Source organism: Callorhinus ursinus, unplaced genomic scaffold (genome assembly GCF_003265705.2).
Source record: "Callorhinus ursinus isolate GAN/ISIS: 27379988/994484 unplaced genomic scaffold, GSC_fseal_2.0 scaffold1, whole genome shotgun sequence".
Lineage (NCBI taxonomy): Eukaryota > Metazoa > Chordata > Mammalia > Carnivora > Otariidae > Callorhinus > Callorhinus ursinus.
In genome coordinates this window covers 34588226-34871519 of record NW_027397063.1, presented here as the reverse complement: position 1 = coordinate 34871519, position 283294 = coordinate 34588226, and the positions used below count along the sequence as shown (strand labels likewise).

Sequence of the window (283294 nt, the reverse complement as noted above, 5' to 3'; positions counted from 1 at the left end):
TACCTCTGAAACAAATAATACATTGTATGTTAAAAAAAAAAAAAAAGGAGAAGAAGATAGCAGGAAGGGAAGAATGAGGTGGGGGAAATCGGAGGGGGAGATGAACTATGAGAGACTATGGACTCTGAGAAACAAACTGAGGGTTCTAGAGGGGAGGGGGTGGGGGGATGGGTTAGCCTGGTGATGGGTATTAAAGAGGGCACATTCTGCGTGGAGCACTGGGTGTTATACGCAAACAATGGATCATGGAACACTACATCAAAAACTAATGATGTAATGTATGGTGATTAACATACCATAATAATAATAAAAAAAGAAGTATAATGAATGTTGTAGAAGATGGAAAGAAATAAAAAATACTGAAAAAATATTCCACACTTTTCCCCTTCTAAAATAAAATATTTTTTTGATTTTAAACGATTTTCTTCATATGAATGTTCATTCAGATGTAAAAAGAGGGTATATGTACTCTCCTCCCCATACAGGAATTTCTTTACATGAAATCCATTTATGGGATGAAGGGCTAGAGGGAGACTAAGGTGTCCTCCCAACAGCTGCTCTAATAACATGCATTTTGGGACAATTCAGATTGTGTAAATCGTTCTATATTATAATTAACAAGTAATTCATGGCATTGTTGTAGTTAAATTACTTAGACACACACAAAAAAATGGTGACTTTTTTTTGCAGTGCTTTGAATACAGCTGTGTGAAACCATCATCTCTTGGTAAATTTTGTAAGATGTTAAATATATTTGCTTAGTTGTCAAAATTATGGCATTTCTAAAGACAAAGATGAAAGAACACTGAACACGGCCACAGTTGTGGATTTTTAAACAAAAGAAGAGTGAATCTCAAACTAGGATGAAGAAACAGCATGATTTTTTGTTAAAAAGTGAAAAATATAGTATCTCTATATTCCTACCAAGTGAGAGTATTTAAGATAGGATTATATTAGGTAAATATTTTTTATTGTGATGCTATCCACAACAAATTAGGATATTACTGTAAATGAGTTTGTATATGTGTTTATGTGAATTAATGTTTATTTTACACATTTATATGTATGATTATATATATGCCTGAATATAAATATGTGTATACATACACATACAGACAACATATAATTAATGAGTAATTGAACCTATTAATTAGTAACAGTGGGTCTGTTTTAAGGTGTGCCAGATTTTCTTAAAAATTTAGAAGGATTGGAGCTAAATATATTTGCATGCCTGAAAATTTCCTTGTATTTCTACAGTAGCTGGAACACTTGGATCATAGAGTACCCTTGTTCTGAGAAACTGAGTCTCAGAAAAGTTTAAAAATGTATTTGGATAACATAGCTAGGTAATAAAATGGTGTAACTAGAACCCAGGCTTCCTGGCTCCAACAGAAGTGTTCTCTATATTATATTACTAAGTTGTTAGATCACATTTCTATTTGGAAGCCTGTATTTTAGAAAATATACAGAATATTCTGATCAGTCATAATTTTTAAGTTACTAAATATATTGAATCAGGCAGACAGTACAACCACTGCTTAGATATGATAGAATAAACATTTTTTATGACACTGGTAGGGTATATCACTGGAGAGTAAAGGTCAAGTCCTTTGTTTGACTTCTACAAGCTCAGGCTGTTCTTAAGATCCAGTAGTAATATTTTCTTTCTTTTTTTTTTCCTTTCATACTATGTTAAGTCTATTTAATTGAAATTTGAAAAATAGGCAAAACTTAGAGGCAGAAAGATAAGTGATTGTTGTTTGCTGGGTTGGGACAGGGATTGATTTCAAAGCAGTATGAAGAAAAGCCTTGAGATGATGGAAATGTTTATTTTTATTATGGTAATGGTAAAAAGCACTGTGTACATTTGTCAAAATACAACCACTGTTCACTTAAAAATTGATGAATTTATAGTATGTAAATACACATCAATAAAACTGATGTCAAAACAAAAAAATTTTTTCTAGTTCCATGTATATTTCAAAGTACCATTGTGATAAAAAATAATTTAAGTTCTCAATAAAAAAATCTTTGAAAACTTTCTTATGTTCTCTTTTTAAGTAAGATATATACTTTTTTGTATTTGTTGTTTCATATACTTTATTGAAGGTCTGTAGTTTTTTCTCTGATAAATCTGACATATTTCTTATTTTCTTCTTGGACATTTTATATGTTTTGTGGCTATTGCGAATTACAGCTTTTTCTCTTCTGTAACAGATGTTGGGGAAACTGGACAGCTATGTATAAAGGAATGAAATTGAACTCCTATTTATACCACTCACAAAAAGTAACTCAAAGTGGATTTAGGACCTGAAAGTGTCAAACTCCTTGAGGAAAACAGAGGGGAAAAATTCCTTGATATTGGTCTTGGCAATAATCTTTGGATATGACACCAAATGCACAGGCAACAAAAGCAAAAGTAAACAAATGGGACAACATCAAACTAAAAAGTTCCTGCACAGCAAAAGAAACAAAGAACAAAATAAAGGGGCAACCTACAGAATGGGAGAAAACAGAACAGAGTATCCAAGGACTCTGATACAACTACAAAAGGTAGAACATAGTGCAACAGAAGTACAAGAAGGAGAAGAATGAAAGAAACAAGAAATCTTGGCAACAGTGATTACTAAGAATTTCTCCAAATTAATGTCACTCTTCATTTCAATTAAGAGTGTATTCGGAAAGCTCAGAGAACATCAAGCAGGCAAAAATGCCAAAAACTATACCTGGGCATATCATTTTCAAACTACAGAAAATCAAAATAATCTGGAAAGTAGCCAAAGGGAAAAACACCCTACCTATAGAAGCTCAAAGATGAGAGTTACATCTGATGCCTTAGAAACCATGGAAATAAGGAGAGGGGAGTGAAAAATTGAAAGTATCGAGAAAAAAAAAATCCTAGAATTCTGTATCCTGTGAAGTTTTCCTTCATATGTGCAGGAAAAATAAAGACTTTCTCAGACAAATAAAAATTGAGGGCATTTTTTTTCTAGTACACCTGACTTACAACAAATGTTAACAGAAGTTGTTTATAGGAGTAGAAAATAATATAGGTCAACTTGGATCTACAGAAAGGAGGGAAGAGAGTAGAAGAAGGAATAAATGAAGGTAAAATAAAAACTTTAACTTTTCTTGTTCTTAACCTAACAGAAAACAGTTTGTTCAAAATAATAGTAACAATGCATTTAATTACTTATGCTTATATATGCATTTTATATATGCATATATGCTTATGAATACTTAAATATAAGTGAAACAATAAATGACATCCATGATACAAGAGATAGGAGGAAGGAATTAGGACTATTTTATTATAAGGTACTCATACTACCTATGAAATGATATATATAGTGTTAATTGAAAGTGGACTTGCATTAGCTATAAATGTACATTGTAAAATCTAAGGCAACCACTAGAAAAGAAGTGTAAATGAAATACTAAGAAAGAAGAGAAATAGAATTACATAGAATGCTCATTTAAAACCACAAAAGACAGGAAAAGAATGGAAGACAAAAAGATTCTTCTCTCTCCGGGTAGCCTCTTCCAACATTTTAATATATTTTTTTCAGATTCATATACTTCTATCTCACTTTTGCTCATCTCCATATTTGAATAGCCTGATCTAATTTTTATTTTACTGGGAAAACAGAAATTCAGTATTGATTTCTTATAAATCAATCTGCATATTTTAATTTTCAAATTGAAAAAATTCACAACATATCATAAAATCATTTAATCATATTTAAAATATTCAATTACATAAGTCCTATAACTTGAAGGAAAAGGTTTAGTAAACAGGACTTTTTTTAATTGATAGAGAAATCTCAGCTGTAAGATACAATAAACACAGGTATTCCTAGTAAAACATATCAAAGAATAGACAGGAATTTTTAAACATCAAACCTTGAATGTCCCTTTTGCTTACCATATCAATATTTTAATTTAAAAAAGTCTTTCCAAGCTATTATATAATCACAATGAATTTTAATTGGATTTAAAAAAGTAAAGTGGTGGGAAGAAAAGTAAATGTGTTCTAAAGAGATGCTGTTTTTTATATGATATTATTTCAGGTAATTTGCCATTTTCAGATTGTGACTATCAAAGTAGAACATGTCACTTTCATGCGATTTTTTTTCAGTGAGCTGGAGTCAAACCTGATGATGATGCACAGCAGATGGTATTGTAAGTCGTCTAATTATTTCTATCAGGTACAATGTTTTAAATGTAAAATATTCTCAAAGAATAAAAATCAAACAATAGTGTTCCAGAAATGAAACTGATATTGAGTCAATTCAGCTTTAACACGTGTAAAATTGTTAATTTATTGATTGCACTCACCTGAGGAAAGCAAGTGATCAAAAAGAATAATGTAAAAACCACGTTAGTGCAGACATTACTTTGCAAATTTAGGGAAGATATAATCAGAAAACCCTTTAATAAGCAAAGTTAAATAATTCTAAAATTATTTGAATATGTGGGTTTTACTAATTCTCCATAGTGGGTTATTTTAATACATCTATTATTAAATACTGAATTCGTATTTGTCTGAAAGCAATATAAATATTAAAGTGGAAAAGCTTCTGGTGAATAAGGAATGCAGAAATCCAAAGTTATACACACTTTGTTATTTTAATTTTGAATCAAATCAATTTCTGCAAGATGTTATAAAAATGAAATTAAAATTTTTCCATATTTTTAAACATTTAAAAGTTTTTCTAGTATCTTTTAAACACTCATGGAAATAAAGTTGTGATTATTTTTATTCAGGATTTCTGTCCAAAGGCCAGAAGTATTTAAAAGGTATGGTATACTATGTCAAGGAGTAAAAACATACTAAGGCCCAAATTGTAGTCTTTTGAATGAATACTAAAGACATTAAAGTAAGCCAGGGAATTGCAAATCTGAATAAGAACCTTAACAGTTTAACTTAAGTTATATAGGGTAGTCAAATTACTAAATTTTTTTATGAACTACCTCATTTCATCTGCATTACCTCACTTAGAAATAGATTTTATTACCTGTGTATAGAGATATCACTAAGACTCAGATAGATTAAATAATTCACATTACAAAAATGGCAGAAAAGTATGAGAATCAGAATTCATCATAAGTGATCTTGCCAACAGTGTAACAAGTGATCTTGTCTCCTTTTGACAAGGAGATGATCTAGAGAAATTAGAGTGAGTCTGTTGAGGATGGGAAAATATTCAAATGGAAAAATTTCCATTTTGGAGATTATTTTCTGAATTCAAATTTCCTTTATTTTTTGTTTTTGTTTTTGTAAGTAGACTCCACCCCCAACATGGGGCTTGAACTCACAACCTTGAGATCAAGAGTCTCATGCTCTACCAACTGAGCCAGCCAGGTACCCCATGAAGTCAAATTTCTATGAGTATTATTATGAAATGCTTGTTTCTCTTAACCCCGTGTTTGAAAGCAACACATGTGAAAATGACAAACATTTAATGTTGCATTTTGACAAATAGTCATTTTTAAAAGAAAGGGCAAAGGGTCTCTTATTCTTTCTTCTTCATTTTTTCTCAACCAGAAAATATACAAAATTTAAATATTGTGGAACTATATAAATTAAAACATAATAACTCAAATATCTCCCAAAGTATGTGTTTTAGCACTTGGTTATCTATGAAGGGAGTGTACAAACATCAATTTTCAGCCCCACCACTAGTCAAAATGAGAGGGCATTCATCCTGATGGTGTTCCCCTTGAACACTAATAAATTCCACGTGGGTTTATAAGATAAATTTAGTTAATAGAGAGATCAATAGACTAAATTGTCAGAAGCTTTTTTCGGTAAGGTGATACTAATAAAAATGTATCTCAGAATGCTGACCTTTGAATTTTAGTTATTTTTTCAGCAAATTAGTCACAGATGACTGAAGAACAAATTTGCAGTGTAAAGTCCATGGACCTAGAATTTTTTTATCTTTTCACAAAAAAAATTAAAAGGAATAAAAGTTGAGAAATGATCACAGTGAAGCATCTAAAAATCATAAATGAGCATAATAGGCAGTCAATACACTTTTTTTCTTATTTCTTTCTTATTATACTGTCAATGATATGCAATAAATACAATTTCACAAAACTGAAGCTGGGATTACTAACATGTGGGTTAACTATCCAGTTTGACAATCTCATTAATATTAAAGATGATGACAATTCACAGCTAAGTCACAGCTTGGATATATAAATAAGCCATATGTAGCATTTAAGGGAATTAATGGGGTTTTGCCACTTACAAGAAGACGGAGCACATTTCCCTCTTTACAAATGAAGTTGGGCATGATTTCACATAACTGGTTAAATTGTACTGAATCATAAATCAAGTGGCCATACCTAAGTTTTTTTCTGGGCCCTGCGTTCTGTTCCATTGTCTGTCGATGTTTGCCGAATTCCATACATACCACACTGTCTTAATTACTGAGGCTGAACAAAAGTGTGTGACGAACAGAACAAATCTCCACCTTTATTTTTTCTTTGAAAATGTCATGCTATACTTGGCCTTTACACTTCCCTATAAATTAGAATCTGCTTTTCAATCTCTACAAACAAATATAGAAAATGACTACAATCTAAAAAAAAAATACTAGAATTGCCAATTGAATTGCCTTGAAATTACTGATAAATTTTCATTAAATTGACATTTTTACAGTAAGGAAATTTTTAAACAATGATTATGCTATATCTGAAGAAATTTTTAGGTCTTCCTAATTATTTCTCAATTTATTTAATTGTTTTTCACATGGAAGTTTTTGGACAGCTTTTCTTGGATGTATTCCCAAGTATTTGATCTTTTTTGTTATATTTTCAACAGCTTTATTGAGGTATAACTGATATACAAAGAACTGCACATATTTAATCTGTGTAATTTGATGAGTTTGGACATATGCAAATACCTATGATGCCATCACCGCTATCAAGGTATTAGACATATCCAACACCTCCTAAGTTTTCTTTGTGTTCCTGTATGTGTGTGTGTGTGTGTGCATGTGTGTTAAGGACACTTGAGATCTACCTGCTTAACAAGTTTTGAAGTGCACAATACTGTATTGTTATCCACAGTTACTATCTTGTATAGCAGATGTTTAGAATGTATTCATCTAGCATTAAAGAAACTATACCCTTAGGAAAAAAAATCTCCATTTCCCCCACTCCCCGGCAACCATTATGGGGGAAATGGATAGAAATATATAAATATCTAAAGTATCTAAATATATATATATAGTGAAACTCATATTTTCTGGTTTTCAGTGTAGAAATCATAAAAATATTTCATTAAATTTATCTCTTGGCATTTGCAATTGTAAATATTATTTTAATATTGTATTCTATTGGATTTTCTATACATCTACTGTTTGATGTATACTAATTTAAGACTGTTATTTATTCCTGTTGGATGCATCTGTTGTGTGGTATCAACATTAAGAGTTTTGGGGATTTTTTGTCTTGTTTGTTTTTTAAATCATACATTTATTTAGTATATCTTTTCCATTCCTTTGTTTTCCGAGTTTTTGTATCTTTGCATTTGAAGTGTATCTCTTATAAACACCATATGGTTTGGTTTTAGTTTGTTTTGACTTTTTGTTTATTTTTCCGGTCTGACCTTCTTTGTTTTACAGTACAATATTACATTAGTATGTGATATCTTGGGGTTTACATCTACCAACTTGTTCAGTGTTATCTATTTATGGCACTACTTTTTTCTCCTCTATGTCTTATTTATTGCCTTCTTTTGCATCAATTGGGCATTTCCATATCATTTGACTTTTCTCATCTATTATCTTTAGGGTTCCCTTTCTTTAGTTATTTTAGTTGTTATTCCAGAGATTACAATTTATCACTTTCTGAGCAATGAAAGAAACTTTCAACAGTTTAACTTTTTTTCTTCCCAGCTTTTGTACTATTGTTACTGCCCAGAAAAGAGTTAACAAAGGAGGCTTAAGGCTGCTATCTTTAGAAGGGCCTGCTGCCTAGCATCTGGAAACTTAGGTTGTGAAACGCTCCCTAACTGGTAAGTTGTACCTCTGTGCCTACAGTATGATTTATAGTGAACATCTGCTTTCCTTCTGAGAATCTGGTAGTTGAAAAAGGTATGCCCATGTTTTGCTTCTGATCAAAAACCTAAATTTGGGGTTTCAAATGCCCCTCTTTGAGTAGAAACAATGCACAAGGCGTATGTATTTTCTCTGCTGTAAGGATGGTACACTCTGTGTGATCTCTCCCGGGAGGAAGAGGGTGAAGGAAGCCAGCACATGGATTGCTTCAGACTTTCCTATGTTTTTCCCTTATTGAACCCGGGTGTATCTGGGGTTACTGTGTTACTATGTTGCTGTTTGTGTAATAAATCTGAGCTGTGGGGCCAACTATATGCTGAGTCTGAATCCTTCTAGTGAATTGCTACAGATAGAGGCAGTCTTGGGCAGCCTGAAACAACTGCCATATATTTTATTTGCACATATATCTTAAATTCCACAAGGCTTTATCATCATTTATTTAAAAAATCATTCTATTTCACCCTTTCTCTGCCCTTCTTTCTTATATTTTCTATTGATCTACTTGGGATCATTTTCCTTCTGCCAGAACTCTCTTCAATAGTCCCTTAATATATATCTGTCCTCTGAGTTTTTGTTTTTTCTGAAAATGTCATTTTTTTATTTAAGAAAAATATATTTGCTAGAAATAGAATTCTAGGCTAGCATATTGTTTTCACATAAAAGTGACTAAATACTATTGAAACTAATGATTTTTCCCAACAGCTTTTTAGGCCTTTTTTTGGTTTGTTTTTATCAGCAGCTTAATTATGATGGAACTATATGTCATTTTCTTTATATTTGCACTTTTTGGGGTATAAAAAATGTATTGAATCTGTGGTTCAATGTATTCCATCAGCATTTGAAAATCTTTATACCCATTACTTTTATAAATATTTATTTTGTCCTGTTATCTATATTCTTCTGAGCTTCCAATTACACATATGTTAATTCCATGCCCCATATATCTTTATACTCTTTCCTGTACTTTTCAACTTTTTTGTTTGCCTGATATAGGGCTCGATATCAGGACCCTGGGATCATGACCTGAGCCAAAGACAGATGCTTAACGGACTGAGCCACCCAGGTGTCCTTGGCATAGTTTTAAAAGCAGTGGTCTTTTACTTAATTTTTTAAAAATTGATTTATACAATTATTATATCTCTGTTTTATCTCTCTCCTAGGCTTGCCAGATTTGGCATAAATAAATAAATAAATAAATAAAGCATATACAGTCAAATTTGAATTTCAAATTGAAAAAAGAATCATTTCTTAGAGTATATATATATGTCCATGAAATAATTGAGACATACTTAAATTTTAAAATCTTACTTTGTCTAACTGAAACTCAAATTTAACTGAAAGTCCTGCATTTCATTTGGCAAACCTATCCCCTCTTAAAGGCCAGGAATATATGTTGGTCAGAGAAAACAAGTTTTGTAAAGACAATAGGTATTTCCAAGTCAATTTATATATAAATAGAAAAAGTCAGAAAAAGCTGGTAGTTAATAAACCTGAATAATAGAGATGTACCAGGAGAACAAAAATGGCACTGTGAAGAACATAGTAGGACTTCCAAAACTTTAAGGATCAATAACTTGTCAGGAAAACCCTAGGGGGGGAACAAAAAAAACCTTAGTGTATCTAATAAAACACACACGCATTATATCAATATCTAATGCCAAGTCCTACCTTGTTCTAGGGTTGTTTAAATATGCTTTAGTAAAAACAGGAAAAAGTTCCCAATCACAATCTGATTTGACACTCATAGATGCAAGTAAATGAGAACATAGACTAGGGTGAGGATGAATGGGCGGAAGTAAAAGCAATTTCTGGAAGGTTGTAGTGTGTTAATTACCTGAAGTACCAGCATGAAATAACAGTGAACTTAGTTGATGGACATTTTAACTGATTTGTTTTTCATTAGCTATGCTAAGTTATAAGGTTGTGGTTTCCTTTAGTCTGTTAAATAAAGGCATTTTTGTATCAAACAATTTTGTACTAGAAGGAAATTTAAGTTAATACATAAAAATTAGTTTCTCTTTATGGTGCCACAGTTTGCAAAAGAAGATGTTAAAGCCAAAATTCATGAAACATTCTGATTTTGAACTCTATTTTTGGTCATATTGTTAAGGATTTTTTTCCTATGTTCTTAAGAACTTATAATTCCTTAATCACTTTACCTCTTTTATAGCTGTTTTTTTTCAATTCATTTATTTTATGCACTTTTGGATTTCCTATGGTACCTTTTCTAATTGTTTTCCTCACTATTATAGTTCCAAATCCCAACATGCCCCAACACATCAAGTGAATGTTCCTTCCAACTTACTAAGAGAATACACAGGCATGAAATTCCCATCTTCCTCTCTCCACTTGAAAATATGTATGCAATAAAATCCTTTTCACTCTCTCACACTTTTATGCTCTCCATAATTTCCACGAGGGGCAAATGAATGTAGGACAGTTATAAAGGCATAAAGTATAAGATATAAGATTTAATAAATGCTCACATTTTTGGTAATTTATACAGTATGCTTACCTATACATTATTGTATTGTCACAAGTAAGTGTAAGATTTGATATTATATTTGGATGAGAAACTATCACAGTTTAGGTGACTTGCCCGAACTCATACAGAAGAAATTAAAGTTGAATTTAGGGAATTTCAAATACCTAGATCTACTCAATCATCCCTGAACACACTAAGTATAGATTCCATGGTCAAAATGCTAGATTTGACCGGATTGAAATTTGAGTCTTTCACAACCTCTGTAGTAGAGGAGAGTTGTTGTTTACATAAAGAGCATAAAGAATAAAGACTACTGTAGGAACAAACTCTAAGTCTACATATATTAAGTTATATTAAGCAACTGTGCAAAGATAGGGAGCTCTTCATTCAAAGATTATTTGTGCATCAAACAACCACGATTAAGCATATAAAATATGTAAGGTACCTGAAGAGAATACATACTTGACTCTTGAGAGAGTACTGGGATGAGAGAATAAAGGAACTTACACTGAAAGGTACTTCTCTAGCCTTGACAACCTTCTATCATGTCAAGAACTTATCCACACCTGGAAAAAAAAAAAAAGCCCACATTTAATAGTAGTGAGAAAAGATTACACCTATGCCTAAGGCTTTGACATACAAATATGGAGATCAAACTAATAACTTAATGTACTCAAGATGAAGAGCTGGATTCTTTCACTTTCAGGACTTTGTACTTGCAGTTCCCTCTGCCTAGAATTCTTCTTCCTCAGATACCCATGTGGTTCTTTCTTTCTTTCACTTTTTCTAGGTCAGAGCCCTAACATCACTCTGCTAAAATTATAGCTACTATCTCCATTGTTCTTTATTAATCTCCCTTTTCTGTAACACTCATTGCTATCTCGGACACTGCATATTTACTATTTTTTTTAAAATTTGTTTATTCATTTTAGAGAGAGTCCTAGTGAGCACATGGGAGGAGGGGCCAAGGGAGAGAATCTTCAAGCAGACTCCCTGCTGAGCACAAAGCCTGAGGCAGAGCTCCATCCCAAGGCCCTGAGATCATGACCTGAGCAGAAACCAAGAGTCAACCACTTAACCACTAAGCCAGCCAGGTAACCCTACATATTTATAGGGTGGCCAAACACATAATACTTGACACTGGAAAGATGAGATCGACAGGGGTTTATTATTCATATATTCTCCCAACCCAGGGGAAGGAGACACTGCCTACCACTCAGGCAACCCCGAAATTATACTTGGGAACCAAGCAAATTAGGGACTATGGGAGGCAAGATTTGTAGTACCAATAAAGTGAGGTTTTCCCTGGTCCCCACAGGAGGATGTGATTGGCCTGTTTGAATAATTCCATGGGCTGTGGGAGAACTGAAACCCACTCCTCAGGAATAAGCAGGAACTCTGCCTTGTCTCTTTGTTAAGGAGGGCTGTTTGGCTATGGGACTTCATCCATGGGAGCAGAGTGGGAAGGAGAACTTGTGGTTAGGACATTCAAGGTCCTGCCAATATTACCAGATACGAAGGCAGAACTGGCCTTACATTTAGGCCCTGCACCACAAGCTAGTAAAATAAGGTTCCTATGTCTTTGTAGATATTGTTTGTTTATCTCAAGGAAGGAGAAGTTCAGGGGTAGGATGGGATAGTACACTTTAGTATTCCCTGTTGGGTTGTTGTCAACAATGGATACTTCATGGCCAGTAGCTTACACTGATCATGTCACAGTTGACTGCTATTAACTCAGACTTCAAGATGAAGGAAGGAAGAAGGAAAACAAACTTTGCCAACTAAAATTAAAAAAAAAAAATTCTGCAACTTCTTTTATAGAGAAAAAAATGTTATTTCATCTACAAAGTAAAAAAGGCAGATTGTCTTCAGATTCACTTTTAACACTGATAAAGCAATGACTACTGAGTTTTCAGAATTGAAAAAATAAGCCTCACGCACAAATTTTAAAACCCAAAGACTTTTCTTTGTTTTTGGTGAAGACAATGGAAAACAATTATATATATAATTTTAGAAAGTATAGTATCTCTTATATTTCCAAGCTAAGTATTTAAGAATAGTATTCTGATGAAATAGATATTAATCAAAATAAGCAGCTAAAGAATGTGGAAAATGTTATTTGATGAAAGATACTGAATGAAATGAGTTAGACATAGAATAATGTCCATGATTACAAAACAATGTAAAAAGTTGTATAAAAGATTTTAATATTCATCATTCAATTACTTGACAAAGAAAAGAAAGAGAAAACTAAATTTGCTAAAGTAAGCATTTTACCTAGGACACAGTCAAGATACATATGTAAAAGCTTAATTATATTTGAATACTCTAAGCAGGTTTTAAAGTATATATAAAATATGTGCTTATCGATATATTCAGTTATTCACCATTATATAAGATCATTTATATGTACACAAAATATGAGCTTTCAGAGATAATACATAGTGATGTTCCTGAAATATGTATACCTCAATATTAATATCTACATCTGTTGGCATAGGATTATGTGTCATTTTATTTTTATCATTATAATTTTCTGTACTATCTGCACACATTTCAATAAGAAACATTTTTTTAATTTCACAAAAGCAGAACAATAACTTCATTTGTGTTTTTGAAGAATTCCTGAAAATATTTTTAAAAACAAAACTTTTTCTTCATCTGCTCCTTTAATTTTTGTTCAGGTCCCTTCTGCTTGAAGTCTTAAATCTGTTGGTGAGAGGGCTCATTTATTATGCCCTTGTGGAAATATTCTTGGTATAAGATCAATATTATTCTCTTTATTATTCCTCTGCTCTTTTGATCATTGAGTCCCAGAGGAGAATCACTCCCCACCTCCACTTGCCCCGGTCCACAAAATATATATAACCCCAAATTAAAAAATCTGTTTTCAAAATTTCAAGAGTTATTGTCATTACCTAATGGCAACTGAAGGGGACTGGGGATAATGGAACATTAAGAACAGAGAGTCTTTCCAGGTAAGAACAGCTGACTCAGAATCTCTAGGGAATAACTGTTTTTCCAAAGACTCTTTTCCTCTTCTCATGTTTGCTTGTGTGACTTGGTGCTTAGCTCAGAGATGCCTATTTTAATGAAATGTGTTATTTTCACAGTTTGTACATTGTGAGAAGTGCTTTTCGCCATGTGAACTTCATTGAATTGCTGTCCTTGGAAGGTTTAAAAAACTAAAAGTTGTAAGATAAATAAGCACTCTCTCAAATATTCTTGAAACTCTTGCTCTTTTCCATCTTCACTTTTAATAAAAAACACTATAGCCATAACAAGACTGACATATTTGTAAGGTTTTACTGAAGTCAACATTCTGTTGCAGCCAATAATTAATTTACTTACCGTCATATGATCCCTTTTATATGCAGTATAAATAGACTTCCTTTGGAATTATTTCTATATAATTTATTAGTTGTCAACATAATAATTAGTAAAACAAATCGATTCAGTTCCAGGTTAGATGGCTGAAGTGTCTGTGTAAAGCAATCAAAAGCAGCCAGGCAGAAAAGAAGAGAAAGACAGTAGGCTTGCAAATGAAAAATGTAGGATTTTTTGAAAAACTATTTACTCTATTTCTAATCTTTATTGGCATCAGTTGTTAGGTTACCATAGGACAATTCTGAAGATGAACTCTGAAACACTTAGGTCCTCTGATTCTCCTGGAAACTTCCAACAATTCAGAACTCACATTTCCCCAAGAAATGCTATATTGATCTACTTTCCACAATTTAATAGGAATAAAAATTAGAATTACTGGCAGGGAGAAGATAAGGTGGGCCATTTCATACAAAGCCACCTTTCATCACATTAAGATATTCTTCTCCATTTGAAAGGAAAAAATAATTATACCCATAATCCCTATTGTCCAGGCCGATACCCTTCTGTCTACAGGACTTGAAATGCCCACCGACAAAGTAGACAAGCAAGATGACATCCACCAAATGTCACATTCTCCTTACTTACCTCTGTTGATATGAAAATGAAAACCTCTGTGCCCACTCCTTGCTTCTGAACTCTCATTCCCATCTGTCCAATTCATGAACTTAGCTCATTAATGTTCTTTCCCCAACCTCTTCCCCCAGTCTGTTCCCTAGAATGTCAGTTCCTCAAGTACTATATATTCTCAAACTCATTTCTGAAGTTCCCCTTTGCATCTATTCCTTAAATAAAACATGTTTTCCCCTCTCTGAATATACTATTTCCCGTAGTCCTTTCAATTGGAAGCTATTTTTTTTTCCCACCATGCCATATATCTTAAATTTGAGAGCCAAATTGGTATTCTCTTTACTCTTCACTATTGCTTCCAGATCATTATTTTTTCTCTGTCTTTGGAATTCTCAACATTTAGCTGTGTACCTGCTCTATACTTTCTCTTAGTGATGCTCAAAGATAGTCTCAGGTATTATTCCCCTGGTTACAGACCATATAAGCCAGCCCAGAGCACTTAAGTTTCACTCCATTCCTCTCTATGAGACTTCAATACTCTGTATATCTCATCTTATTCCTTAAGACCCTAACATATTCAACTCCAAAGAATTTTCCTTTATTTTACAAGATCATAGTTACACTGTGCATGTTGTCATTATCATGAACTATCGTGAACTATCTTTAAACCACTAATTCAACTTCCTACTATAACATTTTCCCCAAATCAGTAAGAAGTCAAATATATTGATCTTGCAAATACTGCTATCTGACTTTCAGAAAATTATTTAAATCCTGTACATCTTTGTTCCCTCATCTGTTAGATGAACATAGTAATACTACTTTTCTGATAGAGTTGATGTAAGGAATAAATTAATTCCTCCACATAAAATGCTTAAATAATTCCTGGAACATAGCAAATGTGCAATAAATATTAGCAATCACTGTTATTAGTGTTATGATACTTTTCTAATCTTCACTATCATTTTATTATTCTTTCTGTTCTTAATTTATTTCATAATCACTATCCTCAAATGAGCATTCTATACCACCCAGAACATCTTTTTTTTTTTTCCCCTTCTTGGTAACTGTGCTTTTCCAATAGGACAAAGTCAATTTCATTCTATTACAACATTTCTCACATCTCTGGCTCCCATCTCACTTTCAAATGGTGTGTCTGAAGAAAAGAAAAGGCATCTTTCTGCCATCAAATTTATAACTCATCTATAGTTGTTAATATACATATTGTTTTCCCTCCATTTCTTCATTTGTTTACTATATTCACCTTATTTCTCATTATTTCCATTATGTTCCATATTAAGGACTTAATCTCCTTGGTGACTATGTCTTCTCAATCTTTCCCCTTCTTAACAGAATCATATCCATATTCATTCAGACAAGGTCCAGTACAGAGGTGGCCAAGGACCTTAAAGGACCAAGAAATTGTTTTCTAATTGTGATGAAGCCAGATATAGGAAAGGAAGTGATGGAGCTCAACACAAACTCAAGAAGACATGACATGTGAAGGCATTACATTTCACTCTTTGAACTCTCTGCTGCCTACAAAACATACTAGAGCAGGGCAAATTCAGCCAGTAAGAGGCCAACTTATTCTCATACCTCCCACAGTAAAAACCAAACAGGAATACGATATACATGTCCCTTTATATACCTCACATTATCTCTATAAAAACAGAACACTTGAAACCTATGCCTCCAAAAATATTTCTTTGCTGACACTGGACCACTGTTATGTGTGTCTCTCTCTCTCTTTTTTTTTTTTTTAGAGTCAAGTTTTATTTTGTTTGGTGTTTCAGATTTCCCTATTTTTGTAAGCTTAGGCTCCAGGCACTGTGCCTATGGCATGAGATGAGTAATGGAGACATCAATGAAAGAGCTGCTCGTTGGGTCCAAATCGGGTAGGGAAGGTGATAAAACCAGCAGTGAGAGAATCAGGCATACGAGACAGGCTTAAGTGACTGGAAATCGTAGGAACAGTGGAGAGTAAGTGCCAGAGTCCAGCTCTAGCAGGAGAAGGGTCCTTGAAGGAAAGGGCGGCCTCGGTGAGTGAGGAGACACAGACACAGGATCAGGTTGCAAGCATCTCCCTTGTTATGTGTGTCTTATTTTGATATGCCCTAGACATCCTCATTTTAGTAATTTAATTTATTTACTAATTTATTCAAGCCATAAACATGGGAATCATACTTTACCCATTCCTTCCACTTCATTACCACATCTAACACAAAAACTTTCTAGTGGATTCTACCTTAAAAATATCTTACTAGATCAATTTCTGGCATGACAATGTGAGGAGCTCTATTGAGCTCCCATTGAAATTAGTGAAACTTATAAAAATCAACCATTTAAAGCCCCTGGAAATGGTCCCAAGGATTAAAAGCCAATAAAGAAATATCTACTCAAGAACACCTTCAAAAACTGCTGATAAAGGTGAGAGTCTATAATTTTGAACCAAGACTACTTCCTCCTTTCTTCTTCTTCCCTCTCATCTCAACAATGTGTAGACTTCCACAGCTAAGAACACAGCGATCTATCTCTTTCCAGATCTTAGAAGGATTTCTTTCTGGAAGCAGTAAGATGTCAGTGTCTGTCATCTAGCCTCCAGCTGGATGCTGGCACTGAGTCTCAAATGAGGTCATAACAAACTTCAATAAGTTTAGAAGAATAGAACAATATAAAGTACGATTTCACTTATACATGGAATCTCAGAAACAGAACAAATGAGTAAACAACAGAAAAGCAGAAACGGATTCATAAAGACAGAGAACAAACTGATGATTACCAGAGGGGAGGACAGGGGAAGGATGGGCAAAATAGGTGAAAGAGATTAAGAGGTACAAGGTTCTAATTATTTTTAAAAAGAGGGGAGGGGTAAAAAAAAAAGAAAGAAAATGTAACCTACCAAATACGAGAAAATAGTTGGAAAAATATGTGTCCAGTAATGGTTGCACATATCTGTAAATATACTAGAAACAATTAAATTGCACATTTTAAATCACTAAATTATAAGGTATATAAATTATATCTCAATAAATTTGCTAAAAGCATATCATAAATAAGTTATTTTTCTACAATCCATGCCACTATCCTATCTTAGTTAAAACTATAATATCCCCGTATTATTTTACTTATATTTTGGCTATCCCAATGATCTTTCTACACAGCAGAGTGCATTTTAAATAAATATTAATTAAATCACATCACATAAATATATGTTTCCTTAAATCAAGCAATATACCAAATTTGACATCTTGACATCATTTTGTCTTACCAACCAAGGTGTTTAAAATGAAATGTAATCATGAAATTCAGAGTCTGTATTAACTTAAGATCATGATCAAATAGTTCCTCATTATTTACTTTATTTTATATGTATATCATTATTATTTTGATTTTATGCTCATATAAGCAGATGTCACTATGGGAAACACTATTCCAATGGTTCATGTTATAAAACAAATTACCTAAAAACTCAGTGCCTGAGTGCCAGGCCACTCCATTTAGCTCAAAATTTTTATAGCTCAGAACTTGAGGAACTTGAGGAAAGTAGGCAAAGAAGTTCTCACTTGCAGTGCCTCATAGGATGGTAGTCTGTTGTAAATGGCTTTGCAGTCTGAAGGTTTGCTTTGGTTGGACTTTCGAGATACTTTATTCTCAACTAGCTGTTCAACCAGCCTATTAATCAGAGTGCCTATATGTGGTCTCCAAGATCTTAAAATACTTCTTTTTACACCATAGCTTAATTCCTCCAGATGATGCTTTTAAAAAGACTCTTAAGAGTTATTTACCTTTTAGAACTGGATTCATGGAGAAGAGTCATTTAAGACTGTATTCCTCCAACTTGAATCTTAAGTGTAATAGTAAACTATCTACTTCCTTCCTTAAGCCACTTGGAAGAAGACACATGGTAGTCAATCCTCTCAGCTTCAGCACTTTACCTTAGACTTTTGATCAGAAAGCATTTGGCTCAGAGCTAAGCATTGCCTTCCCTTGCAAGTCCAAAGCCACTTTCCAATCATCGCATTGAGGGTATCTTGCAAGACACATCCACCAGAATCCTCTGTCTCCCTCCATCTTCCCCAGTAATCTTTACTACAGAGAGTCTTGAATAGCTGCCTTGGACTTAACATCAACAAGAATTGAAAAATGTATTTTCTTTGGTAGAAATACAGAAAAAGATCTGGGGGATGGGGACATTGAGGAAGTTTTAAAATCAGAGTTGCTCTCATTGTTATCAGTAGAGTCTCAGGGGTCCCAAGAATGCTCCATTGGTGTTTGAAAAAAAAAAAGGAACTAGGAAGAGGGAGGAGATGGTGGGTCTTTTGGAATTCCATCTCAACCATGTATTGGGATATTTCATAGGTGTTTCCAAGAAAGGTTTCTGCTTCTAATTTTTTAAAACTGCTAACATATATATAATAGTCCAACAAATCAATTTATTTTTTCGTGTAACATTGATGTTACTTGTCCAGAAGTAAATAACCCTGAGGAAGGAGTTCACATTTCATTACTCTTTTGATCCTGTTCAGAGATTTTAATGCTTAGCTGTGTATCTGGTGTTGCAAAGACAAATGCTGTTGAGAAACACTGTTTGGCTAAGTCATTTAACCCAACATTTCAGGCTGGCATTTGGCACAGCTAATACTTTAAAGCTGATATTTCACAAAAATCTCTTAAAAAAAGATGTCCTCTCCATTATATATTTTTTATAAAGGTTAAGTGCACAGTGTTTCACTTTTAAGGTGATTCTTAAATTGATAACAAAGTCACTCCCTTGTCTTAGAGATGTCAACCATAATACATGGTTCATTAAAAAATGACCCATGGTCTTTCTGGTTCTTAATGCCTTCCTTTTGGTATTTGAAGTAGAAACCTATGCTTGACTCCCTCATCTGAAAAATTTATTGTCATTGACTTTTCTATGTTAAGAATTAAGCAGTATAATTCATCTCTTTGCACCCTACCTAAAGTGATTTTTCTGTAAAAATCAAGCCAATCACTGGTCAAGGTTTAGGTATTCATGCTTCTAAATGTCTCCTTTGATCAACCACAAAAGATAACTCAGCGCAGAATATAATGACCCATCCATTTGAATATGAATCCAATATTTACATCCAATGTGAATATATGTATGTTAGCTAATTGTTTATACTTCAGATGATATTAGAATATGAGTAATGGCTTATTTATTGTATAAGGTACAATCAAAATAAATATTATTAAATTATGTAAATAGTATATAGATTTACTGTGAAGTTTCTTGTTCTTAATTATTGAGATATCTCAAATTACATAGAAAATTAAAACACATGTATGCATGCGCACCAGCGTGCGCACGCACACACACACAGGGTTTAAATAAATGGCTTTGAGAACTTTGGAGCTCAATCTTAATATGCAAACAACACATTGTCTTCAGAGTTTTTCAATAATTCCACTTTTGTGACAGATTAGGTCTCCTTTAGGTCCTGAAAATGAATGCAAATTAAATGCATTTACTAAAGCAGATTGATGCTAAAGCTTTCTTTTCTTTCTCTGTGCCTGACAATAAAAAAAAAAGACCTTTCTTTTGAACACTGCATCTCTGTGCTGATGTGTGATTTTAATATTGCTATCTGTTTTTCTTTTTTGATCACAGATTGATCCAATTGTGATCATTTGGATTTATGCAATTGTGAAACAAGTGTAGGTAGCAGAAGTGATTCTTTACAGACTGTCATTACTTAAACAGTGAATGTAAACTTTGGTTAGTGTAACATTCTTAAAGTATAGTTTTTAATTAGTGAAAATATCAATGCAAACTGCTCTTCTTACCTGTGAGCATAAGAAACTAAGACTTCTAGCGAATAATTCCTTTACAATTGTTTATCCTTCCCAATCCTTGTGTCATCTTCCTCTGTTCAAAATACTTGCTACTGCAAACGATCTCCTGTCTCCACATCAGGAAATATAGGGAGTTCCTGAGCAAAATTGATATAATCTCTTCTCTAAAGTATTTTATTTTTTAAAATGTTGACTGACAATAAATACATGTCATTTTTTTGTTACCAGAGCTCTTATTTAAAAAACCTGTGTTTTGCACAGTGTGGACAGCTCTGTTCTCACTCTTTTGGCTTTTGTCATACAGCTGTGTCCTCCCCTACTCACAACTGCAACTCTTCTCTCCAAACTCTGAGTAAGTACACGGTACAAGATAATGGACTCTTGACTTTGTACTTTCTCAAGCAGCATTTGCATGGTTAAATGCAATCCTGAAAAAGTGGGGGTAAAAAAAATACAGTATGTTTCATCTTTAAGAATATTGGAAGTCTTTATGTTTTATATACTATCACATGCAGGAAGGAGAATATTAGTGTTGGTTTCATGTATACTTTTCAAATGGGCAATATACATTGGAAATAATCTTTCAATTATCAGCCACAGCGAGCTCCATGAAGAACCCTGACTGTTTGGCTGAGTTTGAAGCAGTTTGGAGAATCTTTCCTAACCAAAGAGCTGGAATTTTGCTTTTTCACTTTTCTTTAAATGACTTTCACACCAAGTCTCATCTCATCCTAGTAACCACAGTGGGATTTTACATTTTTTTTTCCTTCAAGCAAACTTAGATATCTTAAAATTGTAAACTTAAAGTTGAAATGTGACAGCTATTTAATTACTCAATTTTGTCCTGTCTTTTCACAAACTCCTTGATAGCAATAAGCAATAAAATAGGATAAATATTTTTATACCTCAGATCAAAGTCTCATATTTGAAATAAATATACTTATGAAAAAAATGATAATTAAAAAAATATATATCTAGGGAAATGTGTTAAATCTCCACAGAAAAACCTGTTCTGAATCAAATAAGTTACAGAATCTTCCCTGCCTGGATGTTGTGGCTCTTGCAACAGAATGAGACTCGGAGACAATCTTCTGGATAAGACAAACTAGATTAATGTACAGGTCTCATAAAAATAATACATCCTTAAAAATTGAGACTAATCCTCAGATATTTTTGAATTATTAGATGTTGGTCAAACATCTGCACATGTAACCAAAATTCTGGTGTCCTAGTGGTGCTGTAATGACAAAAATTCTAGACGAGGAGATAGAAAAGCTGGATTCTGCCACCAATTGACACAAATAGGGGAAAGTGGGGCTCAATTTCTTCTGCTTATTACAAATCAGTCATTTTTAACTTTCTGCTAAATTCTGTATTTACATATTATTTACATAAGTATAGCCAGAGGAATGAACAGGGATTCTAAATGCACATTTATTTTGGTGAGCTGTTGCATCTGTGTAGGGATATTTACCAACATAGTACCAATTCCTGTTGCTTACTATTCTTTGTACAGAGAATGAACAAGAACCAGTACACCAATTATAGAGTCTAAAAATATTATGCTAATTGAGATTTCTAATTTTATTTACTTTTAGGCTTGAAACTGGTGATATCAAATGTAGTAAATGAAATATTTTACCATAGCCAACTAAAAACATGTTTCCCACCATATACCGTTTATCTAATCTCTACCCTAAGTAGATTTTCTGAAATCATCAGAGTTGACAAAATAAATGGTTGACGTATACAGCACACATCTCAGTGTTACAGTAACAAAAAAGGATTTACTCTTCCTATTAGAAAATGGTTAAAAAGATTATTTTTTCCATATCATGAAGCAATTTATAGCCATTAAATAATGTTTTTGAGTCATATATACTGGCTAGGAAATGTTGACAGTACATTGTTAAGGAGATAAAGAATACAAACTTTACAGATGGTGATACCAATCTGGTATTTGTGTATAGTGAACACATTGGACTTGGTAACAGTATTTTAATTTCTTACAGTATTCCTAAACAATCTACTCTTTGCAGAGTTCTTCACCTTGGAGTTAGCTGGGCATTAAGGAATTAGGTTGGAACAAAACAGAGCAAAGAACCTAGTTATTAGAAGGAAAGAGGTGAAGTGAGAAATATGAAGCAGAGGTCCTAGCAGGATGTAACAAAGGAAATTCAAACCTCACAAAACCTGGCTCCCTAGTGGGAACACTTCCCAGCTGTACTCTCTAGCCAAACTTGCTCTCTGGCTCACTCAAACCAGCCTGGGACTACCTGCACGGGCCCTGCTCTCCCCAGGTTTCCGTTGTGGACTCAGTAATAAACTATCTTGCTGTTGGTGTATCTCCAGACTCAACATTCCACTTGTTCAATGGGAAGGGGTGACTTGAAAATACTTAAATGGCTGTGCCATTTCCCTGTGTTCAGGTGGCAGTGCTGTGATAATTACAAAAGTAGAAAGTACCAAGTACCTGGAAAAATAGGAGTCCTTCTTCTAGCAAGGTCACACAGGAAGTACTATGAATTCACCTAAAACAGAACTCATTGCCCAGTTTTCCTATCATTTTAGTACCTCAGATATAAACTTAAAAGAATGGCAACATATATATGTTTGGTGAGAACTTTTGAAGTGAACCGAGAAAGGCATATAGATATATTATTCTTAGTGAAGTTGTTAATCATTTACATAATAATATAATATGTAATATATAATATATTAAGGAGTATTTTGTAAGAAATTTGCAAAGAGCATATTTTTACAATCAGTTTGTGTCACTACAACATCTCACTGAGTTTCTTCTCATTAATTATATGTGAGACAAAAGAACATAATTCATAAAAGTGATTAATGAAGATATTCCCATACTCTTAGGGGGAAGGTAAATATGTTTTGTCGGATTGTTTTTGTTTGTTTGTTTTTCAGCTCTAGAGCAGATAATGTCTGAGTCAAAGTAGTGGTTTTGTTGTTTAGAACATTGAGGCCCTTTAGGAGAGCCCACTGGTTTTTCAAGAGGGGTTAAAAAATAAAGCTTTATGTTTAGAGAATTGAAAACAGCAAAATTAATGTGCAAGTTTGAATCTTTGAAAATTGAGAAAGGTTGGAGATCCCGAAAGTGAGTGCTAGTGGGAGGTGATACCTCAAAGGGGAAGATGGATCACTTGGTGTAGTGACCATATAGTTTCCATGAGATTCCATGTGGCTGAGCTTTGCAGTACTGGTGTAGAGATGATCACCTTTAAATGGATCATCTAGACCAGGGCAAAAAGGAACCACAATTCTAATACTACAAATTTAAAAGTAGATTTTCCACCATTTTCCTGGGACTACATAAGCCTCTTGTTCTGATATTTTACAATGGATAGAGACAGAGATCCTGAAAATTAAAAAATACTAGATTATTGCCAATATTGTTAAGAAGTTCAAGCTGAATTTAAAATAATTTAGAATAAATTAGAATAACTTAAAATAATTTTTACAATGTGGCCTTTATTGATATCCAATTACCATGTAGTAATTCATAGATTTTACACACACACATGCACACACAAAGCATCACTTCCTCTGTGCCAGGCAGTGTAGTAAGCATGAGGGATCTATCATTCAAGAGGACAGAGAAGGCCCTGTATTCATGAAATTCTATTCCAATGAGAGAGATGGGGGAAAGTAAGTTAAAATATAAACTAACCTCAATGACAGATGCTATGAGAAAAAAATGAAGTCCTTTGACAAGTCATTCTCCAGACAAGAAGAACAGGCCCACAGAAGAGATGCCATGTAATCTGTGACCAGAGTGATGAAAAAGGTTCAGCTATTGGGATATCCAGTGACAATCAAGGAAGAGAAACAGTGAGTAGGGTCTGAGTGGGATCCGGTCCACATTTTAAGAATTCAATATATGCTAAAATGGCCCCCGGAATGTTACTTTCCATAAGATTTCTCTTTCATTATAACTTGCCTTAGGTTTCTTGGATGGGTATAATTGATTTTAGACTTTTCATATGGGATTATAGACCTCCCACCACATTTTTGGCTTAGTAGAGAGGGTCATGTATCTTCAGGATTCCCTAGTAGCTTAAATCTGCAGGAGTTCATAGGAGTGAGGAAGGATGTCCACATTCTAGAAAATATTAAAAATGTTGTCACTTACAAGAGTGATTAGGCTATAATGAGATATCTATCTATCTATCTATCTATCTATCTATCTATCTATAGAAGTGACATGACAAATCTTTTCGAGATACATTTAGCCACATACCAAATTTAACAGTACCATTAAACTTAAGTAATATTGTTAACAACAACAAAACAAAAAACTTTCACCCATTAAACAAATTCCTTTCCATTACATAAAATCTAAGCCACAGGAAAGAAGGGTAAAAATCACCAAGAAACATAACTTATTTGAATAGAGCCAATGGAGCAAGGCATCAGATTTTTCATTATCAAAGTGTATTGCTCCATAAAGCTGAAATCATTGCTCTGCTCTTAATTTGGATAGTTAATCACTTTTCTACAGAAAACAAAAGACAAACGTTTACCAAGGTACCTTGGACATCCCTCTTTATGCATTTTTCTCATTTAACTTCTCTATAGATCATATACACATCTATTTACATTAAAATAGCCTAAGCATTACCTTTACATACAACTAAGACTACTCTAGGGAATACACTATGCTTCCCATTTGTGAACACTATTCCTCTGATTTACTTATCCCTGTTTCCCCCCAGTGCTGGGTCCTTGGAATTACTAGATAAGCAGGGTGATTTCTCTCACATTACTAAAACTGATGTTTCTCTAAAAGAATTTGTGAATTTGCCAGAGGTCTAATCTCAAGTATGCAACCCTGTGAAATACATGTTAATTCATTTTTAATTGTGGTAAAATAGTCATAACATAAAATTTACCACCTTAATCATTTTTAAGCATACAATTCAGTAATGTTAAATGCATTCAAGTTGTCACACAACCAGTCTCCAGAACACTTTCAACCTGCAAAACTAAAACTCTATATTCATTAAGCAACTCCTTCCCCCAGCCCCTGGCAACCAAGATTCTTCTGTCTCTGTGAATCTGACTGCTCTAAGTACTCTATACAAGTGGAATCATACAGTACATGTCTTTTTGTGACTGGTGTATTTCAGTTAGCAAAATGTTCTGAAGGTTCATACATGCTGCAGCATGTGTCAGATTTGGGGTTTTTTAAAGATTGATTAATATTCCATTGTACTATATGTTACATTTTACTTATCCATTCATTCATTGATGGACACTTGGGTGGCCACCACCCTTCGCTTATTGTGAGTAATGCTGCCTTAAAAGTGGGCTTAGTCGGGGTGCCTGGGTGGCTCAGTCATTAAGCATCTGCCTTCAGCTCAGGTCATGATCCCAGCAGCCTGGGATCGAGCCCCGCATCGGGCTCCCTGCTCGGCGGGAAGCCTGCTTCTCCCTCTCCCAGTCCCCCTGCTTGTGTTCCCTCTCTCGCTATATCTCTCTGTGTCAAATAAATAAATAAAATCTTAAATAAAATAAAATAAAATAAAATAAAAATGGGCTTACTCATATCTCTCTAAGACCCTGCTTTCAATTCTTTTGGGGATATACCCAAAAGTGAAATTACTAGGTTATATGATAATCCTATTTTTATTTTATTTTATTTTTTTGAGAGAGAGAAAATGAGAGGGGAGGGGCAGAGAGAGAGGGAGAGAGAGAATCTTAAGCAGGCTCCATGCCCAGCACAGAGCCTGTTGCAGGGCTCGATCTCACAACCTTGAGATCATGACCTGATTGAAATCAAGAGTGGGATGTTTAACCAACTGAGCCACCCAGGTGCCCCGATAATTCTATTTTTAATTTTTTGAGGAACCATCATACTGTTTTCCATAGCAGCTATCCCACGCTTTATCCCCACCAACAGTGCCCAAGGGTGCCAATTTCTACACATTTTTGACAAAAGTCTTATTTCTGTTTTTATTCTATGCTAATGGGTATGAGGTGATATCTCATTGTGGTTTTGATTTGTATTTCACTAATGTTTAGTGATGTCAAGTATCTTTTTGTATACTTATTGGTCATTTGTATATCTTGTTTGGAGAAATGTTTATTCAAGTCTTTTGCCCCCTTTTTTTTTAATGGGGTTGTTTTGTTTTGCTGACTTTTATAAGTTATTTATATACTGTGGATATTAACCCCTTATCAGGTTATAGTCAAAATAAAAGAACTCCCAACAGACAGAAATCCAGGACCAGATGACTTCACAGGTGAATTCTACCAAACATTAATTAATACCTTTTCTTCAGAAACTATTCTAAAAAATAGAAGAAGAAAGAAAACTTCCAAAATCATTCTATGAGGCCAGTACCACCCTGATATCTAAACCATATAAAGACACCACAAAAAAAAGGTAACTACAGGCCAGTATCTCTGATGAACATAGATTATAAAAATCCTCGACAAAATACTAGCAAACCAAATCCAAGAATACATTTAAATAAATTATTCACCATGATCAAGTGGGATTTATTTCCAGGTTGCAAAGGTGGTTCAATATTCACTAACCAATCAACATGATACATCATATCAGTAAGAGGATAAAAACCATGTGATCATTTCAATAAATGCAGAAAAAGCATTTGACAAAGTAAAACATCCATTCATGATAAAAGGCCTCAATAAAGTTTAGAGGGAGCATACCTCACCATCATAAAAGCTGTATATGAAAAACACACAGCGAACATCATACTTAGTGGAGAAAAACTGAGAGCTTTCCCCCTAAGGTCAGGAACATGACACAGATGTTCACTCTCACCACTGTTATTCAACATAGTACCGGAAGTCCTAGTTGCAGCAGACAACAAAAAGAAGTAAGAGCCATCCAAATTGGTAAGGAAGAAGTAAAAATTTCACTATTTGCTCATGACGTGATACTATATATAGAAACCTGAAAGACTTCCCCCCAAAAAACCTAATAGAAATGTTTAGGTTTTTGATGCATTTTTCCCCCCTTTGGTATAGTTGGCAGGATTTTTGATGCATTTTTAATTAATTTTTGTATATAATGTAAGGTAAGGGTCCAACTTCATTTTTTTGCAGTAGATATCCAGTTTTCAACCATTTGTTGAAAAGATTTTTTTTCTCCAATGAATAGTCTCAGCACCCTTTTTAAAAGTCACTTGACCATATATGCAAGTGAAATACTTTACATATAAATTATATTTTGGTCTCCGGTAATTTGTGTTAGCCTGATTATTGTGTTCAAGTAATGCCAAAATCTAAATAATGAAAAGCGAGACTTACAACTTTTAAAAATGTTAGGCAAATCTGAACATCTTAAAGTAATATTTTTTTTCCCACAATACATATTTTTTAGCATTTTTGAAACTTAAAACCAATGCCATGTTTTACAGATTAATTGAAAGACTGAATCCATTTGAAAATGAAATTAAAATATTAACATTTTTCATATTTTGGAAGTTATTTATCTAAATGGCCAAAGAAATATTGCCTTTGTAAAATGTGATTTGTTGGAGTAACTAAATAAAAAGAAAACAATTATATTACTTTCCATATCTCGACTGCAGGTGGTTGTGATACACTACTAGGGCATCCTGGGAATACAGAAGACGGCTGTCTCAGCTGTCTGCTGTGTATCAGCACCTGTCTTCCCTACCAGTAACCAAGTACAAGCTCACCCACCCCAACTTTCAGAAAAGCATTATCCCTGATCCACTCCATTTCAGCATATTTGTAAATTATCAGACACCCTCTCATCTAATGTACAAATACACCTATGAGAAAGTAAGAGTCTATATGTAGGATTCAGGTTGGAGTTGATAGAATCTGAGTCAGGTGCCAGGATGCAAGAGGCAGTGTTTTGAGATGAAACTACAGTTAACAGCAGAGAGGCAGGCCCCATGTGACATCGATCTGAAAGGAATGTTGTAACTAGCAAATTCAGGAAATAAATAAAGCCTTGTGTTGGGAGAGGCCATCAACAAGACATGATCCCTCAAGCTGGACCCAGGCAATTGGAGGTTCATCACCCCTTCCCTTGTTCTTGGAAATGTGCATTCCACTTGCCTTCTCTGCTTCCAGAAGCTCCCCAAAGATGCGGACTTGTGATAGTAACGTAATGATGAAACTATCTGGACAATCTACATGACTGAACCCAGTAAGGCCTCTATGTAAAAATCTGAGATTAGAGCAGGTGGGTGTGGAGATCTACTTGTCTTGTAGCCACCCAAGACTAGTCTCCTAAGTAAGTTCCCTTCCTTATTAAAAAACTGCCCCCGGGGTGCCTGGGTGGCTCAGTCATTAAGCGTCTGTCTTCGGCTCAGGTCATGATCCCAGCGTCCTGATATCGAGCCCTACATCAGGCTCCCTGCTCAGTGGGAAGCCTGCTTCTCCCTCTCCCATTCCCCCTACTTTGGTGTTCCCTCTCTCGCTGTCTCTCTCTCTCTCTGTCACATAAATAAATAAATAAATCTTTAAAACCAAACAAACAAAAAAACTGTCCCTTACCAATCTGGAGTGGTCTGCCTCGTTCTTCGGTCTCCCCCTTCTGGTTTCAGATTGCACCCAGGAAGCTCCCAAGGTTGTGAAGCAACACCTTGGTGTCCAATATCAAACAGGGAAATGTAAGAAACTGAAATTTACCCAGTGTATCAGATAGTGTTTAGGGATGCCTAGGATCTTAGTTTTACTTGTGAAGTAACCCGAGAATGATTAACAGACTGGAACATAGTTTAGGAATGTGAAAATAAGGAAGAGAGAATATGAGAGTAAGAAATGGAAGCTATACAATTCCTTCACTTATAGTAAGGAATTATACACCACACACACACACACACACACACACACACAGTCTTAGATAATAAGTGATAAGAAAAACTTAAAGTAGCAAAGAACTAAATAACATTATGAGAAAAAAAGTTACCATTTTAGGTAGGTGGTGCATAGGAAAGGCCTCACTGTGGCAGTAATATTTGATATCAGACCTGAAAAAGGGGTTGTATCCAGCCATGTGCTTAGCTGTGTGCTGGAGATGAGCATTCCAGGTAAAGAAAATGGCAAAGGGCAAACACTCTGAGGCAGGGCAGGTCTTGTTTAACCCAGGAATGACAGGAGCAAAGTGGGGAATAGGAGATGAGCTTGGAGAGGTAATGGGCCCCCAATCATAGAGAGTCTCTTGGAATATTTATGCTTGAATAATGTAGGACCCCATTGTTGTTTCTGAACAGAAAAGTAGGATAAAAATGTATTTGAAGTGTGTTACTCAGGTTGTATTGTTGAGAATAGGCTTAGTGGGTCTGGCCAATCATTTAACTATGGCTCCACAGTCCACATTACACGTGGCTCACTGTGCAGTTACAATGTCATAGACACTTTCAGAGACAGAGTCAAGTTTCACTCAAGTAATTTATTATATGAGACAAACAGAGAGAATATGAAAAAGAGTGTGTCTGCAACTGTCTTCACAGATTTGACAAAAGAAGTCAGTCCAATATGAAATTCAGTTCAATGGAAATATATGACTACCTCACAAGTCATATTTTTACCTAAAGCTTAGCATAATCTACAAGTTAAAATGAGATTGAAAATGATTGAATTCTAACTCACTTTCAGGGGAGATTTTCTGTCATTAAGCACTTTGCTGGCAATAAGATTTTGAATAAAAAGAGAAAAATTCAATTCATTTTTAAAGAAAAACATCAGAGGATATAAAAATTCATAAACATGTGCAAAAAGACTTCTCTATCCTACCATCTGGGAAATTATAAAGATCATTTTACACAAATTCTATTGCAGGTGGTTGAGCTGAAAACTCTTGACATTCTGATAGTTATAAGAGCAATAAATGGTATATTCACAGGGCTTAGAAAATATGCAGAAATATAAGCATGCTGTCTATTTATAGTCATACTGTAATTTGCTTTAGTGTACAGTTATATGAAAACAGATGTTAGAGATAAGTATGTACTGAAAAAACAACCTCCATCACATGACGATAATATATCCTTTCTTCATTAAAGAGTTCTAAAATAATAATACATACAATTGCTATGAATTAATATGGTCCTTTTAATATTAAGCTGTTAATATTCATTGGTTTATAGTTGTTTTCACAGTTCTTATTGATTTCCTTTCTGCTTGTGCTAAGCCATCTGTTATAGACTTAGATTTATTTAGAAAAACACCTTCTGCTTGGTTAGAGACAATCAGAATTTAGCCTGTAATGGCATTTCATACTTCTTTTTGATCCCTGTAGAGAAGGAAGTCTCAAGTTGACCTTCATGTACCTATTTAAGGAACGCTATTATTGAACTGCTGTACTTGATAAGGTGATCTAATTCCACAGGAATAGTAAAACTAAGGAAGAGGGTAATCATATTTGAAAAAGGGTAGGCTTATTCATCCAACAGAAAATAGAGAGCAGCAAAGCAATATTAGGGATGATGTTCTCATTTAGCACAAGGTGAAAAGAGCTCGAAAACTTGACACTGGTTCAAATTCTTCCAGAATAAAATTTTTATATTATTTTTCTTGTAAACAAAGACCAAACTCCACACTATCTACCCTACATTCTTTGTGGTAACTAGTCACATATTGAGCAAATGACTAATTTGTGTCACGTTTGAGATTTCTATTAGAATACCCAGGCATATATTGTTATTTATAATATTTAAACTACAGCCCTGAAATATATACCAATTGGGGTTAGTATGAGTTAAAAATGACAAACTTTGATTAAGAAACAAAGGGAACATAGGGGTGCCTGGCTGGCTCAGTCAGTGGAGCATGCAACTCTTGACTGTGAGTTCAAGCCCCACATTGGGTGTGAAGATTACTTAAAAAAAAAATTAAAATTAAAAAAAGAAAGAAAGGGAAGATTAATGTTTTTCCCTCCAAAATCTTCATTTAATTATATGCATTTGATTTCCAAATAAGGTGCTAAGACCATAGAAAAACATATAATTGAAATGATAGACTTAACAGAGAACACTAGAGAACTTCCAGAAGTTTATAAAATCTTAAATTAGTGTTAAAACTAGTTAGTTCAATGCAGAGTGTTCCAATCTTCTCAAGAAACTGTTTCCCTCATAGTTATGGCCAATAATTACCCACAAGATGTGAGCTTTCATCCTTAATTAACCCCTCTCTTAAATTACCTGTATTCACTGAATAAATGCCAGCTAAAGTAACAGTTTCGTGTTAGATTGAGTGATGAGAAGTAATGAATATTTCCTTCCTTCCAAGAAATATTCTCTAGGAAGCAACTATAAAACTACAAGTGTTTTTACATCCTCTTGGAGATAAGTACAACATATTATGATAGTAAAAAAGGAAAGTAGGTTAAGAACTGATTTTTTTTTCTTTTGGTGGGATTTAGCAATTAATTGATTGATGGTATCTTGCCCAGAGAATTGTCACTGAATTGGTGGACCTAAACTTAGATTGTAGCATTATAACAAGTGGATGATGGTTGAGGTAAACAAGACACTGAAAGAAATGAGATGAAAATGAGACTGTCCCAGGAGGGAATAAAGAGTTAATCGGCTAAAATCTTAAAATCTTAAAGGGACACAGAGTTGTCACTGCAATTCTAAGGCAAATCGTTTGGAAAGCAACTTTTGTATAAATTCTCATTCAACTACTTAAGAGTTTAAAAAGGAAATGTTTATTGTTGTTATTTTACGGATATATATTCATATAATACAGATGTGCTGATAAATAACTTCAGAAGAATTTTTTTTTATTTTAGTGAAATTTATATTTAGTTATTACAAATAAATGTATTGAATACAGTGGTGTTCATTGCAGGGTCTGAATACTCCTCAACTTCTTCCAGCCTGCAGTATTCTGAAATCATTTTAATGGTAAGATTGATAATGTGTTAATGAGTAGGCTCTCAGTCATCACCTTACCCCACATTCAATAGTACCCATTAAAAAAAATATTCAAAACGTGGAAATAAAGATGGACAATGATGGCATGTCCTTTTCATATCATAGAACACTGCCTAACAAAATCACCTAAGGGTTAATTGACTAGAAGAATCTAATTTTGTTTGACTTGTATTTGCTATTGATTGGAAACCAAACCCTACTTTAGTGGTTGATTTGTAGAGAATCAATAATGTGAAAATGATTCCTCATCTGGTGAAGTTATTTCATTAAAGATTACGATTTAATTCTCTTTGAGGACACTGACCAGTTTTGTGTTTCATTGAGCAATCTTTTTCTATCATCTTTATTTTTCATTTATTTCCTTTTTGAACCAGGGTTTTTGCCCTGCTATTCCATCTTTAACAAATTTAGTAAAATGTAGACATATACTAAGTACTTACATAAAATATCATATTTTTAACATTTTGAGAATTTAGTTTTGCTATATCTGGGACAGTCCAAGGAGACACTTCACATGTGATATTACCTTCAGATAGGCTCCATGATCACAAGTTGTAACTATTTTAGTTTACCCACCATTCTTTTTTTTTAATGTATTTTAGTTTTCTATTGCTACTTAAAAAATTACCTCAATCTTAACAACTCAAAATAATACAAATGTATTATCTCACAGTTTCCATAGGTTGGGAGTCTAGCATGTCATGGCTGGGTTCTGTGTTTAGGGTCTCACATGGTTGAAGTTGAGGTGTCATCTGGGCTTGTGTTTCATCTGAAGACAAAGTATAATCGCTTACCAAATGGTGCTAGAACAGTTGGTATTCATATGCAAAACAAACTTCAATCTATACCTAGCACCATACACAATTATATAATTTAAAATGGATTATAGACCTAATTATAAAATGCAAAACTAGAAAACTTCCTGAAGAGAACATAAGAAAATGCTTTGTGACCTCAGTTAGACAAAAGTTTCTTCAATAAGGCACCCAAAAATGATCTACAGTCAGATACATCGGAGTTCTATGTTCTATGTCAGTGCAGCTTCTCTTGTATTCTATGCTGCAAATTCTTGCTATCTTTGTCTTCCAGGGCCATCACTTCCTCAATTCAGGGAATCCATTGTGCTCCACCTGAGTTTCCCTCCCTATACTGTAACCTGAGTACTCTCTCAAGGCAGTAATCTGGGACAATCATAGGACTCACCTCATTTGTTTCCCATCCTTCAGGGATCACCGCCTTTCATCATCTGATGCCCATTGTCTTGTCAACTGTTGTTCCATATAGTTCCCTTTGTTGGTTGTTTCAAGTGAAAAGATAAATTCTCTCTGTTACTCAATCAACTTAAGATTCTTGAGTCTCTCAAGAATTTTTACCCTCTTTATCTAAAATTCCCTTCACCTAAGATTAGAAATGGCACTTCAATTAGCTATTTCAATTGCAGAGATAGGGTGGCTGCTATTTCAGAACAGCCAAAGTCACCAAATTGCTAAACACTTTTTACGGTTTCCAATGATGTTTATTACAATGTATGGGCATAGGGAAAATGGGAACTCAGAAAGGTCAACTTGAGGGTCGGTGATATTCTAAAGTGAGAGAAACTCATATTTTGCACTTATGGTATAGGAAGCTGAGATATTGAAAAATAGATATGTTAAAAATAGTTTCATAGAGAACCTACAGGATTTTGTGTTCTCTGGGTAATGACAAGGGAAAAATAAATGAGAGGGTGCATCATCATAAAATAGAGAGAAAGAGAAAAAAATCAGATTTGACATGGATTGGGGAGATACAAATCAAATGATACAATTTTGAGTTAAGTGAGAGACTTAAGGGGATATATCAAGCAAACAAATTTATGAGTCTGCAGCTCAGAGTATAGGTCTCAGCTGGAAAAAAAAAAGTGGGATTATTCAGTTTATAGATTATATTTAAATTCATGATGTGATAACACAGAAAACTGATTATCAAAGACTCATAAAAATCATAATTTTTAGCCAACACCAAAAATAAATAAAGATTGTATTGATACAGAAATCCCTGAAGGGTTCTATCATAGGACTCTGCAGGTAGTATAGAAACCAGGTCTGGTATGCATGAACTCATAATGAAATTTTCCTCATCATGGTTTTGGATCTATCGGCTCATTTTGTCAGTGAACATTGCTATGCTGTTCTCTGTCTGTGGAATTTCTCCAACATTACCTCAGACATAATAGCTATTTCTGGTTTCAAAATTATCTGATATATTTCAGTGGCAGGAATGGTTTCCTTCAACACCCAGTAACAAGTTGGAAACTGTCTTTCAAATACGCTATAAAATTGGCTGTGTATGGCAATTTTAGAGCTCAAAACACAAGACATTTTGGATGAATAGTGGTATTTAATTTCTGCCAAAGGGTTCATTCTGCATGAGTTCTGGTGCAAGCACATTTAAAGCCTTACAAGCCATTTAGAATGTGCCAGTGAGAATTCCTAGATAACTACCTCTTGCTAATCTTTTAAAAAATGTCTACTCAGAACCCAATTCCAATTTAGATTTCATTTTGGTGACCTTATGTATAGAAGCTATCAAAGTCCTGGGTTCATTAGAACTCAAATTGTCCTACCAGACACTTGGAATATTTTTCAATAGTACAGTTAGAAACTATACATGTTTCTAATGTTTTCAGGAATACCCAGGATTGCATTGGCACACATACTAAAAATTTCACAAATTTGGCTGAACTTTGATATTTAGCTGGATTCTTCAGCCAGGCTTTTTTTGCCAAATGGATAACTCCAATCTTTAACTTGTCCTGCCCTTATTTCTAGGAGGAGTCAACAACCATGACCTTACCAATGCAATGCACTGACTTATATAATGAATGATTTTCAAGTCCAGGTACCTACAACACCAGATTAAGATTGTACTGGTGAATTCAGATATCTTGAGTCAAGACCATGAGGGAATAATGCATATCATTCACATATCTATAGCCATGACAACTTTTTCTGGCTCTAGGCTCTATTGTAGCCTTCCTCAATCCTTCCAACAAAATTTCACTCAGACACCTTTGGATGGAAAAATGGTGTCAAGATATAAAATTAACAGATTAGTATCTGTCTCAGCTTTTTTAAAAAAAATCAAAGAGATGAAAAGTCATTGTCATCTTGTTTGGTCAAGAATTAAAATGATGAAATATAATAATCGATGCAGTCTGGTATAAAGAAAAAATAAGAGTTTTAGAATCTGATGTAGGTAGGTTTCTATCTTCTCTATACCACTCAGGAACTGTAATATGTAATATACTGAGAAACTCAATTGAACTATCTTTACCTGCAAACAATATTCATCACTGTTTTCCAACTAAAAATATGAATGGTAAAACATCTTATCTTGCAAGAGTACTCTAAGAATTAGAGAACATTTCTGGAAAGCATATGTCCCAATAGAGTAGAACCTCCCAAAAAGATTGGTGTTACTAATCTCAATAGAGTAAGCCAATACTTATATGGGATAAAATAGAATAGATTATTAAAAAGGAATTACTTGGTAGATTGGGCTAAATAACTAGTTAGTTCTGTTGATACACAAATCACAAAAAGACAAAATCAATTGGATGTTTTAATAAAATAGAGATTATGTTGATATGTAAAATGACAGTTAAATACTAAACTCTCATCACTCATGTTTTAAGCCGAATAGAAGTATTTTCCTCCATGATTTTCTTTGGTACCTGAATTGATTATAAATTCATAGCATTTTAACATTTTATTATGACCTTATATAAATGAATTTTTTGAAACTTAGAATATTTAAATATATATATGTATATATATTTCTACAGACATAGTTTCTACTTTTCTTCCTAGAATGAGGTCTCATTGTACCTGTATAATAATATTTTAGATAATTGATTTGAGAAAGAATCACAAGAATTCTGCAAGGGGGGAATCTTTTTAAGAACAATAATTACATTTCTACTTGTTTTTAATTTACATACAAAATGTAAGTTTCACAATTAGTTCTAAGAGGAGTAATTCACTCTGGAGAGACTGTTTCTTGATCTCCATCCTCCCACACACATTTTCTTCCCTCTATCCAGGCAAGTATAAGAGGCAATGATGATGCAGACAAGAATGTTGGTACGAGGGATTCTCGCTGGTTCTGTATGAAATATGTTACAACATAGACATCTAATTAGTAAGAGTAATTAAAAACAATCTTTTGCTCCTACCCCATTTCCTCTGGCCACTGTGGCATGCTTTGCTGACACTCCAGTAAACTTTCCACTTGCTAGTAGCAAATTTTGATCTCTATATTTCTGTAGATAACAAGACCCTGCACATCAGAATCAGTGATTGCAACATTTTACTTTCCTTTTGTGCCAGGGGCTTCCTTGTGCTATTGCTTCTTTTTATCCCTCTTGAGCACCTGTAGCATCTTCTGCCCATTCAGGTTAATTCTTCAGGCCAGGAAATCTGCTCTGCACTACTGACTTAGTATGTTTTAATAAAAACATGCCAGTAGCAAACTGATATTTCTGAGATTACTTAGATCATAGAATTAAGATTTATCTTCAATAATATATTTTTATTTCACAATTATTAGCAGGAGAATTTATATGCAAATTTATATTATAATTTTCTACTGTTAATGAATTCATTTTGAATATGTTTTAAAACTATAGCAATGCATTATGGACACAAAACCTTGCTGAAATATCTAATGTTACTAAAAGTTATCTTAAAGGAATGTATAACAGGATTATCTCTAAACATACTAATATTTTTTAAAGGGCACTTCTGTGTTTGTATCACATTGTGATCCCATCTGCAGTACAGAATTAAATGTGAATGCACGAAAATATGAAAGAGTGCATGTATTTAAAAGTATAATTCTCCTTTTTCACAAAGCTAATAATTTTACAGGTGCATAAAACTAAAAGCAAAGGAGTAAGGGAGGAGAACAGATTTGGGAGACATACAATTTATCATTTAAAAAAATCAAATTAAAAGAGGAAAACTACTGGGTAACAGAAACAGAAAACATGAATTTCTATCACTAGCACTGTTTTTTTCCAAATACCTGTACTATCTCTTTCACTCAGGAAATAAATAATCCATCATTCGATTTAAAATGTGGAAAGACTGACGTACAATCTTATATAAATAAGAAGTCAGACGCCTACACATTTAGAGAAGAGTGGTTTAAATTCAAGTTGTGGAAAATTCCGGAGGCTGTGTAGCTCTCCAATTGGAGGACTCTGAAGAAGCATTTGTGAGTCTGAGAGCCAAAGGCAAGCACCAGTTCACTGTCTGCCTCCCCACGGAATACCATCAGGCCAGAGGAGAAAGGCAGGAGGTGTCTTGAAATTATTTGAAGAAGCAGTTATGAGACTGGTCCATGATGCTAACTTCTTTTACAAATACATTAAAAACATAACATTTAGTCTCTGCCTTTATGAACCTTACATTTCAGAGAGAAGCTAAATCCACATGAAACAAGTTTTCTATTCCTAAAATGGGCAATGGAAGAAAATCATATATATATATATAAAATATATGAAAAATAAATTTAATCTGCCTTTAGAGTAAATGTTTCTTAATCTTCAGATTTCACCCACTTGAAGCATATTGACAATGCGAAAAAGAAAAAGAACACTTTATTTTCTGATTTTTTGAGAAAATTACTAATCAGAAAGTGCAAAATGTGTAATGACATCTGTTTTGCTTTTATTATTGAGCAATTAAGCCAAACACGTTCTCTGTTAATCAGTCAGGTGAGCACAGGAAGGAGGTGATCTCAGCAAGATCCTCTTTTCCGGTCCTTCATCAGTTACTGTAAATAGGAGTCTGCTAGGGTTGCAGAACTGTGTACTTGGAGAAGGCTCTCCCACTGTGCTTTTGTGTGGCTTCACTTCCAAAGTATGAAAAAAAGAAAGATCACCCTCTACGCTATAATACTGCTCTCAGTATTTGGCACTAGGTAGGCTTTCAGATTCCTGAACAAAAAAAAGAAAAGAAAAAAGAAAAAAAGGATGTTTTATTAAGAACAGGAAAAAAAAAAACCGGCTTTCAATTTTGTCTAAAGTGAAAAGTGAGATTATTGATTTATGAAGTAGAAAAAGAATAATTCAATGTTAATGGCCAAACTATGATTCAGATATTAGATCAAATACTACCTTCAGATACTAACTATATTCTAATGAAATTGTCACTCTGATAAACGAATCCAAAATTCATTTAATAGAAACTTATTGTATACAAAATAACTATTGTTATGAAAAATGGATAAGAACAATTTCTCCTAGTTAAGCCTTTTGTTCTACATTAGTATTTCCCAAAAATAACATTTTTAAGGGCACTTATTTCAAAGCATTGCAGAAGTCTTCACAGAAAGAAAGAGAGGGAGGTTGAGGGAGGAAGGGAGAAAGGGAGAAAGGCAGAAAGAGAGAGAAAAAAGAAAGAGAGAGACAAGAAAAGAAGTAATTGAGAAACAGAAAAATTAATGTTTTAGAATCAAACAATGTAGTCTGTGAAGTTAGAGTTTTCTATCAAATAAGACAAAATTTACATTACCTTGGAACTACTGTCGATATAGTATGAACCCATAAATATTTCTCAATTTCTTGAGAACATGGTAGTATGCCTCGATTTGTTTTTCCATGAGAAACCAGCCCTGGAGATGTTCCATGGGATGCGTGCCCTGCCATCTGAAGACAAGAGTTCTGTGTTCAATAGAAATGACCTCCTCTATTTGCTTTATTTAATTCTGTATCTCAGAACTCAAGAACCTGGGCTTGGCACACAGTAACCTGCCAAAAAATAGTTAAATGAATGAATCTATCAAACTTAGAAAATTATGCATGGTAATTATCTTCTCTAGAAACATTTTAGAAACTATATTTCTGTCTATCTACGTATCTATAAAACGTAAGTTACAACCTTTGAACTCAGATGCCCAAGAAACATATCTTTGTTTTCTGTAAGGTTTCAATTCTTTTTTTTTTTAAGATTTTATTTATTTATTGGACAGAGACCGAGCACAAGCAGGGGGAGCAGCAGAGGGGGACGGAGAAGCAGGCTTCCCGCCGAGCAGGGGCTGATGTGAGGCTCCATCCGGGTTCCATCCGGGCCTCGATCCCAGGACCCTGGGATCATGACCCGAGCCAAAGGCAGATGCTTAACCGACTGAGCCACCCAGGTGCCCCCATAATGTTTCAATTCTTTTTTTTTTTTTTTTAAGATTTTATTTATTTATTTGACAGAGAGAGACACAGTGAGAGAGGGAACACAAGCAGGGGGAGCGAGAGAGGGAGAAGCAGGCTTCCCGTGGAGCACGGAGCCCGATGCGGGGCCCGATCCCAGGACCCAGGGATCACGACCCGAGCCGAAGGCAGACGCCTACCGACTGAGCCACCCAGGCGTCCGTAATGTTTCAATTCTTAAGCCCTTACAACCTAGGTGCTAAAACAGTTCATGAGTTCCCATTGCCTCTGAGGTGTCCCTGTCCGTCCACATGACCTTCATGTCCAGTGGTTCTCTGCTGCTCCTCTATAGTCTCTGCTCCTGATTTCTGTACAGGAGGGACATAGAAGTTGCATGGAAGAGAAATGCTAATGAACTTCTCTCAAATCATGTGTGTATATGGCAAGGCTTTACTGTGGAGTCAGTAACGACCTGTTCAGGCACCTCCCCAGCTATTCCTTGATGTTGCTATGAATTTTCCACTATGCTCCCAGGCTCAAAATCTTTTGTTTGTATTTCCTTGCTTTGGTTAGTGCCTGGTAAACTTTTAGGAGGCCTGTGATTTCATCTCTCCAGATGCATCATGTTCTGCTCTGGAATTTTGACACTTTGGTAAATATGAGCAGAACATTCATTGCTGTTGTAGTCCTAAGAATCTCACTCCAGACCAAGCAAAATTATTCACCCTTCATGTTTTGTTGCAAACATACTGTCTCTGCACAATTAAAGGCCCTCCACACAATTAAAGGGCCTAAACTTTTGGGGAAAATAAAATACCAAATGCTCATGTACTTTTTTTCACTCTATATCCCATACCTTTACCTGTACCCTGTTTAAATGGAAAAAAGAAAATATAGGGATAAAATGTTTACCCCATGTCTTAGTCTGTCAGGGCTGCTATAACAAATACCACAAACTGGGTAGCTTATAAACAATAGAAATGTATTTCTCATAGTTCTAGAGACTTAAGTCAGAGATCAAGGCGTCAGCATGATTGGGTGAGAGTCTTGGGTCACAGACTTCCTTGTATCCCACATGGAGGAAGGGGAACAGAGGGGAACAGAGCCCTCTTTTATAAAGGGACTAATTTCACCCAAAGGACCCATCTCTTAATACCATCACATTGGGCATTCGGTTTAGGATTTTAGCATTTGAATGGGGGCACAAACATTCAGACCATAGCATTATAATGAAATATTTACTGGCCAGATATACTAAAGGCTTAGAAAAAGAGAAACTCAGTAACATATCTTAATACATATTGTCCAAATCTATGTGAGCAAGCAATGCTTTACCTTTTTTCATCTTTCATATTAACATCCTATGACTGAGGGTTCTGTAGAAGACCTTTTGGGGAAAGCTTATTTAGGAACTTACAAAGATTGAAGGGTGAATATTTAGACTGAGTTATAAAGTACCACTAACTAGTAGTTATGAGGTTACTGACAGGATATAAAAGAAATGTAAAAATGAGGATTTGTTTACTTTGAAGAAAGTGTCAAAATAATGATGGTCATCAAGTATAAAGTGAATAATTGGGAAGACCGGAAAACAATTGCTCTTTCTCTCCACTGAGGAAAGTAAAAGCAAATTTTGAAGGAAGAATTTAATTGAAAAAAGGTGGATTGTTCATTATAAAATGTGTAAATTGTAAAGCAGGTCACTAAAAAAAAAAAAAAAAAAAAAGACATAGAATTTTAATCCCTGAAGAACTTTAAAAGCAAAACAGAAAAGTCTCTTAACTAACAAATATACAATTCAGCCTACATGCACGGAATAAGACAAAGAATATACTGAAACAATATTTTTTCCTCTTAATCCATCAAGTAGAACTAACCTACTATTCACCATGTACTCTCTTATGTTACGTTCATTTACCTTAGACTTAAGTTCTAATCTAATTTTACAGAAAGCCTCTACCTCAGAAGGGAGCAAGGCCATTTGGTCACAAAAGGATTTCTTTTCCACACAAATCGAACAATCCTGTTGCGGTTGTCCTGCAGCTCCTATTCCTTCTTCATTTACATCATTCTTTCTGCCAAAATAATTTTCCTTGAGCCCCGGGCGCTAATTACTGATGCCTGACTTTATGAATTCTATTTTATTTTTAGAATGCTCTGATCATGGGGCGCCCAGGTGGCTCAGTCGCTAGGCATCCGCCTTCGGCTGAGGTCATGATGCCAGGGTCCTGGGATCGAGCCCCGCATCGGGCTCCCTACTCCGCGGGAAGCCTGCTTCTCCCTCTCCCACTCCCCCTGCTTGTGTTCCTGCTCTCGCTGTCTCTCTCTCTCTCTCTCTGTCAAATAAATAAAATCTTAAAAAAAAGAAAAGAATGCTCTGATCATATCTACATTATCTGACTTATGGTATCTTTGCTCTGCATAGTGGATGCCTATGAACTAGTTTGACAGTTGGTTCTAAGATTTCTTGCTTTATCAAATCTGAATTGACCTCTAAGATTCTTCTTCCAATTAACTTCTACCACCTCACACCACCTTACATTTTCTCATGTCTAAACCTAAAATGTCTGTTCCAGGCCAAAACAAACAAAACACGTTTTTTTTCTTTCTTTTAATGCATTATTATATGCCAGTAACTCAAGCTTAGGCTCTTGTCATATTCCAAGACTTAGAACGATAGCTGGTGCAGAGTATGCTTTCAATAAATATTTAAGAAAGGAATGAGTGACTGTATGAGTAAACAATTGAATGCCAAACATAAAGTTAGGGCCTGTTAAAACAGAGGCTGTCCATGGTGGCAACTTTTGGATCAGAATAGAGAGATACAGTCAATAGTGCTGGGAGAATTGGAAATATGACTAGGTTGAATCTACTAATCATGGAGGTACTTTCATATTTTGAAATCTGGAAATGTAGCTGGATGTTCTTCTCTGAGGACCCTAAACTTAACTTGAAAAGACTGGAGGCAGGTGCTCTATAAGGTATAGTGTCTGGGAAGGAGCATACTGGGATGACAGAACTAGATAGGAAGGGAAGATAGGTGGTAAGTTTGTGTTTGCTTGTCCATTTGTCTATTTTTAATTTGTGACGCTACAGCATTAAAAGTCAGATGCAATGGAATAAGGGTCATTTATCTCATAACAAAGACTTTACTTTTGTATTTTCAATACCTGGTCCTAAAACATCACTGCTCCTGAATAGAGGGTAGGCCATGATTCTTCTTCTTCTTTTTTTTTCTTTTTAATTAATTAATTTATTTATTTGAGAGAGAGAGAGCTCATGAGTAGGGGGAGAGGCAGATGGAGAGAATCGCAAGCCGATTCTGCACTGAGTGCTGAGCCCAACACAGGGCTGGATCTCACAACTCTGAGATCATGACCTGAGCCAAAATCAAAAGTCAGAAACTCATCTGACTGAGCTACCTTGGCACCCGAGTGGGTAAGCCATGATTCCTACATTAATTGCCATTTCCTATCCTTGACCATTAAATATGCCAAACACTCATACTCCTGCCATTTTTTACCTAATGATCAAAAGTGATGATTACTTTGGATGACACTTTTGCTGCTATCATAATGTGGGAGATAATGCAGATGCTCAAAACATATGTATATGCTTTTCCTAATTGATAGTCTTTACTTGCCTCAAAATTTACAATTTGTATAGCCTTTATAATTCTTCTTAACTTCATGTATTCCTTTCTTTTCAATGATTGATATAAATGATTGATGTAAAATAGTGGAATGCCTTTTCTCTCATGAGTGATGAGTATCCAAGTTACAAAAAAACTGCAGACAGAAATTTGCAAAAATTGTATTTGATACAGCATAGATTCTGAAATAGTAACAATAAAGTTTAATGCTTATTTTTTGAAGATCTGAACCATGAGTTCACACAAGACTTGAAAATAATTATTAAAATTTATAAAATCTATTAATAATTACCAACATTTTTCTACAAAAAGTGGTTTTTAAAACTTAATTTTTTAACTTCTGTGTAGTATTTATTGAATCTTCCAAATAAAGAATTTTGGAAGTTTTGGTACATTTTACTATTATATTTGGAAAAACAAACAAACAACAACAAGAACAAAACAGAACAGCATCTGTTCCTCAATGAAGCAAAACTTTAAAAAATAATAATCAAGAATTTCACATAGTTCCAAACATTAAGTAAGCAAAATATCTAAGTAAAGTTCTGTATTTGTGTGATTCAAATATTACAATTAAAACAGAAAATATTCTGTATCTAGAAAATATGTTTTTTAACTAGAAAAAATCATATTTTTAACAAACCAAATTGAAGCTTCTATCAGGTAACTTAATAGCTAAAAATATTTCTCTGTTAATACTCAAATTTTAGAAATGTTGCCTTATGATTAAAAAACAAAATAAAAAGCTATTTTCTGGGATAGCTACCCAGGGATACTAATGGGAAAAACAAGATAAAAAGAAATTTAAATATTGTACAATAGTGCTTTTGACTTAATCTTATAATCTCCCTATGGCCCCTGAATACACAAGATTGAAAGATGTCTAAAATATGAATTTTTAAAATAGTCTTTGAGATAACCTAAAAGAGGCAACAAATAGCTACAGCTGATTTTATCAATCCAGGGCTATAAATATCACCTTCTTTTATCCTATCCATTGTCTGCAGAATAAAGAACACATTTATTTTGTAAAGGACTGGCTTCATGAACGGATGGGCTAGGTGATATGAGTTGAGGGATTCTATGGCGGTCAATGCCTACCAAATACTCTGCTCAAATCCAGATGCTATCCATTGAATCCTGTAAGTTCTCTTACATGAGATTCTCCCATAAAATATAAATATTCATAGGAGTTTTTATAATAATAATAATAATTTTATTACTAGCAGCGCAAATAATGATGACTATGATGACATGGCTAACACCTTTATTGTGTTTACTATGTGCTAGGCACCGTTTTAAGCACTTTACATATATGAATTCATTTAATCATGGCAATAAATCTAGGAGGAGATACTATTAAATTCCCAACTTTACAGACACTAAAGTTGGAATACAGAGATGCTAACTTGTCTAAGGTCACACACCTATTATTAACAAACCAGAACACATTATACCAAATCCCTCTGTGGTGTCAGGGACCACTCAGAATCACATTTCTCCTAAGGGAAGGAACATAATGGACCACACTATGAATATATTAGGTGTCTAGGTAAGGAAGTATATATACCTGAGGGTGGGAGATAGGAAATATAAATAAAAATAGTACATCACTGATGAAGAAAATTAAAATAATTCAAGAAAGGAAGAAAGTTTTCATGACAAGTTTTAGTTACTCCAGGTTTGTTTGTTTGTTTTTTAATCTTTATTTTTGAGCGAGAGAGCACACGAGAGTGGGAGGGGGGTGAACAGGGGGCAGGGGGACAGAGAATCCTAAGCAGACTCCATGTCCAGCACGGAGCCAGACTTGGGGCTCTGTCTCACGACCCTCAGATCACAATGGGGTTTTTAACTACGGCTTTAGTTTTAAACATTTTTTTAATTGAATTTATAAAAAATGCTATTTGTTGAAAATCTCCTTTTACTCATCAACCAAAAATGAAATTTTAATGCTTTTATTCCTCCTTATTTATATTTAAAACTCAAATCTCTAACTTCCAATAAGGTGTTTACTATGTGTTTTGATCCAAATACCTTCTAATGAGTAAATACACTTCCTATTTAACAAGTAAGCAAATATTTTTGCTGTAGCTTCTGAGAATCTTGCTAATTTGTGTCATGAATCCTCCTGACAAGCTTTAGTTCGCTGCCCTGCTAAAGTATGATTAACTACAAAATCTCTCCAAAATACTGGTATTTCCTGGATAGCTCTTCCCAGCAACACCCTTTGAGAGTTGGATCTAAAAGGAAATTCAGGCCAAGGTCAAACTGGTTGGTCTTCTAAAATCAGCTTTAACCTTGGGCTGTTCATTTAGAAGAGATTTACAGTGACTTATCCTTCATAAATTCATTCATTTATTGTCCTTGCATTTTTATGGTCAACATCAGATGGCAAGAAGACATTTTAGAAATTGAACGATGATTTTCAAATAATAATAGCTAATACACATGAGCAGTTACCACATTCCGGGTATTAACTTTATTATAAAAGGTAGGTAGTATTATCATTGTCATTTTATGAATGAAGAACCCAAGCTAAAATGTTAAGCTACTCAGCTAAGTGACACAGTTGGTCAGTAGCAGAGCTGGAGTTCTAACCCACATAACCTGAGGCAGAATCCACACCCTTAACTTCCTCTACATCATGGAGATGAATAATTATGAACAATAATTTAAATCAGATCAAAAGAACTATGTCAAGGTCTTTGGAAATTAAAGAAATTTAGTAATGTTTTACAATAACTCACAGTTCAAACCTCTTGGTTGTGGTAAACATGTTATATCAGGATAAAATAAAAATGTAAAGACTGAAAAAAACTGGATAAAAAATTGAACACACATCCAGTTTTGTTGTGTTGTTCCTAGTAACTACTTTTATTTATAACCACCACCACAAGAAATGTAGAATATATCCATAATGCCACAGTTGCTTTATGACCCCTTCCAGTCCATATTCACCCCTAATAGGCAACCATTCCTTTGATTTCTAGTACTATCAGATTAGTTTTACCTGTTCTTGAATTTCATATAAAAATATATAGTATGTATTGCCTTGTGTCTGGCTTCTTTTACCTACATTAGTTTTCTTGAGTTTCATCTATGTTTCTTGTATGTTAGTATCTCTTCCTTTTTTTTTCTTCTCTTTTTTCTTTTTCCCTTTCTTTTCATTGCTGAGTAGTATTCCATTACATGAGTATACTGCATTCTGTTTTCCTAGTTCTTGAGTGTGGGCACACAAGTATGGCTAATCATATGTTCTCTCTCTGGACATAAAATTCTGTTGGTTAACATAAAGATACTGTCAGAATAGAGAGGTTATTCACAGTGGCAACACTGAGAGGGTCCAGAGGCAGCAAGAATCCAGTGAGAGTGACAGTGGTTAGAATGGGATCCTAAACACACAATTTCAGTTGTGTGATCTTAACTACAGTTATTGTTAATAAGTTTTCATTAGTTCTGGTTCATTTTTCTAGACAACACCAGGCTTCCATGAATTCTCAATGTTTCTTGATATCCTTCCAATTAAGGTCCTGCTTAATTATCATAACTGCTTTCTATTGCTTGCCACCAAGAATCTTTATCGGCCAACTCATTTCCTTCAGTACTTTAAGATTACATATCCAACACCTTCATTTTACACACCGTCTGAGGTAACAAGTTTAAAAGCTCTGATCATAGCAATAGAAGTAGTTGCTGACAGAGTGGTTAAATTTCCTTGTCATTGGATCAATGATTGCTTTTAATTCTAAAAGACATTAAAGTCCAGGATCATGAATTTTCTTATGTATTTATTTACTTATTCATTCATTAATCAAAAAAATAAATAAGTACAAAATGATGATATAGAAAAATGCTCATTGCATGTTTTGGGATAAATGCTAGTATACATATGATCACATTATGTAAAAGACAGGCCTACACATTTTTGTACATATATTGAGGTGCTGATTTCCAAAATGGAAACAATATTTGTATAGGATAGAGATAATTTTTCAAAATCATATTATTAGGGTTTTTTTGTTTTTCATAATAAATACAAATTGCTTTAAAATAATAAAAATAGATTTTATAAAACTAAGTCAATGCCATGATCCTATTATAATTTTATTCTCTTGATGTTTGAAAAAAGTAAGATATAGTTGTGCCATTGTATGCAATATAGACAAATATTGACACAAAGTGGTATCTTTTTAAATTCTCTCTGGAGTAAAGAAGAAGCTTCAGAGAGAAGGAAATATTGTCATTCTTCCTGGAAAAAGGTAGAGTGAAGATACATGTTTTCAGGGAACAGCATGTCGCTAGAGTAATAGCTATGTTAGAAAAAGTGGCAAAAGAAAATTGGGAAAGAAAATTAGCAAATTATCCCTTAGAAAGATCATTTTCTAATCTTCTATTCCAATCTTCCAAAAAGAAATCTCAGTTTGGTTCAAAGTTGCATTAAAATATCTTAAATGATTTATATATTGATGAATCCCCTTTTAACAAAGCAAGAACAGCTTTGACATGTAACAGTTTCTAGGGAGAATTTTCTTGATTTCAATGATTTTATTTTGACAGTTAACTTCTATTAATGACAATTGGTATTGAATACATTTTTTTAGAAAAATTTCTTGAACTGTAAAAAGTCATTGATATAAGATATTGATGTAAGAACAAGGTTGAATAACAGCATAGATGGGTCTGGTACAGAGACTTGGTAGAGTAATGAAGACATTGTACTACTAGTTGAGGTTTGGGAAGTTTAAAAAAAAAGTAATTGAACAAATTGAGGTTTTGAATTGAAAAATTACTTTCCCAAATATAATTGTGCAATCCAATTCCTTTAAATTAAGTCATGTATTTTAAATAAATTTTCCATTTTTTCCCTCATAATCATAATTATAATTGAAGATGTGTGATATAGTGGAAAAAGAAGCAGTCAATAAGGAGGGCACGTGATGTGATGAGCACTGGGCGTTATACACAACTAATGAATCATTGAACATTATACCAAAAACTAAAGATGTACTATATGTTGGCTAATTGAATTTAAATTTTTTAAAAAAGAAGCAACAGTAGTCATGGGCTCAAGGTCTCTATTCTCTCTGAATATTTCTGAATATTTATCATGCTTAGTTCTGCCATCTACCATGAGACCACCAATAAGTCCCCGGACAGCTGAGAATTTCTTCCTTCTTCCAGACTTTTCCTTTCCTTCAAAAGGATCCCTTTAAAGCATATTGATAAATGAAGGAACTGGATCTGTCATTAATTTTTAGGCCATGTTCTGATTTGAACAAAGATTCTGTGATGAAGGAGATGGGGTGGTTAGGAACAAGAATAAAGGACCTTTCTTCTTCATCTCCTCCACTCTCTCTCAACCTGAACAGTTCACAGTTTATATATTTTAAAGATTTTATTCAATGGAAGTATCCTGGAATTAAGTTTGAAAGCTTGAATTAGATTTTTCCAAATATCTTAGCCAATTTTTAAAAAGAAAAAGATATAGTCTATTGATTCCATGTGTTTGTTCATACTATTTTCAATTATTAAAATAAAATATATCTGCTTTGTTGGTATAATTAAGGTAATGTATTATAAAATTTGAATGATCGAAACCCATGTACCATTAAAATATGTAGGTTTACTTCTTTAGAAAAGAAGGTGCTACAGGTCATCATACAACTGTTTTTCTTGTGGATATCACAATTTGTTCCTGGGAAAGCATTGCAGAGCTGCCTAGTTAAATAAATTTTCCAGTAAAATAAAAAACAAATGTGTATAGTTCATTCCAAAAGGTTATTTGTTTTTCTCAGATTTTTCACATAAGACACATAGACACAAAATCTCATTCAAAAGTCTCACCATCAGAAAAATGAAGCAATTGAAACAGATTCAGATTCATTTTACATTTTGTTAAATAAAATGTAGTTTGGTATATCTGCAGAATAAATCTATTTAAACTCAATAGGGCACTTATCTCTTCCTTTCCCCAAGGCGATAGTGTTGGATACTGAGTAGAGTAGCATATAGCAATTACCATCATATTAAAATGACAAAATTTAGCTTCTAAAAGGGTTAGAGGACTAAGGTATGAAAGAAAAAAAAAGATTTTAAAACATGGAGACACACAGTGTAAAGCCATTAACCATTTCTCCCTGCACACAGGAGAATTTAAAGATGCATTAAAGAATCTGGGTGTAGATTTTACCATCATTTATGGCAGGTGTCTAGGGAAATAGATTTTGATTTTGATTTAACTTTCACATGAATAATAAGACTTTGCAGATAAAAATATCTATGAAATGTAACTATTTAATAAAGGCTTAAAATGTTTTTTAATAGACTTTATTTTTAAATAGTTTCAAAATTACAGACAAAATGAGAAAATGGTACAAAGAACTAACATATACCCCCCTCACTGAGTTTCCCTATAATTACTGTTTTACATTAGTATGGTACATTTGTTGCATTTAATAAACCAATATTGATACACTACTACTATATGTTTTATTCAGATATCTTTATTTTTTGTCTAAAATCTTTTTCTGATCCAGAGTACCACATTACATTCATTTGTTATGTTTCCTTCGGTTTTCAGGCTTGTAACAGTTTCTCAGACTTTCCTATTTCTACATGTGATTTTGTAGGATGTTGCAAGATGCCCGCTTTTGGAATTTGATGTTTTTCTCATAATCAAACTGAGGTTATGATTTATTGGGAAGAAGACCATAGCTATAAAGTATCATTTTTTTCACATCATATCAAGGATACATACTATCAACATGATTTATCACTGTTGACATTGACCTTGATTTTATGGTTGGAATAGTGTTTGCCAGGTTTAGATCCATTACGAACTGTAAAGTTACCCTTTCCCCCCATGTATCCATATTGTATTTTTTGAAAGAAAGTCACCACACACAGATCACACTTAAAAAGGGTAAAGTATTCACCTAAATTATATAGAATTATTCTACAAGAGAGATTTGTCCTTTCCCTTCCAATTATTTATTTACAAAATTATTTATTTATATCATATGAACTCAGTTGGTTAAGCGTCTGCCTTTGGCTCAGGTCATGATCCCAGAGTCCTGGGATCAAGTCCCCCATGGGGCTCCTTGCTCGGTGGGGAGCCTGCTTCTCCCTCTGCTGCTCCCCCTTCTTGTGCTCTCTCTCTCTCTCTCTGACAAATAAACAAATAAAATCTTTAATATATATATATATATATATATATATATATTGCTAAGATCAGACATTTCTCCAAGAAGCCCTTGCTCCTTCTTTTGGATAACAGTATTAGAAAACCAAAATATGTACATTGGTGTCCACACTGCTGCTAGAGTGTTGGTATTTCCAGGCTCTCTTAGCTGACATAGCAAGAAAATATACATGTGTATACTAATCTGTATATATAGATATATCTATACATAATTTATATTCAAGTCTATGTATCTATATTTAGCTGTGAGTTTATACTGTCTCCAACTATAATCCATTACCTATGAACTGTTCTAGCCTCCTCTAGCCTCTTCCACTTACATATCTGCAAACTCAAACTGAGAAACCTGGCTTCCACAACCTGCCATCCAGTTACTCAGTTGCTCATTTCCAGTATATACTGAAATCTATCTATCTATCTATCTATCTATCTATCTATCTATCATCTATCTATCTATCCATCCATCCATATATCTGATACTGATATGTGTGTGTATGTGTGTGTGTATTGTACCATAGTACAATTCTTATTTTATACACACACACACACACACACACACACACTGTACCATAGTACAATGCTTATCTGCCACTCTTTTGCCTTTAATCTTACAGATTCCACTCATTTCCAAAGTTTCTCTAAGGCTGCATCTTTCCCTCCATCCCCTTAGTGAAGTTGGTTCATGGGTTTATAATACAGTTGACTTGTTTTGTCACATTCTGCATCCCATCCTGTGATCTCCCACCTTTGAACTTCCACATTGAAACCATTAAATGCAAATGAGAATAAATTACCAGTTATGACTCTTTTATGCTAAGAGATTTGATAATGTGAACACAACTGAAACTTTTGTCTCTGATAGGCTTAGGGGCTTTTTTTTTTTTAAGATAACTATTTGAATGATATTTTCTTTGACCACAAACAAATCATCCCATATTTTCCCTTTCTGTACCTACTTGCTTTGAATATGCATAATATACATCCTACATCAACATTTATGCCAAGAGTACATTACTTTCTCAGGTAATCAAGCTTTAAAAGAGTAACACAGATGCTTTTGTAGAGCTAAACTGGGCGAGGTTCATTTATAACATAAATGATTTGTAATCTGTGAACAACTAATTTTTGATAATGTTAGAAATGTTTTTTATAAATTTAGGTGGATGTTGAGAAAGTTGAAGAAGTCAAGATTTTCCACAAATTTACCATTATGTCCCCCTTACAGAAAGCTATTTGTAAAATATGTATTTCAAAGCGAATCCATCTTCTCCTCTATGTCCAGGCCAATGATTTCCTATATAAAATCTTTGTATAGGAAGGAAACAATGATTAAAACTGTGTTCTTTTTCATCCAAAGAACACCTGGAACAGAATCGATGATGATGTTTACTAAATATGTAGAATTCTGGATTAGTCCAATGAAATCAAAATGTAAGCATCTGGAATCTAAATATTGCCTCAGAAAACTAGAGAAGCTCTGGATTCTGTTAACAAGTAAAGTCACTTTTAAAATCTCTTCCAAACATTCAGACAGAATTGTTATTGGTAGTTAATACTGCTGGTTTACTGTAGAAAAGGTAACAAATCTCCTTAATGTTCCATTTTTCTAAATTTCTAATTTAGAAGATTTACTAAAATTCCATTATTACATATGAGATGTGTTGTTAGATTAACTGTAATGATGTCCAAATATAAAATTTAAATAGTATTAGATAAAATTCTGAAAATGTTTATCTGCTACACGGTTAGCATGAAAATCATTGAACAGAGTATCTTAGTAGTTACTTAATTTTTAAAAATACTGGTTCACCTCTCCAAAGACATATAATAATATACTCAGGAATATTTCTATTAAAATACAATTTGAAATAAGTATAATTACTTTATTTTAGACAATCAGAAAAAAATAAACTTAAATTGGGAAGCAGTGACATATAAAAATAACCATGGTTTTTCAAGCCTCTATTTCTTTTCTTTGTGTTCTAAGGGAAACCAAAGTATATTTAAGACCGACTTGTTTCATGATCTTTTAATCTTGTGCTATAGATGGGCTTCATGTAGCTACGGTAGCTAAATTGAGAAGCACTGTTTACTTTTAGGACTCCATTGATTTTTCCACATCTGGTTTATGTGTCGCAAGACTAAAGCAATACTTTGTTAGCAAAAGAGTGAATTAAGAGCCAGAGTAAAATTTACAGTAAAAAAAGGTTGACCTGCAAAGAAAATGCTGGTAGTACTTGTATCAATGCCTAACACAATTCCTGGATAATTCCTGGACTATATTAGAAGTTCAGTAAGTACTGTTGCTTAAAAAAAAAATACAATTAAATATAACAAAGTGCTTAATAGAATATTTAAATTGGATCATATTATAAATGTAAATACACTAAAATCTAAAATGAGTGAACACATTGCTTACAATTATTTTCTAAACCAAAATTAGTAATTATGTAGTTAAAATTTTTTCGTATTTGTCTTCATCTAATAATAACATAAAGATTTGAAAATGGTTTGTGTTTGAATAAATTTATATAGAATTTTAACTTAAAAAATCCTAACTGTATCAACTCAAAATTCATCTTTATGTATATATTCAAAAAACAATTTTTCTGCCTACATCTTTGAAATTATAAAAACAAAGAAATTTAGTTGAGATATGTCACAATGTTAAAATGAAAATTATATAAATAAAACTGACATTTTAAGTTTTTGATAATTTAATTAAATCTTTTCGAATGATTTCATACAAATAAAACTGAGTTTCAGCATTCATAGTCCATTTGGTTGTCAATATAAAGAATTACTTTTCAGGAAAGTAACACTCAACCTCTCACTATAGACAAATTTAAGAGTAACGTGAAGTAATATTGCAGTATATGTTGCAGTTGTCACGTTCAGTTTTGGTGTACTACATTCATGCATATTACTTCCAGAACCACTAGCTGAAACATAAAGGAAGCAAGAAAATGGATACCTCACACAAAGAAGAAATAATGCTGGTTATATAGGGCTTTCAGCTAGCTGAGAAGAACACTTTGACATATTAATTTATTTGTATTTCTCTAACTTAAAAGATTCTGCTAAATATACAATTTTTACTTGTCAAGAGCACAATTCACATGTAACTTTCAAGTGCAAGTATCTTAGGGTCTGTATACAATTCCATCAACTCTCTTTTCTTACCATGGGGACTGGTATTCCAGATGGTGGAAGCCACATCCCCTAAATTATTGATTGAGATGGAATTAGAGCAAAGGCCTCAGACAATTCACAATGGACATGCAATGAAAATGATCAATAAATTTTGTTGTTTTCAGCCACTTCAGCTGAACCTAGCCTATTTTGTTTAAAATACAGGAAGTTTTCTAAGTCTACTCATTTGAATTTTGCTTCAGTGAAAAGTTTATACGAAGATAAAAAGATGATCATGTACTTACTGTCATTTTTGATTGATGGTCCTGCCAAATAAAACAGAGAGGATTAAAATTATGTCATATATATAAATATACATATCAACTTTTTTCAACAAAGATTTAGTTTTATTAAATTTAGGAAAGTATACAATAAGGGCTCATTTCTATAGGGTTCCAGGTTACCTTAGCTTTTGTGTATATTAAGCGTGTGTATATTTGTGTTTTCCTAAACAGCCAAATTTATTTTTTTTCAAGTTTTTATTAAATTTCAATTAGTTAACATTCAGTGTAATATTAGTTTCAGGTGTAGAGTTTAGTGATTCATCACTTACATACAACACCCACTCTAAAGAGCCAAATTTTCAAAAGCAGAATTTATTTGCATTTACATGGGACATATTAAGTTATAAGCATTTTCTCACATGTCAAAATACTTCTGGAAGCTATTTAAACTCATCAAACTATGACTTCTTAAAATGCTAATAATAACCAGGATAAAGAATGGAATGAAACACAGAAATAACTGTATGCTGCAGTCTAAATGGATGATTTCAGGTTCCCTTATGCATTCTAGACCACAGATGATCAATGTAATGAGAATCCCCATGGATTCCTGTGATTCAGGAAGTTTATGGATGGATATTCTATAATAATAATCAAAAATGTTGTCTTATAAACCCCATTTACTAATTTTACTGATAAGATATACTAAAAATAGAGGCACCTGGGTGGCTCAGTTGATTGAGAGGCTGACTCTTAATTTCAGCTCAGGTCATCATCTCAGGGTCCTGGGATCAAGCCCTGCATTGAATTCCATGTTCAGCAGGGAGTCTGCTTGAGATTCTCTCTCTCCCTCTCCCCCTAGCTCTGCTCACATGCGCGTGTGGGCACGCTCTTTCTTTCTCTCTGAAATAAATAAATAAATGTTTTAAAAAAAGATATACTAAAAACAATTAATTCTTATCTGCCTTTGTTTTTAGAATATTCTGTTTCCATAGCTGGAAAAGCAGCACAATGTTGGAAAAGGCAGAATCTGAACTTCGTGTGACACAGATACAGATCTGATTCCAAGCTCTTCCAATGTACTGACTGAGTAGGCTGAGACACATGAAGAAACTTCTTTTAGTCTTAGTATCCTATCTGAACATGGAAATTTAAATGTAGCATTTGTCCTATAATTGGTTCATATACCTAGTATGAATATCAAAGAGACAATGCACATAAAATATTCAGTATTTAAACCAAGTAGGCAATACATATTAGCTAATATTAGTTTTAGTAATTGTAGTAATAAAAGTTAATAGTTGATGATGATGTAACCACAAAGATAAAATGTTTTCATTATTTAAAAATATAAATAAAAGTGATATATAATTCATGAAAAAAACACTTAAAACCATCTAACTCAAAATTAGTTGAAATATATGAGAAACAATAAAATTATGAAACTAACAAAAGAAGCTTAGAAGTTATTCCAAAAATTCCATTGTATTCTCTGTGATCAAAAGTTAATATGTATATTTTACTTCTAGATGTTCATTTCCTTCCATATTGGCCAAAAAAGTATATAAAACAAGTCTAAAGCTAAAGAGTCAGTTTCCTAATGTCCACATTGATATTAAGATAGGAATTTTAGATTCATATGATATTTGTCACGGTGGTACTATTCCATAAGCTCAAGTTTCCTGTTTGCAAGGAATGAGATCTAATTCATAATCAAATATTTATTGAGAAACTACTCTTTTCCCAGAGTTCTTCAACATGAATATTTCTTAGCAATCAAGCTGAATTTCTCTTTTACTTTCTTTCTTCAGCTTAAGGAATAATCACCAATGTACAAAAGACTATAAATACTCTTGAGCACACACAGATACCCACTCCCACACACACACACTTTTGTAGTTAATAGCATTACACTTTTGTTAATACCAAAATAGGTACTTTCACCAACTATCTTTCCTTGTATTGATTAATTCTCCTATATCAAATACTAATTCTCCTATATCAAAAATTTTATATGGAATGCCATTTTATAGATCTGGAGATCTTCCAGAGTTGATATTTTGTGAAAAAACAAAATGCTTCCATGGCATCTTCCAAAGATTTGTAAATACAAAATTAAATGGATAGCAGTTGGCCCCTTAACATTTTATAATTTTTCAGAACTTTCCATTTAAACTTTGTTTATGTACTTACATGAATGTGTGTGTGTATGTGCGTATGTAGGTTTTAATTTATGGAACAGTGGGCAAAAGAGAGGTGACAAAAATACAAAAAACACATAATCTAAAATATAACACGTCATTTGTCATTTTAATATGTGCCTTGGAGGGGTGCCTGGGTGGCTCAGTTGGTTAAACATCTGACTCTTGATCTCAGCTTAGGTCTCAATCTCAGGGTTGTGGGTTCAAACCTCACATCAGGCTCCACGCTGAGCATGGAGCCTACTTTAAAAAAAAAATTAGAATGTATGCTTTGGAGCCATTGAGGTTTAGGTTTAGCATCTCAATCTATTTGACAATATCTGATAGTACTTTTCTGACAAATCTCTTTATAATTTGTATTGTCTCAGATAATATAAAATACTTGACAATACAAAAATACTCAACAATAAAAACAGTATATTTTAATGAGAATTATTTTAAAATTCAAGTTTTAGCAGCAATTATTTAAGGGAATTATTCTACTCAAAAGTCACTTTATTCAACAATTCACCAGCTCGGTAGGCTGATCTCACTTAATTGATGTAATTCAGGAAACTTTTTCTTGAGTTTGAGATATTAAAAATAGTTTTATACCATTCTCTGATGATTTAAAAAATCCATGTTTTCAGAAAGTTTATCTTTCACATTTTCTAATTATTTGGTTATTGGAGCAGTGGATATTAACAGGAATAAAGACACTGTAAAAGGCATTACGTCTGTTGGGCACCAAGTGCAGTACCAAACAGTACAAAGGTCAAACAGATTTTACCATATAATTGGAATCTAGGTTAGAGATACATAGAGATGCGTACCATTTCTTGCCTCCTTTGATCTCCTTGTCTCTGGATCCTTTATGTATAGCCTTCCATTGAATGGTTCCTGATTTCTCTTTATGACTAATTCCTTTGGAATCAACTTTCTATCTTACATGTACACAGATATCTGTGTATAACTTCCCCATGGCCTCTGATGTCAAGTTTGTTAGGAAACTGAATCTCAGAATTTGTTATACTGCAACTCCCCTTTCTTTAGATTGTATATTACCCAATGGACTAGTCCCACTAACAAGACTATTGAATGTATTTGTTACAATTCCAGTGCTGCCCTACCCAATGACCCAATGTAACAGAATCCATTAGAAAGGATAAGACACATCCCAGCTCTTGGATATTTAAGGACACAAATTAAGAACCACTAGCATGATTAGATTGTTTCCACTTTTGATAATTCCTTAAGTTAGTTCATAGCTTCATTATAACTGCAAACTAAAAAATTTAGAATCATATTGAACAATTTATTCTTTCCACTCATATCCAATCAGTTAACATTTATTCTATCTCAGCAGAATTTCTTGCAATTGTCCTGCCCCTGTTCGATTCCACTGCAATTTCCTTAGGTCATCCCTTTTACTATTTCTCATCTATAGTCTTTAATTACTCTTACTCTGTTCTCCACTACCCACAGGAAATCAACATTCCCATACATATTATAGCCATGCCATAGTTATTTATCTAAGAGGAAAATAAAATTTATCAACTTTCTGCAAAAACATAGGTTGAGTTTTAGCTTTCTGTGTACTAAGTAAAATATGAAATTTAAATCCTGACATACATTATTATTTACTAGTCAACTTCACAGCTACTTTGAGTTTCATCTCCCACGTCTGTATGTCCCTATGCTCTATTCCCTTTAATCTTGCTGTATCTCACACATTTTTTAATGCTTCTAGGCAATTCCCTGGGAATAGCTTGCTTAGCCTGGTTAAATCCTAATCATTCTTCAAAAACCAGCTTAAATATGAATCTTCTAATCTCTGCCTCCTCCTTTGTAACTCCATAGTATTTTACACTTATCATATTTTAGTACTTTATTTTCACAACTGTATCTTCCACTAGATTGTGATCCCATCAAGGAAAGGGACTGTATTGTTATTCCCTATCTTTGACCCCAAATAAGTATTTGTTAAAAAAAAAAGTATGTATCATTTGTGCAATTATGGGTCCAGTTCATAGCAAGCCCTGATGATAGTCTGCCCCACTCATGATATGCATTTACCATAAATTCATATATTCTAGTTTTGAATCCAAAAAATAGTCAACATAAATTAAATTGATTTTAGAGCCCATATTTAAATGTTGGGAGTTCTGATTCAGAAGGTAACTATAAGCTCATGAAGTCGGAGAGAGTTTGGAGCCTATTCTCCTGTGTTTTCCCATCACAACTAATTTAAATGTAATAAAAACGTCTGCTTGGTTGTTTACAAGCAACTGGGGGTTTGAATTCCTTCATCCAGGGCCACAAGGGACTCTAGATAAAGTACTAGAATAAACAATTTAATGAATAAATAATTAACACACAATTAAAAAGTTATTAAAACAGACTGGCATTAGCTATCTGTGTATTGAAGGTCTCATAGGTCTCCTGTAGATTAGCATTTAATACTTCTACCTCTATTATTAATCTTGGTTAATGGCACTTATAGTCTTAAGGAGGAGAATTTTTATATTATTATTTCTCCTAAGATCAAAAGGTATATAAAGCCATGCAACCTAAACCACCCAATTTTTTTGTATAGACTTTTAGAGCAATATAGCTGAATTATATCTGAACTTATTTTAAAAAGAATTTCTAGATGAAACACTACCAATTATTAGAAGCACATCATAAAACATTTTACAGTTGGCCCTTGAGCTGTGATGAGCTTATTGTTCCAGAAAGTCTGGAATGTAGTGAGCAAATTAGATGATACTACTTCTAACCTCTTTAATTTCTAACATAACTTCTTAATTGAATAGTTTATAGGGGCTTCTCTCATAACTATGCTATTTCTATGCTATTGTGATAAACAGGGATATCCAAAGTACTTGTCCAGATTTCATCACCTGTTTCTTTAATCATTATGATACCCTCCTTAAAGTTAGTTTTAGACTTTCCAAGGCCCTAAAATAAATTATTTAGGCATAACTATTTAAATGTGCTAGATCTTCCACTAATCTGCCTGTGTGAGTGGGAGTTTAGAAGAAAGGAGAAGAAGCAGGTAGCATCTGCTGATACAGGTGGCCTGTGTTTGCACAGATGTTGGCTGTATGATTACAACATGTGGTATACAGTTAGAAAATAGCAATAGGTAATAATAAAAAGAGCATCACACTTAGGGAAAAGAAAATGGGTTCCTGATTAATATAATTAGGTTGAAATTCCAGCCCTGCAACTGATACCTATTAGATCTTGGTAAATAAGCTCCCATCTTAAGTTTACTCATGTAGAAAAAAGGATAATAACATATAACTCACAGCATTGTTGTGAATACTAAATGAAAGTATATGAGGTCACTGGAAAAATGCCTGGTGCATTATTTGTGTTCAATAAATATTTCTTTCTTAATTCTGAAAAAAAAACGAAAGAAAGGAAGAAGAAAGAAAGAAAATCAATATTTGTTAATTTTTTTAAAAGATTGCCAGATAACTCTTTTATAAAATTCTTCAAAAGTTCACATTGGGTTATCAAAATATGCATGAAAGTGGATGCTTACAACTGTTAGGTACAAATGTGTAGATGCTCTGATGAATTCCCTATAGGTATTTTTATTCATAAAATGCAATAAATAACTTATGAAAGGTATTACTTCTTTCATAAAAGTTCATTTGGGGAAATTTTCATTTTTAAATTTTCATTTTGAAAAAGTTTTTGTTTTGCTTTTTCCATTCTACACTTACAAACGCTAATCGTGGAGGGATCTGAGTAGTTTAACAATAAGAGGAAGCAGATTTGCCCATTCATATGCTAATAGTTAGTTCTATAGATATGCAAGGTATCAAAGTGAATGTGAACAAGTAGGCAATTTTATTCAGCTCCACTGAGTTACGTAGGCAGATAAAGTAAAAACATGAACCTGTTTTTATATTACTATTACTGCTGTTATTGTTTTTCTTAAATTAGGCATATTGTTTGTTATTGTTTTAATTTAATTAGGGAAATCAATCAAGGGAATCCTTGATTGATTTCTAGCTTTCTGCTCTGAAACATTTACCAAAGACCTACCTACCGGAGTAGGGAAGATGAAGCAGAGTGACTTTGCTGACGATGAAAGGGATTAAAAATCAGAAAGTCTGATGCAGCAGGAATTTCCAAGATAGAATACCGGAGAGTAGGAAGCTATACAGAAGAAAGACATCTAGGAAACTAGGTGTACCCTGGATTGTAGCTGAGTAATAAGGCACACATAAGATAAGACTCAATTAGACCAAAAAAAAGAACAAATATCAAAGAGCTATATGCTGAAAAACTTCTAGAACTTGCAGAGGTTTGGGACATGTTCATGTTAGAATCTGAGATCAAATTGTCCACATTGAGCACCCAACTTTCAGCAGTGAACCCATGTCATATCTTAGGAGTATAACTAACCTGGCCCTGAAGTTGGTCTAGATTATAATTAGTAAGACATGAAAAAATTCAAGCTAAGCCACAAATACTTTTACTGCTGATCAGAACAAAATTAAACATTCTAAAAGGAAAACAACAAATCCAGACACTCAACAATAACATTCACAACAAATTTTGTTTTGATCAAAAACAAAAATCAGTATAAGAGAGTAAGTATAAGAGAACAGAAATCACGAATATAAGGTAATTATCAAACATGGTTTTGAAAACAGCTGTGATAAATACATATAGAAATTTTTTAAATGAACATAATAAATAAAACAAATTATAAGAAAGGAAACAAATGGAATTTTCAGATTATAAAATTCTGAAATGAAACACATTACTGAATGGGTAGAATAACAGATTAGACACTATAAACAAAAAAATATCAAGAACTAGGACTTAAAGGTAGATCATTAGAAATATCCAAAATGAAACATAGCTAGTAGAAAGTCTAAAAATCAATAGAAACTCAATGATCTAAAGGAAAATAAGTATCTTAACAAATGTGCAATTGGATTCTGGGGCAAGATAAGAGAAAAAAATATTTGAAAAAATAATAAACAAATATTTTCTAATTTTAAGAGCAATATAAGTCTATTGATCCAAGAAACTCAGAAAAATCAGAGTAGGATAAAAAAAAAGAAAATAACCTCAAGAAATCATAACAAAAATTCTGGAAACCAACTATCAAAAGAGCACCTCGATAGCAGTCAACAAAGAAAAATACATTATGTTAAGGGAAACAAATATAAAAACAATGGCTAAGCTTTTATTGGAAACAATGTAAGCCAGAAAACCAAAGGATAAATTATTAATAGAGCTAAAAACAAAAACAAAAAACAAAACAAAAACCTCTCAAATTAGAAGGGAAGGTTATATTCAGAAAATGTTTTTATTTTTCTGAAAAAGTTGAGAAATTTCACAATATGAGAAATATTAAAAGATATTCTATAATCTAAAAGAAAATGATTCCAGAAATGCAAATCTTTAGAAAGAAATTAAGAATGATGCTAATGATAAGAAAATGAATAAATATAAAAATTTTTTCCTTTAAAACTTGCTTTAAAACATACTTGACCCTTTAAAGCAAAACCTTACCATTGTACAGTGAGATTTAAAACATAAGTAAAATAAATCATATGACCCTAATAGCACAGAGGACGGGAGGGACAGAAATATATTTTGTAATGTTTTTATTACTTATTATTGTTGTTGTTGTTATTTGATCAATGGAACAGAATAAAGAACCCAGAAATAAACCCCCCAGTACATGGTCAATTAATTTACAACAAAGAAGCCAAGAATATACAATGGGAAAAAAATAAATGGTGTGGGGGAAAAATGGACAGCCATGTGCAAAAGAATGAAACTGGACCACTATCTAACATCATTTACAAAAAATCAACTCAAAATGGGTTAGAGACTTGAAAGAACCTAAAACCTGAAGCTATAAAACTTCTAGAATAAAACCTAGGCAGTAAGTTCCCTGACAGTGGTTTTCACAATTATTTTTTGAATTTGGCACCAAAAGCAAGGGAACAGAAACAAAATTATCAAGTGGGACTACATCAAACTCAAAAGCTTCTGCACATAAAAGAAACCATCAACAAACTGAAAAGGCAGCTTATGGAATAGGAGAAAATATTTATAAATCGTTTATCTCATAAGGAGTAACATCCAAAATATATAAAGAACTCATACAACTCAATAGCCAAAAAGCCAACAATCTAACGGTGATGTTTTTAAATTATAGGTAAAGTAGTACAATGGTTAACTATTGTGCTATTTGAAAGTACATGTGATAAGTTAAAAATATATATTGTAACCCTAGATAAAACTTCAAAATAGGAAAGGAGAGGAGAGGAGAGGAGAGCAGAGGAGAGGAGGGGAGAGGGGAGGGGAGAGGAGAGGAAGGAAAGAAGAGGAGAGGGGAGGGGGGAGGAAAAAAGAAAAGGAAAAGGAAAGGAAAGGAAAGAAGGAAGAAAAAAAAGAAAGCTAATAAACAAATAGGGGAGTAAAAATAAATGTTAAAACATAATTCAAAAGAATTCAGGGGAAAAAAGAAGAGAAAATGGAAACTTGCAATTGAAGTCACAGTCCCTCCAGTTTTGTTTTGTGTGTGTGTGTGTTTAAGACATCAAGATGATTCCAAAGTATTTCAGGAAAAGAAAAAGAAAACAAATATAAGAAAAGAAGAAACAAACAAACAAACAAACAAACAAAAGATTGGAAGAATGCTTGTGCTATTATTTCAAAGATATACCATACAGTTATACAGTTTGGTAGGCAGAATGATAGCCCCTCAAAGATGTTCATAATCCTGGAATCTGTGCATATGTTACCTTACCTGGCAGAGATGAGTTAAGGCTGCAGAAAGAATTAAGCTTACTCATCAGCTGACCTTGCAATGGAGGACTATACTGGATTATCTTCTGGGCCCATGGTAACACATGGATCCTTATAAGTTGAAAAGAAAGGCAGGAGAGAGAGGAGCAGAGAGATGGTAGCATAAAAAAGCATTCTGCCTGATATTGTTGGCTTTGAAAATGGGTGAAGGGAGCCACGGGCAAGAAAGAGCAGAAGTTAGCCAAAGCCAAGAAAACAGATTATCCTCTCTGCAGCTTCCAGGAGGAATGCAGTTCTGCTGACACCTTGATTTGAGCCCAATGAGACTCATTTTGTACTCTTAATATCTAGAACTGTAAGATAATAAATGTGTGTAGAAAAAAATGAAACATTTCATCAAAATTAAACATGATCTTCAAACGATAACAACAAGGAAATACATAGGTAAGCCACAGACTTGGAAAAAAATGTTTATAATATATCTATCTAATAAAAAGGATGGGAGGGGGGTGGGAGGATGGGTTAACCTGGTGATGGGTATTAAAGAGGGCATGTTCTGCGTGGAGCACTGGGTGTTATGCACAATGAATCATGGAACACTACATCAAAAACTCATGATGTAATGTATGGTGACTAACATAACAATAAAAAATTAAAAAAGAAAAAATAAATAAATAAATAAAATAGCAAAATAAAATAGGATGGAACACTACATCAAAAACTAATGATGTAATGTATGGTGATTAACATAACATAATGATAAATAATAAATAAGTAATAAATAAAAAGGACTTATATCCAAAATATATATGGACATTTTTTTTAAGTCAAAAGAAAGAAGCAAAGGTCCACAAAGTCACTGCTACACAAATGTTCATAAACAGTTTATTCATAATAACCAAAAATGGAAACAAACCTAATACCAGTTAACTGGTGAATGGATAAATAAATTAAGGCACATGCATATAATGGGATAGTATCTGCAATAAAAATTAGGAAATTCTGATATATATACAACAAAAATGAGTCTCAAAAAAAAACCATAATGAGAAAAATATACCAGGCACAACCAGGCACAAACCAGGTACTACTCTATAACCATTTCTGGGAAATCTAGGCCAGGTCAAACTGGTCTGTATCTCTGATAGATTGGATAAGTGTTATATGAGGTTGAGAGGTCAGGGTGGATTGACTGTACCAACAAATGAGAGAACTCTTTAAACATGTGTACAGTATTCAGAGATAACTTTTTTATAACCTTATTTTTATATAACTTTAGATTATAGATTTTGATTGGGGTAGTACTTGCACAAGTGTATACATTTATCAAAACTTAATTGTAAATTGTAAATTGTAAATCTTAAAATGTATTTTATTGTATTAATTATATCTCTTATGAGTCATCTATAAAAAATGAGTCAAACTCAACCATTTGTCATATATCACCAATAATATGTGATTTATCATAAAATATAAAGTCTCTTGGTTGCAAACTCTCATTCAAATGTTGAACATTTAATATGAATAAGTCACAGATCGGATTCTTCTATGGAGCTCTTCTACTAGGAAACATATTATAAGGTAAAGTCCATTATCTTTGGATTTAAAGAGACCTGCGTTCAAATCTTGCCACTCTTTCTGTTAAATAAATAAACACTAAAATTGCATGAATCCAAGTTTTTTCATCTATAAAATTTGAATAATGATGCTTACCATGTAAGGTTGTTTTGAGGATAAAGATTATCTCTTACTCTTATCTGTTTTACTTCACATTTCTGAGATAGGCAAGTTCAGACTGAATTTAACTCACACTGCAGGACATCAAGTACATCAAATTAGAACAAAACTCTCTACCCATTCTCTTTCAATAACCTGGGATGGGGAATAATGTCAACTTCTTTGTGTATGGGATTTTTTTTTTTTAAATGGAATAGAGATTAGATAATCATATATCTAGGAGACCTAAAGAGGCCAAGTCTCCTTCACTTATGCCTTAGAAAGAAACAGAAAAGTGATGCTCAGAGTTCTTTTATTGACCGATTTTGTTTCTCCAGAACTAAAAACAACAACCCCCCCCTCCAAACTTAAGTAATATGTTCTTTTGGTTGAGAGGTATCTTCCATTTTGTTTTTTTTTAAGTGTTTTTTATTTATTTATTTGAGAGACAGAGATAGAGATAACAAGAGAGAGCAGGAGCAAGGAGGAGAGGGAGAAGCAGGCTCCCTTCCGAGCAGGGAGCCCAATGCGGGACTCAATCCCAGGACCTGAGCCAAAGGCAGACGTTTAACCGACTGAGCCACCAGGCATCCTGGTACCTTCCACTTTGGAAGGAAAGTGGGGCCAGGATATGACCCAGGAAAAGAGGCAGTAATTGGAAATGGTTTTTCACACTTGGCTGAATTTTAGACTTTCAGAAAGATGAATAAAGAAAAACAAAACAAAACCAGGCATACTGCCTTTGTTTGCCAGTATAAGAAAGCAAACAGTGGGGCGCCTGGGTGGCTTAGTCAGTTGAGCGACTGCCTTCGGCTTGGGTCATGATCCTGGAGTCCCGGGATCGAGTCCCGCATCGGGCTCCCTGCTCGGCGGGGAGTCTGCTTCTCCCTCTGACCCTCTTCCCTCTCATGTGCTCTCTCTCTCATTCTCTCTCTCTCTCAAATAAATAAATAAAATCTTAAAAAAAAAAAAGAAAGCAAACAGGGACTACAGGTCTCATCAGGAAATTGAATGCATTGGTAGAGAGATGTAGAGTCACTAAAGCAGAAAGGAAATCGAGTAATAACATACGTGAAGAACTAGCACGGTGCTTAATTAGCTGTGTAATAAATATGACTTCCTTCTCTCTCCATCCTACTTGTGCTTAATCATCATTGCAACTACCAAGAATCTAAATCCGGGGGAGAGATTACTGGGACAGAAGGAAGCAACATTATTGCTTCTTTTTTTTTAATTTTTAAATTTATTTTATTTTTATTCATTTAAAATAAATTAACATATAGTGTATTACTAGTTTCAGATGTAGAGTTTAGTGATTCATCAGTTGCCTATAACACCCAGTGCTCATTACATCAAGTGCCCTCCTTAATGACCATCACCCAGTTACCCCATCCCCCCACCAACCTCCCCTCCAGCAACCCTCAGTTTGTTTCCTATCTTCTAATACATAAAAGAGGAAGCAACCTGACATCAGATGCTGAGTAATCAATCACATTTTGGCTGCTCCTCTGCTTTGGGACAGTGCTGTCAAACCAGGAATTGGAAGCTGAAGCCCATGGTTTACAAAGATGGGAAAAATAAAACCATTTCAATATATTGAGATTTAAGGAGAAGAGCTCTGAAAGGAAGCCCTTCTTTCATGGTAGATCCCCATAGGTTCTCAGTTAGTAATAAATCATTGATAGCTCAGGAAGTCTTCCTGCTCGATTTCCAACCCCCACCATAATTCCAGTTCAATTGGAATTACTATTTGTTAAGAACAAATAGAAATGATTTTGAGGTCACACTCATCTTAAAAATGTTTCAAAATACTGATCAAACAGGCTGTACCTTGAACCCCTGGGGAAAGGTTTTTGTTTTTTTCTTTTCCCCATCACTGTGTTTACCTGGTACTAAAATGCAAACAAATTGTGGAAATAAAGCTCCAAACATGCTAAGTACATTTTTCCTTATTTTAAAAGAAATTGGATATTATTGCTATCAGAAAATTAGGAAGAATTCTGTATTTGTGCTGCTAAATTAACAACTTTTAGAAAGACTATGGCATCACTTCCAAAGCCACAGTGCAACATAAATAATATTCTGCTGTTTTCACCTCATTTATATAATGTAACTTACAAAGTGCATGGAACAAATGATGCAATATTTCTGTAAATATGCTAACATCACCTAAAGTACATAGCTCTTCTGTTTCAAGGAAAAATAAATTCACCCCTTATCCAAAATTTTATTGAAACCTAATTATACAAGAGATTACATCAAAAATTATTTTGTTTTGCTACTTTACAGTTAAGTAAGCTACTAAAAATTGACTGAAATCACACTCTCCACAAAGATTATCTCTGAATACTGTACATACATTAAGGACTGCTTATCACAAGGAAGCAATTATGTCATTTACCTTTGTAATTTTTTTGCCTTATGTTTTATTAAGAAGCCCTAATTATAGATTCAAATTAGCGAAAATGGCATAAAAGAATTGTTATGAATATAAGTAAAGGAAATCTAATCATGAAATTTGAATATTTTTAAAATTCAATTATAGTTTAGCCATATCATTCATTTGATTTTATATGAATTTTCTTAGATTTAATTCCATCAACTGTAAGCAATTCATAAAATAGTAATCAATGCTTTCCTTATGGTTGTACATAAATCGATTTGTGATTTTGGTTGACTTTATTTTAAAACATTAATTCTAATCACACTATACAAGAAATAATGATAAATGGTGTCTTGAAGAATAGAACATAAAATATCAGAGGAATTATTAAATATTTTAGATGAGAATATAATTTTTTACATATAATCGATTAACACCATTCATACTATCTTTAGCTGTAGCAATATCTCCATAAGCCAAATGAGTTATCTAAACTTCTTCCGTGTTTCATCTTTTCAGATTCTTATTCACTGAGAAAATAAAAAAAAAAAGAAATTTGGGCAAGATCCTTGTTATGCGAGGGTCAGCTGTCCTAATAGCAAAATTGGATCCCAGCTGCACTGAAGTGCAAACCTTGGAGCCATTTGCAAAATCTCCATCTCTGCAACAAGTTCTAGTGCAATGGAATTCAAGAACAAATAGATAATACTAAAAGAGGAATAACAAAAAATAACATTCTCAAGACATTGCTGCTTAGGAAAAGAACATAGGCAGTGTGATGTGAAGACGTAAAGTGGAAAAAAATATTTCCACAGTTTAGACTGACTTCTGTTCCTTTTCTTTTCTGTGCCTGACAGAGTAAATGTTCAATAAATAAATTAACTATGTTGACTTGAACCCAGGGAAGACTAGCTTAGCAGGTATTTAGGCCATTATCTAGTAGTTATGGCGGAGGAAATCTTGGGAGACAACGTAAACTAAATGAGGGGAATGAGTAATGTCAGTAAGCCTCCTCATAGTGAAGGGTGGAGCACTGGGGAATCCACTTGTAAAAAAGGTGCTCTTAAGCTAGAGCATGGAGACACCACATTTTATATAGATGTTCAGTAATTAAATTTAGTGGTCAATATTAATCAATGTTTGTGTTTTGTCAACGTATCTATTAACATATTCACTTTTTCTTTTTCTCAAATATTGGTGGAAAATAAGACAAAACAAAGGGGACTAAAAAAAATTTCATTCAAGATTCAGATTTATTTGCAACATCAAGCTTAAGTTCAGAATTTGGGATGGAGAAATCTGCATGAGCAATGTCATTTATATACAAATGAAAAAATTTTTTTTTCTGAAATTCCTACATATAGCCTGCTTCTACCACGAACTGTGAAGCAGAATCAGGTTATCAATGTATAATTTCGAGGAGCTCTTTGATTTTGACACTTCTTAGATTCTAGTTTGATTTTTAACTTGAATTTTTATATAAAATTAGAATATAATAGCACTCACTGCTTCTGAAAACAGGGAACAGAATAAATTTCTTCTGTATAGCTATAATGGAATATATACCACAACTGAATAGTGTGTGCTTGGCTAAAAATCTTGCAGCAGTGAATATCTAAGAGTTAACAAAAGAATATAAAGTTAAATTTATTGTTGTAGAGAATAGAACTAAGACCAAGATTTGGAAAATAGAGTTAATAAATTTCCACTCAACATAAGGAAGAACCTTTTAGCAATGAAAGCTATCCAAGCATAGAAAAGGCTGCATCTCAAGTAGTCAGTTCCCTGTCATTGGAATTATTTGAGCAGAAGCCAGATATATGACTATCATTTGGGGATGGTATGCATGTGGTGCGAAGTGAGATTATGTGACCTTTAAGGTTCCTTCAAACCCTGCTATGATTATAAGTAGATGTCTTATTGAAGATAGTTTAGGATACACATGGTGATGCTAAAATATCAACATCATCACATTCAGCCAGAGAAATAATAAATTGAAGATATCATTGTGAGGGGGAAAACAAGTATATTTTCTAAAATCTAATAGCAATGAGTTCCAGGGTAAGACACTGCAATGAATCAGTGCTTGGCATGAAGGAGACACAATGATTTAGTGCTTCAGCCTCAGTCCATATGGAGTTACTTATCAAATGGCAGCAATTTCTGTAAAGCATGCTAGAATGAGTCTGCTGCCCACTACATGAACACCATGTAATGTCACTGTCAATTGCAGAGTACTTGCTTCTACGTGTAACAAAAAGCCAGTGACCCTACCGGCTATCACTGTTTTGATTGTACGGTCTAGCTAAACTCGATTTCAGTTTTCCAGATTGACATTAGGACTAAATCATATTAAAAATGAAAGTTTAAATAGTCGTATATTTAACCTTTATCAGACAGGGTAAACAGTTTTCAAGGATGGATATAGAACAGAACTGACATGGACTTTCAAATCTGCCCTACATCCTTGTCTACCCAGGTCTGTGCTCTGAGAGGCTAACCTGTATGTGGATAGATCGATGAACTTTCTTGCTTCTGACTTCCAGTTGAAATCTGACAATGAGGGGACTGGTGGGCATATGGAGGGAAGAAATAGAGAGAAGCCAAATTAATTATTACTCTAGCTTCTTCCCTGCAAGGTGGGCTTCACTTGATTGAGTACATGACCTAGGGTCCCAGCTTCTGTAAGGTGACCCTCTCCTTGGCCTGTTTGTTTCTGGTTTCAGACAATCTTCTTTCTCCTCTCCTTTCCTGTCCCTAGAAAAGAAAGAGGAGCCTTACCATTACTGTTACTAGCTCTAGGACATGGCCCTATACCTTAACATTACTCTATACTCTGTGTACATCTTTATAAATAATTTCTTTATTAAACTCTCTGCAAATACCCACTTATAGCTTACTATCTGTTTCCCTCCAGGCTAATGCTCTTGGTGACTTGTTCCCTGTACTACAAATCCTGTTTGATCACTTAGGTTTTCACATATGTGTTAAGTAAATTCTTAACCTCCCATACAGCGTAATGAGAATGAACTGAAGAATTTCAAAAACTTGTGCTATATCATATTATTTGTAATAAGTATATTTTAGCTGAACATATTTGAATTTTTGACAATTTTAAAAGCCTTAAATATTAGATTGGCTCTTATAAGAAGTGATAATAGTTTGGGATACTTTCCTACAACCCCAAAGTACTACATTGATTGATCACTCTACATTCATTGTACAGTCATATAGTGGGTATATGTGTGTATTATTTTCAGTTATGGCCAATATGACCAATTTTGTTATTTTTCTTTAGACTAACAATATAATTTTCTCCAAGAGTATTTGATAAACTAAACAGTTTGAACATAGCATAAAAAACACAAAATAGATGTTAATGTTACTTATTTATTACATTCTGTATTGAGTTCGATAGTGTCCCTCAATTTCAAGTTCTTCCTGGAACCTCAGAGTATGATCTTATTTGAAAATAGGGTCTTTGTAATTAGTTAGATTAAGATGAAGTCATGCTGAAGTAGGGTAAGCTCTAAATCTAGTACCACTGGTATCCTATAATAGAGGAGAGGAAACACAGAGACACAGACACGGGAAAAGGTGATGTGAAGAGAAAGGAGAGAAAAACATGTGAAGACAGGGCAGAGACTGGAGTCATTCAGGTACAAGCTAACGAATGCCAAGGATGGACAAAATCCACCAGAAGCTAGAAACAGTCCAGAATGGATCTTCCCCTAGGGCCTTCTTGGAGAGTATGGCCTGCTGACAGTTTAATTCAAATTTCTCTCCTCCAAAACTGTGAAAGAATACATTTCTATTGTTTGAGCCACCCAGTGTGTGGTACTTTGTTATGGCAGCCCTAGCAAACTAACACACATGCCTATTTAATAAAAATCTTACCTCACTTGCTTCTCAAAAAAAAAAATCTCATTTAAAGGAAATCTGTAATTTTGAATTTATGCAAGATTAAATTGTGCTTTCAAAATTATGTATATTATCTACAAAAGGAAAATAAACAATTTTTTTACATAAATTACTTTTCATTTTTTAAATCCAGATTGATAATCATTTGACACTGGTAAAATTTCATTCTGGTAAGATATCTTGTATTTACACATGTGCAAAAATCTCACATTTAGGAATATATGTATTTAAAATCCAAATTACATTCCTTACATACATAAAAAAGCCTGAATATAGCTGAAGTTATTAAGATTAGCGTTTTATAAGATACTTTGTATATAAAACCATGTAATTGTTTTATCTATTTCAAAATTAAGGACAATACTTAAATTAACGTTGAGTGGAAATAAATTACATCTTTTTTATTTAGTCAAGTTTAATTTTTATTAACATTTTAAGCTTATTCCATCATTTCAGTGAGCAATAATGGAATATTTAAAACTCATAGCCAGCACTGTTTAAAGAAAAGGGCTTTAGTTCAATTGGAAAAATTCTTTGAAAACAAGATTTTTCTTGGTTGCTTTAAATACTAATTCCTACTGAAGCAATAGGTGTTTGACATTAATTTTATGGCAATAATGTTATTCTGTGGTTAATTTTTCTTCTGTATAAGAGGTATAGAAATGTATAGAAATATAATAATAATAAAACAGATGTTATTATTTCACATGGAAGAGCAGAGAGTAACCAGAGATTCTTTATTAAGTTAGGTGAGGAATAAATAAATAAAAAGAGAAGCAAATAGGGACACCTGGGTGGCTCAGTCGTTGGGCATCTGTCTTCAGCTCAGGTCATGGTCCCAAGGGTCCTGGGATAGAGCCCGGCATTGGGCTCCCTGCTCCACGGGAGTGGGCTCTCCCACTCCCCCTGCTTGTGTTCCCTCTCTCGCTGTGTCTCTCTCTCTGTCAGATAAATAAATAAAATCTTTAAAAAAAAAAAGGGGGGAGCAAATAGACCTGTGGTGATATTAAAATATATTTACTGATTATTTGGATATAAATACCAATTACATAATTTATCTGGCTAGTAATCTCAATTGGGGAATATGTAATCCTAAAGAAATCAAGGTCATTGTAAGAGTCAGTTAATTCTCCTTACTATTCATTTTTCAATATATGCATTTGTTTTAAAAAGCACAAGCAAGGAAAATCTATTTAAGAAAAAAAAAAGGACAAGCAAGGAAACCCACCAAAACTCTTAGAAAACTCCATTTATTAAGTCATTCAGTCAATTCATTAATTCATGAAAATATTTATGGTAAATCAGTTTATTCTAAGTAGCATTCCAAATACAACATGTGGCAGCCAACGAAGTATGCTGCATACAACTCGCTTGTGATAAAGAAAAAATATATATATATGTGTGTGTGTGTGTGTGTATATTTATATATATACATGTATGTGTATTATATAACAGCATTCTCTCCAAAGCCACTGGGAACTTTCTGAAAATTGCATTGAGGATAGACGCTACTCTTTCTTAAAACTTTTTTTCCCTGTTCTCTTTTCACATGTGTCAGACCTGTGTTATGGTCTTAGGCACTCCCAAATTCTCTTGTCCCCACCTGCTTTTATCCTTAAGTCCTTAAATATCTAATCCATTTTAGCATCTTATTCTCTCCTCTTCTTGGACACCAGGACACCAAAGAGTTTCTAGTCTAAGAGAAGTAGAAGGCATGCAAATAGGTGAATAGAAAGCAATTCTTCAAATACCAGTAAAAAAATTATGTGGACAGATGGCTCAGGAAACAAAAAGATGTCATCCTGAGGAGCCAGGAAACAGTTAATATTTGAATGTGCTATTCATAAGTGCCTACAGATGGATAAGAGTAAATAGGGAATGTAGTTGGCTCTTTCTGCTCTGCATCAGTTATTTCCATCCCTCTTACTTTCAGACTCCTTGTGCCTAACTTACATCTCAGTCCAATTGGTTAACGCTGGTCAGGATGCCAGAGAGGGAGACAGAGAACAAGGTATTTCAGGTAGAGGAATAACATCCTCTACAGTGAGGAGATGTGGAAGAGTGAAAATGTTAATGCAAATTAGTAAGAATTTCAGGATGTAAAGGGTGTAGATTTTATCCTGGTACATTTTTTTTAATGTACTTGATGATTCATTTACAGCTTTGAGACTTGTCTTTATGATCAGCCTGGCACCCGTGACTTCGATGACCAGGCATATGGCGATGATTTGCAAACCTACACTGTCAGTCCAAATTTCTCCCCTGAGCTCCAGCTGCCTCTGTATCTCTCCTCCTGTGCATATTATAAGCACATGCAATTCTTCATGTCCCAAACAATTCTCTATCCCATTCTCTGCCTCCCTCATCTCACCAACATAGTAAACATGTGTGTTCATAAATCTCAATGAGCTTTTCAAACCCAGGAGTACAAGCTAGAAGCTGAGGCATTATCCCGACACTCTTTTCCCATCATTATGTTCCCCAGCCCAATTTAATAATTTACCTAGTGGTAATTTACCAAGTGGTATTCTCTCTTTAAATTCTTTCAAATCCATCCCTTCTCCTTACCCCCTAGTTACTGTCCCAAGTGCAGAATCCACTTCTCTCTCATCTCAACCATTGCAAAAATAGCATAATTGGTCCTCCTTTTGTCTCTGTTCTTTCCCACTCTAATACTTTCTGTACATAACTACAAAGTCTAAAATAGATATCTGATTATGTTAATGTCCTGCTTAAAATTCTTTAGTGGATGTGGTATAAAATATAAACTCCTTTTTTACCTTATAGAAGATATTTCATTTTTTTAATCTTCATATATTTGTATGTCTTTATTATTTATATCCCCCTATCTCATTCTCAAAATAGAGATGTGAACTTAAACATACACAGGCATACCACACACATGCGTGTGCACAATATGCAACTCCAAACCGGCTTATTTATCAACTCCTAGGTCATATCCTCTTTGTTTTTCCCTCTATAATTCAAACAGTAGTTTTCACTGGCTGGACTGTCCTTTACGCCCTCTTTCCAGGCCAATCCCTTATCATCCTTGAAAGAGCATGTCTTTCTTATCTAAATTCAAAAACATCGCTCAGAAATTATCTGCAAAAATTGTGTCTTCTTACTGATATTTGTGAATGTGTGTGGCTCCTGGGCTCTGGGTACCAAAGCCTACACAAATACCAAATTCCCCTGAGTTCATTCTCAAAGCACCAATGCCAACAGTCATCATAAAATGTTATCAAGTTAAGCTGGGTGGTAACTGGCATAAAGAAATAAATGAAAGGAAAGCAAAGTGTTACATCAACAAGTCAACTGTGACTTCTAAAATAATTTCAGTCACAGTGAGATTCCTATGTATAGATATGCTTTTAAATGTGTGCCACCATAAAAAAAAATCTAGACAATTTTTAGACTCAAAATTAGGATGAAAAACTAAAGCCTTTGGATATCAGTAAATAGTTAAATGTGTGGTCAAAAATATACTGGATTATTTTATAGTGGGGCACCAGCTGTAAAAAATAACAATTTGAGTCACTGTTGAGGTAGCAAATATAATGTAACAGCAGAGACAAGATGACAGTTTGATGTGAAAAATCCATCAACCCACATGGTTTGTATGATGTTGATTCTATGGAGTGGCTCTAACCTATCTATTCAGTGGAAATTTTATGAACTCAGACAACCAATGCTTTGAATTTTATGGATAGAATGGCAGAAAAGAAAAAATATATATTATATATATTATTTGGATTCATTCAATGATACGTCAATTTTCAGCTTCCACGATTTATTAATGTAACAAGAATGCACAAATACCAAATAATGTTGATACTATTCTGAGGTGAAAAATAAGTTTCTGTGAGCCTTCAAAGCAACAGAGAACCCAGAATATGAGAAAAATACAGCATTTCCTCTACTTTTCACTAAACATACTGACTTTAAAAAGATGTCAGATACAGTTTGCCCTCTACATTTCAAATGGCCGTAACGTATTTCCACTTGAAATCTCATTCATTTATTAAAAAACAATGCGGTGAATAATATTATGTAACAGACATCGGTGCTCTCTCTTAAGGATAGAAAGATGAAAAAGATATAACTCTGGTAGAAAAAAAACCCAAATCGCTTATTGTAAGCACCAAGAAGTAAAATATCCTGTTCCATGATTGAGAGGCAAAAAGTGCAAACTCTAAAAACATGACCTCTGAAGGTCAAATTGCTGAAATCTGAATCCTGACTCTTTTACCTACTATGTTGCTTTATACAAAATGCCCAAACTCTAGGTGATTCTTTCACATTTATAAAATAATATGAGGAAAATAATAGTATTACCTCATAGGGTATTAAGAGGATTAAAGAAGTTAATACATGCAAATTGCTGTAAACAAGGCCTAGTATATAATAATGAGGTGCTCAATAATTTAAGCTATGATTAATTAAAGATTGACAATAGTGATTTAGAGGGGAAGGTCTTTGAGCACAGATGGTGGGCTGCCTGACTCTCTTTAGTGAGAAATAATTTGAAAATAATTCCCAGGAAATTGCTGCTTCTCCTGGAGTCTTCAGAAATGAGCAGTAATTTCCCAGGATGATAGGTGAGCGGGCACCGTGAACAGAGGGGGCAACATGTGCAAAGGTAAATAAATGAGAGTTCAGAAAATAGCAATAATTATAGTAGAAACTCTTATAAGGAAATTCATCTAATCCATTTATCCAAATTAACTGATAACTTTCTCTCTCTGAGAAAGCGCTGAGTAGGACTTGCAGCAAATGCTAAATGCTCCTGAGCAAGTAAAGCATGTTCTTCTAGTAGATACACACACTTTTCTAGCACTTCAAGTCATCAAAAGCAATTGGTTTTCTTTCTGTTTCTGTCACTTGCAATTATTATGGTAGCTATATAAAAATTTTAAATAACACTTAAATCAACTAAATGAGTTCAAAATAAATAACTGTTGTGATAAATAAATTAAGTGATTCATAAATACTTAACAAAGGTGTATAATTTAAAAACATTTTTAAATTGGAAGTGAAAAGTAATAGGGACATATTGGAAAATTAATCATAAACATCCAGAATAAATCTGGAAAACTTTTTTTGTTTTTGTTCTTCTTTAGAGAATACAAAACTGGAAAGTCTAGATTATGATGAAAATTTAGAGAGTAAGGTAATATCAGACTTTAATCAGCATCATTCACAAAGAGACAAATCTATGTATATGTTTTATGTTAAAATGCAATGTTTACAATGCCTATAAGTAATTTTAGAATTGTTTCTAGCTGCCAGTTATTTTTTTTTATTTTTTTAAATATTTTATTTATTTGAGAGAGAGAGAGAGAATGCACGAGAGAGAGCATGAGAGAGAGAGCATGAGCAGGGGAGAGGGGCAGATGGAGAGGGAGAAACAGACTCCCTGCTGACCAGAGAGCCTGACACAGCGCTTGATCCCAAGACTCCGGGATCATGACCCAAGCTGAAGGCAGACACTTAATGGACTGAGCCACCCAGGAACCCCAGCTACCAGATATTTTTATTTATTTTTTTAAAAGATTTTATTTATTTATTTGACAGAGACACAGTGAGAGAGGGAACACAAGCAGGGGGAGTGGGAGAGGGAGAAGCAGGCTCCCCGCTGAGCAGGGAGCCCAATGCGGGGCTTGATCCCAGGACCCTGGGATCACGACCCGAGCCGAAGGCAGACGCCCAACGACTAAGCCACCCAGGCGCCCCTACCAGATATTTTTAATAAAATACTACTCTTCCACATTGTTTAAGATGGGATAGTTTTGGCTGCTTTTGACTGTAACTTAGCCTGGTTAAATGATATGTAACTGTTGAAAATTGGTGGTAAATAAATCTGCAGATGTAAGCAAGGTCACATTATGAAGTATCATTTCTGCTTTTCTGAAAGTACTGCCCCAAACTTTATAAATACAAAGAATAATAAGACACAAAATAATGTCTTAATAATAAGATGTTTTTTTGTGGATTTACAAATACTCTGATATGTTGTCAAGGTAGCCCTTCAATTTATATAGTTTTTCAGCACAAAGGTAATCACTCCCATTTTCTGAAGGATAAAATAAAGTTTAGAGAATGTCTGAAGTAAAATAGTGGCTTTTGGTTTGTGGGATCTTTTCATAATTACTCGCCCCTGTTCCTGAGATTCTACACATTTTTAAAATCCAGCTTATGGATCACCCACTGCATGAGATCTTCCAACTTGTCTCTGAGTTAGTCAATTATATCCCTATGTCCCCAGAATATTGTTAAAGGATCTCTGTTAAGTCACACTGTAGGATAATCTCTTAGTCTTTGTTGAAATACATACCACCATCCTATTCAAAGACACTCAAGTATTTTGCACAATATGTTCCAAGAGTGTATTAACAATAAAAGTTTGGCTAGGCTGGACAAAAAGCTGGATAAGACACTTCTAAAACCACTTCTAAAATACAAGTTTTATTTTGTTTTTGTTCCGCTCAAACACATCATGACTGTCCCATTGTCTATACAGGATAAAAACAAATGACATTTTCTTGAATTCTAGTTTAAAAATAAAATGCCCCCACCTGGATCATCAGACTAAATATCTTGCCATAACCCCAACTGAAAGCCCTCTTTGGAACCAGGTTCATATCCTCACTGTCCTCCTACTGTCTCAGGATCTCTGTGTTTTAGTTTACAACATTTGCTCATGACCTACATATAATTATCCTTAACTGCCCACTTTCCTTCCCACATACTGCATTTTCTCTTACTGTTCTAGTTTATACTGAGGTATTTTTCATACATACTCTTTCCTGTGTCAGAAGCTCAGCTGAACGCAACAGACCTAAGCTGCCAGGTGTCAGAGTAGTTGATTAAGACAAGTCAAGATAGGGCGCCTGGGTGGCTCAGTCGTTAAGCGTCTGCCTTCGGCTCAGGTCATGATCTCAGGGTCCTGGGATCGAGTCCCACATCGGGCTCCTTGCTCCGCAGGAAGCCTGCTTTTCCCTCTCCCACTCCCCCTGCTTGTGTTCCTGCTCTCGCTGTCTCTCTCTCTGTCAAATAAATAAATAAAATCTTAAAAAAAAAAAAAAAAGACAAGTCAAGATAAAACTAACAGTCAAACCTTTCAACTTGTACTGATTGCCTAAATCAGAGAAAGTACTGACTCCCTTGATCCATTTTCCCCCATGGAATGGCACCAGTGAAGATGGTCTCACAACAAAGGGATCCCAAAAGGATCTTGCAGCTTTATGGACCTGGGAGGCTTAGGAGAGGGAGAAGGAAAAAGGCTAGGAGTGGAAAAGCACTGAGTACTAAGTCAGAGTAGAGAAAAAGTGTCCTGGGGTTTCCTTGCCTTCACCCCCAACTATAAGGAGGCTTTGACATAAGTGCCTTTGGAAGGCCTCCAGAAAGATACCTTCAAATGAAGGTACCTCAGGTAGGAATGCAGCTGGGTATGATAGTGTGACTAATCGGGGATCCTGAATTTTAAGACTGCAAATCTCTCCAAAAACTGCAATGCACTGGCTGTGTACCAAGTCTGGTGTGAGGAGAGCAGCTCTCCCCAATGAGGCCCGCCAGGTAAAGGCTTGGTAATGGAGTATGTGTATTAAAGCCTGAAATATCACACATAGCAATTGGGACTGAAGCTGGACTCCTCATCCTACAGCATGCAGTCCAACATTGCCTAACCTCATTATTGAACTCTTAAGCTTCTTAAGAGCAGGGACATCTATTCTTCTGTTTCCCACTGTACTATTCCAAATAATATTTCTTGATTGAGTTTAGGGAGCTCACACTTATTTCCTATCATTACATTATAGAGTCAGAAGGACCAGAAATTCTTTTTTTCTGATGGTGGTGAGTGTTACGTGAACAAAATTTATAAATATCCTGAGTGGAATAAGCTTCCAATAAATGTTGCTAATCATAACAGCCACCCAGGAAATACATTTGTTTTAAATATTGGAGGAAAATATAATTAGTAGATTTTGTAAGATAATAGGAGAATAGAAACCACAGTCATCTATTTCACCTAAGTGACTGAATTCTTAGTAATTATTGAAAATTGCATGCTCAATATCTCAAGCCTAGGAATTATTAGAAATTGTTCCCTTTTCACTGCATAACTATTAAGTCTGAAAAAAAAAATGCCACGCATCAAATACCATTAGACCAACATTTTGGAAAAAGGTAATATTTTTTCATGCATAAAGAATTCAAGGTGCATGAAAGAAAAGGTGTGTCTTACTCTGGCAAACTGGAGTATATTTAATGCTCTCAACTAGACTGTCATTGATGAAATCCCTGCCCCTAAACAATGAAAGTTAGCGTAATGAAATGTGTGCCAGCTTACAATTTCCAGATGTGAATTCCAAAGTGCTACTGAAGAGAAAAAGGGTCTTTTGCTGTAATCAGTAAAAATAATGGTACATTTCCTTATATCCAGCCTCTATATTGCTTTGCTTTAATTCTGTAAGGAATTAACCCATGTGTCTATTGTCTGCTTTTGTCCTATCAGGACTACTGCGAAGAGGCATTCCGGGAGGGAAAAAATATTTTATTTGTATTCATGAAATACCACATTCAGGGCGCCTGGGTGTCTCAGATGGTTAAGCGTCTGCCTTCGGCTCAGGTCATGATCCCAGGGTCCTGGGATCGAGTCCCGCATCGGGCTCCCTGCTCAGCGGGGAGCCTGCTTCTCCCTCTGCTTCTCTCTTTCTCTCTCTCTGTCTCTCATGAATAAATAAATAAAATCTTTAAAAAAAAAAAAAAAGAAATACCACATTCATCAGGTAAAAAAGGACAAACTGAATGGCCAAACTGATTTTATTTTTGAAGCAGGGGCTACCAGGGAGAGTTCGTATGACAACAAATAACCAGATAGATTCCTTAGTTCATTGAACTGTAAATTATTGCACTAAAATGACTGAGTTGACATATCTGGGGGGTTAATTACACAACAAATGTTATTTATTTAATTCCTTTGTGGATATTTTTGTTGGGTATATAGACTTTACAAAAATTTGTTTTGCTAACTCAATAGCATAAATAATGTTTGTCAGCTTTATTTTGAGGTTTTAATAGGTAAATAGAAAGTTGTATAAGTACACTAAAAAACTCCATTATAAAAAGGCAACCTCTAGCCATTTTTCTGTTCAACTCGTGTCTCAAGAAAAAGTTTTTCTTTTTCCACATAGTCATTTTTCAACAGTGTCTGAAATATTTAAATAAAGACTTTCATGTTGGTTCACTTTCTGTCATTCCCTCATCCTTAAATATATTATGCAGTTCCTCAAAATATCTAAAGAAGATGGCATAGCTATTCATACTCACAGATGTGTTATGCTTTTTTTTTCTTTCCTTTCTCTGTTTTTTGGTTTAGTTCTTCTTAACTTAGTTTTGTTTGTAACCAAATGGTACCAAGACTTCACAAATTACTTTCCATGTTAAAATAAGTTATTTATTGTAAGCAAAATTTTCATGTTTATATGGAATTTTTCAGGATTGTGAGATTTCTATGGGCATTCTTTTTTTTTTGTTATAATCTCTATAGCATCTATCACACGTATCACAATAATTTGCATGCCACAAATGCTTAATAAATTCTGATTTGCTTATTTAATGGAGTTATTTTTCTGATCTGATTAAAAATGTCCCCTTAATGATGCCATACTGTCCTGAAATACAGTATCAGAAGTTTAGATTTATAGTTGGTATCAGCTAAAATTTTATTTTATTTTTTTTTTAAAGATTTTATTTATTTATTCATGAGAGACAGAGAGAGAGAGAGAGGCAGAGGGAGAAGCAGGCTCCCAAGGAGCAGGGAGCCCGATGCGGGACTCGATCCCAGGACCCTGGGATCATGACCTGAGCCGAAGGCAGACGCTTAACCATCTGAGCCACCCAGGCACCCCTCAGCTAAAATTTTAACAACTCAAAGCCTAGTTTTATCTACTGGAAATTGGGGTATTATTCATCCCCATACAAGTTGAATTTATTATTATGTATTTTGCTCTTTTCAAATTGCCTGAGCATTTTTGAGAAAAACTAACAAATCAGCGTAATTCTTAAAGAAACAAAACTGTAAAAATAATCTTGTCAACTTACCAAGATTCTTTTAAAAGACCATTTTAAGAGCTGAATTACTGCAAGCTAATTTTATGATGGATGAAACAGTCATATCAAATGAAGTAAATCATCTTTTCTTCTTTTGACAGAAATTCCTTTTAAGTTCTTATCTAATGAAAAGGAACTCAGTGAGCACAAAATATATCCATCAGTTCCGCCTTCTGAAAAACTAAAGCTAAGCTACTTAGAAAAATCATTTTAAAGATCAGGGATATGTAAGATCACATTTCAAGAGAATCTCTATTTGGTGTGGTACTGAAAGGCAATTGAGTTACTGGTAACATCACTTTGAATAGTTGGAAGAGAATTAGAATTTTCCACTCTCATGATTTGTGAGTTAGCACTGATGTACAGCAAGTCTGAACCGATAGAGGCAGTGTAGGTATTTAGATGTGCTTTGGTTTCATCAGTATCTATGCTGGACCAGTTTTTGTTTTTGTTTAAGATTTTATTTTTGAGTAATCTCTACACCGATGGTGGGGCTTGAGCTCACAACTCCGAGATCAAGAGTTGCATGTTCCGCTGACTGCGCCAGCCAGGTGCGCCTATGCTGGGTTTGTTTTTAAAAAACACTTTTGATATTTTTCATCATCAGCTGTTAAAGATTCTAATTTTGGTACTTACCAAGCAAAATAAACCTTGTCATATACAGCAACCAATGTTTATTTGTCACCAGATCCAAAATTAAAACACCAGAACCTTTATAGAAATATGTACACAATAAATATATAGTTTGCATAAAGGTTAAAAAAAATACTTTTGATATTACCCATCCTTAGGGGAAACTCAAATAAAGTGTATTTATTTTTAGGTTTATTTTTATACTTGTCTGAGGAATAGTCTCTTTTTATTATATGAGAATATACAAGATATTTTTCTCTTTAAAGTTTACTTTTCTGATTTCATGAATTCCTTTTTCTTTTGTTTACTCTCATTTCTTACACAATGTCCAAAGCAATTTCCCAAAACCACGGTTAGACAACAGAAGTACCAGGGTATTCTTCTCTTAATTGCAATGGGACCATGTAGATAAAGTTATATTCCAATTACTTAAGTTACAGGTATACCTTCTTTACCTACCCAGTTACCATGATGTGACCTAAATACTCTCAGAATCCTGTTTGAAAGTGTAAAGCATGTGTGGATCATTCTTTAGGTCACTTTGCATTCTTTGCTAACTTACATAATGCCCCCCATTGTCACCCACAGCCCATCACTCAAGACTTTTCTCTACAAGACCTAGAAAAGCCAACATAATATTGAAGAAGAGTCGGAAGACTCACTAATACATTTCAAGATACAGTGGAAAACTGCAGCCATCAAGACGGTCTATTATCTGTGAAAGAATCAATACATATACCAAAGGTGCAGAATATAGAGCCCAGAAATAGAACCACACAAATATAGTCAACTGATCTTTGGTGGAGGCTCAAAGGTAATTCAATGGAGAAAGGATAATCTTTTCAACTAATGGTGTTAGAACAATTGGCCATTCATCTGCAAAAAAAAAAAAAAAAAGAAGAAGAAGAAGAAGAACCTGGACACATAACACACACTTTTCACAAAAATCAAAATGAATTATACACTCAAATATAAAACAAAAAACTGAAAATTTCCAGGAGGAAACATAGCAAAAAATCTAGATGGCCTTAGGTTTAGCAATGAGTTTTTGAATATAAATAAGTTTTTAAATAAGTTGGACATTATTAAAATTAAAAACTTCTACTGTGAAAATACACTTAACAAATATAACAAGTCACCGTCTGGTAGAGAGTTTTTGCAACAAAATACATTTCTCATGAAGTAGTTTTATCTAAAATATACAAAGAACTCTTGAAACTTAACTTTATAAAACTCAACAATAAGAAAACAATTTAATTAAAAAATAGACAAAAAATCTGAACAGATACTTCACCAAATAAGATACATAAATGGCAGATAAACATATGCAGAGATGCTCAACATCATTTATCATTAGGGAATTGCAAATAAAAGAATAAGATATCACTACACACCTATTAGAATGGTTAAAGTACAAAAAAAAATAATAAAATAAAACATGAAGATATCAATAGCCAGGGAAAATGTAGTATAAGAAATCTCTCTTACTGCTGGTAGAAATACAAAGTGGTAAACCACTTTTGATGATAGTTTGACAGTTTCTATTACAAAACTAAACAGCCTTATCATACAATCCCCCTAAGTACTTATCCAACTAATCTGAAAACATGTCCACACAAAAATCTGCTCACAAATGTTTGTAACATCTCTAGTTTTAATCACCATAAACAGCAAGCAACCAAGATGTCCTTCATTAGGTAACTGAGGTATATCTAAATAAAAAGAATAGCATTTGATAAAAACAAAAATGAAGCATGAAGCCATGAAAAATACATGAATGATTCTTTAATGGATATTTCTAAGTGAAAGAAGCCAATCTGGAAAATTTTTAGGGCACTGAAATTATCCTCTATGACACTAATGGTGGATAGATGACATTATGTTTATCAAAACCCATTAACATGATAGCACAAAAAGTAGATGGTATCATATGAGAATTTAAATAGAAATAATTTAAGAGTTAGGGAAATCCCTAGATGGAATGCAGAATGTGATGATAAAATCTAAATTCATTCCAAATGTATGAAACAACTCACTAAAGGTGGTGGGTTTTGGAGAGAGGTCCTGACCTTAGTAACTCTGGAAATAAACAGGGTCTATAAAAATAAAAGAAAAGAAGCTGTACATAAGCACGATGGTCTAATTGTTGAAGTGATTTTCTTTGTGGGTCCATATTTCTTAATCATGCCATTTTTCTGAGAGGGCCAAGAAACAATGACACCCCTAACAATGCACATACCTGATACCCAAAGCTTGGTTTCTATCACCATTCTCTAATAAAAGGTAGGCTCCTTGAGGAAATGCCTGATTTTAGAATGGGGGCAGGAAAAATATAATATGAACCTGAACATCTTGTAATTGCTAGAAGGAAAAGAAGTAAAAATACTTCCCTCCACACACACATTTTGATAGCACTCTATCAAAGGGGCACAGGAACCAAATGAAAGAGCCCTCAAAGATCAAACCTGGAATAATTTGAATACATAAATAAATAAATAAATATTGGGTTATAATCCAAATTATTTCATTATCTACAAGTCCATACTATTTTAAATAAATAATTGGGGAATATATAAATAATATGGGAAAAGAGGCAAATCACCCTTGCAGAAGAATTCCAAATGATTTATGTAATTGTCCACCCTCAAGGAGATGCAGTGTAACTCTGTCCTCCTTAACGATGAGCTTCATAATATGATTTTTTTCTCAGAATACTGGAAAGGGGGAATAAAAAGACATCTTACAGTAGAGAGACTTAACAACCACTACTACAATAAAGCAATCAATGTCAACATCAACAGTGATAAGTCATGTTGAAAGTATGTGCCATTGATATGATGTGATAAAGAGGTACTTTATCTCTGTGGCCTACCTTTCAAAACCCATAACCTCCATCTAATCATGACAAGCATTCTATAAAATACCTGATCGGTATTCCTCAAAACTGTCAGGGTCATCAATAACATGAGCATATTCTGAGAAATTGTCATAACCAAGTTAAACCTAAGAGACATGGTGACTAAATATGATGTGATATCCTGAAACAGAAAAAGGATATTGAGTGAAAACTAAGGAAATGTGAATAAAGCATACAATTTAATTAATAATAATGTATTACTATTGGTTCACTAATTGTAACTAATATACTGTACTAATGTTAAATGTTAATAAAAGGGAACACCAGGTTTGGGTTTAATGGAGAGTCTCTATACTATCTTTACAAATTTTCTGTAAATCTAAAAGTGTTTAAAAAATAAAATTTGTTTTAAAAACCTAAGTACAATGGAAAATCCAGTATTTACCCTCCCTTTCCCTCTATAACCTATACTTTAGAGTAACAAATTACTGATAAAGATACTTTTTCACATTTTGACTTTTTTTAATTGAGGTGTAATTGATATATAACATTATGTTTCAGGTACACAACATTATAGTTTAACATCTGTATACACTATGAAGTAATCATGGCCAAAAGTCTAATTACCATTTATCATCATACAATTGACAACACTCACCCATTTCACCCACCTCCCCAACCTTCTTCCCCTCTGGTAACCATCAATTTTGTTCTCTGTTTTCTATGATTTTGTTTTTATGCTGTTTTGTTTGTTTGTTTGTTTTGTATTTTAAATTCTACATGTGAGTAAAATCATACAATATTTGTCTTTGACTTATTTCACTTAGCATAATGCCATCAGAGTCTTCATGTCACAATTGGCAAGATTTCATTCTTCTCTGTGACTGAGTATTATTCAGTGTGTGTTCGTGTGTGTGTGTGTGTGTGTGTGTTTGTGGTGTGTGTGTAAAACATTCTCCTTGTCAATTCATCTATTGATAGACACTTAGGTTGTTTCTATATCTTAGCTATTGTGAATAATGCTATAATGAAGATAATGCTACAATGAAGGGGGGGGGAATCAGAGGAGGAGACGAACCATGAGAGACTATGGACTCTGAGAAACAAACTGAGGGTTCTAGAGGGGACGGGGGTGGAGGGATGGGTTAGCCTGGTGATGGGTATTAAAGAGGGCACATTCTGCATGGAGCACTGGGTGTTATACGCAAACAATGATTCATGGAACACTACATCAAAAACTAATGATGTAATGTATGGTGATTAACATAACATAATAAAATTTAAAAAAAGCACATATGCACACACTTATTAAATAATTGAGTAAATTTGAGCACTGACTAGATATTTGATGATATTAAGCTAAACTATAGGTCAAAAATGTTGGAATATTTGAGATTTTGTGTCAAATATTCAATTTGTGTTGCATTGCTTTAAAAAACTCAATTTTTAGCAGCAATGATGGTATGGCAGTTCATTTAAAAAAATAGAATCCTTATATGTTAAATCTATGTTCTAAAATATTGCAGATAAGGGACATCTGGGGGGCTCAATCGGTTAAGTGTCTGCCTTCGGTTCAGGTCATGATCCCAGGTTCCTGGGATTGAATCCCGCATCAGGCTCCTTGCTCAGTGGGGAGCCTGCTTCTCCCTCTATCTGCTGTTCTCCGTGCTTGTGCTCTCTTTCTGACAAATAAATAAAATCTTTAAAAAAATAAATAAAATAAATAAAATATTGCAGATAAAATGAGATGACTTAATAAGTGTTGAAATTTTATGCAGCCCTCATGTGGATTCATATTATTTTCTGTATTTTCAAATGTATAAACTTTCTCAAAATTGTAAGTTTAAAAAATTAATGAATAAAGTATAAGTCCCTGGGAGCCCTTTTAATAATTTATAAATACATCCTTTGCTACAGCTAACTACCACAGCATAATAATTGATTCTGATTATAGTAGAATCTGACTTTGGTATAAATTGATTGGTAATAATTCAATGCATTCACAGCATATTTTATATATACAGACACACACATATACACAAAAGTGGTATAGAGAAGAAAACATGTGCTATGTAACTTGATTTCCTCTGATAAATTAAGAAAGATTTTAGAAAAATTATAAATGTAAGTGTGCCACAATTCTTATAATTCACAAACTTCCTCTGTGTTAGCATATACCAAGCTGTTGCCTAGAATACAGTATTATTATTATTAGAAATTATCTTTTCCTAATATTTATTCTTTTCCTCTCCAGACTTACTCATGCATTTTTATTTCCCTTTTGACATCCCTTTTCAAGTGGTCCTTAAACATTGGTGTTCTCCAGCATTGTAGTTTCAGGTCTGTCTTTTTTTTTTTTTAAATAGTCTCATCCACTACTCCCAATATCTAATGATTTTCTGTATATTTAATAATTACCAATAAGTTGATGGATCCCAAATTCATATCACCAGCACAAATATTGTTCTTTATTTTTAAACTCCCCTAAACAGCATTCTTCCTTAATGTCCTTGGAAGCTACTAATCTTTTTGAAATACCTTGTTACTATACTGATGGAGAAATCCAAGATAAATAAGTTCCCAAAAAATAGTATCTTTACTAGACCTAAAATAAAATTTGTTATTTAAATAATCATTTTCTTAAACGTGCTGAGAGCAGGGAGAGACTAATTAGCAATACTCATTAAAAATCACACTGTGTTAGGGGCACCTGGGTGGCTCAGATGGTTAAGCATCTGCCTTCAGCTCAGGTCATGATCCCAGGGTCATGGGATCAAGCCCCACATCGGACTCCTGGCTCAGCGAGGAGCCTGCTTCTCCCTCTGCCTCTCTTCCTGCTCATGCTTTCTCTCTCTGTATCTCTGTGTCTCAAATGAATAAATAAAATCTTAAAAAAAAACACACTGTGTTCAACTTATTTTAGAAGGCATTACATAATAAATTCTCTCTTTGCTGTTTATAATGACCATCAATATAGCAAAGTCTCAGAAAAATCTTGGAGTAAAGAACATAGTCTAGTATGACTTAAATCAGTATTTTCCAATTTTAACCTATAGTATTTTCCAATAATGCAACACATTTTAAAGTCTAAAAAATTAGGATTTTGTGGAATATACTCTAGGAAACCTTTGTCTGGATTTAAACTCTCCTTTGAAAGGACCTCCACAGAGAAAGTGATTAACCTCTGCTATGTCTGTTGTGCTTCAGTTGATGGTGGCAGACACAGGTAAAATCTACTTTGATAGTTCAACTGGAAAATGGCTGGGGCTGAATTGGAAAGCAATTGAGTTCTGGTGTTTAACTGAAGATTCAAACGAACTCTGTTTCAGCCAAATCTTTTAAGATACATGCTTATTTTATGAAACAAAATAAGGAACAACAAATATTTAAATATATTATCAAGTGTCAAAAAATGAAATTGAGGGCACCTGGGTGGCTCAATTGGTTAAGCGACTGCCTTTGGCTCAGGTCATGATCCTGGAGTCCCGGGATCAAGTCCCGCATCGGGCTCCCTGCTCAGCAGGGAGTCTGCTTCTCCCTTTGACCCTCCCCCCTCTCATGCTCTCTCTCTCTCTCTCTCTCTATCTCATTCGCTCTCTCAAACAAATAAATGAAATCTTTAAAAAAAATGAAATTGAAACTACATACAAGATTTATTAACATACAATAAGTATTTTAAAATTTCTCGGTTATTTAATTAAGGATTTTTAAAATCTATGCCTTATTGCTTTATTGTTTATTTTATTTATTTATTTATTTATTTATTTATTTATTTATTTATTTTGCTTTTTTTATGGGAACTTAGATTCATAAAACATGATTTTACATGTCTTTCATGTTAATGATAACAGCCAGTTTTTCCCCTTGGAAAGTAAGTAGAGAGGAAAAAATGGAAGCTATATGTATATTTTAAAGGAAGCATCATGTCATGGACTCAGTACAATCTTATTTTTGTTTTGATTTCTAAAGTAGTTTCACTTTGTAGATATGGATACATGCATATGAGAAGTGTTAGAAGAGACTACGTTTTTTTCTAAAACTAGTTGCTTTTGCCTATTACTGCAAACCACTACTACTATATCACAAGAAAATTAATTCCTAAGATTTTCCTCAATTGTTTTCTTTGCATTTAATCAAAATTTCCCAAATTCCTAATGGTAGAGGAATAAATAGGAATAAACCATCAAAATTACTGAGCTCAATAAGGATATACATCACCTTTCAAAAAGGTATAACTGAATTCAAGATGGATGCCTTTGAAATGGATGCTTCAGGAATCAAAAGCTTCATGTCAGACACTTATATTGTAATAAAAAAAATGCCAATTGTCAAGTACTTAGACTATACTAGGCTATACTAGGCTCCTCTCATCCCACAAACACAACTAGATAACTATCAAATCCCCAGAAATCGACCTGAAGACTGACAGATGAAACTCACAACTAAAGGAAGAAACGAGGTCACATCAAAGAAGGTAGGAAGTGCAGAGATGTGGTTTAGGGGAGAAACAGATGGTGGGTGCTGCAGAGGGGAGGCAGCTGTGGTCACAGAGAAAGGTGAGAGAGAGGAACACACAGGGGAACATAAGGAGACCATTTCCCCAAAGCCATTGGCTTGGAAAACAAGAGGGGTAGAATTTCATGAGTTCTTACAACCAATGAAGCTTAAAGCCTGGAGTTTTAAGGGTCAGTGGGCTTAGCTGAGATAGAGCCAGGAGGGCACTGTGTTACTCCTAGAGAGGAGGAAGGCAAACAACCTGAGGGCAGACAGCAGGGAAATAGCAATCTAAAAAATGTTTGGGGCACACTGGGGCTTCTGAGACCACAACCTTGAGAAGCAGTGTTCATGGAGATGCCTCTCCTAGAACAAAGGAGCTGTCCAGCACCATTTCCTTCCACAACCCCTCAGAATAAATACAGAGCCACCTGTGGAAAGCAACACAGCACTGTCACCGGCTGCCTAACTTGCTTACACCAATTCCACCCCTTGCACTCCCATGGAACTGTCCTGCTCAGTCAAGCTTGCCTCAGTATCAATGCACAGGACCCTTCCCCCAGAAGACCATCACAAACCCCTGTCCGCACCACTTCTCCAATCAGAGAGTTCTGCGGGGCCTCAGTTCTGGTGGAATTGATGTCAGGTCTCATTTCACAAGCAGGCAAGAGAACACCCAGTTAAAACTCATCACATTCAGACCAGGAACCAAACACTGTTTGAGCTAAGGAAAACCTCTGCAGATGATTGGCCTGAAGAATACAGCAGCCACAACAAAACAGCGTGCACACAGCACACACCAGACACACTACTGAAGTACCAGGCCCATGGCACTATAGGAGGACCCCTTTTTCACAAGGCCATTACTTTGAGAAGCAGGAGACACGACTCGCTTTTCTAACACAGAGAAAAAGCAGAGACTTAGACATAATGCCAAGACAGAGGAATTTATCCTAAATGAAAGAACAAGATAAGGTAACAGCCAGAGATCTAAGCAAAACAGATATAAGTAACATGCCTGATGGAGAATTTAAAGCAACAATCATAAGGATACTCACTGGGCTTGACAACAGAATAGAAGACATCAGGGAGACTCTTACTACAGAGATAAAAGAGTTAAAAAAAAGAACCAGTCAGAAATGAAGAATGAAATAAATGAGATTGGAAACAGGATTGATTCAATGAACAGTAGGCTAGAAAAATTAAAGGAATGAATTAGTGATATAGAAGATAAAATAGTGGAAAATAATGAAGCTGAACAAAAGAGAGAAACAATTATGGAACATGAGGGTAAACTTAGGGAACTCAGTGACTCCATCAAACATAATAACATTCATACTATAGGAGGCTCAGAAGAGAGAGAAAATGGGACAGAAAATTTATTTCAAGAAATAAGAGCAGAAAACTCCCCTAATCTGGGGAAGGAAAAGGACATCCAGATCCAGGAGGCACAGAGAACTCTAGTGAAAATCAACAAAAGCAAGCCAACACCAAGAAATGTTGTAATTAAATTTGCAAAATACAGTGATAAAGAAAAAAATCATAAAAGCAGCAAGACAAAAGATGTTCGTAAGTTACAAGGGAAGACCCATAAGGCAAGCTGCAGATCTCTCTACAGAAACTTGGCAAGCCAGAAGAGAGTGGCATGATATATTCAACATGCTGAATGGGAAAAATCTGCAGCCAAGAATACTTTTTCCAGCAAGGCTGTCATTCAGAATAGACGGAGAGATAAAGCATTTCCCAGACAAACAAAAACTAAAGGAGTTTGTGTCCACTAAATCAGCCCTGCAAGAAATATTAAAGGGGACTCTTTGAATGGGAAAGAAGGACCACAAGTGACAAAGACTAGAAAGGAACAGAGAAAATCTCCAGAAACAATGACAAAACAAGTAATGAAATGACACTAAATATATATCTATCAGTAATTATTCTGAATGCAAGTGGACTAAATGCTCCAATCAAAAGACAAAGTGTATCAAACTAGATAAAAAAACAAAAACAAAAACAAAAACCAAGACCCATTTATATGCTGCCTGTAAGAGACTCATTTTAGACCTAAAGTCACCTGCAGATTGAAAGTGAAGAGTTGGGAAACATATCACACAAATGGATGTCAAAAGAAAGCCGGAGTAGCAATGCTTATAGCAGACAAAGTAGACTTTAAAACAAAGACTGTAAAAAGAGACAAATAAGGGCATTATATAATCATAAAGGTACAATCCAACAAGAAGATGTAACAATTATAAATATTTATACACCCAACATGGAGCACCCAAATATATAAAACAATCAATAACAAACATAAAGAACTCACTGAAAGTAATACTATAATAGTAGGGGACTTTAACACCTCACTTACATCAATGAACAGATTACCTAAACAGAAAATTAACAAGGAAACAATGGCTTTGAATGACACACTGGACCAGATGGATTTAACAGCTATATTCAGATCATTCCATCCTAAAAACAGCAGAATGCACATCCTTTTTAAGTACACATGGAACATTCTCCAGAACAGAACACACAAAACAGGCTCAACAAATACAAAAAGACTGAAATCATACCATGCACCTTTTCAGATCACAATGCTATGAAACTTGAAGTCAACAACAACAAAAAAGAATTTGGAAAGATCACAAATACATGGAGGTTAAACAAATGCTTAAATGCTACTAAGCAATGAATGGGTCAACCAGGAAATCAAAGAAGAAATTAAAAAAAAAAAAACACGGAAACAAACGAAAATGAAAACACCATAGTCTAAAATCTTTGGGATGCAGCAAAGGCAGTCCTAAGAGGAAAGTATACAGCAATATAGGCCTACCTCAAGAAGCAAGAAAAATCTCAAACATACAACATAACCTTACACCTAAAGGAGCTAGAAAAAGGACAATAAACAAAGCCTAAGTCCCAGAGGGGAGGGGAGTGAGGAATGGGTCAAATAGGTGATGGGGATTAAGGATGAGCACTGGGTGTTGTATGAAAGTGTTGAATCACGATATTGTGCACCTGAAGCTAATATTACAGTGTAATATCAACAAACTGGAAATTAAGTAAAAACTTAAAAAAAAAACTATAAATGGTCACATTCAAATAGTTTCAGATAGAAGCTAGGTCAAATAATTCTGTTGCATTAAAATGGGTAAAAACAATTTTAAAATCTCATATGAAAATGTTATCACTATCCTGTTAAAGGCAATACATTCATGTCTGTGATGAGGTAAAAAAAAAAACTCTCCCACCACTGAACTCCATAGTAAAAATATTTTTTAAACTGGTACACCTAGGATATTTATCATTATTTATTTTTTTCCTTTAGAGTTTTCATGGAAACTTGAAGGGAAGATTATAAAAAGGAACAAGAATAAAAATAGAAAAGTTTTATATTATATGGTATATGCTTTAGGCAACTGTGGTTGCAATATCTAAATATGCCACGATGATACCATTTTGGGTGACACCTTAAAACTGAGGAAAATCAGAACCACCAGATGGATGTTATTTAACAAGTAACACTTTATGTTTTCTAGTCTGAATACTTTTAAAACGTGAAGCTAGGTAGTTAAATAAAAATGGAGCAACGGAATTGAATTTCTTGTCATTGAAAAAGGCCTATTTTTGAATAATGGTATTTACTTAATGTAGTGAAATAATTTCAACTTGTTAACAATAAAGAACAGTTTATCTGCATCCTTTAGATTTGGGCTACACTATATTATACATAATTAGAAAAAAGTGAAATAAGTATCATACTAACAGCTTTTGAAATTTTTCAAAGCTCCTTTATTCTTATTAGACTTCTCATTATCTAACACTTAAATCTTACCATTTATTACCTTCGAGTTCCAATTCTTTTGTGCTAGAGCAGAACAGCATCAGTTCCTGTCTATAACTGTTTATCTCCATACAAGCCTTGTCTTCAGGAAGATCAGAAGTCTTATGCAGAGCACAGAACACGCCAGTTTAAATGCACTAATGTGAGAGGAGAAAGGCAGCTCTCTTGACCATCAAAGCCTGTAAATTTACATTTGACCTAGAGATTCCATGTTATATTAATTTTTGGTGAATTCAGAAAAATGTTTGTGGCATGCCAATCATATGACAGCCAACTGTGTTATTTACTGAAGATAGTTTTGTAGGAAATGATTATGCCTCTCAACTCCCATGAGGAACTTAGAACATAGTGACAGAAGTAGATATGGAACAAAAAGTAATTGCATAAGTATGTAATCAGTAAGAGATATGAAAGAAAAGTTCAAGTTACAGTAAAAGCTTTTATTGGGGCACCTTAACTTTTCTGAACAGCAAGGAAGACTTGCTTGAAGAATATTTGAGCTCTTCCCGGAAGGGTAAAAGGGAGTTAGCTAGGAAAAGAGGGAGTGAAATTTTCTTGCCTGCTTGTTTTGTGAAGCATGGCATTCTTTTAATGCAGACCAACTCTACTCCCAATTAAAAATAAGGTATACACTTCAAATATTCTTGAGAGAGATAACAACAATGGCTTTAAATACAACTAAAGAATAAATATGTGATTGATATTTGATCTTTTAGGAAGAGAAAAAACAGATTTTGATGGCCAAGTTTGGAGTGAAAGACAGAACCTTAGGACACCAGTTGAAATAAATAAATAAAAAGAAGGAACACAGAAAAAGATGCAGAAATTCATTGAGTTCGCTTCAATAAACACTAAGTTAGGCATTATGTTGAGGATACCAAGACATTGAATATGGGTTTTTAACTCTTAAGTATCTTATAATCTATTAGGGAGGTTGTTCAATAAATAGAGCCTCTTCATGCAATATAGTAAGTGCTAACGAAGAGGATTGAGCAGGATAACAAGAGAACCAAAAAGAAGCACTCAGAGCTCTGCCCCAGGTTTAAGGAAGCTTCCTAGACCAGAGATCTTCTCAGGACCACTCTGCCAGCCCCTGAACTTCATGAGGAGAGAAGCTCCTTTGTTCAGGACCTCACCATATGTTTCTCTTCATCTGGCTATTGATTTGTACCCTTTAATATCCTTTGTAAAAAAAAAAAAAAAAAAACACAAAAAAAAATTGGTAGTCTAGTGAGTAAGTAGTTTTCCTGAGTTCTATGAGCCCCTCCTAGTAAATTAGTCAAATCAGAGGAGGGAGCTGTGAGAACCTCCAAAAGTATAGCCAGTAGGTCAGAAGCACAGATTAACAACTTGGTATTGCAATTGGCCTCTGGGGTAGAGGGCAGTCCTATAGACCTGAGCCATTAAACTGTGGAATCTGATGCTAGGTCTGGGTAGACGGTGTCTGAATTAAGTTGAACTGTAGGAGCCCCAGCTGGTGTGAGCCTTGTTTAGCGGTGTGAGGAACTGCACCACTCCCCACCCCCACAATGAAAGTGGTGAAGAAACAGCAAAGCATAATAAATATACGCTATCTGGGCTTAAAGAACAAATGCTTTATGGGGGATACAGATGAACAAATATTAACTACAATAGAGAGTGTGATATTTACAAGAGTGGAAGTACAGTGTTATTGTAGTACTTAGAAAGGCTTATGGCCAAAGGGATGGATTCATAAATGAAGTGATATTTAGGCTAGGATTTGAGACAAAATAAAAAAAACATAAGTTAGACAAAGGATGCTGTGGGAGCCAGGAAAAATGATGCTCTAAATTAAAGAAATAATACGTGCCAAGCCCAGCAGTGAAAGAGCATAAAATGTTAGAGCAAACGTTTGGTGAAAATGGAGTTGTAGAATTCAAGAGGTAGGTATGAAGGAAAGAGTTAAATAGGATAAAATATCCTCAAAGCCCTGTAAACCACATGAATAAACTGTTCTCCATACTGCAGCAACGTGCAATCACTCAAGTGTTTAAAACTATGAAATGCTACAATCATATTTAAGATTTACAATCATAACTGTGGCCGCACTGTGGATGTTTGGTGGGAAGGACTGGTTAGGAGTCTACATGACATTTGCTGATGGCCTGAACTATGGGAAAGTTGTTGCAATGGAGAGAAAAAAAAAATGATTTATATTCCTTACATGCTATTTAGGTTTAATTTACCCTTACATGAATTTACCTATTTGGGGGGGGGGGAACATTTACTATGTTTCAGAAATACTAAAAGTTCTTAATAACCTTGTAACAGCAAACTGTAAATTGGAATACTACTACCAATAATAATGTAGATAATACTTGTTTTGTTCTTAAAACATCATAGAAGAGTTTATATTTAAATATTTTCTCAGAGTATGGTTAGGTTGTGGACAGGTCATGATTAAGGATAAGAGCTTTTCTGGTAAAAGAAAAACTGTCAGCTCAAATAATATACAAGTGCTAAGTGTGAAAGAGACACTACAATTCAGGGAATATAAATTAAACTAATGAGACACAGATTAGAAAAATAAATTGTGGCCAGTTTGTAGGTAATCTTGATATCAGTCAGAAGATTTTCACTTAATCTCATAGACAATTAGTAACTAGTAGATTTTTGGAGAAAAGTACAGAGCATGCTGACTGCAGAAAAAAGGGCTTTTTTAACTTCATGAGAAGAGTGACAGATTCAGATTATTTTAGACATTAGAAGTAGAACAGTTCTATCTGAAATATTTCGTGTTACCTCAGTCTGAGGATTTCTGAAAAGAAGTAGAAAAAAGTTTCATAAGTGATGAGGATGTTGATGTTTGTCAAAAATATTTGAAAAGTCATCAACGCCTCTTTTACTGTGAGCAAAGGGAAGGTAGAGAGAAGAGAGAAGATTGGAATCTTGTGCTAAAGTTTTTCTAGAAAGTTGGACTACTGCCTGGGTAGGGATAGATAGTGTTGAGGGTCTGGGTTAAGTAACAGGGTGTGTGAACATTGAAAAAGGACAGGTTGTTGAGACATGGTGACTTAATAGTGGTTTGTGAAATCCTTAGGAAGCAAGGATTTTGCAGAATCTTCCTCATTATTCCATGAGAAAGGGGGAGTGGGATAACTATGATCTTTAGGTTTTTAAAAAACCTTGTCTGAGAGCTGTCAATGTTATATGGAAAGTCAAGTTATATACATATAAGTGTGTGTGTGTGTATATATATATATATATATATATATATATATATATATTAAGCCAAGTTCTAGGTATGCCTGAAAATAGGAATAAACTCCAAGTAACTCCATTACTGACAGCTTATTTCAAATGAACAGAAAGGAAATAATACAAGTTATAATCATTAGAGCAAACCCTGGTAATTAAGTTCAACTTGATTCCTTTTTGAGCCTTTTAAAATGTGCACATTGCATAGAATATTTTAAATTTGATTGTGATTTGGGGTCATTTCAATGACTGAATTCTGTAAAACTAATTTCAGTTATGATAAAATTTATTTAAACTGAATAAAACAAAATTCAACCGTTTATTAGTTTTCTGCTTTTAGCTGAATTCATATGTCTGATACCTTATGAGTAAATCATGCCACTGACATGTTCAGTATTTCCCAAAATGAAATAATCTTCATTCATGACCCTCTAAAGCAGTAATATAAGTCACACTGTATATGACTTAGCAGAAAATATTTGCAACTTCATACTATAGATACAATTTTATACTCAAAATATACCATTCTTTGGTATATTTTTTCTCATTTTTAATAAACAACAGAAAACTGATTTTTAACAATATGATTTTAAAGAGGGAGGCTTAATTAAGGGAAATTCTATGATTCCTAAAAGAAAAAGCTTGAAATATAAAAAAGAAACTATAACAACACAACAAAAGAAAAAGCTGCCTATTTACAAAAAAAGAAAAACAAATAGCACCAATTCAGCAGGCATATGTGTTAGATTCCGAATATTCCTGACAAGATTTTGTGGAATCCATAATATTTGAGTTTTCATGTAAAATCTGTTATATGCTTTCTCTCTTAAAAAGAGTGTTCTGTTAAAAACAACAGCAACAAAACCTATCAAGATATTGTGAGGTCAGCTCGGGCAAATTTCTCTCTCTTGGACATTAATAAAAGCACAAATATACTATTCCTGTTTTTGTTGGGTGGAAAACATCAGTTTTCAGTAAGGGTGGAAATAACGAAGGGGGAGAAAAAATTTACAAGAGGCACCAAAGTTAAAATATAAACTTGTTCCAAATTTGTGACAACTCAGTAGTGAGATCTGTTACCTGGATCCCAGGAGAAATGCCCATGTAGTCACTTAGAGATCTGAATACCTACAGTTTATTCAGTGGTTGGAAGCTAAGGAACGAGGGAGTTGTTTACTCATGAGCCCTATGGCAGTGTTTCTCAAATGTTCTTTGCACAAAAATTACCAGAAAAGCTTGTTAAATGTAATTTTTGTTTCCAACCCCTATACACGGTGGTGTGCTTGCACTGATGCTGTCCAAGATATGCATTTTAACAAGCTCCCTAGCTGATCCTGATGTAATACCAGACTAGAGCTGAGAGGCACAACTAAAAACCATATAAATAACCAGGACTTCAACTTCCCTGGAATCCAAACTTTGCTCGCTACGAACTGGGTCCACTGTCAGACTTATCCTAATGTTTACAGGATAATAATAATAATAATAATAATAATAATAATGATAGCTAAAATGTATTAAGGGGTCTTTGTGCCCAGGTCTGTTCCAGGAATTTTATGTGTGTTGGCTTTTTTAAATTCCGAAAACAATTCTAAAATGCAGGTCGTATTATTATCATACTCATTTAGAAGATAAGAAAAGGGAAGCTGAGAGATTTTAATAGTTTGCCAGAAGTCATACCACTAGTAAGTAGCAGAGCAAGAATTGTAGCCCAGCTGCACTGGAACATAAGTTCTTAAGCATGACGTTGTTCTGAGACAGTAAGTAAAGTGAAAGCAGTAAAGGAGAGAAGAGAAGGTGGCTGCTAATGGGATTTTCCTGCCCCATATCAATTCTCTGCTCTGCATTTCCTAGATTCCCTTGCCCTTTGTCTTCCTGTTACTTTCAGCCAAGGGAAGCACCCTTGGGAGATGGTAAGACAAGACAAAGGAAAAGCCAAGTACTCTTCTCCCACTTAGACAGCATCTCTAAAATGACTGGGTCACCTCATGGTCCTGCTCTGATTTGGCACTCCTGACAAGAATCAAGCCTATACCAGCTGGTATCCCTCCTGGCCAATACCACCTAGTGCTTTTATTCTTTCTGGCTCAGATTGCAGTGTCCTAGAGTTACTAGTCACTGTGTTGCCTCAACATTCCCAACTGATCTTTCTGTTTTTCTACCTCTACCTGGTTCCCCTGTAATGGTTCCCTTAAACTATTTGGTGTGACTTTTGTTTTCCTGAGAGGAAACAGCTTGACTGCAGAAGGCAATATGGTGTAGTAAAAATAAAAATAAAGATAAAATTGACGAAATAAAACTTAAAATAAAATATACTGATTTAGAAATGATAGCAAATCTTCCTTTATATTTTGTATTTAAGATATGAAAGGTTATCCTCCTATAACACCTGTCTGCTAATCCAGTAAAACACACTGTCACTAAAAGAAGAATTAATAGATGCATAAATTAAGAACCATCACAAGTTTAGAAAAATAAGACGCCTGGGTGGCTCAGTTGGTTAAGCGACTGCCTTTGGCTCAGGTCATGATCCTGGAGTCCCGGGATCGAGTCCCGCATTGGGCTGTCTGCTCAGCAGGGAGTCTGCTTCTCCCTCTGACCCTCTCCCCTTTCATGCTCTCTCTCTATCTCATTCTCTCTCTCAAATAAATAAATAAAATCTTTAAAAAAAAGTTGTTCAAAAAAAAAAAGTTTAGAAAAATAAGCAGTTAAAATCTCCTGTCTCCTCAGACTCTACCAAGCTCTTCTCCTCGGATGTCAGTTAATGAACACTAATGTTTTCCTGTTTATTTGTTTATTTAATAAATTTTCATGATTTTGGTAAACCATAGCAAACAGACCACAAGCATTTATAAATGCCTCTCTCTCCCAGAACTGCACTAACATTATGTAAAAAATAAAACAGGGTATATCCGTAACAGGGGAGAAGACATTATGAAAAAGAAATTTATAATTTTGAAGGTTGGAAAGTGATTGTTGGAAAACTGTTTTTCCTTAACCCAATAAGACAAAAAAATAAAATGACTACGGTGACAACAGACAGGGGAACCCAAGATGAAGCTACCAAATTTGCCTCTCAGTGCTTCTCTGAGGCTGGTGGCAGCAGGGGAGGAGGGGTTGAAAAATGATAGGGACTCTATCTGGACCAGCTGGAACCCCAATTTACCATCCTATAAAGACAATGGACTCTACAGCACTAGTTCTGGCAGAAAACAACAGTTGTAGTGACGGATAATTGCCCTGGAATGATACGGAAAAAGATTTGAGCAGACAGAGCCAGGTGTAAGGCTGGTATTCAAAACAAAAGTCTAAGTGAAAAATCTGGAAACTGAATTGTGAAATTATCAGCCATATTCTCTCCCTGCTCCCACAAAATCAGCGGCAAGAATTCTCGATCCTAAATAGAGACTAGAGGGGTTTTGGCTACTGATGTTTTGTGAATAAACTGGCTTATTAACTTTCACTGAAGCCCACAAAAATAGCAGGAGATAAGATCAGAGTGCATACTAGGGTAAGATTGAGTAGAAACATTTTGCTGCATATCTTCATTTTGACCCTCTTGTCCACACTGCCTTATAACCTAGGGGTCAGACCTATATGTACTATGTCAACAGGTTTCCTTGTATGTAATTTGACAAATGAGGGATGGCTACCTCTTGGAGGTCAGATGATGGAAGGAAAGAGAGGAAATCCTATTTCTTTTCCTGACTCAATCTCATCAGTTGGTTTAGGATGACAGCATCTCTTTATCAAAGACTCAGCTGCTATAAAGTAACTTTCTAAACAGCTACCCATTCTGGGCACCAGTAACTCTTTCCTCTCTTGCTCTGGCAGGCCTGATGATAGTAAGTATCTATATTATTTGGTAGACGTGTGTGGAGACTGCTATGCTTCACCTGAATTCCCCTTCCGCAAAGAACATCTTTCCCGCACTGCTGGGGCACTGTCACTCAGCACAAACAACTCTGAAGGGCCATCCTAGCTCCCGAGTTGCTCATGTGTTCAGCTGAGGTAGCCGCTGAGCCTGCACTGCAACTACACATTTACCTCTACTGCACACGGCTTTGTTCCTCTTTTTCTCACTAGTGTTGATCCTGAGGGCAATGCTTAATAAAATCATGCATGCTAAACTCAGCCTCAGAATCTGCTTCCCAGAAAATCCTACCTACAAAACCAGGAGAGGGCACTATCTCTTGTGGATTTCCATAAACCTTAACCCCACCTCTGGAAATAGTCAATGGTCAAGTTTGAAGGGGCCATCTGTTGCCACCAGGGAAATGGCTGGTACAGCCTTGTCAGACATTTTATACTCTCTGAGTGAGATGGAGAGCTACTGAAGAGTTTTTTGAGAGAAGGTTGATATGATGGGATTTAAGTCAGACTGATTTCCTGTTATATGAGGAATATACAACAGGAAGGCAAAGGCAGAAGGAGTGAAATAAGTTAGGAGCTATTATACCTAAATATCCAGATGTGAGAAGATGGTACCTTAGGCCAGGGTTGAAGTGGTGGTAAGAATAGTTCTGATTTGGAATACAATTTGAAAGTAGAGCCAGTTATCTAAGAGATAATGTGAGAGAAAGAGGCAGTCAAGTCTAATTCCAAATGTGTGTATGTGGGGTAGGGTGATGTCAGGGAATTGGAATATTAGAGTTCCATTTACCGACATGAAGGTGGTTGCTGGAAGAGCAAATTAGATGTGGAAAGTAGACTTTCACTCTGAACATGCTCAGTCTTAGATGCCTTTAGATATGAAACTGGAAAGCCAACTAGACAGTTTTATACACAAGTTTGTAGATGATGGGGGGGAGAATATCTAGGCTAGAGATAAAAATTTGGAAGTCATATTTAAAGCCATGTAAATCAATAAGAATGAGTATAAGAAAAGAAAAGTGGTTTAAGGGCTGAACCCTAGAGGACTACAACATAGTTAGATGAGGAAGGGCCAGCAAAGAAGATGGGAAAACAGAAGCCAATGTTGTAGGAGGTGAACCAAGAAAGAGGTGCTAAAGTGTTTGAAGGAGGAGGAAGTGAGCATTTGTGTCAAATTTTGCTGCTAGATTAAGTAATGAAAGACTGAAAATTAAACATTTGGTATAGCAAAGTGAAGACCATTGGTGAGTTGGCAAACACCATGTTGGTGCACTGGTTGAGAAGAAATCCTGACTGGAGTGGAAATAAAAATAAATAATATCTAATGCCATGTTGGTGTACTGGTCAAGAAGAAAGCCTGACTGGAGTGGAAATAAAAAAGAAATAATATCTAAAAAATAATATCTAGGCAACTATTGTAACATAGTTTTCCACAAAAAGTCAAAGAAATGTATAAATATATCATTTAGATATATATAAACACCACAAGGGACAGCTCACAAATTTTAAAGTGTTTGCATCTGAAGGTATTTATAAACAAGTCTTGCTTGGTTCTTTATAGATAACATTTAAAATTTTAAAGATGCTCATGTATTACATTGATAAAAAATTCATTTTAAAGTATACTAATATATGTGTCATATAATATTTCAGTTTATAATCTTAATTTTCACAAATAACCTAGACTGTAAATTTATGACAGCAAGATTTTTTTCTAGTATAGTCACCATTATGTCCCCAGTGCCTAGAATAGTAACCTGCCACATTATAAATATTTTATAAATATTTGTTAGTATGAATGATATTATACCAACTTTTCTGCACCTTGCTTTTAAAAATTAACAGTCATATCATTTTTCATATCAAAGCACACAGAGGTAACCCTACTTTACTTTAATGTCTAATAAAGTTCTAATGCCTAGTTAATACTATTTATAGATATCACGTCTCTGTTTTCATTTTTTTAAACGATTTATTTATTTGAGAGAAAGAGACAGACAGAGGACACATGCATAAGCAGGGGGAGGGGCAGAAGGAGAGGGAGAGAGAATCTTCAAGCAGACACCCCAATGAGCCCGACACCAATGCAGGACTCGATCCCAGGACCCTGAGATCATGACGTAAGACAAAATTAAGTGTTTGATGCTCAACCAACTGAGCCACCCAGGTGTCCCTGTCTCTATTTCCAAACATCTTTTTAAATTTGAATGCTATTAATTTGTAATATATTAACTATATTGCTTAGAACTTGATTATATAGTCTTTCATTTTCAAATAAATTTAGGAATGAGTAATAAATATTCTTGAGTAACAAATAATTATGAACCTGAGTATTTATGTATGGAATATTTAGTCCTTGATTAATCTATGAAAATGAAATCTGACAATCTGTGCAATGCATATCCTCATTACAATACTGCATGGCAATTAGGAATAACTATTAAAGTTTGATATAAACATGAGTTTTTTATAAGCCATTCCATATATGTAAAACCTAAGAGTAATATATTGTCCTGCATATGTGAATGGATCTAAGCATCTAAATTCAACTGCAATGGTTGCCACCAATAAAACTATTTCAAAATTTGTAGAGTTGATTTTTGTTTGTTTTAGTTAGAAGATGCTTGTAGAATAAGGTGTGTACATATCTTTTATACAAGGGAACTTCATAAATGGTGGCACCTGGTAATATTTTATTTCACTTTACTAGGGTAACTAATAAATAGTAACAGTCTAATATTTTATTTAAACATTATATCTTGCAAGCTAATTATTTTCTATGACATATTAGCTTTTGTCTTTGCCATCCCCCATGCTCTTTAACCTCCCCCAGTCTGCCCAGGCATAGAAAATTTTTTTCTAGTGATCCATAAAATAAAATGCAGCAAACATATTCACAATAATATGTCTTATTATTATCATTTAGTGACAAGTCTAATGACTCTTAAAAATACTCACATGAAGAAAAAGCAGGATTGCAGCATGAAATTGTTATCTCTGTCCTAATTTAAGCTCTTCTCTTTCTCTAGGGATCTGTATTCAGAGTTTATTAACTACAGCAAGAGATTACAGGAGGTAAAAGTAGGATATAAATGATTAATGTAAAAAATTCAAAACAACCCTATCATGTTTCTATTCTATGCATGAGCTCCCTATATATAGGATACAATTATTTTAAAATTATGTCTCTTCCACTTATTTTCCCCTGTCCAAATTGTTATTCAAAATGTGAAAAAAAACTTAAAACCGTCTATTTACTAGATATCTAAATAATTCCACAAACAAGTTCTGTGTATTTTTCTAGCCATGAAATTCAAAGCATTGTGTTATAATTAGTAGGTTCTTTATGGTTCTAAAGAGACCGATATTAAAAACTTTTCAGTATTGCAGAGAGTTATGAGGTATAATGATGTTAAAAATATTTTGAAAGATAGGGACAAAACCTTAAGAAAACTGTGCATCCTAAAAAAAGATATTAAATCAGCCTAATATCATATATATTTCTTAAAAGCTAAGAATTTGTCATTATATACATTATTACTTAGTATTCTGCTAGAGAAGCATCAAAATAAATGGCACATAAAACTAAGTGTGTTTTTCTAATATTATTTGATTGCTTTGTAATCAGGAAATTCATTGTCATGGCTTCCTTTTACAATCAAAACACTTCGTTCTCCACATGACCACATAACACTTAAGTTCCTTTTTCAGAAAGCACTTATACAATATCTGAAGATCATAAATGAATTGTGGTCAAGTTATAAAAGATACATTTTTATTGCATATATGAAAAAATTGCCAACATTTTTCTGAATTTCTACTTATAAATGGAAAGAAAATGGGCTCACTTAAAGGAATTCATCTGTTTTAAAATCTCTAAGATCTCAAAACGTGCTGAATCTAGTTTTGATTTTGTACTATAATTTGGCATTGATTCAAATGTGATCCTATGAATTTTCTATTGCTGTCTACTGATTTGTGAAGAGACAATAATTATTGGAAGATATCTCAATCCTTGTCATAGCTTACTTCAAAGATGGCTGCAATCATTCCCTTCCCTTTATTACCCTTTGCAATTGGACTTTGCAGTTCCCCTCAAGTGGGGATTTATATTATCCCATGCCTTGCATGAGGACGAGGCTTGTAACTTGCTTTGGGCAATGTGGAATGCAGCCCAAGTGATGATGTACCAGTTCTGAGTTTAGGCCTCAAGAAGTGGTGCATAGTTCTGTTCTTTTCCTCAGAATCCTATTGCACCCATGTGAAAAGCTTGAGAGAGGCTGTTGGATGAAGATACAGGGCTCTGCCATCCTTATCACCCCAGCTGATTCCAGCTAATCATTAACATGAGGGAGGCCATATTAGACCAGTATGCTGCCAGCTGGCCACAAATGCCATGAATGAGTCCAGCAGAAATTAGCTGAGACTCATTTACATCCAAAGAACTGCCTAACTGACTAATGGATTCACGAATAACTTAAGGGGTTGGTGTTTAAAACCATTACATTGTGGGGTGCTTTATGAAACAGCAAGAAAAACTGATATAGCCCCATATAAAGTCCATGAAATATTTTTCTCAGTACTTCTGCAGTCTAAACAAAATGGGCTACTGTGACTTCTACACTCTGATGAATTTATTGCAGATCTGAGAAAGCATATATAAACTGGAGAAATGTAGAAGCTTTCATGTATTTGGGAGCTCCCGCCAAATTTTGGTACCTTGAACCGTGAAACGGAAAACTGAAGCATATGTGATAATTATGTTACTGTCCAAGGGATATGGATAAAATAGTGATACGCATGTTCAGTGAATCATAGAAAACTAGACCCAAGAGCATTGAAAGTAGTTTGAAGGAGTTAATTTGAAGATACAGTTAAAATAAATAAAAAATAAATTGGCGCTAGAAAAGTGGCTCATTATCTTGCAAAGTGATACAAATAGAAAAGTAGACTTACCATTTTTAGTACTATTTTGTTTCGTTTGTTCTACATCATATGACACTCAAGTAAAAATTTGGATCTGTTCCTTTAACATAGTTTAGTCTCTTCAAAGGTGATTCTCAAACTGTCAAATATGGTGTTCTTAAGAGTAAAGGAAAAGGTGTGCCCTAATTATGCTCTCTCATTTTAACTCAATAATATATATTAAGTCAGATTTATCATACTAAAGATCTTTTACTCTTGTTTTATCTTAATGCTGCTGCCTTGGAATTACTGGTTGTATTCATACTCAGTGGAAATCCTAGTATTAACATCTTGCAAATCACGTATCAGTTTTTACAGTGTGTTTTCTGCAGAAGCCCACCTAGTTTCGGATAGATGTCTCAGGACAGTGGAAGTTAGAATGACGGTGGGGGAAAATGTGTGAAGTTCAACCTATTTCCTTATTTACTTATTTAAAAGATTTATTTATTTGAGAGAGGGAGAGAGAAAGAGAACTTGAGGCGAGGGAGAGGGAGAGGGAGAAAGAATCTCAAGCAGACTCCCCGCTGAGCACGGAACCTGATGTGGGGCTTGATCTCATAACCCTGAGATCATGACTTGAGCTGAAACCAAGAGTTAGACACAACCAAATGAGCCACCCAGGTGCCTCCTTATCCTTTTAATCAGAGCACTTTTCTCTTTAATTTTTCTGATAATGGGGAAACCACATGACGTATCTAGGAAACATGTTATGTCACTATAAATACATATAAAATTACTTGAATGTTTTTGCAGGGAATACTCTTCTACACCCGTCTGGTGCTTGCCACAGATACGTACTACCATTGTGACTCACTTGCAATTAGTAAAAAGAATTCAAGGAGAGAAAGTGTGTGAGAGAAACTCTTCTGGGATCTAGACCTTGCTGTGACGATAGAGAATTACTGATCAGAAACAGGCTTAAACTGACGAGTTAAGAATAAATATATACATACATATATGCAAACATACTTACATGTGTCCTTAGTAATTAAAAACTTTTTTAGCAAATTATATGAAATGAAAGATATGAAAGATCAAGAGGAAAGGTTCTCTGGCGAAATGGGGGCAAAATGCAATTAGAAAGAAACAGAGGCTATACCAAAATAAAAGGCTTTTGCACAGCAAAGAAAACAATAAAATAAAAAGGCAACCTACTGAATGGCAGAAGATATTCACAAATGAGAGAAGATATTTACAAATTCCAAAATATATAAAGAACTTATGTAACTCAACACACACACATGTACACACATGACCCCAGATAATCCAATTTAAAAATGTGCAGAGAAGGACGCCTGGGTGACTCAGTCTGTTAAGTGTCTGCCTTCGGCTCACATCATGGTCCCAGAGTCCTGGGATCAAGTCCCACATCGGGCTCCTTGCTCAGTGAGGAGCCTGCTTTTCCCTCTGCCTCCTGTTTCCCCTGGTTGTGCTTTCCCTCCCTCTCTCTGTCTCTCTCTTTCTCTCTCTGACAAATAAATAAAATCTTAAAAAAAAAAAATGGGCAGAGAATCTGAATAGACATTTTTCCAAAGAAGACATACAGATGGCCAACAGGTACATGAAGAGATGCTCAAGGTCACTAATCATCAGGGAAATGCAAATCAAAACCATAATAAGATATCACCTTATACCCGTCAGAAGGGCTAGTATCAAAAAGACAATAAATAAATAAATAAATAAACAAACAAATAAATAAATAATAACAAGTGTTGGTAAGGATGTGGGAAAAAAGGAAACTTGTGCACTACTGGTAGGAATGCAAACTGGTGCAGCCACTGTGGAAAACAGTATGGAGGTCCTCAAAAAATTAAAAATAGAAATGCTATGTGATCCGGTAATTCCACTGCTGGGCATTTACCAACCCCCCCCCCAAAAAAAAACCCTGAAAATACTGATTTAAAAAGATATATGCATCCCTGTTTTTATTGCAACATTATTTACAACAGCTAAGATACGGAAGCAGTCCAAGTGTCCATGGATAGATTCACTGGTAAGCGTCTGCCTTCAGCTCAGATCATGATCTCAGAGTCCTGGGATCAAGCCCTGTATTAGGCTCTCTGCTCAGCGGGAAGCCTGCTTCTCCCTCTCACTCTCCCTCTATGCCCTCTCTCTCTCTCTAATAAATAAAGAAACTCTTAAAAAGAAAAAGTGTGGTGTATGTGTACACAATGGAATATTATTCAGCCATTAAAAAAATGAAATCTTGCCATTTGCAACAATATGGATAGACCTAGAGGTTATTATGTTAAGTGGAATAAGTCAGACAAAGACAAATACCACGTGATTTCACTTATATGTGGAATCTAAAAAACAAAACAAATGAATAAACAAAATGCAGAAACAGACCCATAAATACAGAGAACTGATGGTTATCAAAGGGGTGGTATGGGGGGGATGTGCAAAATGAGTGAAGGGGATTGAGAAGTAAAGTCTTCCACTTATGGAATGAGTAAGTCATGGGTATATTACACCTGAAACCAGTGTATCATTGTGTATCAACAATATTTCAATTAAAAAAAAGAGGGGCTCAAGAGTCACACATCTATTATTTTGATTACAAGTGGATGCCAGTGTGTTTTCAATAGAGTTATTAATGGAATTATATGGATTCATTAGTGATTGCCATTGAGAAAGTAGATTAATCAATTGACAAAGCAAAAAATGCAAATTTTTTTAAAATTGGACTAAATTATCAAAACATATTTCTACTTATATTGTTAAATTAACTATTTTATTTTCCAAATAATCTAAAGTAAAGCAAGAGATAGACTGTTTTAAAACATGGCATTGTATATAATTCTTAACAGATACATTGCATCTTGAGTATTTCTATTTCACTGAGAAATAACATCGCATCAAATGGTTTTGCTATTGAGTTTCATTTCCAGATTATCTATTTTAGTCTTGTGGCACAACAGTTTGCATTCATGTAGATGGTACAGTTTATACATATTTCTCTTAATCTAGAAGGCTATTGAATTAAGTTTTCTACAGCTCTTAATTCAGATTTCTGTCCCATATATGAATATTGCAAGCACGCAAGCATCAGTAACTCCAACCACAGGAGAGAACGTGTTCTGAATAGAAGGTAATTACCAAATCACACAACTCTTGGGTCAAAGATAAATTCAAGATACCTGTGTATTCAACGAGAATTTTTTGAAAAAGTATCCAAAAATGTTTAACTAAACCTTGCTTACTAAAATGCATGCTATGAAATAAATGAACCTGGAAATGCGATAGACCACTTATCTAAAAAACACTTCCATTTTATTGATAACCCTGAAGGCTAGTCTTTATTCAGAAAGTTACTCCACAGCATCTAAGGGTTTAACATGAACTGTGATTAATCTGACTCTGATCAAATACTGTGTAATAGAGATTTTTATTTGAATTTTTATATTAGCTTACTTTCTCACCATGCCTAAAATCAAACATAACTGATTAAAATTGAAATAAAATATAAAGCAAAGGGTAAATTTTGAATCAGAAATTATATTTTATCAATTGACTTTAACTTATTTTTTTTCTCATCATGTTGCAAAACAAGTAAGAGAGAAGTATTTAAAAAAAAACAGTATGACAATTCAGGAGAAACATTTTACTTTTTAAAGGAAATAATGGCAAATCATCATGTGAAAATATTCTTAAAATTCACTTCATGCTCCTATGCTTCTATTGTGAGAAAAAGGGCAAATTAAAAATAAGAGGCTTAATTCTCTCTGTTGAAAATAAGGGAAAAGATTTCCCTCTACTCCCTCCTTTTACTTTGAGCATTTACTTTAGAAAATTTGTAAGTACTTTCCCCTCTGTTTGAAATATATATAAATCCTTTTGAAGACTAGCTTGGCCTTTTGTCACCTTTATGACCCAGGAATGCCTTTCTCAATGATTTTGGAACATCTCTTTGAAATACAAATTTCAAGAGAGATACCCTTGTATCTTCCAGTTTCTGAAGGAGGGTAGGAGCCCAACTTCAGCAGGCAGCTTTCTCCAAGTTGCAAAACTACCTCTTGTCATAAACACATGAGCAGTTTGTTTTTCCTCTAGATAAAGTCAATTAATTAACACAGATGGTCACTTCAATTGGCAGGTGAAGTTAGAACGTGCTATGTGTAAAAAATGGTTACATCAAGTCCTCTTACTTGAGGGCTAGTTATTGTTTATCTTGAAAACACACATGTAATGTGTTGTATCTGCTTGGCTGTATGAGGAAGTGAACTTCTTTCCTGTCTTTGCAATTTCTTATCAGATTGCCTGTTACAGGTATTACATATTGGTTTAATGCTTATTCAACAATGAAAAGAGTCCTCTGTCTCTACTACCATTGTGGAGAAGATTTCTGAGATGGGAGAGAAGATTTTGTTTATAATTCCCCAATACTATCTTAGACTAAGTTCGATCCTTGAGCAACACTAGAGACTACTTGATGCCTCACGATGAGAAGGGAGGTAAACATGGGAGGAGATACAGAGAGGTAGAGAAATGATAGATTCACAGAATCTGTTTGGGATACTTGGGAGGAAAATTCTGTCAAGGAAACACCAGAAAATAATAACAGAAATGCTTAGCACATAGAGTACTTAAAAATTTTAAATTATAATACAAATGTTAAAATATTTTATGTTTAATAGAGTATTACATTTTTATTATATATAGTTTTATATTTGTAGGAGAAAAAAATTCCAAAGAAAGCATTTAACAATGGCATTTACTAAAATACCAGAATTTGGCAGGCTAGAAATCTATTAAGTTTTCATTTCTTTTCTCTCCCATAATTTATTTCAATTCCTACTCCTTAAAAATGAATCTCAATTTATGAATACATGATAAGCATAAGCTTTTATCCCATTTTTAAGCTCATTTAAAAATATTTTATCGTAGATTATTCAAATGCATGTGTTTTAGTGCATGTATTTGACTGTTAATTATAGACAGATGATTATAGAGTATAACAGTAAATATAAAGTGTAAGTAGGTTCAGCCTAAGAAAATAAATCTTGGTTCTTACTAATTGTGTTTTCCTTTTTATACTAGGTCCTTCTACAACTGGATGATTAAAATATTTGCATTTTCTTCTTGAATTCACCATGTCTTTAACCGATACATTTTTGAGATATTTCTAAATTATCATTGCCATGAAGAAGCTGGTCTCATCCATAAATCATATGGGTGTGCATAATTTTCTTAAAATTTTTAGAATTTCCAGATTTCTATTTTAAATGGTTCTGTCTTATCTTAATTGATGGCTCACTCTGTTCTCTGCAGCGCATGAAAAAGGTATCTTCAAGCTATAGGCTTTTTACTATCCATGTCTCTTTGAGAGTACCAAGAGTTCACTAAGCTAACTACCTTCTTAGATAAAACAATTATTTTAAAGGATTAAAAATTGTTGTTATTGTAATTAGATTTCAGATAAACTCAGTTAGCAACATATTTGTTTTTGATTTCTGCTTTGGGCTATTGCAGATGGAGGAGAGATAAGGATTATTTTCTCAAATTGGTCAGAAAGATAAAAGGCCATATTAAACAAATCAATAAAAAGTCAGTTTTTACTGAAAACATTCAACCATCATGATGGTCATTGTGACCCCACACAAACCAGCTACAGATAACAGAAAAAGAATTGAAGCACTGTGGGGACAAAATGTAGAGGGAAGAAAATCGGTGAATTCTGTATTTTTATTTGATTATACCCAGTGAAGTTTCTTACTACTTCACTACTTCCCCAACTTTGTACCATCAATCAAGAGCATAATATTTGCATAGAAAATCCTAGCCACTGCATTTGTCTTCACTTCAAGATCACATTTGAGTTTTTCGAAAATTTTATTTTAATTTAGAAATTACAATAGAACTTAAGCGATTTCTTTTGTGAATAGTTACTCAGATAAAACATCCAAACTATTCAATCTCAAGCCATAACTCTTCAACACCGATAGGGAATATCGTGAATGTATTGTGTCCATTAAATTATCTGGCTTAGTTAGTTTTAAAAAAAAACTTATTCTGAGTAATTCATTATATAATAAAAATTATTTTAAAAAGGTACCACCAAATATTTGTGGCAATATAAATTAATATCTAAGCATGCTGGAATGATCTACTCCCAAAAGTTTGGACTAAGCATTTTCTACAAGCTTCTCCCCAATTTTGCCAGATACATACTGTAATATAGGAGCTCCAATTGCGTAGGATAAGTCAGGAATGGGAGAGAGGGTTTTGTCCAAGCCCACAACTGCAAGACCAGTCTCCTTGGATTTGAATTCTAAAAAACTAATATCTAAATCTCAAACCAATGCAACCACGTGTGTACCCATGAGCACACACACACACAGACACACACACACACACACACAATTTATGTATTTTTTTTAAAAAGAGTGAATAAAATGATTTTATGGTGAGGATATATAAAGTAATGGGATTCACTTCTGACTTTTTTTTAATAGGAAATTGTTGTAGCTGAAACAATTAAAAACAAGTCCATTTATCTTATGCATTCACCTGTAGAATCCCAATTTCATGGAGCAGCTTGTTTCTTGACTTCTTACACTGCAGAGACTCTATTATATCAGAGCAAGAATATTGGTTGGGTTTGGTGAATTAAGATATATAGGATTGGAACTTAAGTGCTCAGTAAAAGTTTTTAGAAGATTAAAATGGAGTTGAACAATTAAAGCTTGCATTCACCCAAATAAAACAAAAATGATGAAATTACTTAACTTTGCAAAGTAAATGGTGTTAAAAGTCATAGGCTATGGGTATAATGAAATAGTGAGAGCACTACTTCTTTCTGCTCTCACTAAAATTTAGTTTGTATGATCCAAGGAAGGCCATTGATCAAGCTGCAGAAAATTATATCCTACACTATTTGTTAGAGAAACATATTACAATAAATATCCTCTAAAAAAAAAAAAATCTTCATTTGGTTAAAGAACCCATATCCATGGTAGTGTTCTATGGAAGCTCTTATTTTGGAATTGACTACACATGTGGTAACTTAAAATATATATGTATATATGTATCTTCAATATATTTAAATTTTTTTCTTTACTTAGTAATTACATTATATCAAGGTGTCCCCCAAAATAAACTCAAGTAATCAATATTATATTAATACTTTCAACTGAAACACATAAGAAAAGGGGTAGAGAGCAATAATCAACAGGGTAAACCCATGAGTAATATTATATTTGGGCTAAAATGAGATGAGACTATGAAGCAATAGGCTCATTTTTTTTCCCTATCAATCATTATCTGGTTCTGAAAACTATATGAAAAAGGAATTCCTATCCCTCAAAATAAATAATTAATAACCCTTCCAGTTACTCTAAAATAATCAGTTACTCTTGTTTCAGTCATTTCTTCACTGTGCTAACATGAAAAATGTTTTATATGCTGGAATCTCATTTTCTTGGCCACAGAGTTTATTGTACTAAATATTGATGTTTCATAATAATAATGATTGATGGGAATGTTCTTTTAAGAAAGAAAGGGAACGAGTGGAGAAAGGGAGCAAGTGAGGGAGGGAGGGAGGGAGGGCAGAACCAAAGAGAGTAAGGAAGGGGTCATGTTACCTTAGGTGCAAAAAAAAAAAAAAATACCTAGAAAAAAGACATTTTTTTAATAACTAACTTCCAAAAATAATGCCAGTACATTCAGTTATTTCTCAAATGCAATTTGTACAGTATTTGTCCATTTATTTATATTAAAACCAATGATTAAAGATTCAGGTTTTCTATATTCTAGGTTGATAGTTGATATTACAAAAACAAGAAATTTTGTCTCCTTAGAGGAATAAATTCTTCTGGCAAATAGCTAAAACGAGAATGGTTTTTGAATCGAATTGTTTCCCAGGCTGCATGTAATATCTGAAAGCTCTCTGCTTGATTCATTTTTTTCATAAATAGACATCTCAGTGTAGCAATAAGCATAATAAAAAATGACATTGTAGACATTGATAGATTTTATACAAATGGAGTTTCATTACCCGACTCTTCTAGCACAAAGTGTCGGTGGTTAACTTTAAAAGGTCTTGCCTTTTATTTAATTGTATTGTATCTTTAGGCTTTATGTTATACTTTGCTATCATGTGTCTGTAGGAAGAGCCTGAAATGATTGGGAAATCAGTTTTCTTCCTTGGACCTATTTTTTTCTTTAACTTATTTACTGATTCATAGCTTTCCTTTCCCTGTGATCTATTTGTATTCAGAGGAGAATTGAATACCTCTCATCCTGCTAAGAATGGGGACTTTCTATCACATTACTTTTGTATTTAGAGAATTCCACTAGGTCTCAATAAAGCAGAGAATTTATGTTTAAGATCTTGATGTTAACTCTCCAGATCTACACATCATTCTATCAGTTCTTTTTCACTTTTTTTTTCCTTTTTTTCTTCCTTGCCAGACCAACATCATGACTTACCCTCTGAAAAGCTTTTGTCTACATTATGCTCTATATCTTGGGGTGTTATAAGACCTCAGGCCATGAGCATTCACAGCATTACTTCTTCTTCTTTAATTGTATTTTTTAAATGATACCAAATAATCTATATTCTATTTACCCACTTTGGACATATTCTTATCTCCTTTGGACACACTAAGAATCAAGAAGAGCAATCAGTGAAGTAGGTTGCCATAACTACCAAATATACTAGATAGTTAACAGAAGTCACTTTACCAGCAGAATGGACTCAATTTTATGCCCATTCGCTGATCCTTTCAATGAAGCTATGGACATCACATAGAATAATTGAAGTGACATGGATCATATACCACATAGTTTATTTGTAATAGCTGATCAGTTGTGTAGGACATACCACAAGTGTGCAGGAATGAAAACACGGTATCCCAAGTTTTATTTCAAATTCTGAGAAAACGGCTTCCCACAGCAAAAATGATTTCATCTTTGTTATGCCACCCTTTATTTCAACTCTCAAGTTCTTTCCTGGGATCTCCTTACAGGTAAAGTTAGCTATGAATCCTATTTAATGTATACTTTTTATGTGGCTTTTCTAGTTATTATTTAATTAAAGAATGAAATTTGTGATCAGTAATCAGGAATAGAAGATAAATAGTTTTGTCTTTGCTTCTTTATCCCATCCCCCAAAGTGTTCCTAGTTTACCCTGTTTTTATATGACAGAAAAGTAAATATTATCCAGCCCCTCTTCCCTTCTTGAGGACCAGGGAAATTTCAGCATGGCACACATAATATTTATTTTTCTAAATATGTGTCCCTATTTTTCTTTCCAAAAACAATTTATTGTATTATTCCACATTAATTTTGCTACCTAGCTCTTGAGACATGCAAATAATTGAACTGTCAAACAAGACTAATAAAACCAAACATCTTGCCTAGTATCAAACTTTACTAATAATTTGCTGTGTACAGGCAATAAATAGGTTCAGATGAAGTAGAGGCAAGTCTGGACATCAAGAGTAGCTCCCCAGGTCCTGTTTTCTCACTACAGAAATGTGTCTTCTATCCCAGAATAAGAGATGAGGTCTCCAAGTAAGGCTGTGGCAGGAGGAGTGTCTGAGTTTTCAAATATCTCCAGTTTGTATCCCACAGAGTTATACAGTTCCAGGAGCTTCTCCAAGGAGATGTGCCTCATGAATCCACAGATAACCGGGTTCTCTTTATTACAGGTAATTCTTAGCCAGAGACATTCTGCTAATGGCATTTCAGAGATAAAGTCTTCCTCCTAACAATATCACTTGTCTTTTAACCTTGACTTCAGGTGATGGAGATCTAGTCATCTGCCATCTTTTCTTCCTTCCCAAGGTGCCCCAGGTAAAGAAAATGAATGCCCATCAAGCCATGTACCAATGTACCTCCTTCACCAGAACTATACTTTTGTTTCAAATACAATGGATTTCCAAGACAATTTGGGTGACCTTATGAGATACAAAGAAAACTTCTAGCTCAAGTTTGTCGTTTGTCCCACCATGTGGTGATCAAGGCAGGCCTCTCTCTGGTTGTATTCCCTGCCACATTCCTCCGCAGTCTGCATCTTCCTTCCTACCACACCACTTAGCTTCCGCCTACTAGTGGCTTCTGCCACAGCAACAATGCTCCCTGTCTCCTCTCTTTTGTCCTTGCTCCTCTCTCTGATGTGAACACCTTCAACCAGTTTTCCTTGCTGCACTGATTCCAGTTTCTCCTTCATGATTCACCACAGGCATCTATGACTCCAGAAGGTCGCCTATCTGACCCTGGTATGAGAAATCATGACCTTTCCCATGCCCCCTCCATCCTATGCCTCTCTTTATTTATACATTTGCCACACTCTACTAACATTTTCTCATGTCATCCTTTCTTCTCTTAAGTATTTCTAAGATCTAATCCCTATTGCCACAACAAACATTACAATGTCATACATAAACAATGGAAAGTTCACAATTACATTATGAACTAATGAACACTGGCTTAATGAATGAAGCAGCTCTCTAATGCATTCACGTTCTTTTTCTCATTAAAAAAAAGAATTGTACAAGGTCCTGGAGATGCAGTCGCAAAAAAAAAAAAAAAAAAAAAAAACAGCCAGCACTCTGTTTTCACCTGACGGCGTCGTGTAGTGTTCTCAGGAAGTTCTCTACTGCTCAGCTCTATCAGAGTCCCTTGTGGGGGTGGTAGGCCAGGAAACTAATTAAAAATGCAGATTTTCAGGCCAACCCAAGGCCAAAAAATTAGAATCTCTGAGAATAGATCCTACGAATCTATACTTTTCTAAGAATTTCCCAGACTGGTTATCATATATATGAGAAGTTTGAGAATGTCTGGTTTACTAGACATTATATTCCTAGTATAATTCAGTGAACTAGAGAGAAACTTCAGGTTAAAGTTCACTGTATCAAAGCAACGAGGCCATAATAGATGTGATTCATCATTTTAGCAATTACAGGATTTCATCAGTCACAATAAAAATTTGTGCTGTAAAAGGAAATACACACATACACACAAACACACACACACTTTCTTACAAGCAGAACAAATGTTCAAAATTACACATATTTCTCAGGACTCGGTAAACCCCGACTACTTACAAAACACAAAGTCCCTGAATACTACCGAACTTTTTCTTCTTTTTTTTTTGTTTTATATTTATTAACAGTATCACTCATTATAATCACTATAATATACACTAACTTGCACTGCTATTAATTATTGCACATACTTTCTTCTGAAGACTGGCTATTCCTTAAAATCAAGGATTGAACATCTTTTATAATTCCTACTGCCCATAGCAAAATGAGTGAAACAGAGAACATCACAGCTGGGATAAAAATAATTCAAGAGTAAAATTATTTCACTTAAATGGCAAAATACAATACACAGATGATGAAACATCCAGTCAGGCTTTATTCATTTAATTAGTTTCGAATAGTGTGTTTAAAAATAAGCCAATTTATATGGGACGTTGTTTCTATGTTCTTATCATATTTTCTTACACTATTATTCGAAAATTGGAAAAGTACAGGGCGCCTGGGTGGCTCAGTCGTTAAGCGTCTGCCTTCGGCTCAGGTCATGATCCCAGGGTCCTGGGATCGAGCCCCGCATTGGGGTCCCTGCTCGGCAGGGAGCCTGCTTCTCCCTCTCCCTCTCCCCCTGCTTGTGTTCCCTCTCTCGCTGTGTCTCTCTCTGTCAAATAAATAAATAAAATCTTTAAAAAAATAAAAAAGAAAAGAAAATTGGAAAAGTACATTTGCAGTGGCTTGAGGACATTGTAGTTATATTTAGACAGAACTGAACATGAACCCTAGGATTATAGGAAAGATGGACCCTAGCTATCAGAAAGAGTAAGAGAGTGTTAATTTGAGTTTTTCCCTGAGGTGCAGTTTTATTTTTCAATAGGACAGAAGAAATATGTATCACCCAACTCAGCACTGTTTGTTTCTCAAAAAGCTCTTAAAATTTTTACTCTTCAAATAGTTTTTTTTAAAGATTTTATTTATTTATTTGCGAGAGAGAGAATGAGAGCTAGAGAGCATGAGAGGGAAGAGGGTCAGAGGGAGAAGCAGACTCCCCGCTGAGCAGGGAGCCCAATGCGGGACTCCATCCCGGGACTCCAGGATCATGACCTGAGCCGAAGGCAGTCACTTAACCAGCTGAGCCACCCAGGCGCTCCACTCTTCAAATAGTTTTTATGGCAACTACAATATCATAGTCACAGGATTATACTATAAGCTTTTCTCAGATTTCTTCAAAGAGCAGAGCTTTAACTGACCTTCCAGCTGGATGCATAAGCCCTTGATGCTTTGAGGTTTTTACTCAGTCTAAAGTAATAATGAGTGTTTGGGCTTTTTTTCTAGCTGATTCTAAAATTCAGAAAACTAAATTTACACATTATTAAATGAGAGCAATATTTATATTAATAAAATAATACCTATTTTAACATGTCTTTGCAGTGACAAAGTCATTAAACCTCAGATTTACACAAATATTTTATGTTGTTTTATTTATATTCATCATATGTGTTAAACATTTACTGAATTTCAGGTTCTAAGTAAGGTGTGACGGGTAGAAATATGAATAAGGCATATTTTATATATTCAAAGGAGTTCAGAGCTAGCTTATTAAGTGGATTAGAACATGTAATCAAACAGTGTCCTAGAAGCTAGAAGAGGTTAACACAAAAGAAATTAATATAAATTATGGTATATGAATTTTGGTAGGATATTTCATTGCTTTAAGCTTTCGTTTTCTCATTTGGAAAACAGAAATAATAATGCCAAAACGGAAGAATTACTTATAAGATTATAAACAATGTAACATAGTGCTATTTGCACTCTATAAATAGGTCCTCAAAACATGAGAACTATCCTTACTATTACTTGAGAAGTCTTTATCAAAGCAGAGGAATTTTACCTGGAATTAGAGGAAAGGAGGGAAAAAAAGACACAGATGTGATGTTCCCAGTGGGAGCTGAGAGGCAGAGAAAGCATCACAGGTAATCATAGGAAAAATATAGAGGAAAAGATATAATAAAATCTTTTTTCTATTTCAATAAAAGACTGAGGATAAATTCTTAGTAGACAGTATCTCTACTGTGATTTCATAAATGAATATTCGGGTTTTTTTGGTACAGTTCACAAATTTTTTAGAAAGGTAGCCACCTAGACCATTTCATTTTCTTTGTGTACATTATTTTTCCTTTAGAAGAGAATGAAGGCTAGGCTAAATGACAATATAATTTGGTCAGAAAGCAAGAACTACATAAGCAAATAGAATAAAACCATCAAAATCTTTAGTAACAACCCACACATGGAAACCATTGTCCATGACTGATGACATGAACGGATGATACGATGTGTAGTTTAAAAAAAAGGTGATTGTCATTGGAACATAACTGCATCTTTATAATGAATGGTATATGTATTGGTTTTGAGGGTAGGGGTGAGCATCAGGATAAGAGAGCAGTCCTGTTCTGGGAAAGAGGGAGTAGCATACACTTGTGTTTGCTCCAAGCTGAGCATGCAGGGCCAATAAATTTGTATCAGTCACACTGGGAATATTGAGGTAACATTGGACAGCTCTTATACTCAAACTCCTCTTCCAAAGTTCTTCGACTAATTTCTAGTATCATAAAATAATATTTGTTACTGATTTGCTTAAATGAAACAAAACAAAAAGTTTATGAGAATGAATTCTGGTAGAATTCTACTGTTTAAAGATTCTGCCAAGATTTATTGGCAGATATTTCTCTATTAACTGTGCCAAGAGAAACAGTAGGTGTTTCTCTTGCCGATCTTTTGGGGTAAAACTAAGTTCCCTAGTCATTTTATCAAACCTGCTGATAGTACCACAAAGAATCTAAAAAAATAATATTTTACATTACTATTTAACACAATCTTAAGGAATAATATTTAAGTTTTCAAGAACAGAATTCAAACATATTTCTGGCTTTCAAGCTACAGATTTTTTTTTCCCTAGCAATTAACTTTCATTACAGGATTTTTTTTTTTTTTTTTTTTTTTTGCTTTTTTAAAGGCAACATTAATACTTTTTGTTGCCAGTTCTTTCAGGGAGTTTAGAAATCTCGCATCCAGCTTAATCAGGTAAGACGTGCAATGTTGCTGAAGAATGCCAAGTTTCATTCTATGAGACTTTGGCTTAAGATAGTGCCTGATTTCACACTAAAACAATATGAACACAAAGAGATGTAAATTTTCAATAGCACTGAAAAATAGATGTGATGATCAGAGATATGATAGGCTCCAGAAAAATATACATATATTAACTACAGCAGGCAAGATATCGTGAAGACTATTAGTGGAAGCTGAGAACAATACAGGAGTGGCTGTAACTCTTTGTCACTGTATCTACAGATTTACTTTAGGGGCACAAGTTCCTAATTGATTAAAGAGAGAGAAACCATCTCTTTCTTACTAAAGGAACATTATTTTCTGAGGCATATTCCTACTACCAGCATTCCCATTAGGACTTCTCTTTCCATATCTACTTTAAGATTATAGTTCACAATAATGTTATACAAATAGTACTATACAGTATGATTGGTGTTACATTGTGAGATAGTCCAGAGAGAAAATTAGGAAGAGCCACAGGAACAATAAACTAGCGATGCAGTATTTTTACAGATTTATGCTCACCACAAAGAATGTCTAGTTCTTCCAAAATAATCTTCCACACAGCCTAAGCTAAGCATGCAGTGAAAGAACTCCTTTTAGTACAATAAAGCCAGTTTAAATAAATGACAAACAAGAGAACTTAGCTATAGACTGTGAATGACACTGATGTAAGAAACCAAAATCTGACATTTACCTTGCGGATAGTGAGAGGTGCCAGGATGATTCCAGCATGGGAGACTGAGTAAAATATATAATAATAATAATAATAATAATAATAATAAATTTTAATTAAACAAACATGGAAATATGAAAAATTCAAAAGCATAAGTTAACTGTTGCTTTTGAAAAGCAGAAGAAAGTCCTATTTTCAAATAAGTTTTAAAAACTTATACTGAATACTTTTAAATAACTTGTTTCTGTTAATAACTAATAAGAGCATCACCTTTAAATTTTTAAGAGAAAGAACTTGAAAATAATAAACTCACAGGTCCAAGATAAAGTCAAGCACAGGAACATGAAAAAAATCATAATAAAATTGCTTAAGACCAATGATAACAAATAAGTCTTATAAGTAGCCAAGAAAAAAGACATTGTCTACAGATAAAGATGACAGCAGATTGCTCATTAGAAACAATTCAAGTGGGAAGACAGTTAAGCAAATCCCATAAAGTACTGAAAGAAAACAAGAGAAGTATCTTTCAAATACAAAGGCAAAACTAAGATATTTTTAGACATGCAAAAGATAGAACAATTCATACACATTCAGACATAGAAAACTTGAAGCAATTTTATGCCGGATAGAAAAATGGATCCCCACAAAGGAATTAAGAGTAGTACACATATAATTGTTTTTCTTACTACTTCAGTCTTTTTAAAACATAATTGGCCTTTTAAATAATAATTATAATGTAATATGGCATTTATAACATTGTACAAGTGAAGTGTCTAACATCAGTAGAACAAAGGCCAGAGGAGAAAGATAGAAATATTCCAATATCAAATTAAATATTCCAATTTATTTATTTTTTAATTTTTTTAATGTTTTATTTATTCATGAGAGTCGAGGGGGGAGAAAGACAGAGAGAGAGAGAGAGAGAGGGAGAGAGGCAGAGGCAAGCTCCCCGCCTAACAGGGAGCCCGATGTGGGACTCGATCCCAGGGTCCTGGGATCATGACCTGAGCCGAAGGCAGAGCTTAACCGACTGAGCCACCCAGACGCCCCTTAAATATTCCATTTAAAAATAAGATCTCCTTTTGTTTTTGACCAGTAACTTCCTCTAAAAATTCAGTCTAATGGATTTCAAACCAACTGATGTGACTGTATTTATCATCTATCAATTCTATATGATAATTACAATAATCTTTTACATTCCCCAAATTTAAAAACAGTGTTCAGATATTAGTGGCCGAAGAGAAAAGCTGACTTATTCTATAGCATTAGAAATAAACCACGTGGTGGCGGGAGAGGGAACGCCACAGCGACTCGGCCTTTCCTTTAGTTTTTCCCTCTCTCACCCCCGCGGAGGCTTTCCAGAAGGCGCTTGCGCGGGGGACTCGCATTGAAGTGGCCGAGCTGTTGGGAGGGGCCTGGGGGGCGCTTCGAGGACCCAAGATTGTCTAAAGCCACAGGGAAAATGGGGGAAAATTCACGGTCGCCATTGCCAGAAAGAGCGATTTATGGCTTTGTTCTTTTCTTAAACTCCCAATTTGGCTTCATCCTGTATCTTGTGTGGGCATTTATTCCTGAATCTTGGCTAACTCCTTAGGATTAACCTATTGGCCTCAAAAATACTGGGCAGTTGCATTACCCGTCTACTTCCTCATTACTATAGTAATTGGTTACTTACTCTTATTGGGAATAAACATGATGAGTACCTCTCCACTCAACTCCATTCATACAATCACAGGTAACTATGTTAAAAATCAACAGCAGAAGAAATACCAAGAAGAGGCCATCCCAGCATTAAGAGATATTCCTATTAGTGAAGTAAACCAAATGTTCTTCCTGGCAACTAAATAACTTCATGCCAAAAACTAAATTGTATGCAGACTAACACCAAGCATTTACTATAATTTTTTATGTAATAATTTTGACCATAATATTTTTGACTCTCATACCCAATATTGAAATGTAAACAAAGTAAGTTGATTCTTTTAGATTAGGTTCTATTAATATTATAAAAGTTCTTGAGTATTAGTTATTAATGAATAGAATAAATAAAATACTGCATTACCATATAGCCGACTTGTTAAAAAAATAAATATCAGTAAAAACAAGAAGTCCCTCCAAAACAAAAACAAAAAAAAAGAAAAGAAATAAACCACGTGGCAATTCCAATCTGATTTTTGTTTAGTTCATTTCTTTCTGTTTTTTGTCATTTGTTATTTCTGAATTGTGGCCTGTATCTAAGTATGGTTTATAATTTCACAGCGTCTTTTTCACAATTACACACCTGCATGAACATTTTTCACCTTTACTAGGAGCAATGATTGAACTGAAACACATGGACCAGTGGTCTTCTAATTTTTCTACTTTTAATAGAAACAGGAGTTAAAAACTTCCTCTTCAATGTATAAGTAAGTAAGACAAACTCTGTCACAAATGGTAGCTGACCTCCTGCATTTGGGAGACTTTAAAGGAAGGAAGAACCACAACAGAGGAGAATATACACTTGGTCTAAAAAGAGCTGAGTTTCAGCAAACGATTTTCATATTAGATTGCTAGCCTGGCATTTTCACATATTTTTTTCTTCCAAAAGAAGCTGAAAATATGGATTTCTAAATGTGAATTCTCATGAATTTTATGCATTGATAATTAATGTTAAAATTGATACGTCATGGGCCAAGACACTGTAGGCCAAACATATATGTGTGTATGTATATATGATAATGTATATATATAATGTGTCTGATGTGTACAAACATAATAAAACACACAAAAATCATGCACATGTATCAACAAACACATACACACATGCATGCACACACACACACACACACACACACAATTTCACAAAACTGCGGGATATATTGGGACCCTGGGTCTATAGTTTTTTTGAGGGGGGTTGTTTTGTTTTGTTTTTTTAAGATGACTTTGTCTAAGTTGAGCATTAGGCTTTTATGCTTTGGAATATAAATATTTGGAAATATACACATTTGGAAAAAATAGTCTGGGGGAAAGTATCACGACAAAAGGAAGTCTATTTAATAAAACTAATTTAGCACAGGAGTTTTTTTTCACATCTCCATATTTGTTATTTTTTGTGGGTATAAACCTTGATTTGACCTGGCCCTTCAGTGGTTTTGTTTTGTTCTTTAATCTACTTTTTTGAAAAGACCTTTGAAATTCACTTTCCCTTTGTTGCCTGTTATAGGACTTGCACCACAGACTTGCAATGAAGCTTTCTGCCTCACTGAACCACTTTCACAGACTCTATTAAAAGGAATGGGTTCTTTCTTCCCTTCTTCCTTTCTCTAACCCTTCCCATGTGAGGACAAAGAATTCCTTTGAAGAAAGCCTATAGATCTCAACATATCATGAAAGAGGCTTGATTATGCCTTACTTTTTTTCCACAAACCCCATAAAGCATGAAGTTGTTGTTATCAATATCATTATTTTGTGGAAAATTTGAAACAGGCTGGACAGAGTGTGGCTCCAAATACAGAAACCACCTAGATTGCCCATGCTTTAAAGAAAGGTGAGAAATTAAATTTGAAATTCTGAAAAACACTTTAATTGCTTTTTTACTTCTCTTAGTTTCAAATTATCTTTGGGTAGAAAAAAATATATATGGTAAGTTCAACAAAATAGCCATAAATGCTGTGGTTTGAAATAATGCTTATTATATTTACAGTTGTGGATAATAGGAAGGATATGATATAAACATATATAATTATATCATGTATAACTGCAATTTACAAATGGCAGGTAGAATCTAACAAGAGAATAAAAGCTAGCAACCATTTAGTATTTATCATGAAGTAGTGGACTTCTAGAAGATACCACAAAGGATTATCCTTCTTAATTTTTTCTTTTATTAAAGTAATTTTAAGTCACCACCAGAAATTGGTGTACTCCTCTCATTAAAGATACGTAGAAAGAAATGGATCTATTTATCTATTTATACCTTATGATAGAGACAGAAACAAATCTTCAGCACTCTTGTGATCTGAACTTATGTATGGAAGGAAAACTTCTGAAGGCAGATGAAATTTGAAAAAAATATATTCACCTGATACATTCAGTGGCAAGTTAGAAGCAGGTATGTACACATTCACTGAAAAGGGGGAAATGGGTACTTTTGTAGGAGAAAAAAATTGAGCACCCAAATAGTCTATTATGCCTTGATTTTTAAAACCATCAATAGAAAATTAAATCCTAAAACAACTAAAAGGACATTTCAACGTCATGTTGAAGTAGCTTATACAAGACTAGCCCTACCACCAAGATCAATTACAAAACCTGGAAAAAATGCACAAGGCAGACATTTAAGGGATAAAAATCCTTGAGAGGAGAAGGTCATACCAAGCTGAGCTCCAGAGTCACTTCAGCTTTTTCCTTGAATGATTTTCCAAATCATACCAGAGAAAGTACAGGCTTAACAAAAGGGATATCTGGGTCTTGTTTCAATCTTACCAAGTTAATGATAGTGAAGACATACTTTGAGACTGACTATCAGACTGAGATATAAGAAGAAAGAGGAAAGAGAGAACACCATAAATATGAGACTAAAATTCTGTTTCAGATTTGCTCATAAAGCATGAATTCGTTTGCTAAATCTGCCATAACAAAATACCACAACAGATGGTTTGAACAACAGAAATTTATTTTCTCACAGTTCTGGAAGATCAAAGTGCCAGCATGGTTGAATTCCTCTAGGGCCTCTCTTTGTTGTTGTTTGTTGTTGTTGTTGTTGTTGTTGTTGTTTTGAGAGGAAGAAGAGAGAGAAAGAGAGAAGGGGGGAGCATTGGGAGAGAGAGAGAGAGAATCTTAAGCAGGCTCCATGCCCAACGCAGAGGCCCATGTAGGGCTCGATCTCACAACCCTGAGATCATGACCTGAGAAAAAGCATGTCAGCCACTCAACCTACTGAGCCACCCAGGTGCCCCCTCTCTCTTTAGCTTCTGAAAGGCTGTCTTTTTGCTGTCTCTTCACAGTTACCCCTTGGGCACGCACATCCCTGGTGCCAATCTCTCTTAACTGTATGGCAGTCATATTGGATTAGGGCCCCACCCTAAGGGCCCCACTTTAACTTAATCACCTCTTTAAAGACCTTATCTAGAAATATGTTACATTCTGAGGTACTGGGGTTCAACATATGAATTTGAGGAACACAATTCGGCCCATAATAAGGTATTTGCAGACACTTAAATTGCATATGCAAGGAGTGACCCACACAAAGCAAAAAGCAGTAGCTATGTGACTAAAGCACTCCACAAAAATTTTAGCAGTCTTGCAATGCTGAGGAAACAGAGGTTGGAATTCAGGTCCCACCAAGACGAAATTTCTTTAGTTAAGAGAAAAAGTAAAAGAAAAAAGAGAGCGAATTTAAGTTGAAATCACAGAGTGGCTAAAACCAAGAATTATTCTTTAAAGAATAATTGAAAATAACTAGCACTAACACACCTTGACAAACACCCTTACTGAATCAAGGTGATCTAGAATTTCTCTAACTGCTTTCCAGAAAAAAATTAAATCCTTTTAAGAGGAAGATAACATAAGGTAGAGCCTTGTCAACTTTTTTTTTTTTTTAAGTATCTGGCACTCAATAGATGATAGACATTCCAAAGAAGAAGAGCAAGTGAACCGAACCAAACAAATCAAAAGCAGCAAAACAAGGTAAAAAGACCCACAAGTCAACATACTGTTCCTACTAAAAGAGACTGGGGAATTCCAGCTTTGGCACCAAAATAAAAACAGTTTAGAAATCATCACTCCCATACTCATATGATGCAAAGCTGAAGCAAAACTGAAAGTAAAGTTTTTGACCTATTAGAGAACTGAGATGGCAGAGCACACTACCACTCCCAAATCTGAAAGGACAGGTGAATCCAGAGTCACAGGTTGGATCTTCTCACCTGGCGTAGAAGCCATCAGAGCCATAAGCACTGACAGGTATACTTACATGGTAATTTTGACTAATTGCTGAAAACTAGTATAGATTAGTTTAAGAGTGAGAAATTCCTGGGCCTGGAGTCCTTTAGGGACACTCACACTTTTTGCCCTGAAGAAACACACCAGGTTCTCAAGGTCAAGATCCAGGAAAGATCCCTTCATGGTTGGCAGCAGGAGGACAAGAGTAGTCATTATAGAATGCACATGGAGCATCCTGTCTAACAAAGGCCTACTCTGAAGGCAGATTTTAGCAGAGCCTTATCCCACCTGGAAGAAGGGCATGCCTCACATTCAAGCCCTTTCTAGTCTTACTGTTTCTCCCTTTTGATATAAGGAGAAAAATACAATAGCACTGAAGAAATATTCATAAAGGGTATAGCCCAGAGATAAAGACCCAAGGAAGGACTATATTTATTCATAAGATTATAGAATGCTTCCCCTCCCCCACAACTCATCACAGCACCAAGAGGGCTAGAGCATAATTATAGTGTGACATAAAAGGGACATTAGGAAAAACTAAGGAAATCTGAATAAAACATAGACTTTAATCAATAATAATGTATTAATATTGGTTCATTAAGTTTAATAAATGAATGATATTCATGTAAGATAATAATAGAAACTGGCTGTGGGGCATATGAGAACTCTCTATACTATATAATTTTTCTATAAATTTAAAAGTGTCCTAAAACACAAAGTTTCTATTTAAAATTTTAAATTTGGAAATTTTTTAAAAGATTTTATTTATTTATTTGACAGAGAGAGATCATAAGTAGGAGGAGTGGCAGAAGGAGAGGGAGAAGCAGGCTCCCCACTGAGCAGGGAGCCCGATGTGCGGCTTGATCCCCGGACCCTGGGATCATGACCTGAGCCAAAGGCAGATGCTTAACCCAATGAGCCACCCAGGCATCTCAAAATATAGAAATTTTTAAAAAGACTCATGGGTGATCTAGATATTAGAGATATTAGAAAGGGAATTTATGTAATCATAATTAGTTCAAGAATAAAGAATAATATTACAGGCAACTGTAATTTATAAAAGAGTTAAATAGAAATTCTAGAATAGAAAAAATACCAGAAATATAATTAAGATGCATCAATAATACGGTAAACATCACAAAAAATGAGGATAAATAATCTGGAAGATCACTTAGGCGAAAATATTCCAGTTGAAGCACAGAGAAAAAGAAGACTGGAAATTGAGAAAGTATAAAAGACTCATGAAACATAGGACAATGATCTAATATAAAAATTGGAATTCCATAAACAGAAGAGATAATAGATAAAATTTACCAAGTCAAATATACAAAATGCTCTATGAAATCCAGGAAAAATAGTTTCTAATTATTTCTAATCCATGAATAGATATATTATAGAAAGACTATTGAAAATGGTACTGAAAATTTAAGGATGCATACCATAGCAGAAATGCCAATAAATACATTAAAAATGGAATTTTGATAAACAACAAGTCATATAAGAGGACTTGAAAGAGAGAAGAGAGAAATCAAACACAGGAAAGAAAAATGGAAAAAAATGACAAAACGGTACACCGACCAAAATTCAATGGTATCAGTAGTCAACATTACATGCTAATGTTCTAAATACTCCAGTTAAAAAGTATATATTATCAGTGTGAATCAATAAGTGATGCTCCCTATGAAAAACAAACTTTAACAAAGACTGATAGATTGAAAGTGAAGAAATAGAAAGAGATCTTGCAAGAAATGATCTTGAAAGAAATTCTTGTTAGAATGAAAAAAGCTGAAGTTGCTAGTTTAGCATCAAATCAAATAGACTTCAAGACAAAGACTACTCCCAGAGATAAAGAAGAGCTTTTCAAAATGATAAGAATAATTCATCAGGAAGACATAAATTATGAATGTATTATAGTGTCTAATACAGTTTCAAAAAGCATGAAATAGATTTTGACAAAATTAAAGAAAAATCCAAAATCATAGTAAGAGATTTTAATCTGTCTTTTGTCTTAATATTTGTCTTTTGATAATTGATAAAACATATAGTCAAGGAATTAGTAAAGATATAAAAGACTTAATATAGTATCAAAAATCTTGTTCGAATGGACATCTGTAGAACCTTACACCCAACAATTCCGTATCTAAATTCTTTTCAAGAATACTTTCACCAAGAAAGCTCATATAGTGGGACACAAAACATTATCAATAAATTTTAAGGGCTAAAATTATGCAGAGTATCTTCTCTGGCCACAAGGCAATTAAATTTGAAACTAACAGCAATAGATATAGGAAAACCCCAAATATTTGCATATTATGCAACGCACACTAAGTTGTCCATAGGTCAAAGACAAAATCATAAGGGAAATTCAAATATTTGAAAGTGAACAGTTACAAAAGTATAATATATCAACATTTGTGGAATGCAATAAACTGGTAAAAGAAAAGCAATAAAAAGGATAATATGGAGGAATGAAGGCTAAAAGGAAGAAAAAGAGAGAGGGAGGGAGGAAATGGAGAGACTGAGCTTTTGGCTTAGAGCTTCCAGCTCTGAGGCTGGTACAAGCCATGAATATTCTCTGGATGTGCTCCAGATGCCTTGGTGCCAGAAACAACTCATTTTTATAAAACAAAAGACAAAACAAATAAAACAGAGAAGTATGGATAGCCACTTTAATAAATCGTGTTGGGCCAACCTGGTAGCCGGGTGTAAAAGTATATAGTTACATATTTACCTCACACTGTACATCAAGAAGAACTATAAATTGATCAGAAATTTAAAAGTTGAAAATCTATGAAACCATAGCCAAAATCTTACAACTTTGATATAGAAAAGCCATTTTTAAGTCAAAGGCATATGGTATGTTTGCAATTCTCATATTTATTAATAATAATCTGAATGCATACAGGAGGTCTCTGGAGCAGATGCAGCTTAATTATTATTTACATAATAGTGACTGCCCTGACTCTCTTTTGTACTAATTTTTGCCCCATGGCAATGTGATGAAAACCAGATGTCACTTGTATGTAATGGCTCTGTGCTGTAGATGAAAACACCAACAAAATGAACCTGGATACTTATGTACACACTGTTCTTCTCCCCTCCTTGAAGGAGGAAGAAAACCGCTTGTTTCTTGGAAAGGTTCTGATTTATATCCTCTTTTGTAATGTAAATAAATCTCTCCTGGGGAAAGATAAGAACATTGTCTTCTGCTTTGCAACCCACGGGTCTCTCCCTGTCCCAGTTCTCAGAACTGTTTGAAAAGTAAACGTACACTTCTGGAGTTGAGTAAATCTCTCCCAGGTTCTCGCTGTTGTAAATTAACTTCTAAGACTTGCTCTTTTAGATGAGGTCCCAACATTCAGTGAGATTTTTCGCAGAAAGCCCAAACTGTTCAGAAACATAAAATATATTCTCTATAACTCCATGTCACGAAATGGAATAGCATTGAGTACCTAAAAATCAAAATTCTTCCTTCACAAGAATAAGAAAGTAACATAAAATTATATAATTTTCAATACCAACTTTTTATTATTGTTTTAAAGTATACTAAACATGCTAAATTTGAAGAGGAATTTATCATATAATTTCTTATTTAGGATGCACTGAATGATATAATGGTCAATGCTTTGATTCATTTGAAATTAGTAAACATAACTCAAGGTAGGGAGGATATTTTATATCTTTGAATTCATTTATTCCTGAACCACATGATATTTGTGGATTTTTTTGGTTGATAAATACTCACATGTACACATACTGTTTTCAGTCAGAATGGAGATGCTTTGATTTCTCAATCCTGAGTTTATGGGGAGGTATTAAAAGATAATTTTGGAAAACTACTGCTCATTATTTTGACTTTTGAAATTATAATCATGTTTAACTACTGGAAGAATATTTTTAAAAATCTACCATGATAGCCCAGTTATTTTAAAAACTTGAGTTATAGAAAAAAAATAAAATATGTTCAAAGTTAATACCTGATTCAGAGTGGACTATTCTAGCCCTACGTTCCGTCCCTATAGTGGATAGAGAACAAAGGGAACACTTGGAGGGATAGTTTCTAAACCTGAGCTGCACAAATGTCAAAAACAAAAAGTACCAGCCAACAGAATCTGTCTTCTGAAACTTTCTGGAAGGCTCAGATATCAGCTTTTGCTTTATGTTTCCTTGGTGAGTATTATGCCCAGAACAACCTTTTTCTTCAGCTGGTGCCATGGAATACAGTTTTAACAGGATACAATGCTACTCCTGACACATTTTAGATTCTATTAATAAGGATGAAAGTAAGTAGATTATCAGTTTATTACTTCTGTAGTGATGTTCTATGAGGTCCATCACCGCACTGCTCTGAAGTTATACTTAAAATATAACCCAACAGTTGAACTAATAGAGGAAAGAAGAAATAGAAAATTGTACTTCTATTCAATTAAAAAAAAAGGAATTGGAAATATTTATAAAAAAGACAACCCATGTCATAAATGAACAGTTACAAATTTTATACAACTTCTTCATTTCACATGACAATGAAAATGGTGACACATTTGTAAATGTAAACAAATAACTGAGGACAATATTTTAATAGAAAACCATTACAAAAATTACTGTTAGTAAAAGAACAAAAGGACCTGGAGTTGGAACTACAATATCAAAGCTCCTCTTAAATGGTCTCATTAACTCTACCAAGATAAATTTTTGAGGTGAAACAACACTGATTCCCAGTGCATAGGGCTGATATTTGATATCAAAGTTTAAACTAACTGTTTATAACTCAGGCCAATAGTGGCCTGACATTTGAAGAAAGCATAGTCTCTGTGTTCTATTAGTTTACGCTGACCATAGTACAAATAAAAGTGGTGTGCCTTACAACATTTTCTGTCTCAGCATACCTTACAAGTTAGAAACTTTTGTAATTATCTCCCAATAGAGTGGAATTAATTCAGAGCAAAGTACTCAAAGCTGCTAATGACTGCATGATCAGGTAATTTTATGGTTTTAGCAAACAATGGTAGCATATATTTAAATTTCAGTTAACTTTGTTTTGATGAATGTGTATCTAATGAAAGAAATCTTAACTCTTTTGGAAGGTTGTTACATTTTATTAGTTTTAGTTTTAGTTTTTAGTTTTTATTACCTTTGGTGAAATTTTAGTTTTTTAACTACTGCTACACTATAAGTAATGAATGCTTTACTTTGCATAATCTAAAGGTCTCTATACACATATGATATGATTGCATTTTCTGGGCACAAACCTTTTGGTATTTTAAAAAAATTAAAATTGAACAGATTTTAGATTTCATTTTTAAGTTGCCCCACTAAGTTATAAAGAAGAGGAATTTTGTTATTCCTTGTAACTGATCTTTTCATTATTTTTATAAAGTCCTCTAATTTGAATCTAATTGTTCAATGACACAGTTAATGAATAATTTCATAAAATATTAAAGTAAAACTAATAGATGAATGGATATTGTACCCACTAGGAATACATTAAGAAGTGCTTGGCTGTAGTTTGTGTCATGTATAGTGTTTATTACGCTATTGCTAATAGAATGGAAAACATATTCATTATTCAAAAATATCTTCAAATTTGCAATTTGGTTATTTTAAAGACATAATAAAAAATAGCATTACTTTGAAAAGTTGAATATACCATAAACAATTAGAAAAGTAATGAGAACATAATAGGGAATGAATTATTACAGTTCAACATGATTTTCTGGCCATAATGACTAGAACAACTGAATTTTATGCCTAGTTTATTCTTCTTTATTTGAGTAAACTAAAGAAAACTCACTTTTTAAAGACATGATAATAAAGTAGAGACAGGCATGTGGATTGAACACATTCATTTATCTCCTCTCCTATATATTATAATAGAATTGTAGTAGAAGCTAAAAAAAAAAAAAAAAAAAAAAAAAAAGGCCAACTTACAGCAATAAAAAAAGCAAAAAAAAAACATTTTCTAGGTGGTATAAATCCAAATGGAGGAGTGGTACCTGATGAATCAGAGGAGAGAAAGTGATGAAATCACTTTTCACAATTAAAGGAAGTCACTGTGACCTGCTGAACCCTGAATATATTCTTCAGTTGCACTAGCCACATCTGAATTGTGCAACAACAAATGTCTAGTATCTATCATGTGGGTTAGCACTGTTTCATATCACCATAAATAAAATTAGATATTAAAGATTTTAGTGTGAGTTTAAGAGGGAGCAGAGGTGAGCATGCAAATTTCTTACAAAAAAGTAACAATCTGGTTAGCATCTTAATTCTCATCAACAAAATTTTATGATAGAATAAAAAATAGATCTTCTGGGGCGCCTGGGTGGCTCAGTTGGTTAGGTGACTGCCTTCGGCTCAGGTCATGATCCTGGAGTCCCGGGATGGAGTCCCGCATCAGGCTCCCTGCTCAGCAGGGAGTCTGCTTCTCCCTCTGACCTTCCCCCCCTCCTGTACTCTCTCTCTCTCTCAAATAAATAAATAAAATCTTAAAAAAAAAAAGATCTTCTAATTTTTGAGGACAAAAATTTTATATCCAGCTAAAATAGTACTCAGGTGGAAGTGAAGAATAAAAACATTTCAGGAATGAAGAAATTTCAAGTATTCAGAAATACTATTTCTGCTGCACACTTTGTTAAAAATTATTTAAATATTTACTTTGTCAAAGTAATTGAAGAGCAGATATAATATCAAGGAAAGGGTAGATCTAACCAATGACAACAATGTTGGAAAATTCCAGGATCAAAGATCTGCAGACTTATAAAACAACTAATTATACCAAATTAGAGTAAGGTGACAGATGCTTCAGGAGGAAGTTAGAGGAAATTATTTGGGGCAATAATGTTTTCAAATATTCAAAAAGTATGGTAGTATCTATGAAGAAAATGAAAATATTGTGACAGCAATTAGTTCAGAGTCAAGAAGAGAACCCATCAGAACTGGACTCTAGGATTATTGTTCAATGATAGGAAAAAAAATATGGTTATAGAATAAAATGTAAACTTATCCACTTAGAGAATATGAAAATAACCCTGCAAACAAAAGAAGTGTGATATTAAAAGTGGAGAGGAAAGAGAGGGAAGGATGGAAATATTTCATAATCATTTTTTAAGAATAGGAAATTAAGTGATATTATGACTGATTAAAAAATGAATATATACTATCATTTTGCTTGAAGTCTGAGGTGACCAGCAGAAGATCTAAGAATACTGATATAAATATATCAAAGGTCAATATGCTTTACTCAGTCTACCTATTCAAATGTTAATCTCACCTAAAACCACTCACAGACTCATGGAGAATGTTTGACCAAGTACCTGGGCACTCCATGACCCAGCTAAGTTGACACATAAAATTGATTATCACAGTCCTATCTGATGAATTCCAAAACTAAACATTTGTTGACACTTTTGCAAGCCTCTGTGAATGAGAAAAATATAATCAGCACCCTCAAAGGAGATAGACACATTAAAAAAAAAAATCTATCTACCTACTTACCTACCTACCTACCTACAATTATGTTAAGTATTATGCTAGAAGAATGTGAAATGGAAACACAGAGAAGGGGAATTTGTGCTGTGGGATACTGAGAAAGTCTTCATTAAATGTGCATTTGATCTGAGCATTATTCTATTCAATCATTCAAAGTGGATCCCAATATCAGTTAATTAAGTTAAAAGTGACTTAGTTGAAACTTTCACATAAAAAAATCCCTAAAGATTTTTTTAGACTAATGATTTTATCTTTAAATATTTTAAAGATTGAAAAATATATTTTAAAGTAGTGACAAAAGTGGGAAAGAAATAGAAGATAATAAAAATAATGGCATTAACACATTGTATAGCACAGATTTAAATCTAGTATTATGGACTAAATCACAAGTTCATCATGAGATTTATGTATGTGAATAATACTTTCTCAATTGATAATGACTTATCTGATGAAAAATACCTTTGAGACAATCTTTCTGCAACTATCACTAATATGGCCAATGATTTTGGAAAGATCTTGAATCATTTTGCTTTCACCACAACTAGCACATAGCAAACAACCAAAAACATCAATGGCATATGTGTTTATTTCTCATAAGTCTCAGCATCAGTTGGAAGTTGATCTCAACCAGGCTTATCCTGGGTCAGTGGGTCAGCCCACTCACTCTAGTCTAGGACATCTCTAGTTTATGGTCTCTTATCCTTCTTCTGAAACCAGCAGATAACCTGAGAATGTCCTTCTCATTGTGATGGTACAAGAACATGAGAGATAAAACCCAATCACACAAACCCTTTTTAACACTCTCCTTACATCAGATCGGCTAACATCCAATTGGCCAAAACATCACTGAGCCCAGAGACAGGGAACTATGTACACCCATAAAAGAGATGTAAAGCAAATATATAAGGCAAAGGTCAAGCACAGATAGGAATTAGTGAAGATCCAACTTAGTTCCATTGCTGAAATTTACTACGTATCTAAGGAAAGGTTTCCATTTTGAAAAAGTCATTGTGAGATAAAGAGATTCACAAACAATTCAAACATGTATCATGCTTATGAAAAAGTACAAAATTTTCTAAACAAGTTATGTATGGTAGCTGATGGTATTATTGTCATTGTGGCTCCAATCCTGACAGTTAGTAATGGATATGCTTCTTGTATATGGGGAGTAAAAGAAATATGGTGATGCATGAAAGGTAGAAATAAAGGAAATGAGTAAAATCAATAGCTCAAGTAACATTAAGTTGAAGTGTGACAAGAAAAGGAAAAACTGAGTAGTACAAATATATTTATACTATAGAGAAAAATAAATGAGATTATTTTGTTTCAAAAATACATGAGTTTCAAGTCATAATATATATTCAGGACAATGGAATTCAATTCTTGTTGAAATAAAGTGAGCTGAATTTGGCTAACTTTAAACTTAAAACATCTGACCAAAACATGTTTCTCAAATTTTCACATTTTAAACACAATAAACAGTGATTACTGGGAGAAAACTTTTAAGAAATTACTTAAGCCACCATTTAATTGAAGCCATTAAATGAGTTCTACTTGGATGTTTACAGATGTACTGAATGATTTCTAAATTTTTTGGATTATTTATTTAATGAATTCAAATGTGTTGCCTCTCGTTCACAATCTCCTAGAAAACAAAGGAATAAATATTCTCTTTCTACCAATTTAAAAACTTTATGGAAATCAACCAGTACACCCATTTTAGGGTTAGACACTTATTGTTGATTTTAAAGTCATGAAATATAAACTTAAATTCAAATTATATTCCAAAAATTTCTCAAATTTCCAAGAATTTATTTTATTTTTAGTAAGTGGACTATGTATGTGCCATAAGAAAGAGTTCTACATAAATCTTTCAGCACACTTTATTTTAGCTAAATTAGCTACACTGTTCTTAATTATTCAAAACTATATTGATCAGGGGTACCTAGGTTGCTCAGTCAGTTAAGCATTTGCCTTTGGCTCAGGTCATGATCCCAAGAGTTCTGGGATCCAGCCCCATGTCATCAGGCTCACTGCTCAGTGGGGAGCCTGCTTCTCCCGCTCCCTCTGCTCCTCCCCCCACACCCCCACCCCACTCATGTGCTCTCTGTCTTGCTCTGCTCTCTCTCTCAAATAAATAAGTAAAATCTTTAAAAAAAAAAAAAAACTACATTGAACAAATTAGGAATCCAAGAAGCATATAGGTATATAGTTCCTAAATTTTCTTAAGTTTGATTAATGAAGCAGGAAAATGAGTCACTATTAAAAGAATACAGTTTTCATCCCATTGGACAGAGGTTGTTTAAACACAGGAATCAAAAAAGCTTCATAAATTCAGGTTCACACAGGTTTCTCCTAAGTGCATGTGTATGCAGGGGGTGTGGGTATGTAGATGTGTATATTGACAGGTAGGTATCACAAAGAGATGAGACCTATATAAATCTATACAGTTATAGCTATTAAATGATGGAAATTTCTTTATGAACAATATAAAAATGTTTAGCCTTTTGTGTGAGAAACTATTTCTCCTGATGATGGTTAAAATGAAAGTTGGGAATTAAGAGAGAAAATGTATCATGAAAGCTAGACTTGCAAACAGACCAAAGTTGCTATTTAAGAGGAATGGATATGTCTTAAAAGCTTAGTAAACTAATTCACTTCTAAATCCAGAAGGAAGAAAAAAAAAATCACAGAAATTTAGAAACAAATGGAGGTTGGCAAAAATGTAGTTGACTTTTCTGACAAGAAAGTGAATTCCAATGAAGCTATACCAACAGGGTCACAAACTAGAACTGTGCCAGGACTCGGGCCCCATGTTTCCCAGCTTCATGCCCTTTCCACAATTCCATACTAACCTTGAGAGGGGGGGATCCTAGTAATGCATTATTTTGTTGCTAACTCTTTAGGCTTTAAATCTGGAAAAAAGTGGGGGGAGGGATTGATGCTACAGTTGACTAGACAAAGCTGACAAAACATATGTAACTTTTTTCTTCTGTGAGCCACTTCCAGAGCAATTATTTTTGCAGAGAATTTCTGATACAAGAAGTGTAGCTTGAATGTCAGAATGTGACAGGCACCCAGGGTTGTCACTCCCCCAAAATAGCAGAGCTGTCAACACATCTTGATTTCCTCTATAATTAGAGAGATTTAGTCTATTAACCACTTGAATGCCCAATGGACACATGATATATTCATAAGGCAACACCTGTAGCAAAAAATGAATTTTGAAAAATTACTTTTAAAAATAAAGCAAACTATGTTCAATAGGCACAATGAGTTCCAAAAGAATCTCTTAGAGAGTGCCTACTGGTACCAGAACAAATTGCTGATCAATTTAAGTAAACCAAACATCAGTCCATTTTGGGGAAAATAAGGCACCTGAATGAACTAATTACATGTTTTCTGACTCACTGTTATAAATGCAAACATTCTTCATTTAGTCTACAAAATTTTACCCATAATTAAAAAAAAAATCTGTTGTATTTTTCTTATTGCAAAAGTAATGTATATTTATTTCAAAATATGCCAAAAATACAAAAAATTATAAAAGTAAAAATCATCTACGATTTTATACTTACTATGAACATTTCAATATACATGCTTCCAAGATTTTTTTCTCACATGTTCATGAGTTATACTCTACATATTGTTTTATAATCTAAAATTTTTACCATAATCTAAATATCTTTCTGTCATTAATTTTCCAAAAACAAGTTTGATGTCTTCATATTATGAATGAATAAAAATGATTTAGCCAAGCCTCTGCCTTTGTAGATACATGTAATTAATTTCTTTTGAAAAAAAATATGGCTTACTTAAAAATATACATTTGTGGTAATTATAACACTCCTGATAGTTAAAAATCAGTGTGAACTCAATTGATTTTAGTAGGACTATTTCAATGACAAACCGTGAATAAATAACTTTATATTAACAGAATATTGGTTGAAAGATTTTCAATCTTGAAATCAAAGCATCTCACGCTCTTAATTTTTCCAGATATTTTTCATGAAAAAGAGTTTTGGACTTTTGTAAAAATTAGAGCTAATAGTGCATGATTGGCAACAACAGAAGAAGAAAGATAATGAAAATAGTCTCACAAGAAAGATTTAGATTTCTGATGTCCTGAAACAGATTTTTTTATATAATGTTAAATATATATATTATATATATACGTAAATATATAACAGGAACTTTAATAAAGCAGCTTCATTTAATGTTTAAGTCAACCTAATAAGACAAGGATTATCACATTAGCACTACTACTATACAGACCCAGAAGCCATGGTTGTGTTGTTACACAGTTAATAAACTCTTCGTTGGCAGACAGCTAGTAAAAGAAAACACGGATATTCAAATCATTAAATCTGCATTTCTGTAATCATCATTTCCATACTGAAAGGATCTGAAGGCAATTTTACCTCCCTCCCTTGTCCTACTTTTCCTGACAGGGATTAGAGTTATTAAGGCTTTTTATATGGTCTCTCAAGGTGTGAGTTTTTTCAGAGAATATTCCTTGTACACTTGAAAAAGATGTGTATTCTTCTGTTGTTGGATGGAAGAGTCTATAAATGACAGGTTGGGGCACCTGATTCCTCAGTCAGTTAAGCGTCTCACTCTTGATTTCAGCTCAGGTCTCAATCTCAGGGTCCTGAGATAGAACTCTGGGCTGTTCATGGAGTCTGCTTAAGATTTTGTCTCTCCCTCTCCCTCTGCTGCTCCCCACCCAACTTGTGCACACATTCTCTCTCTCTCTCTCAAAAAAAAAAAAAAAAAGACAATTGGGTCAAGTTGCTTAATAGTGTCATTCAAGTCTTCTATCTTACTGATTTTTTCATCTACCTCTTATATCAACTACTGAGAGAGGAATCTTAGTCTCACCAAAAGAAAAAAAATTGTCACTATCTGTGGTGATGGATGTTAGCTAAACTTGAGGTAATCATTTCACTATATATATATATATATATATATATATAAAATATATGTAATATATATAACTTATATATTATTATATTGTTCATTTTAAACTAATACAATGTTTAGGTCAATTATATCTCAATAAAACTGGAAAAAAGGCAATAAAATAATAAATTGACTTGTATCTGAAAATCCAAATGCTATGTATAAGTTTCACAAAAATCCTAGCAGTAAGAAAAAAAAAAAGATAAATTACATTACTATAAATAAAACAAAACAAAAAATGCTAGATATAAAGGAACTCTAACAGTGGAAATTTTTTTTTCCACAGGATAAGAGCATTTACTAGTTGAATATATATTGCTGACTTACTTCCCCAAATGATGTTCCAGTTAAACAGGGTATGTCTATTTTCTCCACATTTCAATGAAAGAAAGAAAGAAAGAAAGAAAGAAAGAAAGAAAGAAAGAAAGAAAGAAAGAAAGAAAAAGGAAGGAAGGAAGGAAGGAAGGAAGGAAGGAAGGAAGGAAGGAAGGAAGGAAGAAAGAAAGAAAGAAAGAAAGAAAGAAAGAAAGAAAGAAAGAAAGAAAGAAAGAAAGAAGGAAGGAAGGAAAGAAGGAAAGAAAGAAAGAAGGAAAGAAAGAAAAAAAGAAAGAAAGAAAAAGTGAGGGAGGGAGGAAGGAAGGGAAAAAGAAAGAAACTGGTCTAATAGGAGAAAAATTATATTAGGTGTGAGTTATATTTCCCAATTAAGCTAATTTGACAAGAATCTATAAAATGAACAAGATACATCACTTAAGTTTTTATTTGGAAAGATCTCCAAGATATATTTTTAAGTGAAAAAAGTAAGATGCCAAACCATCTGTGTAAGATACAAATATGTTGGTGTAAATAATATATGCACTTATCAAATGATATGTAAGTTATCTTGAAGAATATTAGAAGGAATTAATAGTATTTCCATCTGGAAAATGTGACTGCGTTGGGAAGACAGGAAAAATCATCACTTTTTATTTCATACTCTTCTGTATCTGTTTTATAGTTTTTAATCATATGTGTTCTGTTTTACAGTTATTATCAATGATAATAATAGAAGAGAAATATTTTGCCTGCATTTAAAAATAAAAGGTATTTCTCACTAAGATGGACATGAATTCACTAACAACAAGAAATAAAAACTTATTAGTTTGCTTTCTTCAGAGAGTAGCTAAATGAGTAGATCAGAAATATGTAGTGGATACGCTGCATTAGTACTTTAGTACCTTACTAAAGTTTTTGACAAATTATTGGTGATAATCTTGTACATAAAATAAATAAATATGGACTTATACATTATAGAATCATAACTAATCAAACATTTCAAGGCAAGTGATTACTATGTCAGTGTCAACTTATATGGAAATTTCCAGAAATATGATTCAGATTTTGATGTTCTGTATTTTCTATTGATTTATTTCATTAATAAGTTAGCAAATTTCAACTTAAAGCTTTCTTCCTGAGAGCAGGAACATAACAAAGGTCTCCATCATCACTAACCCTACTTAACATTTTACTGGTGGTCTACTAAATGATTTAAGGTAAACCAAGAAATTTTTTTAAAAAGTGAATTAGAAAGGAAAATCAACAACTGTCATTGTCTACAGTTGATATTATCCTGAATGTATCATGTAGAACATATAAAGTAGGTTGTAAACTAGTAGAATTAATAACTGAATTTAGCCATATGGCTAGACTCAAGATTAGTATACAAATCAATTATATATATTTTTATATAGCAGCAATTTAGAATTGACAATTTATACTGGGCTCAGCTGGGAACATCTTCTGGTTTTGGCTGGGCTTTCTCACATGTTGACTATTATCTGTGGGTGTATTAGGTGGCCTTGGTCATTTTGTTTGGACTCTTCCACATCTCTGGAGCCTTAGCTGGGACAACAGGGCTAACTCTACCCTGGTTCCTATGGGTTTTCATCCTCCAGAACGACGGCTATGACTTGTTCACATAGCAAAGGGCTTCCAAGAGACTGAGTGGAAGGTCACCACAAGGTCTCAAGGCCTATGTTCAGGTTTGACATACTCTTAGTTTTGCCACATTTGCTTGGCAAATCAAATCATAAAGAAAGCATAGATGAAGGAACATAGACTCAATATTTTGATGAGAGGGCCTGCAAAGTCACATTGCCAAGACTCTAGATACATCACAAAATATTTGGCAACAAATAGAGTTATCAGAGTACATTCTTTGAACAAAAGAATGGTCTCATAAATGGAAATGATCTCTATTTGACCAAACAGGTTATTTCCACATGTAACATCAAAATAGCATCTTTTGCAACAGAAGGTAAAAGTTACAAGACATCCTAAAGAACCGAAACATAAGGGCCATTTGAGAGCTTTTACCTTTGTAGATGAGAAATTCATTGTTTCCTGTTTTCTTTAACCACAAACCATATCAAATGCACAGCAAGTATGACTGCAAATATAGACACGTTTTAGAAAAGGCAAGAATATAAAGCCCTAAGGAGGGCAATAATTTCAGCTAGAAGGCACAGAGAATATTTCTCTCTTCTCATATTAGTGAAACAATAGGTTGTGGGAATGGCTTTCCTAAAAATTTTTTTTTAAAAATTGCTGACAGGGCCCATCCATAAAGAGAGAAAAAAAAGATAAAAAATCAGAAATATGCTTTAGTTTGTCACTAAGTAAACATGAGATTTTGTCAATGAGGCAATAATTAGAAAACAATCAGAAGGTGCTTTGAAGGTTGTCAGTCAGAATTTAATGCTGAGATAAGTTAGTGTAAGATGGCCAACAGAAAGAACCAACACTTACTCTGCCATAAAGAGGGATGTATTTTGGACTTTAGGAGATGTGTTATACAGTACATGGAAATAGCCTCTGAGAGAAGATTCTAGAACAAAGAGGAGGAAGCCCTTACACAGCAGCTGACCACTGAATATAAGAAGTTGGGCAAGTTCCTTGTCTTCTTTAAAGTGAGTTTCACTGGGCAACTGGATATTGTTTGTTTTCATTAATTTACAAGAATATTCCTAAGGCACTCTTTTCTTAAGAGAACATCAGGTAAAAAATGTATTTTAATCAAGGACAACCAATCCCAAAGCTCTGAAAATGTTTTATTTGAGAATGATGATGCTTTTGTAGCTCTTTGTGGCTACAGATTTAGGTGTCAACCTGAACTAAACGTAATAGGGGACTAGCCCTTGCGCCTTTCGCACTATCCAATCTTGCCTGGGAAGGTAAGCATTCATGAAATTGCAGCTGACCTGGTGATTTGAAGGATAACCCTCACTTGGGAAGAAGACAGGAATTGCTCTCCTATAGGAGAGCAATGCTGTCCTAAGGAAACCATTCAGGATAAATACAACTGTTGTTAAATCCTTAAAAGATGATGGTCCCTGGTGACTAAAAGTGAAATAAAATTATAGGGCTCCCTTTTAATGCAAATACTGAGGAGGAAGCTAGTATAAGTTCACCAATATACTGAATAAAAGATGGAATATACAGGAAACACAATGTTCTGAGAACTTGAGAAATTAAAAGAAACTTTCAGTGTAGTCTTAGAGAATTCTATTTTAAGATACTGGAGAAGTTCATGTGGAAAAGAACACAATACTAGACCACAAAGATTGATTGACTGATACAGAAAATAAGATAGTATATAACTTTACTACTTAGTGGGCATGGATTTCACAAAAACTTGCAAGTGAGTTAGTTTCAATGGGAAAAAGAAGCGATTTATCACAATTTCTGTCTGGTACAAATCTGTTTCTTTAATGAGATGTATGATTTTTCATGACACTATATGGAAAGCCTATTAGGAAAATTAAGAAGTGTTTTATCAGAATTTAGCATTATCTTAACTGGATGGATATATTGAATAATGAATTTATTTGATATTGAGAACAAAAATGGATAATAGAGTAGAAAGCATCTCTTGTGGTTATTTACAGAGTAGATTCTGAGACAGTACATGAGTTAAATTAGAATCACTCAGATTACTATTAAGGAGGAAATTCCAAACAGATGCTTCTTGAGGTAAAATAGATGACATACCCAAACTTAAAAAAAAAAAAAAAAGGTTTAATTCTCCTAATAAATAGAGGAGAAGTAATTCTGTACGTGTATATCAATCTATGGTAAAATCCTGAAAAGATAAATAAACTACAGGATATGTTAAAACCTGGGTAAACTGTTAGGGGACCAAAGCCTCCAGCTCTGGGATAGTGAGCAATTAGCTCTAGGTTCCACTTAAGTATCTCAAACACGTTAAGTACCAATCTGCGCTAGTGGCAATGATGGAAACAATGGAGCATAAATGTTAATAAAATTCCCTCAAACTGCCCTAAAAGGGAAGGCATTGGTTGTGTATTTTAGACATTATTCCAATCAAGGGTTGGACTTTGGAGTCTGGAGAGGATTTTGAATATAGGATTGATTGGCTTTGTGTGTGTGTGTGTGTGTGTGTGTGTTTTGTTTTGTTTTATTTTTTCATGTGGATCTTTCTTCCCAAAGGATCCCCAGTTCATTCCATCAGAAACATTTTAAAAATCCTGCCTTTTTGCCTTTCTATATTTCTACCTCTATGAATTCTCTGTTTACTTCCTGAAATTTTGAAGTTTTTAATTTCTAAAACCATGAGTTTACTTTTAATAAGTTCCCTTTTCTCTTCCTGGCAATTTTTGCAAATACAGATTAGCTACTGTAATAAATTCAGTTAATGGTTTGGTCTGCCAAATAATACAGGTAGATCATAATTTTCCTTAAATTTTGCAAGTAAATCAGAGAACAAAAGCAGCCAATACCAACTCCAGAGCAATTTCTGGGGCATTTGCTGTATCTAAGTATTTATGAAAAAATGCTTTCCATTTACTCAGGTATTTTTCTCCTTTATTTTGTTTGCAGATATAATTAGGTGTCAGGCATTAATCCGATAAACTCTGTTAATATTCTTCAAAGTATACTTTTTATGGAATATCTAGCAAGTGGACCCTGACCTTGTTGAGACTGAGTTTTAGTACCAAGATCTTCAAAATGGGCTACTTTTCTTCTCTTTTGTTATCTTTTCTAATAACAAAGATCTTTATTGAATGCATAAATTGGTTGCTATCTGCTCGTCTAGTATAAAATGTTAAATAATCTCAATTAAAATCTCTTGAATATTGTCTGTGTCTTCTCAGACAGTGGTGGATTTTTGCTGAATTCTTAAGATCACCGGTGTCTACATATGTGTGTGTATTATGGCAATACTTCAACCAGTAATGAGAGTTCTCTTGAAGATATTTGCATGATTTTAGTGCTCTGAGGTTCTAGTAATAAGTCTGGCTTTAAACTATAGATGGCAATTGAAATGAAGATCGTACAAATTGAAAGCAGCAATAAAAAAGGAAAAAGGCAGATTTTCTCCATATGAGGAGCAGTCAGTACATTCAGGGGTGATTATGCTTGATGAACAAGGCAATGAAGCAACTCCAAGTTAAGCTTATACATTTATGTCACTGTTATAAGGTGAAAGAATCAAATTTAAAGCTATTGATTAATAAATAAATGTTAAGAGGATCAGCATGATATAGTTAATAAATTTAAATAAATGTTATACCCTTATAATATAGAATAAATATTATTTTCAAGTATCTATAAATGTCCCAGTTTATGTTTTATAGTCATGGGAGCAAGTCCTTTAGTAAAAACTTACTGCCAGGGTCCCAAAAATGTGGGAGGGAGGAGCTCCAAACAAACAAAAAACGGTGGTTTGTTTATGTTTAAAAACCAGCTCTCCAAAACACAACAAAACCAAGGAAAACAAACAAAAAAAACCCAAGTATTTGGAGTGTTCACTAATTTCCATGGTATAGATATTCCCTCCAGGGCCAATATCAATAGAACATGACTAAAGCAACTTGGGAAGAGATATGCACAACCTGGGTTGTATAAAAGTGCCTTCAAACCACCACTGGAAGACTTGGTTAGCAGAGAACCCAAATGTGTCTCTTACGGACAGTAGGCTCTATAATACCTGGGTCACTGACTATCCTGGCCACTGGAAACTGCTTCTCACGTGGATGTGCTCAATTAATAGTTGTTAAATAAACTCCAAATGAGTTACAACTATTTCTGAGCTAGTTAAATCACATTTAGAGTACTTTATTCACTTTTGGATTTTTACACTTAAATAGAGATATAGACACAATGGAAAATATATCAGACAATACTGATAAAGATATTGATGCATACTAATAGTATCTAATAACAGGAATATCTGAAGAAAATGAGAAGATACTGCTTATAGAAATGGAAATGTAGAGGTTACATTATAATCACCTTCAAATATTTGAAGTGCCAGGGCACCTGGGTGGCTCAGTTGGTTAAGCCTCTAGCTCTTGCTTTCGGCTCAGGTTGTGATCTGTGGGGGTCATGAGAGTGAGCTGGTGTCAAGCCCAGCATGGAGCCCAATGTGAGGCTCCATGCTCAGCATGAAGTCTGCTTAAGACTCTTTCTCCCTCTCTCCTGCCCTTACCACACACCCCTCATGCTCTCTCACGCGTGCACACGCTCTCAAATAATAAATCTTTAAAAAAATACACCTGAAGTGACATTTTATTTTTTTTAAGATTTTATTTATTTATTTATTTGAGAGAGAGAAAGAGAGAGAAAGCACAAGAGTGGGGTAAGGGGCAGATGGAGAAGCAGACTCTCTGCTGAGCAGAGAGCCTGATGTGGGGCTTGATCCCAGGAATGTGGGATCATGACTTGAGCTGAAGGCAGATGCTTAACCAACTGAGCCACCCAGGCACCCCTTGAAGTGCCATTTTAAAGAGATATTTTATTTTCCCATATATTGTTTTAAGAAGTAGAAACAAAAATAATTATAAGTTGATTGGCTTATTATGAAGAACTTTTTCAATAATTTGAACCCTTCAAAGACATAATAAAACTCCATAACAATTAAGGAATCCATTAGCATTTCAAGGAAATGAAGGAACTTTGTTGAAAATTTTATTCTGGAAATTCAAATGTCTAGTAGGAGGTTAGAATAAATGATCCCAAAGCCTTCTAAAGTCTTTAGTTTTTATGATTATGTATAAATAAATTCCCATCCCAGAGAGATATAGACATTCCCTTTGATTGTAAAAGAATAGCTGTATGTTATTATATATTCTCCCCATAGGTGAAACTGTTCCAGATGGATGGCAAATTGTCTATTAGTGACTCAAACAAAGGCTTTCTGATTTGGTCTGGTTCCTGAGAAACCATGTTCCAACTCATAAGGACTGCATTTAGAGAAAATGAATACTTTATTTACATAACATGAATATAAAGCATGTCTCCCTTTAGTACTATTATATGAAATTATTCTTTTTGTATCTCAAAATAAAAATATTCTCTATCCATATAACAATAGAATCTATGTGTGTATGAAATGTAAAATGTTTCTCTAAACCACTTCAAATATTTTTTGTAGAGAACAAGCATCTCTGAGATCAAAACCTCTATAAGGTGCATACCTAATTCACTTTAAAAGTATGCTTCCTGATTGGGGATATATGTCTTACCCTAGTTTATACATTCTAGCATTCTTTTTTACTCTGCCTTTAAAAATGTTATATTGGACTATTTTGCCTCCTGAAATAAAATACAGTAATTGTACTCGTGTTCATAATTTCATACATATATTTCTGGGTAAAAATATGATGATTAAAGCCCTTCTTTGATAAGAACACATTTTCTGAACAAGACATTTAATACCACAGGCTGTCAGGGTTGTCACCTAGAAAATGAAGGGATTAAACTAGAAGAATCTAAGATCACCTCTATTTCTATAATCTATATTCTCCAAGAAATTATTTCAGTAGTTTATCAACGTTCTTTAAGTTGTTACTATGTACCAAGCCATAAACTAGGCACTGGTGACACAGAGGAATAAAACCTGAGGCATAGGACCTCATTAATATGCACCATCATCTAAAGTGTTGTTAAAATTTATACTCACTGTGCCCAAGTTACCCATGTAGGTACAAGGGCAGAGTGATTTACTCCATCAAGAGGATGGCATAGAGGAAATATTTTACAAAGGAGATAAAGTTTGAGCAGTTTAAGAAAGAGAAGTAAAATCTGCAAAAGTCTCATGTATCTGACCATTTGTTACTTTTTAAAAAAACCAATATACTTAATAACAGTTCTAGTTATCATACAAATAACTCATATGGTTCTACTTTACATGTTCAAATTATTTATAATATCCTTAAATGCTATTTACTTTCAAAATGATAAATAAATATTTGAAATACTTGGAGAGCATATGGCAATTTGTGCAAATACTCTCATAGTAGTTCTTCCAAATCTAGAATTTCATTAAATTGTTGAACTAATTTCTTCAGCTCCCATTAAGAAGAATATAATTTTTGCAAGGCCATCAGATAACAAATATACCTTCCAAGTTTTCCAATTCAAGGTCTTTTGCCATGAACATGGAAATCTGAATGTGACTGAAATATACTAGGATTCAAAAAAAATAGTTTTCATAACTTGAAGCCAAAAGCCACTTGCCTCTCATTGTACTTTGCCTTTCAGCTTTAGTAAACCTGTGGACCGTCCCCTCCTAGAAATACACTCTCTTCCCTTCCATGTTCAGTTCATATTTCCCCTTTCCACCAGCCCCTCCGTCACTTCATCTGGATTCGCCTTGCCAAGAAGACCACTCACTATACGTTGCTGCATCTCAAACTTCTGTTCTAAGACTTCTATTCTAACATACACCACTGCCTCCTTAGGCCAACTTCTCCATTCTCATGACTTCAGCAGCAGGAGTATGACAAAATGACAAGAGTCCAGACTCTCGTTTCTATACGTTCATTTGAATTTCTCACATAGCCAAAAATTTCACTTGCCATGTTCTTCTCCATAAACTGCTTGTCTTCATCTATTTCTTATATCAAAAAATAGTGCACCCACGTAAGATATGCCTGGGTATCTGGACATTGTTCTTGTTCTTTTTCAAATCCTCACTTCCTATACGTTCGAACCATCTCCAAAATATCTTTTTTTTATTGTAATGTCATACTTTATTTATTTATTTATTTATTTAAGATTTTATTTATTTATTTGACACACAGAAAAAAGAGAGCACAAGCAGGGGGAGCGGCAGGCAGAGGGGGAGGGAGAATCAAGCTCCACACTGAGCAAGGAGCCCAGTGCGGGGCTCAATCCCAGGACCCTGGGATCATGACCTGAGCTGAAGGCAGATGCTTAATGACTGAACCACCCATGCGACCCTGTCAAACATTATTTATTGATGTTGAAATGCATATGCACATGAAATACATATGAAATACATACAAATGCATTTGTCTTTTGAACAACGTAGAAGAAATGCAGTTAAGAACAAGGTTACTAACACAAAATGCTACTTCAACTTGAAGTGGTTTGTTGATTTAGTAGCATCAAAAGGGACCATGGGAGTTGTAGTAACTAAAATTTTGTTCATCACCACATTCTACATATGCTACCTCACTGAATTCTCACGTGAAGGTGTGTTATATCTCTAAATTATTTTACCTTTCCAAGGTCTCACAGCTTCTCTCATTCTATTTGATAATATCAAGCTATTTGCTATTCTATATGTCGCTCATTATACCAAATGGCCCTAGTTCCATTGCTAGATTTCGGCAAGCCTTAGATCTCTGTATTAAGCATCCCCATCCCTGTCTTGGAACTCTCCCATTTGTATGGTTGGTTCTCTCAAATTCATGTCTCCTCTTACAGGACACCTCAGACTTCCCATGGACAATCCATACAGGACCTGTTACCCTGTTTTAACCGAGGTTCATTTTCTTAGAATTATACCTGGTACGTATGTTTAGGTCATTGTGGACTCTCTAGAAAGTGTGGTTTTTGAAGGCAGAGAGAATGAAAATATTATTTCTGTGTGCTTTATCTCTTATGTGATGACATCAAGAATACTTTGTGTTTTGGGCGCCTGGGTGGCTCAGTTGGTGGAGTGACTGCCTTCGGCTCAGGTCATGATCCTGGAGTCCCGGGATAGAGTCCCACATCGGGCTCCCAGCTCAGCAGGGAGTCTGCTTCTCCCTCTGACCCTCTTCCCTCTCATGCTCTCTATCTCTCATTCTCTCTCTCTCAAATAAATAAATAAAATCTTTAAAAAAAAAGAATACTTTGTGTTTTAATATGGCTGCAAGAAATATTTCTAGGACCCAAACATTTTGTTTATTGTCTTAAAACTTGGGCAATTTTGTGATGTGCCCGGCCACTAACCTACATGCTTGTCTGTCTCACGAATCTCTCCTAAGCTGCATCATAAGTTTTATGGTTCCAAAATCAAATTCTTTTCACTAAGGTAAGGAAACAAACATTTTAGGAAAAAGACAATAGGATTCATTAGGACAAGTTGGCAAAAACATTCACGTTTTGACCATCACATTTAAATATGGGCTTGAGAACAATTAACTCATATAGCTATTTAGGGAAAATGATCACGTTTGGGGCTCAACCATCTAGGTTTGACAGATGCTATTACTGTTTATACTGAATCCATTCTATGCAACATTTGGCTAGTTTTAACCCAAATTGTCTTATCAGCAACCTTTCCTTGTGACCCTGGTTAATCAAAAACTTCTTTTAATTGCTCTGTTATGCCGTGCTCTCTTTATTTTCAGTATACTCTTCCACATTTTTTAGTTTCAGCATCCCAACTTTCAAAATTACAGTTACATTAGAACTAAATAGTCCATGATTTGACTGGTAATCAAACTTATCATTCTGATGCCTGGCATTTTCCACCCCAGTAATTCCTCTCTCTCTACTTTGCTCTTATCTCCATTAATCTGGTCATACTTAGTACCCTGCGCAAAGCCAAGATATCCCATACCTCTCTGTATTCTTGTAATGAATTTCCATAAAAACCTTATTAAGGATTTTCCTACAAGTGCCAATATAAATTTTCACTCAGCTTTAATTATGATTACACATTTTAATTTAAACTGGTGGCCAAAGGTGAAACATCTATATTCAGAGTAATATGATTATAAGACTCACTGAAAACAAAGAATTCTCCACCTTTTTTTATAGATTGACTTATTGATTAATTTGAGAGAGAGAGAGAGAGCATGAGCAGTGGGAGCAGCAGAGGAAGAGGGTGAAGCCCTCTCCCCACTTAGCAGGGAGCCCGTGTGGGGCTCAATCTCAGGACCCTGATAGCATGACCTGAGCAGAAGGCAGAAACTTAACCAACTGAGCCACCCAGATGCCCCAAGAAGTCTCCATTTTAACAAAACTTAGTTTTATCTGTATTCTTGTATTTAAAACCATGATATATCTGGGAAGTAACTGACTTGTGAACAGGCTGTGACCTTCTAGGGCAGAGTGTGTTATGATGATTCAGTAAAAATGGCCTGAATCTCAAGGTCACATTAACCTAGATTTGATGTTGGTTCATAATCTTAGTACAGAATTAAAAATCAATATAATCTGCCTTGATGAAACAAACTTGGGTGTTTTCTTTCCAAGTCTGTGAAATGAAGGGCTGTTTCTGATCACTTTTTTTTCCATATAAGAGACAAGTAAATCTCCTGGCATGAGCTAGAAATAGTTACACCTTAAGAACATCAGCAAACTGATTTCTTTCAACGGGCAGCTATCGACCCCTCATTCAAAATGAAGCTGCTAATCGGTGATATTTATAGCTCCATCAGTATTCATCAACCCCCATGATGCTCGTAAGATTGTCAGGTTTTGACCAAGTAATTTTCCAGCAAGTATTCTCCCAGAAGTTTTGGGCTTTTCCTTTGTATCTTAGCATCTCCACATAACAGCTCCAATGTACCATTGAGAGACAGTGCCATTGTTCCTACAACACAAGGAAAAACTCCCAAGCCCCATGTAAAAGTAGAATATCTTTTTTCATGTCTATCAGCTTTCTCCATCTCCACAGATACCCCATGAGTCCAAATCACAGTGCTTTCTTAATGCCATAGAATTCTGTGGGGATAGATCATGATCAGATCAATCATAGTCTCTTAGTGAAATAGCTGGCTACATGTATTCCCACCTCCTCGTTTTAGTTCCCCGTCTATTTTTGGTATTGTGATTTTATTTTGTATATATCTGGCCATGTCAACCACTAAATAAAATCCTATAGATGATTTTCTATTGCCTTCAAAATAAAGGCCAAATTCGTTATTTGGATTTTAAAACTCTGTCTTATTTGGTACTAAGTCCCTCTCTTCAACCTTATTTGATGTCACTTATATGAAAGCTCTCCATAGCAGCTATCATGAATTTCTTTCCATTCTTTTAGTATATCATTTCCCCACCCCCAAAGCTATCGTACATATGTTCTATCTACAAGCAATGTACTTTCTTGACGTCTACTTCACTTCCACTTATTAACAAACTAGTACTTGTGCTTCCGGTCTCAGATTTCCTTCACTGTCTCTCTCCAAAGACTATTATTTCTTTTGATTTTAGTATTCTTCACTTTTGCTTTCAGCACTTACTGTGCTTGTAATTTTTGTTTTAATGAAACTCTTTCTTCTAAGGTCTGCCTTAACTTAAAATGTCCTACAAACTTTACACTGTTTTAACTAGTCTAGATAGGTAAGCAACCAGTTTTATATTTATATGTATATACATATATAAAATTTAGCTTTTTAATCATTTCTTTTCTTTTTTTAAGATTTTATTCATTTATTTGAGAGAGAGAGAGAGAGGGAGAGAGCACGGGGAGCAGCAGACAGAGGGAGAGGGAGAAGCAGGGCTCAAACTGAGGACCCCAGGATCATGGCCTGAGCCGAAGGCAGACGCTTAACACAGGCACCCTTTGTTAACCATTTCTATTAAAAGCATTCAGAATTATTTTATTAGGGCATATAAAAAATATTTAGATCTCTGCTATATGCTGGGATGGAGGGCTAAGAAGAGATGGGGGTGTGGGGAGGGAGAAAAGGAGCAAAGGAGGGAGGAAAAAAGGAGAGGAAGTGCTATGCAATTTTTAATTTTCAGGAAAATAAGAGCAGGGGAAATAAATATTATATGCCTGAGACCTGCTGTGTTCATACTGAAAAGTAAGAACAGTTTAAATCAGGCTCACAGCAATGATGGTTAAACATAGTTGCCTACAACTGCCTCCTAGCAGAAATTCACATGTGAGATGATACATTATTTTCCCTTAGAAAATTGTCTTCAACTCACAAAACTTGGCCAGTTTAACGTATGATATTCAATATATATTGATCTAAAATGCACATCTCCTCAGAGAATAATGAAGTGAAGAAATAAAGCAGTAATAGCAGATGACTCAAACCAAGAAACACTTTTCACCTGAAATATTGAAAACCGGAGGCAAAGTATTTTTATTTGCTAAAATTAGCCAGAAGTTATTAAGTCTCAAATTCCCTTTGAAAAGGGAAAGCCTGGATAATCATTCCCAGGAAAATATGCTTGTGGACTTGATACCTGCATTAACTATTTGAGATCAAGTATACGATGTTGTCACCAATCCTTCTTGGTACTTTTTTGGTCTTAAGTAATTAATATACCTTCCAGAAATCCCAGATATCTTTTTAGAGAAGAGATTAAGTTTAGTTAAATATTTGCAAAAGAAATATTAAAAATACAACCTCTAACTTCTAGAAATTTTAAGTTTGACTACAGCCCTATGTATAAAATCTCACATTTTTTTCTTTATTTGTTTTCCTTTTAAATTAGCTATGGACTAATTGAAAGCCAGAAGAGAGGGGAAATAGAAGATGGAGGATAAGGCATTTTATAATGAATGAATATTATTATTCAACTACCAGATTACGGTATACTTCTTTCAGCATGAGAATTTGCATGGTAATGAACTATACCATTGAATACATAGTAGGATTCCCTCATATTTGAGACAAAGCAATAGGGAGATAGAAGTGAGAACAGATGATACAAGCTCTCTATAACACTATATCCTAAACTTGAAAATGTAAGAATTTTACATTACATTTTACAGAGAAATTTTACAGGGAAAAAATTATCTTGGAACTCTAAGGCTAAATAATGTTGAAATACAGTGTTATTAACATACACGCAAATAGTCTCACTATAACGTCTTCATGATCATTAGTCTTATACAGCTACATAGAAAGCTAATACCAATTTTAAAACTAAAAAAAAAAAGATTTTAAAACCAAATCAGATTAATAGCTCCAATATAATATAATGAAACAGATGATGCTGTGTCTTGGTAAAACTAATTTGTATCTCACAACATGAATATAATACAGATAGTCACTATGATGTGTGTACTTACTTATACACAGTTAGCTCTGCTTTAATGCTGGTTTTATTTATTTTTTTTAAGATTTTATTTATTTATTTGACAGAGACAGAGAGACAGATAGAGAGCACAAGAAGGCAGAGCAGCAGGCAGGGAGAGGGAGCCTGCCTAGAGGGAGAGGGAGAAGCAGGCTCACTGCAGAGCAGGAAGCCCAATGCGGGACTTGATCGATCCCAGGACCCTGGGATCATGACCTGAGCCGAAGGCAGCCACCTAACCAACTGAGTCACCCAAGTGCCCCTAATGCTGGTTTCAAAAATGCAGATGTGTTTCAAGATGAATGACATATTAGGGAACAATTAAAACATAACACGTATTTCTTGTTTGCTTATGGGATACCCCCATGAGATGGGAAACACTACATGAACCGAAACTGGGTGAATTCAGCTGGAATAAATTAAAAACATGCTTCTCAAATACCTTCCAGCCACGTCAGTCCACCCATTTGTGTGTGTGACGCCAGTTCACATGTAGAGTTATGACTTCCCATCTGATTTCAGATAATCCTCCTTCCACTACTTCACAATAACCCCATGCTGCAATCTTTTGGTGTTTATTTCCACAAGCAAGCTTCAGGTCTTTTCCAATGTAAAGTACAATATTTATTATGGTATTTGGGTATTTCTTATCCATTTTTGTGTATTTCTAATTATTTCATACTCAGTTTTATGAGGTTCCTATATTTTTGGATGTCATTGACAAAGTTTTTGAGTATTATGTCCCTTGTCCCCATTTTTCCATAAGTCTTTTGTTTCCTATTGTGTGATTTTGCAAAAAGCAGTGGTTCTTAAGAACACATATGTTGCATTACAGAACTGACTACATTAGGGACCTGAGATGACTCAAGGCTCCTATCACATTTCTATATTCCAAGGCTCCACAGAAATTTTACAGATTTAGGGCACTACGACTTATGGTCTTCATGAGGAATGAAGGCATGATTTATAAATTTAAATCTTTTAGTCTACTTTGATTTTTTCTCCTTTGCCTAATAAAATTAAAGTATTATATCTGGCTCCAACAAAACTCACAAAGAGAATCATGACCCAATGGCCGTCCTTGAATAAAAAATAGTTATAATAGTGATTAAAATAATTTGATTACATTCTCGTGATTATTTTTTGGATTCTTTTCCAAGATTAAACATAACAGGCTAGAACTGCCCAAATTCTCAAATTTCACATGCCATTGTCTTGCAGATACTGAGGTGGTCTGGATTTTGGAAATACTCCATTAAATTTTCAAAGAATAACTTGATAACAAAAGAAACAACAGGAAATCTCTAAGACTAATTGCATTTTCAGATCAACCACATCCAGAAAAGTGTAGATGACCATTACAGTCTTAGTTAGCTCAGGCCACTGTAACAAAACACTGTATACTGGGTCCCTTAAACAACAGAAATTTATTCCTCACAGTTCTGGAGGCTGGGAAGACTTCAGATCAAAGCGCTGGCTGGTTCAGTTCTTGGTAAGAACCCTCTTCCCGGCTTACAGACTGCAGCTACAGTTCTCTATCCTCACAGAATAGAGAGAAGAAAACTCTGGTGTCCCTTCTTATAAAGGCATTCATCCCATCATGGGAACGCCATTCTCCTGACCTCCTCTAAACCTAATTACCTCTCAAAGGTCTCATCTTCTCACACCATCACATTGAGGGTTAGGGCTTCAACATGATGAGTTGGGGAAGGGGCTGGCAGAGCATTAGGTCTGTGACAACGCCTTTCCCAGGTATTTTCCTCATTGACCCCACAATTAAGAACATCACTGATTTCCTCAGTCTTGAATAGACTCTTATGGTGTCTGGCTCACATATGTCCTTTACTTCAGCTGTGGTCAATACTTCTTTTTATTTCTTTATTTATATACCCTCCAGCCCTCTGTTTCTGAATCTGATAAACTACATATGCTTCCAGCTGTTGATATTTCCATAGTATGTCATGGTGCATATAATCCAACTCCTGTTGGATTCAAATAAATAGGATTTAAAAACTCCCAAGGTTTAAAATTCCCAAACTCCCTGGAGCTTTCAGGCAAAAATTTTCAGCTTGAGTTAATTACCCCAATTTTGTTTACTTCAGCTTGTCCAGAGGTACCTGGTATTTATAAGAACAGTTTGCTTTATCAGAAGAATTCTTAGTGAGGAAGGAGTGATGAAGTCAGAACAGAAAGGAATTTTTTTTTTTAATTTTTGCAATGGTAATTAGAACTAAACTGGAAGAGAGCCTAAGGCAAAAGTGTGTCATAAGAGTCAAGAAGTAAGATTATCAAGTTACAATTTAGTTAGAAATATGAGATGGAAAACGAAGGACGTCCAGTGGTGTTTTAAACTCATAGCACTACAGTTGTTTTGGAGTGGTAATATATGGAGATGTTTCCAATAATACCACCAATCTAAATGCTGCAAGAAATTGTAAATAGAGAGGAATCAAAGAAAAAAAAGGTCCCATAAATCTATTGCTGAAGTAGAAGTTGTTTTTTTTTTTAAAGATTTTATTTATTTATTTGAGAGAGAGAATGAGAGAGAGAGAGAGAGAGCACATGAGAGGGGGGAGGGTCAGAGGGAGAGGCAGACTCCCCGCTGAGCAGGGAGCCCGATGCGGGACTTGATCCTAAGACTCCAGGATCATGACCTGAGCCGAAGGCAGTCGCTCAACCAACTGAGCCACCCAGGCACCCTGAAGTAGAAGTTTTGTATCTAATTTTAGGTACCTTTTCATTGGTCTTTATTGAAGGAAAAAGTACCTTACTTATAATGAAATGATGTAACATTAGAGTAATCATAAGTGAAAACTGGAAGTTTGTATTTGAGAAAACTGACAGTTTGTATGTATAATTTCTGAAATAAATTGTGCTATGTTCAAATAAATTGCTTATCAAATATTTGTGACAATCCAACAATATAAAAAGCAATTTTGAAGGATGATATTAATTAGTTCTGGTTGGTACATGAACATAGCATCATAAGTTCGTTGCAATAGAAAATTCTTGGAAAGATAATTAAGTAGGACCAAACATCGGGATCATTCAGTTTACCATCCATCTGCCTATGGCAGAAAGGTTCCTGTTACAAATGCCTGTGAAGTAGGCCAACCGTAGTTTATTTTTCTTAGGCTTCAAAGTACATGTGTAGTTCACGTCTCTTCAGAAAGCTTAATATAGGGCAGGGACAAAAAAATCTAAAAATAAAACTATTAAGCACACTTCACCAATCAGAAAACGTATGTATATCCACATTTTGAAAGAGCATGAGGGTATTCCTAGTAAGTCAAATCGTGAACTGTCTGGAAAATGATACAAACAACAAAAACCAGAAACTCTAACATGGGCTATTTCAAAGCAACAGATAAAGGAAGAAAGTTAAATTGTGAGGCATACTTTTTATTTCAGCAAAAGGATATGTGTACAAGTGTACAAAATTGAACGTCTTGCTTTATCTGCACAGCAATAACGGTAACAGAATCTGGCCTCACCTGTGTCCATATTCACTTTCCCTAGTCTCCTTTTTAAACCATTTTCTCTTACTTCCCACTTTAAGTAGCAATGGTTTAAATATCTGTTCTAAAACATAGCCCCTTTTTAATGTTTATTTTTAAAAATGTTTTGAGTTCTAAAACTAGTCTTTTCAACCACATAAAGTAAGTTTTATACTATGTCCCACTTTTTGAGTGTATCACAGTTTAGTACCTAAGGAATTTAATATTTGTCCCTTAACAGTGCAGACGGTGGCACTGATAGCACAAGATTACTACAAGGTGGTAAAAGGTGATTTAGGCTGAGATGAGAAGAAACTCCACAAATAAAGGAGAATGCTACAGAAAAGAAGGAACACAGGGGCGCCCGCATGGCTCAGTCAGTTAAGTATCTGACTGATACTTATTATATATATAATAATAAATATATAAATTATATATATATATAAATTGTATATGTATATATATTATTATATAGATATATATAATCATACTATGAAAGAGGTTTTACAAAATACATTTTTGTCCTTATGAAAAAGTGTGTCCATAATAAAAATAAAAGTGCTTCCTCTTAAATTTCATTAGTTTATTGGAAAACAAGACAAAACAAAACAAAAAAAATCATTCTATCCCTTGTGGGAGCATGTAGTATTAGTTACTAAAGAAATATTTAGAGAGGAAAATTTCAAGGTTATTTGAAACAGAAGTTAAAAGCATTCTCTGAGTAAGAAATTCATAGTAAGAATCTTTATGAGTTTATTTTCCAACACAATCTTTTCAAATTCAACATAGATTATATGAAAGCTGGTTACTTAAATTTTTGAAAAATACAGATATCTTTCAGAAAAGGCAAATTACATGTGAAGCTAAAAGAATACAGTAGAGTTTTTATATTGATTTCTGTATTTTTCATGGAATTTCTGGTGGAAACAATGTATCAGAAACTAAATCATGGTAAGGTTTTCATTATAATATATTGTATTATAACCAGGATTTTCTCATTCAGATGTCATGTTTTTATTGGTTGCCAAGTTTGTGGCCTTATGTTGATGGAAGTCTAATTTTTTTATTGATTATTATTCTGATTTCTTACTTTGAAGATTATTATTATTTTTTTTTACTTTCATGGTGCTGGCAATTACATCCAAAATAATATATGCAAGAATAATGATCATCTTGTTTAGTATTGGTAATTTAATATTTGCCACCACTTAACAGAACTCTCCTATCTGAAGCTTTGCCAGAAATCATTTTCCTCAGGTACAATCATAAAGTCAATGTGATATAGGACTGATGTTGTCTAAATTATAATTGACATAGAGTATTGAGTCCTAAAGGACAAGAAAAAATTTAACAAAAAGTCAACTCTACAGATAACTATAACTCATAAAAGGAAGAATAAAGATACTCAGCCCAGAGTGGCACAAATGGTCAGATAAAAACAAGAGGATCAAAAGAAAATAGAATCATGAATTCCCAGAGAAGGAACAGGGGAAAATGATCATAGGTGAAGAAACCAGCCAATCGATAAATCAGCTAGATTGAGGTTAGAGTTAGACACTCACACTGGATTTAGAGATGATTTGTAATACCAGTGAGAATAATTTGAGAGAAAAGGAAAGGTGAGGTTTTTATTTTTAAAAAATGCTGAGAAGAGTAAAGGTCAAAAAACAAGCATATATATGTTCAAGTGAGTATCTGTATCAGTAAATATTTTAAAATCTATTTCTATATTTTTCAGCCATTTTAATAATATCATACCTTCTTCTCCCTCCAAATTTATTGTGACCTAATCCCTTAGTGAAATTGATCAGGCAACGATGGTAGCAGTAACTTCACTGCTTATGTATTTGTAATTAATGCTTCACTGAAGTTGAAAATTGGAATATAGTTTCATATTTTTTTCTACAGGGTGATCTGGTTACTCCTCTTCTCATGCTTTTTTTTTTTTTTCTGTCTTCTATTTCCTTCTTGCTAGGGGTAGTGCTTTAGAAGGGAAATGTAGACTACTGTCAAAGTCTCAGAGTCCCTGAACCACACGGTCTTCTGCCAGGTAGGACTGCAAGGCTGGTATTAAAGATGCTCATCACCTCCATCCACCAAGACAGAGCTCCACACACATCACTGCCCACTGCCAATCACAACAAACGTCCCACCTCACACAGATGTTTGGGGGAAACCAATCTGATTAATAAATTCATATTATGGATAAATCAACCACGTTTATCTTTTAAACTTTGTGTAAGAGAGATTTTACAGCATTTTCAGGCCTTGTTAATCCTCATCAAGTAGTTCTTCCCACCCTTTAGTGTGGTTCTAAAAAGGCTTAAATGTTAGATACTGCAAAACAAAGCGCTCTGTCAGAATTCTAATAATTCAGTTAAAGTCCAAGATTAGCTCAGTCTAAGACTGACAGACATGCTAATTTAGAGTTGTAGGTTTTCCTAACATGTATAACACGATAAAAAAAAAAAAAATCTCTGCCTCTTAATTAAGGGTCACTAGGAAAAATTGGTAACAAAGAAAAAGATTTCAGACATTAGATCTTCAAAAGACTAGACAAAAAGTAATTGTTAAAATAAGTGAAATGATGCCAGTGCAGTGTCCCCTGATACCTTATCAAATTAATTTTGTAACAGACAGCACAAAACAAAAGTGTATTTCTAGTTTTCTGAGTCAGACTATGTTTAGTTGAATCATATGTTACCTGTCAAAATACAAACCTGTCCAATTGTGACCCAAAGCCTCGCTTAGAGTTTCTATCAAGGAGTCATCTAATAACACAGTCCTTATTTGAAATGGGCTTTCAGGGCCTGGCCTCAAACTCGGTTGTAAAAACACAGAAGCCTGCTTCTGCAATGAGAATCAAGCCCTTGCTCTTGCTTGGCAAATCCCTTTACTGGCACCTCTACAACCATTTCTTAAATACAGATTTATTTGCCCTCCTTTTGATCAATGAATTAGTTCAGATTTGGTAACAAAGTAAATAGTCCACAAACAGAACCAGATCTTTATTTTTAAACCACAGTTCCAATTACTTGTGTGAAAACATTTGGAATTATTTTATAAAGAGGTCTAGAAAATATTTTGTTTCCTATTTGTGAAGGATCTTAGACTCCCTCATTTTAACTATACAGAGGGAAAGACATCCTGATTTTACAGTCCTTTTTAGTGACTACAGTTCTCTATTTTTTCCACAAATATATACATGTCTAACACTGTGCTCAGAACTATTCCAAATGCTTAATTCTGCAAATCGATTGCTGTTCTGTTTTACCTATTTTCATTTGAACCAAATCCTTTGAAAAGATATGGGAAATGCAAATCCTTTAACTAAGAAGGAAGCCTGATGCCACCTGAATCCTTATGAACTAAACCAAGTATTGTGGTCAATACTGGTTATTATAGGGCTAATGATGATGGATTAATTGATGGTAGCATTTCTAAGAAAATACAAACCTTAATCAAGAGTGTATTACGTGCAGTCACTTTTTCACTCACTGAGGCAATATAGTCTCCTTGTGAAAGAGTAAGATAAAACTTAAGGGGAATAAAGGCCAGATGCTACCCAGGTCTACATAGAAGAGCTTCTGGATTAGAAAACCTCCACTTAGAAAATATTATCTGATTTAATCTGATTTGTTGTATGGGAAATGATAACCATTATACTGAAACATGGAAAGAACCTAATCATCAAGAATTATCTTATTGAAACCTCTATTTTTTTTATTTAAACCTTTAAACAGACCATAAGTTGGGTATTTTTATTACTATTATATAAATAAGAGACAAAAAAGCTAAAGAGATGTACTATAATTTGTATAAGGTCACAGAGTGAGCTGGGGTAGGGTTGAAATTTGAAGCCAGATTTATCTGGTCTCAGAAAGTCAATTCTTACCCGTCTATGACAAAGCAATAGCCTTATACAATTAAACAGAATACTTGGATAACAAACTACTTTTTTCAGTGTGCAACTACATATCAATACCTATAAAGACTCTGAACATTACTAAAAAAAATGTTTGAATGTATAATGCACAGGCTGCAGTAAATAGATGAGAATCATATAAATAGTACACACATTCATGGTTTGAACTTTTATAAAATAAGCTTATATGAAAAAGGATGAGTCAATCAATTCAATTTATACACTCTTACATGCCCAATAGTATCCTTGTGTTTCTAAAAGAAACACTAAAATATAAATCTCATCAATCTCTTTTAGTGGGTAACAATCTATACCCATCAGACACCTAGATATAAAAAGCCAAAGAGCAAAATTAGTGATGATAGGTTTAATACTAAGATTAACATTTATTTGAAGTATATTTTAAACTGTATTACTTAATATTTTGAAAATAACATTAAGAATAATCATAATACATACAATAAAATACTATTATTAATACACAAAGAATTGTAACACAGGTTCATTCTTACTCAAAATATAGTTTGAAAAAGGGTGTGTTCATGGTAACTTATGACTCTTAAAAAATTCACTATATATCTAGTAAGACAATTACATGCAAAGTCTTTTGGTCCTGATACTTTCATTTTTCTGATTGGTACTAAATTTTGACAGGAAATGAAAAAGCAACTTTTTTTTTAAAATGGGGGAATCAAAAGATTCTAACAATTCTTCCTAAAAAGCATTCTTTGAGTTTTTTAATAAAATATCTTTATCACAGCTTTGGCTTTCCATCTTAGCAGACAAAGCCAAGTACATGGTCAGTAAATGCCATCAATACCATTCATGATTGCATGAATACAGCAAAACCACATGCATAATAAACAGCTCCTGCCCAAAATGCAAAATGCAAGACTCTCTTTTATAATGAATTTAATTTTTTAGTAGTAAATATTGAGAAAGTCTACTCCTTGACTTCCAGCCCAGATTGCCAATCATACATGAGCTTTTCCCTTTATCTCCAAAGTTCCCAGAATATAGATTTTAAATCCTTCTCAGGTTCAAATTCTTTAAAATAGTTTTCCAGAGTCAGGAGAGAGAGTAGGAATAGCTTTGAGAATTATGGAAGGATAGAGAAAAGCTAAAAGACATAATGTAGAGGCTAAAAGTTATAAGCCATAGAACCTAGGGATTTTGGCAGAGGAGTAGACAACAAAACCTAATTGTTAAAATGAAACACCAGGCCCAAAACAGAGTTACTTTAGTTAAGCCCCACCTAGACTTAATACCGAAGCTAATTACATTTTCAGCCTCTCCCAGGAGTGGAATTTTAAACCAATCAGTCAATATTCCTGATCAGCTCTAGTGAGGTAATCCTTATAATAAAAGTCCCCTCCCTTCCCCCTAAGGGAAGGTGACTTTGCCTGAAACGGTCCTTTCTTTTGCTAATAATTTTCTTGTCCACACCATTTTTGCCTATAAAAGCCTTCCATTTTGTACAACTCCTCTGAGCACCCTTCCATTTGTTAGATGGCACGCTAACCTGGTTCATAAATCATTGAATAAGGCCAATTAGATCTTTAAATTCACTCTGTTGAATTTTGTTTTTTAACATAACACATGCATAAAAGCATTAAGAAAGAAACTCAAAACATTCTTTCTGTTCACTATGTCAAACCTGATATATTTTCAGATGGATATGACTTGGGTTTAGCCTAAATAATTAGTGTTAAAATGATCAAGTGTACTTATACAATTAATACAAAACCTGATTCTGATAAATGCAAAGAGGAAATGAGGGGAACTTCAGGGTCATCCTTCCATTTCACCATCATGATCTGAAGACTTGGATTTTTCTTACCTCTGGGAGATTTTGAATATTTCAAGTAATCTACAAAACCTTTCTTGGCATTATCAATATATAACAGATAGTCACTTCAAATCCTCTTTGGAATAAGCAAAACATAGACATGTAAATGGATAATTTACAGCAGATATCCATTTAAAGAAAAAAAGAGGAAAAAATCTACATTAAGCTAACTTATTGATGGTAGATATAAAAATCCATCATTTGTTTCAAGGCTTGTTTAATGGTTCCAGAGAAGACTTAGAAATTATGCAGTAGAAGAAGTAGGTATTAGGGAAATTAGCTAAATAAAACTATAGACAAATGTAGTCACACAGTATTACTAGTTCCCATGGAGATTTTTATGTGCATCTATTTAACCCACCATAATGATCAGGCCTTAAAATTGGAAAGGAGAGTAAAAAAGAAAAAAAAACAACAGCAATCTTTATCCCCATTGAAAATATCTCCATATTTTAATCTCAGAATCATGCAAGACACTATGAAAATATATCCTGGTTTCCCCAAGACATGCAAAAGATGATTAATTCTCTTATGGTTTTCCTAGACTGGAGTGATCAGGTACTACACTGCTTTATTTCATAATTTCCCTAAAATTAGCATTTGCTTATAAGATCTTGATAATTGGTCTAATATTTAAAAGTCTCTGTAATTCCTAAATCATTTTATTCTAAATATTCTTTGCAGTAAATATGTAATATTCTTTTAATTCTATTCTATAATCAGAATACCAGTGATAAAAAAAATGCTTTGCTCATAATTATTCTGTCAAAAATAAATCAACCCTGATTACATATAAACTAACTGATATTTCTCTTCACATTCTATTCCTACAGTTAATCCTGTAATTGATAAATATTATGTTCCAATCTTAAAGTATGAACAGAAAATGCAAACATTTTTTCTTACTATTTAATGTTACTCTAATTTTTAATCAGGGGTAACAGGTCATGAGGTAAAACATGTTACCTCAAACACTAATAAGAAAAATAGAAAAAAAACCTGAATCAAAAGGCACAAAAAATATGCTCTTTGACTTAGTCACCTGGAAATGTATCCTAAGAAATCACTCATTTACATAAAAGGACCATTTTTAATAATGTAAATATTCAATAGAAAATATTATTTGTAAGAGCAAAACTTGGAGATTAACTAAATACGCCATCAGTGGGAAATGGTTTCATAAATTATGGAACAGCCACCAGAGAGAAATTTAGGCATGTAAAGTCTTTTTGGAAACATAGTATGCATTATGTTTAATATCATTAAATGTCTGTGACAACATATGCATGGTATCATATGCTAACAAAAACATGAAAAGGGCACTTTTGTAAGGGTGGTAAAATAATGCTAATCTGCATGCAAATTTATATTTGCTGTTATGTGGTTTTGACAGTGAAAACTGACAAAATGGTAGTACTATTAAAAGGGGTGGAAATTAAAAGGGGTGGAAATTATCATTTTTATATTATATAAATAATTTATAATCTACCAATTAATAAATGCACATTTATTGATTCATTTTGAAGGTAAGTAGTCCTTGTCAGGTTAGAATGTAATTATTTTAATCCCTTATCTTTCTTATGTAGAGACAATTCATTTTCATGAAAGTTACATGTTGAGTGAACTTCCACCTTCCATTTTTAATTCTATAACTCCAGTTTCACAAATTCCAACTTTTATGGCACATAAATAATGCTAGAAAGGAACATGTGCTACATGCCTATAAATGTTCAACTGTTTCTGTTTCTGCAACTTTTCTCTATATGAAGGATAGCAGGTTATATAATTATAGAAGTGGCATTTATGACCGCAGGCTTTCAGTATTGTGTAATCATATCATGCAGTGTGATACATTAAACGTAAGGTTAAAAAAAGCAGGCAGGCTATACTTAAAGTCAACAAGAGGCCATCAACCTAGAAGAAAAAACAATGACTATGGCATGAATTATGACACATGGGGCTATGTGAAGGAGGCTCTTTCAACCACAACTATTAACAGCTTGTGAAAATACCATTAAAGGACTCATTTCAAAATGGTAATATTTATCAAAGGCAGACAGGTTTATATGGTGTTCATCAGATTTGAAACAGTACTACTGGAATTTCATTGACTTATGAAAGAGCACTGAACCACAAAGGCTTTCTCAACACCTCTTCCCGGACCCCTTTTTATTTTATACTTATTTGATATTTTGTCAAGATGAGCACTACATGTAATTAAGAACACTGAGTTCTAAGTCTGATTTGGTTTTTTCTTTGCCACAAGAACTTGGACATGACATTTAACATGACCTTAATTTGCTCATGTAGGAAACAAAGAAATTAAAGAAAGATAGCATCCTTTAATAAATAATGTTTTAACTAGGATATCTCTTGCTTTTCATGGCTTGTAACATTCCCCTGAACTTTTTGTTGTTATTGTTATTATTTGAGACCTTATACATTTATGTTTGTTTCCATTTTGTTTAGCAGCTATCCCCAAGATAAAAATAGAAAATGGAGAAATATCAGAAATGTGTGTCTATGGAATACACAGGGGATCTTTAAGGTAAGGAAAGAAGAAATGTAGGAGGAGTAAAAATTAAATAATAATCAGAGTGTATGAAGTTTTACACTACCAAAACCCAAGTTCCTAGGGAATTCCATTCATGTCTCAAAGTAGAACCAAGTCACAGGAGGTGAAGACTACTATTTTGGAAAATGAACAACTGCCCATCACACCCAACATTCACCATCATTGTCCTGCCTTTTTAATGAATCCAGACCATCTAGATTGGAGACAGTCATCCTCTACCTGTACCAAATGGAAATAACCTAACTAATCCATCTTTCTAGGCAGAGGAAAATGATTCCTAATTTGGACAACACTAAGAATATGGTCCACCCCTGTCCCCAGCACTGATTGGTTAAAAAGGATCAGTTCCCTGAGGACAGCTGGAGCTGTTATATCTTCTCCAGATGCTTTAAGAGTGGGAAGTGTCCACACAGAGTAAGGGGTAGCTAAGAACACATGAAGAATAGAAAAAACAGATGTCAATATCCTAAAGTCCCAGAATCTATCCATATGTTAAGTTACATGGCTAGAAAAAATTAGGCATTAACTAGTTTTTAGATGGCTGCTAATCAGACGACTTTAAAATAGATTATTCTGGATTATCCAGGTGGGTATGATGTAATCACAAGGGTTCTTAAATGTGCAAGAGGACAGCCAAAGAGTAGCCTCAGAGTGGGGGATGTGAGAAGGACTCACTGGCTATTGCTATCCAGAAAGGAATGCAGCCCGCTGACAACTTCTGATTTCTGGAATATAAAATAATAAATGTGTGCTTGTGAAAGCCCCCTCATTTGTGCTAACTTGTTACAGCAGGGATAGGCAACTAATACAACAGCCTTGCAGCCTCTAAGAAAAAGCCTATTTATGTTGTGCAATTTCTGAATGGAAGCAAGGTTTCCCTATTTCTTGAGGAAAAGCTAACTCTGCTGAAGCTAAACTTTTCCTGGCCAAATTGCTATACTAGAGTCACACACAGACAGCATGGGCCTGCCTTCCCCTAATTGGACACCTAGCTCACCTTACAGCCTGATTACAACCCTATCTGCGAAGACCTTTGCCTGTAGCTAAACTAGTTTATATTTTTAACTCAAATCGCTTAGACTACTAGTTTTTTTTTTTTTCTGTAAGTAACCTTGCCTATATCATGATAATGTTGTAGGAATTAAAGCAAGGATTCAGAGAGAGTTTTCCATATTTTGGAATCAGAAAAATATAAACCTACCAAATATTTAACACTATTTTACCAAAAAAGTCTGCTTTGATAAAAATATAAATTGTGTTATAGAGTATTATGAAATTAGGATATTTCCAGTCAGTCAAATGGAAAAAACTTAAAGAATACTTTTCAAAAATTAGATCATAATTCATAGATCTACTTTCCCTCATATGTGGAAAGTTAATTGTATTCTCTCAGATGTTTCATTTGAAATCTATTCTTATGTTTTTGTTCATTCAAGTGACTGATTTTAGACAAACATGGGAAAAAAAATACCAAATCTGAGAATTCAACCAAAAAAAATTCTCAGATTTGGTATTTTTATCCTCCTTTTTTTATAGTCCCACTTGAATTCCTCACTATGTAACACTATTTCTTTGACTAATTTTTAGCCTTTTTTTAGAAAAGGATAACTTTATCCAGAGTTTTGTCTAAAATACTATGGTTGCCATTGCAAACTTATGTTTTGCATGTATTTCTTTGAAACAAAATCTTACCTCTTTGTGTCCTCTGAATTTAATCCTGGAGGATTTATCTCTTTGTACCTAAAGAATATAAAGAACTGCATTATTCCATTTTACTCGGCTTTCAGAGATTTCAAATCAAAACCACAATTGGTATGTGTCCACCCTTTTATCTAAATTGCCTCTAAAGCTGTATCTATACAAGGACAGCAACTTAACCAATGGGGCAACAGGCTCATCAGCTAAACAAAAATAATATAGAATTTGTCTTTTTTTTTTTATAGAAAGTAAACATGTACAAGACTTTTGAAGGCTAATGCAATTTGTCTCTTAATTCCAGTAAGGAGAAACTTTTATCAATGTTTTGTTAGAGGACTATTTTTTTAAATACTTAAATATATTAAGTTGCTTAAAGTTCCCTTTGTTTAAAAGAGAATATAAGGTGACTTTTTATATTAACCATGTGTACAATGGGTAACAAAAAGTTGTAAGCGGATTTTTGGTTGATTTAAAAGCTTCTAGGGGCGCCTGGGTGGCTCAGTCGTTAAGCGACTGCCTTCGGCTCAGATCATGATCCCAGTGTCCTGGGATAGAGCCCCACATCGGGCTCCCTGCTCAGTGGGGGACCCTGCTTCTCCCTCTGCCTGCCACTCTGCATATCTGTACTCTCTCTCTAACTCTCTGTCAAATAAATAAATAAATAAATAATCTTTAAAAAGTAAAAATAAAAAATAAAAGCTTCTATTTATCCTGCTATCAGTTGAAATCAACTGTCCTTGCAGTTTTAATGCCTGAGCGGCTGCATGTGCACCATTAGGTGACTGGTAGCGATTCTAAACTGCAAAGCCTGGATATGCCCTACATAAAGTCACAAAGTTTCAGTTCAACAAAGACATCTTCCAATTAAACCAGATCCAGCTCAGGATTGTGTTACAATGGTTGCAGAGAGGGGTAGTTGATGAGAAGACTATTGCCTTTCCTGATGTTGTCTCTAAAAGAGTAATATATCCTTAAATATCTTAATGGTTCTTTATGTCCTATAGTATTTCAGTGCACTTACCAAGAAGGTTTTAACCTTCTCCTCAGCTTAACTAAACTTTAGACAGGCTTCTTCCTGACTCTAGCCCCCTGACCTCCCTTTCCTTGGAGCATTTACTTTAGAAACTTTGTAATTGTAAATTCTTTCTCTGTCCCTTCGAGATATAAATACATTTTAAAGCTCCTTGCCAGTGTCACAACTCGGAAAAGTCTTTCTCAAGAATCTAGGTGCTGTCTTTTAAAAATGTAATCATGAAGGAAGATAGTGCCGAATCTCCGTTTCTTTGGGAGGGTAGGAGCCTAACGTCAATAAGCACACACCGAGTGCTGAATCACAAGGAATAATATTTCCAAATTCATAAATAACTCGAGGTCCTGGAAGTATCATTGGTGGACTTCCTCCCAAATGTCCTCCAGTATTCTTCTGCTAGCTCACTCGAGTGCTTAAAAACTCTCCTGGGCTTTGTTGTGGCAAAGCTGAATTCAGACTCAGTTATGGCCTTTCTTCGCTACTGCAGTAGCCTTGAATATGGTCTTCTTCGCTTGTTTCATTTTGTACAGCACAGTTTTTGCCTTGATGGTACCTAAAATTTCTGTTTAATATGTTCAATTTTCTGCTATTCTAATCTTTTTTGTTAACAACATTCGGGGGGAGATAAACAAAGCTCTTTTAGTTCTCATTCTGACAAAGATGTACCCCAAAAGAGGCATGAAAATCAAGAAATTTCTACATTTTAATAGTGCTTTGAGTTCCTAAGAGTGATTTCACTTATTTTCAGACTATTCCAAGGAGGCCAGAAAAATAGAAAATAGAAATGCATAAAGAGGTTTGGGAGATTTCTATTTCTCTAGCCTCCTTGGAAAAACCTCTTTATGCAGCCCCAGAACTGGGTAAAGCCACAGAGCTGTACCCAGACTGTCCAACAATGGATTATGTGTTAAAAGCATGGAAAAAATTTACATTTTTCACTGAAAGCTCAGGGTTGGTATTGGATCCAAAGAATTTGTTTACTTTAGGACTAAGAGGTGAGCTATAAAATATTCTCACTGGAAACCAAACAAACAAACCAAACACAAAAACAAACAAAACCTCAGAAAACAAAACAGACAGGAGCTCTAACACTTCTTGGGACAGTTTATTGATTCCTTTTTTTTTTGTTACTAAATCTACCCTCATGTAAAATATACTTCCTATGTTAGTAAATGGAACAATTTAGAAAAATTAGTAATTTTTAATCAAGGAAAGGTAGCTTGTTCGCTCTATTTCTAGTCAACCCTAATATATTCAATTAGCAGAAAGTTGGGGTCAAGAGAAAAATTCAAAACAGAAACTGAATAAGTTGAACAAAATGGGGATTGAGGGAGTAAGGATAATTAGGAAAGCATCATCACTGTGATTAAGATGGATGCCTTTTTTGTCTTCTTTTTTGGCTCCTTTCACGGTCTCCATAGATGTTATCCTTTCTCCAATTCTTTAAAAGATCTTTTCTGGGGCTCCTGGGTGGCTCAGTCAGTTAAGCGTCTGCCTTTGGCTCAGGTCATGACATCAGGGTCCTGGGATCGAGCCCTGTGTTGGGCTCCTGCAGGGAGATTGCTTCTCCCTCTCCCTCTGCCCCTCCCCCTGCTCATGATCTCTCTCTCTCTATCTCTCTCTCTCTCTCTCATAAATAAATAAAATCTAAAAAAAAATAAAATAAAATATCTTTTCCACTCAGACTCCTCAGATTTTATTGTAGTGATCTATGGATCTAATTACCAAAATCTTTCTGCTGAAAACACCTTGCCTGAACTATTTAATCGGTACAAATATACCTGTGTATTTGTTCTTTCACTTGGCTTCATTACTAAAGAAGTAGACAATATCAGGTGTGAAAAAGACATGCTGGTGCAAATAAAAGGGAATGCTAGTCATACTGAAATCATGGCCATGGCCTCATCTACTGTTCTATTTTATTTTAAATGTCACTTGATTCTGTTAAATTATTGGGGCTTATAAAACAGTGACTTTCCTCATCAAATTATACTAGAAATTTAGAGACACATTTTATAATAGAAAAAAAAAGGATAATTTTTTACTGTCCTCAAGCAGACTGGACATTCTAAAATAAGGAATATGACTACTGTCAATGTCCTTTCACAAATACAAAGGTTGAAATGTTTTTCCCTCCCCTCCAACCAATACCCAGCACCACTGTCATACGGGAAATAAACTGTAACAAATGTGATCTCTAAAGAAGATATAACAAATGGCTATTCATCTCCAACATACATAATTTCAAATTATAGATTATTATCTAGTAGAAAAACCATAGTTGACATTATAGTATAGGGATGAGTCAGTTTCAAGGAATGAATGACATGTTACTGCTTATATTTAATTTAAGCAAACTCTTATTTCCATTCCTCTTTCTTTAACACTGCTTGGTCTTAGGGTGTTATGAACACCTCACTCAGTACTAGCTTTTCACTTTCTTAGAGTCCATAGCAGTGGAAGTAGTGAGATTTAAAGGCCCACGAGAATATATTCCAAGGGAAACCTTAATCTATTTTGAGAACTATAACTTCTGCTGAAATGGGAATTATTTTCTTAGATCAACTCTTATCGACTTAGTAGGTACTTGAGTGACTAGGGCTAAAGACAACAAAAAGATTTTAAGCAAGCTGTAAATTGCCATCATGAGGTTGACATTAAAAAAAAAAAAGGTACATGGCCTAAGAATTTAATCTGAGCAACCAACACTTTCACAAACGAGTCTGTGCCTAAAAAACATGCTTTGACCTAGATTAACCCTTGTAGCACTAGCAGTAGCCGTTACCAATATAAATTTGAAGAGTAAATTAAATATACAGAAATATTTAGCTTTTTAAACACTTTAGTAACTTTCTGCAGTAAGTAACCAACCACATCAAATACATGAGTCAGTTGCTACCATTTGACCTCATTGAGCTATTTCTACTAGCCTAAGAATTGAAAAACCTTAGTCCTAGGCCCAACTCTGCATATAACTATGTGACCTTGGAAGAGTCATTAATCTCTACTGGTTTTAGTTTCCTTTTTTCTAAAACAAGAGCCATGATTAGTTGATCATTTGTACCCTTTCAGATTCAACAGACAAGTGGAATATTAGTTTTACTCTAAGGCTGAAAAAAATGTCTGAAGAGATAAAGATTACAATAAATTAAATGTGACAAAGACCTCAATTAATGAGTTATTAATTCATTCTTGCTGTGAACCATAAGCTACATTTTTAATATGGGAATGAAATAAGAAGTCTGTATGAGCTTTTAAAAACTCATTTTTGTAATAACTAAAATTTAAATAGTAATGTGTTAAGGAAAAACAAACAAACTTCTAACTATTGTTATAGATAGTTATTCATTGACACAGTCCAAAATTGCCAGACACTGAAATCACCAGTCTGGATTTCTACATTCATTACAAGGGCAATAAATGAGTTTTAGTTATTTCCCCTTGTTCTCACTACTAGAGTCAGCCATACTGACCTACATAAAAGACCACATTAACTCAGACATGAGCCACTCATTGGTGAAGCACTGGAGGTGTGAATCAAAACAAAAATTGCACTGGGAAAAGTTAAACAGGCAAAGACATTTTTATTTAAGGCATTGTAATAGGGCATAGAGGCCAGAACTTTGAGCTCAACTCCACTAGAACAAAAGCCTAGAGAGATTTTTAAGAGCTGTAGTGAGTGGGGAGATCACAGGCCTTCTCCTATAACTGCTGTTGCTAATGGTAACATAAGTAAACATTCTCCTATCTTCAAGACAGAGGGTAGTTTTTCAACTTAGAGCAAGGCACCAACCCTCCCGCAGAAAATGGGATCTAGAGGTGCTATCTTTCTTGATGATTGCATTTCAAAGAGATGGCTCTCAGGTCCTTGAGAAAGACTTTCCTGGATTATAAAACTGGCACAAAAAAATTTTTTTAAAGATTTACATCTTAAAGGATTAGACAAATAATTTACAAGGTTTCTAAAGTAAGCAATGCAAGAAAAAGGAGGTCAGAGGCCTCGAGTTAGGAAAAGGCCTGTCTATAATTTAGTCAAACTGAGAGGAACATTAAGGCCATCTTGGTTGGATGACACTGATTTGGCAGAAAAATTAATGCTTTGGAAACTATCCAACTAGAGTAGCAGGTTCTTTTAACACACAGCTATATTTTCTGAGAAAATACAACTTGCTTCATGAGTCATCAAAAATTATTTTTAATGATCATAGCTTCATTTGTATCTCATCTTATAATGTATCCACTTTCACTATGTGTATACTAGCTTGCCATTTTTCTATTTTCTCGTAACAACTAAGGAGGGTTAAGTAAATTAGAGAACAGTAATCTCATTAGTTTAGAGATGAGAGTGCTGGGGTTAAAAGAAATCAACCCACTGGTTTAATCCACACATTGTAACAGAATGAGACTATAAGCCACGACACGCGTTGGTGTAAAAGGCTCCTCAATGTGGCCCATTGTTTAGTGTGCTGTGTGTGTGACTCTATGTGTGTGATGGGTATAAGCAAAAGATGCAAACAATATCTACTTCTAATTGATAGGAAAGAAAATATCTTCCCAGGAACTCTGATAACTGTAAACCTAAATACAACATGTCTTAATTTAACTATTGCTTTTGCGGAGGCAAATATTTTTACTTTACTTTTCAAGAGTGTGTGGTCACTATAAGAGAAAAAAATACATTGCTTTTTAAGAGCTAAAATAACAATTTCTCTTAAAATATCATCATATGTCTAACATGATGTGAAAATACTATTACATATTTGATTGAAAAGAGAGAGGCCATATTCATCCAGCTAATCAGTGACATCCCAGAAGTTATTTCACTGAAAAGATGTTTTGTTTTCTAATCGAAAACACCTATAATCACCAGCAGAGAGCTTGGCTGCAACTTATTTGTAAAAACTTTGAGTTTTCTTTTAAGAAAATGTACTTACTTTGATCAATTAAATATTTTGAACCACTAAATGACTCTGCTGCCAAACCCTTTGTTGTCCTGCTAATGTTCTCAGTATTTTGGGTGGCTGAGCCAAGAAATAATGATGAAGTTATATATGACTAGAGGTAGAAAGGAAAGGCATATGGGAACACCTTCGTATTCTACCTCATAACAGGCTAATAAATTTTAGACTGCCCTAAAGAGAAATGCTGGTTGTGTTAGAGAGGATCTGTCAGTATAATAGACAGAAGTTCTATAAACTTCCTGGTCACTGGCAGTTTAACTTGCTCCAGGTTTGAAAATCCCTGACAGCTCCATCTCTCCTTGAAGAGAAATCAAAGTTGTGGAATGTGAACAAACAACTGACAACATAAAATTCATTTTATTTGCACTCGAGATAATATATTTATGGGTAATATAAGTGCTATGAACTTTTGATCTACCAATGATGACCCTACCAAACAAAAGAAAAACGAAAAGCAAATAGTTTTAGAAAAGAAAATTTATTGGAAGTAAAATATTTTGCAGAATTTTGTTTTCTTTTACAATAAAACTTGAGGTAGCCTACCTTTTCTAGAGTGTTTCTGAAATGAAAGCAATGCTTTTGAGGTTAAGGTTATAATTATATAAGCTTTCTGAATCATATTCAACTTAGCACAAAGGTATATGTAAACAAACAAACAAATACGTGAAGGACATGTATGTTTGCCATTTAAGCCTGTTCTTTTCCTGAATAAATTGAGAAATCAATTTAAAATAAAGTATGGGGGCATATAGTGTCGTATTTGTAAAAATGAGCAGTTTGGATGCACGCCTGTATGTTTCTCCAGAATATGAAAAATTTCACATTTGAGAGAACAAAGAGCAGGGTCGGTGAACATTCACTTGTTATCTATGCAGCTGGAGCTGATTCCCTTGGATAAACAGGATTCCAAGCAGCAGGGATGTTTGGGAAAGGCAGCCTACATATTGTGTTTGTGTCAATTGAAACTGCATATGATTGTTTGTCAATAGGGAAAACTAAACGAGATGTAAAGATTCCAACAATTACATAGTTTCTTCAAAGGAAATGAAGAAATCACCTCTATTTCTGAAAACTAGAACAGGGTGGGGTGCGGGAAAGGGAAGGGAATGCTTATCTGAACGACCCAGCTTGCCTTCCTATTGTTCTGAAATCACTGATGGCTTGTTCAACATTCATACCATCACATTGCTTTGTTTATCTGAGGTTTGATATTCTCCAAGGTGTTTGATACTATAAGAACTATATTAATACTGCATTTATTTTTGGACTTAAATTTAATTTAATGCACTTTCATTGCATATCTAATGCTGAAACGTTTCCCAAGTGCTAAAACGGTCTGTCCTGAGTTAAGCAATATTCTTCTCTACTGAATATAAAGAAATGAAAAGTACAACCATTTCACTGGTGATGTGAAACTCAAATATTAATTGATAGTTATAAGCAAGTTGTATTATCTGACCAAGTAACTTTTATGGTGACATTTAGATTTTATAATGTCCTTTATCCCCAATATTTTTTTCTTTAAAATTAGACAACATAGAAAATTCCAATGTAATCATTACATATTTTATTATATGAAATTCATTTTTATTTTTATTATACAAAAATATATTTCATATTTACTCAGGAAAGAAAGATCATTCTCTCTTTTCCTCATCCCCATACAAGAACAGTCCACAAAAACCCTCCTATCATCACTCATGTGAAAACTTATAAACTTTATAAGTCCTTTAGAAAAATTGTGTCCATCTGTCAGCACGTTATGAACTGTTTGAAAAAGCACATATATAATAAGACAGATGTATTGATTTTGTAAATAATAATTGTCACAAAATGTCTCACACATTTTATTCAACTATGACAGCCATATTTTGGTATACGACTCAGAGAAACTCTAAATAAAAGAGCCTCAAATTGTGTTTGAATAGGATCTAAAATTTTCAGTATGTATCTGACAATCTCCTATGTTATTGATAATATTTACAAATTTGCAAAATCTTTTCACAAAATTACACAAGCATCATGAAATAATCATTGTTTTTTTCTTAGAAATTTAAATATATATCCTTATTTATTTATCCAAATTTAATTATTTAGTTATTTTCTTTTATGTTTCTGCTAATTGCTGTGGACTACCAGGAGCGGGCAGAATTGGGGTGATGCAGGGTCATGACTGGTATAAGCATATATTAAAAGGAAACAGGAGAGAAAATATATATACAACGATTTTACTAGTTAGATCATGAAGAGGAGTTGGCTGGAAGAAGTATACTATGCTGAGGGGAGCCACTGACAGAGTGTGCCTGCTAAAGGGACTCCCTCCTTCACCATCCTCTTTATAAGCCACGTCAGAACGTGGACTTTAGCTTAAGGGCAATGGAAAACCACTGAGGCATTAAGCGGGTGAGATAAATGAGTATATTTTATCTCAAGAATAATCATCCTAGCTGCAGCATAGACAAGAGATCCATAGAAGCAATAAGAAACATGTGGAGGCGTCATTAATTCAGGAGCGACATGATAGTGGTCTAGTACCAGTGGCCTGAAAGCAGACATGAACCATGTTTAGGAAACAGAATAAACAGTATCTAGTGAGAGATTAAAGAAAAGCCTGAGTCAACAATTGTTTTAACATTTTACCATTCACCAAAATTTGGGAGTGCAGAAATAGGTTCAGATTTGAAGGAGATAGATGATAACCTCAGAGGGGACCTATCGTATTCCTGTGAGCCCCAGAACAAGAAATCTGGAGTGGGAATAAAGGTTTTGAAACTAACACCACATGGCTACTGAAAAAAAAAAAAAAAGGAATGGATGGTGGTCAGGGGAAGTATATGGGGAAAAGGTGACATTAGTTGTGATGTCTCCTCTTTCATTTCTGAGTTTAGCTATTTGAGTCTTCTCTCTTTTTCTCCATTAATCTAGCTAAGGCCTTTCCAATTTTGTCAGTCTTTAAAAAAACAACTTTTAATTTTATTGATTTTTTTTTCCTATTGCTTTTATATTCTCTCTTTCCTTTATTTCTGTTCCAATCTATTATTTCCTTCCTCCTGCTAACTTCAGGATTAGTTTTTTCTTCTTTTTCAAGGTTCCCTGATGTGTAAAAATAGGTTGTTGATTAGAGAGTTTCTTGTTTTTTGAAGCATTAGAGTAATATGTATTTGTCTATTTACTGTTACCAGTGAGCTTTATAATTCATGCTTTTGTATTAATGTCTAGTATCCTTTCGTTTCAGCTTGTAGGAACTCCATTAGTATGTCTTGTAAGGTAGGCCTGGTCGTAATGAACTTCCTCAGCTTTTCTTTTTTCTTTTCTCTCTCTCCTTTTTTTTTTTTTTTTTAATCTGGGAAAGTCTTTATTTCTCCTTAATTTTTTCCCCATATTTTAAATTGTAGTAATACGCATATAACATAAAATTTACTGTCTTAACTAATTTTAAGTGTACAGTTTAATGACATTAAGTACATACTGTTGCACCACCATTCATCTCCAGAACTCTGTTCATCTTGTGAAACTGAACTCTATGTCTCTTAAACAACAATACCCCATTCCCCACCTTCCCCCAACTCCTAGCACTCATCATTCAACTTTCTGTCTCTATGATTTCGACTACTCTTACAGACCTCATATAACTGGAACTATAAGTATTTGTTTTTTTGTGTCTATTTCACTTGGCATAATGTCCTCAAAGTTCATCCATGTTGTAGCATGACAGAATTTCTTTTCTTTTTAAGGCTGAATAATATTCTATAGCATTTATATATACCACATTTTGCTTCTTCATCTGTCAAGGGACACTTGGATTGCTTAAATGGTTTAGCTACTGTGAATAATGCTACTATGAAGATAAGTGTACAAATATCTCTTCTAGACCTTGCTTTTGATTCTTCTTCTATGTTTCCAGAAATGGAATTGGTGGATTATATAAAAACTCTATTTTTAATTTTTTGAGGAATGGCCACACTGTTTCCACAGTGACAGTACTGTTTTACCTTCCCACCAACACTGTACAAGAATTATAATTTCTCCACATCCTCACCAACATTTGTTATCTCCTGGGTTTTTTTTTTTTTTTTGGATAATAGTCATACTGTGAGATACTATATGTTATCTCATTGTAGTTTTGATTTACATTTTCCTAATATTCTAATTAGTAATGTTGAGCATCTTTTCATGTGCTTACTGGTCATTTATACATCTTCTTTGGAGACATGTCTATTTAGGTCTTCACCCATTTTTTAATCAAGTTGTTTTTCTATTGATGAGTTTTAATATCTGGATATTAATCCATTATTAGATATGTTATTTACAAATATTTTCTTCCATTCCATGGGCAGCCTTCTTACTCTCCTCATAATGTATTTTGATAAGATATTTTTTTTTAGTTTTAATAACCCACTGGAAATTTGTGGTCTAATATATGGTCTACCCTGGAAAATGTCCCATATATACTTAGTGATTGAGTCCTATTGTTAGGTAGAGTATGCTATGTACGTCTATTAGATATTCTTGGTTTATTTTGTTGTCTAACACATTTATTCCCTACTTACCTTTTGTTTGATTGTTCTTTCCATTACTGAGAGTATGGTATTGAGGTCTCCAACTATTTTTGCTGAAATGTCGTTTCTTCAATTGTCAATTTTTGCTTCATATATTTTGATAGTCTGTCATTAGCTGTGTGAATATTTATAACTGTTATATCTTCTTGCCATATTGAAATTTTCATTAATAAACAATGTTCTTCTCTCTCTCATAATCTTTTTTGATTTAAAATCTATTTTGTCTTATATTAATATAGCCACCCCTGTTCTTTTTTTGGTTATTATTTTCATGGAATATCCATTTCCATCCTTCCAACCTATTTAGTGTCTTTGGATCTAAAGTGAGTGCCTTGTAGACAGCATATAGTAGGATTGTGGCTTTTTTTTTCTTTTTCTACATTACACCTAAATTAAATTTAATTAGATCTCAATGCATAAATCATGCTACCTTGTATATTAAACTGGTCATCCACCACCTTGGTAACATAGGCAATAAAATTTGGGAGCTGTAATATTTTTAGCAGTTGTCAACTCAGCAGGCAAAAATGTTGCAGATCTGATTTTTTTTTTAACGCAAGTCTGGATGCTTTGTGGTTTATCATTATGGCTTATCATTTTCTGATTATTCTACTAATTTGTTAATGAAGTTTTTCCGCTTGAGGCAGAGGTTCACTAAATTAGGCCTGGCTATGTAGGGTTTTAAGAAAAATGACATAACTTGAGGATCATAAATGATAGTCCTATATATTAAAAATCCAAAAAAGTACAACAAATTGGAGTACTATTTTAATCTATTAAAATTAAAACTACTGTGATTTATGAGACAGTAAGCCTAATCTTCTGTTGTGGAAACTAAGTCAATGCAGTCATTTAAATAATTTTATCATAATATTTAAGGATGTAAAATCAATAATATTTATAAAGATCCAACTACTAATTATCAAAAAATGAAATAATTATTTCAAAAATAAAACATTATTTCAGAAAACTAGTCATTTTGTAGGCATCTCACCAAAAAATGAATTTGACAATTTTGTTTTTAATCTTTCCAGTTCTATGTTACATGGACATAAAATGAATGGTAGGTTTAATCATAATTCTTTCTTTGATTACATAAGAGAAAAATATTCAATTATTCATTGATTTGGAAACTTTTTTCACCAAAAAAGTAAAAAAAAAATAGAATTTATCCATATATTATCTTTAACTAATTAGTGCTGTTAACCCTGTAAAGGGTAATTCCCAGAACTAAATACAAAGGAAGAAAAAATAGTTTGAATGATGTACTTATTGAGAAATCATCTGCCTCATTATTGGCAGTGTACTCTTTTTATACAGGTCTGAATATTTTCAAGTGATAATGTCTTCCCTTTCATACCACCTCTTCACCTCTAAGTATCAAGGATCACACTCTCTGTTGAACAATAATAATAATAAATTATTTTAAATAGAGAAAAACAAAGTTTCAGGGCACGGAGAAGCTTTACTTTTGCAGCTGAGTCAAGTTGCAATGAAATGCCATCACTCAAGAGCTATGAGAAACACAGTCAAGCAACCCCTCAACCTTGACAACACACGGCATCCTCAAAGGTAATAGATAATTAGCAATCATTGGTTCATGTAGCTCACTGTAATTGGCAATGGGCTGTTTGATTTAAATTTCTAGATTCTGACTCTGCTTTTTTGTTACATCATTCTCCTAGGAATTTTGCCCCCAGGTACATTTCCCAAGTCTCAGTCCCTAGCTACTTCCGCCAAGGTGTACCCTCATCCCAGCCTTTTCTAAAAATCTATTTATTTATTTGAGAGAGACCAAGAGAGCAGGACTGGGAGGGGCAGAGGGAGAAGGAGAGAGAATCTCAAGCAGACTATGTGCTAAGCATGGAGCCTGATGCGGGGCTTGATCTCACAACTCTGAGATCGTGACCTGAGCCAAATGTTTAACTGACTATGCCACCCAGGAACCCCTCTTCCCAGCCTTTTCTGTTAAAAAGACCAACTAAATTGATAAAGATCTAGCCAAAAGGATGACAGTAAACACAGTTTACTAATACCAGGAAGGAAAAAGGCAACATCACTACAAATCCTCCAGACATTAAAAGGATGATATGGAATGTTCTTATGCCAATAAATTCAACAAGTGAAATTCAAGAAAGTATTGAATATATATTAAATAATAATAAATATTTAGTATTACTTTCAGTAACTTGCAATGGTTAAATTCCTTGAAAATATGCCTATCAAAACTCACTGAAGATAATGATAGATGATATGAATAGTCTTATGGCCATTATAGAAACTAAGTTTGTAGCCAAACATCTTTTCACAAAGAGAATTCCAGGCTTTGATGTCTTGACTGGTCAATTCTCCACAAACCCAGAAAATAGAAGAGAAAGAAATACTTCCTAATGAGTTTTATGAGACCAGCATTACCCTGACACCAAAACCAGAAAAACACAATAAAAAATTGCTACATAATAATATCTCTCTTTAATATGAATGTAAAAATCTATACATAATGTTGACAAATCAAACCAAATAATATATAAAAAGGATAATACATCTTAATCATGTGGAGTTTATCCTAGGAATGCAAGTTTCATGTAATAGTAAAACAAAACAAAAATGTGATCATAATATTAACAAACTAAAAAAAATCAAAACAATAACATAATTATCTCAAAAAGCACAAAACAATTATTACAAAATTCCACAACCACTTAGGATTAAATAAGAAATCACTCTCAGCAAACAGGGAATAGAGGGCAACATTTTTAAATTGACAAAGGGAACCTACAAAACTTCCAACTAACATCACATCTGATGGTAAATGTTTGAATGTCTCCCTTCTGCTAAGATCATGAACAAGGCAAGGATGTCCAATTTACCACATCTATCCAACCTGTGAGTCCTTGCCAGTGGAAAAGTACAAGAAGAGATAGGTGGCATACATATAATTTCTATGTAAAAAAAAAAAAAATCCTAGAGAATCTACCAAAAATCTACTAGAACTAGTAAGTGAGTTTAGCAAATTCAGAGAAGCAAAGCTAAATTTACAAAACTTGAATGTATTTTGAAAATGAATAATTTTAGCAATGAACAACTGGAAGTTGAAATTTTAAAATAACTGTTTACAATAGTATAAAGAAATGCACAGCACTTTTGGATTAGTCAACAATATACTGTTGAGAATATTAAAGAAGATAAATAGAAAGATATACCATAATCAAGGATCAGAAATATCAGCAGTGTTCAGATGTCAATTCTCACTAAATTGATTTATAGAATAACTGCAATCCTAATTAAAATTTAAGATGGCTTCTTTGTGGACATTGATAAGCTGATTCTAAAATGTATATGCAAATGCAAAGGACTAGAAATACTTAAAGCAATCTTGATAAAGAACAAAATTAGGAGAATTAACTTTAGCCTACCTAATATAAAGTCTTCAGTTAACAATACAATAACCAAGACAATGTGGTATTGGTCTTTAAGCATACACATACAGACCAATTGAACAGCACAGAGTCCAGAAATATTTCACACATATTTTTTCAATTTATTTTTTATAAAACTGTAAAATATCTAAAGGAGAAAGGATGGTCTTTTCAATATGGTATTGGAACAATTAGATATTCACATGGAAAAAATGAATATTGATCCTGGACTTAAACTATATGTAAGTATATACATATACATTATTATATGCAGTATATACATTAACTTGAAATGTGTTAAATTTACACATTTATGTAAATATGTAATTTACCTAAATGTAGAGATAAAACTAAAAATTCCAAAAGACAATATAAAGAAAATGTTTGTGACCTTGGGTTAAGCAAAATTTTCTTAGGTAGAGCACAGAAAATTTGTAACCATAAAAGAAAAAAAATGATAAATTAGGCTTAAATTTTTTCAAATTTGCTCTTCAAACGATACTATTAAGAAAATTTAAAAAAGGAAAGGAAAAGACTGGGAGAAAATAATTTCAAAACACATATTTGATAATGGATTTATATTCAGAATATATATAAAATTCTTACAACTCAATAATAAAAAGTTGAATTAAAAATGGGCAAAAAATTGTACAGATACTTCAAGAAAAGTTATACGAATGTACATATCATATGAAAACATGCTCAACATAACTGTCATTAGGAAATACAAATTAACAACTATAATGAGATAGTTACACCCTCACTAGAATGACTAAAATTAAAATAACTGACAACACCAAGTGTTGGAGAAAACTGGAACTGGAACTTTTATATATTATGGATGAGAAGTCAAAATGATTTCAGTAACTTTGAAAAATAGTTGAGCAGTTTTGTTTTAAACTTAGACATACACTTATTGTAGAACTCAGCAATTTCACTCAAGAAAAATGAAAATCTGTATCCACAAAAGGCTAGTATATGAATGTTTATACTCACTTTACATATTTTACAACCCCCCTCATTGGAAATAATATAAATGTTCATCTACTGGTGAATGATTCCATAAATTCTGATATACCATAACATGGATTACTCTTCAGCAATATAAAGTAACTATGAAGCTACTGGGAAAATCTGAACACAGCCCAGATATTCAATAATATTGAGGAATTATTTTTAATTATTTTGGGTTTTATAATGAGAAACACAATAAAAATGATAGATAACCAATATGTAAAGATGTAACTATTTGACCATAAATTAATAATTGTTGAAGCTGAGTGGGATTATATTGGATTCATTATACATTCTCTTGACTTTTGCAAATGTTTGACATTTTCCATAATAAAATGTAAAATAAAGTTCACTATATTCTATATAAAAGTAATCATTCTAAAATATTATGTGAGAATATTGTCTCAAAGCTTCCTCACTAAAATGAACTACTTGTTTATTTTTTCCAATGTAATTATTAAAAATGGAATTATGTTAATTTGTAATTACTTGGTGATTATATTTATTGTACATTTTTATTTCTTGTTTGTGATTTATCTCTTCATGCCAGTAGTTTTTGAGTCTTTTTTCTTTTTTGTTTCTGCTTTACTCCAAGTTGAATAAAAGCTAGTAATATTTCTAGGAAATATTTACTGAGTGCTAACTCTTAACAAAGGATTTTGTCAAAGAAATTAACTCAAAATTAGTTCATTAGAGCCATTCTATGGGTTGAACTTCATTGCTATCTATACTCTACAGGTGAGGAAATAGAGGTTCAGTATGATTGTATAATTGACCAAAGGTCATATAGCTAAAAAAGGAGCCAAAGACTTAAATTTTATGTAACTATAATAAGAAATTTTGATTATTCTATGCCTGCTTGCTTTCTTGATTGCTTGCTTGCTTTCTTGCTTTCTGTAGGCTCCATGGAGCCCAGTGTGGGGCTTGAACTCATGACCCTGATATCAAGACGTGAGCTGAGATCAAGAGTCAGTTGCTTAACCGACTGTGTCACCCAGGCACCTCTATGCTTCTTTATTTAACATGTACATTCGTTTCATTTTCTCCATGCTCATTTTAATACCCCAATTTAAGACCTAGTTCTTATTCATGCAAAGAAAGCTTCTTTCTCTCACTTTATGCCTTTAATTTTTCTTTCCTCTATGTCTGTTTTTGTACTGGTTACAAAGTATGTAATCATAGTTCAAAGGCAACCTCCTTCATAAAGCTATCTAGTGTAGTGGTTAGTATAATTGTGTAATCATTATCTGGATATTGAACGTGTCATTCATTGGCCATATACTCTTGGATAAATTACTAAATATGTCTGTTTTAATTTTTCTCATCTACATAATGGGATAGTAATATCCAAACTACATTGTTTCTCTGGAGTAAATTAGATGAGTTTGACAATGTTTTTAGTCCAGTGATTGACACAAAAATAATTATTAAGTATAGAAATCCTTTCTAACAAGCCTTTGAAGTATAATTCATCATCATGGAAAAATAAGTTATCTTAATCGCATACTCCTCCAAGCTTCTGTGGCAGGCAGCTTCTAAGATGTCCCCAAATGATCTTCACCTTTTATTATCAACAACCTTATGTAATCCCTTCCCTTTGTGTAACTTGCTTTTATTTTTTATTTTTTTTAAAGATTTTATTTATTTATTTGAGAGAGAGAGAATGAGAGATAAAGAGCACAAGAGGGAAGAAGGTCAGAGGGAGAAGCAGACTCCCTGCTGAGCAGGGAGCCCAATGTGGGACTCAATCCCGGGACTCCAGGATCATGACCTGAGCCGAAGGCAGTCGCTTAACCAACTGAGCCACCCAGGTGCCCTTGTAACTTGCTTTTAAACAAGAGGATATGGCAACGCTGAGGGGATGAAACTACCATGATTAAGTTATAAGATATGGTTATTTTCACCTTGCTAGCATTCTCTCCCCTCTATTTCCCATTGGCTTTGTTGAAGCAATCTACCATGTTAGAGGGCTCTACATGGCAATGAATCAGAACCGTCTTCAGCCAACAGCCAATAAGAGAGAGACTGAGGCCTTCAATCCAAGAACTATCTAGGCACTGAATCCTGCCAACATCCAAGTAAGATTGGAAAATCATTCCTCAGCCCTAGATGACTTCTTGACCAAAGCTTATGAAAGATCATGAAGCAGAGTGCCAGGCTAAACTGTGCCCAGATTTCTGACAAAGAATCTGTGAGATAATAAATGTGTGTTGTTTTAAGTGATATTTTAAGGTAATTTACTGTGCTGTAGTAGATAACTAAAAAATGTCTTTAAGTTTTTGGTCTTGTGCTAAGTATTTATTTTGTCTACCATACAAATCTGTGAATAATTAAAGTATATAATCTAGGTCAACATTTCTTATTTGTTCTATTAATATTGGCTTGATGGATATTTTGATGCATGTATGAATGGTTATTGTAACCCTGGCTTATTCTGTCTTCACCCAAAGTACCTAAACTACCCCCTGATACATCACACAGCTCAATTTCCAGAGCATTTTCCATTAGCATGATGCTTCACAAAACATCTGTTATGGAGGCATGCCATGAAAAATGTTTTCTATTTACATTGGTTGAATGCACAGTGAACAAGATGCAGTGATCCAGATGGCATGCGACTTAACTCGAATCAATATACAACTTCTTTCTTAGTGTGTCTTAAATATTTTTGTTCAATAGTAATTAAGTCCTACTACTGTTGCACAAAATCTCCCATACACATAGGGATTTGGTACATTAAATCTCAATTGTTATAGCATTGCTTAAGGAAAGAAAACCACAAGCTCAGCTACCCAAAGTGTGCTTGATAAGCATAAATAATTTTTGATAAAATAATTCCACATGTAATTTGAATCTCAATTTAAAATTTTGACATTCTTCATCTGGTTCTGTATCTTTTTTCTTTTTAAAGATTTTATTTATTTATTTGACAGAGAGGCGGGGGGAGAGGGAGAACACACAAGCAGGGGGAGCAGCAGAGGAAGAGAGAAAAGAAGTCTCTCTGCTGAGGAGGGAGCCCGATGTGGGGCTTGAACCCAAGACCCTGGGATAATGACCTGAGCCAAAGGCAGACGCTCAACGGACTGAGCCACCCAGGTACCTCTGGTTCTGTATCTTGATGGAAAATTATGTCCAACAATAGCTATAGCAGGAACTCAGTATGTATCTGTTGAATTTAACCAAAATGATTTATTTTCTTTCATAGATTCTTTTTTGAATAAAATTTCCTCATGACAGAATAAGCCACTTTACTAAAGTATCACATGCAGCAAATTGTCTTAATAAGATGTAAAAAAAAATTCTATTTCAACAACAGTGATATGGATAATATTATATTTTAGTACAAATAATAAGAAGAAAATATCTCATCAGTGAACTAAAAAAAGCAAATTTAATGAAATATCTATAATTAACAAATATGGTAAATGGATAATGTTCTGTTAAAATAATAGAATCACTGACAATGTAAGATTGTTGGCTTATCAGTGATTGGAAATTTTACTTCTCTTATTACTAATTTTAAATTTAAATATATATTTTACTTATATTTGGTTACATTGGTAGACAACTTTGGCTGAAGAGTTCTAGTGCTTTAACAGTCACTATGCATGCTTTCTTTCCTTCCAGAAGTTTTGGATTGAGGTTTTTCCAAATTCTTTATGCTACTATATAAACTAAAAAGGAATCTACACTTAAACTACCTTTTCAAACAAATAATTATATTAGCATCAAATCCATGAAAATTTTGTGCCTCACTTGAAGAGGACTAGCCCCATGCCAGACCCCCGGCCAACATACTTTATTCTGTGTCACTATTTAAATGTGTATTATCCCTTGAATCCTTAATATTGAAGTTATTGATTATTTTAGGAGGGTTTTTTTTCTTATTTTTTTATACTATTTGTCAATCATATATAGAAAAATACTGTTCTTTGCAGACATGACAATTTGGGCTCCCTTTGGGAAAATTATCTTTCTGGCTGAATTCTTTTCTTCTTCATTTGAACTTTATGGAATGTTTGGATATAGCTCTGAAAGACTTGGAGATACCTCACAGAGAACAAAGTTATATGTCAGGATGCAGTGTAGGAAATTGGTTCCTAGTACTGTAAGAGACTAAAATTTACCAATATATACCTGTACCAAATGAAATAATGCTTCATAATTCAAAACCTAATAAGTTTGCATTTTGTTTCATCGACTATTAGAGGCAAATTGTGTTATCGTAATTTTTACGGGTGAAACAGTCTGGGTGAACTTGTGAAAAGGAGCAGCAAAAAGTATATATGAATACTACCCAATCCAATTTCCTAGAAACCATAGCAAATATTCTATTTAAGACTGGATATGACTAAACTTTATTAGACTTGAACTGTATTCTGGGTAATTGTCCAGTAATAACCTTTGCTAAATTATACGAAGTCTTTACTTTCCTTAACAGAGAACACAGACTCCCCAACCTCTAATATTATCATCTTTCAAGATAATGAGCAACACAAACCATTCTATTACCAATCTAAAAGCAATAAATGTCAAAGTAAAGAAGTATGCAATATTCTGGCCTGAAAGAACAAAGGACAAAAGTAATGATAATACCTCTTTATATTTGCAGTCTATTATATCATGCATAACAAATGATGCCGTAATTGTAGACAGTGTAATTTTAACAGGTTGTAAGGAGAAGGTAGTGGGGGATGTGAGAGAATGTTTTGACTATTGCTCTAAAAAATGCTTCCAGCTTCCTAATTTAAAATAACTAGCAAGAGGTGGATATCATTTTTTAGAGTGCATTTGGTTTTAGTTCATCTTGGAGTCATATAAGCTGAAGATTTCAGTGTTTGATTAACCATCCAACTCACTGCATTGGTGACTTCAAGGTAGTTAGAACATAGGACCTAATACAATATATTTCTTTCCAACTAAATGATCATCAGAATGAATAGGGCGCAGATAAATAATCTCTTAACTAGTTATTTCAGTCTAGTGGGAACGAATGTTGGAAAGGCAAATGTGGGTTAAGCAAAGAAAATCCTGTTTCTCAGTGAATATTGAAAAATAAAAATGATGTGCATTACAGCTTATGTGTGTCTTTGTCCAAGTGAAATCTTAAGGTTTTGAGACTGTGCAGGAGAAGGCCACTGGGGCCACAGATGAGTAAATCTTGGCTCAAGCTCTGTTTCCCCTAGCTAACATATAAAACTATTTTTTAAATATGCTTTTCAAGTGGAAAAGGACTTGAAGATCCTGTAGTCCACATAAATTGCATAAAATACAAGGATAGACAGGAAGTTCTGATGTATGTGAAAGTTTTTCATGCAAGTTTTGGTCTTAAACCTATCGTCTCAAATTTATCCAGAGACATGGGGTGATGCGTCGATTCTTTGTAGAGAAAGTCTATTGATATTTGATGGAAATCTCCCCTTTCTAAGGCTTTGATGGCATTCCATACTGGTAATGCTATCAGCTTCTCTCTTCTTTAAGTTCTTACCCTCCCCTGCACCACTAAAAATTAGGACAATATAATCCTTTAAGTTCAGGATCATAAGAAGAGGTTGAAATTCTTTCTTTTTGGTCCACAAACAAAATTACCATTGTATCTGTGCCCATAATGAACAGCATCCACAAACTGTTTTTGATAGCAATAAAATAGAACATATTTTTCCCCTTTGAAATATGTACAAGTGGTCATAATTTACAAAGAGTGACTAAGTTCAGTGTGTAAATAAAATCACTGATTGCAACTGGAAAACTCACTAAGAGAAAGGAAACGTTTTGCTTTATAATAATTGCATTGGCTCTACCCTCTGGGTGTGAAATTCTCTTAGGTACCTTCTGCAGCAGGATTAGTATAGGAGTTCATGTCTCACAACTTTGTAAATGCTCTGTGTTGTCAGTTAGCAAGCCCTGCTCCAAGTGCATTCCTATACTGGTTGATAGGTGATATTTTTGCATGTCTTTGTGCATTAATCTCATCTTGTGCAGAAGTAGTGCTTTCTTTAAAAAAGTCATAAATGAATAATATGTCATTATAGCATTAGTATATAAATGAACAATATTCTAAGGAATATAATTATTTCAGTCTCAATTTTGTTGCTATATGGGGCATATTTTCCTTCAGTGAACTTTATTTCAGAGTTAATGAGATAATTTCTTTCTTTTCTCTCTTAGAAGGACCAGAATGATCTGTATATATCAGAAGCTTATAAATTAAAAAACTTGCGAAAATAGTATCTTTTAATTTTTATTTCAGCCAATATTTAATATAATTTCTTTAGAAATAGCATATTTTAAGGGTGTCTTTGGAAGCTCTAATTATTTGCTGAATGCATTTGTTACAAAATTCAATATCTTTGCTTTTCCCCTCCTTTACTCCTTTTAAGAAAAATGTTTACTTTGAACAATCTGGAAGAAGATTTTTAGGAGTATTCATCTCTGGCAAGAACAGTTTGAATTTAAGCTGATGATGTTTACCTTACATGCTATCAGACTCTTATTTAGTCATGTACAGGGTCCCTTTCAATGAACTGTCTCTTGAGAACAACCTGATAAACTTGCTTATGATTGATGATTAAAATATTGCTTAACATTTTTATTAAATTAAATTTGCTAAATAACATAAACAAATAACCTCCCAAAGCATAAAGTTTTATAACTCCATCTTCTCAGAAAACCATCTTTGAGGTAGAATTTTTCAGCATTAAATCAAAGTCTGCAACATATTTTGGATTTCACATAGGATGATTCCTTTTTGGGGTGCCCTAAAATTATTCCAGGTATAATACGGCGAATTCAGAGTACAGTTTGTCTTTTACTGGATAGTTCTCATTTGACTCTAAGTTCATTAATGGCAAGAATCTCCATCTTTTACATAGTGCACCTGATACTTGGAACTCAACAGATATTCTGCATGTATTTCTCCAGATAACAGAAATGAAGGAAAATCTTAGTCATTCCAGATTAATGTGGCTAGCAAAGTAGCAAATTCAATACCAAACAAAATATTTTTGGTTTTAGTGAATTTGTGGGGTTTAATTCAATTCTTAGGTTGTTAAGTTGGATCTGAAATAATTAAGAAAATGAAGCATTACAGACACACTGGGCTAAGCCAAAAATATTTGACCCAACACTTCTTTATAATAAAACCACTAATTTATAATCTCTCTAATCAAAAAGGGCCACATCCTGCTTTTATATATTCAGGTAAAATTATATATGATTACAAGAGTACAAAATAAGTTCTTGACAGCAAAATTTAGGCCAGTGCATTTAATTAAAATTAACAACCCATTATGATGTGTTCATTATTTAGAAGGAAGAGCTAATATTATAGATCCAGACTTTAGTACGATAGTCAAAATGAGAGGGGAATAGGTTTGGTAATAAAACAATTCATTGATGATGCTACTTTAAGTGACTTTTAAATTCACTTTTAATGTGTCCAAAGAAAACAGAGTATGTTGCTGCATTCTTTCCTACCTGAAGCTACCAATTAATACGGGGCTTGCATTTTGAAATACATTTGAATTCCAACTTTAAAAAAAATTAAAGTTTAAAGCAATTTAAAATATATCCCTAACACTATCTTATAAACTCTGTCTCTCTCGTACTTACTACTGTCTTATTTGGCTCTAGATTTTGTTACAAAAGTAGAAAATAAATTACATCTGAATAGTTGGATTCATTCTTTAATTTTCATGGCATATTCAAAAATGCATTTGCTTCAGGCTATTAATATTTTTAAATAAATACCATCTTCCATTTAGTCCCTCAAAAACCACAATGCATATTTTGAAAACATGAGCAATTTGTTGTTAAAAACTAATGTGTATTATTTCTAAACCAAAACAAACAAAAAATCTGAATATTTATTTGTTATTGTGCAGCTGAGTACTAACTGCTGTAATTTATGGAAAATGGTGCTAGACAATGACTGTACCTAACCTGGAAACATGGGAATTTTTTTCCCTGTTTTACAGATGAAGAAATTGAGGCTTAAAGATATTTCTTAAAAAACTGTTGGAAGTCAGACACTTGAAGTAAAATCCAGTTTTGTCTGAAGTCAACATCTCTTCCAAGCATGATACCACAGTGCCTCAAACCATACTATCTACAATTTTGTTCACTGTCCTGAAAGTGTGAGTCACCAAACCTGAAGAGAGAACATGGTTCAGGGACCAAAAACCCTAAGGGAGAGATGTCCTAACAAATTACCCCAGATGGATGTCAATTTGGCTTTACAATGGAATATGAGAATCTGTTAAGAGAAAAAGAAATGTGCTTTTTACTCCCCTTCTTTGTGTTTGGTAGAAGATAGATAAGACTGGTTTTTGTTCAAGTTAAAAACCATTGAGCCCTTCCCATGCAAAAATAATCTCTTCAGCAATAATGATTATTTTTAAAAAGTTAAGAATACCTACTTGTCAGGGCGCCTGGGTGGCTCAGTGGTTAAGCCTCCACCTTCGGCTCAGGTCATCATCCTGGGGTCCTGGGATCGAGTCCCCCATCGGGCTCCTTGCTCAGCGGGAAGCCTGCTTCTCCCTCTCCCACTCCCCCTGCTTGTGTCCCCTCTCTTGCTATCTCTCTTTCTGTCAAATAAATAAATAAAATCTTAAAAAAAAACAAAGAATACCTACTTGTCTAATAAAAAAAAAAACAAATAACATGTAAGTTTCTTCTGGATATTATGCAGGAGAGTGCTGGCATCAACCTAACATATATTATTTCAAAATTTGCAAGCTGAGAATCTCGATGCAAAAGTAAAATTGCATGTAGCAAGACCAATATGTACAACAAATTAAAGCAGAGTTTGGTTTGAATGGTGGGAAGAAGGGTTGCTGGAGCTTCCATTCACAAGTCTCTCCAATGATTTGGGGATCGGGGTGTTTCTATGGAATCACTTGGTGCTTCACATCAGAATAGTTTAAGAATCCTTGATCTAGATTTTTAAAATATAAATTTGTAATATCTTAAGGGTGTCAGTTACATTTTAATTTTCTCTATTGGGAAAAATGAAACATGACCAAGATAGCCAAGCAATACTTCTGTGTTCCATGAAAATCAGTGCAGGCCGAGTCTTTAACAGGCAGATCATATTCAGTAAGTAGTGGGTAGATTGTGGTCAATAGTTCCAACAGTGTGAAACCTGGATAGAGTCTCAAGACTGGGAGAAGAAAGGACTGTGAAAGGAAGGGTTAGGAAGATAGGACACATCTCTGGGACTAAGATGATGGATTCTACATGAAAATAAGAAAACCCTGAAACAAAGTAATAGCCCGGTCAGTGGACTTTCTCTAATGCCTTTATGTTTCTTTCCTTCTCAGGTTACCATGTAACCTTTCTTTCTGTAATGTAGTCTGTTCGTTTGGTTTATTTGGTATGTACAGGAGAAAACCTTAGATGATTGTATTAGTTTCCTGTAGCTGCTGTAACAAATTCCTACAAATTTGGTGGCTTAGAAAATACAAATGTATCATCATATGTTTCTGGAGGCCAGAAGTCCAAAATCAGTTTCAATGCACCAAAGTCAGTGTTGACGTGTCTGGCTCATTCTGGAGGCTCAGGGGAGAACCTGTTTCTTTGCCTTTTCTAGCTTCTGGTGGCCACCTACATTCCTTGCCTCATGACTTCTTCCTCAAACAACTCCAACCTCTTGCTTTAGTCAACACATCTCCTGCTTCCTCTTGTGTCTTTATGTAAGTTACCCCAAGATCTCCATAAGATTACTTTCTAAAGAAGACAGGGGAAATTATCAGGGAAAATACAAATAAAAGATGTTCCTTGCTTCCATGCCTTTGTACCCCTTCTTCCCAGAAAGCCTTTCTTCTTTCCAGGCATATTTGGTCTGTCTAACTCTGTTTATCCTTTATGACTGAAATGAAATATCAGGTCCTAGAGGATGGCTTTTTCATTGCCTCCCCCACATTTTCAGGCCTGATCATATATCTTTTTTCTCTTTTCCCTTCATATATCATACTAATTAATGCATTGTCCCTCCAGAAGTAAATTTATCCATTAATTTGTCTTTCTAGACTAGACTCTGAAATCTTTAACGAAAGAGACTATGGCATTAAATTTTTTTCATCTACCCAGTTCCTAGCACAGCACCTGGTGCATATAATTATTTGATAATTGTGTGTATGTGTGTGTGGTGGGGGGTAGTGCCAATCATGCAAATAGAGTAATGTTTTTTTTTATGGTATATGTGTGTGGTGGGGAGTAGTGCCAAACATACAAATAGAGTAATGTATTTTTTATGGTATACGAGCACTTCCATTTAAGTTAGTTTTGAGAAAAAATTAAATAAATTCTATATTTTATTTTAGTGTATCTCATTTTCCAGTTTAATGCAGGGATTAAACATTTTGCTTTTCAAGCCATGTTCTTTTGATTCAAAACTTTGCTTTTCCACCCATAAGTGATGTGTTCTTGGCAACTTACTTAACTTTTATTTATATTAATTCCCTAAAATATAAATAGGAATGTTAATAAACTTCCTACAAAGAGTTGTTACCATGGTTGAAGATTATTTGAGCCAAACTCTCTGTGTTCTTTTAATTACCACTGAATCTCTTAATAGGTCAAGTAGCATTCAAAACACTGCCTGATATTTTATAATCAGTCAATAAATGTTGATTAAGATGATGATGATGATATGGATTCAATGGATTTGATGATTCAAAAATATTTATTATTCAAGCAAATTAACTACACTGTGTTAACTTAAGTCATATCTTAGATACCTTGAAATTGCTAACTTCTGATCTAAGCTTTCCTAAAGACTCTTATCATTTATTTTTAATTAATATCTTAGTTTTCTCTTCAGTCTCTTAGTTGTCATTTCTTGCTATTGTCAGTAGCCTAAATTCTAACATCACTTTCTGTCAGTTAGTGCATTTAGGTACATAAACAGTTAAATAATATTGTTTGAGAGTATGGCTACTTGACCAAAGAAAGGAATAGCAGAGAAGGAGTAGACTAAGTCAAGGTGACTGTACAGTTTGTTGAATGGCTATTTACTTCAACTAGTTCAGGAAATAGTCTGATAATATTTGATGCAGAGACCACAGTATGATGTAAAAGGCTTTAGTAAGTGGTAATTTTAAATCCATGTTACCTCTTAATTTACTATGTCTGCACATTACATATTAAATTATATACTTTATGTTTATGAATATGTGTATGTTTATCATTAATTTATTATAACTCTGTTCTTCATTACTGAACATTGAATTTAAGTTGAAGCAGCAACTTTTAGAAAACAATGGAGTCCATTTCCATTTCCTCAAATTCTGACTTATCTCAAGAATTGATCTATTTTTGGAAATCATATTCATTTGCCTGTGTTTTTTATTCTTCCCCAAATTGGCAAGGATGTCAAGGCAGCAGCTTTGTGGTGTTCTGTGCCTGAGAACTCTCGCTGGTAGTCAGCCACCCTGGGAATATGATTGGCAGGTGCCATCTAATCTCCAAGTCATATCATTTCCCTTCTTCCTGATTCTGCCAACCTTTGACTATGAACAGCCATTCCAATAGTGAAGAAAGAGAAGCAGAAAAGAAGCAAAAAGGAGATTTCATTTATTGGCTTACTAGTCTTGTTGATAAAAGTGTTTTTGGTGAAGTACACTAGAATTTATGATTAATCCTCCTTCGTAATCTTAACTAGCACGTTGGTCATCGGTATCATCTGTGAAGTGGGGCATCAATACAAATTCAACAAATAATCTATTAAAGGACATTAGAAATACCTTCTTCTTTTTTCACTTGTGTCAGAAACCACCAACTCAATAGTTTAATATATTTTCTTTTAACTTAACTTTGGAAGAAATATTTGTGCATATAGTCATAGAAACAGAGAAAAAACTTTTTCTAGCAATGTTGACTTTTAACATTTTACAGTGGCTTAGATTAATTCTCATTAACTTGTTAATTTATTAATAATTAATTAATTCTTGGGCACCTGGGTGGCTCAGTTGGTTAGGCGACTGCCTTCAGCTCAGGTCATGATCCTGGAGTCCTGGGATCGAGTCCCGCATCGGGCTCCCTGCTCAGCAGGGAGCCTGCTTCTCCCTCTGACCTTTCTCTCTCTCTCATTCTCTCTCTCAAATAAATAAAATCTTAAAAAAAAAATAAAAATAATAATTAATTAATTCTTTATTACTTCACTTAATGAGATCTGAAATCTTTGGGCCATTATATCAGAGCTTACTTTATTCCATGGAAATTTGGGAGCTGCCACCTTTCCAGACTAGTTTAGGGAAACAAGTCTAATGCTTTAAGTTACATTCTCTGTTCTTTCTTTCCTTATCACTTCCTAAAGCTTAATTTGTGCTTACACATTTCTATGACACAGCAAAATCAATAAATGGAGGAGGGAATATAGTTAATGATGATTTTTTTTGGACTACATAAAGTCAACCACCTTCTTTTATGGATGTTTTTTCATTGTATTAATTCTTCTGGTAGGGAGTCAACATAATCAATAAGTATATATAGGCTGGAATTATGTTCTTCTGTTATATGTTTACATTCCTCCCAGATGGTTATGTGCAGCTCCATAAGCTTTTAACACATTTTTAAGGAACCTCTTAATCATTTTCTGTGGCTACCACATAAAAAACAGTGCAACTCAAATGAGGATTTTTATCTTTTCCCATACCATTCCCTACATATGCTGAAATATCCATTTTTTGATTTGCAAATTATCACAAGGTTTCGTTTCTTGTTTGTCTATAATGGGAAATACATGTCAGAATATGATTTTAAAGGAAATAAATAAGTTTTAAAGGACGTGGCTGAAATTATTTTGACATACTGGGATGGTGTTGGTGTGAACTTTATTTCACAGAGTTTGAACCATAGTAGACACATGAAGATGACAATGTAGACTGGGTAATATTTAGGTAATGAAAAATAATGTACTGGGAAAATGGAAAAAAAAATTTAGATTATAAACATTAACCAAGGCAGTTCATCACACTTAAGTGATAAATCTGTGTTATAGAAATCCATAAGATTAAAAAATTGAAAAATGGCTTATTTAACAATGTAACCTTCAAAAATATGTGAAGTGCAGTGCCATATAAATGATATAAACATACTCTGAATGAAGTAACTTACAATTTTGATTTATGCTTAATATACATCATCATTTAATTTAAATGTAAATCCAAATCAAAATGTGAATGAAATAATATACTATCTTTAATATTTAAATTTGTTTTATCATTTGTCATTATTAATCTATTATCTCTCAATGCCAAATCTATTCTGCTGCATTTTGCTTTCTCATACTGAGGGTAAGAACTCTACCGTTACCAATTCTTTGCCAGTTGGCCTTCTATTATATTCTGCCAATAAGGAGCACTAAAGACATATTGGAAGCAGAGGCAGAAAAGAGAAACTTCTGTATTTCTCTTTGCTTACTGCAACTTTACCAGAGTTTCAGCAATTCCTCACAGCTTCCTGCTTCTTTTTGGCACACTCAACCAGCCTCCTTGGGCCCATGAGATGCCACGGTGATTAGGTCATAGACTATTAATCACCCTGAGCTCTAGCACCTTTGTTCCTCAGGCCCTTTGGGTGGAAGTTATTTTCTGAAGTTAATAATTTTGAGTATATTAAAACCCAGATAGTAAGAGCCTTGTTGCTCTTTCACTTCCACATACTTGTGTAAAAGTATTCCTATATTAAATTCCCTCTATTCAGATATCTAGTGCGATTTTTATACTCTAGACACTAAGAATCATGTTTTTATGGTCTGACTCCCCTATATTTTTTATGTTTGTCTTTCTTTCTTTCTTCTTTCTTTTTCTTTCACACAAGATAATCAGAATTAAATTAAACATAATCATTGGTTCTTTATATACTATCACCACTGGTCCATTTGTACTCTATTTTCATTTAGTTGATTTTTTAATTTAATTATTTTTGACAATGTAATTAGCACCAAATAAAAGGTAGTATAGTGCAGTAGGGACATGGCTGGTATTTTCAATGAATGGTAGCAGGTCAGTTGGATATGCATGTGAGGAAAAATGTATCTTGATTTCTACCTCATACCACAATCACAGATATAAGTCTAAAGTGAAAGGAAATATTTCAAAGAAATCATAGTAAATTATTATGAGTTTGGAGGTGAAAAATATTTCTTCAACAACAAAGTTTAATAACCATAAAAAAATTCTGCAAATTGGTCTGTAGTAAAAATAAGATATTAATTGCTAAAAAAAACACTAAAAGTGTAAACAGGCAACACATGGAGTGAAAGCAAGTTTTTCCAATACATATATGTGACAAAAGATTCATATCTAAATATAGAAAGAGGAACGAACAAAAAAAAAAGAAACTCAATAGAAAAATGGAAGAAATTTGCATATGCATTTCACAAGAGTATATCAAATTAACAATAAATTTATGTAATGAATTTCAACTTCATTAGTAATAAAGAGAATGCAAATTTAATCTACAGTGATACCCATTAAACACATATGAGAATGGCTAAAGTAAGAAGAAGAAAAAGAAGGAGATGAAAAAAAAAAAAGAAAACTAACTATTGTTAGCACAGATAATGGAGTATGATAGTGATGATAGTAGAACATGATAGTTCAAGTTGCAATTTTGGGAAACTCCTTGGAAGGATCTACTAAAGTTGAATATCTGTAGACTTTATGTCCCAGCAATTGCTCTTCTAGATATCTGTTCACCATACACACATGTACACATGTTCACCAAAAACTAATACGAGCATTATTTGTACAGGCATTATTTGTAATAACCTCAAATTGGAAAAAAATAAGGTTTGATATAATCTCACAAAGAAACTATGCAGCAAGAACGAGCCCTTTATAACTATATCATGAAAATATGGATTCATCTCACAACAATAATGTTGAACAAAAGAACCTGATAGTAGAGTATATACCATCTGATTTCAGTTATATAACTTACAGAAACAAGCAAAAACTAATCTATGACGTTAGTGTTAGGATAAATGGTCACCCTGGATGGGAAGTAATGACTGAAGTAATGAAGTAATGACTGAAAGAAAGCCGAAGGGGTATATTTCTAGTTCTTAATGCCCTAGTCTTCAACCTGAATGTCAGTTAAAAGAGTGTTTAGTTTGTAAAAACTCACTGGGCTATCCATCTGTGAAGATTCTATCTCTCTATAAAAATGTTACACTTGAATACAAAGTTGAAGGAAATAAAGAAAGCTAGGACTTGGCAAAGCTCTAACCATATGCATTCACCCAACCTGTTTTTTTTGCCTCTCACTAGCAGAGGTATTCATCATCCAGAATCCTATGTGGGCTTCCTTTTCCTGGGGCTTTCTTAGCATATCTATTCACTCCCAAAAAGTATTTTTAGGAATACATGGAATAATTGTTGTTAACTTTATAAAAGGATACTATGGTGTCTATGTAATGGCTGTTGAGATTCACTTTTTTCCCCCATATATTATATTGTTTAGATTCAAATTTGAGTACCCAAATTGACACTATAGAGTGTCTTTGTGTGCAAGTGAGTGTATGTGCTTATGTAAACATGCATTTGCCTAAATATTTAGATACATAAATAGTTAAGCTCAATCCCAGTGTTTTGCTGTCTGATTTCTTATGTGTATTATTCAACAAAATTAATTAGAAAACTGGCTCTTCACATAGGAAATGTGATATACTTTTCATTTAATTTCTGTTCAAACAGCCACATATTACTATCAATTTAAAAAGTAGTTTTAGATATAAAAAAGTTTAAATTAGTTTCCCATTTTTTACAAATTTTTACTTTTTTTGGATACTCTCTTTTTATTAATAGTAAGAGTCAATTCCAATTATCACATATGGGTGTAATAAAATTGTTAATCAACCTTCTGTCTTACTATTGTTAACATTAATTTGGCATCACACATACTAATATATATAGACAATAAATATTCACTTGCTAGGCCATAATCAGGCTTTTATTGATTATAATCACCAGATACATTGAGGGACATAATTTGACTTATGGTTTATATGAATTCAAGCAATAGCAAACATGTTGAATTAAATTTTAGTATATATAAAAATTAAAACTAATTTCTTAATTAATTATAGCAACAAATAGTGTAGCACTTGATTTCTAAGAGTGCATACTGATAACGTGTTCTAAGCATAATTTCTGAATGATAAATGCAACATTCTTGTTATTACCTTTTTAGTCACATGAGGATTAGAATAGGCTATAATCATCATTAAAATGAAATCTCTCTATTTCTTAGAAAAGAAGAGGAAGAGCTAGCATAAGGAGTGAAATACAAAATTCACAGATGGGAAAATGATATATTTTAATCTGCCTTTGACATAATGAATCCTGAACAAGGGCCTTAACATCATAGAAAATTTATTTATTCCTCAGAGTAACATTTTCAAGGCTGGTTGGAGATGGAAATATTTTCATTTGTTGGAAAATAGTGCTCCTTAGAAGATTTTTTACACCTGCGGAAGATGAAAACATATTTACCCCTGTGGGAGTTTGTCTGGAATATTATAATTCATGAAGAAATGCCTGAATGAAACATAGTTTATTTCATAGACCTTCATTTTTATATTAAATTCGAAATGGAAATAAAGCTCTTCATAATTAAACACGTCTGCCTTCATTTTGTCAACACAACCTTTCTATTTCCAAGTGAACAAAAACCCCTAAAATTAGTATAAAAGAAAGTGTTTTAATCTTTTCTTAAATTTGTTCAAACCTGCATCAGCAAGTAGGCAAGACTCCTATTTATGTGTGCTCTTTTATGAAATTCTTATTAAGGCCTTCCTAAAAATTCATATCAAATAGTTTACTTAATAAAGATAAATTCTACAAGGTTTCATAAAGCTTTTCCTAAGCAGATTTTTCTTTCCACTGTTTTTGTATCTTGTTGATAATTAGTTCTTTTAACAAGGAGGAAAACTATTAAAATATGTTCCTTTGAATCATGGTCCAATTTTCTTCAAATATACAGAGAAGATTATTCCAATATACGTGATTTGTAGTGTAGCCAGAGACCTGCTTTCTAACATATTTGGTTTGTCTTAGAGTCTAATTTATTTCGTTGGAGTCAAGTCTTTAAATTACAGCCCCTTTTTTTTAGAATGATTGTAACATGTGACATAATAATGCATTAATAACCATTTTGTCATGTTAACCTATGGTTGATTTTTATAACAATCTATTCTAACTCCTGGATGACAACTCTGGAGATAACATGACATGAATCCTGGAAGGAAACTCTGTTCAGGATGCTGAGGTAACACAAAGGATCAGATTGAGAAATCAGACTTATGAGAAGAAGATTGAAGTGATTATAGGGCATAGAAAAAGCAAGGAGAGGTCTGGAATCACAAGTGCAGTCTGGTCCTTCCTTGCTTCATTAGAATGCTCTCTGGTTCAGATTAACATAAGAAAATTCTAAGTAATTATGTGGCTATATTCTTTACACAGGAAGGAACCATTTCAGCATGAAGCATCTTTATTTTAAACTCAGATTAATTCCATAGTTCATGTGACATTTTCAGTAAAATCATGCCCCATAAACTCCTGATTTCCAGGTTTGTTTAAAATAAACAATCTTAGGGGCACCTGGGTGGTTCAGTCTTTAAGCGTCTGCCTTCGGCTCAGGTCATGACCCCAGGGTCCTGGGTTCGAGCCCCGCATTGGGCTGTCTGCTCAGCGGGAGGCCTGCTTCTCCCTCTCCCACTCCCCCTGCTTGTGCTCCCTCTCTCGCTGTGTCTCTCTCTGTCAAATAAATAAATAAAATCTTAAAAAAATAAAATAAAATAAACAATCCTAGACAGACTAGGTATACTCTGATAAAAGATTGCATAGCTAAGGTCTCCCTGGCTTACAAATACTATTAGTTAGTTTTCAAGGTAGTCTGTCTTTGAAGGTTTACAGGGAGGGTTGAAGGGCTCCTTCTTTGTTTAGAGCATCTGCCCTTGTAAAAGGAAAGAATGGAATGCCCATTGCTAATCATTTTCTCCCAAACATTATTGAATGGGAAAGAGAACCAGATGAAGTAAAAGAAGTTGGTGATAAAAGGAGAAATAGGGTGCCTATCAGATAAAACACCAAAATGAGAAATAAGGATTTGGGAAAGAGGAAGTCACTTAGGAGAATATTTGCCTATTTCACAAATCTTACCTATACCTACCCTAATATCTGTATAAAATTATTTAAGTTACTATCACCTCCCTGTGAAGAACTTTTTCAGTTTATGTTTTGTTTTCATTATTGAAATTGCCTTAATTTACTGTGTTGTTTCCTTGGTGAATATTACTTAGGATTTCAAATCAGAGCACTAAATATTACCTTATGATTTCAACCAGGGTACTAAAAAACATAATGGAAATTCTGTGCAAATTAATAAATTTTATTATATTTACCAGGTTAGTAGCCACTAAAATGATTGAGAACATTCTGCTATCACTTCCTTGAGAATAATGTATGTTGATTTTAATTCTTTAAAAAAAATAAATGATACAGTTAATAAAACACAAATTATACCTAAATCATAAGGTTAACATAATTTGTGTGGGTGGTTATCCTACATGGCACTAAATCTTGTCACAGTAAAATCAAAGCAGTGAAGGAACAGCATCCTTGAAAATAACGTGACTCTTAAATTGCCCCTAAGAACAAAATTATTATGTCTGAAGGAGAAAATACAGTTTTCATATAAGCAGATTTTCACCCTACCCCAAATGCTTGTCTGAAGTAGATGCCAAATATAAATCATCTCTCTTTCTCAATAATGTATCAGAAGCATATTATTATTATGTCAGGAAATTGGAGAAATCTCTATTGGAGATCTTGAAAAGCAGGAACCAGAAGAAATACTTTTTATTTGTAACTGATTCACAACATAATAATGTATGTTTTATGTATTCAGTAGATAATGTTAAGTTAATGAATGTCTTACTACTCCTCATTAAGAGTTACATGATTTTGTATTTATGATAGGTGTTATGTTGGATTTCATTGTGAAGAAACTGAAGAATGTGTAAAACTAAAACTACAATTCAGATAGCATTTTTGACTATTATGTTTCAGGTGGGTACATAATAATTGTTCATATATGTCTGAGGACATATGTGAAGTGTTTTACATAAAATGTTTCTAAATTTTTCCTTCTTGTGATATTCTGTCAAATTGCAACTGTCCATATATTCTTTCTTGATCTCATGATTTCCCATCAACCAATAGTTGCCAAAAAAATCAGATCTTATTATAATCCAGAAAAATAAAATCTATGGTTCAATCTTAAATGCCAAGTGTGGAAACACAAGGTTAGTAAGCAAGGTGAGAGCTCAATATCTTGGGAAAAGATTTAAAAAATTGTGACAGAAATAAAACATATATCTCAGATTTAAAATGCCACCATTCCAGGGAACCTGCGTGGCTCAGTCAGTTAAGCCTCTGAGTCTTGATTTTGGCTCAGGTTATGATCTTGGGGTCATGAGATCAAATCCCACATTGAGCTCCATGCTGAATGTGGAGGCTTTCTGGTATTCTTTCTTTCCCTCTTTGTCTGTCCTCCACCCCCAGCATGCTCTCTCTTTAAAAAACAAACAAACAAAAGAAAGAAAAAAACAACTGCTACTTTCCTTATGAAAGTAAAGCAGGGGTAATACCCTTATAAGTACTTTAATCATATTTTACTTGGTAAGACTATTGGATAATAGTTTGAGCAGATAGCCAAACATGCCTTAGTAATTGACCCTGATTAATAATAAGAAGGGAATAATGAAAGCATAATAAGTAATTCACATCAAAATAGATATGCAGAGTTAATAATAATTTTATAATGGTAACGACAGGAATTCTTATAAAGTCCTTCTCAGGTTAAAAATAAGTAAGTGTCAAGACTTCTGGGAAGATGGCAGAGTAGGAGGACCCTAAGCCCACTTCCTCCCATGGACATACTTAGATAACACCCACATCAATGCAGCTCACCCAGAAAATGACTTGAAGACTAGAAGAACAGACTTTCTACAGTTAATCATAGAGAGGAGGTCATATCAAAAAAGGGAGGTAGGAGTAGAGATGTGGTTGGGAACCAAAATCCTGGCAAGACTAACCACAAATGGAAGAGACACTACAAGTATGGAGAAAGGGGAGGAGCAGACCCCACACCAGGAACCCCAGAAATGGGGGACCTGACCTGCACTGTGTATACAGGTGCTTATAATATTTGGCTTTGAAAACCAGTGGGCTTAACTTCCTTAGTATTTATAGTAAATAGGGCTTAATTATGGGTACTTTAAAAATCAACCCCATCAAGATGCAGCAGTTTGAAAAGTGCCTAGGGTATTTTTGAAGATTTATTTATTAATCCCAGAATGTGTGCTGGAGGGACAGGGATCTTTAGGAAACTTCTCTAAGAACAACAGAGCTAGCAGGTCTCCATTTATCTACCCTACTCCCCAGCCTGTGACCACATCTCTGGCAGATGGACTTAGGCAGGCATGTGCTCTGACTACTAACACCACCCAACTACATGCACAGCAGCCCCAAGATGGGACCCTAACAGCAAAGGGACCAAATCCTGCCCACCATAGGTAAAGTGGGCCAACTGGATTAAAGGCAAATATGGCTCAGTCACAATAGTAGGGCACATGCAACTCACATAAGAGATACCCCTGAAGAGATAACCCTCAGTTGGTTAAGTGTCCAACTCTTGATTTTGACTCAGGTCATGGTCTCAGGGTTGTGAGATCGAGGCCTGCACTGGGCTCCATGCTAGGTATGAAGCCTGCTTAAGACTCTCTGTCTCCCTCTCCCTTTAACTCTCCCCACTCTTTCTCTCTCTCCTCTCTAAAAAATAATAAAATAAAATAAAATAAAGAGATACCCATGAAGCACCTAGTTCTAGTAAACAGCAGACATTGTGCTACAGGGCACCGCAAGAACTCTTAAAGCCACTAATTTCACAATCAGGAGACATAGCTGATTTCCTAATACATAGAAACAGACACAGAGAGCTAGACAAAATGAGGCAACAGAGAAATATGTCCCAAATGAAAGAACAGGACAAAAACACAGCAAAAGAGCTAGAGGAAATGGAGATAAGCAATAAACCTGATATAGAATTTAAAGTAATGGTCATAAAGACATTTACTGTACTTGAGAAAGGCATATAGGATCTCAGTGAGACCTTCAACAAAGAGATAGAAAATATATATAAAAAAATAAGAGCTGAAGAACTTAATAATTGAAATAAAAAATCCACTAAAGGGAATCAATATAGATTAGAGGAGGGAGAAGAATGGATCAATGACCTGGAAGACAGAGTAATGGAAAGCACCAAGTTGAACAGCAAAAGAAAACAGTAATAAAAAATGAAAATAGGTTAAGGGAACTCAGTGACATCATCAAACATAACATTCACATTATAGGAATTCCAGAAAGAGGAGCGGCAGGGGGGTAAAAAATTCATGTGAAAAAATAATAGCTGAAAACTTCCAAAATCTGGGGAAGGAAACAGAAATACAGATGCAGGCGGCATAGACAGTCCCCCAAAAAATCAACCCAAGGCAGTTCAGACTAAGACACATTATAATTAAAATGGCAAAAAGTAATGATAAAGAGAGATTTTCATCCAAAAACAATAGAATATACATTCTTTTCAAGTGCACATGGAACATTCTCCAGAATAGATCATGTGCTAGGCTACAAAACAAGTCACAATAAAATTGAAGTTTTGAAATTATATCATGCATCTTTTCCAACCACAATGGTATGAAACTAGAAATCAATCACAAGAAAATATCTGGAGGTTAAACATGGGGGTTAAACAAAATGCTACTAAACCATGAATGGATCAGCCATGAAATCAAAGAGGATATTAAAAAATACATGGAGAGGGGTGCCTGGGTGGCTCAGTCATTAAGCGTCTGCCTTCGGTTCGGTCATGATCCCAGGGTTCTGGGATTGAGCCCCGCATCGGGCTCCTGCTCCGCGGGAAGCCTGCTTCTCTCTCTCCCACTCCCCTGCTTATGTTCCCTCTCTTGCTGTGTCTCTCTCTTTGTCAAATAAATAAATAAAATCTTAAAAAAAAAAGTACATGGAGAGCAATGAAAATGAAAACTCAATGTCCAAAATCTTTGGGATGCAGCAAAAGTTCTTCTAGGAGGGAAGATTATAGCAATACAGGCTTACCTCAAGAAGTAAGAAAAATTTCAAACAGACAACATAGTCTTACACCTAAAGAAGCTAGAAAAAGAAGAACAAACAAAGCCCCAAGTCAGGAGAAGAAAGGAAATAATAAAAATTAGAGCAGAAACAAGTGAAATAGAGACTAAAACAAACAAAAACAATCAACAGATCAATAAAACCAGGAGCTGATTCTTAGAAAAGATGAAAAAAATTGATAAACCTTTAGCCAGACTCAGAAAAAAAAAAAAAAACATAAAGAGAGAGAAAGAGATAGGACTCAGATAAATAAAATCAGAAATGAAAGAGAAATAACTGACACCACAGAAATACAAGCAATTATAAGAGAATAATATGAAAAACTATATGCCAACAAATTGGACAACCTGGAAGATATGGAAACATATCTAGAAACATGTAACTTACCAAGATGGAAACAGGAATAAATAGAAAACTTGAACAGACTGATAAGCAGAAAAGAAATTGAATTGGTAATCAAAAAATGCCCAGCAGAAGTCCAGGACTAGATGGCTTCACAGATGAATTCTATCAAACATTTAAGGGAACATTAATACCTATGCTCCTCAAACTATCCCAAAAATGGAAGAGAAAGGAAAACTTCTAAATTCATTCTCCAAGACCAGCACTACCCTGATGTTAAAACCAGATAAAGACACTCCAAAAAAGGAAACTACAGGCCAATGTCTCTGATGAACAGAGATGCAGAAATTCTCAATAAAATATTAGCAAACCAAATCCAACAATATATTTAAAAAAAATCATTCACCATGATCAAGGAGTGATATACCACATTAACAAGAGAAAGGATAAAAGCATATGATTATCTCAATAGATGCAGAAAAAGCATTTAACAAAGTATAACACTCATCTGTGATAAAAAAAAAATTCTCAACAAAATAGATTTAGAGGGAACATACCTCAACATAATAAAGGCCATATATGAAAAACCCATGACTAACATCATACTTAGTGATGAAAAACTAAGAGCTTTTCCTCTAAGGTCAGGAATAAGACAAAGATGTCCACTCTCTTCACTTTTATTCAACATAGTACTGGATGTTCTAGCCACAGCATCAGACAAGAAGAAATAAAAGGCATCCAAATTGGTAAGGAAGAAGTAAAATTTTCACTATGTGCAGATTACATGGTGTTATATATAGAAAACCCTAAAGACACCCAAAGACTACTAGAACTGATAAATGAATTCAATAAAGTCAGAGGATATAAAATTCATGTACAGAAATCTGTCACATTTCTATACACTAATAACAAAGTAGCAGATAGAGACGGTAAGAAAACAATCCCATCTACAGTTGCATCAAAAATATTAAAATACCTAGGAATAAACTTAACCAAGAAGGTGAAAGACCTTTATTCCAAAAACTATAAAACACTGATGAAAGAAATTGAAGATGACACAAACATGTGGAAACATATTCCATTCCCTTGGGTAGGAAGAAAAAATATTGTTAAAATGTCCATACTATCCAAAGCAATCTGCAGTTTTAATGTAATTCCCATCCAAACACCAATAGTATTTCCACAGATCTAGAATAAATAATCCTAAAATTTGCATGGAATCACAAAAGACCCCAAATAACCAAAGCAATCTTGAAAAAGCTGAAAGTATCACAATTCCAGATTTCAAGATATACTACAAAGATGAAGTAATCAAAACGGAATGGTACTGGCACAAAAACAGACACATAGATCGATAGAACAGAATAGAGTGTCCAGAAATAAACTCACATTTATATGGTCAATTAATATGTGACAAGGGAGGCAAGAATACTGAATGGGAAAAGACAGTCTCTTTAATAAATGGTTTTGGGAAAACTGGAGAGCTATATGCAAAAGAATGAAACTGGACCACTTAAGCCACACACAAAATCAAAGTAAATTAAAGACCTAAATATGAGTCCTGAAACCATAAAATTACTCAAAGAAAACATAAGCAGTAATTTCCTTGAAATTGGCCATAGAAACATTTTTCTAGATATGTCTCCTTGGCATGGGAAACAAAAGCAAAAATAAACTATTGGGACTACATCAAAATAAAAAGATTTTGCACAGTGAAGGAAACCATCAACAAAACAAAAAGGCAACCTACTGAACAAGAGAAGATATTTGCAAATGATAAATCTGGTAGGGGTTAATAAATAAAAAACACAAAGACCTTATACAACCCGCAAATAATCCAATAAAAAATGGGCAGAGGATCTGAATAGACATTTTTCCAAAGAAGACATACAGATGGCCAACAGGTACATGAAAAGATGCTCAACATCACTAATTATCAGGAGAATGCAAATCAAAGCAACAATGAGATATCACCTCACATCTGTCAGAATTGCTAAAATCAAAAACACAGGAATAACAAATGTTGGTGAGGAGGAAAAAAGTACCCTTATGCACTGTTTGTGGGAATGCAAATTGGTGTAGTCACTGTAGAAAATATTATGGAGATCTTTAAAAAATTAAAAATAAAATTACCTATGATCCAGTAATTCTACTACTAGGTGTTTACCCAAAGTAAATGAAAACATTATTTCAAAAAGATATCTGCATGCCCATGTTTGTTACAGTATTATTTACAATAGCCAAAATAGGGAAGCAGCCCAAGTGTCCACTGATAGGTGAATGGATAAAGAAGGTATGAGATACACACACACACACACACACACACACACACACAATGAATATCAGCCATAAAGAATAATGAAATCTTGCTATTTGCAACAACATAGATGGATCTCAAGAGTATAATGCTAAGTGTAATAAGTCAGTCAGAAAGAGAAAAATACCATATGATACCACTCGTATGTGGAATTTAAGAAACAAAACAAATGAACAAAGGAAAAAAAGAGACAAACAAAAAAAGCATAGGTATAGAGAACAAACTGGTGGTTGCCAGAGGGGAGGCGGGTAGGAGAGTGGGTGAAAGAGATAAAGGGGATGAAGGGTACACTTATCTTGATGAGCACTGGGTAATGTATAGAATTGTTGAATCATTATATTGTATACCTAAAACTAATATAAGACTGTATGTTAATTATGCTTGAATAAACCACAAAAAAAGTCAAACTAGAAAGAAAAAAAAACTACTACTAAAAATGAATATCTCTAATTTTTATAATCACCACTCCTTTCACTTGCAGATTTAGCTACACTGTGGATAATACTTTTCTACCCTCACTTTAGGTCAGAAATAGACTCAGGGATGAAGATTTGCTTGCAGCTGCTCTATAGGGGAGGGCTCTTGGAATAATCACCAGTGAGGGAGCGAGGTAAGCAGGATTGGGTACAGGAAGAAATTGAATTGTGAAATATTTGCAACAAAGGCCTCAGGTGATCCCATGGGCAGCTTTATAGGTAGAACATGACTTCTGAGTTGCCCTCCCCTCCATCACTGAGGCAGAGGGCTTGGTTTTTGTATCCCCATTTTGACCAGTTTTTGGATGAAAGTAGCCCTGAGGAAGAGGCTTACTTTAGCTATGGGTGAAGCAGTTTTCTTAAGTCTAGAGTAATTTCTGGGGAGAGACTCAGCAGTGAGCTGTCTATAGGCAAAACTCCTAGAAGCCAGAAAAACTAATGCCTCGGTCCTAAAAATGAGGAAAGTATAGTGTTCATTCCACCCCTTTAGCTAAATAAATAACATAAGAAAAATCCTTCAGAAAATACCAGCAATTTATAACCACAGACTGTTTCACAACAGCTATTCATATAAAACTTACTTATCAGGAAAACTTGTATAATTCAGTCAAATAATGGAGTCTTCTGGAACACTGCAGATATATTTCTTTATTAGTTTTTCATGTTGGATTTTGGCTGCAATTTAAGATTAGAGGAATAAAATATTTACCCAGTGTAATGGTTAATTTTATACATCAACTTGGAAGATATTTTTGGATGAGAGTAACATTTAAATCAGTGAACTTTTGTTAAAGCAGATTGCTCTCCAAAATGAGGGTGGGCCTCATCTAATCAGTTGAAGACCTTAATAGGAACAAAACAAAACACCTCCTTGAGCAAGAGAGCCTCCCCTAGCAGAGAGCCTCCCTTAGCAAACTTCTTTAGCACTGGAACTGTGTCATCAATTCTCCTGGGTCTCTAGTCTGATATAAACATATCCTATTGGTTCTGTTTCCTTGGAGAAACAGATTAACACAATTAATTTAAAAATGGCTATTAATCTATTGATGAAAGGTAGGAAATTATCACAGTGATTTTCATATAATTATCTTCCATCTCATTTTGGTCTCATTTTGCACTAATATTGTATTCCAAATAGAAATTCCCACATAACTAAATTAGGATTTAGTGCAAGAATACTCTAACCTTCTTTTATTTGTCATGGGGATGCTCCTCAATAAAATTATATCTAATATGCACGTCTTTGAGTAGAGTCAAATAAAATGGGACAATGTTAGACAGGGATTTAAAAACATTTCAAATATTAGTTTTAGTCTTCTCCTTTATTGCCTTTCCCAAAGACTGGATATAGGTCTTGTAATGAAATTATTAAAGCTCTTAACTCAATTAAATATTTTTAATGTGCATAGTGTTTTGTCCATATGGTCTCACTAGTTCATTTCTATAAATAAAACTGTAAACTATATTTGTTTAACTTCATGAATCTCATTATAAGCTAAACCTGAAATTGAATCTGATGAACTCATAAGGGACCAGAATACTTGTCTCCAGTGATAGTCTTTGAAGGCAACTAAAATAATAAATTAAAAATGAAACATCCTGCTGCCTTATAAGTAGAATCAATATATTCAAATGTATATCGGGTACTCTGACACTGTATATATGAAATTTATATATACAAATTCAAACTACTCAAAAACTCTTGGAGTGGTGCTCAGCAATTTCTGTTTTTAAAAGCCCTCCAAGTGATTCTGATGCATGCTAAAATTCAAAACACTGGCTAGTACAATCATTAAAAATAAAACAATGAGTTATCTAGGAAGTGATGATTGAAGATAAAATGGAATTATTCTTAAAAAATCAAGTAATCAAAAAGAAAGCAGGAAAAGAAAAAAGAAGGAACATGAAAAGATAGGACAAATATAAAACATATAATAAAATGATAGATTTAAATACATTATCATATTGATAATGAATTCAAAGTAAATTACCTAATATTCCAATTATAAGACAGAGTTTGTGAAACTGGATAAAATGGCAAAATTCAATTAAGTGTTGCCTGGAAGAATAGTGTTACTAAAATAATCATAAATATTCATTTACCATAAATATAATATATAGTATATAAATATAAGATACATATTTCAAAATATAAAAAGTATATTGTAGATTAAAAGCAAAAAGGATAAAAAAAAGATGTACCATAAAAATATTAATCAAAGGTACACTGTAGTGGCTAAATTAACATCAGATAAGGTAGATTTCAGAACAATGAATACTATCATGAGTAAGAAAGGACGAAGATAAGAATCGTGTCAATTAACTAAGAAGACAGAACAGTTTGGGTTTTTTTAAAGATTTTATTTATTTATTTGACAGAGAGAGATAAAGCAAGAGAAGGAATACAAGAAGAGGGAGTGGGAGAGGGAGAAGCAGGCTTCCCGCAGAGCAGGGAGCCTGACGCAGGGCTCGACCCCAGAACCCTGGCTGGGCTCGACTCCAGGACCCTGGGATCATGACCTGAACCGAAGCCAGATGCTTAACGACTGAGCCACTCAGGCATCCTGAAGACATAACATTTTTAAATGTGTATGCACTTAGTAACAGAACTTCAAAATACTTGAAGCAATAATTTATAAACTACATGAAGAAACAGACAAAACCATAACCAGAATTGGAGAGTTTACCAATCTTCTTTTAATATTAAATATATAGATAGGAAATCAGAAAGCATATAAACTGCTTGATCAATACTACTGAACAACTTGACCTAATTTATACTTGACCTAGATGACTTAAGGGTGAAATACACATTTTTTTCCAGTGTACATAAAACATTCACTAAATTAGAAGTCTTAGCCATAAAAATAGGCTAAATGAATTTTAAAGGACCCTTATCATACAAAGTATATTCTCTGACTATTGTAAAATTTAATTTGAAAGCAATAACTGGAAGATATCTGGAAAATTTTCCAACTATTTGGAGACTAAACAATGTGTTTCTAAATAGTCTATGGTAAAAAGAAATCTGAAATAAAATTTGGAAACATTTTGAATTTAATGAAAATAAGAACCCAACACATCAACATTTGGAGGAAACAACAAAACTAGTGCTTACAAGGAAATGGATATCACTAAATACTTTTATTAGAGAAGAAGGAAGTTACTGAATCAATTATCTAAGCTTCTACCTTAAGAAACCGGGGAAAAAAAAGAGTACAAATGATAGAGAGCAGAAGTTCTTGGAAAATAAATTTGCTCACAAATTTAGATCACAAGACTGCATCCTTCCTTTCTCCTTTGGGACCTTTTCTGTTATTCTTCTCTCAAAGATAAGCAAGCAAATATCAAAACATGCAAAACCTCTGGTTTTTGAAATAAAATTTTTTAGATTTCAAAACGTATTTCTAACAAGACATACTGAGCATGTTTTGGATTTAGAAAAGAAAAACTCTCCATTTTCTTCAACTATTTCATTTCAGTATAACTAAACTAATTCTCAATGCAGTCTACATGTTCTGGGTGATACATAAAAGAGTCCAGTAATAAGGAAGTATTAGGAGAAAAGCACATTGACAAATATCTCAAGGTATGTTCTTAACACACAAAATATCATATTTTTAAATGCACTTTAAATGCATTGGTATTGACAGAGCTGCACCTTACACCAATGATTCACATTAGGTATACATGTGAACTAAATAATGTCTTTTTAAAAAATCTCATGCAATTGCTAAACAGTATCTCTGCCATCATTTACTTGTACATTAAGGGTTTTAACCCAGGGAGGATTTTACACTGAACTCTACTTAATTTCATCTTTTTTAGATTCACCCCATTGCTACAGCTTTAGTGCTTATTATAAATTCAGATTCTGACACTGTTAGGGTTGCTGTTCCAAAGTACCCAAACTGGATGTCTTAAACAGCAGGAAGTTCTTGTCTCACAGTTTTGGAGGCTAGCAGTTCCAGATCAAAGTTTGAGCAGGATTACTTCCCTCCAAGGGAGAATGTGTGCTATGCCTCTGGTGGGTTGCTGGTAATCTCGGGTTTCTGGTGCATCATTCTAATCTCTGCCTTCATTCTCCTGAAATTTCCCCTCTTTATAAGGATACCAGTCACAGTGGCTAAAGGGCCCACTCTACTCCAACATGACCTCATCTTAACTAATTACATCTACCAGGATTCTGCTTCCAAAGGTCACGTTCTGAGGTCCTAAAGGTTAAGACTTCAGCATATGAATTTTAGTGGGACAGAATTCAACCCATAACAGAAAGCATATTCTTTTTCTTACACCCTCCTTTTATTTAATTTTATAACACCTCTTAATGGCTTCCCCATTGCAATTTGAATAAAATCCAATATATCAATATATTCTGGAAAAACCCTGCATCATCTGACCGCTGCCTGTATCCTCAGTGTCTCCTCACACCACTCTTTGCTCTTTAAGTTTCATTTATACTTCACGTCCTAAATTTTTCTGGCATGATATCTTGGCATCAGAATTGCTTCACTTTCACTGTTTTCTCCACTTAAAGTCCTCTCTACTATGGTCATCTATTTATTCACTTAGCTAAGTGAATATCTTCTAGATATCCTACCACCTACCTTCTAGACACATCTTAAATTATTGCCACCATATGCAAACATTTCCTCGGTCTAAACCCTAGTCCGAGTTAGCATTTTCATGTGTATGGTCCAGTAGATACCTTTGTAAGTGTAAGACACACTTAAAATTGTGTATATTATGTCTTCTTTGCTGCTTGTAAGTTGCATAAGGCAAGAAATATGTTTGTTCATCAGTCCATTCACAATGTATGGTAACAATGCATTTGCCACTTGGTTAATGTTTAAAAAATTAACTGAATGAATACAAGAGTCATATACTCCACAAACAGCCTGCAATGAAGTTGTTCAACCTGTGGCATAATAATCACATTCATATTTCTTCCTTATGTCTAATGTATTCCATGAATCTTTAACAAATAATTTATGGCATCTAGACTCAACTAACATTAATGATTATCAGTGCCTAACACATTTCTCTAGTCTACCAGAATAACAATCCTTACAGAAAAAAAAAAGGCAAGAAAATTTAAGGCTAAATAGTTTGTGTTAAGTGAACCAATACTGACTCCTGGTGATTACTGCTTTTGTTTCAAATTCCCATAAATTAGAACATAATAAATATTTGAGAAATGTTTGCCTCACCTATGTTAAATGAGCCATTCTTTATTTTACAGAAGACAATTAGGTCTATTTTGGAAAACTAAAGTTGTGCATTTCAAATCATTTTGTAGGATGATTCAAGTATGATAAAAAACAGTTTGAAGATAATTATAAGTTAACACCATTCCTGCAAGGTGAGGAGATTTTAACTAATTTCAGAACAATTAGCTTTTATCATAAAATCTGTTCTACACAATAATTTAGCTATGTTAAGCCTTATGTTGTTCTCTATGTAAATTCATCTTAAAGCCCCTTCCAGAATAAAAGCTTTATAAGAGTAGAAACCCTAGGTTATATTTCCATGCTCCCTCCAGTATTGGCTCATGCTGAGTGTAAAGATGGCTCTGGGTAACACCTCTCTAACCTCACGTCCCGAGTACTCTATCATTCCTCCCTCAGCTCCAGCCACACTGACTTTCCTGCTGCTCCTTGTATATGACAAGCATGATCCTCCCCCGGGGACACTGCCTTTACTCTTCCCTCTAGCTTAGCACGACCCTCCCCCAAATATGCACAGCTTGTAGGTGTCTACCAAACAATGTTATCAGAGAGGCCTCCCAAATGGCCTTCACTAAAATCACTTCATATTCATCCTGCCTTGTTTTTATTCATAGTAGTTTTCACCATATAGCATATGGTTTGTTTATTATTTGTTTACCCTGTGTTTCTCCGGACCAGAATGAAAACAGGAATCTTTATTGTTTTGTGACTGTTCTATTGTCAGTACCTAGAACAGTGAATGGCATGCCATAGTAGGCACTCAATGAACACTCGCTGATTAAATGAGTGAATTATAAATGAATAAACAAATGAAAGCATTGAATGGTCATAAGCAGTTCATCTTTCAAAATAACTCACGTTAAATCTCTTTCAAGCTATGACCGAATCTTGATACTGACAGTAACTCATACCTTCTACACAATCCAGGTTAGTATTGTCTGTATAACTATTAGCAAGAAAAATGTAATTGAATTTATTTTGTAATATAACATGGTTTTAGAAATTTAGAGACAATGATAGAACTGTGAGTGGTCAAACCAAAATGGTTTTCTCTGGGAGATTTAAAAGTTACCATATTTTCCCACTCATAAATGGGTTTTATAATATACACAGAGCCTTCAATAATATTGACCATCTCTTTGCCATTATATAGTTGCAAAATCTAGTTGAAATTTTATATGGACTCTTATTTTAAAATGATTTTAGTAATATCACATAGAAGTAGCTCAAATCAAGTAAAACCACTTCCTCTTCATTTCCATTTCCCTTTTGTTTTTTTATTAAATAAGACTCATAAGACATCAAGAAAATATGATTCTATGATGCAGAAATGAAAACGCTATTAAAGATATCATTACAGCTTTTTGTGCATTAAAAAAATTTTGCAAACATAAAAATTTGATGGCTTAAGTGTAAATGAATCAGAACAGCTGAAATCAGATTGTTCTTTCAGTGTTTAGTAATAAAGGGATGTGATAATAGATAAAATACTTACTTATGATTTGAGTAGGTATTCCATTATAATTGGAAACATAAATAGGCATTTTAAAATCTGCTATTCAGCAGAAGATAGATTATCAAATAAGTATTTTCAATGTATGTTTCTCTTTTCAGGATCTAAAGTAATATATTCTACAAATTTTCTCATAAAATATCATCTAGTTTGAAAGTAGGGAGAGGGAATCACCTTCATAAGAAATCACTTTTCATGGAGTAGTTAGGTTGGCCTTAGGAAATTCCTTATTACTTTATTCAAGTCTATATTAGCAACATATGTCTCTTAAACATAATGATGCCTCAAAAAGAAAACTGTATTTGATGTTTAGCTGGAAGACTCCAATATCAGGTAATATTTTACATGAGGAAGTTACCTCCACTCATTACAGAGGAAGTTTTAATTCACAGAATATATTAATTACATCATGTACATTTAATTCTTTTAAAAATCTTCAGCAATAATTGTATTGGAGGTACTAATTAATATTTTAGGCTTATATATTCTCTCCAGTCCATTTACTTTATCAAAATAAATTTTCACTCTGTCTGCTTCTTATTATGGTTGAAAATAATGCTGAAAATTTTACTGTGTGTAGTCAGAGAAAATGTGCATCAAGCAATCAGAATCCACAGAACATCATTCTTTACTCCCCAAAACCCCTTCCCAGAAGCATATATTTCCCATTGACTGTTGCATAGCTATCTAACCAATTGCTCTAATGCATATGAGATGAGTATCAATTTGATATTTTCTATAAGTGATAAGATTAAAACAGAAGGTTTCATTAACAGTTGTTAATAATTAGAATTTGAGTCTTAGAAGTGATGACACATGTCTTGCCAAAGTCTCAGTATTATTTCCATTTGTATGTATGGCTTTCCTTCCTCTTAACCCTGTCAGCTTGGTAAGTATAGTGTTAGAAAGAAAAAAAAATAAGTAGAGATTCAAGAACTATACATATTTCCTATTTTTCTCTCCTTTAGTTCAGTTGTTAAATTAGTACCAGTGTTTTAATTTGGAATAGATCTGGATGTAATCCAAGCTCTTCCTTTTATTTACCAATAAAATCTTGAGCTCTAGCTAAAATATGTCTCAAATACATTTGATGTCCAAAGAATAGCGTGCCCTCCCCCTTCTTGCTCTTTTGTCTATTTTCCTGGATCAACTTCATTAAAGAAGATACCTGTCTCTAGTCATTTCCTCAAGATTCTTTTCCACTCCAAATCTTTGAATGCCATAAGAAGGCATAAAAAATAGAAAGTTAAAAAAAATGTAATGCTAACCAAAATAGGAAACTGGACCATCTGGAGAAAGAATAAATAATTTTCATTCAAAAATCATTAAATTAGTATTTGCTATTCTTCCTATGGCTCATTCAATTATAAATTGTTAAAACTTAAGGGTTTCAGAAATGCCTTACTTTAACTTTTCCATTTTTGCAAAAAGTGAAGAAACCAAAAAAGTAATTTGTTTATTATTTTCTCATAGTTGTCCTTCAAAATTAATTTAAATTTAAATAATTAAATGCATGCTACATGAGTCTTCAGGGGGTTAAGTAATCTCAACTGAGTGACCACCAAGACCTAGAATCAAAAGAACATGCCACCAGCTTGCTGGCCTACTGTTTGCCCAATATCCTTAAGTATACCAGTAAACTAGTATCCTTAGGAATCAGTGATCTGTAGTTGCTTCTAACGGCAATAAAACTTTTAGAAAGTGCTCTTGCCCTAAAAACAAGTGAATAGCTGAAAGCCCCAGATAACATTCTCTTTTCCTACTTTGTCAGAATTGATGAGCCACTCAGAAACCTGCAAAAAAATTTTTTTAAAGAATAATAAATTCAGATAATTAAGGAGCTTGGGTGGATTTTTAATTTGCAGTTGTAATTATAACTGGCTTGCAGCATAACCAAGTGCTTGCAATGTAGCACAAAGGAGACATAGCCCCAAGGGTCTAAATGGACAGCTATTCAAAAATATGGGAAATAATGGTGATTCTAGTCTTGTCTGCTCCCTGCAGATGATATTAAATGCCTCTGCAGTACTTCAGGAGAGCATAATAAGATATAACCCTTTAAACAAATATCTGTATGAGTGGGTGCTAGACAAGTATGCATTTACAAGTAAAATAAATCTGTCTACTACTTATTTGATACCATTTTCAGGGATATCAAAAGTGATATCATTATTCCACAGATGACTTGTTCTGGGCATTGTATCATTTATGTAAAAGAGATGGCACTTCTCCCTTAATGGCATGTCTGGTAGGTATGGATAGCTTTCAGCCAACAAAAGTTTTACAATAAATTTCAGATGGTCTGCATAAAAAGGACTTGTGTCTCTTGGCAGCTGTAATAGAGGCATTTGCTGCTTTGTTTAAGTCTGTTTTTTCTTTTCTTCCCTGCTTTGTTTTATCTTTTTTTGTAATTACCATTGTACATCTCAATTAACCAATCATATAAATATTATTATTGTTATGGATATGAATATGAGTATCGCTACTTAGAATTTGTCCCTCTGGTCTGTAAATTGGTGATTTTGTTGGTTTGATAGTCTATACTTGATAGTAAATTTCATCTCCGGCCATCACTCCCAGAGCCAAACAAGGTTCAGCATAGCTAGGGCAGCATTTTTAAATAATTAGGGTAAGACTTAAGAAGAACTTATAATATGCTTGTTGCATATTATAAGTTGCAAAGGAAACTTTGGAGTTTTATCCTCTTCTTGTTATGTATAAAGTTTCATCTGTCAAACACTAAAAAGGTAGTCTCTCCACAATATCTGTCTTCTAGTTGGGTCAGTGACTTATCACAAAATTTTGGCTTTAGACTTGTATTACACAATGTTCAAAATAGTACACATGTTAATTAAACACAGAATGCATAAAATGGGTGAGTAGGAACTATATTGTATAACATAATTAGGATCTAGAGATATAGACAACATCTAGAATAGTGGACAATTTCTATGAAGATAAAATTTAAAATAGGTGAAAATCATATTTGAAAAATAAAATATTCAAAAATTACATGATGAGTCAGTCATAAATAAGAAGCAGGATGGGGCACCTGGGTGGCTCAGATGGTTAAGCATCTGCCTTCAGCTCAGGTCATGATCCCAGAGTCCTGGGATCGAGTCCCACATCGGGCTCCCTTCTCCTTGGGAGCCTGCTTCTCCCTCTGCCTGTCTCTCTCTCTCTCTGTCTCTCATGAATAAATAAATAAAATCTTAAAAAAAAAAAAGAAGCAGGATGAATGGACAAGTCCCAGTAGTAGTATAATTTGTTCATTACACTAGCTAATGTGATGTAGGCCGCATTTAGGAAAAAGAAGGAAGCTAGTTATGATTTCCCTGTATGCAGTAATAATTGCTAACACTTACAGAGCATTTTCCAAGTAATAAACACTATATTAAATTCTTTATATCTGTAATTTTATTTAAAACTCACAATTAAGGATGTACATTGCTTCTTTTATCATTAATAGGCAACGAGGGTAATGCTTAAATGTATCATTAATCAGATCATTTTTGGAATACTGCATCAGTTTGGGAATAACAGCTTGGCAGGAATATAGTGGAAGCTGAGTATATTTAAAGAAGTGAAATCAAACTAGTGAAAGCTTTAAAAAAAAAAAGTTCACATTACTTGTTTGTGGTCCATCTCCTCCACTGCATGGTGAATTCATGAGCACAGGTCCAGATCTCTCCAGTCTAAGACTGTATCTCAAGTACCTGGCACAGAGTAGGTCATCATATATCTTCTGATAGACTTAACAAAATTAAATTTCCCTGCATAGACAATCAATATTTGGGGTTCCAGGGCAGCTGTCCTGAAATAATTTAAGAGCTTTTCTGTGGAAGATTAGATTTATTCTGCGGGCTAGTGGTAGGAAGAAAACAGCAAAAAAATTTATTTAAAGAAAAAAAAGGTAAGTCATTACTCCCCCCAAAATAGAGGAAGTAGAATGAGAAGCAATTATTTCACTGTCACTGAATAGTACAGCATGATCTGGGCATAAGTTGTCAAGAGTAATGAAAAAGTATTTTACTCTCCAAATGATAATAGGTGTCCTACGCATTAAGGTCATTTATAGACTGAAATACCTTGGTGTTAGTTTGCATTCCAGAAAGGAAGAAAACATCTAAAAGCTTTTAAGTCTACTAGGAATGGTTTGATGATATTTTGAGTTTATGTTAGAACTATTTTCACTTATAATTATTATATTACTCACAAATCATTTTGGAAAAATCATTCAGTAATAAAGTAAATAAAGTAAATTAGATCATTCAATACAATGGTGCAAGTGATCAGTTTATTTATATGAGAATAATTTAAATGTACAATTCAGGAACTATAAGGTAATTTATAATGTAATTTAATTACTACAAAATTGTTAATTGTATCTAATTAATGGCAGAAGCTGTAAATGTGAATCTGTTTGATTTTTATAGGAACCATACAGATTCTAAGCCAAATTAATATTCCTTTCCCTCTAAGTACACATCACATAAACACAGACACATATAAATCATTTGAGTCAACCAATACATTTTATTATACACCCTATATATTACAAGTTAAACATTTCCATTTCCATAAAATAAGAAGGAACTAAAGACTAAAATGAAGATAAACATTATTGTATACTGGAATATCAAGGAATGTTCTTTCAATATATTTTCACTGCCTATGGGAATATTGTCATTTTTTTCAACAAATATATATTAAGTTCTTGGTGGCTCTCAGAACCTTTGTAAATGCTGAGGATATGCAAATAAATAAGGCAACAAGTATAAGTTTTAGGGATTTCAAAGTCTTCTGAGGATCAAAGACAGGGCATCCAAATAGTATTTTGTAAACAATAACCCCTATAATGAAAACAGGTATCAGTATATCAGGATGTCCACAGAAAGAACAATTTTCATCACTTAGTGAGAAATGCAAGAGTTTATGAGAAAGAATAAAGGTGATGTTTGAATTGGATCTAAAAAATACGCAAGGATTTACAAGGGAGATAAATATAAAAGCATGAAAATGCATAGCTTATTCAAAAAAATACAAGGAACATAATGTCCAAAAAGCCCAGGAAACTTTGGGCTGTATTAGTAGCAAGGTGGTTAGAGTCAAATTCTGAATATACTTATATGTGATGATGACTATGGATTTTAACCTGCAGAGTATGCAATGCAAGAATCAAACTTTTATTTGGAATAATTCATAATTTATTCAACTATTTTGAAGACTGATGGTGGTCATTCTAGAGATAGCCTAGAGTGGAGGAACAGTGGATACAAGCAGGCCCCAAATCAGCATTGTGATTGAGTTTTGGAGTGATTTTAAGAGTGGTTACAGTTGTGGCCATAGTTTTCAAGTCATGACCAATAGAGTGTGATGGTTTTGAATCAGTTTTGTTAAGCAGAAATAAAATTTCCCAGTGTCATTCCTTTCCCTGTGTCCTTCCAGATTAGGTTGGCCACAGAGAAATTTCCATGAAAAGCAAATGGCATTATGCTTTCAAGGTTAGTATAGGGCACCAAGTGCTATTTCTGCTCATGCATGTTGTCCTCAATCTCTCCCTTTTTACATCTAGCTGGTCCCAAAGCCCATGCCACAAGTTTCAGGTTTCTGTTAAGGTAGAACCTCAGTTTTAGAATTAAATCATTTTCTGGTATTGTACTGCTGAGTAACAAGCTACCCCAATACTCAATGGCATAAAACAACAACCATGCAATTGTATTCACAAGTTTGTGGTTCAGGAGTTTGGGCAGGGCATATTGGGGATGGCTTGTCTTAATACTATGATGGCTGGGACTCCAGTGGAGTCGCTCAAATGGCTAGATATGCCTGGGATGGTTGAATAGATCATATGTCTTGGACCCTGGTTCTAACTGCCATCTGGATTCCACAGTTCTCCATACTATCATGGTGGAGGCCTGGAATATTCAAGAGAGCCACTTCACTCATTTGCTTAGTACCTGGGCTAGAATAGATGTAAAAGCTAACAGCTTTTTTTCTCTCTGGGCTTTTCCCTCTTTCCATGTAGCTTCTCAGTGTGGTCTTCCTCATGTTTGGGCTTCCTCATTGCCTAGTAGTCATTATAATGAAAATCAGACTTCTTACAAGATAGCCAACTTGACCCACAGCAAGCATTCCAGGGGATCTGTGTGGAAGCTGCCAAGTGTCTAATGAGCTAACCACAGAGGTCCCAGAATGTCATTTCCATTAGATTTTATCAGTCAAACTTACTAAAGCCAGTCCCAACAAAGGGAAGGAATGTTGTCTCTCAATGAGAATAGCAAAGAAGTTTCAGTAATCTTTAAACTACCACAGACTAAACAAAATCACATGCAGAAAAAGCAAAGGTAAATGGAGTCAGGAATTAAATTAATTATCTCATTAATGGACAATAAGGTCCATGCTGGCTTCTGTGGGTTAAGCTTGAGGCCTAGCACCTCATTTTAGCTAAATGCCTAGAGATCAAACACTATTAACCTACACCCTCATCATTTTCATATATAAGACATAAGCTAAGAGAGAACGCAAATTTAACTTCATGAGAACCAGTAGGGTAGTACTTGATGTATGAAAGAGAAACAATTTTAGATACATTTTATTATACCCTTTTAGAGTTAAGACCAGATTTTTTGCTGATGATAGTTCGTACATGAAGAGAAGCTTAGAGATCCCATTCATTAGGTTTCCGCAGGATATGTCAGCAAATGGCTGCGCTGTGGATGTTGACAGACCAAGAGTCTCAGTATCACGTTAGAATGAGAAACTGCCTGTGTCTCTGCTTGAACTGTGAAAGTGTGGAGGGAACGCGGCTAATCCCATGACTTTTTTTTAAATGCATGATTTTGTTTAGATTATCCTTACCTTTTCTCATTTAAAGTAATCATAAACCTGGGATTTTCAGGAGAAACATTATTTTTTAAAAATTCTAACTATTCTTCCCTACTATTTAGACCATATATCTGAGCATTAAGTGTAAAACATTGGTCACTATAAATACACACGAGACTCCATGCTCAAAGGGAATAAGTCTCCAAGATAAGGAATATTTGTCTTTAGCCAAAAGTATATGAGAAGTTGGTCTGTTGTCTAATGCCAAAATAAAATAAAATTTATATCTTATAGAGAAACAAGGAAACAGGAAAAAGTATGTATTAAGTGTGAAATACAAAAATGACTTCCTACTAATTAATGACTATGAAAGCATATTTTGATTTATCAACACCAGTATATTTTACTTTCTGTAATGGTTGTGAGGAGTACTACTTAGGTTTTTTGAAAACACTACAGAATAAAATATTTCCTGGTTCTTCACATCATGACAGTCTTTTTTTTTTCTTTTTTCCAAAATGTTAAATTATTCCCTAAATGTATATAGAATACGAGTGTTTTGCTCAATGTCAACATATGCTTTATGTGAGTTTAACAGAGGTAAATATTGTCAATTTTGAGATAGGAAAAAAAAAGCAAGAGAGAAACTAATTTTCCAATGATCACTAATAAAGACTCGATGAGTAAATTTATATCATATTTTACAAATATTGGCAAAACTATTCCTGAGTAGCTTTAAGTCAAAACTGTCATTTCTTAGCTGATGAAAATGTGACTACAAATTCTTCCAAATGCTAATTTTTGCCCTCACATGAGACCTGCAGCTGGTTTTCAGAAAGGTTGCAAAAGGAATGGTTTGGAAAGAGTTCTGCTGTCAACAGTGTCGCTAAAATGAGACTCATCTTTTGCTGTTCAACAATCCAGGCATTTAATCCCATTATAGCCCATGTTCAAGTAGACAAAGGGATGATCAGGACAGGGAAGAAGAAAACATAATACCTACAGACTCTGTGAAATGTCAGTATCACAAGGCTTAGTGCGAGACCTTCAAAACCAGATGATAAATGTGTACCTTTGTCAAGTTGTTATGGGTTATGGTCAAGGTCTCTCTGGTCATTTCTTTAAAAGTCAGGTTTCTTTTTAGAATGAAAGGTTGAAGAATCATCTTCTTCTTTGGAGAATTTTAAGGAAAGACTATTTTTAAGGATACTTGCAGCAGAGTTTGTTCTGTACCTCAGAGAATGAGCTATACAAATTCCCAAAGTCTCATCTAGCTCTATAACAGAATAAGGTGACAAGATATGTAATGATATGCATATAATGTGACAAGATCATAATATTTTGTAATGGATAAAAAGGCACAGATTAACAGGCAATAGAATCATAAATTCTAAGGCACAATTACCAAAGAAATAAAAGTAAAGTGGAGATATCATAACACAACTCTGTCAATAAACATATACCTCTAGACAACACAGATAAGCATCCAGATAAGTCAAGGCAAATGATTTTTCTTTTTAATTAAAATGTTATTCTTTGAATTAATGGGATCATTAATTAACCATTCCAATGTGTTCTTGCTAAAATTGAATATATTTTTTTCATAACATTCGAGGTTAGAATAAAAGAAACAGAGAAAAAAAAGAAAGAAAAGAAAAGAAAAATTTAAATATTAAAAGTTTATCCCTGACCAAAATTTTTGTGATGGTAGCATAAAATCTAGGATCATTTTTACCACTATTCCATTGATCTAGGTCAAAGCCCTCTCAACTATAACTTTTTTCTCCTTTTTATTGAAAATGAATACTGACATTATAGAATCACTACTAAGGTTGGACAGATGACTGAAATGAAAAATCCCTGTTTTAAGGGTGAAAAAAGACTGTTCTTGGACGTCTGAAATAAATTATTTGCTGGGACTGTGTGTATACGCACACAATAGTCTTTTCAGCAACAGACAGAAAAGCTTGCCAGGCTCATAAATCTGAGGAAACAAAAGGGGAACAAATACCTCAGAAAACACAGTCCCCACTAAATCAAACAATGAATAATCTCTCTCTTACTTGGAACAGAAATGTAATGTGAATAACAATAATATTACAGGCAAAAAGTGCATAAAAACCTGCTGCTAGCTTATAGAATTGGATTCAAATACAGAGTTTTTTTTTTTAATCCATATTATTTTACTGTATTTGAGATAGTTGTAAAAATTGAGGTGATTTCAGATTTAACACTTTTCAAAGCCTTTTCAACAGCCGAGACTGAATTGCATAGGTATTAAAAATGTGGATATTCTATATGAATAATAATATCTACATAGTGCATAGTGTTTTAATGCCCTCTACCCAAAGACCACAGAGAATCCATCTGTGGTTGGACAAGTTGCAGTGAGGCAGACCACGCACCATCGGAAACTATGAGGTGTCAGTAAGAGGGTTTTATTTTTCTTTATTTTTAAAAAAATTTTGCAAAAGATTTTATTTATTTATTTGAAAGAGAGAGAGGGAGAGGGCAGGAATAGGGGCAGAGGGAGAAGGAGAGGGACAGGCAGACTCTGCACCGAGTGTGGAGCCTGATGTGGGGCTCAGTCCCACTACTCTGAGATCATGACCTGAGATGAATCCAAGAATCAGACGCTTAACCGACTGAGCCACCCAAGTGCCCCTATTTTTCTTTTTTTTTTTTTTAAGATTTTATTTATTTCAGAGAAAGAAAGCAAGTGTGAGCAGTGGGGAGTGGCAGAGAGAGAGGGAGAAACAGACTCCCCACTGAGCAGGGAGCCCAACGTTGACTTGATCTCAGATTCCCGGGATCATGACCTGAGCTAAAGGCAGCCACTTAACCAACTGAGCCACCCAGGCTCCCCAGTAAGACTCCTTTAGAGAATGCTTATTACAGGCTGTGTGCTATGGTTAGATGATTTTGGAGGGAGGTTCAAGAAAGGAGACGTTCACTCTACAGTGAGTGAGGTCAGAAAGTTGGGAGAATTCTACAAACGTGTATCTTAATAAATCTCAACTAGAAGGAAGAAAGACTGGAGTGAGACTAAAGTTGTTAATGTGTAAAGAAGCAACAACGACCCATGTTCCTTGGGAATGAATGCTGTGTGGGAGGGGGGTACTTAGACAAAATCGTGTTCATCTTTTTTTTTTTTTGGTCTCATTTTATCAATGTCACAAAGTGGGCTTATTTGATGTCAGTGTTCTGTGAGATCATTTATGTCCGACAGGATTGGACAACATCATGACAAGCAGCTGTATGTGCCAGACTAGTTCCCAACTGTCAAAGGAGTTTTTCTCACTCTCAGGTGTAATATTTAGTTAATCATAAGGTGATCAATAAAAGTGGCCTGAAAATCACATACATACACACAAATTAAGTGTATCATTTAATGGATTTTATAAAATAATTTCAAACACAATTATTTAATTTTATGGAACTCTTACATAATGTACGACTCAATCCACCCGAACTTTCCAAGTATTAATTCATTTAGTCTCCATAAAGTAAGTATTATTTCTACCTCAATTTTTAAATATCAGGAAACTGAGCCACAGAAAGATTAAGCTACTTGCCCAATTATGCAAAATTAATAGGTAGGAAAGTTGAAATTTAAACCCAGGCAGCTGGCTTCAGAATTTAAACTCTTTACTCTATGTTATGCTGCTAGTAAAAGCTGGCTCTACTCTTTTGGACTTTAAATTAATTTTCACATTATACACATAAAATTATGAGGAAACCTATCCAAAGTTTGTTTCCCTTAATATTTAACCATCCCCACCTCCTGCTCATTATCAATGTTCTAAAACTTAGCACACTTTGTTGTTGCTTGATTAGGAAGGAGATAGTGCAGGCTACTCTGGGTTCAGCTGTTGTACTAGCTATTATTCAACCCAGAGGGCTGATTAACAGGGATAGGCCAAGCAGAGGATAAAATGGAGAATGAGCAAAGAGAGATCAACCTTGACCTAGCCCCATTAGAACAAAAATCTGGATTACCCAATTACTTCTACCTTTCAATATTTACTGTGTTTTGTTTTAATTTAAAGTTGCCGTACAGCTAGTCTGCTTTGGCCAATCACAATTAGATGACTATTTCTGTGCTTCCAAACATCATTGTAGCCCTCAATGATATTTATTTGATTTGAATTAAAAACTAAAATTGAGGCTTGGGTAATGAGTCTGTGCTACTGACTCAGCTGCTTCTTCTATAAAACCTTTCTATCTGCTCTGCCCTATGTGTCAATACTCTTATTTTTGCTAACATGACCTATTAGCAGTTATGATGTACACAGCTTGTGCACAATGGTAAATACAGTATAGATTCCCTTAAATAAAATTTTAAATTCCTCACGTAATAGACCCATGCATTCTGGAAGTGTATGTATTTCATAGGAAGAACTAAGGTCTTTCAGGTTGTGATAAAATTCTACAAGCTGCCTGTACCAGTTCTGGACTTTGTATTACCCTCAGTTCTAACCATTGAGGTCTTTCACTGGTAGATTCAGCTTATCACATTTCCTGTTACTAAGGAATGGGACGCATTAATATACTCCTCAGCTTTGTTCTGAAAGTCACATGTGGCCTAAAGTTTCTTATCTGGTGTCTTTGGAATAAGTATTAAATGTCCAAGTTTAGGTAAGTTGGATCTTCCTCCTGTTTTGTCTGGTGGCTCCCATTTTATCACTCAGCTCTTAGAACTGGGTACCACTAAATATTTGAGTTATTTTTTCAAGTGAATCCTGTATTGAAGACTATGCTTAGTATCAAACATTACAAATCACAATAGGTCACTACCATGTCTGATATTTTTCCAGACACTGAACATAAAATGGACTACAAAGTAAACAAAAATCCCAAACTTGTTGAATTTACCTTTTAGTAAGAGATTGTATTAGAGCAGGCAGCTATAAAAACAAATAAACCACAAACTATATAATGGCTCAAACTATATAATGGTTCAAATAGTGATTCATTTCTTATTCAGATAAATAGTCAAAACTGCTCCTTTGGGGCAAGGTGGAGGAGGGGTTACATTGCCCCACACATCCATTTAACATGTGGCTTTAAGATAGTATTGGGATACAATATGTAGACAGAAGAAGACAAACAAACATGCAGACAAATAAAGGAGTGCATGTGGAATCTCTGTATGTCTTTATATCCCAGGGCTGGAAGTAATACTCTTTACTTCTGCTTATATTCCATGGCTAGAACAAGTAATGCCCTTAAACATGGGCACATAGGGCCTCTGTCTTATGCCTTGTATCTCTGGAGACCAGTGCTTTAGGGTGCTTTATTTGAAATTTTCTAAGTCCCCTGGCACTGACTTGGATTTGGCAAAGAATACTGTCCAAGTAGGACACCTGGATCCCAGACTAGGTCCTCTGTGGACTCCCACCTCCATTTCTCACCTGGAGTTACTCTGTGATCTTCTACCTCACGTGTGGGGTCAACCAGATGCTGCAAGGAGCACCTGGACTTAAGTCTGCAAGGTTACCCTGATCCTCTGCCCAGGCATTGGCTCCAGGAGGGTGCCTTAATGAGTAAATCACTCCCACTGGCTAGTATGTTTTATATATACACACACACACACACACACACACACACATGTATATAATTTTTTTTTATTTTCAGAGGTAAACTAGTGATCCATCATTTGCATATAACACTCATTACATCAAGTGCCCTCCTTAATGCCCATCACCCTGTTACCCATCCCCCCACCCATCTCCCCTCCAGCAACCCTCAATTTGTTTTCTATAGTTAAGAGTATCTTATGGTTTTTCTCCCTCTCTGATTTATGTTATTTTTTTTTCAGTGTTGCCTGAGATTAGGGTGCCTAAACTGATTGCCATGCTGATATTGAATGACTCACTCATGTTGGACATTTGTTGAGTTTAGAAGTCTAGACTACCTATGACTAGCACCAGAACTTAAGCTTGAGCCACATGTATGAACCCATACATTAGCCCTTTTATATCCATCAGCTCTCAATGGTCCAAGTTCTGAGCTAAGCCTGGTCTGTGTACCCACAGGTTGTAGCTAGTAGCAGAAGGTGTCTTTCATTCTGTGAGCTCCCTTCTGCTAGTACCAAGTACCCCCATGTCAGGCTATCCTCCAAGAGTGGCTACACCTCTTCCTTTCCTAGGATTTTGAAATTTTGCTCCACAATGACAAAAGGTCCTTTGATTGTTGTTTTCTTGCCTCTTTTAGATATAGCAGCACTATGCTCATCCAAGTCAATCTTAAGCCATGCCAGAGGACAGATGGACATTTCTTGTGTAGACATAACTGCTCTTCTTACTTCACCCACAGGCCCCTTATCTATCCTCTCCACTGGTGGTGATGTGTGGAAGGCAGTGATACAATCAATACTGTAAGAGATCACATTCCAGAATATAGTGATTATGGATTAAAGAGTTCAAGAGAAGACATGGTTGGAAGATGCACTATTATTCTTTCCAAATGGTAACTGTAAGGTGATAAGAAAACGAATCATCTTTCACACTATTCTTCATTCTCTGGATAACACTTGCATTTTTGGTCATCACCAATAAAGCACAATAAGAATCTCTGAAAAAGTCATTGAAAGCTGGTACTCTTAAACAGTATGATGGATAATGCAGTGTTTTGAGTAATGATGCAATCAGCATTAAATAAATGGTATTCGGACCCACAGAAGAAAAAAGATATATATGATTTAAATACAAACAGTTACAAAAAAAACATGGCATTATTAATAATAATAGCATTGCTACTTTTTTCTCATAGTGGAAGATAAGAAATTATCCAGGAATGTCACATTTGACAATAAAGTATCTACAGAGGTTTCTTAATCTTAACAGGAGGAGATGGTACCTGGATACTGTAGAGAATGTTTGCATGCATTTGTTGGATAATAAACCAATACAGAAATAATTCTTCTGTGCCCATTATTCTAAATGTTCACAGATAAGTCACTGTATCTCAAATGGACTCATGAATTCCTTAATATATTTTAATCAAATAGTTTAAATAAATGAAAATCCCACAAAAATATTTTCCTGGGTCTCCACACACCCCAAGGGTGGACAAGACTAGAATTCATTCACATGGACACATCTAAGAATGGAAAATGTAGTCAGGCTCTAAGTCAAGGAAGAAATAGGGAGTATTTGTGTGTGTGCACGTGCACACAGCTAGCAATGCTGTCATTTATAGTCAAACGAAGAATATGAATGTGCAAATTAGCAAGTATATTGTAGTATAAAATGTGCTATGGAGAAAAACAAAGTTAAGAAGAGAGATGGGGAATGCCTAATCCATGATAGACTCAACACTGGGAGCAAAATGCTGTTCACCATATTGCTAGATTTGATCTTGATTTTGTGCCAAAGGGACTACTTTCTTACCTCCATTTAAACTTGTGTCTATAGTGAATTCTCCTCTTCTTTGATTACCTAGATTTAGTTCATTGTTAAATCCAGATCAATTAGCATTTATTCAATCAGCTTTCTCTTCCCATTGATCATTCCCTCCTCTAGTTTTCCCTAGCATTTTGTTGATGTTTCAGCTACTCCCTGATACCAAGATCCATTACTTTCTTTTTTGTCTTTGAGTTTCACAATGCTCACTGCCACTGACTTAAGTTTAAAAAGTCCTCTACAAATGTTTGTTGAGTTGGCTTTTTGGCCTGCTCACCTGGAAAGGTAACAAAGACTTACACCTAATGTAAATAGACCTAATAGAACAAAACCCATAAGGCCTCTTGACTTTGGCCATTTAGACCAGTACCTTTTAATCCTAAATATGGAAATAAAAACACCAATAGGGATAATAACTGAAGGTAATTACAATAGCAAAGAAATGGAAATAACTAACTTTTTAGGGAAAACAAACCCGCATATACACTTAATAACCTGTTTACTGTAAATAATAACCCCTTTTCAAAACCTAATCCCTTTAATAGATGATCTGATGATAAATGAAAAAGAGAAAGCCTGATGAACCCTCTATAGGAACTCAGCAGTTTCTGTCTCCTGGCCAAGGCCTGAGAAAAATCACCCATATGTCACAGTGGCCATGTCAATTGAAACCCCATTTGTAAATAAAAATATTACATATGATACTAGATTGTTAGATATTGGATCACAAGTAGCAAAGATACAAGGACATCCTACTAATATAGAAAGCCTTAAAATAGAACAGGACTAATTGAGGGAATAGGAAGGAAATTAACTCCAGGGACATGGGTGCATAGATTTCTAACACTTGATGATAAACCCTCCTGTTAAGTCTAAATTAGTTAAAGGTCCCAATTTAGAAAACATTCCTGGAATGGATGTGATAGGACATCATATAACAAATAAGGATTTAAAAATTCCTAAAACTAATTTAGCTATAGCAAAATGGACTGCAATTCAATGATCTACCCTGTCTAGAATAACAGATGTAACCCAATACAATCTTAAGAGCGGACATATTCAAATTAAGGAGATAATTCAGAAACTCCTAAAAGAACAAATTATTGTGCCTACTATTTTACCATATTACAACCCAATCTGGCCTATTAAAAACCCAGAGAAGATATAAATTTATGGTAGATGTTAGGAATTTAAATAAACACTCTCCCAAAATTAAGGAGTACTTCAAGATACAAGCACTATCATAAACAATATCACCACTGGATCCTTAACTTATTATATAGTAATAGATTTATTAGACATATTCTTTGCTATACCAGTTGATGAGGAGAGCCAGCTCATGACTGAATTCATATGGGAAGGTAGACAATATCAGTTTAGTAGATACCTTAACAGCCCAGTGATAGCCCAAAACCTTCTCATACAAGACATCCAGTCCTTTCAGGAAAACACAACACACACAAACCATTATTTCCTATATTGATGACATCCTTATTTATGATGATAACTTGGAAGAATAGACTAGGGTCAAGAGAGAGTTAATTGAATTTCTTACACTCAGAAGATGGATGATCAACCTAGGTAAGGTCCAAGGACCCCAAAGTACAGTAAAATTTCTAGGCATAATTTGGTCCTCTGAACACAGGAAAATGCCAGAGTCAGTCATAAACAAGATAGATTTCATACCAACTTCTACCACAAAGGAAGCAGTTCAGAAACTGATAGTACTGTTTAGATACTGTATACAACACATACCATATATGAGAATAATATTAAAACCCATCTTTGAAATAACTAAGAAGACCAGGGAATTTAGGGGACAGAGACTCAAGAGGCAGCTTTTACTTATTTGAAAAAATGCTATTGGAAATTTAACACATTAACGAGGACTCTGAATATAAACTAGAGTGCCTATTTTCACAAGGGTTTGCAACATGGTCACTGTGGACTAAAACACCACAAGAACCCAAATTTTGCTCAATTGGATTTTGAACTAAAAAGTTCCTGTGGTCTGAGAATAGATACCAACCAAATGAAAGGCTTACCTGGGCACTCTATGAGGCCCTACAAAATACAGAGCCACTAACAGAAAACAAACTAATTATACTTAACCTCCAACAGCCTATTCTGGATTGGATAAACAGATCCTGATAGAGGGAAATTATCCCTGATCATAAAGCCCGAACATGGAATTGGTATTTTTCAGAATGGGACATTCAAACAGATGGCCAACCCTATGCATAATCTGAGGAAATCTTAGCAATGCCTACAGTACACTTATCAGTATTCCCAAAGGGCAAGCCTATCCAAGCTCAAGCAGTTGGGTAATGAGGACCATCATTGGTCCACAGCACTCAGCAATGCATGGCTTATAGATGGATCAGCCTCCATGACACTATCCAGAGTATGCTGGTAGCCTATGGCCTTGAGGACTAATGATGGTCTAACTGACAAAATCAAACTCTGGAGAATCAGGATCACATGCTGAGCTAATAGCCATAAAATTGGTGATTGAACAACCTATTAAGGAAAATCAGAATGAGGTATATCTTTTCTCAGACTCATGGGCAATAGCTAATGGAATAACTATTTGGAATGGAACGCTTATTTCCTACCTGGAAAACAGGAAATAAGGACATATGGCAGAAAACAGCACTGGCTGACATCTCCACATTCATCACACATGTCTGCACATCAGAAGTACAACTCTGAAGAAACCAAATTTAATAACCAGGTGGACAAACTCAGTAGGAAAACTATGAAACAAGGATTCCTAAGATTTATCTTAAGAAACACAATGATTCATGGGTAAAGAAGAAACCAATTTAAAACATAACCATACATAAACAAGAAGGACAATGGAATATAAAATCTGAACAAACAGATATGCCAATTGATAGGATTATTACATGGGCACATCACCAAACAGGTCATGCAGGTACACAACAGCACTAGTACATGGTTAGAAACAAGAAACATGCATACACCTAGAAATACCTCCAATTTCAAAATAAGAGATATGAGAATTGCCAGAAGTTTAAAGTTTACAGTTCATTAATGAATATTCCACATAGGATCAAATCTGACAGACCCTTCCAAATTATACATACTGATTATATATGAATCCATGCCTATGTCAGAAAATAAACTGTATGCATGCACCATTGTAGACAAATGGTCAGGAATAGGACTAGCCTACCCCTGCAGGAAAAAGTGATCAAAAATCCACCATCAGAGCACTGAATATCAGGATTGCCTGCTATGCTATCCTAGCCATCATAGAATTCGACCAGGGAACCCACTTCACAGAGAATATAATAGAAAATTGGGCCAAAAAACAGAGCATAATGTGGAACTTCTACTTAATCCTATAACCCAACTGCCTCTGCATCAACTGAAAGGTACAATTACTTGCTCAAACAGAAGCTTAGTTTGCTTACTAACAATCTAGATATGAAAGCACAGACTAAAGCAATCAGGGAGGTGGCAAGTTCTCTAAAAAATAGATACAAAAGGGACAGAAAAATTGTTATATTAAATCAATATTGCAGTCACTCACAGAGATAAGAATTAGCACTAACAACACCCCAGTATCTAAACTAAAAAGAAAAGTATTAATTAAAAATTGTAATAATGTATATATTACTGGAAATTATAGCACCTGTCACTAATGAAAACCTACTGGGTGACCAAAGAAAAAGGCATATAGTATCAAATTAAAGAAAATAATATGATGCTTCTATAAAATTCTCAGGCATGAAGAACACCAACTTATATTGTACCAACACAGGATGAAGGTGCTAAAAACATTGATATTTATTCTGTTAATGATGGCAGAACACCTAAGTAATGGACACATTTTCATACACATCATTACTGGATGCCTAATATTTATCCTACCATAGTGCAGGGCTATTATGTTGAGAGAAACACTGTCAATAATGGCCAAAACAGCTATAGATTTCCTTGAGTGGCAAGAAAAACAACAAGAAAGAATTAGACATTTACAGGAAACTCTTCATTTTGCAGGCATGAACCCTCTAAGCATGTTGAACCCTATAATTATTGCCAAGGGGGTCAGTGTGACATGCTGCCTATTGGCCACACTATTTTGCCTATTACTCACTATTGGATGCCATACTCATTGCAGCTATGGATACTCCACAGGTAGCACTGATGAGAGCAGTTATGCAACCACTCCAAACTGAAATTCCACTCTCTGGTCAGGAGACAGTTCTACCATTTGTGACATCCTCCACTTCCTCCACAGGTCACCATCCTGTCACCTTATTATAACTGAGAACTCACCAGCATGACCAGCATCACTAAGCCCAACTTCTCCATCCCACCCTTCACCATCAGCCCTGTCTATTCACTGGGAAACCTTTGACCGATGGAGAAACCAAATACGGAGGGAAGCTAATGAAGTAGTGAAGATCTCCATTTCAATCTCTACAGACACCAAAAAGGATCCTGAACAATGCCTTCTCTGAGATACCAACTTAGAAAATGAGGATTGGCCTGAAAACTATTGACTGACTCTTGCTCTTATAACCCAGCATATATACCAAAGCAACCCGGTACTTACCTTATTCTTTATCTCTATTTTGGCTTACTGAATTAAATGCATTATTGGATACATTTCAGGGACTCAGAAAGTAAGTCGGATTTAATTCTTGATTTACTTTATGTGCTAGCATTTTATTATAAAAGAGCAGCTGCTGAATATGCAGAATGGGCACTTGGATGAAACCCAAGCCAAGACCCCTTCCAAATCTTATCACCACTTAGGCCAACTTGTTGCTCTGCTCATTCAGAATCTGGAGACTAATTACCCATCCATTTGGTATTCCTAGACATTGTGTATTGTTTAAATTGCTTATTATCTTCATTTAAGGGAAAAAAAAGGCCTACATGCTGATGGCATAACTATCTCTGTTTCATACTCTGTACCCTCAGCCCCCAGTTTTTGTGCAGCTGCATCTCCTACACATACTTTCTGTGTAAGTGAAACATCTCAAGTTAGCCCTATCACTGATCCTTACCTGGTAGATCAAAATCTCATGCAATATAAAGGCAAATATTTGGCTTCAGGAATAGATCAAACATGGCTACAAGGTATCACCTAAATCCCCAGATATACACAAGTTGATAGGCATTAATAGAAAAAATATTCAAACCCTTTTGTAGAAAAATGTACAACATCCAATTTAATCCCCCATGCTCTGAAAGAATCAAACATGTAGTGAGCAGAAACTTCCATTTACCACACTGGTGAGACTATTGCAGATACTCTAAATATAAAAGAGAGAGGGAGAGAGATAGAGATTATATGTAATCTCTAAACACAGACCCAAAAAAGTGCGTTTGTAGAAATACAGCAATGCTTCACCATTACAGGATGTTCTTTGAACTTATTTTACCAACTGGCAGAACAAAAGATGACAATTCTAATGACACATATGGAACCATAGTTTGAAACACATAGATCATGAAATTGGTACTTAGAGGCCTCATCTAAAGGACTATATTATCTGGCCATCAGCAATGGATATCAGCATGGGACAAAACAGGAGATTATGAAGAATTCCATTATGATTATGAAGAAAGAGGAAATAAAGAAAACCATAGAGGAAATAGAAAACACCACACAGACCACATAAAGTACTCCTGTAACACAAACATCTACCATATCAATTGATATATTTAATGAGACAATTATTGATTCTACCAAAAAAGTACCTAAAATAAACTACAAACCATCTCCATTTCCAAACAAAAAAAACATCTGTACTTAGGAGTCCCATGGGAATACGGTACCAGTGATGGCAAAGAGGTTAGACTTTATGTCACAGAATGGCCTACCTTATTCCATTCTGGTAATTTAATTTTTTTATAAAAGCTTTTATTTTTTATTTTTTTAATATTAATTTTTTATTAACACATAATGTATTATTTGTTTCAGGGGTACAGGTCTGTGATTCATCAGTCTTACACAATTCACAGCGCTAACCATAGCACATACTCTCCCCAATGTCTATCACCCAGCCATCCCATACCTCCCACCCCTCTCCCCTCCAGCAACCCTCAGTTTGTTTACTGAGATTAAGAGTTTCTTATGGTAATTTAATTATATGTGAGACAACCATTGCCACATCCAGTGCAGAATTCTGTAACTCTGATATATTTTTTAAACCCTACACTGATTCTCTTTCACATTCTGAAACACGTAACTTTTCCATTGGTACTAAGAAATTTAAATTATGCAACATCTAAACATGGCTTATCTCATATATGTAAGAACCCAACATGTTATTCAAATAGTAAAATTATGTCACAGTGTATAACTTAAAGAAACTTTCTGCTCTATAAATGTTACAGAGATGACTGCAAACCTGGCAAGATGGCTGGATCTAAGAACATGAGCAATCTGGGGAGAAGACCAGTGGTTCCTGGACAAAATAACAATGGTACCACAATGAGTAATGAGGCATGGCCAGGTAAAACTGAACAAGTAGCTATATGCCCATCTTAAATGTGAGCAAAATCTATACTTAATGTTTCCTCTGGGCCTGATAGTATAGAACCATTCATACCCATATTAAAGGAATGCAGATTATCAGTTTGGTGCTATAGCAAAACACACATCAATACAGCAGTGTCATAAATAGATTATAATCTAAGCTTCAATTTATTAAATTATACTAAATGCTTAAGTAATGAGGTGCTATAAAACATAACCATGAACCAAATATTATGGTGGTCTATGCCAAAAATTACTTACTCTACTTTGAACTTTACCAATAATATTTTCATTAAAAGAAAATGTGGAGTATTCTGAATATAAGCCACAGGCAGATTGTTATAAATAGTTATGAAACCAGTTTCACAGAACCAGTACATGCATTAGGATGCATGAAATCTAACACAGACATAAACACAACAGGATGCAAAACAGAGCCTGGAGTTTTCAATGAGAAAATCTCTACTATACTAATAACATCTCAAAGATTACTACTGGTCTAAAATAGTAGTTTATTTATGGAACAGAACACACAGAGAGTCTATAGATGACTGGTAGAAACCTAGGGTTGGAAGTAAAATGTTGAGTTCAAGTGTGTGGAACAACTTGCAAGCAATATTAAGATCATGCCAATAAGAATTTACCATTTGGAATTCTAAGTATCTTACTGTAACCATGGGCAATGATGATGCCTTAGGGACAGATACTATACATCCTCACAATGATTCAGTTACAGCACACCCTCACAGTGATTCATGGGCCATTATATCATTGAATATTCATAAGCCCACATTAGACCACTTACAACATCCACAGTTTACATTTTATAACCCATATTCACCCACTAGAAAGCTAACTGTGGATCCACGGACCCTATTACTTCAAGAAAACAGGAAAACCATGTAAAATATATAGAGGACACATAGGAAACCTAATATATAATGCTTATCACTATCCATGGTGGTATACCACAGCCTTCTACCTCCCCCCTAATGTCTCAATGCCCCAAATGTGGGAACCTGTACCCATTAAATCCCTTATTGTAATTACAGAGGTCATCAGAGTAGCATATACTTTAAAATTCAATACATGGGATTTTAAGGCCAGATACAGATCCCCTAATTGTGCTTAATTTTATCCATCCAATTTTATGCCTAACCTACACCTATGCCAAAGCTTGATTCATTAAAGGTAAGAAAACTCCTACAGTTACTTGTTGGAGTTGTGGGAGGACCAATGGCAGCAGCCTTTTCACATTTTCAATTTGATCAAACTAATTTGGACTTTAAAAATTTTGAAAATAACTTATTCCACATGCTGTCACAGCTTTATCATCATTGGGTACATAGATGGATATGACTAGTAGCATCTTGTAAAACATAAATGATTTTCAGAGCGAAACAGGTAGGGCATTAGATATTCTGAAGAAAGCATTAAGAGATAATTATAAAAATAATAAGATCCTAAAAAAAATAAAGGATATTTTTTAAAGGCTGATTGTCAATTATTACAGTTAAGGTTGGTAAATACATGGAATACACTTAGAACAGCCATGATCTCTGGACAATCTCGGTCACCTGAAATTGCAGATAATCTGATTAGAACCAGAGTAGATACCACACATCCAGATGTCTGGGACTCCCTGGGCAACTGTGAAATTAGAATATTGGCACTTAAAGTAGGAAATGTGACTTTGAGTTATCAAACTTCTGTGGTTCCCCAATATCAAAAGGGAGAGGGAAAGTTACAAGCCACAAAAAGCTCCCAAAGATAGAAGGAAAATATGTTCCTAAGGATATATTGGTAGAATAGAACCAAAATACCTTTATCACTGCTAGACCTTTAAATATACCCATGGTACAAGTACCCATGACTATACCCTTGAGGCCTCCTCAAATAGTATAACATGGGAAATTGGACCATGATTCTCTGCTCTAAGCCAAACCTTACCCTAACCAGTTGGAATCAGGGGGAAAATAAGAAACACAACATAATGGGATATGTAAAAATAGAACAGGTAATGTGACGATAGAAGGAAAAAGGTATTATTTGAGATCAATAGAAGATAGAATAACTATTAAAATAACCAGAGAAATATTCCAGACTGAGTCTTCTAAATTTAATCGAATAAATATAAATCATACATTAGAAAAATTAAGACAAATAAAAGAACATCTAAAAGATAAGATTAATAAAAAATGACTTAATAGGAATTGGCAAAAGAACAAAAACATGCCTTCCTCAAAATAATGACAGCCCTGAATTCTGATGTTATGGCAATCAAATACATGCTTGGTAGTGCTGTGCAAGTCTGTACTTCCTGGGGCTTCATAAACATGGCTTTTACATGGAAACATAATTGTCAAGGAAGCTTACTGAACTGAGTGGTTTAAGAACATTAATTTTTGGTCTTTTGGAAATTTAATCTAATATATTAAAGAATTCTTTGTTATGTTTTTGCTAATACTGGAACTTGATTTAATAAAGTTTGCAGTAACAAAACTATAGAAAATTAAATTAAAGGACAATTAGACTGTTAGTGATGTAGACTTGCAAGGTATATGATATTTTCAGGAATTTAGATTTGTATAGGGCACTAAGCCCTTAGGATTTGTAGTGTCTAAGTGATTTAAAATCACAGAGTGGATTGTGTACTGGTTTGTTATGATTTCAAATCCACTTTTTTTTTTGAAGTTTTTCTTTAAATTCCAGTTAGATAACATACATTGTAATATTAGTTTTAGGTGTAGAATTTAGTGATTCATCACTTAGATACAACACCCAGTTCTCATCACAAGAAGTGCCCTCCTTAATACCCATCACCCATTTAACCCATCCTCTCCAGTAACCCTCGTTTGCTTTCTATAGTTAAGAGTCTGTTTTCTGGATTGCCTCTTTTTTTTCCCCTATGTTCATCTGTTTTGTTTCTTAAATTCCATATATGAGTGAAATCATATGGTATTTGTCTTTCTCTTGACTTATTTTGCTTAGCATGATACTCTTTAGCTCCTCTACGTCATTGCTAATGGCAAGATTTCATTCTTTTTTATGGTTGAGTATATAATGTGTATGTGTATATATATATATATATATATATATATAATCACATCTTCTTTATCCATTCATCAGTCCATGGACATTTGGGATCTTTCCATAATTGGCTGTTGTTGATAATGCTGCTATAAGCATCAGGGTGAATGTATCCCTTCGAATCAGTATGTTTGTATTCTTTGGGTAAATACCTAGTAGTACAATTGCTGGATCATAGGGTAGTTCCACTTTTAACTTTTTAAGGAACTTCCATACTGTTTTTCAGAGTGGCTGCACATGTTTGCATTCCCACCAACAGTGTAACAGGGTTCCCTTTTCTCCCCATCCTTGCCAACACCTGTTGTTTCCTGTGTTGTTAATTTTAGCCATTCTGACAGGTGTGAGGTAATATCTCATTGTAGTTTTGATATGTATTTCCCTGAAGATGAGTGATGTTGAATATCTTTTCATGTGTCTGTTGGTCATCTGTATGTCTTCTTTGGAAAAATGTCTATTCATGTCTTCTGCGTATTTCTTAACTGGATTATTTGGCTTTTGGCTGTTAAGTTTAAGATCTTTGTAGATTTGGGATACTAACCCTTTATCAGATATGTTGTTTGCAAATATCTTCACCCATTCCATAGGCTGCCTTTTAGTTTTGTTTTTTCTTTCACTGTGCAGGAGCTTTTCATCTTGATGAAGTCACGATAGTTCATTTTTTGCCGTTGTTTTTCTTGCCTCCAGCAATGTGTCTACTAAGAAGTTGCTAAGACTGAGGTCAAGGAGGTTTCTGCCTGCTTTCTCCTCTAGAATTTTAATGGATTCAAGTCTCACATATTGGTCTTTCATCCATTTTGAATTTGTCTTTGTGCATGGTATAAGAAAGTGGTCCATTTTCATTCTTCTGCATGTTGCTGTCCAGTTTTCCCAACACCATTTGCTGAAAAGACTGTCTTTTTCTCATTGTATATTCTTTCCTGTTTTGCCAAAGATTAATGGACCATAGTTGTAGACCCACTTCTGGGTTTTCTATTCTGTTCTATTGATCTGTGTGTCTGTTTTTGTGCCAGTACCATACTGTTTTGATCACTTGAGCTTTGTAATATAACTTGAAGTCTGGAATTTTGATACCTCCAGGTTTGCTTTTCTTTTTCAAGGTTGCTTTGATAATTCGGGGTCTTTTGTGGTTCCATACAAATTTTAGGATTGAAAAATGCTGTTGATGTTTTGATAGTGATTGTGTTAAATGTGTAGATTGTTTTGGGTAGTATGGACATTTTAACAATATTTGTTCTTCCAATCCAAGAGCATGGAACGTCTTTCCACTTCTTTGTGTCATCTTCAATTTTTTTCATCAGTGTTTTATAGTTTTCAGAGTATAGGTCTTTTACCTCTTTGGTTGTTTATTCCTAGGTATAATATTGATTTTGGTGCAATTGTAAATGGGACTGATTCCTTAATTTCTCTTTCTATTGCTTCATTATTAGTGTGTAGAAATGCAACACATTTCTGTACATCAATTTCATATCCTGCAACTTTATGGAATTCATTTATCAGTTCCAGGAGTTTTTTTGTGGAGTCTTTTGGGTTTTCTATATACAGTATCATGTCATCTATAAATAGTGCAAGTTTTCCTTCTTCCTTACAGATTTAGATGCCTTTTGTTCTTTTTGTTGTCTGATTGCTGTGACTAGGACTTCCAGTACTATGTCAAATAACAGTGGTGACAGTGGACATCCCTGTCTTGTTCCTGACCATAGAGGAAAAGTTCTCAGTTTTTCCCCATTGAGGATGATATTTACTGTGGATTTCTCATACATGGCCCTTATGATGTTGATGTATGTTCCCTCTATCCCTACTTTGTTGAGGTTTTTTTTAATCATGAATGGCTATTGTACTTTGTCTAATGCTTTTGCTGCCATCTACTGAGAGGATCATATGGTTCTTACCCTTTCTTTTATTAATGTGGTGTATCACATTGATTGATTTGCTGATAATGAATGATCCTTGCAACCCAGAAATAAATCCCACTTGTTTTTGCTGAATGATTCTTTTAATGTATTGTTGGATTTGATTTGCTAGTATTTTGTTGAAAATTTTTGCATCCATGTATATCAGGGATATTGGCCTGCACCTCACTTTTTTAGTGGAGTCTTTGTCTAGTTTTGGAATCAGGGTAATTCTGGCCTCACAGAATGAGTTTGGAAGTTTTCCTTCCATCAAATCCACTTCTTTTTTTTTAACTCTTTATTTAAATTCAATTTAGTTAACATATACTGTATTATTAGTTTCAGGGGTAGAATTTAGTGATTCATCAGTTGCATATAACACCCAGTGCTCCTTCCATCAAGTGCCCTCCTAAATACCCATTACCCAATTACTCCTTCCCTCCTTTCCCTTCCAGCAACAATCAGTTTGTTTCCTAGAGTTCAGCTTCTCTTATGGTTTGCCTCCCTCTCTATTTTCATCTTATTTTATTTTTCCTTCCCTTCCCCTATGTTTATGTTATGTTTCTTAAGTTACACTTATGAGTGAAATCATATGGTATTTGTCTTTCTCTGACTTATTTCGCTTAGCATAATGCCTTCTACTTCCACCCATGTCCTTGCAAATGGTAAGATTTCATTCTTTTTGATGGCTGAGTAATATTCCATCATATATATATACACACACATATATATATATATATATATACACACACATATATATATCACAATTTCTTTATCCATTCATCTGTCAATGGACATCTGGCCTCTTTCCATAGTTTGGCTATTGTGGACATTGCTGCTACAAACATTGGGGTGCAGGTGCCCCTTCAAATCACTATGTTTGTATCCTTTGGATAAATATCTAGTAGCACAATTTCTGGGTCATAGGGTAGCTCTATTTTTAACTTTTTGAGGAACCTCCATATTGTTTTCCAGAGTGGATGCACCGAGTTTGCATTCCTACCGACAGTGTAAAAGGGTTCCTCTTTTTCTGTATCCTCACCAACATTGTTGTTTCCTGACTTGTTAATTTTAGCCATTCTGACAGGTGTGAGGTGGTATCTCATTGTGGTTTTGACTTGTATTTTCCTGATGCCAAGTGAAGTTGAGAATTTTTTCATGTGTCTGTTAGCCATTTGTATGTCTTCTTTGGAGAAATGTCTGTTCATGCCTTCTGCACATTCCCTCACTGGAATTTTTTGTTTTTGGGTGTTGAATTTGATAAGTTCTTTATAGATTTTGAATACTAGCCCATTATCTGATAAGTCATTTGCATATATTTTCTCCCATTCCATAGGCTGCCTTTTAGTTTTGTAGACTGTTTCCTTTGCTGTGCAAAAGCTTTTTTCTTGATAAAATCCTAATCCTTCATTTTTGCTTTTGTTTCTCTTGGCTTTGGAGATGTGTCTAGCAAAAAGTTGCTGTGGCCGAGGTCAAAGAAGTGTTCTCCTTTAGGATTTTGATGGATTCCTGTCTCACATTTAGGTCCTTCATCCATTTTCGGTTTTCATTCTTCGACATGTGGCTGTTCAGTTTTCCCAACACCATTTGTTGAAGACACACTTTTTTCCATTGGATATTCTTTCCTGCTTTGTCGAAAATTAGTTGACCATAGAGTTGAGGGTCCATTTCTGGGTTTTCTATTCTGTTCCATTAATCTATATGTCTGTTTTTGTGCCAGTACCATACTGTCTTGATCATTACAGCTTTGTAAGACAAAGAATTGTGTTGCCTCCAGCTTTGGTTTTCTTTTTCAGCATTACCTTTTTTATTTGGGGTCTTTTCTGGTTCCATACAAATTTTAGGATTGTTTGTTCCAGCTCTGTGAAAAATGCTGATGGTATTTTGATAGGGATTCCACTGATTGTGCAGATTGCTTTGGGTAGCATAGACATTTTAACAATATTTGTTCTTCCAATCCATCAGCATGAAATGTTTTTCCATTTTTTGTGTCTTCCTCAATTTCTTTTATAAGTTCTATAGTTTTCCGAGTACAGATCCTTTACCTCTTTGGTTAGGTTTAATCCTAGGTATCTTATGGTTTTTGGTGCAATTGTAAACGGGATCGATTCCTTGATTTCTCTTTCTTCTGCCTCATTATTAGGGCATAGAAATGTAACTGACTTCTGTGGATTGATTTCATATCCTGCCACTTTGCTGAATTTCTGTATCAGGTCTAGCAATTTTTTCCTGAAGTCTTTTGGATTTTCTACATAGAGTATTATGTCATCTGTGAAGAGTGAAAGTTTGACTTCTTTGCCGATTTGGTATTTTATTTCTTTTTTTGTCTGATTGCTGAGGCTAGGACTTCCAGTACCATGTTGGTTTTGGGATCAAGGTAATGCTGGCCTTGTAGAATGAGTTTGGAAGTTTTCCTTCCATTTCTACTTTTTGAAATAGTTTCAGAAGAATAGGTATTAATTCTTCTTTAAATGTTTGGTAGAATTCTGCTGGGAGGCCATCCAGCCCTGGACTCTTGTTTTTTGGGAGATTTTTGATCACTGATTCAATTTCTTTGGTGGTTATGGGTTCAAATCCACTTCTTTATGGCTTAAGTGAAGTAATTTAGATCTAAAGGTGAATTTGTTTATATTAGGAAGGCTCTGTTAGGATGATGTCATCAAAATTGTGTTACTGAATGCTTATCAATATGAACATATGAGAGAGCAAATATGATGTAATGGACATTGAAACTTTAAATACCAAGAATTTGTGAAAACTTAGTGAGAGTCTTAAGTCTGGGAAGGGCTACACTTTGCTGATCTAAAGACCTATGGATGTAAGCTACTGCTGCGGCAAGCCTACTCCATCCAGAAGTGGGGAAAACCACACAATGGCCATGTGAAGAAGATCAACTTGCCTAAACAACCCCTTTGTTCAGCTAGCATTGTTCTCTAATAATAAGGGACTTTCTATTTTTGCTGGCAGCTGAACATCAGCTGTTGGTCAGCTAAGCCAAATCTTCCAGGAACCAAGTCACAGAAAAGTATATCTCAACTAAATTTGGACTTTATTTATTTTTTTCATCATCCTTATCCCTGGAACAATGGTGTAATTAATCTATCATTGGCTTGAAGTATATTATCAGCTTATTAAGAGATATCCTGTATGCTATGAGCATGTGAACTATTATTATTATAAATTTTAAAATTCGTGCAGTGAATCTGTACTAAAATTATTGGCAATGATATTCTCAGTCTCTGAACATAATTTTCCATGAACAAAACACTTAACTCTGTGTTTTTCAAATACCCTTGTATTTAAAATTATGCTGCATGAAGAGTAGAAAAACAATTATGAAAGAATATAGCAATGATTTATTAAAATGGGCTTTTTTCTGATGATCAGTAAATAAAGATATATCAGCCTGGCCCATTAAGTCACTAAATATCCAATAACATTTTTGTTAATAATTCTAACTAGAAACAAAATTGCTGAAAAAATTATATAGTCACTTGAACCCTAATTCAGAAATACTGATTTCAAAATGCCAAAGTGATCATAACTCTTATTACAATATTTGGAGATAGAGGGATGATAGGGATGGGAGCTCATATTGTGAACAAGAAGGAAGTATCAGGTAAAAATTGGAAATCTCATGTCCAAACCCTTTTGCCTGAATTAAAGATAGCATCTTTGGCAGAGGCTTGAGGAACTGGACAGGCAGGAATTCTTAACCTTACCTTTTTACTCCCTTTTCTCCATGAGCCCCAAATTGGTGAAAGTAAGAGGGTGTCAGTACATAATTTATCATTCCTGACATTCCAGGATGCACAATCGCTGATCCAGAGGGTGGTTTTTCCCAAGTCTGGACCTCCAGTTTCCAAGCTAGAGGCAAATTGCTCCACAGTGGCAGTGGTTTGGTAAGTCATTGGACGTTCCTTAGGGGCAGCAGTTTGAACTACAGCTGAAAGTGTCTGGGCAACAGGCACCAGGACTTTAATCCCGGAAGAGAACTTCTCTGGAACATTTTACAAATTATCTGCTGACTGAAGACCAGTAAGTAAGGTTTTGGTCCTTTGGTGCACTTAGATCGCTTCCAACAGGAGGATCATCTTTTCTTTGGACGAAAATGTACATTTACTATATTTTGCACACTTATCATTAGTTATATTATTAATTTGTTAGACTTTGGCAGGGAAGAACTATTATTCCTTTCTTTGATGGAGACTATGAAATGCCTTTTTGTCTTATTCATCTCATCCTTAAATTGTTAGCCACAGTGTGGGCACTGATGTCAACCTTCTTTATTACTTGGGAATCTTATAATGCCTCATATTCATTAAAATGTTTGATATTCCAAATAGCAGTCAGTACTGGGTCTCACTGCTAACCTCCAAGCTCAGATCCTTCATTGTCCCTGCTAAACATTTGGTTTCTCAGCTTGGTGCTGTGTGCCTGGCATTTGTTTCTTTCCTTTTATAGCTGTGTGAATTTCATATGCATACCTAGAGACCTGTTAGCAACAGACCTATTTTGAAAGAACAATAGAATAAATAAATTCACTTTCAGTTCTTTATATCATACTCAATGTGTGGGCTTAAGGTTGATGCAGGAGCAAAATCACAGACAGGCACCTCTTTTGAATTTAATGTTTATGAAAAATGAAGACTGTGGTTTCGTGGGGGTGGTAAAGTAAGTGGAGTGTGGGGAGGCTGAGAAAGAAGAGGACTGTTTAAGAAGATAGGACTGGTGGGAGGACTTGGAGAAGATGCTGGTCAGCTGGAGTTTGTGGCTTGAGGAGATGGACCGTGCAGCTTTCAGGACAGCAGAGGACTGGAGCAAGGGCACATTTACCTACAAAATGCCTACAGTTGCACACCGTCCAGCAAGGTAATGTAACCCTTGAAACTACACTCCCTGGGCTAAGAAAAATAGAACAGAGACAAAAATCTTTCAGTTAGATATCCCTTTTTTCTTTAGTGGATGGATCAATATATACAAGCAGCAGAAATATTCACAATAAGGAATATCGATAATTTGAGCTAGTGGGGATTTGAAGTGCATATCTGCACATACATAAATTGACAAAGTTTAGTTACTTTCCAGAAAAAAATCATAGCCTGTACTTGATAGACTGTTTTGTCAGGCATGTGCTACATCCATTTGCCTTCAAATATAATCATTTTGTTATTGTTACTATGAGCTGAGCTTAGAAGTGCAGCATCATTTAATATCTAATAAAATATTTCCCCTCAAATGGTTACTTGTCAAAGATATTTTGGTGAGGAATTTTATCTACTGGAGCTCTTCTGAGAGAGATGTTCATTTCAGCTGCTTCTGCTTCAGGCTGTGTGTTTTTTATCTGGAAACTCCTAAAAATACCTAGGTTTGAGACATTGTTTACTACATTATAATATTGATGTTATATAGTTAAAGTTGTTTTGGGGCATCTGGGTGGCTCAGTCGGTTAAGCATCCAAATCTTGATCTTTGCTTAGGTCTTGATCTCAGGGTTGTGAGTTCAAGCCCTACACTGGGCTCTACACTGGTCATGGAGCCTATTTAAAAGACATAAATAAATACATAAATACATAAATAAAGTTCTATCAACTTTGCATGCCTGGTCTATGTTCTTTTTTTCTTTTTAAGATTTAATTATTTATTTATTTGAGAGAAAGAGAGAGAGAGAAGGGGGAGAGGGGCAGAGGGAGAGAGAATCTGGAGCTGATTCCCTGCTGAGTACAGAGCCTGATGGGGGGCTTGGTCTCAGGACCCCGGATCATGACCTGAGCCAAAATCAAGAGTCAGATGCTTAATGACTGAGCCATCCAGACGCCCAGCCAGTTCTGTGTTCTTAACTCATACCAGTCTGTTATTTTCTATATCTTATTTCTATTTACTATTAAGTATAGAGTTTTATATGTATTACAAAGAAAGGCATTGATTTAATATTTCCTAAAGCCATAACTTTTTACCTGCTAGGTGCTTAGAAAAATTATATAAAAATTTAAACTAAATATAAATTAATATATATTAATATATAATTACATATAAAATTTTGAATTTGCTATATCTCTATCTACCCATCATCGATAATCCCCTACCTTACTGAATTTGTGTGATTCTAATGAAGATGAAGACAAAAAATTATGTGAAAACATTTTGATTGATATTTTTTATAGCAGTTTTGGGTTTACAGCCAAATCAAGCAGAAGGTACAGAGATTTCCATATAACCTTGCACTCACATATGCACAGCCTCATTCGCTATCAAAATCCCTCACTAGAGGGGTACATTTGTTAAAATGATGAACCTACACTGACATATTATCACCCAAAGCCCATAGTTTCATTAGGGTTCTTTCTTGGTTTTGCATATTCTTTGGGTCTGGACAAATGTATAAGAACATGTAGGCACCATCACAGTATCATACAGAGTAGTTTCAGCACTCTAAAAATCCTCTGTGCCTCGTCTATTCAAACCTCCCTCCCCACTAACCCCTGGCAACCACTGATTCTTTTATTGTCTCCATAGTTTTGTCATACCGTGGGAATTTTACAGTTTGTACTCTTTTCCCAATGACTTTTTTCACTTTGTAATATGTATTAAGTACATGCATGCATACTTAGTAACATGAATTCTCCATGTCTTTTCTGGCTTGGAGCACATTTATTTTAGCACTGAACAATATTCCATTGCCTGGATGTACTACAGTTTATTTACCCACTCATCTACTGAAGGATATTTTGCTTGCTTCCCAGTTTTGGCAATTATGAATAAAGCTACTATAAACCTCTGTGCGGAGGGTTTTGTGTGGACATAAGTTTTCAGCTCTTTGGAGTAAATACCAAGGAGCATAATTGCTGCATTGTATGCTAAGAGTATGTTTAGTTTTATAAGAAACCACCCAGCTGTCTTCCAAAATGGCTGTATCATTTTGCATTCTCAACATTACCAGTGTTTGGTGGTGTTAGTGTTTGGATTTGGGTCACTCTAATAGGTGTCTTGCTATCTCACTGTTGTTTTAATTTTCAATTCCCTGACGACATATGCTGTTGAACATCTTTTCATATGCATATTTGACATTTATATATTTTCTTTGGTGAGTTGTCTGTTCAAATCTTAGGTCATTTTTAAATTAGGTTGTTTCTTTTCTCATTCTTGAATTTTAAGAACTCTATGTGTATTTTGCATCTCAGTTCTTTATTAGATATGTCTTTTGCAAATATTTTCTCTCAGACTTTGGCTTGTCTTCTCATTCTCTTGAAAACATGTTTTGCAGAGCATAAGCTTTAAATTTTAATGAAGTTCAGCTTATCAATTATTTCTTTCATGAATTGTGCCTTTGGTCTTGCATTAAAAAGTCATACCCAAGATCATCTAGGTTTTCTTCTGTGTTATCTTCTAGGAGTCTTATAGTTTTACATTTTACATTTAGGTCTATGATTCATTTTGAGTTAATTTTTGTGAAGGGTAGGTTGTGTCCAAATTCATTTTTCACATGCACATGTCCAGTTGTTCTAGCACTATTTGCTGAAAAGACTATCTTTGTTCCTTTATACTGCCTTTGCTTCTTTGTCAAAGATCAGTTGACTGTATTTATGTGGGTCTACTTCTGGGCTCTCTTCTGTTCCACTGATATACTTGCCCATTCTTTCACCAATACCATACTGTCTTGATTACTGTAGCTTTATGTTAAGTTTGAAGTCAAGTAGTTTGAATCCTTTGACCTTGTTCTTCTTCAAAATCGTATTGGCTATTCTAGGTCTTTTTCTTCTCTATATAAACTTTAGAATTAGTTATCAGCATCCACAAAATAACTTGCTGGAATTTTGATTGGCATTGCATTGAATCTATAGATCTAATTGGTAAGAACTGTTATCTTCAGTCTGCTTATCCACAAAAATAGAATATCTTTGTACTTATTAAGCTCTTCTTCAATATCTTTCATCGGATTTTTATAGTTTTCTTCAAAGAGATCTTGTACATGTATTGTTAGTTTTATGCCTAAATATTTCTTTTGGGCAAGTACTTATGTAAAAGGCATTGTGTTTTTAATTTCAAATTCTACTGTTCATTGCTGGTGCATAAGAAATTGATTTCCAGGAGCTTTTTGTTGATTCTTTTGGATCTTCTACATAGACATTCAGGTTATCTCAGAACAAGAGTTTTATTTCTTCCTTCTCAAACTGTGTACCTTTTACTTCCTTTTCCTCTCTTATTGAATTATCCAGGACTTCTGGAAGGATTTTGAAAAGCAGTGGTAATAGGGGACAGCCTTGCCTTTTCTCAGATCTTAGTGGGGAAGTTTCAAGTTTCTCACCATTAAGTATGATGTTAGCTGTAAATATTTTGTAGATGTTGTCTATCAAGTTGAGGAAGATTTCCCCCACCGTCCTAGTTTGCTGAGTCTTTATCATGAAAGGGTGTTAGATTTTTTTCAATTTTTTTTTCTGTACCTACAGATATAATCATGTGATTTTTTTGTTTAATATGATTTGCTAATGTTTTGTTGGGGATTCCTGCATCTGTGCTCATAATATATATTGATCTGTAGTTTTCTTATAATGTCTTTGTTTTTGGTATTAGGGTAATGCTAACTTCATAGAATGAAGTAGGGAGTATTCCCTCTGCTGAGACTGTAGAGAATTGATATAATTTCTCCCATAAATGTTTAGTAGGATTCACAATGAACCTATTTGAGCCTGGTGTTTTGTGTTTTGGAAGGTTATTAATTATTAATTCAATTTCATTAATAGATATAGGCCTATTCAGATCATCTATTTCTTCTTGTTGGTTTTGACAGATTTTGTTTTTCAAAAAATTGGTCTATTTTATCCAGGTTATCATATTTGTGGGCATAGAGTTGATCATGACATTCTTTTATTATCTTTTAATGCTCTCTATTTTACTGTCCAGAACATCTAGTTTTAGGGGCAGCTGGGTGGCTCAGTCATTAGGTGTCTACCTTTGGCTCACCCAGGGTTCTGGAATCGAGCCCCGCATCAGGCTCCCTGTTCAGCGGGAAGCCTGTTTCTCCTTTTCCCACTCCCCCTGCTTGTGTTCCTTCTCTCGCTTTGTCTCTGTCAAATAAATTAAAAAAATCTTTAAAACAAAACAAAACATTTAGTTTTAGGACAGTTTTTAAAGTTATCGAGGCAATTATTAAATCTAATCAATATTGTCCCCTAATCTCATATATGCCTTGCAAAATTACAGTGATAAAAGCAGACTAAGTACAAAATACGAGAAAGAATTAGAGCATTTAGTCATTTTCCTTCGTTCTGTAAAATGACAGAAACATGAACACAGTATTAGGGTGTTAAGAATGGTCCTTATGGGGCACCTGAGTGGCTCAGTTGGTTAAGCATCTGCCTTTGGCTCTGGTCATGATCCCAGGGTCCTGGATCAAAGCCCCTCATTGGGCTCCCTGCTTCTTCCTCTACCCCTGCCATTCATGTTCTTTCTCACTTGCTCTGCTCTCTCTCTCTCTCAAATAAATAAATAATCTTGAAAAAAAGAATGGTCCTTATATCATTCATCAAGAAACATTCATATTGCGGGTGCCTGGGTGGCTCAGTTGGTTAAGCAACTGCCTTCGGCTCAGGTCATGATCCTGGAGTCTCAGGATCGAGTCCCGCATCGGGCTCCCCGCTCAGCGGGCAGTCTGCTTCTCCCTCTGACCCTCCCCCCTCTCATGTGTTCTCTCTCTCTTTCTCTCATTCTCGCTCTCTCAAGTAAATTAATTAATTAGTTAATTAATTAATAAAAATTTAAAAAAAAATCTATCCTTTGGGCGCCTGGGTGGCTCAGTTGGTTGGGCAACTGCTTTTGGCTCAGGTCATGATCCTGGAGTCCCAGGATCGAGTCCCGCATCGGGCTCCCTGCTCGGCAGGGAGTCTGCTTCTCCCTCTGACCCTCTTCCCTCTCGTGCTCTCTATCTCTCTCATTCTCTCTCTCTCAAATAAATAAATAAAATCTTTAAAAAAAAGAAACATTCATATTTTCCTGTTTGATGAAAGTTTGTGGTTAATAAACCTGGATTAAGAGTCAGCAAATTATTTTCTTGGATTTTCTCTTTCTCAGGTTTCCCATAGAAAGGAAACAGCAAATGAACCTTCCCTATAGCCAAGTGCTGTTGTTTTAAATGATATGAAGAATTATAAAGAAAGGGTTGTTTTTACTCATATGCTTCATGTCATCCATTAAATGACACTTGCTTGATAACCATAAAATTTTATAGAGGACACTATTTTATCTTCACACTCTTTATTGAATAGCTAAATACTAAAACTACTATTGCAAAAACTTAATTTTTTCTTATGTAACAAAACAATGAGATATTTTCATAACTCCAAATAATGCCTTTTGCCTGGTTTCATTTGTTCCCTGAAATATTTCCTAGCCTTCTATAGAGAGTATATTAAAAAAAATCTATATTATAGTTTCAAATTTTTAAGTTAATAGCAACATCTTAAAAAACAGTTGACAAAACTACTGGTCATGATTTTTTCCTTAGTTATGGGGTCATTTCAGGATGAGAGCCAGAGAAATCAGGATACTTCAAGAAGAAAATCAATAGTAATGACATTAGAGAAAGTCCTTCTGGGAAGTAATATAAGATAAGAAGCCCCGATTAATTGGAAAAATTCCTATAGCTGGGGTTCTAAAGATGTTAGGTCTTTCATTAAAATTTTTTTACATCAGCTTTATAATAATATTCCACAATTTTAGAGCATTGTACATTTCATAGCACTATAGGAATGAAACAATCACTGTTATTCCCATAACACATGCATGCACACATGTGCACACCCATACATACATACATCACATGCATTACATACAGGTTTTCATCCATATCCCTTTCCACCCCTAGTGAATACTACTGGTTACCTTAAAAAAAAAACCAAACCTACAGCCTTCAAGTTCAACTATAGTCATGCAGGGAGAGAATTCTTGACCTTACACAGCAGCATTGTGCAACAGAATTTTCTGTGTTGATGGAAACATTATATAAATGTGCTTTAAGACTATAGCTGCTAGCTTCATGTGCCTATTGAGTATGTGGAACATGGCCAGTATGACAGAAGAATGGAATTTTTAATTTTATTTAATTACCTTAATTTAAACTAAAATTTACACAGTGACATGTAGCTAGTAGCTACCATATTGACAGAATAATATATAGACTCTAGACTTCTGTTCCTTTTGATTTCCCCAGGAGTGAGTTCCTGCTTTACTGCTCTATCACAGTTGTACTTTACTCTAACTGCACATTAGATTAGCCCAGGGAGTTTTAAAAATATCAACTTTTTAGCATCACTTTGATGATTTTATTGTGAATCCAAGGTTCAGAATAATTACTGTAGCTGAAGTGTGGACTCACAAATCTTTCCTTATCTCTATTAGTACAGGTACAACCCATTTAAACTAGAAGTTATTCAAAGCTTTGTGATAACAGGATGAGAATAGGCCCAGAGGATACATCCATCCCAATCAGTAATTCGCAAAATGTGTTTAATAGGACAGTAGACTCATAGGATGCTAGCAGAAGTTTTGTTATCAATTAATCTGGGATATTTGTGGTAAAAGAAGTCAAATGATTTTCTTTACTGTAGGATTTCTCAGAAAGTATACCTGCTAGTATGTTAGGAAATTCTAAGAAGGATAAGTTGTGACAAGATTGCTTTTTTTTTCCCCATAATTTACATGGCCAGGTTGTACTGTGGGCCATTCTTCTAGAGTAGGTGTTTTGCTAATTAGACTTTGGAAAACAACAATATTGATTATGTGATTTATGAAGTAAAGACATCCTCCTATTGCTAACCTGGGAAGATCAAATTTGATTTTGTTAAGGGAACTAGCAAATTTATTTATTATATTTATACTAGTTTATTTTTAGCTGGCTCCCTTAGTAGACATTGTGTGATATTCAAATTCTTGGTTTCAAGTGAGGCCTCTAGAGTCAGATGGCCCAAATTCTAATATTACTTCCACCATTTTCAAGAATTGTGAAGGATCTGAAATTTTACCCTCCTTGTAAGCTAACAAGTTAGACATAGTGTCATAGATGCTGGCAGAAGGATTAAGCCGTCTAGTCAAAAACAGATTTATCATGCAAGGCACAGCAGACATCATGAACTCCCTGTTCACATCAATTCCTCTTGATCCCAAGTACCGTGGGTGTTAAGCAAAGAGGCCCAAGTAGATGCTACATGCACAACATGCTTGGTATCACAGTGAGGAACTGAGAGCTTAGGAGGCCCCTGTCTTATGAGTGGTTGTTGTGATACCTGCCCAGTCTTCACCCTGTAGGGAGACATTATCTTTGTTTTCCTAGTCTGAAAACAAATCTGCTCTGGAGGAAGACAATGCTATTTCTATCTTCCAAGGCTATTTGCTATACCAACATCCTTGAATAAATAGTCTAGAACAAAAACTATCAACACCTCTCCACAAAATGTATGGAAATTCAGAAAACTGATGGAGAATTGTTTTCTGACATTATTCACTAGCTGCATTACATCTCTAAGTTTCAGTGAAAGTAACAATTGAAGTAAAAATCATGTCTCCTTCCGTAAATTAAATAAAGTGTTCCAGTACTAGTAAATAAAACTCAGCTTAGCAAAATAAATAAATAAATAAATAAATAAATTTCTATAAAATTTTACAAGGAGGCTTAGCTCTCAGTCTTCTAATTTTGTTTAACAATGTTAATTTATTTATTATCAAATAATTATATTATTTATATTATATTTTTATCAAAGATAAAATGTCATTTTCCTGTTGTATAAAAACTCCACCAATTTTGAAACCCTTTTTTCTTCCTTTTTTCTTCCCATTGTTTCCCAGATATGACCCAAAATCCTGGGACCTTACATGTAGCTCTGAGATTAAAAAGATGTATCTGGCCCAGAGTTTTCAGAACTCATCCATTGTGGACCCTTACCTAATTTGTGAAATCCCCATTTGTTCTCAGATATCAAAACTATTGTGTATTAATCCATGAAAATGAAAGATGGAGCCATGAGCCAAGAAACACAAGTGGTCTCCAGACGGTAAAAAAGAGCAAGGAAATGAGTTCTCCCCTAGAATTTCAGAAGGAATACAGCAATGTTGATACTTTGGTTTTAGGACTTCTGACCTCTAGAACTATAAGATAATAAATCTGAATTGTTTTAAGCTGCAAAATTTGCAGTAATTTTTTAGAGTAGCCATAGGAAATTAATATTGCATGTTTGTTTGTAAGCCCTGTCCAAGGACATGATAACAATATGGTAGCTAGGGTTTAAAAAATGTTCTCCAACTCTCTCTTCCATTTTTATCTTACATTCCATATTCTATAGGAGGAGAGGTAGAAAAGAAGCAAGGAATCCAGATATTTTAAACTTAATATAGAAAGATATCCATTCAGATGCTATTCAAGTTAGAACTGGTGGTAAGGGATGTTCTTGGTACAAGGTGGCAGTCCAATTACTGAAATATTCACTGGTACTCTGTTGGGTTGGCCTGAGGGAGAATACTACCCTGGTCAGTGCCATGATTTAAACATTTGAAATATACAAGGTAAATAATAGACATAAGAACTGAGGAATTGGATGTTGTTACTAAATTGCATTGATTCTTTAGATAGATAATGAGGAGTTGAAAGCAAATAACTGAGAACTGGAAACTTAGTGTGAGAACACACTTAGTGTGTGTTAGTAGAACTTAGTGGAAACACAAAGGAGTCTTATCCTATGCAGCAGTCAAACAGAAAAAGGTGAATGGTAGCTTAACAAATTCCAGACTAACTGTATGTAATTCTGTTTTTAATAAAAAGAATGCATATTTCCTATAAATTTGCATACAGGCGTACAATATTGTGTGTTTGTGTGTCTAAGTCATGCAGCCAACTTTGTGCCAGCTATTTATTATAGGAAAGCTTTGATATGATCATGACCATCAAAACTGTACCTACTATAGATGATTAAAACTGAAAAAGTCTCAATAAAACTATGAAATGTGGAAAAAAGAAGAAGAAGAAGAAGCTACCAAAGTGGCTGAACATTAAAGATCATTAAATGTTGAACTGAGGTAGGTCTGTTATGCCAAATTCAGGACCCTGTTTGGGAAGACCTAGGACCTGACACATGGTTTCAGAATGTCTGTTATAGATGTCTCTGAAGATTTTGACTCCTTGGATTTGTCTGGACCACTTGAGGCTAAAGAAGTGCCCCATCCTCCTCCACCCTTGTTAACAGTTAGTGCTTGTTTCAGGAAGAAAATACAGAATTTTTTTTTTTCTCACAAGGTCCTACTTGCTACCTTCCAGAAATGCCACCATCTTTTTCTCTGCAAGCCTATAATTGGAGTTAAGTTGCTGCATATCTCAGCCAAGCCCTGCTGGGACTAATGGGACAGCAAAGAGATTACCCTAAAGTAACTGTTGGAATGAAAGCATTTATCACTAGGAACTTGTTCAGTATACAAGATTTCACATCCTGACAAGACCCCCAGGGCATGGTGCAAGCTTACTGCTAAGACCAGATCTAGAAGCTTAGAAAACATAATGGCCACAATGGGTGAGATTAAAATGCCTAAATTGTTAGAGCAGAAAATAAGGGATTAAAGGCAGGGAAAGTGGGCATACTGGAATGGATATATTAAGTGAGGCCTAAAGATTATGTGAGGTCACTCATAGAATTATGAGAACATCCAGAGAATTATGTTCCATGACCTTAAAGACACATCATTCACCCAAGGCTATCAGAAATGCGCTCTCGAGAAAAATGCTTAGTGCCAGGCATCAATAAGAACTTCGGTTATGGCTTTCCATAGTCAGGTTAGGTCAGGGCTGATGGCAGAAAAGCTGTCATAGAACTTGCTGAAAGAAATGGGAATGATGATATGGTCTCAAAGTAATAGGAGGCAGGTGGCAGTGTTTAACCACCAAAAACCAGGGGGTTGTCTCACTGTAATGACAAATTTGGAGTGGTCCCCTCGGCTAAGGGCCCTTGACACATAGAGTCATGAATGATGTTTCAAAGACCACAGGGGTCAAATAAATGACAGCTAACAAAGGTACCACTGTATGTGTGTGTGTGTGTGTGTGTGTGTACAGTGTGTGTGTGTGTGTGTGTGTGTGTGTAGGTGATGAACACAAAGTTGAAAGCAGTCGCTCCAATAAAAATTATAACACCTTGCCCAGTTTCCAAATCTAAACAGATTTCAAATCTCAGCCAGAACCTACTTCCTGAACAGATGACCTGATCCTCAGAGGAAAGACTGAAATATCATAGCCAATATAGTAATTCCCCTAGTCCTCCCTCAAAGGGAACCATGGGGACTTACTTGAATGACTCTACACTAGGTTCAGAGGAATATACAGACATTGCAAGGATCATCAGATACAGGGTTCAGTTGACATTGATACCTGCGGACTTCAAGCATTATCATAGGTCCCTCTTTGAGTGAGAGTTTATGAGTGTCAAATAACAAATTAGGTCTTGGCCCAATTCTAGCTTCCAATAGGTCATGTAGGTCTGTAAATCCAAGTATTGGTCATCTAGAGGGTTCCCAAATGGATTTTTTTAAGATTAACACAGTTGGCAGATTTAGTGATGCCCACATTGGATCTTTGGGCAATGGGATAAGAACTATCATAGCAGTGGAGGCCAAGTGGAAGCCTCTGAAACCGCATGCCCCTCCAGTCAGGAGAGAATAGCACTGCCTTTTGGGAGTGGGAGGAAAAATAAAGATAAATGCCACTCAAGATCCAAGAATACAAAGGAATTGATTTTTATCATATTTCTATTTAACTTACTAGTCTGGCCCCTGCCAAAATTGAATAGATCTTGGAGAATCAGTTTAGACTACCAAAAGTTCTATTAAATAGTAGGACCAATCACAACTGCCACATCTGATAAAAGTATTGTTACCAGGGCATACTAATATAGCCTCAAGTACATAAGATGCAGTCAGGGATTTGGGGCTTTCTAGTCTATCCCAATCAGGAAAGAAAATCAGAGGCCATTCACATTCACATAGAATGCACCACAATATTAACTTAGTTTTGTCCCATGGCTAACCATTCTATTCTCTATCTTAATACATCATACAAAAATGTAGATTATCTGAACATTTCATAGAATATCATGCTGATTCATTACAATGATGACATCATGCTGATTAGGCAGGGTGAGCAAGAGGTAGCTATGTGATCTTGTCAAATTACATGTGCTTCAAAGGGTGGGAGGTAAACCCCAAGAAGAATTAGAAATCTGATACTTCAGCCAAAAAAAAAAAAAATTAGAGGTCCAATGGCCAGGGGTATGCCAATACTTCTCCTTCAAGGCAAAAGACAAATTACTGCATCTTACATCCCTTACCGACTAAAAACAACACTCAATGCTAGGTAAGTCTCTTAAATTCTACAGATAACATACTCCACACCTAGGAATGCTCTTCTGACCCAGACACAGGATCATATAGGATGCTATAAGTTTGAATGAGACCTGGAGCAAGAAAGGTCTTGGCACCAGATCCATGCTGCAGTGCAAATAGTCTGACACTCAGACAATCCAGTATACCATACTGTTGGAGATCACAGTGGTGGAGGAAAATGCAATGTAGACCTTACGGTGAGCATCAATGGAAAAATCACAGGACCCTCAGTTTCTGGAGTAAGGCCATGTCATCTCTGGTAGAGAATTACACATGTTTTAAAAAAAGAGTTACTTGGCATACTGCTAGACTCTGGTAGAGATGAAATGTTTGACTATAAATAACCAGAGAACCTACTTTATAATGAAAGACATGTGGAAGGAGCTCCATGAATATGGAATCCACAGTCTAAATTCACCTTCAACAAGATGGCACCTGTTAGAACATCAGAATTGCCTGGTATAGGTGTAGCCAAAGTAACATCTCAGAGTCAATACCTGAATGAATTGGGTAAGCAATTATAATTGTGAATGAACAACTACAGCAATGCTGGCCTTAAAAATATATGGCTACCAAGAGCTCAGAATCTTAAGAAATGAGAATTTGGGTCATACTATGAGGTAATCCACCAAGATCAATAGAGGTGACACCTCAGGGTGAAGGAAATTTATTGTGGTTAATGGTGAGTACCAATAGTAGCCTCAAGACCAACTGTAGAGAGGTCTCTGATCTCCTCCCTCTTCCAGGTTTCTCCTCAGAAAGAGGCCCCACCAATGTTTAAAGGAGCGGTTCCCTGAACATGTGTGGTAAAGTGAAGCTACGTGGTTCAAAATGTGGACTGTGCAGACATGGACATGAGACATGCAGATTCACCTACAATAGAGAAATTGCTGCCCACTTGTGATGAGTGTGACTAACTGACAGTCCCTAGCTGTTTGCTCATACAAGATTCACCTCAGATTTTAAGGCAGAGTCCTTTATGTTTCACAGTGGCCTTCAGTGACTGTGCAAGGTCTTGGGCAATAGTGTAGCCATTCTTTCTCCACATAGGACTCCTTCAATGCGTAATCTTTGCTCTGTTGCTCCACATTGGTTTAGCAAAGATTTTGTAGGGTCAGTGACAACTACCCATACCTAAACCTTCCTCCTTCTCTTTCTTTCCACAGGTATTTCTCACCTATGAGAAATAAATCTTTCACACATAACTTCATCTTAGCATCTACTTTCCAGAAGACCCACCCTGCCTCAACTAGTTAATCTCCATACTTTCTCTATGTAATTAAGGAGACATCTTTCAGAGGATTATACTAATGTCATCATATTGCAACTAGATTAGTAGAAAGCCATGATATGGGATTGGCAACTGTGACATGCAATTGTCTAATTATGGGGGCCAAACCTAGATTTTAGTATAGAATAGGTATATATGTGTATGTGTATGTGTATATGTATATATATGTACATATATATATGTATGTGTATATATTTGTGTGTGTTTATAGAAAGAGAGAAAGAGACAAAGAGAGATGATAAAGTAAAATATTTTGGTAAGCCTCATGATGTATTATCATATTGTCAAAAGAGGATAAAAAATAACAAAAGAAAAATTTATGACTGAATAATGAAGCTATTAGTTTTCAACTTGCTGGGTAAAAGAGTCATAATCTCATAGCTTTGTATCAACAGCTATCTTTGAGTACCCAAGAGAAAAATAGTGCTCATGATTAACACTTACAAATTGAGAGAGGTATAAATTTAAAGCATGGCAAAGACAGAAAAAGAAATATATTCTGATTTTAATTCTATTCCATGAATCATTTTGAGCAGAAATTTATAATTTCCAAATAATTGAAAAACAAATTAATACAAAAATTATTTTCTAAGATAATAAAAGAGCCCTTTATTAGACAATACAAAATTGATTTGAAATATGCTGGGACCAAGTGCTTATTCTTCATATAAAGTGAAAATATAATCTCTTTGTCCTCCCATAGCTATGATGAGAGTATAATTTATTATACTCAGAAAGAGCACATGTTCACAGAAATTATGCCCTTTATAATTCTGTTGGGCATTTTATTACCATGTCTTCAGTGATATGTATCATTTCATGGACAATTGGCACTTCAAAAGGTTCAAACATTAACATTTTAATTCATCTGCAGACTTATTCCAGAAATAAGCTATACACAACATGGATTCTCTATTACATCTTCCCTTGGGCAACTGTCAACTTCTACATGTAACTATTCTTTGTGGTTTTACCTTTTCTTGAAAATGGGTATTTGACATTTGATTATTCGTATAAAGACATTTTATTTGAAAAAAATAGAGTTGTGGATGTTGACATTATCAAAGGAGTGAATTAAATCAGGTTTTGAACAAAAGCTTAGTCAAATTATTTCCTGGATAGTCAAGAATTTTGTCCTCTTTACATTAAAAAATGAACATAATCCAGTATGAAAACAAAGCTGTAAGGGGCAATATAAAAAGTAACTTTCCTTTACACATATATGTTCCATAATAAAAAGTTTTTTGCTTTCTAGAATTTGATAATTTCCACATTAGAAATATAAATTTTAAATGATAGGCTTCCTATGGATGAATTATTTTTGTCCATCAGCTGCCTATTGATTCATTGAAGTTTGCATTTATGACAAGGGACTAAAGGTGTTGGGCTTATTTCATCAGAATCAGAACAGAAAAAAAGCAAAGTAGTAATTTACTTGAGTAAACTCTAGCAGAGAATGGTTATGTAAGAAGGCTACTGATCAAATCATTCTTCACTTCAGAGAAGACAGAAGTATTAATAAACAGGGTAGTTTGGCGGCTCATAAAGTAAATAAATCCTAGAATAAAAAAGAAAGTGGTAGAATTTCTCTCCTTAGAAATCTTTAATGAGAGAGATATTTTTCCTTGGTTATCTTTAAGTTCTACAATTCTTTGATTCTGGATGGCTGTGGTATTTATTTCTTGAAGATCATTTGATTAGTTTCCACCTACTTTGACAAAATGCTTCATGTATGCTACTTTTAAAAAATCAATGAACAGATTTTGTTTTTCAGAGCATTTTTAGGTTTACAGAAAAAATAAGAAGAAAGAATTCCATATACTCCCTTTCCTCTCCATTGCTACACCCATTTTCCTCTCACATTAAACATCTTGCATTAACATGGTACATTTCTTACAACTGATGAATCAATATTGATACATTATTATTAATTGAAGCCCATAGTCATATTAGGGTTCAGTTCTATGGGTTTTGAAAAATGCATAAATATCATGTATCCACCATTACAGTTTCATATGGAATAGCTTCACTACCCCAAAAATCCCATGTTCTATCTATTCTTCCCTCCCTGGAAACCACTGATTATTTTACTCTCTATGGGTTTTCCTTTTCCAGAATGTTGTATAGTTGAAATCATACTATTCTAACATTTTCAGACTGGCACTGCCCTTTCAGTGCTGGGTCCTCCATCCCTGCTTTGTAAATCAGCGTGTCTCTTAAAATAGAAAGTGAAGAATCTTAAACAGCATGTGCTTTATTACATAGATGATGCTTACATTTAAGAACCAACTTCTACAGATTTTATCCAAATGTTTAAGGATACTAATGATAATATAACATCAAGTTCTAGCTAGATGACCAAATATGAGTTTATTTTGAATCATAACCTAAATCAGTATGTGCTTTTTATACACTAGTGTACATTTTTATTTGGTATATTTAAGTTATTAAGAATTGTTTTTAGCTTTTTTAGAATCTGACATCTATGGAAAAGCATATTTTTCAATATTGAATATCATATACAACCTGAAGCAAAATATTGTTAATATGTCAGCTACATTATGTATAATCTTCTTTCTCAATTTTACTGTCTATAGTGGAATACATCATCTAATTATTGTTGAGGTTGTGGGATCTTTTTTAATTTTCATAATATTTTTTTGTCACAATTGTTTAAAATACTCCTTTACCCCCTGATTTTTGAATATGATGGTTATGTGAGACCGTGACTTTAATGACTCTATAAAAAAATCACTACTTTTACATTGTGCTCTGTTCATGAGACCAGAAGAGGAAGCCTTTCATGATCATCAGAAATTCAAATTATCTGTTTCACTCTATTAAATATAGAACCATGATAGTTATGTTATCTTTATCACTTTAAAAATATAGTGTAGTCTACAAAATATAGAAGTGCTGTAGGTGCTAATTTACATCCTGTTAATTAAATGAAATAGCTTCAGAAAGGCAGAATAATATTTTTTCCCCTTAAGTCCATTCCTGAAAGGGATTCCCAGAAATTATGGAGATTTGAGACTAAAAATTAAAGCTCTTTTGAACAAGACATCCTATGCATTCCATCCCTGCAATGAATGAAGCCAAACGTTGCTTAGCACAGAGATAGTGAAAAGAAAATTACAGTTAAAGTTACTAGTTATGTTTTCAGCACTATGACATCTACATATATTGCCTTATTATTTTTAAATATTTTACTTATTTATTTGAGAGAGAGAGAGAGCATGAGCAGGGGGGAGGGGTAGAAGGAGAGGGACAAGCAGACTCCCTGCTGAGCAGGGAGCCCAATGTGGGGCTCCATCCCAAGACCCTGGGATCATGACCTGAGCTGAAGGTGAGGCTTAACCAACTTAGCCACCCAGGCACCCGTATACTGCCTTATTTTTAATCTTCATATAAACTCTATAAAGAAGAATCTAGTATCATACCCATTTTACAGATGAGGAAACTGAAAAACAATAGGTTTACCTTTTGCAGACACAGCCCAAGAAAGAAGAGATATTCACACTAAGGCAGCAGTATCAGGACAGACAGTACTGAAGTACTAACATGTTGCCTACATGCTCTTTTACTGACTTATTTTCTTTATTAAATAAATATATTACAGAAAATAGATTTTAAATAATTATTAATTATTTCAAAGGGGTATTATAGAAACTATTCAGTTTCAAAGCAGATGAGGTAAGCTGATATAGTCAAAGGAGTAATATATCCTTTTAGAAAGCAGATTTTATTGGCTAGGTCGCATTTTCATAGAGCCTCTTCTTTAGAAGACCAATAAAGCTTCCATTTTGCTTATCATAAATTCATTCCTTATTTAAAATGGCATTAGTTAGCCATATATAATATTTAAAACTTAGATGGTTGTACACTTTGTTAACTTTCTGAATATTTCCAAGGTAGTGTTTTATAAAAATCTAATTTATATTTGTACAAAGATAAAAGAATTAATGAGAAATGACCTTGGAGGATCCTTGACAAATCAAACCGGGATTCTTATATGAATTTCTTTTGCTTTTTTTTTTTTCTACAGAATTTATCATTCTCTCTCTTCCTTTTATTTGGAGCCTAGAAATGTTAGGAAGCTTTGTGTATACAAACTTTTTAATCACAGAATCACAGATATGAGCTATTGTGATATACTGTGCCAAATGCTCAGAGAGAGACACAGATCTATGGCTTTGTTCCTGTCTTCAATAAGTTTATCATTTGGTGAATAAATAAAACAGAAGTGACAACAAAATGCACATATGAGAAGTAAGCTTTTATTCATAACTAGGGTCTGTATATTGTTTTCTGCAAAAATCCATATATTAAATATTTTAGGGTTTATGGGTCTTATATGGTCTCTTATATTTATTTAAAAAAATATCTCTTTTAAAACATAAAAGCTGTGCTTATCTCTTAAGGTATATAAAAAAAGAAAAAGAAAAACAAACAAACAAACAAACAAAAAAAACAGGTGGCAGACCAGACTTGGCTTGTGAACCATAGTTTTGTCCATATCTGACCCGTAGCAATATATTTATAACACACTGCATTTCTACTGTTAACAATGGAGTTACAGACAATGAACTAATTTAATAATTTTTTTCACTTATATACAACACAAGAAACCTACATATTAATAATAAAATCTTCCCCATTGGAAGTTAGACTACAGTAAATCTAAACTCTTCAATATACTGTCTTGAATTAAAAAGTTAGTAAATAAAATCTCTGTGTACACACACACACACACACACACAGAAACCTGTTACAAAGCCTCAGGACAAAAGTTTTCTCTTTACCCCAGAGGGAACACTCCATGACTCTTGTACATAAATTTTCTGCTCACTAGTATAGTTCCTTTATGATTTTGTTCTGATTTCCCTGTCCACCCTCTGTTAGAATCAATAAACTAGAAATTACAGAAAATCTCTAATAAATAGACCTCTTACAATGGCCCAAGGAGAGTTGTCTAAAAACAGAAAAAGAAAAAAAGAAAAGAAAGTCTCACAAATGTAAATAAAGCTGTACTATAAACTACAGTAAAGTAAAATAGAAAATGTTCATATTGGTGACTCTATTCTAAAGCAAAATTACGTTCAATAGCCTCTTTGAAAAGATAGGAAAGTAGCCAATAACTTTTAGAAAAACTCTTATTCAAATACTTAGAATTGTAACATTTGAAGTTATGATAAACCCAGGAATAATCTTTGAATTCTTTTTTTTTTAAGATTTTATTTATTCATTTGACAGAGAGACAGCGAGAGAGGGAACACAAGCAGGGGGAGTGGGAGAGGGAGAAGCAGGCTTCCTCGTAGAGCGGGGAGCCCGAGGAGGGGCTCGATCCCAGGACCCTGGGATCTTGACCTGAGCCGAAGGCAGCCGCTTAACGACTGAGCCACCCAGGCGCCCCTAATCTTTGAATTATTATCTCTCTACATCCATTCAAACCTTCCATCAATGTCTCTCTGAATATATATTTCCAAATTCATCTTCCCTTCTCCATTTCTACCACTATATTCTAGATTGTCTCTTGTTGGAACAACTGCAACTGTTTCCTAATTGGTTTATCTGACTCAGGTCCTCTCTTAGACTCTAATTCATCTTCCACTTATCCATCAGAATTAAATTTCTAAAACAATGATCTGATCCTGTTGCTTTTCACCTTAAATATTTTCAATGGATTTGCATTCCCAACCTCCGACTCCAACCTTCCTATTACTGCATTCCATATCTAGCTCAACCCCATCTTCTCTGTTTGGTCCCCACTAATCTTCTCAGAGAGGCTGTGTTCTGAGCAGCTCCTGTCTTCTCACAGACATCCCCCTACTTTGTGTGCTAAACTCCACTCCCTGCCTCCCTGTCTGTGATCCATCCAGTCATTTTTCAACACAAAGCTAATTGCCATCTTACATTTTTGAAAACTTCTTTGACAACCCAAGATTGAAACCATTACTAACTCCCTTCTGCTCCTGTCATAGTTTATACAATTAGTGTAGCACTTGTCAAACTGTGTTTTATTTATTTGTATATATATCTTCCTTGCCAGACTATGAGTTCTTTTATGAGATTATCTGCTTTTGCCTTCAGATTTCTAGCACAGTCCTAGCACAAAGCAGGCACTTAATCAATGTTACCGAATTGAATTAATTGGCATTTGGGAGCAGGAATGTCTGGGTGCTTATAACCAGGACAAACAGTGTGTCCACATAAAACAGAAAACTGATTATGTCTTAGATTTATGGACCAAAAGAAAGGTTATTACTCAAAATAATCATTTTTCTGCTGATCAAGTAAAATTGAAAGTATATGTGAAGAGTTTAGTCATTTTAGGTTAAAAACTTTTCTCATTAAAATACAAACCCCCTAAGAGTAGAGTGAAATGTTAAGCTGTTATGAGATGTTTAATCTCAAGAGTTAATCATAGATCTGGAAGCAGACTAGAGGTGAAAGGTAAGAAAAAGGATTTGGAGAGTCCTAGACTTCTTTATAAATTTTGATGGTGAATTTTATGTGCCAACTCAGCTAGGCCATGGTACCTACATATCTGGTCAAAAACCAGTCTTGATGTTTCTGCGAAGGTATATTTTAGATGAGAGTAACATTTAACTCAGTGGACTTTGAGTAAAGCAGATTACCCTCCATCATGTGGGTATGCCTTATCCAATTAATTGAAGATTTTAAGAGAAAAAAGATGAAGCTCCCTAGAAAAGGGAATTCTGCCTCCTGACTGGACTGCCTTTGCATTGGAGCTGCAGGATCAACTCTTCCCTGTCTCTGTTTCTGTCTGTCTGTCTGTCTCTCTCTCTCCAAATATATAAATTTTCTTAATATATATATATATATTAATTTGTTTAAAGAAGGGGAGAGTAGGTTACTGGCTACTCAAAAGAGCTTTTTAAAAATATTCACTACTACAGCCAGTCATGCACAAGCCTGATTCCCAATATAAGGCTTTTGAAAACAAACATAAAATGTGGGACCTCAAAATAAAGCAACTGTCAAGTATCATAATATGAATCTCAAATAACACATTTTACTTTATTTTACAGTTTCTCTTCTCAGCAATTGGCCTGCATGCATTATCTCATTTTTCTCGCAAGTGGAACTTTCCGTGTTGTTATGTGGTCAGTTTACAATACCTAAGGGAGAGTTACACATTTCATAGGCTGGGCTCTCAAACTGGCTAGGTGGCAATCCTGTTGCTAGTAGCACACGTTTGTTATTTTCTTCCTAATATGTTACAAATCTCTTAGGTTTCAGTGTTGTTTATTTTTCTAGTAACTGTTTTAGTAGAAACTATTCTCTAACCTCCTAATTTTTTTTAACCCAACATCATCTAATTGAAATGCTTTCTCATAACCAGTATTTTCAGGTATAAATTTTTATCATAGAATAAGAATATCTTTATGCTTTAATGAGAGCATCAAATTAGTTTCACCTGCAAAAGCAAAGCAAACGAGAGTTCTAACCAGAGGAACATTGCACTTTTCCTGTATTCTTAGCAGCTACATCTCCTGAAAGACACATTTACCCATACATTATATAATTCTCTGTAGCTTCATTTGAGCTAACATACTTTCATTACTGAAAAGAATTATATTTTCTTTTGCAGTCTATTTCCCTGGTTCATACAATCTTAAGACCAAAGTGCCTGGTAGCATTATGCAGTTCATTCTCCAGGATCCTACCCTCTGGCAGTGAACTCATCCAAGACAAGGATTTCTCGAGCTACCTAAGATTTCATACCATCAACCTAATAATCCTATAGATTTCCAGAGCATAAGATGACGTGTATGTGTGTGGAAATATATGCATATAAACATATATACATATTAAGCTTGTTAACTTATTACATATTTAATAGATTTAAGTGGAACTTTCCACTAAGCATTTTGTTCTTTTTCCATTTCTAACCAGAAGTGTGACTCCTCCCTGATATGGGGAGTCTCTTGGCTGTATCTTTTGCCAATATCATGCATAACATGCTTAGACATTTCCTGTGAATGAGAAATGCATTGCCTCACAGCAAAGTTAGGAATGTTGAATAGTTTAGTTTTAGAAAGTTGTGTCACATACTACACAGAGCAGTTTAATCCCACCCCACCCTCCCCCTACACCATTGGACCATCTAGAATTACATCTGCCATCATCGTAGTTACCTTGAATTTATCGACCACACCCACACAGGCTTATACTGGAATCATTTCAGGTTACTAAACAAATCATTTTGGAAATTGGTTTTAAAGGAGTCTCAGATTTCAATTCCATAATTCAGGCCACCTATTCATTTTTATGGTATTCATAATTGGATTTCAAGAGTTGTTACTTTTTTACTTCTACTGCCAACTTATCTACCAGAGTATCTACCAATTATGGACCCTTTATCCTAGTTCTTGACTAGTAGGATTCTGCCTTGATAGGAATTCTAGTCAGGGTTCAGTTTTAGGAAACAGAACACACTTTATTTTTCAAAGAAAGAGATTTAAGAGAGTGTTAGGTATGTAAAAAATTACTGGAAGAGCTAGAGCACAGAATTTTAGGCTAGCCCAAGCTTTCCAAAGGAGCTACAATTTCTGTCCTAGTCAGATTGATGGGAAATTGAGTAGCCAGTACCAGAACTTGGTTTTAGAACCAAAACCCATATGTGTTGTACTACTCTGTTTTGGCTAGGTCATGTTGTAAGAAAAAAGAATTCTTAATCTCAGGAAACAAACTGAGGGTTGCTGGAGTGGTGGGGGGTGGAAGGGATGGAGTGGCTGGGTGATGGACATTGGGGAGGGTATGTGCTATGGTGAGCGCTGTGAATTGTGTAAGACTGATGAATCACAGATCTGTACCTCTGAAACAAATAATACATTATATGTTAAAAAAAAAAAAGAAGAAGAAGATAATGGGAAGGGAAAAATGAAGGGGGAGGAGTCGGAGGGGGAGACGAACCATGAGAGACTATGGACTCTGAGAAACAAACTGAGGGTTCTAGAGGGGAGGGGGTGGGGGGATGGGTTAGCCTGGTGATGGGTATTAAAGAGGGCACATACTGCATGGAGCACTGGGTGTTATACACAAACAATGAATCATGGAACACTGCATCAAAAACTAATGATGTAATATATGGTGATTAACATAACAATAAAAAAAATTAAAAAAAAAAACTAATGATGTAATGTATGGTGATTAACGTAACATAATAAAATTTAAAAAAGAAGACATTTGGTAAAATCTAAGGAAATTTGAATAATATGGGCTTTAGTTAATAATAATGTATCCACAGTGGCTCATTAAGTGTAGCAAATGTGCCATACCAATGTAAGCTGTTAATAATAGGGGGAAGCCAGCTACAGGGTAAATGGAAAGTCTCTGTACTACCTTTGAAAATTTTCTGGAAATCTAAAACCATTTTAAAATTAAATGTTTATTTAAAATAAAAATTTAAAACTAAAAAAAAAGAAACCTCAAAATCTCATTGCATTAAAACAAAAAAACACAAAACTTTATTTCTTGCTCACATAAAGACCACCGTAAGTCATGGGGATTCTCTTGGGCAGCAGCTTTCTATGAGATGGCTCATGGTTGTGTCTCTATGTAAATATGGGGCTTGTGTGAGTACCATGGCAGGGGGAAAAACAGAAAACAGTTCAATGGTTCTTAAATACTTTCCCCCAAAAGTTACATATGTCACTTTTGCTTGATTCTCATCAGTCACAGCCAAGTCACATGGCTACCTCTGACTTCTAGTGGTCAGGAAAATCTATCCATACCTTGCATCTGGAAGGAGAAATATTGATGAGCAGTACTAGTGACTACCATAGTATGTCCTTTTAATGCTCCAAAATTCCATCTAACTGTCGCAAGAGACTCAAAGACAAGACTTCTTGGTGTTCATGACTGTCTCTATATGAGGTCCAGATGTGCTTGCTCTTAATCCAGAGATCTACATACTAAAGACAGATTATATGCCTTAACATCAAATTAATAGACATGAACAGAATTACTGCAATGAGCACTTCCACTTTATGAGGAGAAGAATGGAGGATACATAGAAGACGCTGGTCTGTAGCATTCCAAATTCCCAATGAACTTAGGTGTGGAAATATTCCTTCATTATGCCCTTTTCCTACTCATGAAGAGTATCTCCTCTGACTGTGGTCCCTGAGAAATTCTTCTTTTGACATTTTCCTCCTTGGTTATGCAACACCTGGGCATTGGGGAAAATGACTTTCTTTGTTGCAGAGCAGCTTTCTCAGACCAATTCCTGCTTGTACAAGTTTGTGAGCCAAAGGTTCACTTGAGGTCTTCAGTTAGAGATTACTTTTAGTTTGGTCTTTGTTTCCTTTGGTAGGAACCTCTTGAAAAATTTAGTAGACTTTTGACTTAATTACAATCAATAGCACATTCTAATAACCAAATCCACTGTTCCTCTCAGGACATTATTTGCAAATTTGTAGTATTTATTTAGTTTCTGTCTCACCAGCATCTCTCTTTTTTGACCAAGTTGTGATTCTGTATACCTTGGTTGTGGTAGCTCTGTGACTGAGATGTAACTTAATCTCATTTCCATGAGACACTTTAACGAATTAAAAGGTTTACTCAGCCACACACTTAATTGCATCTTAAATCTGAGATACTTTAATCCGTTCAGAGATTATAATAACAGATGTAATAGTTACACCCTTAATTTGATTCCTGTCATTCAAAGCCTTCTATTTTTTCTTTAATATGTTTTACAAGTATGTGAATAGTGAAGGCCTGAGAAATAGCTGCCTTTTCCAACCCTGGAAATCCCTAAGTTTCTCGTTTATTTCTATTCCTTTTTACCTCGTTTGTTAAATGGTCTACTTCTTTTCTGAGCTCATTTCTTTCATACACCTTCCAACCGCAGTCAATAGTAATTGATACACACTACTTATGTTCACTTTGCTATCTTATTCCTCAAGTACAAGATCATCTTCCCATGTTTCCTTAAAAGTCCATTTTACAAATTATTTTGTCAATGAATATTATGGACTATCAATTTTCAAACTCAAATAACAGTCTTCTCATCACTTCTGTCAAGCCACTGATACATATTTTAGGCTTTGTTATCACAACATTCTCAACCTGGAATCAGCATCTATAGTATTGACATTAGCCTAGTTCATGCTATGGTAACAAATTATCCCCAAATCATGGTGATTTAAAATAACAATGGTAAACAAACAAACAAAAATGATAGTACATTTCTTGCTCAGACAAGATTTACTATATATCTGAAGACTGTCAAAGGCAGTGATGCATGTGATGGCTTAATTGCAACTCCTTTTCAACACATACTTCTACCTTTGCTGTGGCCAAGAAAAGGAAAAAGGTAAAGAATTACATATCAGCTCTCGTATGCTTCTACCTGGAAATGATACATACCACTTTCTTTACATTCTCTTGGTCAAAGCAAGTAATGTGGCCCCACCTACTTCAAGAGGTTTAAGTGCAATCCTATCACATGTTTGGAAGATAAATCCTCAAAATATTGGTGCATGGCACTGATGAGTAACACAATTGTGACACAGGAGTAAGAAAGCTATTCCTGCTGCCTCTGTAACTGCTCTTCAACTACTACAAGTCTTGTGATTGGACATTGAAATCCTGAGTCTAGCTGTCTCTGATGACCCATCTGTTTCTGGGCACTCACAGTTTTATGGAATAAACAAAAAAATCCAGAAAGATGGCATCTACTTCTATTCTGTCTGCACAATTTTATATGAACAACATTATTTTATAGAATCTAATTTGTATTTAGAAACATCTAGAAGAAAGTCTGAGAAAGGTGGGTTTTAGCTTTCTAGAACCTGACGTATAGGACAGCATACTAGAAGAACCTGGACTGGAAGCTGAGGGCTAACCTGTCGTATGAATACACTGTTTCATGATCTATATCCTGTTTCTTCAAAGATTCTGTAGCTCTGTATAATCTTATCTCTGTCTGGTAGGGAATAGTATGTGATAACAAGTCTAATTCGCTTCCTGTGATATTTAAAAAAAATATTTGGCCTCTTCAAGTCTCCCTTTGCTCATAGCTAAATATAAGTACTTTCACTGTTTATCATAACATATATTTCTTCAACCTTTTGTTTATCCAAATTGGAATCCTTATAGCTTGTCAATAACATCTACCTTAAAAGGTAGATCCAAAATCTGAATATAATCTTCTGGAAAAAAAATCTGTAAAGAGAAAATATACAATGTTTTATCCTTATTATTCAAGTTATACTATTACTCATGGAAACAGAACTAGTCTGCTATCACCTGAAAAGTATCAAAATATTTTTCATCATTGTTTGGTTTTGCTTAAAAAGCAAACTAATTGGTAGGAAAATTGCAAATCTTGCTCAATATATTTGTATTTTGCATAATTTGAAAAATGATGATTGGTTAATTTTTGATAAGAAGATTGACAAAATGAAATTTTCAAGTGAAAGACTATCAAGTAATTAAGAGAGAGTGAGAGGCCTTTGGGAAAATTGAAAAATATATAGGCAAAAACAATCTATTTCATTATCCTTCTACAAAAGTATAAAATAAGGTAAAGCTGTTATACTGGCTTATATAATTATGACAAAAAATTACACTAATGATGAAAAGCAATTTTTTAGATCATAGATTCAGGGATGTTTTCAAACACTATGATTATATCCCATCTGTTATGTTTCATTTTTCATCTGTTTTTAACACTGTCGAATGTTCTCTCCTTGAAAATCTGTCCTGGTCCACTATCTATGACCTCTCCTTAGTGACTTATGAAGTCCCAGGGCTATAAATTCTGCCCATGTGCTAGTAATTTTCAATTTAACCTCTCAATTATGATCTCTTTGCTAAATTCCATATTCCAAAACAAACTTTCTACTTGACATCTTCATTTGATATGAAATTATTTCAACTTAAATGTAAACTCTAATTTTCAATCTCTCTCTCAATTTATTCCTCACCTACTCCTTCTTATTAGGGCACTCCACCATTTATTTACCCAGTATCTCAGGTGAACATTGGAATTAATTTTCTTCATTTTTTTTTAATACTAGTAAACCCTGTTGGTATTATTTCTAAAACATTCCATGAATACCTCCAGCTCGTCTCCATTTTTCTCTACAGCTACCATCTTGATTACAGGAAGCAGTTTGTAATCTATTGTTTGGATTACTGATTAGTCTACTGTTTTTGTAAGTTTTTTATCCACTTCTTTTTCTGCTTCTTTACAATGCACCCTCCACACAAAACCAAAAATATATTTCACAATTTTAAACCAAATAATGTCTTTTTTTTTTTTTTTTTTTTTGCCTTAAAATCCCAGCATGGAGTCTCATCTCAGGATAAAAGCCAATCTTTTTATGACCTGATGACTTCCAGAAGAAGTTATGGTTCAAGAACAACCAATCAATAATATACAAACAAGCAAAACTACTTAAAAGTTTCAGTGATTTGATTTTTTTTTTTTCCCTCCTTAATGCTATATATCCATTATGGGTTACAGGAGGACTTTGTTTAGTAGAGTCTCTCAGACCCTAAGCTAATAGAACAACCACTCTCTTGAATGTTGCCAGTTGCCACACAAGAGTGAAGAAAGAGGTTTGAAGAGACTTTGATGGGCAATTAAATGCTGGACCCAAAATATAAAAATGCCACTCCAGTTCACAATTCGTTGTCCAGAATTGGACAACAATACTGACATGGTCCCATTTAATCACAAGAAAGCTAGAAAATGCAATTCTACCTTGTGTCTGCAATGTACGGAAATGGAAAAACCAAAGTATTTCACAAACATCACTAATGACTATCAAAATATATATGATCCAACCCCTGTATTGTTTTAAGTATTCTTATTTTCAGAATGTGCTGAAAATATATTCTGTTATGCTAAAACACTGTGCTTGTTCTCATTTAGGAGACTTTTCAGTTGCTGGTCCCTTTTTATAAAATTGTCTTTCCTCAACTCTATGCATAGTTGCCTTTCTGTTATCATTCAGAATTTAGTTTAATATAAAGTAGATTCTCTAATCTCCATATTTTTTCATCATATCATTTTGTTTTAAATTCTTTGGCATACTATCTATATGAAATTTTTAAAAAGTTCTTTGTTTACAAATTTTCTCCCCCAGCCACCCAAGAATGTAAGCTTCATGAAAGTAAGACATTTTATTTTATCTCTTTTCACTGCTATATCCTTAGCATCTTTGGAGTGAATCTAATATGGTTTTTACATGAATGGAATTTGGATTAGCTCGGCATGAGTTGTTCTCTGAAAATGAAAGTAAACTTCCTGAACAACCATGCTAATTGAATAAGCAAGAGTCACAGGATGCAAAATTGAACACACATTTATTTTCCTCCTCGACTACCCATTCAAACCAGTTCTGTGGAACTAGTTATTTCTCCAATTCTGATGAAATTTGATGCACATTTTATATCATTTTTCAGTCTTAGATAATAAAATTTTTCTGGTTACTTCAAGCCAAGCAGTCTCATTTTAGTCAGTAAAATGTCCAATCATTTAATACTTCAAATTCATATGGAGTTTTACATTCTCACTTCCCTCCCCTTGGTCTTCAGGCCTGGAAAGCCTACAGTGGGACGAGGGATATGATGAGCTGTAACACTCACCTCTAACTTCTAACCTCCTCCATCATTATAACAGCACAAGGCTGCCTTTTAGTTTCTCTGGAGTTGGAGAACAAGAGAGGGAGAAGACAAATTTGAGGGTCAGGGGAGGTCATGTTTGCCTGATACCAAATTTTCTCTGGCCCACTATTGTCTATTCCTGATTCTCCCCAGACTTTCTAGACATTCAGAGCTGAGTTTGCTTTCATGACTTTGCGGAGAATTCCTTCTGTCGCTGGGGACCTTTCTTTGGCAGTCCCCTAATTCTGACTGACAGTGTGCAACAGTATTCTCAGCTCTGGTTTTCTTAATACAACTCAAAAGTTGCTTGTTTTCCTAAATGACCAATATCTGGACTATGAGAAACACTCTTACTTCCTTGACAAATTGGGCAAGGGATTTACAACATTGTTTCCTTTCCCTGATCCACAGGGAGAACAACTAGTTAGCTCTCATTTCTCACTGATATGCTTTTCTAGGTGTGGGTCTCATACTAGTATTTAACTGAAAAAGACTCCAAGAGATATAGGAAAAGCATTCTAAGTAGTCACTTTTAAGCTTCTACTGCTATGGAAGGGTGGGGAGAAATGAGCACAGCAGGCCAGGCCAGGCAACAAGAGGTTCATCAGTGGACAAGACAGGGTCCTTACTATCAAAGAGTTTGGAGTAGACAACTCATGTTTGAGTGCCTTGAATCACTCTTAACTGCCCCCCTTGTAGATTCCTTGACTTCTGGATTCAACACTTCCTTTCTCAGCTTTTTAAAAAAATATTCTTTAATTTTTATTTATATGTTTAACTATGGTCAGAATATCCTTGATAACTTTTTATAGACTTTTTCAGGAAAAAGTCATATTCTTTCAAACTTTTCATCATTTTCAATTTACCAATCCAGTATTTTTTGCTGGTTAGAATGGAATAAACAGTACTCTTTCCTCATATTGCTCTTTTAATCTGTGTAAATATTATCATCAAGGAAAACATCTTTTATGTTTTCAGTATGACCAGACTATCTATATTGGGCCTACTCAAAGTGACAACACATAATGAAGTAAGGAAGTTGTATCAGAACGTAATTCAGTTTGCTGCTTTCTTCACTGATAGAGTCTCTTTATGAAAAACAAATGCCAGCTGACCTAAACAATGTGTTGATGACAGGGGATTTTCATTCTGGCATAAGCCCCTATCTTGTTGGCCAGGTAACAGTTCATGGACTGGTTGTGGTACCAGATCACACTGTGAGAAGCTCTGATCTAAAGAATGAATGAATGAGTCAATATCACTTCAATCTGATTTTCCTTTCATCTTGCCCCCAAGGTAAATTTAATGGAGTCCTAGAAACGAATATACATAAAACCATTAATATGTTCCCAAAAGTCATATAGGATATTTTATAGGGGTCTCAGAAACTTTTAGAGCTACTCACTTTCTGAAGATCATGTCCAAAAACAAATTTATACAATTAATGAAGATCATCAATGTCCAAAGCAATGGTTATGGTAATATTAATGGAAAGGAACTTCTATGAAGATCAAGAAATCTCTTGCTTTGAATTAATTCCTACCTGTTAAAATAAATTTAGCTCAAAAGGAAATAAGAAAAAAGAATTCAATTTATTTTTAAGTGGAAAGATATGTTTAAATTTTGTCTCCAATAGCTAATTTCATTAAATAGCCTAGATATGCAGATAACAAGCTAAAAATAAATCTAAAAATTTGAGTCACTAAATCGGTCTTCAAGATTTGTGTTCTAAGAGCCTTATGACTAAAAGAAAATACCAGTTTTCTCAAAGTATCTTGGTTTTAAAGAGATCTAAATAGCAGTAAAGAAAACAGCAATCACCTGATTCTTGGAAATATTCATTTATTTAACTTTAAATATGCCATGCGTCTTTGAAAAAAAAGGTAAACAAGTCCCATGTGAAAATTGTTAAGATATTTCTTTTGTAATGTTAATGTTGCTGTCTTCATAAATCTCTGATTCTAGCCACAGCCCCTGCTCTCTCTGTCTTTGATTTATGTAGAAGCTGACCTGTGTCTAACCCTCTCTGGGGCCAGCCTCTAGGATTATGGGACTATGATCTGGTACATTCCTTAGAGGAAAAATTTAACTGAGAAATGTTTTTTCCTGACAAGTGATAAAGCCCTACTCTTTTTAGGTTACACCAAAGACAAAGGTGTGGTTAAAATAAATTGAGACTAGGAACACAGTATGAATTAAGGAGACAACTTAAGTAGAAGATTCTGTGTGTAAGAAAGCAAGATAAGACAAAGGAAGGGAGACAGCACGTAAATTGCCTGGAAGCTATCAATTCCTATTTTTATAAAGCTTAGACTCTAGGAGAGTAATTAGCATCAAGGCCAGATCAATTTTCCTAGACACAGTATTTTATTAGATTGCTACATGACAGCATACTAATTAAAACTGATTGGTCTAATTAGAATCCCATTAATAACGAGAAAGGTAATGACAGATATATCACTACATCCACAACACCTGATGAATCAAATGCTCCAACATTCAGGCAGTTCAGATACAGGTTTGGGTGGGTTTTTTTGTTTGTTTTTTTTTCTTTTTTGTAATTTGTTATTTTAAGAAAGGAAGAGAACAAACATGGTAGAGGGGTGATGGCAAGGGACAGCAAGCTCCCCAGTTCTCTGGTAGTGAAGACCTTCAAAAAACAATTAGTGAAAAACGAACACAAGAGAAAGCTTAAATAAATAATCATTTCAAAAAGTCAGGCTAAAGTAAGAATATAATGTACTTAGAGACTTGTAGGACAATAATAAATTCTCAATGTAATTCTGAAACAAGCTACCTGATTTAGTTTCTTACCTAAATACCATGGTAAAAAAAAAAGCAAAGATGAAATTAGATCAGTATAATATTTTTTCATAGTTATAATAATATAATCATAGTTTTGGATAGATTATGACATCAGATTCTAATCTTGAAACACAATATTCTCTTTCTGTTGTTTCTTAACATCGAATCACTGTTCCTGCCCCAAGAAAAAATCCCAATTATACATATATCAGCATACAGACTGGGAGGCTAAGGCATATTAACAAAACATATTTATTACTCATTGAATAAATACTATTGGGTACCTTCCCCGTGCCAAATGTTATTCTAGGTGACAGAGATATAATCTCTGTCAAGTTTAGTTTCATAGGAGGAGCAGCAGTGAAAGAAAAGAGGTAACCAATTAAAATGAAACAAAATAAAAGCCAAAAAAAAACTTTGTATTCATGTAAAACCTTATTCTTGACCCCCTTCAGCAGCTTCCAAGGAGTACCTCAGTGTTCTTGAGCTCCTGTACCCTCTCTACTCCCATCTTTCAGTTTATCATATGGCCTATCATTGGCTTGGACATAATTAAATATGAGCTATTCCTCAGGATCCAGGAATTTCCACAAACTTACCAAGTGCTGGCTTTCTGCATCTCTCTAGGACTCATGACACTACTTTTTGGCCAGTTCTGCCCTAGTCTCCTGGGCGCCTAGAACTCCTAGGTTCTAGCATTTTAGGGACATTCTGACTTCTACAATAACTACATGATAGATTTGGCCTATATGAGGTCCTATGTCTCTTTCTGCCTTCTTTTTTTTATTCAAAAGAATTTCTTTGTATTGAGTACTCTAAGTGGCTTGTAAACCTTCATTATATATGCTAGATTATTCTATGAATTTCAAAAGCTCTGTCTAGAATTTTTCTGTATTTTATTTTTCTTTCCATGATTAGATTGGGTCTTCAGGATAGAAGTGGGAATATTTTAAACTTACTCCCAAATCATCATACACCATCCATTCTCAGTAAATTCCCCTCCTATAGGCTTGGTCTCTTTTTTTCCCCAGATGACAAAGATAATATGGATTTTTCAACCCATTTCTTGGAGCAAGTTTTTATATAATTTATACTATAACTATGGGCCTCAAATGTTTCAGGCAGTCCCAATTTCAATTTCCTGTGTATGTGTGTTTAATAGAAAATTCTAACCATGTAAAAAACAAACTCCAGATATCAATAGCTTAACATAGCAAAAGTTTATTTGTTTATTCCAGTCTGTGCTGGGTAGTCGAGAGTAAGGGAAGAGAAGGGGATTCTACTCAAGCTGTTATTCAGAGCCCCTAGTTCATTCCATCTTGTGGTACCATTATCTTTAACTCCAACCTTGGATTTTCAAATTTTCCGGCAGAATGGAGGAATAGATGGTGGATAGTATCTGACAGATTTTCATGTGTCAAGCCTGGGAGCAGCTTAGCTCACTTTTATCCATATTCCATTGGCCATAACTCAGGTACATGGTTCCAACCTAACTGAAAGGAAAGCGTCCTACATTTTTATGTGTCTAGAAAGGAGAGGGAAAATATTTGTAAGCACTAGCTTTCTGTGCCACATTCTATCATTCTATAACCAAATATACTTTTGTTCCTTTCCTTCCACACATAGGAACACCCTCTTTCCCTTCCCCAAAGGAGACAATCCCAAATTCCATCTAGTCTTTGCATCCAGCTGAAAGACCAGAAATTTTAGATGTTGTGTTGTTTAGTCATCTCTGTTGGGGTCAGATGTGGTCTTCTCGGTCTAGCAAATTTAGGGCTAAAAAGCCAGTTATATGCTTACTCCTCAACCCCACACTAAAAATTCAGTAATGGATCAGAAATAAGATGTCCTTTGACATATTTGAAAAGTAGATTTAGGAGCATACCTTGTTTGGGTGTTGCACAAATTTTATAATGAACTTCCTGCTGGATCAAGTCTGGGGGCCTGAAAGCTCTTTTACAGCTAGGAAAGTCAAAAGCTTTTAAAATCTGAGATCAGAGAACCTTTATCAATATAGTTTCATCAAAATCTTCATAGACTTCTAAATTATTTGGTTCTAATGATTCCACGTACCAGAAATACACTTGAAGTTCTTTTTAGACACGACTCACATTGTCTTCAGATTTTCCTCCTTGTCTCCATGTTTCTCCCTCTCATCATACTAGAGGCAACATTGAGATTATTGCATGTGAACGAGAGAGAGAGCCATCTTTTATCTGACCTTTGAAGAAGACTGGGTGTTAATGGACCTTCAGTGGTAAACAGAATTTTCCATCCTATTTCCAAATATATGATATTTAGGAGCAGTTGGCTTTTCAGTTAAGGCCCTAAATATCTGAAATATTTCTTTTTATTTTTGCTTTTAAACCATCCAATTTCTAAAGCTCTTCTTTACTCATCACTTGTTGAAATACAATGCTAAATGTAGCCAATATCAATACTCACTAACACTTTTTTCCTCCAGCCAATTCTCTCAGACATACTTGCTCAATAGGTATATAGATTGTCTTCAAAGTTAATACAGGTAACATTTTTACCTGGTAAAAAATACCTGGTATTTCATTTACATGTATCACCATATTTTCACTCCCCAATATCTATTTATTTCCCACTTTTAGGCAATTATGCCAATATCATCTATTTTGAGTTATTTTTTTCTTACAGCAGCACCCTAACTCAATATTCCAGTTTTACTTTGTTTATATGCTATTATAACAAGCTGCCACATGCTGTTACAACAAACAACCCCAAAATCTCAGTAACCTAACTCAATGATGGTTTACCTAATAGTCACATCTTTCTTTTGTTTCTCTTTCCACACACAGAACATCCTCTCCAAAGGAGAAAACTCAAAATTCCATCTCATCTTTGCATCTAACTGAAAGACTAGAAATTAAAATGTTGTGATGCTCAATCACATCTCTTGGGCTCAGATGTGGCTCCTTTTGGGACAGTAACTTCCAAAAAGAATCCATTAGGTGAGAGAGGAATGCTATGTTATACAGAGTCACTTAGGTACTCTGGTGTTTTCATGTTATACACTATGATTTTCAATGTTGTCTCTACCATTGCCATGCCATGGGAAAAGAGAGTGGAAGTTTACACATAACAGTTTTATGGGCTAGGCCTCCAAGTGCTCTGTATTACTTTTGTACACATTCCATTGGCCAGAACTCAGTTCTGTGTTCCTAACCTAAGTGTAACAGATCTGAGAAACATTGAGGAGCACTGAACATAAGAAAATAAAAAGAAACAAGGACTGATGAGCATTCTTTGTCCTAGCCCATAAATGCAAGAAGTTGTCCTATCAACAAACACAATGATTAAGTTTCAAAGATATTTACTGGTTTTTGAGGAAATCCAGGACAGTATTTGGAGAAAAATAACAATCAGATTGAGGAGTGACTTTATCAGAGAGCCACTTCAAGGACCTTATATCTCCAATAAAATTTTACCTAAATTTTTAAAAAATCTTGATTATTCTTATAGAGAAGGTAGCATGAAAATACTGAGGGCATTAATTATTATAAGAATGCTGCTAACATAAATTTAAAAATGAGGTTTTTGTTTTTATTGTTAGTTTCAAGATAAGCAACACTGAAAACACTCAGAGTGGAAAAGGTCATATGAAAAGGATCAATGGGCTTGTTTCCTGAAGGAGTGTGGCTACATCAGAAATAGACCAAAGCCAGAAAGCTAGCTTGAGTAAAACCCAGGAATGTAAAGCAGGGCTTCTGCCATATTGTAGAAATCTTGGCAAAATCTTAAACAAGACAGATATGTGTAATGAAGTACGAAGATCCAGGATTTGGTACAGGCTACAGTAAAACTCTACTCAGATCTCAACTGGCTATTAACACAGTGCACTGAAGTAACAAGAGACCATACATAGTTGGTCGGACATCTCTGAGGGTTCAAATTTTTACTTTTCATCTCCATACTAACTGTGTTCTTAGTCAGTCTCATACCCATCAGCAGATGCATACTCCTATATCCACAGACATCTTATGCTTCACAGCCATATTATCTCTTTTAGGAACAGAGATAGCTATATTTTGTGGAATCCATTTTCTCAAATTCTTCATCTAGAATTTCACCCTTTTTGGTACCCAAGGCTGGGGATGGCCATATTCTCAATGCTAGGGTTACCACTATGTCCTCTAATAGTGATTTAGATGCTAATATTTCATTTCTAAATTTCCACATATCAGTATATCATTGTAATATCATAATTTTGCCATGATAAGAAACCCACCAAACTCTTCCTATAATTTTTCAGTGAATTGTTTGAATTACTTGAATTCCTTCTCTACAAAATTCTGATCCACTTCCTCGGCTACCTTGTAAAACAACACCCTTATCCATGAGTTTATATCTCTTTCTTCAGCCCAGGAGATCTTTATGTTTAACAAAGATAAATGGGCCTTCTCAGGGCAGATATGTTTTTTTCAAACTAATGACATGACTCTGTATTTTGTTTACCCTGTCTTCATAGTGTCAGAGAGCTAAATTCAGATTCTGAATCTAGTTAACCAGTAAGTAGATGGCAAATAAAACTGAGAGTTAAGCCCAGCAGTTTCATGTGATGTTCAGACAATATTACTAGTAGGAATTTCAAGGACCATGTGAAATAATATCTGCCAAGGGTGATTTGTGCAAATAAGATTGACTCTCACTACAAAACTCTTCCAAGGCTTATGTAAGTGTGATATGTACTTAATATTTATATAGATTTAAAAAAAATCAATTTCCATTGCACTTTACTTCTATTCTCAAATATTCATAGTCATAGAAAAATGTTTAGAAAGTTTACATTTTAGTTTTTATCCCTAACAAATAAGAGTTCGCTTGATGACAAATTCTGGTGTACCATTAGGGAACCTGGCCTGCCACATCATATAACTGACAATTATTTTTGCACATAAAGTTTATTTATATAAGATGGAATATACGGACAATGTGAAATAATAAATTTAAAAAGTCTATCTGTACCTTTCTCATTCCATTTAACATCTTCAACATTGTGTTATATTTAGCAAGGACAATGTTTTCTATTTTCTATCCTGTAGTATTTCAATTACTTAAATGTGCCTGCAACTTATTTACCTCTGTATCATTTTAAAGATTTTTTTTTTTTAAAGATTTTACTCATTTGACAGAGAAAGACACAGCGAGAGAGGGAACACAAGCAGGGGGAGTGGGAGAGGGAGAAGCAGGCTTCCCATGGAGCAGGGAGCCTGATGCAGGGCTCGATCTCAGGACCCCGGGATCACCACCTGAGCCGAAGGCAAACGCTTAACGACTGAGCCACCCAGGCGCCCTACCTCTGTATCATTTTAAATGCTTATTTTATGCCTAGAATATAGCAAATGTTCAATTAGATAAATTGTAAATGAAAGAAAAATAAGAGAGGAAGGAAAGAAAGGGGAAAAGGAAGGAGGATGTCAGAAGAATTGAAGAAAGAAATGAAGATTTTTTTAAAAATAGAAAAAAATATTACTTTATTAGTTTTCCATTGTTATTTACTTCATTCCATCACATCATTAGTCATTTCTGAGCCCTACAAGTATGATGTTATTCTAAACTTCTGGATCTACTCTTAAAGAAAGGAAATTGTGTGGTACTATAATATTTTGTAGATGCTAAATTCATCAAAAAAAGGAATTCTGAAGAAAGCAATTGAACAGTATTTCATAAGCTTTCCAAATGTAACTTTTGTGCTGAGGATTCCTAAAAACACCAAATACAATTGTAAATTGTTTTCACTGAGATTTTCAACAGAATAAAAGTAAATGCTAGAATGTATGTAATGTTAAAAGGAAATCAGTGATTTCAAATCATGGTTTGCTACCTAAAAACATATCTTTGTTTAATAGACACCTCAAACTTAACATTTCTAAATTAAACTGGATCTTTTCCCAAAATTCTGGCTTTACTCAGAATATCCCAGATCATAATTGGTGGCAACTTCATCCTCCCAAAACTTTGGAGCTATTTTTGAATGCTCACTTGTCTCATGACCCATATTCAATGTTTCAGAAAATTGGTTAGTTCTACTTTGCAATGTACCCAGAATCACACCAGATTTTGCCAGTTTCCACTGCAACTATCACCAATCCATCATCATTTCTTCTTGTATTATTGCAAAAGTTTTTGGTTTTTGGTTTTGGGGTTTTTTTGATGTTTTTTGTTTGGTTGGTTGGTTTTGGTTGTTTAACTTTTTATAAATTATTATTGAGGTATAATTGACTTATAACATTATGTTAGTTTCAGGTATACAACATGATTGGATATTTGTACATACTGTGAAATAATCACCACCCTTAGTCTAGCTAACGTCCATCACCATATGTAGTTATAAACTTTTTTCTTGTGGTAAGAACTTTTAAGAACTACACTTTTAGCAACTTTCAAATATGCAATAGTGTTATTAACTATAGTCATCATGCTGTATATTATATCCCCATGACTTATTTATTTTATAGCTGAAAGTTTGTACCTGTTGACCTCCTTCACCCTTTTTACCCACCCCCACCACCTGCCTCTGGCAACCACCAATCTATTCTCTGTTATCTGTGAGCTTGGTGTTTTTGTTTTCTATTTCTAGATTCCACATATAAGTGAAATCATATTGTATTACAAAAGGTTTTTAACCTGTCTTTTTGTTTTCAATTCTTTCTTCCTACAATCTATTCTCAAGCTAGAGTGATTATTTATCTATTTATCTATTTATTTTTAAGATTTTATTTATTTGAGAGAGAAAGAGAGGAGATAGCAAGAGAGAACATGAGCAGGGGGAGGGGTAGAGGGAGGGAGAGAAGCAGACTCCCTGCTAGGCAGGGAGCCTGCCGCAGGGCTCAATCTCAGGACCCAGGGATCATGACTTGAGTCGAAGGCAGACACTTAACTAATTGAGCCACCCAGGCGCCTTAGAGTGATCTTTTATTTTTATTTTATTTTATTTTATTTTATTTTATTTTATTTTATTTTATTTTAATGTTATGTTTATTTTTATTATGTTATGTTGGTCACCACACATCATTAGTTTTTGATGTAGAGTGATCTTTTAAAAACATAAACCTGACCATGTCACTTTTTCTTTTCAACCATCCAGTAGTATCCCATGTCATCTAGAGTAAAAATCATAGTCCTCCCAAAGGCCTTCAAGGCCCTACTGAACCTGAAACCCACCATTTGTGGCCCTCTCCTCCCTAACTAGGAGCCCCCAGCCATATTCATTCTGTAATAGCTATACTGACCTCCATATTACCCCTGAAAAATTCCAGACATATTCCCACTTTATGGAATCTATTTAGAAAATCTAAATAATTCAAAAGTGATTCAACAGTTTTTACGATTTGGGAAATAGAAGGGAACCATTAAATATTTGATGGACATAATGAATGAATAAATGAATGAATGAATTTGATACTGGATATATTTCACATTGGTTTTGAATCCCTCTAACCTAAGTATCTTTACATTTTAAATAATACCATAAGCTATATTGTAGATTTCATCTCTGTTGGGAGGTTTTATTTAAGAGATTTTAATTATTAATAATGGAATTGATTGTGCTTCAAAAAATGTATTCAAAATAAGGATGGAAATTATTTTTTAATTAAAATAAATATTGGATTAATTCATAACAGCTCCTGTTAATGCCTTACACACAGAATTTACCCACACTTAATCAAAGCTCCAGTAGCCTTTAGGGTAAACCCTGACCAACTTCGACCTCATTCAGGTATTTCTGTTCAACAACTGTTGATGTACTAACAGAAGTGATTTTTATCTGTCTCACCAAGGTTATCTACATTTATTTGCATATAATATGAACTCTCACTTCTTGAGAAAAGAAAAATGTGTTCAATAATTTAGCCATGGAAATTATTTTCCTATATACTTTGGTGATTCCATTCTTATTGCCTAAAATTACCTCCCTCTTTTCCTCCCTTGTCCACTTATTTCAGGGCAACCTAGACTTGAAATCTCAAATATTTCTTCCTTCACAAAGCCATCACTAACTCTTCCTCCATGCTTCTGAAATCTACCTCTTATAACTTTGTAGTCAAGTTCCTACTTTCAGAGGTACTTGTATATTCTGCTATGTAGATAATTTATATTTTATAAGTAGAGTCTTCTTTCCACATAGATACCACATCTTCAGATCAAGTACCTAGTTGGATTTACTGTTTCTAAGTATCCAACAGATACTAATCTTCAGAATTTGAGAACAAAGATTGGATTAACCAGGAATTCCTAGGAATTCCTAAAATCTTGAATTTTTCTGCATTTTGTAGCATTTATAAAGGGAAGATTAGTACTTAGCATTTTAGTAGAATATGTAATAGTACTGTTGTTTACTATTTCAGTAGTATTTTAGTTATATTTAGTGTATATACATGTATATATATATACACTAAATAAAATATACATATATTTATATGAAATATATTTATACTAAAAATTTAATATAAAATTTATACTAAAGAATTTTAACCTAAGCAAGCTAAAATACTGGAAAACATCAGTGTACATTACTGGGAAGACTTTGAATGACTTAATGTTCTGATATCCTAGCAAAGTAACAGCAAGATTCATAATCATGTGTCAAAACTGCCAAAAATTCATTTAAGTAACTATTTAGCACCCTATACTTGTTATTTATTATTTCTTGCAATACCATTCATAAGATTTGTACAAACTATAAAATCTATCAATCTATTTATCTTAATTTGCAAGAATGATTCACCATTAGCAAAAGATAAGGTCAAAAATACACATTTTTAACATACTAACTGCTATAAAAAAGACTGCCTGATTATGTGGTGACTGGTTCCTCCCTACATGCTCCTGTTCCAGTTCTCAAAAATGCTGACCTTAATATTCAATGTGTATCAATGTTTTCTGCTCTTGCTGTTGACTTGCTATTAACAGATTCTTCAAATCAGTAGTCTACATTTATAGTTACGGTCTAATTCTCACAGGAGAGTTGTAAATAATTTTTATTTTCCCAATTTGTCAACTGCTTTTTATCAGGATTTGAGATTTAGAACAACATATAAATTTTCCAAGAGAAGTCAGGAAGATGCTTCTGCATGAATTCTCTAGTTGGATTACTATATTCAGTCACCTATAAATATTATTTAAATATCTAATTGAAATATTTAATATACATCCTTTAATGTGGAAGATACTGGAGATTAAACAGTGAATGTCATGTAGACTCTGATAGAGCTTACATTCTAGCTATAAAGACTAGCAGGTAATCAAGAAAGTACAATGAGGTATGACAGAAATACAGTTGGGGAGGTGCTAGATATTGTTGTAAGAACACATATTAAGAGTTTGGTATCTCTTCATATTAAAACAAAATATAAACAATTAGCATTTACATAGGCTGATAATAATATTATGCATTTATGTGATTAAGTACAGAAAATCTGAATTAAGGGACGCCTGGGTGTCTCAGTCAGTTGGGTATCTGCGTTCGGCTCAGGTCATGATCCCAGGGTCCTGGGATAGAGTCCCTTATCGGGCTCCTTTGTTCAGCAGGGAGTCTGCCTCTCCCTCTTTCCCTCTCTGCCCCTTCCCCCTGCTTGTGCTCTGTCTCTCTGACAAATAAATAGATGAAATATTAAAGGAAAAAAAAGAAAATCTGAATT

At 34.3% G+C, this 283294-nt stretch overlaps 1 long non-coding RNA gene, 1 other non-coding gene and 1 pseudogene across 3 annotated transcripts; 1 reads left to right on the top strand and 2 right to left on the bottom strand.

Moving 5' to 3' along the window:
- Window positions 1-5294: 5294 nt before the first annotated feature.
- TRNAK-CUU (transfer RNA lysine (anticodon CUU)) lies at window positions 5295-5367 on the bottom strand. Its single transcript has one exon. It is a non-coding gene; the product is annotated as a tRNA-Lys (tRNA).
- Window positions 5368-120923: 115556 nt separating this feature from the next.
- LOC112821158 (phosphatidylinositol N-acetylglucosaminyltransferase subunit P-like) lies at window positions 120924-121327 on the top strand (annotated as a pseudogene).
- A 28389-nt stretch (window positions 121328-149716) lies between these two features.
- On the bottom strand, window positions 149717-274289 carry LOC141373890 (uncharacterized). Of its 2 annotated transcripts, none has more exons than XR_012380304.1 (3): window positions 274226-274289; window positions 165652-165699; window positions 149717-149800 (listed from the first exon to the last, which is right to left on the bottom strand). It is a non-coding gene; the product is annotated as an uncharacterized lncRNA (long non-coding RNA). The 2 variants fall into 2 exon arrangements; XR_012380293.1 differs by lacking the exons at window positions 149717-149800; window positions 165652-165699 and adding exons at window positions 271744-272053; window positions 272227-272382.
- Between the last annotated feature and the right edge of the window lie 9005 nt (window positions 274290-283294).